This window comes from Neolamprologus multifasciatus, chromosome 2, assembly GCF_963576455.1.
Source record: "Neolamprologus multifasciatus chromosome 2, fNeoMul1.2, whole genome shotgun sequence".
Taxonomy (NCBI): domain Eukaryota; kingdom Metazoa; phylum Chordata; class Actinopteri; order Cichliformes; family Cichlidae; genus Neolamprologus; species Neolamprologus multifasciatus.
In genome coordinates, this window is record NC_140440.1 from 29,650,089 (window position 1) to 29,930,851 (window position 280,763).

At 40.7% G+C, this 280,763-nt stretch overlaps 17 protein-coding genes, 1 long non-coding RNA gene and 22 other non-coding genes across 58 annotated transcripts in view; 35 read left to right on the forward strand and 5 right to left on the reverse strand.

Moving 5' to 3' along the window:
• Positions 1–23,727: 23,727 nt before the first annotated feature.
• On the reverse strand, positions 23,728–44,329 carry clcf1 (cardiotrophin-like cytokine factor 1). The gene is made up of 3 exons (XM_085180593.1): positions 42,316–44,329; positions 33,550–33,701; positions 23,728–30,556 (listed from the first exon to the last, which is right to left on the reverse strand). The coding sequence occupies exons 1-3, from the start codon at positions 42,332–42,334 to the stop codon at positions 29,210–29,212; spliced, it is 1,518 nt and encodes a 505-aa protein (XP_085036719.1). The 5' UTR covers positions 42,335–44,329; the 3' UTR covers positions 23,728–29,209.
• A 93-nt stretch (positions 44,330–44,422) lies between these two features.
• ssrp1a (structure specific recognition protein 1a) lies at positions 44,423–60,540 on the forward strand. Of its 2 annotated transcripts, none has more exons than XM_085180580.1 (18): positions 44,423–44,524; positions 45,330–45,409; positions 47,238–47,423; positions 51,018–51,123; positions 51,296–51,489; positions 51,591–51,691; positions 52,202–52,331; positions 52,437–52,540; positions 52,734–52,862; positions 52,967–53,188; positions 55,596–55,668; positions 58,017–58,149; positions 58,249–58,294; positions 58,399–58,531; positions 58,644–58,811; positions 58,967–59,061; positions 59,166–59,337; positions 59,439–60,027. In XM_085180580.1, the coding sequence occupies exons 2-18, from the start codon at positions 45,356–45,358 to the stop codon at positions 59,463–59,465; spliced, it is 2,073 nt and encodes a 690-aa protein (XP_085036706.1). In that variant the 5' UTR covers positions 44,423–44,524; positions 45,330–45,355; the 3' UTR covers positions 59,466–60,027. The 2 variants fall into 2 exon arrangements, with proteins under 2 accessions (XP_085036706.1, XP_085036696.1); XM_085180570.1 differs by lacking the exon at positions 59,439–60,027 and adding an exon at positions 60,081–60,540 and having other exon boundaries at positions 44,424–44,524.
• Positions 60,541–60,656: 116 nt separating this feature from the next.
• On the forward strand, positions 60,657–75,240 carry p2rx3a (purinergic receptor P2X, ligand-gated ion channel, 3a). The gene is made up of 12 exons (XM_085180602.1): positions 60,657–66,616; positions 66,748–66,910; positions 67,109–67,180; positions 68,442–68,511; positions 70,075–70,171; positions 70,268–70,342; positions 70,437–70,578; positions 70,906–71,042; positions 71,129–71,222; positions 72,692–72,757; positions 72,838–72,915; positions 73,004–75,240. Exons 1-12 carry the CDS (start codon positions 66,483–66,485, stop codon positions 73,127–73,129), a joined length of 1,254 nt encoding a protein of 417 aa, XP_085036728.1. The 5' UTR covers positions 60,657–66,482; the 3' UTR covers positions 73,130–75,240.
• An 828-nt stretch (positions 75,241–76,068) lies between these two features.
• Positions 76,069–84,680, reverse strand: LOC146524734 (uncharacterized). 3 transcript variants are annotated; one of them, XM_085172870.1, is made up of 8 exons: positions 84,453–84,680; positions 82,723–82,991; positions 81,770–82,600; positions 81,552–81,694; positions 77,572–77,983; positions 77,320–77,455; positions 76,974–77,191; positions 76,069–76,706 (listed from the first exon to the last, which is right to left on the reverse strand). In XM_085172870.1, exons 3-8 carry the CDS (start codon positions 82,574–82,576, stop codon positions 76,458–76,460), a joined length of 1,965 nt encoding a protein of 654 aa, XP_085028996.1. In that variant the 5' UTR covers positions 82,577–82,600; positions 82,723–82,991; positions 84,453–84,680; the 3' UTR covers positions 76,069–76,457. The 3 variants fall into 3 exon arrangements, with proteins under 3 accessions (XP_085028996.1, XP_085029002.1, XP_085028987.1); XM_085172876.1 differs by having other exon boundaries at positions 81,552–81,676; positions 81,770–82,991; XM_085172861.1 differs by lacking the exon at positions 84,453–84,680 and adding an exon at positions 83,882–83,976 and having other exon boundaries at positions 81,770–82,991.
• On the forward strand, positions 84,076–93,544 carry rad9a (RAD9 checkpoint clamp component A). The gene is made up of 12 exons (XM_085172941.1): positions 84,076–84,341; positions 84,460–84,530; positions 84,680–84,753; positions 84,861–84,909; positions 86,873–86,987; positions 90,090–90,189; positions 90,441–90,547; positions 90,674–90,780; positions 90,972–91,036; positions 91,131–91,229; positions 91,870–92,110; positions 93,175–93,544. Exons 1-12 carry the CDS (start codon positions 84,308–84,310, stop codon positions 93,280–93,282), a joined length of 1,170 nt encoding a protein of 389 aa, XP_085029067.1. The 5' UTR covers positions 84,076–84,307; the 3' UTR covers positions 93,283–93,544.
• A 39-nt stretch (positions 93,545–93,583) lies between these two features.
• tbc1d10c (TBC1 domain family, member 10C) lies at positions 93,584–101,908 on the reverse strand. 2 transcript variants are annotated; one of them, XM_085172826.1, is made up of 10 exons: positions 101,557–101,908; positions 101,141–101,258; positions 99,775–99,874; positions 99,535–99,642; positions 98,726–98,832; positions 98,343–98,457; positions 98,029–98,094; positions 97,642–97,831; positions 97,285–97,442; positions 93,584–96,705 (listed from the first exon to the last, which is right to left on the reverse strand). In XM_085172826.1, exons 1-10 carry the CDS (start codon positions 101,681–101,683, stop codon positions 93,730–93,732), a joined length of 4,065 nt encoding a protein of 1,354 aa, XP_085028952.1. In that variant the 5' UTR covers positions 101,684–101,908; the 3' UTR covers positions 93,584–93,729. The 2 variants fall into 2 exon arrangements, with proteins under 2 accessions (XP_085028952.1, XP_085028943.1); XM_085172817.1 differs by lacking the exon at positions 101,557–101,908 and having other exon boundaries at positions 101,141–101,543.
• A 96-nt stretch (positions 101,909–102,004) lies between these two features.
• On the forward strand, positions 102,005–108,842 carry ndufs8b (NADH:ubiquinone oxidoreductase core subunit S8b). The gene is made up of 7 exons (XM_085173039.1): positions 102,005–102,109; positions 104,726–104,788; positions 104,866–104,931; positions 105,048–105,137; positions 105,786–105,958; positions 108,096–108,224; positions 108,404–108,842. The coding sequence occupies exons 2-7, from the start codon at positions 104,740–104,742 to the stop codon at positions 108,533–108,535; spliced, it is 639 nt and encodes a 212-aa protein (XP_085029165.1). The 5' UTR covers positions 102,005–102,109; positions 104,726–104,739; the 3' UTR covers positions 108,536–108,842.
• A 748-nt stretch (positions 108,843–109,590) lies between these two features.
• ran (RAN, member RAS oncogene family) lies at positions 109,591–112,311 on the forward strand. The gene is made up of 7 exons (XM_085173029.1): positions 109,591–109,736; positions 110,617–110,674; positions 110,818–110,902; positions 111,117–111,242; positions 111,349–111,536; positions 111,631–111,801; positions 111,919–112,311. Exons 2-7 carry the CDS (start codon positions 110,642–110,644, stop codon positions 111,961–111,963), a joined length of 648 nt encoding a protein of 215 aa, XP_085029155.1. The 5' UTR covers positions 109,591–109,736; positions 110,617–110,641; the 3' UTR covers positions 111,964–112,311.
• A 4,995-nt stretch (positions 112,312–117,306) lies between these two features.
• Positions 117,307–134,770, forward strand: stx3b (syntaxin 3b). Of its 6 annotated transcripts, none has more exons than XM_085173004.1 (11): positions 117,307–117,720; positions 124,840–124,914; positions 125,049–125,148; positions 125,267–125,341; positions 125,484–125,554; positions 126,388–126,496; positions 126,592–126,665; positions 127,274–127,408; positions 128,579–128,689; positions 133,969–134,062; positions 134,169–134,770. In XM_085173004.1, the coding sequence occupies exons 1-10, from the start codon at positions 117,691–117,693 to the stop codon at positions 134,044–134,046; spliced, it is 858 nt and encodes a 285-aa protein (XP_085029130.1). In that variant the 5' UTR covers positions 117,307–117,690; the 3' UTR covers positions 134,047–134,062; positions 134,169–134,770. The 6 variants fall into 6 exon arrangements, 5 of the variants coding, with proteins under 5 accessions (XP_085029130.1, XP_085029112.1, XP_085029102.1 ...); XM_085172986.1 differs by lacking the exons at positions 128,579–128,689; positions 133,969–134,062; positions 134,169–134,770 and adding exons at positions 128,179–128,289; positions 130,258–130,377; positions 130,682–132,605; XM_085172976.1 differs by lacking the exons at positions 128,579–128,689; positions 133,969–134,062; positions 134,169–134,770 and adding exons at positions 128,179–128,289; positions 130,258–132,605.
• A 1,073-nt stretch (positions 134,771–135,843) lies between these two features.
• On the forward strand, positions 135,844–152,639 carry kdm2ab (lysine (K)-specific demethylase 2Ab). 2 transcript variants are annotated; one of them, XM_085172838.1, is made up of 23 exons: positions 135,844–136,303; positions 136,491–136,532; positions 138,793–138,931; positions 139,107–139,185; positions 139,274–139,320; positions 141,114–141,292; positions 141,496–141,602; positions 141,767–141,860; positions 143,970–144,123; positions 144,240–144,355; positions 145,835–145,961; positions 146,066–146,340; positions 146,459–146,536; positions 146,650–146,907; positions 147,253–147,381; positions 147,505–147,591; positions 147,751–147,975; positions 148,167–148,196; positions 148,400–149,430; positions 150,121–150,284; positions 150,428–150,574; positions 150,740–150,955; positions 151,047–152,639. In XM_085172838.1, the coding sequence occupies exons 1-23, from the start codon at positions 136,298–136,300 to the stop codon at positions 151,226–151,228; spliced, it is 3,912 nt and encodes a 1,303-aa protein (XP_085028964.1). In that variant the 5' UTR covers positions 135,844–136,297; the 3' UTR covers positions 151,229–152,639. The 2 variants fall into 2 exon arrangements, with proteins under 2 accessions (XP_085028964.1, XP_085028974.1); XM_085172848.1 differs by having other exon boundaries at positions 135,845–136,073.
• Positions 152,640–152,742: 103 nt separating this feature from the next.
• On the forward strand, positions 152,743–163,515 carry ankrd13d (ankyrin repeat domain 13 family, member D). Its single transcript, XM_085172888.1, has 16 exons — positions 152,743–153,653; positions 153,775–153,910; positions 153,997–154,121; positions 154,349–154,394; positions 154,680–154,823; positions 155,070–155,259; positions 155,422–155,488; positions 155,690–155,771; positions 156,281–156,342; positions 156,458–156,588; positions 156,670–156,827; positions 157,245–157,358; positions 157,464–157,636; positions 157,917–157,996; positions 158,842–159,075; positions 162,975–163,515. The coding sequence occupies exons 1-16, from the start codon at positions 153,570–153,572 to the stop codon at positions 163,036–163,038; spliced, it is 1,890 nt and encodes a 629-aa protein (XP_085029014.1). The 5' UTR covers positions 152,743–153,569; the 3' UTR covers positions 163,039–163,515.
• On the reverse strand, positions 163,337–179,885 carry LOC146524742 (signal-transducing adaptor protein 1-like). 2 transcript variants are annotated; one of them, XM_085172955.1, is made up of 11 exons: positions 179,440–179,885; positions 178,787–179,271; positions 177,090–177,161; positions 176,818–176,934; positions 176,626–176,682; positions 175,829–176,001; positions 175,555–175,686; positions 174,983–175,052; positions 165,092–165,194; positions 164,845–165,021; positions 163,337–164,728 (listed from the first exon to the last, which is right to left on the reverse strand). In XM_085172955.1, the coding sequence occupies exons 2-11, from the start codon at positions 178,886–178,888 to the stop codon at positions 164,610–164,612; spliced, it is 1,122 nt and encodes a 373-aa protein (XP_085029081.1). In that variant the 5' UTR covers positions 178,889–179,271; positions 179,440–179,885; the 3' UTR covers positions 163,337–164,609. The 2 variants fall into 2 exon arrangements, with proteins under 2 accessions (XP_085029081.1, XP_085029075.1); XM_085172949.1 differs by having other exon boundaries at positions 178,787–179,885.
• trnal-gag (transfer RNA leucine (anticodon GAG)) lies at positions 165,717–165,789 on the forward strand. Its single transcript has one exon. It is a non-coding gene; the product is annotated as a tRNA-Leu (tRNA).
• trnaf-gaa (transfer RNA phenylalanine (anticodon GAA)) lies at positions 166,949–167,021 on the forward strand. Its single transcript has one exon. It is a non-coding gene; the product is annotated as a tRNA-Phe (tRNA).
• Positions 167,313–167,385, forward strand: trnaf-gaa (transfer RNA phenylalanine (anticodon GAA)). The gene has a single exon. It is a non-coding gene; the product is annotated as a tRNA-Phe (tRNA).
• trnaf-gaa (transfer RNA phenylalanine (anticodon GAA)) lies at positions 167,954–168,026 on the forward strand. The gene has a single exon. It is a non-coding gene; the product is annotated as a tRNA-Phe (tRNA).
• On the forward strand, positions 168,318–168,390 carry trnaf-gaa (transfer RNA phenylalanine (anticodon GAA)). The gene has a single exon. It is a non-coding gene; the product is annotated as a tRNA-Phe (tRNA).
• Positions 168,670–168,742, forward strand: trnaf-gaa (transfer RNA phenylalanine (anticodon GAA)). The gene has a single exon. It is a non-coding gene; the product is annotated as a tRNA-Phe (tRNA).
• On the forward strand, positions 169,035–169,107 carry trnaf-gaa (transfer RNA phenylalanine (anticodon GAA)). The gene has a single exon. It is a non-coding gene; the product is annotated as a tRNA-Phe (tRNA).
• On the forward strand, positions 169,399–169,471 carry trnaf-gaa (transfer RNA phenylalanine (anticodon GAA)). Its single transcript has one exon. It is a non-coding gene; the product is annotated as a tRNA-Phe (tRNA).
• trnaf-gaa (transfer RNA phenylalanine (anticodon GAA)) lies at positions 169,751–169,823 on the forward strand. The gene has a single exon. It is a non-coding gene; the product is annotated as a tRNA-Phe (tRNA).
• On the forward strand, positions 170,116–170,188 carry trnaf-gaa (transfer RNA phenylalanine (anticodon GAA)). Its single transcript has one exon. It is a non-coding gene; the product is annotated as a tRNA-Phe (tRNA).
• On the forward strand, positions 170,468–170,540 carry trnaf-gaa (transfer RNA phenylalanine (anticodon GAA)). Its single transcript has one exon. It is a non-coding gene; the product is annotated as a tRNA-Phe (tRNA).
• On the forward strand, positions 170,832–170,904 carry trnaf-gaa (transfer RNA phenylalanine (anticodon GAA)). The gene has a single exon. It is a non-coding gene; the product is annotated as a tRNA-Phe (tRNA).
• Positions 171,197–171,269, forward strand: trnaf-gaa (transfer RNA phenylalanine (anticodon GAA)). The gene has a single exon. It is a non-coding gene; the product is annotated as a tRNA-Phe (tRNA).
• trnaf-gaa (transfer RNA phenylalanine (anticodon GAA)) lies at positions 171,549–171,621 on the forward strand. The gene has a single exon. It is a non-coding gene; the product is annotated as a tRNA-Phe (tRNA).
• Positions 171,914–171,986, forward strand: trnaf-gaa (transfer RNA phenylalanine (anticodon GAA)). Its single transcript has one exon. It is a non-coding gene; the product is annotated as a tRNA-Phe (tRNA).
• On the forward strand, positions 172,278–172,350 carry trnaf-gaa (transfer RNA phenylalanine (anticodon GAA)). Its single transcript has one exon. It is a non-coding gene; the product is annotated as a tRNA-Phe (tRNA).
• On the forward strand, positions 172,642–172,714 carry trnaf-gaa (transfer RNA phenylalanine (anticodon GAA)). The gene has a single exon. It is a non-coding gene; the product is annotated as a tRNA-Phe (tRNA).
• On the forward strand, positions 172,994–173,066 carry trnaf-gaa (transfer RNA phenylalanine (anticodon GAA)). Its single transcript has one exon. It is a non-coding gene; the product is annotated as a tRNA-Phe (tRNA).
• trnaf-gaa (transfer RNA phenylalanine (anticodon GAA)) lies at positions 173,359–173,431 on the forward strand. The gene has a single exon. It is a non-coding gene; the product is annotated as a tRNA-Phe (tRNA).
• On the forward strand, positions 173,723–173,795 carry trnaf-gaa (transfer RNA phenylalanine (anticodon GAA)). Its single transcript has one exon. It is a non-coding gene; the product is annotated as a tRNA-Phe (tRNA).
• On the forward strand, positions 174,075–174,147 carry trnaf-gaa (transfer RNA phenylalanine (anticodon GAA)). The gene has a single exon. It is a non-coding gene; the product is annotated as a tRNA-Phe (tRNA).
• Positions 174,440–174,512, forward strand: trnaf-gaa (transfer RNA phenylalanine (anticodon GAA)). The gene has a single exon. It is a non-coding gene; the product is annotated as a tRNA-Phe (tRNA).
• Positions 179,886–181,794: 1,909 nt separating the features above from the next.
• On the reverse strand, positions 181,795–187,622 carry LOC146524765 (paired box protein Pax-5-like). Of its 2 annotated transcripts, XM_085173025.1 has the most exons (6): positions 185,447–187,622; positions 184,201–184,398; positions 184,074–184,114; positions 183,896–184,003; positions 182,074–182,214; positions 181,795–181,984 (listed from the first exon to the last, which is right to left on the reverse strand). In XM_085173025.1, exons 1-6 carry the CDS (start codon positions 185,638–185,640, stop codon positions 181,962–181,964), a joined length of 705 nt encoding a protein of 234 aa, XP_085029151.1. In that variant the 5' UTR covers positions 185,641–187,622; the 3' UTR covers positions 181,795–181,961. The 2 variants fall into 2 exon arrangements, with proteins under 2 accessions (XP_085029151.1, XP_085029143.1); XM_085173017.1 differs by lacking the exon at positions 181,795–181,984 and having other exon boundaries at positions 182,033–182,214.
• Positions 187,623–187,817: 195 nt separating this feature from the next.
• On the forward strand, positions 187,818–198,531 carry LOC146524766 (zinc finger CCHC domain-containing protein 7-like). Of its 4 annotated transcripts, none has more exons than XM_085172900.1 (8): positions 187,818–188,624; positions 190,545–190,618; positions 191,357–191,467; positions 191,580–191,750; positions 191,979–192,014; positions 193,700–193,804; positions 194,124–194,250; positions 196,814–198,531. In XM_085172900.1, the coding sequence occupies exons 1-8, from the start codon at positions 188,249–188,251 to the stop codon at positions 197,287–197,289; spliced, it is 1,476 nt and encodes a 491-aa protein (XP_085029026.1). In that variant the 5' UTR covers positions 187,818–188,248; the 3' UTR covers positions 197,290–198,531. The 4 variants fall into 4 exon arrangements, with proteins under 4 accessions (XP_085029026.1, XP_085029034.1, XP_085029042.1 ...); XM_085172908.1 differs by having other exon boundaries at positions 187,819–188,624; positions 194,124–194,241; XM_085172916.1 differs by having other exon boundaries at positions 187,819–188,624; positions 190,545–190,606.
• Positions 198,532–199,269: 738 nt separating this feature from the next.
• Positions 199,270–214,727, forward strand: LOC146524767 (E3 ubiquitin-protein ligase RNF38-like). Its single transcript, XM_085172878.1, has 12 exons — positions 199,270–200,784; positions 205,187–205,239; positions 205,417–205,598; positions 206,351–206,795; positions 207,503–207,643; positions 209,451–209,639; positions 210,227–210,388; positions 210,509–210,609; positions 211,592–211,670; positions 211,772–211,893; positions 212,335–212,434; positions 213,705–214,727. Exons 1-12 carry the CDS (start codon positions 200,499–200,501, stop codon positions 213,765–213,767), a joined length of 1,923 nt encoding a protein of 640 aa, XP_085029004.1. The 5' UTR covers positions 199,270–200,498; the 3' UTR covers positions 213,768–214,727.
• Positions 214,728–231,152: 16,425 nt separating this feature from the next.
• LOC146524768 (neuronal acetylcholine receptor subunit beta-2-like) lies at positions 231,153–249,791 on the forward strand. Of its 4 annotated transcripts, none has more exons than XM_085180348.1 (7): positions 231,153–231,604; positions 231,721–231,855; positions 239,403–239,548; positions 239,710–239,754; positions 241,412–241,521; positions 246,517–247,507; positions 247,688–249,791. In XM_085180348.1, the coding sequence occupies exons 2-7, from the start codon at positions 231,804–231,806 to the stop codon at positions 247,850–247,852; spliced, it is 1,509 nt and encodes a 502-aa protein (XP_085036474.1). In that variant the 5' UTR covers positions 231,153–231,604; positions 231,721–231,803; the 3' UTR covers positions 247,853–249,791. The 4 variants fall into 4 exon arrangements, with proteins under 4 accessions (XP_085036474.1, XP_085036484.1, XP_085036492.1 ...); XM_085180358.1 differs by having other exon boundaries at positions 231,732–231,855; XM_085180366.1 differs by having other exon boundaries at positions 231,153–231,548; positions 231,732–231,855.
• On the forward strand, positions 243,410–244,971 carry LOC146524769 (uncharacterized). Its single transcript, XR_014877218.1, has 2 exons — positions 243,410–243,898; positions 243,938–244,971. It is a non-coding gene; the product is annotated as an uncharacterized LOC146524769 (long non-coding RNA).
• A 9,620-nt stretch (positions 249,792–259,411) lies between the features above and the next one.
• The window catches only part of LOC146524770 (neuronal acetylcholine receptor subunit alpha-3-like), a 27,196-nt gene continuing 5,844 nt past the window's right edge, over positions 259,412–280,763 (forward strand). The window contains exons 1-6 of the mRNA XM_085180329.1: positions 259,412–259,673; positions 272,960–273,099; positions 273,207–273,251; positions 273,347–273,456; positions 273,779–273,986; positions 274,956–275,969. Of these exons, the coding sequence (XP_085036455.1) occupies positions 259,616–259,673; positions 272,960–273,099; positions 273,207–273,251; positions 273,347–273,456; positions 273,779–273,986; positions 274,956–275,969 (1,575 nt within the window). The 5' untranslated portion in view covers positions 259,412–259,615. The remainder of the gene's footprint in view (positions 259,674–272,959; positions 273,100–273,206; positions 273,252–273,346; positions 273,457–273,778; positions 273,987–274,955; positions 275,970–280,763) is intronic.

The window sequence follows — 280,763 nt, forward strand, 5'->3', positions numbered from 1 at the left end:
AGACACATTTCTTAAATGGCTCAGGCAGTTAGTGTCAGCTCTAACAGGAATAAAGTCAGCCTGTAAAACAAAAGAAGTATCCGAACTGCTAACCACAATTCATTACCTAATCATGCTGCAAACAATTTACTCGTTACCAAAACATTGTTTCTCTTGCCTTAGCCAGGATCTCATGCTTTTTCTATAACAAAAAATAAAATCCCTGCTGTTGTCAGGATTTTTAGGCTGATGCCGTGAGAAAAGAAGCTGTTTTGCTTAAGGTCTCACAGCGAGCTATATCTGAGACAGAGCAGAAAAATGTGTGTCAGCGATGTCACACACCAGATGTACATTTACATCTGAAACCCAAACAGAAAACTATGAGTTTCTGAGCAGCTCACACAGGTTGTTCATGTCAAAACAGCTAAAGCTTTGAATTCTACACATCATAAATGCATTTCAGCTTTAGATGTCTTTCTTATTGCATGTTGACCTTCCCACCACAGTGTCTTCTCCACTGGCTGTTCTTGTAATTAGCATAAATTTGTTTTGAAGCTGTCATTGAGAGTTTTGAGAAATCATATGTGGAGAAATAAATTCCAGATTTAACTTTCTGCCCTGCCTTCCTCAAGCAACTTCATGTAACTTTAAGTGAAGAAACAGAGCTGGTTGTGAATTCCTCTTTTCATTTCAGATGGCAATATTTCTGCAAGATGGTAACTTTGGAATATACCCAAAAGCCCCATTAAATCAGAAAGTCACATTAACCCCTTAAACCCTAAACCAGTCATTCTCAAACTCATCCCAGTCTGGTATATTAAAAACACACCCAGACCTTCACTCACATTTCTGATCATTACACAAGCAGGAAATGAAGACACAAAGTATTTCCTTTTTGTTTCCTTCCGTCTTTTTGATCTTCTGATGATTTACTTTTGTAACTTGATTCCCCATCAACAGCTTAATGCCCAAGTTAAGATCTTACCAACTAACAACCCGACATAAGAGTCTAGAGATCTGTCATGGCATTCAAGTGTAAAACCAGTCTGCAGACTCAGAAACTGGATAGCTTATAATTCAAAGGCTTTATTTGTTTGAGGTTTGAGAATGATGAAACTCGCAACTGGGGTGACTCAGGAGAACTGGTCAGCAACTCCAGGAGATGGAAGACAAAAAGTCCAAACAAAGTTATGAGTCAACAGTTGTTATAAGGTGCTGGTGAGTATTTTTACTTGGGAGCAGCGTGACGGGAGGACCGACCGGTCAGGCTTCTGTGAGGGGTTTGTGCTGTAGGTGAGTTAGAGAGGTGAGTGTTTGTCCAGAATCTTCCAGAAACGAACCAGCTTGGTGGAAACAAGTAAGAAGTTTTTGCAAGAAGCATATTTTTCAGCCAAACAGAAATCTGTGGACAGCAAGAGATTGAGGGCAGTAGTACTAGATAGTACAGTAGTACTAGATAATAACTAGTACTAGAGCCATAAATGAGCCGGACTATCAATCTACAATCCATGGCAGTCTAGCGGAGACTGGCTGCTGGAGCTTGTCCTTAAATGCAGGTAGAGGATGAGTCTGATTGAAAGCCAATGGGATGGGCTCTTGCAGATCCAACCCATCATTAAACTGCAGCATTAGAACAGGGAAACTACCAACCAGGATAAAGACTAACAGCAGGTAATGTTAAGTAATTTTTAAATCCAACGGTTTTGTTTCGTGAATTTAGTTTCTTTTTAAAATGTAAATATTTGATTGCATTTTTAAGATAAACTGATAGAAATCAGAGTCAAAAAGTCCGTCAGAATCCCAAAAGAAGGTTTTAATAGAAAACTATGATTTTTGGAAAGGACTGGTTCCTAGGATTAATTTACCCTATAATCCCATTTTATTCTAAAGTATTATCCTACAGGATTAACTTGTACCAAAGTTGAAATCTATTTTATCTAAATAACTTATCTCTGCCCAACTGCAGTACATTCACAGCCCGTTAGAGGGCTGCAGCCCACACTTTGGGAATCACTGCCCTGGGCTATTTTTTGAAAGAAGAAAACTATATGCAATCTGTAATTTCTACACAATAGTAAGGCCAAGATGAAGAACCCTGGATATTATGGATAAGTAACATATAGGAGAATTTTGAAAAAGAATAATTCTCATTTTGTCCTAACACTGGACAAAATGTTAGGACATGTGTATTTTTGAAGTTCAGTTGAACATCTGAGCAGCTGGAATGACAAAATAACAATATTTAGTGATTTCAAACTCACTAACTCCGAAAGAAATAACAAAAATGTAACTTCTATAATATCATTTTGATCGTCCTAGGGGTCAAAATTATCTCTTTGGCCCACTGCCAAATGGGTTATTGTAACCCTGAGACATTTTAAGTCAGTGAGGACTCGTGCTGTGGTGACCTGGATTTAAAAAAGCAAATTAGTCGTTGTCACTGCATCACGCCCATATCAGTGAGATATTTTAAAACAGTTTACAAACCTCTGTAAGATGCAGTATAGAGCTTAATGTTTTGTGTGGTAACTATTTAAAAAATGATTTGCTCTGAATATTCACATGAATACCACAAGGCAGTCTTTAGGGGGCAAACACTAAAAAACATTCTCGAAAACCACAAAGCACTTACTGCACTTCAGCAGTGGAATTCCAGCTCTTCCTGCTTTCAAGTCGTGTTTTTAGTGAAAAACACTGACAACAAACATAAGGAGGGGGGGACAAAGAATGCAACAGCTCTTGGCAGCTAAACATAAACTGATGCTTTTCGCAGGCACTTTGACCTGCTCTTAAAGCCATCTAGCCCCAGAGAAGTTTGTGGTTTTCACTTCCTTCCAACTTTTTGGTGCATAATATAGCCTCCTTTTTCACTGATAATGTGTTGGCATGTCACAGAGGGAAAAGCGCAGGCGAAACACATTTCCTTATCAATCATTCAGATCCGTTAATCTATGACAGTGTCTCAGTGGTTTGGCATCAGGACCAAAAAGTGCCTAAAAGTGTAATGTAATAATTGTACGTATAACAGAAATGGGAAATATTCCAATGATATGGTGAGAATTGACTTCCTGCTCTTTTTATATTTAATATAAATGAAAATATAAATGAAATTTTGTCGTAACATCTCGTATTGGTAACACTTCCATGTTAGTCTCAACAGATGCTGTCACAGATTGATTGATGTAACCGCTCTTTACAAGTTTGAAACGTGTAATTAACTACAGTATGACATAAATACTGCTACAACATGCCAAACTGTCTGCTTTCTAAAAAGGCTTGTTGTGTTAGTGGTGTGGTACATTTCTATGTGACTTCAAACGCTTTTGCTTTTGTAGCTGTCAGAATGAAAAACATCAGGCCTGATAAAAAGGAACAAAAATAACTGAGCTTATCGTGCGTCCAGATTTATTACAAAAGTTCTTGGCTTGGATCATTTGCAGGCTTTCACATTGGCGTTATGTGCAGGGAAGCTTAATTAAATCCTGATGCATCCAGACCCACTGACAAAACAGAAACAACAACAATGCAACTTATATTGTGTTTGACTGTTCATGTACAGTCACGTTCTCACAGGACTCCGAAATTCCAGTAAAAAACTAAGTGCACCCCACGATTCAGTAGCCTGTAGAACCACCTTTTGCAGCAATAACTTAAATTGTTTTCTGTATGATTTCATGAGTCTCTCACGTCGTTATGGAGGAATTTTGGCCCACTATTCTTTACAGCATTGCTCCAGTTCTTTGATTTTTATGGGCATTTGTTTATGCACAGCACTCTTAAGGTCCTACCACAGCAATTCATTCAGACTAAAGTCAGGACTTCTTTTCTGGAATTCTATTGCAGATTTGCTGCTATGCTTGGGATCATTGTCCTGTTACATGACTCAGTCTGGGCCATGCATTAACTGTTGGACAGATGGCTTCACATTTCACTCTAGAGTACTTTGGAATAGAGAGGAGGTCATAGCTGATTCAGTGACTGAAAGGCGCTCAAGTCCTGTAGCTGCAAAACAAGCTGGACTCATCACCCCTCCACCGCCATGCTTGACACTTGGCATAAAGTGTTTGTGCTGATATGCTGATCTGATGAATGTGGAGCTGTGCATTATGTTCCAACATAATTTGGTCTTACTTTGGTCACATCTGTCCAAAGGATGTTGTTCCAGAAGTCTCGTGGTTTATTCAGATACAGCTTTGCAAACTTAAGGTGCGCTGCCATGTTCTCTTTAGAGAGAAGAGGATTTCGCCTGGCAGTCCTTCCAAAGAAACCATCCTTTTTCAGTGTTTTTCTATTTGTACTCTCATGAACTTTAACATTCAAGATGCCAATCGAGGCCTGTAAAATCTGAATGTAGCTTTTTGCAGTTTCTCTGAGGATCTCACAGTCTGACCTTGGGGTGAATTTGATGGGACGTCCACTCGTGGGACTCCTTGGCATCTGTCTTGAATATTTTCCACTTGTGACTTTTTCTTACTATACAAAGACGGTTTTTAAATTGTTTGGAAAATGGTCTTAACCCTTCCCATCTAAACAACTGAATAAATGTCCTCTTTGGCCTTGGTGCTAATACACACCTGAATGCTTCAGACCTCTACTTAACTTCTGCTTTTATAGCATGCTGATGATCATTAATTAAGCACATTTGATCATTAGCACCTGGCTGCAACTTAGCATCTTAAATCATCTGGAAGCAATGTGAAAAAAGCCTTTTTCATATTGTTGCACATGTGAGATGAATGTCCTCCTTGTTTTTGAGTGATATGGAACAGGTCAAAGGTTAAGCCCAAGTCCAACTTGTTCTAAATTTTATTGAATGTATGATGCCAAAAAAGAAGGTTTCTGTCCTGAGGATCACATACTAGGTGATATTTGGCAAACCACAGAGAATGAATTTTTCTTGCTAGTGAGCAGTGGACTCTGTCTTGGCATCTCGCCATAGATCTCACTTTACTTCAGCTTCTTTTTGGCCTCATGATACTCATGATGACTGACTGAAGCCAAGGACAAAAGAAGCCAGCAGACCTCTGGATGCTGGAAAGAGGGATTCTTTTAACTTCCTCTGATTCTTCAGTTCTTGGAGAGGTTTAGGCAGGACCACTTCTTGGCAGATTCAGTGCTGTCCCAGACTTTTCCCCACTTGTAGTTGGCTGATATTCAGTGGAGCCCCGTAGTTTTTGGAATGACTCTGGAAACATTTCCAGACTGATAGGCGTCAACATCATCCCGCAGGATATGCTGATGTATTATCTTTGATTGTGATATAATGTGAAATATGTGTGATGATAGTTTTTCTCTCTTGGTGAAGACCAAAGGTTGTCACATGTTTAATGCTTTCACCCTAATGGTCTCCCAAAAGACCTTGTGAAGTTGAAGAGTAAAAAGTCTGTGTAGAAACAATTTAGTGGCCAGGTAGATTTACCTTAAGAAGAAACAGTTTAGTGTAGAGTAAAGTCCAGTTTTTGTATAGCTGCTGCTACAATTTCACACCCAACAGCTGTCAGGACAGTGTTGATGTCCTGTGTTGACCACCAGCTACCTTGCACAGTCAGTCTAATGACTGCAAACAAGCAGAAACCAGTGCAGCTCTTCCTAACCTCGCCTGCTTATATGTTTAACCTGCACAAAACCTAAAGTGTAAAAACCAAAGCTTTATGGGAGATTGGCAGCAGCCATCTTGACATCACCTATTAGTTTGTGGACTTCCGTTTTGATGCCTTAAAATTTCACTTTACAGCCAACAACCTCTATGTTTGTGAAGCAAGTAAGTAAGAAAATTTGCATGTGTGGGTGGAGTGCAATCTAATGCTTTGCTGCATCTACATATGTTAAGCATGGATTCTTCAACTCCAACTGAATTAAGGTTTTCTTTTAATATTTAGCACCAAATTACAACAACAGTTGCCTCAAGGCACTTTATATTGTAATGTAAAGACGCTACAATGACAGAGCAAAAACCCCAACAATCAAAAGACCCCTTTGAGCAAGTACCTGGCAACAGTGGGAAGGAAGAACTCACCTTTAACAGGAAGAAACTCTGGCAGAATCAAGCTCAGAGAGGGGCAGCCATCTGCCTTCACTGGTAGCTAGATGAGAGATAAACACAATGTGGAAGAGAGTCAGAGATTAGTAATAACTGATGATTAAATGTAGTGAGGTGTATAAATACACATAGAGGCAGACACCCGCTTAATAAGTTCAAAGTAACAAACTAATAAAATGCTAGAATTTCACTTCTTGGACAGGCTGTTAACAGTCAACCCCACAGAAAGCCATATTAGTTTCCAGATTGAAAAAGTTCAACACCACAAAAAGAGGCTAAGATGTCTAGTTTATTGAATTAGCTGAGAGGAAGTCAAGCAAATAACTAAAGCTTTAGCAATGTGACGCCACCAACCTGTCACTCAAAAAAGCCCTCCACACAAAATTCGTCTGGGCACTTAAGTAGAATTACTTTATAACTTTTCAAACTATGTAATACTAGCCTAAAAACATAAGAGAGGGCCCCAGTTGTAAAAAGTTACATACATACATTACCCTGACTTTGATTAAAAACTCAGTTACATTAAAAAAAAACAAAAAAACATTGTATTTAATTTGCACTAGTGCAATGTCAGGAAAGTCTACATTTTGTGAACACAGAGCAATGCTGTCACAATGTCAGCAGTTCAGTTAGTAATGTTGCAAACTTACAAAAGTATGACCAAATGTAACACTGGCTTTACATTATTTGTTTTTATAGCTGATCAAATTTGAGCTGGACTGTTCTGGTAGCAAGTTCCAGTTAGTGAATCTTAACTTTCATAAAACCATATTTGCTGTTTTTATGCTAAGCTGTGCTGTAGCCTCATACACAATATAGACAAAAGATAACCATGCAGTCTGCCTGTCACAAACATTTGCGAAAGAACTGGTTGTTCTAGAGAGAGAGAGAGAGAGAGAGCTCACTGAATTTCAGTGCAGTACTGTAACAGGACACCACAGCTGCAACAAGTCAGTTTGTGAAATTTCTTCCCTACCAGATATTCCACAATCAGCTGTAAGTGGTATTATTGCAAATTCTAGTTCTTGCCCTGTGCGTAAAAGTGGCCAAAGAACTGCACAGTTCCAATTTCCTCTCACATTAACATCAGCATTAAAACTGTGCACCAGGTGCTTCACAGCATGGCCCAGCAGCTCCTGTAGGTGTAATGTATAGGTTTATGTAGGAGACAGAGTATGACAAAATGTTGAACCATTCCCTCAAGATTATAATCATTTTTCAATTCTTTATTTTTTTGTAAATAAGCAGAAAATTTATAGGTGTCAAATTACTCTTGTGTATACGAGTGTGTGTGGTTCCAACTGACCTGAAGCCCCTTTTAAAAAATCAACTCTGTGATACAACTGCCGTTTGACATAGTCAGGGAAATTCCATCTTATTAGCCCTAATTATCATTCTTCAATCTGTTTCTAGTTAAATAAGGTCCAGACAGTAATCAGTGAATGCACACACACACACACACACACACAAATTCAATGTGGTCTTAATTTTCATTAACAAGAGGATGGTTGGTGGGTTGGCAGGGGAGAGGGCGAGTCGCACGGTACTTGAAACATAAAACATATCTAATCCTGTGATTCCATTAGCAGAAGACCATAACACATCATTTTTCTCAGTTGAAAACTACACACAGGTGGTCAAACACACTCAGAGCTCCTGAGAAGGCATGAACTGATAATAGTAACGTCTACTGCTCGCCACAGGGAGGCATTAGAGGCCTATAAAAAACTTTTACAAGAGAAGTCTATTTAACCTCTTTAACAACTGGCCAATCATTTAGGAAACAGTGCTGTTGGCTGAAGCAAAACAGTTTCCAGTGGGCTTATTTACCTCCGGCAAGATCTGGAGCAGGAGCTCTAGCCTTAATGTAATCCAGCGCTCTCCTGTAACACAGAAAACAAAGCAGGAGTGCTTTTTTGACACATCTATTTGATTCGAGCCAAGCTTGGAGGCGTTTCTACTGCTTCTCAATCCTGAACCTCAATAATGCTATAACTCTTATCCAACTTGGAAAGTAGGTTCCCATTATTCAACACACCAATTCTGCAGAGCTTCATATATCTTCCTTAAGTGGGTGCGGCCCTCTGGTCCTGTAACAGTAGTATCAAAAGAATGAACCCCAAGAACAGCCAGGACATGTGTTTTTCAACAGACGTGCAGTGTAATGCACCATGCATAGAAGCACAAATGTCCATATAACATGAAAACTATACAAAGAACATATATTTAATGAGTCTAGATGAAATTAAAGTGATTTTTTTTATTAAGAAATCCCCATATATTTTACTAAGGATTGCACTTGCACTAAAATGTTGGTCTAAATTTTGTGTAACTTTTGAAAATACCATCAATCACAAATCATTTAATTTCTGCAGCTGCGTGCTGGTTTATAGTATCACAAACACACGCGCAGGAAATCAGCTGCAGCGGATCCCTTTGTGTTTCAAAAAGACAGCAAAGCCATAACGGCTGTATCGTCTTGATGCATGCTCAATCATCCAGGAAAGTAAATCTCCAAAAGTTGACTTCTTCAGACTGAAGAAGTCACTTGGATGAGTGACGAAGCGTTTCTCCCACAAAATGCTACGTCCAGATAAACAGAATCAACTTTTGGACATAACGGCTGTAGTTAAACCGGCATGAAATACCAGGCTGATTTCTCAATTTGCTTAAATTAATAGGGGGCATATACTATCTATATATAATAATTTGATTGCTGATTTTGAATATGTGTTTTACTACATCTATAAAAAAGAGCCAGCCAACCCTTGATGGTGAGAATCAGGATTACGTGTTTTCCAGAGGGAAAGTGGGAAAGTCAGTTTGGTGTTTAATACTTAAATAAACAGAAAACTTCAAATGCTAAAGGTTCAACCAAATCCTGTGAGCTGCTACATTTGGATAACTCGTGAGATGTTGCTTTTGACACTAGCGTTGGGTGAATTTCTGACTTCACCATTCACAGAACTTGAGAACCAGCTTGTTGTCAGCCTGACTGATCGTCACGTTGAGGATAATCACAAGTGGCATGAGTACGATCTCTTTCAAGAGCATGACCAGGTGCAAATTAGGTTTTTAAGACATGAATTCATCCCTGGGGCTACTGTGTCAACATACAGAGCTTTTGCTTGAAGAGACCTGAGGAGCGCGACCATACCACTTACACTCATCCCCAGTATGATATTGAAAGGTTGCTGTTACCAAGGAAAAGATCCAGGATGTATTTCAAATGTGCACTTCCAGGCACCATTCTAAAAATTTCTGGAGATCAGGTAAGGTTTTTGATTTGGTAGATATTTTGGAGTCGTGGAGCTTGCAGACCTATGCAAAGCTCCAGTCTGTTATCCAGCACTGAAGTTCATGCTGCCCATAAGATGTCATTCGGAGATACTTAAATTAGTTCCTGCAGATTAAGAACAGTTTCCTCAAAAATGTGCAGAATAGCAGCATTATACTTTGAATTTTCTTTCAGAAAAAGTAAAACAAAAAACAAAACATTCATTGGATTCTAAATGTTTTGCATTATCTGCCATTAGAGATGAAGAAAAGCCTGGAGGTTGTTTGTTGGAACAAGGAGCCCGGCATGTTGGCAAGAATACATGGTCTACATGAGATGAGCTATTCTTTTATATATCTAATAAGACTTTGTTTAGAATTGAAAGAAGATGTGAAAATGGAGTCCAGATCAAACATTGACTGATTTATCCTCGGGAGGGCATTAAGACTTTGAGGGCATTGTGTGTAGGTAGTAATTACCCTCCCTGCTGTTTCTCTGCACGCTCCTGCTCTGAAGTTCAATGGGCAGAGCATGGCGTGGCCATTCTGTGGTTAGGGGTTAGACTCCCGCTGTGGCTCCACAAATCGAAACTGCATGTTTGCACAGCACTGAAACACCAGTAATAAGAATGATCCTTCAAATTGCTTATGGTGCATTTGTACCCTGTGAGGCAAGTAGGTGCCTAAAAGTAATTAGCACATTCAGTTTTTTTTTCCACCAGGACTCCTGCTGTCTTAAAATGGTTTGCTACTCCTGAAGTCGGCGAATAATCAAAGAGATCCTGCTGTGCAGTTGAGCCCATGGGCCAATCAAACGTCTACTCCTGGCTTGAGTTATGACATGAAGCTCTTGAAACTAGACGCATTGGGCTGAAAGGAGCCCTGAGTGTGCATTAAACCAACGCGGCAGTAGCTCAGGACAAGCATATTCGCATAAATATGAGATAATTACACGACAGCGTTACAACCGCCGGCGACAGCACATGATGGATGAGCCAGGGAAAGAAAACATGAACAGGGCGAGCAGAGAAAGAGACAGGGCTACTGGTGTAACACTAACTCTCGATGGAGGGATGGGAACGAAAGCCAAAACAAAAGCTAGATTGAAGGACGGGCAGGGAATGGCGGAGGTCTTAGTGGCTCAGGCCTCAAGTATTACCCGCTCCTCTTGCCCTTCTTCTATTTCTGCCTTTTAAGGAGCTCCATAACTTCAAGTAGATAATGAGTGCCTTCAAGCAGGCGGAGTAAATCAGACAGAGCACGGCGAAGGGTAAGTGAAAAGGTGAGTGTGTGTTAAGGCGGGAGGGGAATGAGGGTGGATTGAGAGAAGCAGTGGGAGACAGTGGAAGGAAGAAGAAGATTAGAAGTGATAACAAATAGAGCGAGAGAGGCAGAGAGAGGAGCTGAGCTGAATGGAGATGCACGATAAGATCATGCATTAACTTAAAAGCATACTTTAATGAAACTCCAACGAGAGCTTAAGAGAGGGAGATGCGAGGATGGGTTTTTGCGTAGGTTAGGAAAACACACGAGCTCTCTAGATGTTTTGAGATCCCCGATTTTGTGTTTGACCTCAAATCCCTCTTCTTGCTATTCTTCATGCTCATCACGTTACTCTATTTACAGTCTGAACAGGCCATACGTGGATTCCTGTCTTTCTTCACTCATACACTCCAAAACTTCAGGTTCTTGGTAGGAATGTTGTGACTTTGAAGGAGCCTTGAGTGCACTGCGGCAGCTTCACGTTTCAAACAGACTGCCACCTGGTTTCAAATTAGCAGCGACCCAGTCAACTTTAAACTTTCACCCTTACTTTAACCGAAAAGGTCTGATCAGAGCAATGAAGTCAGCGTGCTTTAGAAAGACAGCTCGTCAGGCTGTCTTTTTCAATCTTTTTCACTTCCTCAACAGCACAGGACATCTATCGAACACCCTTCGGCTTGGACGCTGAAAAATACCAAAAAAACCTCCACCTTTAATGGATTAGCACAGGTGGGACCCCTCTTACAAACAAACATATCGATGTTTCGACATAACGTCATCACGTTTCTGAGCACAAAAGAGGACTTTAAGAAAAGAGTGTTTGAATTCGCTTGCTGTTATCGTAACTTTCGTACCTTTCACCAAGTCGAGACACGTGAAATACGCAGAATACAGGAGATAGGGAGGCATTGCGATGCAGCCAGATAGAGGCTATGATGACAGACTTTCTTTCGTGTTTAGTGATACAAATAGCTACACGTTTGTCCTTAGACGCCATCGAGCGGCTCCTCGCACAGCCTGGGCTGGTTTAAGCCAACCGAACCCTTAAAGATGCTCTCGACAGATGACTGCGGGTAATGTGATAGGAGCACTTGAAGCAAACCCCAATCATCAACCAACTTCATTTCGCTCGCATCTACAGACTTTTCCACGTATTTGTTGTTGTGGTTGCTGTGGTCTGTAACTTTACCTTTCTGACTCGACACATGAACTCTGCACAGAGTTGGAAGATTGGGGTCCAAGGTTTCTCGGATGTTACATGCCACAGGACGCTGCTGGAATCACTCTGTTTGGTTTAGGCGAGGTGCAACTCCTGGAACGAACATGCAAGAGACAGCATGACACTTACTGTGAACTTTAGTACTGTTACCTGCATATTCCTACATGGGTGCAACTGAATATTACACTGGCTTTGTACTAGGGAGCTGTCTCATCTGGCTGAGTTGAACATTTGTGATTTCACATGCAGCTCCATTGGGGAATGTTTAGAAAGGATCATTGCTGCAGTGCGTGTATAAAACAGCTGTAGTATTATTTTCCGCTCACTGGGTTGAGCAGGTAACCCATGTGCCAATAAGGCTTGTGCAGAGACCTCTCCCAGCTTCCCTTTCAACTCTACTGTCAAAATAAAAGCTTAAAAAACCCATAAAGAATACTTTTTAAAAATTGTGACTAGAAGGTGGGTGGAGATGTTTTTAAAAAAGTACTAGTAATGTATTGTGTTACTAGTTTACTCCTTAAAAAAGTAATTCACTACCTAACACAACTCATTACATAACCTATGTGTTACTCTGGAACATGCCCCGAGATGTACTGTCACATATTTACTGTTTAACAATAAAATCCAGAGGCTACATTCCCACCCCACTGGCATAAATCCCAGACCTAATGAGGACACTCACAAGATCTTTCTTTTAGTGTTTAAGTTTAAACACAAAGAGGACAGCAAAATTGGAAACCAGCCCAAAGAGCACTTCGGAGAAAAATGTTTTGGCCTCAGCGACTCTACTGTAGAAACAGGTACGGGTAGAAAAAAAAGGCAACAACACTACAAGCCTGACTTCTCCTTGCTCCTTTTCTCACCTGTTAAAAATCAAGCTGCTGGTCTGTGATTGGCTTACGCTCAGTTTTAACCTCATTCTGGGTCCAGTTATCTTTAAACGCAGTTGTTTTTATGTAGCATCAATCGAAGAGTCCTGCAGGAGTCTGAGCCAATAGCAGCACAACTAAGCGATGGTTCAGCATCATCAGATCCAGCCTCGACTTGAGCTTTACCAGAAAGAAAAGTTTTAAGTCTAATCTTAAAAGTAGAGACGCCAACTATATCCTGAATCCTAAGTGCAAGCAGGCTCCAGAGGAGAGGGGCCTGATAGCTGAAGGCGTCCCATTCACCTTCGCATGGTGTCTTTGCAGATTTTGGAAAAAGTTGATGTGGTGTTAGCAGCAGTGCACAGCTGTTTCTGGCCTGAGTTTGCACTTGATAGTCGTGTTCTGTACCTTTCAAGCAGAAAAAAATAAAGTATGTCCATATGTCCAGGTTTCTCTTATGGGGATGTTTAGCAGAGAAAGACCTTTTATTTTATTGATCTTAGTGGATAGCCAAGAGCAAAACAAAGATAAATAAAGGATAAAAAAAGAAGATTGAGACGTGATGCATGAGTCCAAATTAATGTGAATAGGCAACTGTCTGCTAACATGTTTAGTGAAACCTCAGTCCAATGCATTCATCTTAAACCAATTAGAACGTCAACATTGCATTAATAAAACAGCTTTCCTGCCAGCTTCTCTGACTGTATTTGTAGACTGTGAAACTATATCTGAGCATCTCTGCGGTAAGTTCAATTTCTCACATTTCTGCCTCCCATACTGGTCAAAAATAACAACCATCAGTTTAATAGAAAACAAATATTGCCCAAGAAAACCCATTCTTTACCCACATTTCTCCGTTTTCCTCTGTTTCTCTGGATTTTGCTTTGCCATCCGTTCATCTCTGTGTCTCTAAACCACAACAGTTTGTGGAAATCAGTCCCAGCTGTCAGCACTTTGATCTGATTGTAGAACGTGTCAATCAAGCCGGGCCGCATTGAACAAAATCTAATTCTAGTCACTCGTTATTTTAGCTCCCACTGAGGTCTTTGAGGAGGAATTAACTCTGACTGTCACACAGAACTAAGAAAGCCGTGGGCAAAACTGACCAGTGCATCTGATCTTTGTTCCATCTGCCAAGCAAACTGTAGATGAAAGCACAAACTTATTCAAAACAACTTGTTCTGGATTTCGTTGAATGTTCTTGCTCCTAGCACTAAATAGCTTCATGGCGGGGTTGCACGGCATATGTGAAATTATTCTTTTTTTGTAAGCATAAAAAAATACAAATCTGCCAGCATTAATAGAAACTGGGGATCAGCCCTGCTACACATGGTGGGAATCATTCCTCTGGATAGGTAAAGTGATGTTTTTGCAGGTTCGAGATGAAAAGTTCAGATTTTAAACAAGGCGTCAAAAAGAGGATGTGAATCCCCCCCGCTTTTCATTCATCTGGTCAGGACTCCCGCTCTTTCCCTAAACTTTTTCCTACTCGCTCATCCTTGTCCGCACTTTCAGGCAGACACAAGCATGCCCAGCTTGAGTTTGCTTTGGTCCATTCTTGTCTTTATATGCTCAAATGGTAAAACACCATAAAGCAATTAAAGAAAACTCAGACAGCGTGACGGAATGAAGAAACAGCATCAAGTTACGGTGAGGTTTGTAAGAGGCCCTGTGTACTCTCCAGGCCTGGACCACTATTCGGTTCTGCCTTTAGAAATGGTGCATGGTGGGGGAGAAAAAAAAGTTCAGGGTCAGTGAGAATGTAAGAAAGCAAAGGAGGAAGCCACGAACAGGTGTGTGAGGAAATGTGTTGTGTCTGTGAAGCAGGAGTTAAATGAGGTAGCAAAGTGGGAACCAAGAACCACTTGAACCAAGGACACTTAAAAATGGTTGGTTATTCGGATGTCAGTATAAGATTTAATAAATAAGCATAAATAAAAGTAATTAAAACACTTGGAAAAACAATTTTAAAAGACAGTCAAAAAAATTATGCAAAGTATGACATCATATAAAAGGAAGGTCTATAAACAGGAATGATTTAAGGGAAATCACTGATTCTGCGAGCCTTATCTCCTCAGACTGGTCGTTCTAGAGTTAAGGGGCCCTGATGGGGTGTGATCTCCTTTTGATTTAAACCTGGATTTTTTTTAAAGCCAAAAGAAAGCCAATAAAGTGAAGCCTGGATTAAGGGGACGTGATGCTGCCTGCTCAAGCCAGCAAGAAACCGAGGTGCTACCTTCTGAACCAGATGCAAGAACGACTTCTGATTTATTCCAGAAAAAAATATCTTGCAGTCAAATCTAGAGAAAAGAAAGACATCCTGTGTGCTACATCAGGTTTCAGCTGGATGAGGAAGGCTAAATTTGGTGTCTTTTGTGTGTTTCACGAGACTTGTTTGCATTAAAAACACAGTATAAACACAGTCATTTTAAAGGTTAAAGGCAGGGATGTAGCATGGACTTGTTAGGACTAAAGTTGGGGTAAGTCTCCAGGGCATGAATGTAATGTCTCCCCTCGAGTGACAAAAACAAATGTGCGACGTTGTGTGTATCTGTGAAGGAGTCTGTAGTTCTTCCATAATCTCCTGTCTTTTTGTGTCATGCAGACAGTTTAAAAGCCTTCTATTTACCTTTAGCACCATTCTCCCATTTTCAAGTCACAGGATAGAGATGTGTGTGTGTCTGTGTGTGGGTGTGTGTGTGTGTGTGTAAGAGAGAGACAGAGAGAGCACTGTAAGTCTTCTTTGTGTGAGTGGACAGCCGGTCCAAAACAGGCGTTTTAGTCTCTAACAAACCGTGACACGTCAAACATGTAACGTAGACCGCGACACAGCAACACGTAAAACGCCTCATTGACTCTCACCCAAACCCTCGAGGGAAAGAAAAGAGAAAAAAAAACTTTTTGCTCAAACACTCCCAACTGTAGCCATTAATCATAAATGAGATTTTACGAGGGACGGGGAGGAATATGATTGTCATAAAATGAGCAAAACAAATGCACAGAGGGAAGTTCCTGGCTGTGGTTGCTGGAATCACCTCAGGATAGCTTGGCTCTGGGAACAAAGGTGCATACCTTGTCATACCTTGGGTTTGGATGCATGTGTCTACCTCCCCCACCCGTCCGTCCCACTGCTGCTGCTGCTGCTGCACCCTCTGTTTTGCATTTGTTCATCTCTGCTTTTTGCCAGGATGGATGTCAGTTATCGGACTTATTAGACGCCATCAAACGTCTCTTTTATCATCTGTTTGTCATCTGGCTCCTTCTGCTTTCCCCTAGTCTTTTCTCTCTAAAGTAGCTTTCGCTTGTTTTCCCTTTTCATCACTCTCTCACCACATATGCACACAAACATACGTTAAATGTAAACCCCCAGAAAGACGGACAAGCAGAAGGAAAAACACAGAGAGAGTTGGGGGGGGGGGGGGGGGGGGGAGCAAAGAAAATACACAACACTATGTGGAAACATGCAAAGGTTCTCTGAAGCTGAAATCTGCCGATAAAAAGCAACATCCTGTGGGTAGGAGGACATCTAAACACTGTTTCTGATTGGCCAGGTGTTCAGATCATGTTGCTTGACACCTTGTTTTGGTATAACTCCTCATCTTAATGATTGTTTAATCCGTATAAAGTAACCGTAACCATTAAAACATAACCTCAGCTTAACTTTCTGCTTTGGTGTTACAACGTCTGAAAAATGGGGACTTTACCATCACTTTTCTGCTGGACTTGCTGGACATGGAGGTGCATGGGTTTGTTACTTTTACACAGCTGACTTTGTGCTCTTGTGATGATTTTCTGGGGGCAAAAATGAGGCACTGGTAGGATACAGTTCCTACTGCATTGTCAGCAGTGTTGGGACTAACGCGTTATTAAGTAACGCGTTACAGTAACTACGTTATTATTGTGGTAACGAGCACGGTAACTAGTTATTATGCCAAAATCAGGAACGCGTTAGTCGTTACTGGGATTTAGATAGGGTCGTTACTCGTTACTTCGTGTGGCGGCTATCGCGGAGCTTCCACAGATTCAGTAACATTAGCAAGTGGTGGAGGCCAGCTGGTGGATGAGGGAAAGGGGACGCAGAAGGAAAAGAGACCCGAGGCGGCCGCCGGTCCAAGTGTGAACTGAACTTCAGGTAAGAAGTTATGACCTGCAGTCTATCTGGGTCAGATATAAACCAAGTTTAGGTGGAGTTTATTTTCGTTATTCTGACTTTTTCCATACTGCGTACTAGCTAGCATGACGGAGTTTCTATACAGCTGGGTGGGTGCTATGAAGTTAATGATGTTGAACTTTATTTTGTTCATAAGTTATTAGAGTTGCCAACCGTCCCGTCTGGTATGCAGAGAAAATATTACGCGTTTCTTATTGAGGTGAAAAGGAACAGTTTGTCCCGTAATTCAGCTACAATGAAAAAGACACAAAGCTGGAGTTATTCTGTCTTTGCTGCACAGCTGCCTCTTCTTCTTTCATTCTCTCCCCTCCCTCTCCCGTTTCTACTTCAATCATGAAAACTGATCAATAATCAGCTGATCGGCTCTCTTGTTTGTTTATCGCCCACTTTGCGCCAGAAAGAGGAAACCATGTCGCGTTAAACAACAGCAGCACGTTTAAGCTTGATCAGCTGTTGTTAGCATTTATTTAATATTAATTTCTAGTATCAGTTGATGTTTGCTGGAGCCACAGCTGTATAGCTGCTGGTCATGGTGTCGGTTTGGTTATCTGGTGAGAGGGAAACATGAAGATGAAACCAGGAGATGTCCTTACTGAATCAGAGCTGAACAGGTGATGGAGAAACAGGTTTACCTTTTAGGTGACATGAATGAGTTGAAGGGAAGTTATGAACTGTTTCTGAGAGACAGATAACCCCAGGATCCTTTTTAGGTAGCTGACAGCTGGTAACTGTGCAGGTGTGGATCTAGCAAAGTTTTGCCAGGGGGGCCAGGTAGGGCATTAACAGGGAAAGGGGGGCACAAGGAAATACTTTTCTTTCATATTCTCATTTAAAATGTCTAGCTTTTAAAAAATAATTATCTGAATCTTACAACAAAGGATTGATAGATTGATGCATATATACCATCAAACAGTGAACATCACTGTCACAACAGCGTTTGCTTTCATTCAAAGGCTTTATGATTTTTCCTATAATGGTGGGCCAGTCTCTAGTCAAAATGCCCGGGCCAATTTTTTGTCCCAGTCCAGCCCTGTATGCAGCTCATCTGCAGTGTGGTGTTACCTACATCTTCCTATTCAGAAGGCAGAATTTCCGAGTTCTGAGTACAATCAAAGCACCACGACTGCAGTTTTCGTGTTGGATGTAAAAGGCGCACATGACACTGTGACCTAGGCTAGAATCATGGCAGCAGTCAATGACGGTCCAGGCATGGGATTTCTCTTGTGGAAATATGCACATTATCTTTTCCTTTCTATTGGTAGGTGGCACAGTGCACTTGTGGCAAGTAAGCAAGCTAGAAGACTGGCAAAGTTATGGAAGCAACACATTAACAAGAGAATTCTGAGTAAAACCAAAGTTACTTTCCCTAGTAACTAGTTACTTTGAAAGTAACGAGTAACTTGAAGTAACTGAGTTACTTTTGATAGAAGTAACTAGTAATGTAACTAAGTTACTATTTTAAAGTAACTTACCCAACACTGATTGTCAGTCACATTAGATATTACTTAACCGACATGCTTATTCATAATCCATGAGATTATCAACAAACAGTTTCAGGATCTGATTCAAGTCATTGTTTACTTGCCGCACTCCATTTCCATCTTCACATCTTCGATATTAACTGAGGCAGGGATTTTGTCCTCCCTCATGAATCACTAGAGACCCTTATATCCATAGACTGTATGTAAAAGATGGACACAGCCACCATTCAGTTGTAAAATCCCAACTTGAAGCCTTAAGCGGAGGATTTGGGCCATTATCTCCACTACTGTAGCGCTCTCTAACAAGACATGCGAGGAGACGTGCAGATCAACGCGGTAAGGTCAGGTTTATTTACATAACACATCATAACAACAGCATGACCAAAGTACCGTACATTAAAAGTATATAGCCTCAAGAAAAATGACACGAAAATCCAGAAAGGTTGAGCTCAATATACACCATTAAAAGACAAATCAAATCGAATCAAATAAAAACAATAAATAAATAATGAACACTTTTTACAGGGGAGTTTCCTGAACAACCTGCTAACACCTCAGTCAAGGTAGCAGAAATGAGACTGAGTGAGAGACCCTAAAAAATCTGGAGAGACAAAAACCTTTTACCATTTTTACCTCCAGATATATTCACTAAATGTTCTGTTCTGTCTTCTCCGCATCTTGTTTTGCTATAATTACACCTAATAATTACTATAATTACTGTTCGAGTTCGAGCTGAACAAACCTGTTGAAAAGCAAAAGGGTGTGTTTGAGGTAATATGTCCTGAATTTAAAGAATGAATTTTTTTTAAATGTAACTTAATGTAAATTTAATATAAATTAATTATTCTTATTTTTTGTGATTGTTAAATGTCACATTTATGACTAAAAATATGTTAGCAACTTACCAATTACCATGGTAAGTTAAAAGATGAATATAACACTGTATTTAATAAGAATGAAATTTAAACTAATGGGAAAATAAAATAATGGGGAAAATGTTTACAGAGGCCTGAGATCAGGTGAGCTGAAGGGTCCCATCCACTTCTATGCATCCAGAGTCACACCCTAATGGTAATTTTTGATGCTTTGTGTGCATTTTTTAATATTAAATTCAATTAAATTCAATTGGATTTTATTTTTTACGGCTCCAAATCACAAGGTGCCACCTCAAGGTGCTTTATATTGTAAGGTAAAGACCCTACAATAATATATGGAGTCTGCTGAGGAAGATTTCGATGGATCGTGCTTTGCCATGCCAGCATACTGCCACAAAGTAAAAATAGTTTTACATTAGCCTCAATTTCATCAAGTGCAGAAGAGCACTGGCTGGAAATTGGCTGTAAGGATTATAAAAATGACAGTAACTGGCAAATCTAGCATTGGAGTTACTGTTTTAACTGAGAAACCACTATATTACATCACAGAGCAGTCAACTCGTTCAAAGACTTCGACCCAGGCAAAACAAGAATGCATTATTTATAAACTGTATATGATTTTAGTTTTCCACTCAAGAGGAGTCGAGTGTTCAGGTCACTCCTATTATCAGTCCTTAGGGCATCAACTCCCAGCATATAAGCTCCCATGAGCTAAATTCATGCAGCTTGTATGAAAGAAAGATGATGTAAAGGAGTGATGACTCTTTCCACCACTCCTTTACACTCCTTTAAACCAGCTCTCATCATTTATCAAGTGACGAAGTCAAAGGTCGTTTTCTTTCACAAACCAAAGTAGAGTAAAAGTGGATTCAGAGAGAAGCAAATGTCCTGGATCAGCTGCTTAAATGTCTTTAAATGAGTACACTGTCTGAAAAAATCTGCGAACAGTTGTGAATCTGAACAATGGAGCTGAATGGCAGCTGTGTAAGCTGCTCACAATTGATGAGACAGTATAAACACAACTTTCTGTGATCTCTGCCTTCTTGTCAGATCAGTCATCTAAAGCTGAACAAGCAGAACCGCTGTTGTCATTGATCTGTTTTTGTGTTTATTTTGGCACATGACATTCACACCATAAAATAACGACAGAATTAAAATAAAATCGGACAGAATTCTTCCCGCCGATGCACAAATGTGATGTCAGGGCTTTTCACGGTCAGGTGAGGCTTCTGTAAGACCTTAACACCATACACCAACATCCACACAGTCGAGGCATTCAACCATCAAGGTGAATGAACACCCAGCCCCATTTCTCCATAATTGCTTTTGAAAACATGTCGAGGAGCTGAACAACATGGGGAGTGACAGCTCCTGCTGTTTTCCTAAGGGACTGAGTCAACAAGCACAGACAGTAACATGAAAGAGCTCACACACCTCTGCGGTTTTACTCACTCACACGGACGACCGATTGATTAACTCATAAATCAACCTCTTCCCAGGCCCCAGGCCCTGAAGCGCCCCCTCCATCTTCCACCCCCACCAACCCTTAAACAGCAGTGAGAACCTGCAGCCCAACCCAATGCCCTCCAGCTAAGTAAGTGGAGGCGTGATGTTCCAGGTCATGGAAGAAACCCAGCAGGAGGGAGAGGCTAGGTGTAGCAGGTAGAGTGGGTGCTCCAGAGGAGAAAAAGAAAGGGTGTGGTCGTGGAATCAACAGGTATAGGATTAGTATGTGTTAAAGACAGGAAGGGATGGAGAAAGAAAGCACAGATAGACTTAAAGAGGGATATAAATGTGTTAAAAAGACAAAGGACAAGATAGGCTGAATCCACTGCTGTGTTGTGCTGCCAAAACAGAGAGAAACAAGGGGAGACAGATATGGAGACAAAGAGGGAGCAAAAGCATAGAGGAATGCAGTAAATCCCACAGTGACTGAACTATCCTCTGGAGAAAGAAAAGAGGAATTTTTATGTGCTGCAGGTGAGCAGAAGAGAGAGGGAGGGAGAGGGAAGAGACTGAGAGGAGAAGAAGAAGAAGAGGAAGAGGAGACAAGGAGATAGACAGATGGAAAAAGGCGGAGAGAACGCGGGGGTGGCCGAGGGAATTGAGGGAAGGGTGAAAGGGTTTGATTGTAGCCGAGAAAAGGGGGACACATGGGGAGAAAATGAAACAAAACTGACATGAAATGACACAAAATGGCTTCTGGTGTGGTTAGAGAGGATGCCATACGGATGGACGCTGCAAAGGGAGGCAGTGGGACATATGGAAAAAAGATTAGGAAACAAAAAAACCATGGCGAGCAAACACGAGAACTACAGACAGAGGGGGGGAAGATGAGAACCGTGAAGAGCTTGAAAAAGGCATGTATATAATTTACAGGGATACACTGGATTTTTTGGAGACTTTAGCCTTTATTTAACACACTGTTGATGGTTTACGATTAGCTAGTAATATTTTGGAGAGGAGGATGTACTCTGGTTGTATTTTACAACATTCAAACCACCACAAGTGACTTTCTGATGCCAGTAATGTATTTTGAATTTGACACACCACACACACATTTGGATTTAGCATGTCCACAGAGGAACCTCACCTCTTAAGGGCAAAGAGGAATTGCACTCTCTTCTACATCCAAGCACTCAGGAAGTAACCAGGACTGCATTTATCACCATTTAAAGTATTATTGTCCTGAACAAAAGATGTGACAGATTTATTTTTGAGGAAGATCTTAGGAGTATTTTTACTGCCGCAAAGATCCTTTGACAATTTTCTTTCACGATTCTGATCCTAAAAATAATAAAGTCACACGTATAAAGACTAAAAATGGGTCCATTGCAGGGCGGCTTCTGTTGTCTCTGACATTAAATAAAATTTATATGATGTTTTAATAACTTTTTATATAAGTTAAACTCGTCATTTTAGGCTTGCCAGGTGGTTGCTAGGCAACAAGATGACATCATAAAATCTGATATAGATAAGTACCTTCAGAGGACTAAGATGTACCTGTGCGTCAAGTTTGGTTGCTCAACTCCTGATTGTGTAGGAGGAGTTCACAGACAAAGAAACAAACAAACACCCAGACAGACAGAGATTATATGTATTACAGTAAGATAACAATGGAAAAAATAAACACTGCAAATGGCAAAGTTCTTCAAAGAATTTGAAACGTGTTCGTGGGAATCTGGCCTTAGTGAAAAATTTATGTGTTTACAGGCTTAACGCTGTGTAATCCTCGCTGGCAGGATTTTGGAAAAATGTATCCAATCAACAAATGTTTAGTCTTTTGTCAAGATGAAGATAAACAACATAAATATGCTGTTCTTGTTACAATGTAATCTTTCAGGATGTGCGGTTACCTAGATTTGAATGAACACACTAGTGGATGACGTCATCGTTATTTACCTCAGCAGTTGGACCTGATCCAACCTTTTTTTCTCCTCTGGGGTGACCCTGCATTGTTTTTGCGGTTTCTTTGGCGCACATCAGCAGGGAGGTTCTTTTCAAATGAAACTGTTTAACTCTGCATTAAGCTGGGATTTCAGGCATGTGGCCTGAGAGCCTGAATCGGACTCCCAAAGATGGCCGACTGGATGACTTTGCAAAAAATGACAAAGAAAGGCATAAATCCTGGGCTGTATGTTTCACCAGAAATTATTGACGGTCGCCCTTAAAGAAAAAAAATGTTTCCCACGCCTTTCTTTCTTTATATATTGTCTGGTATACTACTTCAAAGTAAGGAGGTAAAAGGTTAAAAAGGTAAAAAACGGAGACAACTTTTCATATGCCTCATTCACACAGGCCCAGTGTTGGGAAGGTTACTTTTAAAATGTATTCCACTACAGATTACAGAATACATGCCCCAAAATGTATTTTGTAACATATGTTATGTTACTCAATGAGAGTAACGTATTCTGAATACTTTGGATTACTTAATATATTATCATGCTTTACAACTACATGAATGTACTATTGCTGTGTGATTTATTACTATTACTGGTGGTCCGCGACTCCGAACCATAGTAAAGGACCTGTCGGGCTCATAGTTGAAAACTAGCCTTATTTTGTTGTCTGGGTCAACTTTGCTAGCGAGAGACAGAGAGAGGAGTTGAAAGGCTGCTCCAACGGAACTTATTGTTTCGGAGGAAAACACCAACACAGTGTACTGTCGAGTCTTAATAGCTTACTTACAACTGGGCTCGTCAGGCACTCTTCTTGGCTGCAGTGGTTATTATTATATTTACATGCTTCCAGCTCCTGTTTCTGCTCGATGACTGCTCGTACTTTTCTACTCTCCTTTTTCTTCCTCCTTGCGCTCACAGACACATAACGTGTATGGTAGTCCATTCTCCCTGCAGCACGGACTACACTGCCCATGAGGCTACATTCTTTAGGGCTATGCCTGTAGCATTCTGCCTGTTAGCTTAGCACAACAACAACAACAACAACAAAAAGGCGCTCTGTCACCCAGGAAACACACAGTCGCAGAGAGAGCGTCACCCTGTAACCATGACAACCATGACAACCATGACAACCATAACGCTGCCGCCCCGCCTGGAATAACAGCATTATTTCAACAAAGTAACCGTATTCTAAATACCACCTTTTTAAACGGTAACTGTAACGGAATACAGTTACTCATATTTTGTATTTTAAATACGTAACGGCAGTACATGTATTCCGTTACTCCCCAACACTGCGCAGGCCTAAAGACTGATCAGCAACCCGCCCGTGACCACAAGTCACTGGGGGAAAATGTGTATTCGCTGACTGGTAATCACACAGAAAAATTAGTCACAAAGAGGTCTGCAATACTACACTGGCAAATGTCTTCAGTAGTCCATAGTTTGGAAGACAACAACTTATCTGCACTCACTAAGTATTCTCCAAGTAGTAGCGAAAGTGTGAAAATTGCAACACAAACCAGAAACAGAGAAACTATGTGTGACCCTAGCAATCAACCAGCAACTACTGCAACTGCAAGGAGGTCTTCTTGCTTTTGAAATGGTTGCTTCCAAGGTAGGGACCAGGTCTGCAACCAGTCACAGGCGGTTGCTGTCCTTGAAGCAAGTTTGAGGACAGCAATAAAATGGCAATTTGTCTTCCCGCCAGGTGACCCATGCAATGGTCTTCTGATTGAAAGTTGGTCCAACAAATGTGAAAAAATCAATACAATAACTGGGACAACAACCAAATATCTTTCTAGTTACAAGGAGGTTGCTTTCCTATTTTTAATGCAGTGTGACTGAGCCATGAGACAAGTTAAGTTAAGTTGTTCAGAGTCAGTTTTATAAAGGGTTTAAATTAAAAGTGAATTTTTTGAAGCTGTACCTAAACTTCTTTATGGTAAAAGCAAATAAATAAAAGCAAAAAATGGAGGGGGGATAAATTTATTTTTGATTTCAGTGGTTTGGCCATTAAAAATCAAACTAAGCTGCATGTGTCTCAAAAACAACAATGAATTTCACACCGCTGCCCTTAAGTTCCCACCCAGTCAGGTAACTGAAAGTCTTCATATGACTTACACATTTTGTCATATATTTCAGATTTCAGTTGTTCATTGATCCTTTTGTTACGTACCTTTAGTTATATTTCAAATGAACTTAAAAAGTGCTATTACAGAGAAGTGGAATCTGGCACAGCTTCACCCACTTCATAGAGGATGGTGAAAAAAGGTCAAAACTCCAACAACTTTATTGCTCTATCATTGTGTCTTGGCTTGTCAACATGTGACCCTGATGAAGGCCCCGAGCCAAAACAAGCTTGAGTTTTGACTTTTACTATTACCCTGCTATTCTTTGAGGGAGAATATTGATATTTCCAAACTTATATACACGGATAATCCCTCTAAATAGTAAATGGCTGGAAAAAAAATACGAGCCACCAGGGGTGTTTGAACTCAAAACGGAGATAAAGGAGAGGAAAAGCTTGGTTTTCCTTGGAGTGCAAAGGAGTAAAGGGAGCAATGAAACCAGAAAACCAAACGAAAAAGAAAAGAAAAGGAGAGCTCTCCAAGAGGAAATAAAAACAACTTCTTCCTCAACAAGATGGCCCAAAATTGAGCTCGTCCACTGTATTAGATCACAGCTCTGTCAGTCACACAGACAGGCCTGTGTGAGCAGTAACTGCCTGATAGATGAAACAAGTCAATAATGTCGATGCCTTGTCACTCAGTATCTGTTCACGTCGAAGGACCTGCCAACTGAGTCATACTAACAGGGCTCGGCTATCCTGTTATGTATTAGTTACAGCAATTTGTCTCTGCATCGCTGACAGGCAGAGAGCGGCAAAAAGAGAAAGAGAGAGACGATAGTGAGTGATGGCTGTTAGATAGCTATGCATGACAAGCCTCATTCCAGCAAAGTTCTGACACATAGAGATAATGATTCACACACGTGCTGGACTTGCAAGCCCACACAGGGGCACACACACAGATAAACGCACACACTTATAGGCCCCACAAAGCTGCCTTTGTTGACTGCTGGCAGCCGCTCGGTCACTGCTTACTGACTGTAAAAAAAACACACGGCGCCTTGTGTTTATGCGTGTGTGTACACATATGTGTCATGCCTTTTAACCCTTTACAGCTCTTAGCGAAAGTTCTTAGTGCGTGACGACGATGCGTCAGCGTTGACACAGTAAGCCTCCCATATAAGTCACTTCCTAGTGAGCTAATTCTGGATTTGAGGCTCATGCGTGCGCTTGTTTGCCAGCACCTTCGTCCACATTTGGGTGTTTGTGACTGTGTGCGTGCATGTGTGTGTGTCAGGGAGGGGATTGTGCGGTTACGTGCAGGTGTGTACCTTGGAGGTGATGGAAGGGAGATTCTCATTGATCCTTTAATATCTGGCCTGAGGGGAGGCACAGAACAGCAAAATACATGGGAAAAGAAAAAGTGCAGTTGAGAGCAATAAGGCCAAACAAGAAAGACAAAAAAAAAAAGAAGATAACAGGTGAAGAAGCAATAAAAGGCTGAAAGACTGTGGGCAGCAGACAATGGCCATGCAAAAAACAAAACAAACCAAAAAAACATAAGAGGCAAAGTTGGTGACAGAGACGGGGCAAACACAGACACAACAAGAGACCCTGGTTGGATTATGGGTAGTGTTTGTACCTGTGCTCATGTAAATCAGTCAGTGTCATAGGTCAGGGGCTGTTCTGGAGGGAAGACGAGCTTCGTGAGATAGTGTAATGAGAAGGAAAAATCAAAGAAGGAGGTGGGAAGAGAGAGATGAAAGCAAAACGGGAAACGATCGTAAATTTTCACCCGGACAGACAAATAAAAACTCTCATACATTGCCTCTCTCACTCCTTCCTTCTTCTTTTTTTTGCGACGAATGTGAGCCGGCCTTTGTTTTTCAGGGAACGCCCTGACCCCAAACTCCTCTCCCCTTGTGCCAATCACCCGAAACCATCCCTATAAAACTGAAACCATTGCAAACAAAAATCCCATATGCATTTCTTTATTCTCTTCTCCCAACGGGCTCCCAAATGACCAATAACACTGCGCTCTGTACAAAAGCTAGTATTTATTCTCTCTCAAGTTACAACACAGTATTTTCACACTGGAGAAAAATAAATAAACATCTTGTTCAATAAATAGTATAGATATGATCCATAACCTTTAGCCATATCATCTAAGGCACATTGCAAACACATAACATTTATTCTGGGGGGAAAAAAGCCATCTGTTAACCTCCACGTCTGCTTTTTTGGTATTTAGGAATGTAAAGTTAGTTTAAGGGGAAAGAAAGTTCAGCATTTTGGCACTGAAAATGAGATTACAGAGCAGTTTTCCAACTTGCTTCACAATGTTGTCACTACAATCAGTCACCAGAAATCTGTAGCAAAAACACAACCAAGCCCATATCTCCAGTTCTGAAAAAAAAAAATCCTGTATCTGTAGCTCAGATACCCAAAAAGTGGACCTATTATGCTCATTTAAAAGTACATATTTTATTTGGACTCTGCAGTTTGAAGCCAGCTGTTTCAGCTCCTTTCTTCTTTAAGCCCATTTTCTTCTGATTGGATGCCTTTATCAGATGGAAGGTTTGAACAGAACAGGAATATCTGCCGTCAATGACATCACAGGAAAAAATGTCTACTGTACAGTACTGTGCAAAGGTTTTGAGCCGCCCCTCATTTCTTTATATACCTTTCTATCTTGGTGTGACAGCCCTTGTTTTTCAACACAGCCTGAACTCTGTTGACAAGCTTTCTTGTCATTTCTTTAAGTTGTCTTTAGGAATAGTTCTCCAGGCTTCTTGAAGGACATTCATGGTTGACTTTTGTTCTGTTCACTGTCGAGATGATCCCATGCTGCTTCAGTAATGTTGAGGTCCAGGCTCTGAGGAGGCCAATCCATGATAGTGTTTCACGTTGTGTTTTTTTTAGATGCAGCCCTCAGGTCCTGTGTCGTCTCTTTGCTTCATTTTATCTATTTCTTAAGGGCATGACTTTCAAATACTGTTTATCTTCTAGTTTTTAGCCTTTCCACCACTTTTTTATCCTCCACTTCTTCAGTTTCCTCCAATGTGCAAAGGAAAAATCTGAAAGACCTTTAAAAAGCCAGGAAGCTTGAGACCACTATAAAAATCACAAAAGCTGCGTTCTTGGAAGCAAAATATAAAGAAGTAAGGGGTGGTGCAAGACGTTTGCACAGACATCCATGTATGAAAATAAATAAAATAAAATAAAGACAAGCATAATGGGTCCACTTTTAAGTCTTTTTCTGTTTGCGTTTGAGAAAGCACAATCAGTTGCTATAGCTATGGCACAAGACATTAGAAGCATAAATGAAAGTTGAGAACAGGGACAAAATGTTGACACTAAATTAAGTCTTGTTTGATATAAAATACATATACAAATTACGATTTGTGGCATTACATGGATGCTGAAGTTATGCAACATTTTATTCAAGACTTTGTGACCACCTGTAGGCTTTGCTGGTTTGCAACTTGGTGATTTTACATATTTACCTGGTCTTAAAAAAATAGACATTAAAAATGTGTATTCAAATGTGAGCCTTAGAGTTGCAGGTTAGTAGATTTCTTTACCCTGTTTTTATGCTTGAGAAAGCTGACTGAAGGCTGGCTCTAGAATCATATTATTGTACAAATCTGACAGTGGTTTAGATGTTCTCATCAAGCTTCCTGTAAGGAAGCAACACAGTATATTTTCCACTGCAGTGTAGTGTGGAAGTATTTCTTTGCTTTGTCTCAAATGTTATTCACATCTCTTGCTGTGAAGTGAAATATGTGAGGAGCTGAATTGACGGGATAAAAGTGAATGGTGTGTTAAGGCAGGAAACACCACAATAATTAGCGTGTGTGTGCGTATGTGTCCGGGCAGTATGTGTAGCGCTCTTGTAGGGTTACTGTAACTGACCGGTTGACTTGTGATTACGCAGCAGTACCGCTCTGCTGGTTATTTCCAGAGTCATCCCCCTGACTCAGCTTCCTCTCCTTTTCTGCCTCTTTCTCTCCTCCTCTGCGCCCCCATCCTCCCTCCGGCCATTTTTCCTCCCCTTTTGTCTTTTGCCCATTCAGAATTTTTCCCTTCTTCCTTTAGAGAAAATGAATGTTTGCTGATTCACACATCTGGGGGTCACTGAATCAGTTTTCACTCAATGGAGGCACTGTCTGTCTCGCCGCCTGTCACTCAGTCTGCCCTCGTCTGCATGTGTGTGTCTAACCACCTACAGTGGTATTTCTGTTGATCTATGAGCCGTGAAGTCCGGTAACTCAGCCCAGCCTCAGTGTGTCTCGCTCAATGAGCAGCTATGTGCATTAGGCGGGTGACAGTGCTGGTAATGTGTTGGCTTTGTGTGTCTTATATTCCATTAGCACTTCTGGTGACCTGCCAAACAGTCCTTCATTCACTTATTCCAGTACGGTATGAATGCATGTGCTTATGTGCTTTTGTCTGTTAAATCCGTCGGTTTGATTCCACTCAGATTTTGTGCAAATAATTGCCGATATACTGCACTTTTGTGTGTCTGTGTGTGTTTGTGAGCATGCTTGTAAGTCTTATCAGTGCCTCAGCCTCGGAGCTTCTTCTTGAGGCAGTTAAAGTCCTTCGCCGATCGCCACAGCCAGCTCTGAAGCTCTCGCAGTATCCAGAAACCCTCCACCTTCCTGGTAAAGTCGTTCATTGTCGTCCGTGCCGGCAGCAGGGAAGATGAGGGGGAGGAAGAGGAGGCGGAGGTGGAGGAGGAGGAGGTGAAGAGCGGATTCAACGGAGGCGAGAGTAGGGAGGTGCCCCTTTGTAAAGATAGAGGGACAGGCTGGGGGAGGAGGGTGTGCTCCTTGCCTGCTCCGAATTGGTAGAGGAGGGAGAGTGTGGACAGAGGAGGTTCGAGAGTCGGGGAGAGGAGGGAGCGAGGAGACCGACGCTGCTTCAGATATTCACTGGAGGAAGAGGAGGTAGCACCTGCGTATGCTTGCTTGTCCTCCTCTTCCTCTGACCCTCTGCTCCCCTCTAGAATGAATCCATCCTCCGCTCTGAGCGTGTCTGGATGATGTGCGTTCAGATTGTAGCTGTATTGATGGTCGTTGGTTCCTTGTTGGTTTTCTGTTTGTTGTTGAAGAGAGCCCAAGCCTTTTGTGTCCACATATGACACTTCAACCCCGGGTTCGAACTGCCTCTCCTGTTCCTCTCCATCCTCAGCGATACTTAACAGCCTTCTCCTCCTCACCCATCTCTCCTCTTCCTCCTTTCCTGCTGCGTTTTTTGCACTGGCTGCCCAATTTCCTCTCTCTGGCTCTTCCCTCTTCTCTCTTCTCCGTCTTTCTCCCCTTGCCCTCTCCCTCGATCCGCTACTCCTTCCTCTGGCTGCCTCTGCTCTCCTTGCCTCTTTTCCTCTTCTTTTTTCTGTCAGCTCCTTAGTGACACCATCTTCCTTAACTCCTCTGACTAACTTTGCCCCACTTCTTCTTTGGCCACTACGCTGAGCAGACACCGATCTAGATCCGGCTCTCGATCTGTACAGGTTCTGGCTCATGAGCGGAGCTGGTCGGCCACCTCCTGTCCCCGTCTGCAAATACTGCAGCTCACCAGCGTTACCTCTCATGTTTGGAGTTTGTGTAGGATTTGTGTCACCGAGCGCGGTCATCAGTGCAGATATTGAACCCAGAAGTCCATCCAGACCCATGCAGAAGTGCAGGAGGGAGGTCTTGAGTGAGGGGCAGAGGGTTGAGCGGGCCAGCTCCCTGACAGCTCCTAGAAGGACAGAGTAGGCCTTTTGGTTCTGGGCCAGTCGTGCTTTGTTCTCCAGGCGGTGCCACTGGTCCACTCGAGTGGCAGCACTCGGCAGTGTCAGAGCTGTGCTGTTGGGCCGCGGAGGGGAGAAGTCTTTGTCATTAAATGGAGGGCCAAGATAGGTCAGCTGGAGGACAAATGAGAAGAGGAAAGGAGAAGATTTATTATAGTTTATTAAAAATTGGGCAATCATTCATCATAACAATTTCAATATTTTCACTGCTATAAAGCTAAACTTGTCAGGGTGAGGAAAAAAAGTCAAGAGCCACTCTATTTGATTGCTTTAGGGGGCCTCCTTTTTAACTAAAAGGAAGGCGAATACCATGGTGCTACACAGAAAAACAGTGCACAGTTTATGCAAATACACTGTATAAAGGCTGAGCGGGAAAGTCACCCACTAAACTGTGATGACTGACAATTATTTTGCAGTTTGGCTTTGTTTTCTCCTCCAAATTAGTTTCCAAATAGTTTGGCTAACCGGAGGGTTTGAGTAAAAACCTGTCTGATCTGAAATGGCAGTTTCTGTTTCTTGTCTTGACAAAGTCCCAGATCTCAGCAAGTAACATGCAAAAAAACAACCAGCATGAATTTTTTTTTTTTGGTTGTGTTCCTTCCACATGTTCCTTCCAAATGTGGGAGGTTTTCTGCTAAATGGTTCTTCATGAGCCTGTTCGCATATGAGAGGCATCATCTGCGGCACATGTCCAGTGACAAACATAGACAAAGTTACAGCAGAATGACATATTCTACCAATGAATACAAAACTATAATATTAAAAGCACTGTAGAATTAAAAAGCACTGTTCTTAATACACTCCAGTGCTTTAAGCGGTCATTAGGGTCGGAGAAGTGTGATATAATTGCAGCCCATTTAAAGCCAGAAAGGAAAGCTGTTAAAATTCACCCTATGCAAGTTAATAGACTTATCAGCATCACTGCCTCATTGTTTAATATAAATACCCAAACCTTTTTATAGTAACATCTTGCTTAAATTAAGGTGTTTCTACATAATGCAAGACAGTTTTTGACTTTCAGCTGCAGTCCTGTAAGCGTTCAGGAGCCAGAAAACAAGTAAAGAAGTGTTTTTACAAATTCAAGAGTACTTCAATATGCAGAATTGAATTGGGGATTGAACCACTAAGCCTCCAATGAGTAGACAACCCGTTCTGCCTCCTCAGCCACATCTGCCTGCACTACTATCTGCCTATACCATCCATCTATTCTCTTCTGCTTATGCTTTTCAGGGTCAGGGTGGGGGGGAAACCTGTCCCAGCTACCATAGGGCGAGAGGAGGAGTACACCCTGGACAGATCACCATGGCTTTACTTAGATCTTATTTTTGGATCTGATGCTGTTCATCGGGAATTACATCTAGATAGACAGAAGTAGTGGGAAGTGCTTTCCGGAGTGTTCTTTAGTTAGTCAAGATCATATTTAAAAAGCAGGGTATAGAGTTAGTATTAATAATGATGAATATGAAGGGGTCTCCATGATGTATAGAGTCCAACAGGGTTGCTTCAAGTCACCATATGACTAGTCACACAAACGTGCCACGTACCACGAGAAGGTAAACAACTGAATGCAATAAAACATCCTTCAACTACATAAAGACAGAAGTAATTATGTTTGGCAATAAAAAGGAGGGAGATGCATTAAAGCTCCTGATTTCTTGTCAGGTGTACTGCTGTAGTATATGTTAGACAGTCTTCAAAATGTAACAGAGATACACCAACAAGATCACACATAACTCTAGTTTCTTGTATCCTCGCACTGTTTGTCAATTAAATATAGAATTCACCTTAAGTCCCAATGTGTTGTCCAAAAAAATATCACAAATATGTTTACTGAGGACAAGCCTGCACGGTCTCTCAAGTCTGCAGGGATTGGTCAACTCAAACCAAACATGGTGAAATGGCTTTTAGCCATCCTGCTGCCCACAGCTGGAATCAGCTCCCCACGGAGCTTAGATATACCCCAACTGTAGCCATTTTAAAACTAAACTCAAAATAAGCTACTGTTCCCAGTTGTCATTATCTGTTACGTTTATTATTTTTCTTATCTTTGGCCTGGCAGTGTTGGGAAAGTTACTTTGAAGTGGTTTACAAACCAAAAATTGAATTCACACAGGGAGCAGCTCAGCTATAGCAAAATTGCCCGAGGGAGAAACTGGTAAAAAGAAAAAGCTACTTCATTAATTATTTTGCTGAGAGAAAGGCATTATAATATATTACAAAAAAGCCACATGTCAGCTAAATGTCAATCAGTTTAATTTATTGCAAAGAGCTGTACTTGTTTACAAGTATAAGAAAAGAAATACTCCTTTATTCATGGGAAAGTGGAGAAATGCCATCTGTGGCTATCTATATAACATCCATCAGGCTTCCCTTTGGGAACTAGTCCTTGCCTTATACACTCTGTGGGCAAAAGCATTTAGCCACAGCTCTTAATCTTTGAATTCAGGTGTTTTTAGCCCCATTACCACAGGTGACGTTACAGAGGGGGATGTCCAAGTGATGAGGTGCATCACATGTAAAAGTCACCAAAGCTCTGCTGAGTAAATAAATGCAGAGCTCTGAATCTCCTCTGGCATTAAAATCAGCACAAAAATTGTGCACCTGGTGCTTCATGGCATCAGTTTCCATAGCCTGAGTAGCTTCTGTAGATGTAATGTGTAGTTGGCCCAGTGTTTTTGTCCATATTGAGGAGTTTCTGGCCCAAAATTGTGTGTAGTTTCAGTTGTTAACTACACAAACATCCACAGTGTGAATATGAACATTAACTACCAGCAAGTTACTGCAAATGACTAAAGTGCCTGTTTGATGACATGTAATTTCACCATAATTTCATAAGGAACCATAACAGATATGTGGCTCTTTATCTGCTAGATGTTCGCTAACTGTCTATTGTTTTCATTGTTGTGAGGGATCATATTCATCGTCACTGTTAAATACATTCTTATGATAAATCGTGCATTTGTGAGTTTTGAGCTATTTTGCTTAAACATTTTCATTTATTCTTGTGTATTTCATGCATATGCATTCCTATTTGGAAATGATTTACTTTTAGTATCTCTGATGAAGACATTTTGGTAAAAGACTGAACATATCACAAAACTACTCACATATACGTCTTTGATCTCTTTCAGCTGATACTCCAGGTACTTGGTGAGCTCGTAGGTGCTCTGTATCGAACTCCTCTCGCTGGCCAGGTTGTGGAGAGCATCCACGGCGGTGGCCATGGCAGCGGCCAATAGCAAGACGAGCTGGTGCTCGACTATGGAGAAACAAAGAAAACACTGTGAGATGTGTCTTTAATGACATTCACGTCTTGGGTGTCCGAGCGTTAAATAGCGCACGCTGTAGAGGTATTTGCTGTAAAAACAGAGAGGTGAAATTTATTTTCTCAGACGTGTTGTCATTATTTAACTTGGATGATGAGTTTTTAAATGAATTTTGATGATTGGGAGCTCAACAAGCAAAAAAAAAAAAAAAAACAGAAAAAAAGAAAATCACCTCCAGCAACAGTTTCCTAGCTTTTCTCCGGTCGCATCACACTGTTTATAGGAATTTTTTTTACAATATTCCAGTTTATTTCTTTGTCTCTATGACGATGGCCTTATCTGTTTACATTTTGCCATGTCAGAGTCATCTGACACTGCCAATAAAGCTTTTTCCGTTTCCAATCTAATTTTAGAGGTTTCTGGCTGTCGGAGGTTTACTCTGGCTTCAAATAAAACCTTCTTTAATAGCTTCAGACAGTCAGACAAATGGCCCCTATGTTCAATGCAGCAGTGTGTCAGGACAGCAGTCGCCTGAACGTGCACACGCTCTCGCACACACGCGTTCATTCCTGACCGATAACCCCGAAAACAAAGGCATGTGGCTTTCTTTACAATCACAAACATTAATGTGTTTGTATGGGTTGTATGTTTGCTGTGGACTTCTTGTTTAGGTTTCAGAGTGTTTGTGTAGGTGTTTCATGTTACTGTGTGAGTGTTTGTGAGAATGTTTGTATTCTATTATATATGTGGATTAAATTCGCATTGCTGAGAGTGTATACAATGATTGTGTGTGTGTGAGAGAGAGAGAGAGGGGGGGCGGCAGTGTGTTTGTAAGAGCGGAAACCTTTCAGTGCCCCTGTCTCTGGTTTCAAACTGAGAAAATTGGAAAATTGGAGCTGAAAGGTGATTTTCAACATTAAGGAACTTCATGTACGTCCACTTCTCTTTGTCCCATGCGCTCTCTCTCTGGACACTTTCACACTTTCTCCCTTTGCTCGCTAACTCACTCTCTCAGCACTGCTTCAGCCTCTCATTGGAGCCCTGCAAACATTTCCTCTTTTCATTTCTGTTCTCCATCATCCTCTCCGTCCCCCCCCCCCCCCCCCCCCCCCCCCCCCCCCCCCCCCTCCATCCTCCTGACACCCGGACGGCAGGCCGTGATTCATGCTTGTAATTATGGGCAAACCATGCTGCTGCTCAACAGGTGTGAAATATGCATTGCACAATGTGTGTGTGTGTGTGTGCGTCCGCTTTCTCTCTTATGTTCAATCTCCTCTGTCTTAGACACACCTCAAACCTCCTGTGGTTTGACCAGTGCAATCCCTTTCTGCTTCCAGATTAGTCACACTATTCTCCAGCGTTCCTATCTTCCCTGTCATACCTTTATCCTCATTTTCTCCTCTCAGCGATCTTATCTCTCGCATGCCTCAGGTCGGAATAACAGCAGGCAATTAACCCTGATTAGCTCGCCTGCTCCTCAATTTCCCTTTTCTCTCTCCCTTTGATATTTAACTACGGGGGCCCCACAGGACTAATATGAGACTTGAGACTTGAGGGAATTGCTTCAACACCCTGCAGAACATTTACCCCTAGCGTTCACTTGGGTATAAATAAAATAGAATAAATAAATAAATGATCTCTGTTTTAAATAGTCAACACCTTTTTTTTTCCTTCTCTGACTCACCATATTTGCCATATCAGTATGCACTCCCACACAGGGTTGGGTTGAAACTGAGTGATATGCAAAAGCGTCCCAGAAATAACTGCACTGAGGAAGAGATTTAGCTCTCTATATTAAGTAAGTGATTAGTTATGACTCACCCAAAAATCGGAAACAAAAACAAACCACTAGAATACAGCAACAAGTAGGTTTAATTATGTTACTTCATTTGATTCATTTTTAAAAAAGCACTGTGACATGGCAACTGCTTCTATTATAGCCTCACTTAATAGCAGATGACAGACAGTTTCAAATTAAAACAGGATTAAAAATGTGTGTCATGCTTTGAGTGACAGGGCAAAATCTAAGCAAACAACCCCCTTACTGCTTGATTAAACAAGACTCTTTGACACCAGGTGACTCTTCCCCTACCTGTTGACCCCCAAGTTGCCGACTACATCAAGGCATTTTCCCAGACTATTTTCTGAGCCCGTGGCAACTCCCACACACACCTTGAAGTTAGTCATCCAGGGCAACCCCTCTCAGCCAAGCCTCCTCCTCACTCCTCGTCACCTGTCAGAGGCACTAAGCATCTTTCAGCAACGGCTAAACATTTGGAGCTCATCAAGCAGCTGAATCCTCCCACTGAACATCCCCCATTAGCATCAAAACGCCCCGAAACCAACACAACATCGTTGACTCTTGAAGTAAACAAGCTTGAAGAAAACAAGGGCTCACAGTGTGCAGTGAGGGGTCATTTTCAAAGGGAATAAACAGGTACCGAAAAAAGGAGTCTGGGATGAAGGAGGAAAAATCTTCTTGGCAAAAATCAACCCAAACTGTTCCAAACCGTTTCCTTTTGTCTGCAGCCACATGCTTGGAGATGATTGCCAGACGTGAAAGGCTCTTGTTGTTTTGATTGAGCACTGACATGTCTTTAAGCGGCCTCTGCTGCCGCTAAAAACAACCGCTCTTTTGTACAAGTAAACTCAGATAACTCAAACCGAAAGCCATGTTGTCGTTATATAATATTAGATTGAGTAACGGCAGTATAGTCGGCATATAGCCTGACTTCAAGGCGAGCCCTGTAGGCTTGGGGCTGTGTCTGTGTACCTGGCAGTGGAAGCACACTCCGCAGGGCAGGGTTGAAACCAGAACATTCTCCATGGGAGGATTGCATTACAGCAACACAGGAGTTCCCTACAACGGCCGACCGTGACCTGCTTCCACGCAGTTGTTTGTGTGAGTCTACACACGTGTACCTATTAGAGTTACACATATGCACACATGGGGTGAGGTGGGTTGGGGGTCGGGGGGGGGCTCCTTTATTTGCAACAGATCATATTTTTATCTTCAGTTTGTTCGCCGGTGTAAAGTCAGTTCTGGCGCTCTGGAGTCTGGTTGCCATCTGCAGAGCAGAGCTGAACGTGAGGTTCTGGCAGCAGAGTTTGCGCGCTCCAGATAGTTCAGAATTAAACACCAACACGGGGTCAGGGTTCAGAGTTGAATGTTAGGGCGCAAGGATGTGTTCAAGGATAAAAGGACATTTGACATTTTACACTCCAGACGCTGTTTTGGTAAACCAGTGACCCAGTGTTTGTGGGTGTTGTGTCGCTTCCATCTGAGAGGACTGGTATTTCATCTTTCCCAGCATGCATCACCATTTGAGGTTTTAAACAAGCACTTAAACAGAATTTGGTATTGTGGGAAAACCATGTGCAAGCAAATCTCTCCGGTCTGGTCCAGGAAAAACTCACTCGGGTGCCAAAAAAGGTTGCCCTCCATCGCTCTAACCACTTGAAAGAGGTCTGAAACAGAGATGAAACCTAAGTACATAGAAGATGTTGTAAATCAGCTCTAGATTCATGATGTTTATTATTTCCGGTGTAATGCTGATTGGATAGGATCGGATGTTGTCATGTGCATACATACATATAAGTGCTGTGTGTACAGTACAAGATTTAACCTTTTGCAAACCCAAGCCATGTTTTCCTGAACCAAAATCCAGAGATGGATGCTAATTCCCTCACTCGTCACACATTATTTGTATCTAGTCGCTGTGAAGAATTCCTCTACTCCACCAGAGGACAATATCAAACATCATTAGGGACAGAAATAACTGATGTTTCCAGATATTTTCCACTTTGCTGCAATCCGTGATTGGAATATTGAGGTTATATTTCAGCTCCGTGACTGATTTTTAGTATGCTTTTTTTCTCTCCAGACTTTAAGAAAGATATCTCGATATAATCTGTTCAATATTTGCTAAAATGACCAGACTCACGTCATGATCAGACCAGGCAGCAGACCATGCAAATACTATTCATGTGAGCCGATGATTGTGATTCTGAGTCAGAGATATCAGAAACTTTTGACAGCTCAAAAACACAACAACAACATAGTCCGCTAACATCTGGGAACAATTGCTTAGATGTAATTCCTCCATTGGCAGGGACTTCTAAATAATCCTAATACGAACACTAATAGAATTAATTACGCAAAAGTAAACTAAAATCATACTGTTTCCATTTGTTAGGTCAGCACTACAAATAATATCACCACAAAAACATAATAAAATAACACTGCAAAAATGGAACAAATTGTAAAAGCTATTCTAGCCTTACCGACCTCTTCTATGCGCGTTTATACTAAAAGCCACATTCACCCATTCATACACTTTATTAACTTTAAGCACTTCTTCGAGCTCACACACAGATGGATGCATCAGATTGGGGATGGGTGTCTTTCCCAAGGGAACGCTTCTATCCCTTCTTATTAGGACGACCGGCTCTACCTCCTGAGCCACAGCCGCCCCCAGCGTTTCCTGTCCATCCCAGCCTGCCGACATTATATGAATGCAGAACAAATTCAAGCTCCAGCTCAGTGTTACGGCCCTCATCAGACACTGTGAGCGTGGGCGTCACTGCCAACATCAACAAGTTCACAAATTATCGATATGTGCTCGCTGAAATCCACATCCTGGAGCCACTAAATGAAAAACGGATCCTCTGCCCTGTCTTGTACGCTTGTTGTCTTCCAGCTAACGTGGCAGAGGCTGAGCTGGAGCCTCAATGTGGCTCTGATGACAGAAAGGAAGCATCCGAGCCAAAAATCAGAGAGCTGTTTGCTTTTTCCATTGTTTTAAACTATTCAGCTGCACTGTACCTGGTGGCAATTTTGTCCTCAGCCATAACATATACAAAAAAACATAAACACACCAGTGGATGCCAGGGGGAAAGCCATGCATCGCCTTACTGATATAAAGGATGGGGGGGACACAGGCCAGATGGACAGAAGGTTGACATTCTGGGGTTGGGGTCAGTTTTGTCTATCTGTGTACAGTTAAAGGCCAGATTTATGTGCAGTCTGTACTCAATCAAATGTGCATTCCTTCACTAACTCAACACACACACACACATGTATAAAGACTGCACACTGGAGTGTAGATCCGTGCATGCACAGGCGTTATACGGAGAAATACATATAAACAAACCTTTTCATAGTCAAGCACACACACACATGTGCAAACTTTTCCCATCCCTTCCCTCATGAGATTCCTTCCTCTGGAGTTTGTTCATGGTGAATTTCAAATTGATCCTCTTGGCACTGGACACACTCTGGGGTTGCCAAACAACATCAATGACCCCCAAAACAAAGGCAAAAGAAAGCACACATTAAAAAAATCCAATAAAAATCATGTTCATGCCCAGAATCTCTCTTTGCAACCATTTCTCGCAAGTTGTAAACTCAACATCTTCTGCTCGGCTGCGCTTCTCGCCTCATTGTCTGTCTCCCTCTTCTCCTTATAAGCCAATCTACCCCCTCCTATTTTTTTTTTAAATCACTGGATTCCAGTGGCTCCACGCTTTATCGCCATGTTTGGTTTCAATTTCTTTGTCGCTTCATCTCCACCACTCTCTCCTTAAATCTCTCTGAAACATCAAACTTCCATTTTAAAGTCTCCTTCCTTTCTATCCCTAATTACCTTTCCCTTCTCTTCCTTTCACTAATTGGCTCCACTCGTTCCCTCCATCAACATCTCTCATTCCCTCCCTCTTTTTTTGTCAGACCTTCAGTTTTTAATTTACCTCGAACCCCCACCACTTGCCATCCCCGAACTCACAGATTTTGCTTAGAAAAACACCCCGTAAACAGAATCAGACGAGAATCCGCTGCCGAATCGAGACTCCCCTGCTCCTCTACGGCCTTGATGGAAAGCCGAAGAGCAGAGGTGGAAAATACGGAGCTGTTTATCGAAATACAAGGTAGCACTGAAGAGTATAAAAGGATTGGCAATACAAAGGAAAAAATGCAAAATATTCTGTACATCCAGCTTCTTAAATTCTTCAGCTTCACCGCTTTTTATCATCTCACAGGAGAGGGAAAATAATAGCAGCAAAACAAGGGATTTACAGTCCTTACCTTCGTCTTTCGGAAGATAACTAACAGATTAAAAGGCACAACTGTCGATAATGTAAATATGTAATAGCTCCAGACCTCCTGAAAGTGCCTCTATACACTTTCTATAACCCTTAAGGTCAGCTTAGGGTCAACCTTTTAATTTATCCATTGGACAGCTGCCCCTATATATTATCTTTTAGATTCATACACCGATTCTCTTTAAAGAAACACCCATGTGCTGGTGGAATACGGGTCCTTATCATTATTGCTTGTGCTCTGAGCAGTTTGACTCTTGTATCATCTGGGTTTTTGTGTCTGTGTGTATGCGCCTGTGTAAATTCACCAATTTACGCCACTTTGTCAAGAACCTTTTACTCAGTTATATTCATTCTTCGGCTTCCCTTGCGCATTACTCACTCCAGCTGAAGTGTTTATGCGTTTCTCTTATACGACGCATTGTTAAATAGTCGCTCAATGTGACAAAAACCTAAAAGAACCGCTGTAACTTTAAAATACTGGCTACACATACACTAAAACTTGGCGTTTGGTTACTTTAATAGGATATAAAAGAGATTTTTGTTTGTTTGTTTGTTTGTTTTACTGCAATTTTTTTTAAGTCTTGATCTGGAAGTGAGGAAGATATTTTGGAGCCTTGAAGGATAGACGGAGGGAAAGAAGAGGAGGAAGAGGAAAAGGGGTCGGTGGAGGGGAGCACGAGGGAGCCGGTGAGGGAGAGTTTTGTGAAGCGAGGGGCCATGTTAATTTGGGAAAAATGTAAACAGCATGTGTAACTGTTCAAAGCGTGACCGACTCATTTTATATCAGTCCCCCCCCCTTCTCTCTCCGCTCTCTTTCCCTCTGGGTGCTGCTAACTTCTGTCAATCTGCACTGCATTAACCCCTCTACCGCCAGTTCCTCCTTCTCCCTCTCTCCTTCTCTATTTACTTTTATCTGTCTCTCTCCCCCTCCACACACATCCTCCTGACGTTCACGTATACCGTGAAGAATTGGGGATGGCGCTGCAGCGAATAAAAAGATGTGAAAGGCTCACTTTATCCTGTTTTCCACCTCCTCTGCTCTCTCTCCATTTATCCCTACCTCTCTTTCTTTTCACCCTGACTTTGTTTTGTCCTTTTTAACCAGCATTTTGGAGTTAACGGGTCCAGCACACACTAAAGCTTTTATCTGAAACACACTGACACTAATTCAAGCCTCGGGGCAATAAAAGTCTTTGTCTGCGTGTGTGTATGCAAAAGTCAGACAGTGATGAGGAAAAGCGTGTATCTGTGCATCTATGTCAAGATAAATCCAAAGTGTGTGTGTGTGTATGTGTGTGTGTGTGAGACAGCCGAGCTTTCTGTGTATTTATTTGCTCCGAGTAGCGGTTTGTTCTGTAGTCAGCTTTCTGTTTATTGTCCTTCTAAAGTTACACTATACCTGACGTGAGACTCAAGATGGGACAGAGAGCGAGAGGGGAGGATGACTGAGGAAGAGGATGAAGAAGAAAGCAGCAGAGCTGGTGATTTTTTTCTTATTTATACTTTTTACTCAGAGCATCATTTCGTCATGGGCCATCCTTCAGTAGCTGCTTATCTTTCCTTCTTCTTTCACTTCTCCTTTTCCCTTCGTCTCCTAGACATGGAGCAGCAGCCGCACCAGTGGTCCCAAGGGAAAAGTGTGTGTGTGTGTGTGTGTGTGTGTATGTGTGTGTGTGTGACTAACGTGAATCATGTACTTTGTCATATCAGTGACAGTTAACTAGACAGGGGCTTTAGCTGCGTCTGACCCCCTCAACCCCAGTCATTTTTTTCCCTTTTACTGTGAATAAGACCCCTCCCCATCCATCTTTCGCTCTCACAGACATTTTTCAGCCTTTCTCGCTCTTTTTTTCCACACTCTCTTCCTGCCATCCCTCTCACATGGATATTTAACAACAAATTACCCTAAAATTACATTTCCTATATTTTCGCTCCATTCATATTTCCATCCATTTTTTTTACTCTGTTTGTTTGTTTTTTTCTGATAACCCTCAGAGAATTGGATGATGGACCACTAAACCCACGTGTGCTCCTTCACCAGTAATTTCCAAATGTGAAGAGATGACTCACAACAACCTTTAAACTCATTTTATATTTAAAATAACAACAAGAAAAATAAATATTAAAAAATAAAATTAAGGGATTTCTTTACAGGATTATAAAAAAACTGTTTTGATATTTGGGATAATTTGATGTTTGGTTTTAAGTGGAAGAAACGTGCGCATGTTAAAGCCTTAGGCTACACAGGAAAGAATCATATTTGCGGGGATTACGCACTAAAATATCCAAACTCGGCGCTTTTGCCACAACTTTAATAATGATTAAAGATGCAAGGCAAAACAAATTATTAAATAATAAAGCAAACGTTTAAGTGTAAAAGAAAGAAATGTTTTTTTAAAAAAAAAAGGAAATTCCACTTAATTCCACTGTAATTTTACTCTGTCTGGCAACAAAGTTTTTCTTTTTCCACCCATCCCTCCATAAAAGGTTTTAGATTCATGGTCTTACCTCCGCAGAATCTCCTCATTTTCCTCAAATCCTTTTATCCACGTCGGTGCGCTCTCAGAAGTTCATCCACTAAGCGCAGAAAGAACCCGATAATGATCTCCTCTCTCCTCTTGGAGATTAAACAGAACCGCAAACCTTTTTCTTTTTTTTTCGTCTAATCGGCTCAATAAAATCTGCTCAGGAGAAGATAAAGTGAAACACAGGTGATGCCGATCCAGTCATTTAAAGTGAAATATTTGTTACATTCAGTTGAAATATTGACGATCCGCTGACTATGGTGCGTGTGGTCTGTGCGACAGACTGAATGACGGCGGAGCCTTTTTGTACCTCCTCCTCCTCCTCTTTTTCTACCCTTTCCACTTATTTCCTCCCCTCCTTCACATCCCTGTCTCTTCTTCTCCTTCTTCTTCTTTCGTTATCCGCCTCCTCCTCTTCAGTAAATGGTGGTGATTCACCGGGTTGACGCATCACGGCTCAACTTGACAGAGCCGCTGAACCACGAGACTTGTCACAACTCATTTCTTCCTCCCTCTCCTCTCGTCATCCTCGGGAACCCGATGTAAGCGCGGCCGTTTGATCTTAAATCTGCTTCCTTTTAACAAGGTGCGAGTCCGATTTGATCCGTTCAGCTGAGGCCAGCGTGACCTTCAAATCGTCCGGGAAATACGGAACGAATTAGATGTTCTCTCTCTCTCTTTCCCTTTTATTACAATAATAATTATCATTATTCATTTAACTAAGCATTTATGCTTCCACTTGGAGTAAAAAATAAATTACCAAACAGTCGAAATGTTTTTTTTTTCTATTTTGTCCTCTTTACGCAGAGACCAAATTAGTTTAAAAATGTACATTAGATCTATTCGTTTAAAGTAGGCCTAGTAATATTGCACAAAAATCTGAAATAAAGTGAAATAACATAACAAAAAAAATCAAGGCTGTATTTTAATTAAACTGGGGCGCAAATAATAAAGGAAATAATTTGCGTCAAAAAATATTACGCCTGTTTTGTTTTGTTTTTCCCCTTTCTGTTTCTTTGCGGGAGAATGAAGGCAAGTGTTTGCTTGCTTGTCCCGCGCTTCTTTTCTTCTTCCTCCATTCCTCAGCTCTTAGTTTTTTATTGACAGTGAGATTATTCTGGATCTTCTTCTCTCACCTCCAGCTGTCACTCAGTGCCAGCCAGAACATCAGCCCGTGGCATGCAGCCTTGTATCGCGCCCCGAAGCACCGCTGCTGATACTCTTATTTGTCCCGGATCCAAGTAAAATTCTTTCGTAATCGCTGAGATATTCCAAAATCCGTCAGGCCCACCGGTTCATGTGGTTGAATAAAGTAGTCTAGTTATACGGACTGACAGTGTATCCTCAAGGCTGGATTAAGGTGGAGGAGACGGAGGAGGGGGTCCTCAAGGACTTTGCCAAAAGCTTCGTTGGTTTGTTTCAGCCTTGTGTGCTGATGTAGGGAGTGTGTGTGTTTTAGACTCGCCTCAAATGATAAGGGCCTTAAATGCGCCCCGATTTAATTCAGGCCTGCTGAGGCCCTGTTTTGAAGGGGAAGAGGGTTCATTTATTTGGCCGATTTCTGTTTGGTTGCCGTGTGTTGTATTTTCTTAAATTGATTTAAAACGAAATAAAGGCCAAACTGTGCATTTTGCCTTGAGGTTTTCAATCAGGTTTGTTGGACCATGCGTACTAGCCTATTTGATCCGGGGCCTTCCTACCTCTGTCCATATGTTGTATTATAAGAGTCTAAATGACTATTTAGAATGATGCAATATTCCTATTTGACTCTTTTTTGTAATTTATTAAAAAATAAACCCATCAGTATTGTTATAGTTTGTGTTTAATACTATGTTATTAAACTTTTTGGCACTAAGTAAAGGCTGCCATACTAGCTTCATTAGCTGTGCTCTGTGCCACCCAGTGGTGATGAGCGGTTACTGCAACGCATTCTGTCCTGCGCAGACTCCGTAACAAAATGTTTTTTTTTTTTTGTTTTTTTTTTATTGTCCAAGTTTCACACAGACCTCAGCTTTCAAACCATTTCAAATCCTTGTAATTTACTACCCACCAAACACCTCAGTGATTCAAAGGAAGAGGGGGGTAACGTCTCAAAACCGGAAGCAAATACGAGCCACCGTATGAGTGTTTCCTGTGACTAGCTCCCGATGCTACACGCGGGAAAACAGGCGAAGCTGCTGAGCACTGTCACAGTAAGACCTGAAGTTTTTTTTAAACTCTGCATTCTCGCTTCTATAGAAATAAATTTTTTGATATGTATAAGCAACGAGGGAGTGCGTGGCGCACAATTAATTACTTTGAGCGACGTCGTTTGTTACAATAACCCCAAATATTTACATGATTTCTTTTTACCGGCCTAGTGCTGATGGAGCGCTGGATTTTAACTTAGGACCAGCCCGAGCGGGCGGCGTTCTAGCGCGTGCCGTATTCAATTTGAGTATTCAGTTGGAAACTGTCCCACATCATTGTATAAAAGAAGCGTACCCTGTGCAGTTGAAGTTAGCCTAGCTATTGTTAGTGGCGCAGCATGGATGATAGTTAAGGGTTGCTTCGAGAAACACAAAGACCCAACTGTCGCTGACACATTCACGCCATAAGATAACGATATTCGTAAACTTTCGCCGGGCAGAGCTTTCTTTTAATTGTTCATAGTTAGCTGTTAGCTGGCTCAGAACTTCACTCAGTTCTTTAAACACTAATAAACGGAAATATTAAATAACACGAAAAGACCCAAATTCAACACGAAGCTGCTTTTGCAGTATGCACACTCACAGGATGGCTGCTTTCTGCCTCTCGGGTGTTTTGGCTCAGTCGCTTCATGCTTGCTCATGTTTTCATCAACACCACACTACTTTCCCACCGTGAGGAGCAACAACACAATGCAGACCCCAGCATGCCACAATCTGGGAATGGTTTTAAAACCAGGCGTGACATAAGCCTCGCTGTAGATGTTTGGTTGTGTTTAGTGCAGTTTCCTCCGTCTCTGTCTGTCTGTAGAGCATCAGTCATCGCCTGTAGCCAAAATGGGAGACACACTGGAGTTCAACGAGATCTACCAGGAGGTTAAAGGCTCCTGGGTAAGTATCTTCACCCACCAGCTCTGCTCTCAAATTCTTTCAGGGCTTCATTGCAGTCTCTTTTGAAGTGGCATCGCAGACAAACATCAGCTCCTGTGCTCTTATTTGCAGATAAGCTGATGGGTCAGAGCAAAATTATTTGCAGTTCTGATTTCTTCTTTTTTTTGTTTTGTTTAGTTTTTTTGCCTATTTGTGTCACTCAGATTTTTCAAATCTTCAAACAGATGTCAATATTAGAGAAAGATAACCTGAGTAATTTTTTTTTAAAATGCAGTTTTTAAAATGAGGATTTCATTTATTAAGGGAAACAAAGCCACCCAAACCTGCCTGGCCCTGGTTCAATTACCCCCTAAACCTAATAACTGATTGTGCCACGCTTGGGAGCAATAATTGTGCCGTATTGTTTTATCTGGCACACTGGAAGGTTTTCAGTCACAAATGTGCTGTTTTAGATCATGCCAAAGCAATTGGCAATCTCAGTTGGATGTAAGTCCAGATTTGATTAAGCCTTTGATTATTTCAAGGTAGATTTGCTTGTCTCTTTCTAATCACATTGCCTGAGCTGAAGGGCACCAACTGCTGGATGGGCATTCTCTTTAAGGAGTCTCTGGTAAAGAGTGAAAAAGGGTAGCTTTTGTGTGGTCAATCCACCGAATATTTTCCTAAAAGTCTTGGGGTATCATCAAGATGTTTTTGGCGAACGTGAGACGAGCCTTCGTTTTCTTTTTGGTCAACAGTGGTTTTCACCCTGTAACGCTCTGAAGGATGCCATTTTTGCCTCTCTCTCTCTTTTTTTTTTATTGTTCAGTCATGAATTCTGACCTTAACTGAGCCAAGTGAGGCCTGCAGTTCTTTAGATGATGCTCTGGGTGTTCTTTTGTGCCCTACTACATGGGTCATTGATGCACTTTTGGAGTAATTTTTATAGTCCAACCACACCTGGGAAGGTTCAACACTGTTCCAGATTTTCTCCATTTGTAGATAATGGCTCTCACTGTAATTCACTGGAGTCCCAAAGCCTTAAAATGACTTCATAAGCCTTTTCAGACTTATAGATGTCAGTTACTTCGTTTCTCATCTGTTCACTGTAGCATGATGTGTTGCTTTTTGGATCTTTTAGCCAACTACGATTTGTCAGACAGGTTTTATTTAAGTGATTTCTTAAGTAAACAGGTCTGGCAGTAATCAGGCCTTGGTGTGGCATTGAACTCAGCTCTCCAAAAAATGTGGTTAATTGCAGTTAATTCATGATTTAAGATGTGCCAGATATGTTTGGATATTTTAGTTTTTTGTTTGTTTGTTTTTCTTAATAATTAAAATCATCGTTCTAAAAATTGCATTTTATCTTTCCTTGGGTTATTTTTTTTATCTTATGTTACAATTTGGTGATCTGAAACATGTGACAAAATACTAAGAAGTCAGGAACAGGGAAAATTATTTTCTATAGCACTGTATTATTGTATCATTGCACAACCTAGTAAAAATAAGATGCCTTTAAATGCTGTTAGCATTGACTCTTAGCCATGAGTGTGAAAAAAAAATGAAACTGTCATCGGCTCAGCTGCAGAATTTTTGTTTTGCTGAAAAAACATTTACTCTTTTTTTCTTGTAAAATCACTATTGTAAAGAGGGTATCCATGCCCACGAGTACGGAAACAATAAGATCTGGATTTTTGTTTTGTAAATTAATCTAAATCTAAACTAATCATCAAACTTAAAAAATAAATGTTATGACGTGAGCAAACTCCCATTTGGAAAGCTGTAACCAGTGTTTTTTAGTTTATGTATAAAATATTTGAGTTTTTCATTTTTCAATATCTCGCTGCAGAATGACGGACGGCTGCGTTTCAGCAAGCAGAATGTGGTTTATAAGAGCAGCAAGACGGGGAAGGTGGATAGCATCCCTGCCAGCGAGCTCAATTTGGCCCAGTGGAGGCGGGTGTGCTTAGGCCATGGCATCAAACTTGGCACCAGCACGGGACACGTCTACAAATATGATGGCTTCAGGGACACGGTGAGTTCTGGATGCACATTGCATGCCTGGAGGCTGTTTTGTAGATTTGGATAAGTGTGTGTGTGTGGTTCATATCTCTGATGAGTCTCTGAAGTTTGTCTCTTTTTTTCTTTTTTTTTCCTGGGATCTAAATCTTTTCTCTCCGTTTCTGGGAAATAATTGTTACCTTACTTGGAGGAGAACAAGGCAGCAGTGGAATATTTCAGAGTGACACACACTGCTGGTTTATTCAGCGCTGTGTCTATAGCCAGGGATGTAGCCCAAGCAAGGGGATCTCTGATAAACAACTTCCATTCCCTGTCTGACATTTCCTCAGGAAAAACACTACCATCTTGCGAAAATGCCACCACTTGAGGGTGCGTGTGTGTCAGAAGTATGCGAATGAATCTGCTCTTCTCCCCGAAGCTCCTAATGGGATTAATGAGGGAAACGAGCACGAGCATGTGTGTTCCATAAACAGTGTAATCATCGGCTCATGTGAGTCAGTGTTTATATCAATCCACTGAAACAATTTGGCTCAGAAAACAGACAAGAAAAAATTGTGGTCGTGTTTGTTTTTTATCACTCCATTTTTTCCCCCTGCTCTGCCTTTTCCCTGCTGCTCTGAGTGTGTGGGGAATGTCAACACACAAGTACAACTCTGAGATGGAGGAGCGGGTATTAACCTGGAGTCTGCGGCTGTCTCCTGGGGTTAATCAGCGTATTTTTTTTCAAGATGGATCCTCTCAACCTGGAACGCAGGCCGTGATGTCATTGTTTATTATCCCACGGTTAGTGTCGGTAATCGAGAATTGGCTGGAGGTTTAGCTGCTGGCGTGCGGAGCAGACTCTTTGATTCATTTGTCCCTGTGAAGCGTTCTTGAGCAAGATGGTGAATCTCTGCCAGATAGTCTGTTATATAGCTGACCTGTAACTGTCATGTGGAGGAGCAGAAGGTGTAGAAAAGCATGGATTTCACTTATGTTCATGTCACTCACATGTTTAGAGTGCAGCTGGCCCATAACGCTGTTGCTGACATTGCGAGTGTGGTGTTGAATGTATGCAGCAGCCCACCGTGGATGCATTTTACTATTGGGGTTCAAAAGTGTTTTGGCCTCATGCGTCAAACTGTCAGGTATTAAATGCTTCCACCCTGCATGTAAAGTTGAAATAGTTTGACAGGTAACAGAAACAATTCATAGGTAGTTAATCGTTTAAATCACAGCTCAGTATTGTTTTAACGCAGCTTGTTTGTGTGTTAGGATAGAGTAAGACAACACCTCAGTATTTATGTTGTTGTTTTGCAGCTTTTTGAGATTTTATAGCGTAAACTAGCCCTGCCCAAAAGTTTTTCTGCCAGCTGTTAGTTCAAATAATGAGTTGCTTAGTCTTTGTACCTCTACAGGATTTTTCCTGGCTTAAAATTGGCCTTTGATGGTGCCTACATATAAACTTGATTGAGCCACACATGCTTAAAAACATGTATTTATAAATGCATTTAAAACCAATCGTAGGGAGGATCGCAAAGCTAGTTGATTTTGGCAAAGTCTGTGCCAAAATCAAACACAAAGATCCAAATCAAACAATCTATGTTGTTTTAGATTATGTCAAAATCGTTTCAGGGCTGAAAATCTTTTAAGTAACATTGTTAATGCAGGGCAACATTGCATAGCACATAAAAGTAACGTAGTAGCAAGCCTTTAAAGAAACAGAGCGCTTGGTCTGTGCTTCATGAGGAAACTTTGTCTGATATTAGAGAAGCAAGATGCTGACTGTCTAATGTTAGATAAACCGTGTTTAATGTTGACAAATGATGCCTGCAGAGTTTGGACATTCTTGATTGTCTTTTACCTCCTCAAAAGAAGCCCCGACGTCCCGCCTGTACCTGCATCGATGAACGGTTGATGTCTTTCTGTAGCCACTTCCTGTGGTGGACTTGACTGTGCACAACCAAACAAAAACAAGACTCTTGTCATCAACTGATTAGTTGGTACAATGTTTTTGGAGGGCGGCCCTAATCCTTATTGTTCCAGGAATCAATGATAAAATAATTGTTAGGTTCCGTCCTAATTGAAAGCTCACTTTTTCTTTTCCGTTTAAAATAATCTTGTTTGAGTGGTTGTTTCAAGTATTTGAGGTTTCAGTCCAGATGTTGACAGTACTTTATACAGCTGCTTGACAGCTGTACAAGAGCTCCTTATGAAAAGATCTTAAATGAAGAAAATGGCAAGGGGGGGATTCTTATATAATAGTTGTAATTTTCACTTTTTACTCAGTTTAGTCTTTGTTTCCAGAGTTTGCTTGTTTAGATTTTACACTAAAGATATCAAATCTTTTTTAATTATTATAATAATAATAATAATTATTATTATTATTACTACTATGGGTGTGTTTTTACTTTTTTTTTCCTCCATTTTTTTCCCAGGGAGAAGTTGAGAACAGGAGTTACAATACAAACACTTGACTCACAGTCATGTAGACATCCCAATCTCAATAAACATAACCACCAAACCGCCTCATCAGACTGGTCATGATGAAAGATTTGACCACAATGACGGAGTGAAATTAAAGAGATTTAGCTCTACATTTTTATTTTATTTTACTTAGTTCTGTAATACATTGTTTGAAATAGTTTCAGTTAACTCAAATTTTTCCCGTACTTATTTTTTAAGCCTAGTCTTAGTAAACTGTATAAAGCAAATATCCAACTGACATAATGAAAGTAATCTTTTAACAAAGTGGATGAAGGCTTTTGGAAAAGCAGGGATCTAAAATGTACTAATAAAAGGCAGACAGGGTGGTCATGTTGGGTAAGTGTGTGTGTGTGTGTGTGTCTTTTGGTGGTCTGTGTTTATTATAACTTCATGAGCTGGGCAGTAACAAATCTGCCAAAGCTTCATCGAGGAGATGAGAACTTGCACAAACTCTGATTTTATGAATTTACACATCTGCTTGCGCCTGCTCTCCTATCTAAAAAATGCCTTAATGCTGGTCAACAAACATGCTGATGAACTTCAACGCACACACACGAACACACAATTCTGAATCTCTGGGCTCTAATTGGCTGTAATAACCTCATGGACAGGCAGATATCCAGGTGCGTAAATTCGGTTTCCCACAGAGTCTCATTCTACCTTACTCACACACCACAATCACTTCCACATGTGTTTGCACTACTGGGACTCTGTGTGTGTGTGTGTGTGTGTGTGTGTGTGTGTGTGTGTGTTAGAGAGAGAGAGAGAGAGAGTGTGTGATTGACCATGTGTTTGTCGCTCTGTGTGATTTCTTTCCAGTTGTAAGGGGTCCTGCAGGATAAATAAACAGGCTGATTGTCAGTGGTGGTGTAGAGGGAAAGAAGACAGAGAGGGTGGATGGATTACATTCACCTCCTGTGTTCCTAAGAGGCCCAAATGGCGGACATAGTTACAATTGCGTTGTGATTAATTATCCCATTCCTCCTTCTTCTTAGGTGGTGTTTTTATAAGCTTTGACCCATGTGGAGCCAGTGCTTTGACTGCATTGCTAACTTTGAGGCTTTCTCTTCCTTTTGTTTTCACCTCTTTCTCTTCTGTCAACCTTTTTTCCCACTGTTATTCTTTCTGCTCACCCCACCAGGACTTTGAGAAGATTTCAGAGTTTTTCAAGGCCAACTACAAGGTGGAGCTGACGGAGAAGGACATGTGTGTGAAGGGCTGGAACTGGGGAACAGCCAAGTTTTCAGGTAAATTTTTCAGAATCACTGCACTAATAATGTCTGAAATATTGATGATGATAAGTGAGGTGAAAATCAGCAGTCAATTTAAGATCAGTTTGCTGTTTAACATCAACTCGGAGAGCTCTGAAGACGAGGTCAGTTGTTTCTCTCCTAACGGTCTTGTTTCCTCCTTTCACAGGGCCACTGTTATCCTTCGAAGTCAATGACAACACAGCGTTTGAGATCCCACTGTCCAACGTTTCCCAGTGTGCCACAGGGAAGAACGAAGTCACTCTGGAGTTTCACCAGAATGACGACACAGAAGTCTCCCTTATGGAGGTCCGATTCTACGTCCCACCCAGTCAGTCTGATGAACGGCAAGACCCCGTGGAGGTGACAAAGGATGCTTTACTTCTGCTTTTTTGTTTGTTTGGTTTTTATGCTTTTCTTTGTTTTTGTTTACAGTAGTTCTAAAACTGTGTGTTTTCATTCAGGCATTTGCCCAGAATGTGTTATCTAAGGCTGATGTGATCCAGGCTACAGGAGACGCTGTGTGTATCTTCAAAGAGCTGCAGTGTCTTACACCCAGAGGAAGGTAAAAGATTGACATTTGTGCACCCAAATCCAGTCACCTACCAATTTTCTGATTTGATTTTAAACCAAAACATTGGCCATTTTATCACTATATTGAACATACTTGATACTAAGGGAACCAAATTGTACAAAAAAAATATTCCCATACTGTTACACTACCACCAGCCTGAACTGGCAGACTGGATCCATTCTTAAAGGTTGTTTACACCAAATTTTGACCATACCGCCCAAATGTCGCAGCAGAAATTGAGACCAACCACACCAGGGAATTGTTGTTGTTTTTTTACCTTTGACCTTCAGCAGGTCATCTTGACATTGTCTACATGCAGAAGTACATTGAGTTGCTGCCAGGTGATTGGCTGTTCAGATATTGGAGTTAACAAGCAGTTAGGCTGATATAGCGTGCATAAACCTTGCACTTTCATGAAGTCACACTTATGAACTCACTATATGATTCACATTAGTTAGTTATTCACATTAGGAGTTAACCAGTTAATTTTCCTTTCTTCAGATATGACATCCGTATCTACCCGACATTTCTTCACCTGCATGGTAAAACATTCGACTACAAGATTCCCTACACCACCGTCCTCCGTCTTTTCCTGCTGCCACACAAGGATCAGAGGCAGATGTTCTTTGTGGTATGTGAACTTTTCTGTGTGACTTTTATTGTTGACAGTGTTAGCATTTAATGCTCCCATTTTCTGACCTCCTTTCTCTTTGTGGCGTTTTTGTTTTCTTTATAGATCAGTCTGGATCCTCCTATCAAGCAGGGTCAGACACGTTATCACTTTCTCATTCTGCTCTTCTCCAAGGAAGAAGATGTTAGCCTAACCCTCAACATGAGCGAGTGAGTGCATCTAGACCTAGATTGGCTTCAGCTAATTTTGACTGAAGAATAATGTTGTAAAGCGTGTGTCCACTAGGGGGAACCAAGGGTCTGAGTCAGTAGTGTCAGTAAAACCAGTTCTTTGCATCATTTAGAAACTCTCAAAACTTAATTTTAAGGTTTTAAACTTTGTTCTTTCCCATGTGTGTAACAGAGAAGATGTGGAGCGTCGTTTTGAGGGTAAACTCAGTAAGTTCATGTCAGGATCTCTTTATGAGATGGTGAGCAGGGTGATGAAGGCCTTGGTCAACCGTAAAATCACAGTACCTGGAAACTTCCAAGGGTAGGCATCTCATATACTTCTGTTTTTCAAAAACACTTTTTTTTTCTTTTGCAAAATTAAGTATAACTGTGTCACTCTTTGGGCGTTGATCTCTTCCTCCTCAGACACTCAGGAGCCCAGTGCATTACCTGCTCTTACAAGGCATCCTCAGGCCTCCTCTATCCTTTGGAAAGGGGTTTCATCTACGTCCACAAGCCCCCTGTTCACTTGCGCTTTGAAGAGATCTCTTGTGTCAACTTTGCCAGAGGCACCACCACAACACGTTCTTTTGACTTTGAGATTGAGACCAAGCAAGGGAACCAGTACACTTTTAGCAGCATTGAGAGGTGAGCATTGAGAGGTTTTGTTAATAGGAGCAGACCTATCATAAAAACACAAAGGTATCCTGGATATGTGTTTCATGCTGGGGGAATATTCATTCATATACAAGTCTGGGCATGATTTTCACTCTGGCACACTCGTTCACATTGTGTGGGTTTTTTTCTTCTTCTAATAACTCACTTTAGAGGATGAGAGTAAATCCATTTTGGTTTCTGGCTGTTTGCATTGACCACTCTGCTGATTCAGCATTTCCCTTATCACCACTGATGTAACATGATCCTTCCAAGCACTAAAAGTCATCATCTGCATTAGAGTTGTCAGACTTTCATTTCAATTTGTGCCATATACTACAAAACTCAAGCTTAACATGAAGCTGCAGGAACCTAAGTTAAGTGCCTACATGGAGGGTTATATTCCCATCAAAAGAAGGGCAGTAGGTAATGTCAGATTCTGAAGCAAGGATGTTGTTCATAAATTTAGATCTTGCTAATACCATGTTTTTATTTTGTTTATAGCTTTTGCCAGCACTGTACTGCCGAGACAGGAGCTCAGTTATGATATAGGTTCATGTGCCAAAATATGGAGGAGTATTTCCTATAGATAACTCTGGGGTTGGGTGATTGCCATGGTCTGATTGTCCCCATGTGGGATCGCCAGTGAAATGTCTGTTACAAATGAGTATATGTGGAGATGAAATATGAAGCAATATTGAGATGGATTGAGACAGATTCATGTTATTATGAATATCATAGTAAGAAATATCTTAATGGAATGCATTAATGGTGGACAAGAGTCTCCATATTTTGGCATCTGAACCTATATCATAATTGACCAATGGAGACAGTTGCGCCATCATCGACATCGTTGTCCATCAGCACAACTTGCCATACTACATATTTATAATGTCACTTTTATAAACAACAACAGAGTTGACCATTGTGCTGAAAAATAAAAACATAAATAAAGGAAATAAAGCACAGGCCAAAAGGTAACAGATACCAAACACAAAAGAGCTTTAGAAGTGAAACAATAAAGGAGTACATCAAATATAACACGGTGGCAAGGTGGTTAGCACTGTTGCCGCACAGCAAGAAGGTCCTGAGATCAATTCCACCATCAGGCCGGGGTCTTTCTGTGTGGAGTTTGCATGTTCTCCCCGTGTTTGCGTGGGTTCTCTCCGGGTACTCCGGCTTCCTCCCACCGTCCAAAGACATGTAGCTTGTGGGGATAGGTTAATTGGATAATCCAAATTGCCACTAGGTGTGAATGCGGGAGTGAATGTGAGTGCGAATGGTTGTCTGTCCCTGTGTGTTAGCCCTGCGACAGACTGGCGACCTGTCCAGGGTGTACCCCACCTCTCGCCCTATGACACCTGGGATAGGCTCCAGCGCCCCCCGCGAAGCGAATGGATGGATGGATGGATGGATAAAATATAACTTAAAATCACAGTCAACATCTCACACTGGGTTCAAAGCCAGGGAGTAAAAGTGTGCTTTTAAGGGATTTAAAAACAACAAGAAAAGGAGCCTGCTTGATGTGCAATGGCAAACCACAGGCTTGCTGGTCTACTGACCAGAGAGAACCAGTGTGACATATGGCTGGATCAGAAAAAGAAACAATGGGCCACCACCATTAAGCAACTTAAAAACAAATGAAAGGGTTTTAAAATCGATTTGTAAATGGCCTGAAATTGGGCTTATGTACTCTTACTTGCTTTAACCTGATTTACAAAATCAAGCGGTAGCATTTTACTCCAGCTGTAGTCGAGAAATGGAGACATGTGCATTGCATTGCCGTAATCAAAACCAGACAATATGTTGTAAAAGCATGTTAATGTTTCAAGATTGCATTTGGACAGCTGAGGCTTGATTTTGACAGTAGTATATTCAAATGAGAATCGAACTTCAGAGAAGGAACCGTTTTCACATTTAAATTGGTGATAATGCATTTCTCATATGGGAGCAGATTGGAAAGGTCAGCACAGTGGGTGCTGCTTTTGCCACAGGATCTAAACAACATGACTTCTGAAATTCAGAAAATTTGCAGCAGCTTCTGGTCCAAGTTATTCTTCCTCAGGACCGCTGTTGGGCCTTCTTTACCACCGCGTTTGTGTTGTGGGTCCAGATAAGATCGGCGGGAGTGCCCATAAACCTAAAGGTGGAGACAAATTCCACCTGTTCTCCATTTATAATCAGTGGGGAGTGGACCTGTCTGTGCCTCCTGAAGTCCATTATGAGTTCTTTTATTTTAAGGACGTTCAGCTTCAGATCCATCCCATTGCAGGGCAGGGGAAGCTCTGCAATTTTAGATGCTGAATTGAGGCTTGTGAGACATTTGGTTTTTGATCATATTGTTAAGCCGTTCTAATTAATTTAAAATAAATAACTCCTACTTTGTCTCTTTCCCTTCTAGAGAGGAGTACGGCAAACTTTTTGACTTTGTTAATGCTAAGAAGCTCAACATCAAGAACAGAGGTTTCAAAGAGGTAATGCACAAGTCACTGAAACACCTCTCAGTTTGTACATTAAGTTTGATCATATTTCTATCCCTGGTATTGATGTTTGTTGCCCTTCTCCTTTGTGTTTGTCCTTGTACACCTGTAGAAGAAGGTGGGTATGGTCATGGGCGTCACGTGTGGATTAGGCACTTGATTTTATTGGTCTGGAGTGATTTCCTGCTTGCATGGCGTGCTGCTGGTGTGTGTGCGTGTTCTGAGGATGGCGTCCAATGATCTTGATTTGGTTTGACATTACCAATACGGTTGCTGTTGAACCTGAGATATTTTGAATGATTTATGACTAATCATGGGACATGGAGGTGAGGGAGTGCTGACCAATACCTCTTTGGATTGGTGTGTGTGTGTGTGTGCGCGCGTTCTGTGTGTGTGTGTGTTTGCATTGTGCTGACTAATGTGTGGCCTGGGGGCTTTTGGTGTGCTTTAACACTGAACACAATTGTCATCAAGACTGCTGCCTTACAAAGGCGACGCTGATTGCATTACCTACAATGGTCTTTGACATATATGAGCTCCTTTCAACAAGGCCGTCCCATCTGTTTCTGTGGTGATGGGGTCAGCAGAGGTCAATGAAAATTAATGGAGCTCCTCTTTAATTCCTGTTGGTGTTCGATTAGCAGCCTCCCTGTTTGTCCATCGACTGGTGGACTTGGATGCGTGCAGATGGAGAAGGAGAAAATAGTTTGAATTTTATTTTCAGGATGCCATTACAGCATAGCGAGCCTCAAGCTAAAGAAGAAGATGCTAAGCTAAGATTTTGTGTGGTCTTATACTTCACTTTATATGCAAACATGAGTCATTTACTTGATTAGAATCACAGTGTCCAATGGTTTTGGCTCATGTTAACCCTTTCCATCTCCTGGTAAACTAAATTTTTGTCCATCCAGCAGTTTGAAGACCTCAGAAATGGACCAAAAAAGGCCTGAACCACCTAAAATTCTAGATAAGATGAGCATGGCCACCATGAAATAACCCATTGTTTTCTGAAGTCACACCTTAAAGCTTAAAGCTGGGCATTTTGTGGTGGATCTTTGTGACACTATGTGCCTTTTTTCCACAAGTACCGTCTTGACTCCACTCTACTCTGTTTTGGTGGGTTTTTTTCCCCATTACAGTTGAGTGCCATCGCAGTATGATGGTCATTATAGCAACGTGTCCGAAACTCTGCAACACTATTTATATATGACACAATAATGCAGGACTTAGGGGTGATAGTATACCTTTTGCTCCATTGTGGGGGGGGGGTGTTTCAGACTCGAGGACCACGGTGTTTATTTTTGTGCAGCCGTTTACCTCGTTGCAGAGTTTCAGAAATGGCAGTTCTTTTTCTTTTCTTTTTTTTTTCTTCCCTTTCCTGAAAGAGTCACTTTCATGACTCATCAAGTAATGCCATCATTGACTGGCCAATCGGGGGCTTGTAGTCTTTTGACGTCACATTTTCGTACCTGGTACCAAGTGCACCACCTGATGGAAACTTTAAAAGCCAGCCGAGTAGGTACTAGTGGAAAAGAGGCATTTGACTCTTGTACGGCAGAGACCTGCCAGTCACAAGGTAGCCACACCTTCAAAAACACACTGCTTTTTTTTTTTTCTATTTAAGGGTATTTTTAAACACAATTTCCTAAGGTGTGAAGAAGATTTCGCAAAATGTTTTAAGAGTTGAGTCAAAAAGCTGTTTTCGCATAGGCTGCTATAGGATCTCAAATCTTTATTGTATGTGTGCGCTTCCCCCTCCCCAGCTATCGCCCTCTGGTGGCCATCACAAATAATGCAGGTTTCTAGGCACTTCTGCAGCGGCTTCATTTTCCCAAACCATGAAATGTGCAATAACAACAGTAAAAACAGCAGAACTAGAAAGGAAATGAAAAGAAGTTGGCATAAAAACTAAAAATTTTCTGTTTTTCTTCCCATTTCCTGTTCTTAATAAGCTAGCTTGCCCCTCAGATTAAACCTTTAAACCTGCATTATATTCTCTTTGTGACAGAAATGTGATCAGCTAAAATTACTTCTGATAATTAAGTTATTTATTTAGCAAAAAGTGCCAAAGTGATGTGTTAAGTTGCAGTCATGTGTCGGGCTGATTTAATAGCACTGTACATTAAATATTTGGCGGTTTTAAACATGCTGGAAAAAAACAGCAGTTGCGATATCTGTAATGCCTAGTGGGATGTTTCTTTCTTTTCTGTTTTTTGCTAATGAACTAAGCAATAAGGAAAAGGTGGCTAACTTTATCTCAGAGTAGGTAGAGGCTCGTGGGTACTGTGTTTTTTGTTTTTTGTCTGTTTGTTTTGTTTTTTGACCCTGTAGTGTATTTCCAGGGCATGAAGGGCAACATTGATGAATACAGCGACTCAGATGATGACCAACACGATGCTTACTTGGAAAGGATGAAGGCTGAGGGCAAGATCAGGGAGGAGGGCAACGACAGCGACGAATCAGACGGAGAAAGTGGTGAGTAATGACTGCCTATATGACAGGATAGCGAGCATACTCAGAAGATGGGGAACGTTCGATAGTGATTTTTTTTTTTTCTTTCTTGTTTCTCTTCAGATGAGTCTTTCAACCCTGGAGAGGAAGATGAAGAGATTGCAGAAGAGTACGTGACTCTCCTAAAGCCTAGTTGGATGATATGATAGCTTATTAACACTATTACACTATAACATGTATTAACACGACTGGCGTCTCCTTGTCTTCAATCAGGTATGACAGCAATGCCTCAGCAAGCGACAGCAGTGAAGGAGGAGAGGAGAGCGAAGATGAGAGTGCAAAGAAGAAAAAGGCCAAAAAAGCCAAAGTGGTGAAGGAGAAAAAAGAGAGAAAGCCACGAAAAGAGGCGAGAGAAGGGCTAAAATAAGCCACCAAACATCACAATAGACACTGTACATAAAGGTGTGCAGTTTCAAACATTTCTTTACTCAATTCTTTTTTATCTTCAATGTGAGCAGAAGAAGCAGAAGGATGCTGGGGGACCCAAGAGACCAATGAGTGCGTATATGCTTTGGCTTAACTCCAGCCGTGAGCGAATCAAGTCGGACAACCCCGGCATCTCCATCACAGAGATCTCTAAGAAGGCAGGAGAGATGTGGAGACAGCTGAGCAAAGATGAGAAGCAGGTGAGGGTTAAGAGAAATTGCTTTAGTTTTGGTTTTTTAACAAAAAAAGAAAAAAGTTTAAATGCACATGAATAAAATGCATCTATTGTCCACTTAAGTATGTTAATAAACCAGTATAAATGTGTAGAGAAACCTCTAAAGAATGTTTTCTGTAGGAGTGGGAAGCAAAGGCAGGCGAGGCGAAAAAACAGTACGATAAAGCAAAGAAAGAATACAAAGAGAGCGGAGGAGCAACTTCCAGCCCCAGGAAGTAAGGCCTGCAATACAATAAGTCAACTCTTTGGGTTTTTTTGAAGCCTTGATACAGAAAAATGGCTAAATTTGTTATATTTTCTTCCACTTTTCACCCATTAGGGAGAGTAAAAAGTCTGGAGGCAAAAAGGACGATAAGAAAAGGAAGTCTGCCGGAGCAGACAAGGACAGGGAGCGGGGAGGAAACGACAGCTTCAAGAGCCGAGAGTTCATCGAGACCAGCGAGGAGAGTTCATCAGACTCTGACCACAAGAGCAAGTCCAAGAGGAAGAAGGTAAATCCAGTGACTGTAAATGCCGTCATCAGACAGAACAGACTCAGACTCTTTCTTATTGAATGATGTAGGATGACTTTTAGTTTCTTTTACCTAATCAGAAACCACAATGCGATGGAAATGTTTGATCTAGCTAAAAGTCAAAACACTGATGGCTGCTCAGTGAGAAGTAGATATTTTCTTCAGGAGGAGAAACCTTTAAATCCCGTTAGCTGATTGAGGGACAGCTGCGGGACGAAGTGTATCAGGGAAAACCTGGAACTGAAGCACCCCGCTTACTAAAGAGATGGCAGGTAGGAGAGAGGGAAGGCAATAGAGAGCTAATGAGTGTGAGAATGAAACCTCCAGTTATCTTGTGTATCACTATATTGCATTTTTAACCAAATGCAAAGAAAACAGTAATGAGGAGACTAAGAATTTTCTTGAACATGCACGTCTGTGTATATTTGCAGTTTCTGTTAGAATATATTTGCGATAGAGCTACGAGGCAGTGTTTGATGAATTGCTTTTTCCTGTTTAGTTGAGATTTTGCCTGCAGTTTGAGTTAACTGTAAAGAAATGTGCTTTATTCGCTTCTCGATAACACAGATGCAGAGAGCAATCAGAGAACTTGAGCGTTGCGCATTAAATCAATGGAAATTGTTGATGTAAACATAGTGAAACTGCTTCATTTAGACTAAAGCACTCCTTCATGTTCTGACATGATTGTAAACACTGAGTTCTTCCTTCTTTTTTCTAAACAGGAATCAGACGACGAGGAAGAAGAAGAGGCGGTGTCAACACCTGCAAGCTCCGAGGAAGACTCTGACTGAAGACACACACTTTTCCACCTCGTATACACACACACACCAAGGACCAAGCGTTTATACTCTCTCTGCTGATACCACACTGACGGACAAATTAACAGACTTGAGTTGTATTTGCTTCTTCGTGGTTCGTTTTATGAGTACAAACACATTTTTGTGACTGACTCTTCAACCATGTAATGATATTTGAGTAGTTTGATGATGAGCTGGCATACCTTTTGGAAATACTGAAGGGTTTTCCATCAAACCAGTGGGCATATATGTTTTAGTTACATAGCACGATGATTGCAGGGGTTGTTAGTTAGCAGATGCAAAATTTATGTACGGGAATTTCTTTGACTTTTCCAGTGTCATGTTTTCAGGCCAAAATAAATAAATGAATCATTTTCAATAAAAACTCAGTTGGTGGTGCTTTGATCCTCATGGAAAAAGATTCTGAACTGATGGTCAAACGGTCACCTTGAGAGATTGCTTGCTGCCGTGTGCGTGTAAAGTAGCTTGTAAAGCACATTTAATGAATGTGGTCCATTTAGTGTTATTTACAACATGTAAACATTCATTCATTGTTCAGAATGTTTAAAAGTTTCTTTACATACAGTTTCAGCCAATCAATTAAATTCAGTTTTGTTTATTTAGCGCTAAATCACAACAGCAGTTTCCTCAAAGCGCTTTATATTTTAAGGTAAAGACCCTACAATAATACAAAGAAAACCGAGAAAACCCCAACAATCTTATAACCTCCTATGAGCAAGTGCTTTGGCGACAGTGGGAAGGAAAAACTCCCTTTTAACAGGAAGAAACCTCCAGCAGAACCAGGCTGAGGGAGGAGTGCCCATCTGCTACCACCAGTTGGGGGTGAGGGGAGGAACACAGGACAAAGACATGCTGTGGAAAAGGGGACAGAGATTAACATTAACTAATGAATAAAGGCAGAGAGGTTAACACATGTTAACAAACCAAAAATGTGAGTGAGAAGGGTAACTGAAGACGTAATACTCAATGCATCATGGGGATTCCCCAGCAGCCTAGACCTACTGCAGTGTAACTAAGAGAGGAGCCCTAACTATATGCTTGAGTTATAAGTCTAATCTTAAAAGTAGAGAGAGTGTCTGGAAGCTGGTTTGACAAATGAGGGGCGTTCTGCTTTTAGATACTGTAGGAGCCACAAGTAAACCAGCAGTCTGAGAGCAAAGTGCTTTAATGGGGTGATGCGGTACTATAAGTTCATTAAGATAGGATCGGTTGATTATTCAAGACCTTGTATGTGAGGAGCAGGATTTTAAATTTGATTCTTTAAATTTGATTTAACAGGGAGCCAACAAAGAGAAGCCAGTACAGGAGAAATATAAGAAATCAGATGGCAGCCACTCAGTCATATGATTGGCAATACAGTCTAAACGTAGACATGGTTGTGACTGGATGCTGAAGTTCAAACTGAGCAGAATGAGCAAGAAAGGTCATTTTAAGTGACTTTGAACATGGCATACTTGTTACTGCCAGACAGGCTGGTCTGAGTATTTCAGAAACTGCTGATCTGAGATTTTCCCCCACAGCCATCTCTGGGGTTGACAGACTGGTCAGAGAAGAGAAAATGTCCAGTAAGCAGTAGATTTCTGAGTGAAAATACTTTGTTGAGTTCAGAGAAGAATGTCCAGACTGCTTTGAGCTGGTAGGAAGGCAAATACACATGTTAAACAACCACCAAGGTATGGAAAAGGGCACCTCTGAACGCACAACACAGCAAACTATACTCATACTCAATTGACCTCCACAGTGACCAGGACACTTTTGGGATTTGGTGTAACGGGAGATTCACAAGTGCAACAAACAGCGACTGCTGTCATTTCAATATGGACCAAAATCTCTGAAGAATGTTTCTAGCGTCTTCTTGAATCTACGCCACGAAGAGTTAAAGCAGTCCTGAAGTCAAATGGGTGCCCAACCCGTACTAGTGGCTGTTGTCTGATCTTGTGGGGAAATTCTTATCTATGTGAACTATGAAATACTTTAAAAACATCCCTCCACAGTGTAGTTACTAAAAAATGTATATGCAAATCAGCATCACTCAGAAGTCTATACAGGGCTCACAGAAAGCAGAATTAAACATGTATCTTAGTGACAATTGAGCTACATGTGATTAACTCTGCAAATGAAAATAGCTCCAGAAAAACTCAGCCATGTGGTCCAAAAATCCTTGAAGAAATTAATATGATCAGCATATGTTAGTGTAATTTTTCAACACATTAGGAACAGAATGAAAACCAAACCTCTTAAGCTGTTAAGATACTCCCATAGGACCTACACTTTTGCTCGCTTGACCAGGCGGGGTGGTTTGAGAGTGTGTGTTAACTGGCTACCCTAGTCAAAGCTGAAGTGGTTTTAGCAATTTGCTGAAGCCTAAGTACAAGGTGGTTTGAAGAGTGGTTTTTAAGAGCCAAACGATACCAGCTCTAAAGTTCATCTCCACTTAATGTGGCTTTTGACAATAAGGTACTCGTCCCACATCCTGTAGTACTGATCACATATCCTTAGAATAGCCTTGGATATTTGTTATCATTTGATATTTGTTATCATCATGTGAAACCCGAGGTGTTGCAAAGTGGCTCTGTGAAGCTGCAACTAGGCAGAGCTTTCAGTTTTATTGTTTTAATTTGGTTTCCTTTGATTAATTTTTTTGAATGCACCCTTTCCAGCTCTATTAATAAGTAAACACAATATGAATTAAAAAGCTGAGGTTTGTTCTTTTTGTCTTGTGTGATTGTCCTTTTATACTCCTTTACTCTCTGTTATGTCACTGTGATTTCAGTTGTTCTTCTGTCTGTTAACAGTCTTTGGGTTTTTACAAGGAATGCATCCATAGATTGGCATTTGAGTCATACCTTACAACAGGGGTGGGCAACTCCAGGCCTCGAGGGCCAGTGTCCTGCAGGTTTTAGATCTCACCTTTGGTCAGCACACCTGAATCACATGATTAGTTCGTTACCAGGCCTCTGGAGAACTTCAGGACATGTTGAGGAGGTCGTTTAGCCATTTAAATCAGCTGTGTTGGTTCAAGGACACATCTAAAACCTGCAGGGACACCGGCCCTCGAGGCCTGGAGTTGCCCACCCCTGCCTTACAATTTTAGTAATTTGTAGCCAATTATGCTACACGTGTCAATTCAAATCACACTGCACATGTGGCACACGCTTCCTAACTGGATGCACTGATATCTGTGAGGATTAACTGACTTGTTATTTTCAGGTTCTTCCCTTAAAGTTTGTGTGTTTTCCTCCTGCACCTTAACCATGAATCAAAGCACCAAAGTATTAGAAGAACTTTTTAGAGCGTGAAAGAAGTAAGGTATTGAGTCTATGATGACATGCACTGCATCATAATCCTATTGAGCTATTGTGGGAACAGCTTAAACTTATATTACATAAGAAGTGGCTTTTATACTAATTTAATTTGTGGTAGGATTTTAGGAAGCGTGGGCTGAAGTTGATTCAGATTACTTGAACAAATTGACAGCTGGAAGTGATTCTTTGACTAGATTAAATTTAAAGGATGAACTAGTAGAATATTCCAATAATTTCTATTCACTTTGCGACACATTTGATGAATAGATGTTTAAGTTTGAATGGAAAACACGTACTTCATATTGCATGTGACTTCTTTGACCATGAATATGATTATATTCCAAGTCGGTAGAATAAATCCTCTGGAGAGCATGAATATGTCTGCTAAGATTCATGGCAAAGAGTCTCCTCACTACGATAAACTGTGTACGTTCTTCATGTGGTGTGTTTGGGTGCTGTGCAGTCTTGGGGTGTCGGTGTGTTTAGTCATGTCCTAAATGTGGAGCCCAAAGAAAATCAGAGTGGAAAGTGTTTGCATACATCCCTTCCTGTGACATAATTATCTTTTCCGCTGCAGTTTCCTCTTTCACCAGTCTGCTCCCCGTTCAAATTACACTCTGACGAATAGGGTTTAGTGTTCAGTTTTCTGCTGATATAAACATTATATTTACATGTATATTGAAAGCTTGTGATCTTGTTTGCATGTTCAGCGCATGCTTGTGTGTGTTTTTATATGTATTTTACATTGTATTAGGTCACCATTAGCTGACCACAAGCATAATGGATCCACTTAAGTAATTACATACTATCTACACACAGACACACACACACACAGAGCGCTGTCACTGCATTACATTATCTCTCTAATGTAAAAGGCACTAATGCTGCTGGTCCTTGTGAATGTATTGAAAACCGATCGTATCATATGTCGCACTTATTGCACACTTGTCAGTAATACCGCCCTTTGTAATTTGTTACAGTGCTGTTATTGAGGCGTCATCTGTAAGTATGGAAGCACATTGCTTTTTTTTCTATGCCACTGATGTGCAGAAAGGTGACAAAATTGCATATAATGGGGACATATTGAACATTAAGATTTCCCCCAGTGGTTTCATTTTAAATGATGACATTTCCAGAAGTTTTTCACAGCCACTTATATGAAAGTACAAACAACTTTCCTCCACTCAGGCTTTCTTGTTTAGTTAAAGAACGGAAGGTCCTTCCTCTCTGTGTGGCTAAAAGCAAACATAGTCATCTCTTCTATTTAAAGATGAACAATCAATAAACAATCAGCAGCACCACTTGTTCATCACAGACCATAAAGAAATGAGGACAAATTATAGTAACTCTGTCTCGTGTTAATGTGTTCTTCTTGTCTCGGTGCTTAGTGTTTGTCTTCAGGTTACTTCCTGTTTTTTACTTTGAAGGTTTGTTTCCTTTCATTTCTTGTGTTAGTTATAATTCCTGCCTGTCTCCCCTGTTTGACCAGATAGTCTTCACCTGTGTCTCATTTCCCTCCTTTGTGTACAAATAGTCTTGGACTTCTGTTAACTGCCTATGTTAAAGGCTCTCCTTTTTGTTGGTGAAGTAGAAGAAGTCTATGATTTTTCTCATAAAAAAATTTCTTTTTTTCTTTCTTTTGGAATTGAAGTCTTTATTTGTTTTTAACATTTAACAAAACAAAGCAAAAAAAATACAGCTTCCAATCCCATGGTTAATTCACAGTTGCATTTTGGGTCAATTATCAATAGTTACTAAATATCAATACACACACAAAAAAGGGTAAAAAATAAATAAATAAATCAAATTCTTAAGTTATTCAGTTATTGAGTGCCTAAACAAACCTACAACACAGCAAACATAACATTTAACAAAAGATAATTGCACTGCAAAATAAGATCCATCAATCTCAGCCAAAACCACGTCCCCATGATTGATCCTAGCGAAAAAAATTTCATATGACACCATTTTCAGCATATTTTCTTCCCACCTGTTATATTCTGGAGAAGATGGTTCCTTCCACACACTGAGAATCACTCAGGCCGCTTTTCTTTTTTTAATTAGTCATAACTAATTCTTAAGAAGGGGCCAGTTTTAAAAAGAAAGTCATAATACACTCCTCAAAACCATTTTTTATTTTTCACTGTAAATTTTATTCGTAAGATGTACATCCCGGAGCGGTCAGTGGTCCATAACATGGGTAAAGACATCTGTTTATATTGACATCTATGCCTCAGCCAGTATTAACTGTGGAAGGAAGAAACTTAACAACAAGAAATCAAAGAAACAGACACAGGGAGGATATGCAAAATCCAAACAGACAGGCCCCAGCCAACCAGGAGGTTATCTCTGCTGCAATATAACATCTGTTACTAAATAACAGATAAAATCTGCCTTCTGATGCTTTCTGTCTGGTTTATTCTAATGTCTGCAAAATTTTATTCTCATAAACTAAACCACTAAAGCATCCAATTTTATCATTTTTTTTTCTTCATGCTGCTAATAAAATGGTTACTAAAAGTGAAATGGAAAGTGTGAGTGATAGATTCCTTCTGAGTCAGACACTAACACATGAAAGACAAAAATTATTACATTATTACTGAAAGCATGCTGTGAGCAAATCGCAGTGGACATATGGGGTATCGATTACTGCCTCAGTCTAATTGTGCTTTTGTCTGTGCATGGTTAGTGTGTTTGGGGATGGAGATTTGTGGAGAAGAAAGAGACAGAGGGAGGGACAGAGGAGACATTTTCCTCCCACTCGTTTGTGTCAACAAAGGGGGAGGTCCAATTTGTGTCATAAACCAACAAAACTAAGCATGCAAGGAAGGCGATAAACACAGGCCAGACTGAGAGATGATACAAGCAGGGTGAAGATTAGGATCTTATTTCTTTATTTGAACCAGAAGGGACAGCTGTATTGTGAAAGATTTACCATCAAGTTTCCAAGAAGGCACCTGTTGGGGAGTCATTGCTACCTGGGTCACACTGACGAGCAGCAATGGGCTTCGTTTTGTGGGGGTTCTTGACTAATTTCTTCACCTACGAGACCACCAAATCTGTGGTGGTAAAGAGCTGGTCTGTGGGTATCATCAACCGGATTGTACAGCTGCTCATCATCACCTATTTTGTCGGGTCAGTGATCTGTAGTTTTCTTTTGAGTTTTTTTCAGAGTGTAATAATGGGTGTAATAATGGGTGTAAATTGAGTTTTCCTTAGCTAAATTACAAAAAGGAATATTTCTTTCACTGATCCATGTCATGCAGCTGGGTCTTCATCCATGAGAAAGCTTATCAGTCAAGCGACACCAACATTGAGTCCTCCGTGATGACCAAAGTCAAAGGCTTTGGTTATCTACAAAACCAAAACCAAAATGAGAACTATCAGAATCGTGTGATGGACGTGGCTGATTACGTGTCGCCCCCTCAGGTGAGTGACCTGATGATAACATGACATATTTAAACTTTGTAGTTTTCTATGAGTTATTAACAATGTTGGCAGTTAAGATGCTGCAGTTGAAAGTGTTTTTAAAAGAACTTTTATGATGAGCAAGCTTTCTGCCCAGTCTCATATGTGTAGTAATAAATAAACACAAAGCATATCATAAGCATTCAGTTGTTGTTTTAGGGTTCAGGCATGTTCTGCATCATCACCAAACTCATCGTCACTGAAAATCAGTTCCAAGGACGATGTACAGAGGTGAGTACACATTCAAGCGCATGCTTTTGTCACGTTTTACCATTTTACCATTAATTTTCAGTCGATTTTAAGGCTTGCTGGTTTTATTGTAACCACCTATGGCTTCTTATTCCTAGGCAGCATAAAATACGTCAAAATATTGCATATTTTGAACAAGGAAACCAAATTGCAGAATTTTTGTCAACATATCAGATGAATATTATTGCAAACTGATATTCCAGCAGATATCTGCCTGGCATTTATACGTACGGGGTGTTTTTGGTCTCCAGAGAATCAACAGGAAGTCTTCAGCTAATTCACTGAAAGCCCTACAGCAAAAACATGGTCATATATATCAGTAAAGATTTATGACTACATTTATTTTTTTCTGACAAATCTAATTAAAGTTTTAGTCTCTTTTGCACTGACATCAAATTACATTCTACTCCTACCTGTGAGTGGCGGTAGGATGCAGTAATGAGCTGAAGGGCAGAGGGCACACCTTGAGCAATTAACTCCTTCTCAATGTAGTGTTGGCAGTATGGTCCATCCATCCATTCCTCTTAGGCAGAGTATAACCTGGAGAAGTCATCAGTTTGTCGCAGTAGGGTGTCAGTGCGCCCCAGGGCGGCCGTGGCTACAATGTAGCTTGCCATCACCAGTGTGTGAATGTGTGTGTGAATGGGTGAATGACTGAATGTAGTGTAAAGTGCTTTGGGGTCCTTAGGGACTAAGTAAAGCGCTACACAAATACAGGCCATTTACCATTTTGTAATGAGATGGTGTGTGTGACCAGGTAGGAGGGCCTTACCTCTGGATGGCAGGTAGAGACTCGATTCTCAAGGCAATGCTAAAACTGTATATAGAATGGGAAGAACGGGAGTCTTTGAATCTATTCTGGAAATTGTTACATTTGTTCATTTGGTATGGAAACAGCTTCATGTCAGTATAAGATGAATGCAATTAATAATATCACTGATATGTATTCTTTAATGTTTCTAACGTAAACAGACAGATCTGTGGGTTCTTAAACGCAGCCTGTTATCTGTCAGTGGCAGACAGGATGATTAAAAACTGACCTCACAGTGCATTAATAGCAGCTGGTAATACTGCAACATTTTTCAAGTTATATTTGGACTGATATATCTTAGAGTTTTATTTTTCAGTAGTAAAAGCACCAGAGCAGTCGTCCATGTGTTCCTGTTCATCCACTGTTACATTTCTATATGTTTCTTATTTTGTCTAGCGTGCATTAAGTGTCTGTGTTTATGTTGTTTTTTAGACTGGGAAGAAATTCAGATGTTCTTCCGATGAAGATTGCCAGAAGTATGTCGGCAGCAACCTTTCCAACGGTGAGTCAGATTTATTTTAAACAGAAACTTTCAACAGAAACAGAAACGTGCTGATGTCAAGTCTGTGGTGTTCTAACTTTGCTTATCTTTAAATATTCTTTAAATCAGATTTGTGGCATTGGCTGGTAAGTAAATACTAGATGAAAAAATAATCATGAAAAAATCTTTTAACCCAAAAATTGAATTAATAAAATAAGGCATGGTGCTAAAAACTGAAGAAATTAATTACGCTATGTAACAAAAAAAAAAACAGGGTTTCTTTGATCTTTTAACCGGGACAAAAATATTTTTAAAGTAGAAGTGAAGTTTAAAAAGAATCATATATTTATTTTATCTACCTTTGAGACATAAGGCAGAATGTAGCACTTAATACCCAGGAACAAACCTTCTTAAAAATAATATCAATATAAATAATATCTTCAAAATAATGTGCAAAGATTTGTGATATTATTGTATCTTCAATTAATCTTTAATTGAATATAAGAATATATTTATAGTAGAATGAGCCAGCCTTTGTTAAAGTTGTAGATTTATTGATGGAATCTTTATACCACCTGATGTTGTTTAAACCCAATGTAATAAATGGTGAAAATTGAAATGTGTTCCTATGTTTTGCAGGTTTAATATTATAATATTGAAACATATTGGTAACAGAAAGTCAGACAATGCTCATTGTTAAATATTTCAGTCTTTAAAACCAGGTTTTAGAAGAATATAAACTGCACAGAGTATGAACCTAAATCAAAAAGCAGGGTAAATATTTATAGTTTTATATTGTTTACAAACAATTTGCAGTAAACTTTATCCAAAACTCCCTGGCCCTGTCTGACAAAGTAATTCACTCCTAAGCCTAATAAGTGGTTGTGGCAGCAAGAATTGCACTCAAGTGTTTGCAATAACTGGTAATGAGTCCTTGTCCTTGTGGACTGGAGGAATTTTGGCCCACTCTTATTTGCTGATTGAGGATGAATGGTCATCTCAAGTCCAGACTTAGGCCACAGTGACTAGACCACTCCAAAACCTTCATTTTGGGTTTTTTTTAAGCCATTCAGAGGACATCGGTGGACTTGCTGTTATTTTTTGGATCGTTGTCCTGTTGCATGACCCAAGTGAGCTTGAGCTTCAGGGCATGGACTGATGGCTGGTCATTCTTCTTCGGGATTTTCTTTTAGAGAGCCGAATTCATTACTCCATCAATTATGGCAAGTCTACCAAAGCAGCCCCAGACAATCACGCTACCACCACCGTGTTTGACTATTAGTATGATAAACTTTCTATTAAGTTTTGTGTTAGTTTTGCACTAGATGTTAAAGTTTTGTCTCACAGAATATTTGATTAAAAGTCTCGAGGCTCATCGTGATGTTTCTCTGCAAATCTGAGATGAGCCTTTGTGATCGTCTGGTCAGCTCTTCCATGGATGCCATTTTTGCCCAGTCCCTTTCTTATTGTTGAATCATGAACTCTGACCTTAAATGAGTATAACTGATTATTATTATGGCTAACAGTATCTCCATTCAGTTACCTGAGCACAATGTTTCCTTCCTCTTCTTTCTTACACACCAGGTGTAATAACAGGTGCTTGCCTTAACAACTCCAATGAGTCCCATGGCATGTGTGAGATGCAAGGATGGTGTCCAGCTGAAAATGATGCCATCAAAATGTAAGAGTGCACGCACATCCCACACAAATACATCTCACTCACTGAAAGCCACAAGTGTCATCTTTGTCCCCTTGTCTCTGTGTTTATCTCCCACAGTGAACCAATGGATGTGAACACCTTCACTATTTTCATCAAAAACAGTATTCGTTTCCCTCTTTTTAATGTCACCAGGTAAACCACACAAACCTAAATCGAAGCAGCTAAAAAACATCAATATATTATGAGTGTCTTTTTAAAAAAACATAAAATCATTTTCCTTACTCAGAGGGAACTTTCCACCCACAATGACAGCCAATCAAATCAGGAATTGTAAATACCATCCAGAGGACAACCCCCTTTGCCCCATCTTTCGTGTGGGGGATGTGCTGAACTACACCGGTCAGAATGTAACCGAACTGTTAAGCAGGGTAAGCATGAGTGTACAAGGTTGTATGAAGGTCTTGTCACTGTTAGGGTGTTTCAAGTTACAGACAGTGGTCTTGTCCTTCCTATGCAAAGCTTCTGAAGTGCCTCAATCATCATTAAGTGCACAAGATAACACTTAGCTCAAAAAGCCAGATATTTTTGGAAGTATTTCCCATTAATTCTCTCTGACCTAAAGTCAATCCAATTCCATACACTTCAATACCAGCCTTAGCTTTGACACATATTTACGTCAAAGCCAAAGCTGGTATTACATATTTAAGTGCTGAACCTCAAGGTGTGTCTCTCTTTTCCCAATCCTTCTGTCTCAGGGTGGAGAAATAGGAATAAACATTCAGTGGGAATGTAACCTGGACTTAAACATTGAAAAATGTATTCCCAAGTACTCCTTCACACGACTCGATGCTCCATTTGCCAAGAATGCTGTGTCCAAAGGATACAACTTCAGGTAGTGATAATGATTCTTCCTCTTCAAGTTTACTTCTTTTTTTTTAAATCAGTCTTTAGTTACCCTTTTCTCTTCTTTGAATACAGATTTGCAAAATATTTCAAAACAGAGAATGGGACTGAATTTCGGACTCTTCATAAAGCTTTTGCGATCCGTTTTGATGTCATGGTCACTGGCAAAGTGAGTTGTCTTCAAACTTAATATTAGACAAAGTGTAATAACAACTGGCTAAAACAAAGAATTTCCATGTGTCATTTTATGTCATTTATTTTCAGAAAATGTGACATTTATTAATAAAAAAAACACTGAAACATGACAAAATCAAGAAACTTTGCAGAAGTCTCAATTTACCATGACCTAAAATCATTTTGTTGAGCTGAGCATTGTGGGAAACCTACTACCACCACGTTAGCTTATTGTAGCACAGAGCTAGCTTAGCTTAGCTTAGACTCTAGACTTAGCCTATCGCATAGGCTGTTTTTATAAACACAGCACAAAAGTTTTGAAGCTTCCAAATTTCCAGTAATTGCATAAGCAAATATACTCACCAACAACTTTATCGGGTACATGCTTTTAACACCAGGCTCAACACCCTTTTCGTTTTCATGGCATAGGAGTTTTTGGTCCCTGTTGGTATGAGCATCGCACAGTTGCTACAGATTTCCATGATACAAATCTCCAATTCCACAACATCCTAAAGGTGCTGCGCTGAATTAAGATTTGTTGACTTTGAAGGCCGTTTGCGTACAGTGAGCTCAGTGTCATGTTCCAAAAACCAGTTTGAGATGATCTGAGCTTCATGACACAGAGTGTTTTCCTCCTGGAAGCAGTCACTAGACGATTGGTACATTGTGGTCATAAAGGGATGAAAATGGTCAGCAACAATATTCTGGTAGGCTGTGGCATAAACAATGCCCAGTTGGTACTAAAGGCGTGTGCCAAGAAAATATCTTTGCTACCATTACACCACCATCCATGCTTTCATGTTGTTTATACCAAATTCTGACACTACCCTTCAAATGTTAGGGCAGATATCAAGATTCAAGAACAAACCAGGTGATGTTTTTCCAAGTTTCTATTGTCCAATTTTGGTGAGCCTGTGTGGGTTATAGCCTCGATTTTCCGTTCTTAGTTGGCATGAGTGACACCTAGTGTGGTCTTCTACTGCTGTAGGGTCAATGTGTTGCACTTTCACAGATGCTCTCCTGTGTACCTTCTAACAAGTAGTTATTTGAGTTATTATTGAGTAAAGCTGCTGCCATGCCATTGGTGGATAAAATATTTGAATTAATGAGCAGATGAACACGTGTATCTAATAAAGTAGCCAGTGAGTGAATGTTATCTATATTCCTTTGAAAATAGCTCAGCTGATGTTTCCAAGACTAAACTGCTGGCACAGAGCGCGATCAGTCCTCTCTCACCAGAGCAGAAAATAAGCATACTAACCAAGTGTAAAAATATGACTTTTAAATCCCAGACTGTAAATGTTTAGAAAATAAATCACCATCTTTAAATATACATTTCAGTTATAATAGTGTAGAAAATCATTAAGGAATAGTACTTTATTTTAAAATTAAACATTAAGGAGAGAGCCTGTGTGTATGAAACAGTGCATTACATGCCATCTAAAGTGACTCCATCTCTTTCAGGCAGGAAAGTTTAACACAATCCCAACTATGATCAACTTGGTAGCTGCCTTTTCCTCGATTGGACTGGTATGAAATTCTTATCAACCTAATCTATTGTTCTCATGTTGCTCTCGGCTCTCATTGATCTTTTGTATCTGTCGTGGCAGGGCGCGGTTCTCTGTGACATCATCTTACTAAACTTCTTGAAAGGGGCAGCGCAGTACAAAGCCAAAAAGTTTGAAGAGGTATTGCTTTTCATGGCACAGCAACATGTTTGTCCAAAAACCTATCAGAACCTTATCACAGATTTTCCTTGTTGCTTTGTCCGTGCAGGTGTCAGAGGCTCACATAGAAGCTTCCATAGCTCAGAGTCCAGGGAGCCAGCTGTCACTCAAATGCATGAAGAGCTCCTGTGACTCTGGAGCACTTTCTCTCAACACCTATGACCAACCTCTCTAACCGACAGCAGCAATGTGAAGACATGGGCTCCCCTTCCTCTTTTCCTTTCCCTTTCTACCTTATTATAAGAGGTATTCAGCTTTAGATCGGCAAGTATATGGAACAGGGTAAAGGAGGACGATGTTGTTGCCATCTCCATAAGAAGTAAGGGCTTGTAGCTCACAACAATAACTGTCAAACTAGAGCCTCTTTGTAATAGTAATAAAATCCATTTTTATTCCAAACATTTTGATTTAGCAACATGTTAACTATGTTAATCGTCAAACTCATGTTTGTCAGCTGAAAAGTGGAGCCGATGAAATCCTCCTGACTCAAGCCAAATAGGAAAAAATGTGTCTAATACTGAAACACTGTTGAGAATAAATTATTTGAATAAAACTTTGGGGTATTTTTCTTTGTTGTCATGTACGCACAAACACAGTCTGTCCTTTTGTCTGAAGTAAAAGTGTCCAAGTCTCTAAGTGGTGTAGAGATACAGCAAATCCTGGTGTGTGTGTGTGTGTGTGTGTGTGTGTGTGTGTGTGTGTGATCTTAAGGTTTACAAATGGTCCATTATTAGTCCACATCTGGTGGATATTGCACACTCTTGCAACAGTTACTGTGCAGATTAATGGACTATTATAGTGATTCTTATTCTCTCAATTTTTAGTCATTTTTTTGTTTGTGCAATTGAAAAAAGATTATTCTTCTGCTTTTCTCTCAGATTTTCATCTCAGACAGTCCCTCTACTTCTCTCCGTCACATATTTTCATTTTCCCGTCATCCGTCTGTGCCCACCCACTCTTCACTACCAGGACACTAATAGATCAGCTAAAGAGCTTCTTAATGGTGCTGACAGTGATTTATGAGAAAGGATATTTGTCAGGGGAGGCCACAGAGGAAACAACAGCAGTTAGTGTGAAGCTTTGACGTACTTAAATGATAACACAAGTTAGTATAATGCATGTAATGGAAATCATAGAATATGATACAATACACCACAAAGCACTCTGTACATGAAAAATACACAAAATGATTCAGTGTATCCCATAATTTTAAGAACCTTCTCTCTCACACATCCATGGCCTTTTTAGAATTACCAAGTAGCCTAACATGCCAGGTCTTTGTACTGTGGGAGGAAGTTGGAGCAGAAACACAAGGGACACGGAGAACATCCAAACTCCACAGAAAGGCCCCTGCCCACTGCACCAACCTGCCACCTGTTGAATATAATTATTAGCATTGAATAATGTGGGCGGGATGAGATGAGAGGGGGGTGTATTTGCCAGTCAGCGTTATAGGTGTCAACTTTTCCAGCATAGATGCACAAGCATGAGGTGTTTGTGCAGATTTACTTTGTTGATTTTTCTCTAAACTTCAGTCTTGTTGTTTCTTCAGATGCAAACCTAAACTGTGCTGCCATGTTCTTTTATAGAGGAGACACTTTCTCTTGGCAACCTTTCCAAACTTGTTCAGTCTTTTTCTAATTGCATTATCGTGAACTTTAGCATTTAATATGTTACATGCTAACTGAGGGCTATAGAGTCTGAGATGTAGCTCACCGGTTTTTGTAGTGTCTCTGAGCACAGTTTGCACAGTTTGACCCAAGGTGAATTTTCTGGGATGTGCCCTCCCACAGATTGGCAGGTGACTTTCCACTCGTGAATAGTCTTTCTCACTATACAAAAATGGGCCTGATGAAGCTTCCTAAATTGATGGATAGCAACAACTCACTCTCTACAGTCATTGTTGATGTGCGTCATCCTTAGCATGTTAATACTCACCTTAAGGCTCCAGACCAGCGAACTGCCAAAACCTCTCCTCTTAAATAAAAAATGACACAGTATATGTCATCTATGTTCTTCATTTCAGCTTGTATTTACCCAATTTTAGAACCTACTGTGGACCAGATGATTTACCATTATGCCCGGATACATAAAACCCTAAAATTGAAAAATACACTTCCTTTTTCACATGACTGTATAATTTTTTTTTGTTTATTCTGTAAAAAAAAAAAAAAGGCACAAATAACAAAGTGGCCTTGAAATTCTCGTCTAACCCTACCAAAGAAGACGGATAACTAAAGCTCTGACGCTTTATTTTTTGTCTCAATACTGCACAGCCTCTCATGTTGCTACATCTAAAAAGAAATAAAACAGCCTCAGCTGTTAAAAAAAATTCACAGAGGTTCATGTGAGACGATGATTCACTCTGTATACACAGTATATAAAAGATAAAAGCAGTTTCTGGCTGTGAAAACGAACTGTTTAAATACCAACCTGTGAAAAACAAACGTACTTCTCACATTCTCCTGATGATTTTATGGTCACAGCTGCTAGTTTTAAGTCTTATTCAAGACAGAATGATGTTCATTTCATAAACAGTGATCACATGTAGAAAAAGCGGGGTTCGATTTATGGAGGAGCTACCTTTTGATTGACAGTGTGTTACCATATGAGTGTGCAGTGTCCTTGGTTCCTCGGTCAGCCTCAGCCCTGGCTCAGGGTTTAAATAGGACGGGACTGTGCTGTTTAAATAAGGCTTAAAAACTAGTGGCTACATTCACCTTTTATACAAAGTCGATGCTTTCTCACTAGAATAAGTGAACTCAAGGCTCAGGTGCTTGTCTCCATCTCTACAAAATCAAATGGTGGTATTGAATAGAGAGGAGCAGCTGATCAGAAGCCACTGACCACTCCAGCTCAGACATCTTTCCTCCTTTGGGGTTATTCTCTATGATGGCTGGACTGGGAGCCATTACCCTGAGACAGGATATGGAGTGTGGGGTGGGGTGGGGTGGTGAGTACAGTAAGTGAGTGACGCAGACAGCAGACTGCTGTCATGTGTAAAACTGAAGGAGCACAAGGAGGAACATCTGAATCAACAAAACCTCAGTTTTGTTGATTCAGATGTTCCTCTGAATCAGAGGTCAAACTTTGCTTTATTAAGCAAAGTTTGACCTCTGCTCAAACTTTGCTTAATAAAGCAGGAACAATAAGAAAAAGAAAGACAAAAACATCCACTTATAAAGCTTTCTGTGTGCACTGCAGAAAATATAAATATATATATATATATATATGTATATCCCAATATAGTATTTATTTCCCTTATTGCATCTTAAAATCAAAACATTTCAGAAAATAAATGAGGGAAAAAGTGATTACGTATCCACACCAGGCCTACTACTGGTCAGATATGACTTTTTGAAATACTGTCACATTCAAAAAATGTTTTCAAAGCAGAGCAACCTGCTCTTGAGACAAACTGTATCCCCTTAAGTTTATTCGTTTAATTTATAGAACGCAAAGTCCGTGAGAATGAACGCAGCACGCTGACAGTTTTACAGTCACTATCTGCGCTTCTTGTTTGTGTTCTTCCTCTTCAGAGCCAGTATCCAAGCAGGGAGGGCTGTCCGCCGGGCCGGTGCCTCCTCCCCTGCCGCTACCGGATGCACTTCACACTCCTGCTCTGTCAACGAGTCCTCATCTGTAGCTGCTGAGTCATCCTCCAAGTCTGAAGCGTCCAGATCCATGTCTGGAGATTCTATGGCCACCACTTCCTCCGCAAAACGAACCCGGCGGTTCTCCTCCACTCTCCTCTGAACCGAGAAAGAAGCGCGAAACACAAAAACGTTACAGAGAATTTAGCATCTGATTAAATATTACAGAGACTGAATGATTTCCTCAAGTTTTTTCAAATCATTCCATTAATTTTATTTTTTTGTGTACAAAAAACCAAAAAAGTAGCCTATTTAAATCCTTTATAAAATTAACATGCGAGTCATTACTGATTTGAGAAACTTTGTGGACGTTGACATTTTAAAATTTCCAACCACAAGGAGGCGCTGTGATACACACTATCTTACCCTTTTAGTCACTGTCTCCATTGAGGACTCCGACTCCGGGGATACGGGGTATTTGAGGACACCATGGGGCGCTCGAGCCAAAGGATTAAAAGCAGTTGGGGAGAGAGAGGCTGAATGAGAGTTTAGGGTGTATAAGGGTATTACGTTCTTGTGCTCTGACTCTCCTGTTTCAACCATCATCTGGCTGATCGTAGGATTCAGTGAAGACATATCCCCTTCTGTAAAACAAAAGAGACAACTTGATTTCCTGAACAGCTGCCAAATTAAATGGCTCAAACAATAAAAACTCTTTAATAATAACTGATCAGTAATGTTGCTGTTGGACAGAGTATTAAGCTGTTCTGACCTCTGTCTGTCTGCTCTCCATCACTTATTTTGTCGGCTTGAAGCCTGTCGTCTCTCCTGTCAGCTGACTGATGCTGTCTCTTTCTGTTGAGGGTGACTCGGCTCTTCAACGCCTTGTTAAGCGGATTTTTTGTGGACTGCAAAGGACAAGAGAGAATGGGAGAATCACAAAGTTGTCATATTGATAATATAGATATTCTTTTTTATATTAACTGAATGAACATGAGATATTTTTCGTTTATGAATATCTTACCACTACAAAGGATGGAGGTCTTATTTGCTGTTCCACTCTGCTCGCTCCAGACTGCATATGTGGGTAGTTGTGACCATCTTCCATTGCTTCTGAAGGGTCAGTCTGATTTGCAGCTGGGAAAGCATTAGGCAATGTTTGCGCCATGCTGAAATCTGTGGCCCATGATGACTCTGTGCTCCTGAAGCTCCACTGGTTGCCCCCACTGCCAAGTTGGTTCAAAATCCCATTTGACGGAGTGCTACTGTGAGGATTTAGTTGGTTTGGGGGTTGGCTCATTGGGTCCTCTAATGGTCTCTGATTTGCTGATGAGGATGAAAGGCTGGGACTGAGGAACTTAGCCCACTCTTGGCCCTTAGTGATCTCTTCCAGCAGGCTGAATGACCCGAGGCCCAATTCAAAGTCACTGGCAGGTCTGAAACGGGACAAAATCCTCATTAAACTCAAAAATTCAGTATACAAATCACATCACTACCAACAGCACAAAGAGATTTTTATTTAAAATAACCCAAAATAACATTTCAGAGTTCACTCAGATGAGGTGTGATGTTATAAAAGGTCCTTGAAAAGCTCCATAACTTTGTATTTTTGAGGTTTTAGCTCTGTACATCACCACAGTTTATTTTAAGCAAACAATCAACACGTTATTAGAAAGAAATTGGCATTAAGTTTTTAGGAATTAGTCATTTTTATGCATAGAGGTTCAAAATTAATGAGACAACTGACTGACAAGCAGTAGAGGCCCGCTCCCTTGTTATTTCATGACAAGTGAAGAAAGCATAATATCTCACACTGATTCAAAGTGTTAAAATTGCATTTTATAATTTTTCACTGTATTTTTAAATGAGTCCCAAAGAGATGTCTGTGCAAGTGAGGGAGGCTGAAAAACAAAACAAAACAAACATCTTAGAGAGAGCAAAAACTTCAGCAGTGTCCAAATCAACAATCTGGTTCATTCTTATAACGAATGAATACAGTGGCCTGCTTCAGCAACACCGAAATGCCTGAAGGCCCAAAGGAGACAACTGCAGTGAATGATGACAGAATTATTTCCATGGTTAACAAAAACAACTTCACTCAACTCATCAACTAAGCAAGTCGAGAACTTTCTCGAGGAGGTAGGTGTATCATTATCAAAGACTACAATCAAGAGACGCCTTCGTGAATAGAAACAGGAGGTTTACAACAAGGTGCAAACTACTGATTACACTCAAGAGCAAGAAGCCCAAATTAGACTTTGCCAGAAAACATGTGGTTTTGAAAAATTCTTTGTGGTGCAAGGTCCAAAATTCTTTGGACCTTGCACCACAATGATGGAAAGAGAAAACTGTGGAGAAGGTCAGAAACATCTCATGATCCTCATGAGTGTACCACGTCATCTGTCAAACATGGTGGAAGCAGTGTTACAGTATAGGTATGTACAGCTGGAGCTGGGTCACTGGTCTTTATTAGTGACGTGACTGCTAAAAGAAGCAGCTGGACAAATTGTGAAGTGTGCAGGGCTCTACTCTCTGCTCTGCATTCAACCAAATGCTCCAAGACTGATCATGACAGTGTTTCATGGTGCAAATGTATTCTACAATCATACTCCAAAAGCAACCCAAGAGTTTCTCAAGGCAAAGACACGGGTATTCTTCGATGGCTAAGTCAGTCACCTGAGCCTAACAGAGGATGCTTTTCAGTTACCAAAAACTAAACTGAAACCAGAGAGACCCACGAACAGCTGTAGGGGACTACAGTAAAGGTCAGGCAGAGCATCGCAAGGGAAGAAACACAGCATTTCAAATCAAGTCAAGTAAATGGCCTGTATTTGCTTTACTGTCCAAATGTCCCTAACGACCCCAAAGCACTTTACACTACATTCAGTCATCCACCCATTCACACACTGGTGATGGCAAGCTACATTGTAGCCACAGCTGCCCTGGGGCGCACTGAGAGAGGCGAGGCTGCCGGACACTGGCGCCACTGGGCCCTCTGACCACCACCAGTAGGCAACGGACAATGTGTCTTGCCCAAGGACACAACGACCGAGACTGTCCGAGCCGGGGCTCGAACCGGCAACCTTCCGATTACAAGACAAACTGCCAACTCTTGAGCCACGATCGCGCCAAGTGGCTTTTATTGTCATTTCGACCATGTACAGTGGTACAGTACAGAGTGAAATGCGACAGCGTTCCTCCGAAACCCTGGTGCTACAGTGCAACACTAGACAGAACAGGACAATATAGACACAACACAGTGCAATGGAAATGTGCAAAAAGCTGAGTATTGTGCAAAAGTAACTTGGTGTCTGTAGGGGTGTCTGCACATGTGTGTGTCTATGTTTGTGTGTGTGTGTGTGTGGTGAATATGAGATACTGCATATAAGTGTTTGGTAGTCACATGTATGAAGGTGTGCGTGTGTGTGTGTCAGTCCAGTCACTGAGTGTTCAGGAGTCTGACGGCTTGGTCATTGACTGCAAATTATTTTAAAACAAGTATTAAAAACTGAATTTATATTTAAAATTATCTTAGTACAACCAATTACTTTTGATCTCCTGAAATTCCTATACAGCTAATGCAACATTTTTGTAAAACCCCAGTGTGCAGAAACAAAATAACAAAAACTGTCATTATCCAACAACTTTAATGAAAGAAATCTCTCAGCAGATTAAATTGTTAAAGTTCTGTTTGCTCCTTGTCCAGGCTGTCCTGGAGAAAGCTTTTGTCAATACACAGAAAATGTCCTATTTTATTTGTTTACCTTACTGTGGTCTTCTTGTAAAAACCAGACATGCCTATAGTAGATAGTAAAAGAACAGGAACTTGTGTTTATCTGTTACTTCATTACTGTATAATGAATGACTGTGGGGAAGGTCTTTATCACTAGAACAAGCTGTAAAGTTTATGAAAATACAGTTAAAAGTCAAAAATGTATGCCCTACTTCACATTTTCTTTGCCAGTTCGATTCTCACCCACGGGCCTCATGTTTGACTAAATTCTATTAGCAAGTATTACTGTTTAGTCCACTGTGCCATAGAGCTCTACTGTTTCCCTAGAAATGTATCAATATACATAAAACACATCAATGACACACACTGTGGCAGTAGTTTACAGTAGTTTACATGGGCCTTCATGGACCAACTAAGCCTACAAGCTAACTCGATACAACAGGAATGCTGACCAGAGCAAATTTTATAAACCTTTTTTGTTGTTGTTGCCTGTTGTTATTTGTTTTTAGCCCCTGAGACACCACCAGTCAAGTATCAGATGTTTTTATATGGCTTTAAGGCTTGTTTTTATCTTTTGTCATTGGTCAAATTTGCATTTTTACCATTTCTAAGCTATTTCATATTCTCTACGACCTACTTTTCATGCTCTCATTTCCAGAAAGTAGAGCTCAGACAGCATTTCCTGTACATTAAATATACTACAGACCAGTTTTGCACCACTTCTACATCGCTTGATTATGTTTTTGTAGTGTTCCTTAATCTTCCTCAAGATCCAGCTAGCTAAGTCTACCTGTTTTAGGAAATTACAAATCCTTCAAAATTAAAGCTACATATATGGGAGTTATTTTAATGATTTATGTCTCTAGTAGGAAAAACATAAAGCAAACAAACTTGGCTTCGGTAAGCGAGTATCCTTCCATCCTGTGTGTTAAGTCCTAATGAGAGAATCATTCTTTATGAGTTACTTGCTGTGTACATCTGTTTCCTTTAAAAGCAGGTTATAAAAAAAATCTCATTGTACACAGCATGAAAGTTTGTAATGACACATGCTGTCAGTGACAGGGTGTGTTTGGCACTTCAGACCAAAGACACACATCAGGGGTAAAGCTGTCTGATGGCTGGAAACAGCTCAAATACTTCACATATCTTACTGCTGACGTTTCAGAGTAAATAAAGCCAAAAAAACTGTTCGGCTTTCAGTTTGTGCCATGCTGCTAGAGTGCAGGTCTGGATGTATTTGTGCAATTTAGGATCATTTGTGTGCCTGTTACCTGATGTGGCTGTCGTTAGTGGCGTCCTCTGTGCGTGCAGGAAGCATTTTACTGGCTCCACTGGTGTCCAGTGAACGGAGGGTCCTTTCATCCTTATTTGACGCATTGATGAGGCTTTCTGTAACCTGGTTTGGGTGTGAAATCTGAGTGAAAAAACAAGTTGCAGTGTCACTTCAAGACTTTTTTTTATCATTATATAACAAAACCACACTACTCACCTCAGGTCCCTCCCCACTCTTCTGGTCTCCTATGCTTCCTTCTTCTTCTTTTCCCTTTTTTCCTTGTCTGTCCTTCCATCGCTCCTTGAGCCTCTGCGTCCACCTTCTGGTTTTATTCTCAGATGATCTCTGTTTCCTCCTCACGCTACTGTTTGTTGTTTTTTGACTGTCTGAGGCAACCTGCGTATCTTTGTTTTCTGCCATCGCTCCAAATCCTCCATTTCCTACAATTAACGCTTTATTGTCTTGACCTTCTGCAAAAGGGTCTGTGTTTTTCACGGCCCACAGGTAGACTTTAGATTTAAAGCCCTGCTCCTGGTTCTCATTCACTCCCATGCTTTGGGCAGCATCTGTGTTAGGAGGCATGCTTCTTTTCATTGCAGAATTGCCAAAACTCCACTTCTCACTATCAGTCCTCTCAAAGGAAGCATCTTTAAGTGATGTGGTAGGAAACAGCTGCCCTGTTACTGTTGGGGCGATCGCAGGCTGTGTCGCCTGTCCCATAACCCTGCTATCACCAGTGTCACCAACACTGTTGTCTTTCTGGGAGGGGAAGGAAATAAAACCCCTGTCCATCCCACCTCCATGACCGGGCTGCTGTAGATGACCAAATTTGAAGCTAAAGTTGCTGTCTGCAGCAGGGCTCCTGACCTTATTTGAAGTGATGCCATTAGTACCTGGGCTGCTGTTTTCTGGTCCAAGAGTGTGCCGGTGCCCCTGGCCCTCTCTTTCCGACTGCAGCTTCAGTTTCTGCAGCATGGACTGCAGCAGGGCCTGGGAGTCTGCTGGATTAGGTGACTGAGACATCTAGTAACACAACCTCTAAGTCCTCTAAATCCAGAAGTCGCAGAAACACGTGTCAACACCACAGTGAAACTGGATACACAAGGACGGACTCTATGCAAATAATATAATTCGTCGCTTTACAACCAGCATGACAAGTGGAAAAATACCTTTGTGTAGAAGATATCACTCTTTGGTCCAGTTCTTGTTAGAAAGACACCTGTTATGGCTGCTTTCGCCTTTCTGAATAATCCACTCCCTTTCCATGACAATGTAGTTGCTTCATAGCAAATATGAAGAAAGAGCCACCTCTTCCAGTTAAACGTCCAGAGGTACAAATCCTTCTTCTTCTTCTTCTCTGTGTAAACTGCTGCTTCTTATGCTGCCTCCACTAATGCTGAATCCTCAAGAAGAGCAGCAGAAGTCTTCTTCTGTTGTTCTGAAACAAAGAGATATAAGCTTTTGTTGTTTTTTCCCCCTATTTTCAAAAGTCTCTCGCTTTTACTAAATGCCCATAGTTCCATTACACTACAGGTGCTGTAGTCACACCTCTTCTCCAGCAGCCACTTATATCACTGATAATGGGAGGAGAGACTGTGCATGGCTGCGTTCCACAGATATTACAAACTGAAGCAGACCAACAAGAAAGACCAGTGAGGTGAGATAATTGTTTGCTGACTCTAACTCTCTCCCACTGTGTGTCTTTCTGCCCATCTTTGTATTTTGCCCTCCCTTCCTTCCCATTTCTCTACTTGTAACGCACACAAGTGCACACACACCCTCTGTGACCCGTAACTGATAATTATAGGGCGTTCTTTAAGAGCAGCCGCTATGAATGCGCCTGCCAAATTAAAGATATAGGAAAATGTTTGCACAGAGCTTTGCAATAACCCATTTTATATCAACTCTGTGAAAAATGCTGTCACAGAGGCCTTTGCTACTGTTGTCAAAATAAAGTAGTAAATTCTCCAAACATGCAGTGTACTTCAGCTTGGAGAACACCATGCAATCTTTCTTATAGGTTTGTTAGCCACCAGGTAAACTGTTCTCCACTGCAAGTCATTAAAAAATGCTGCTGCCCTGATAAACTCTTAACTGTTTTAATTATATTTCAGCCAACTACTATGCATTTAAAAGCACAGTGATTGTACTGCCTTCTTTCTGACTGAAGGTTTAGACTATAAGATTAAGTAGGTACACTACAGTACTTGAAAAGCTACTTTCCTATTCTGACATGAACTTATTTAATAATTATCAAGTTGCTAATCATTAAGTAAAGTTTATATAACAATTAGTAATAATGTACGACTTTATCCATTACAATTATACCTTATTTTTTGGTTTTTCGTCACGACATCTTTATATATTTATAACCCGGACGATAATAAATAACCCGCCCCGAAGATGCAGTGAAAAAAAAACACAAGTGGCAGAAATGTTCACTTAGAAACGAAGTGCGCATGTGCAGCGTCAAACGCACGCCCCCTTTGAGTTGCCGTGTATCTGATTGGTCCGCACTTTGTAAGCGGGCAATGGCGGCGTAAACAACGCTGACATCGATGAAAGAGACTGCTTAACCGAGAAAGATAAACTTAGACTGGAAATAAACGGAGTATGCTTTCGGTAGGAAGATTTGCTCTCGGCGTGGAAACGATTAAAACGCCGTCTTGTGTACTTCTCGGTGATGCTTAGCCGCTCGTTTTGGCTAACTTTTAGCCAAATGTGCTAACTTAGCGGAAAAGTGAGTTTGCAGAGATGCACTGTATCGTAACGGGAGGAAACGTGAAAGGTAGCAAACATTTCCTGCATATTAAACACAGTCTCTAACTAGAATATGTGTCATTAATTAGTTGTTGCTAATAATTATCTTGTGTGTGTTTGTTGGTGGGTGTGTCTGTACCGTCCAGTACTGGCCAAAGCCGTCCATTCTCTGTCCAGGATCGGCGATGAACTGTATGTTGAGCCTCAGGAAGATGGGGTGAGCTGTTCTGACACTGACTTGCACACCATCACTTCCTCTTACATTGTAGATAGGCTTGTTGCTTCCTGTGGGTGCACACTTTGCGTCAATGAAAAAAGTTGATTTGTTGGTCTCTCTCTCTCTCTCTCTCTCTCTCTCTCTCATAGCTGGCCCTGCGGTCTGTGAACTCCTCTCGGTCGGCTTATGCTTGCTTCCTGTTCGCACCACTCTTCTTCAGCAGGTGCAGACTACATGCCTGTGTTTATAAATGGCATCTTTGTGTGAGAGAAAAAGAAAGCGTGTATACGAGTGAACTTCTGCCTTTTATACCTCTGTTTTTCTGTGCAGGTACTCCATTACTAGTGGGGATAACTTCCGCTGCAAGATGGCAATAAAGGTGTGAGAGAATTAGATAATCTACTGTTTTTCAAGGCTTTATATAGTCTGGGTGTGACATTAATTACATTTTAGTAGATAATGTGGTTCCCAAACTTTCATGATGACATAACACCCAAAGTTATTATAGAATTCGTTTCTTATCTACAACAGTTAGGATATATTAGAGGTGTGCAACTTATTGAAGGCATTTAAGTTCCAGTTACAATCTTGTGAAAAAGAGTTTTCACAGGTCTTTGTTACTTACAGTTAGACCTGTGAAATTAAGTACACCCCATGATTCAGTAGCTTGTAGAACCACCTATAGGAGCAATCACTTGAAGTTTATGAGTCTCTCATATTGTTTCAAAGTAATCGTTTTCTGTTTGACTTCAGCAGTGTCTCAGATCATTGCCTCAGAGATTTGGCCTACTGTTCTTTACAGTGTTGCTTCAGGACATCGCGGTTTGCGGGCATTCATTTATGCACAGTTCTCTTAAGGTCCCACCTCAGCAGTTCAGTTGGAGGCAGGTCTAGAGCTTAATTATTTTCTTTTTCAGCCATTCCGTTGTAGATTTGCTTTGGTACTTGGGATTCTTGTCCTCCTGCACGATGCTGTTTGGGCCAAGTTTTGGCTGTCAGGCCGATGTCCTCACATTTCAGTCTGGAATACTTTGGTAAACAGAGGAGTTCATGGTCAACTCAATGAGTGGAAGGTGTCAGTGTCCTATGGCTGCAAAACAATCTCAAATCATCACCATCATACCTGACAGTTGGTATGAGGTGTTTGTGCTGATATGCTGGGTTTGGTTTTCACCAAACAGACGTCTTGTGGCTTCTTCAGTTGCAGGCCTAAGATGTGCTGCCATATTCTTTTACAGCCAGTAGAGGCTTTCTGCTGGGAACCCTTCCAAACAAGCCAAACTTGTTCAGTCTTTTTCTAATTGTACTGTCGTCAACTTTGACATTTAACTGCTAACTAAGGCCTGTAGAGTCTGAAATGTAGCTCTTGGATTTTTATTTTTATTTTGCAGTTTCTCTGTTCACTGCACAGTCTGTCATTGGTGTGAGTTTACAGGGACGTCCACACCTGGAAGGATTGACAGATGTCTTGAATGTTTTCCACTTGTAATTAATCCTCCTCACCGTGGTCAAATTATTTGGAAATCGGTTTATAACGATTGTCAGATTGCTTCGCATCAACATTGGCATCTTTAAGATCACTGCTGACATGTTCCATCCTTGGGATTGTGTTAACACACACCTGAATGCTCTAGACATGCAAACTACTCACATTTTGAATTGGATTACAAGCCCCTAGCAGTAAGACTGTACTTAGTTTATCTCAGGATTGCATAGAATCAGTCACTTGACTGTCACGGATCTCAATAAACATGCTTACCAAAGGCCCCTCAGGCAGGTTGTGATAAGTATCACTTCAGTTACTTTTCTTTTGTTTTCTAGTCTAGTTTGAATTCTTTTTAAGCTCACAGTTCATTTTAAATAAATAATAACTTGATTTTAAACATACTAAAGATAAACATCACACTTTCTCATAATGATTTTTTTTTGTTCCTTGTTTTTTTTTTTTTCTTTGTTGCTGCTGCTGTTTTTCAAATTAACTGCATGATGGCAGTACTTGGGCCTCCCTGATGTAACTACAGTTAGGAATAGCAGATCTTATTCTTAGGATTGAGAGCGTAGTGTTGTATCTGCTGACAGCTTCAAATGCCTCCTTTCCTGTCGTGTTACCACCCTACGGTTGTGGTTATCTGTGTTCAAGTTTTGCAAAAACCTCACAGCTTCCTTATTAACAGTTGTACTTAGCAGTTATATTAGAGAGTGGATTGTGTGTCACTTGTCAGAAACAGCAAACATATTGATTTAGATACTATTTGAGTGTGACTAAAATGTTGATTCCCGTTGATTGCTACCAGAGTGTGTCATTGCATATTGATAAGCATTATTTTCCCCCTGTGTTTCAGAGTGTACAGTCTGTGTTCAGATCTCTGACAACTTTGGAGAAGACGGTGGAAAAGTGTCACATTGATCTTGACAAACAGAAGGACCGTCTCACCTTCACCCTGCACTGCAAGCACGGTATCAGTGATTCACTTCATTATCAGATCATTCAAAGTGTTTTCCATATATGATTTAAGAAGGCTTACAACTCATTCAGGCATGTAGAATGGTGCTGGTTTCAAACCCAGAGATGAGGGAACACATCCAGTTCTTACATTACAGGGCGATCGTGGCTCAAGAGTTGGTAGTTTGTCTTGTAATCGAAAGGTTGCCGGTTCGAGCCCCGGCTCGGGCAGTCTTGGTCGTTGTGTCCTTGGGCAAGACATTTCACCTACCCCCTACTGGTGATGGCCAGAGGGGCCGATGGCGCGATATGGCAGCCTCGCTTCTGTCAGTCTGCCCCAGGGCAGCTATGGCTACAACTGTAGCTTGTGTGTGAGAGTGAATGAGTAGTGGAATTGTAAAGCACTTTGAGGGTCTCGAAAAGCGCTATATAAATGCAATCTGTTATTATTATTATTACATCCTTGCATTGACCTACAGATAAATATAAGTGTTTATAATTCTGTATTTATAATATAATTATTTATCATTTATAAGTCCACCAGTACTGCGGAACCCAAATATATTAGAGATAAGTTCACTGAGTACAAATGTAGTCGGTCAGGCCTGCAGGTCACTTAGTGCTGCACAGAGCTAAAACAAAACTTCTATAATCTCTTTGAAACTTAGAGGTGCCTCAACTGTAGCTATTTTAAATGAAAAACTACCCTTTTTCATATGGCTTTTACATGTATTTATTAAACTATACAGTACTGTGCTAAACTCTTGAGTCACTCCTCATTTCTTTATATTTATGCTAATAAAATAGGAAATAGGTGCAGTGATTTATTGAAACATACAAACATACATGGAAATACAGTAAATCAGACAAAAACTGTATAATTGTAACAAGTTAGAAAGTCAGTATTTGCTATAAGCATCTTTATTCTTCAACACAGTCTGAACTCTTTGGCAGCTTGTGTGTGTGCGTGTGTTTTTAAGTAGTCTTCAGGAATAGTTCTCCAGGCTTCATTCAAAGGTCTTATTTGAATGTTTGCTTTTGTTCCGTTCTCTGTCAAGATGGTCCCACACTGCTTTAATAGTATTGAGGTCCAGGTTCTGGCGAGGCCAATCCACGACTGAGAGTGTGTTTTTTTTTTTATCCAAGTATGCTTTAACGGCTTTGGCAGTGTGTTTGGGATTATTACCATGCTGAAAAATGAAGCCATTGCCAATCAGACATTTTTTAGTTAATGTTGTGAGGTGGATAAAAATCTGATGATACTTTTTTGGGTTCATAATTCAATTCAGTTTTAATTATATAGCAGCAAATCATAACAACAGTTGCCTCAAGGCACTTTATATGGTAAGATAAAGACTCTACAATAATACAAAGAGAACAGAACCTGGGTCCACAGGAGAGGGGCCTAAAAGTAAGCCTGCTGTCTGAGAGCAGCAAGCTCTAATGGGGTGATATGGCACTATAAGGTCATTAAGATAAGATGGGGCCTGATTATTCAAGACCTTGTATTTGAGGAGCAGGATTTTAAATTTGATTCTGGATTTAACAGGGATCCAACGAAGAGACACCAGTATAGGAGAAATATGCTCTCTCTTTCTAGTTCCTGACAGCACTTTTTCCACAGCATTTTGGATCAGCCGAAGGCTTTTCAGGGAGTTTTTAGGACATCCTGATAATAACGAATTACAGTAGTCCAGCTTAGAACTAATAAAGGCATGAACTAGTTTTTCAGCATCACTCTGAGACAGGATGTTTCTAACTATTCTATTCCACAAATGGAAGAAAGCAGTGGTAGATATTTGTTTAATATGTGCATTGAAGGACATATCCTGGTCAAAAATGACTTCAAGATTCCTCACAGTGTTACTGGAGACCATGTTAATGCCATCCAGAGTAAGAATCTGTCTCTGATTTTTTGGGCCGAGTACATTAACCACAGTTTTGTCTGAATTTAGAAGCAGAAAATTAGAGGTAATCCAGGTCTTTATGTCTTTAAAACGTTCCTTCAGTTTAACTAATTGATGTGTATTATCTGGCTTCATGGATAGGTAAAGTTGGGTGTCATCTATATAGCAGTGAAAATATGCCTTCTGATGATACTGCCTAAGGAAGGGAAGCCCGTGGAACTCCATAATTAACCTTAGTGTGTGAAGAGGACTCTTCATTTACATGAACAGATTGGAGTCTATTGGATACATATGATTAAAAAACAAGAGTCTTAAATAAATATCAATAGCACTGAAAGTAGCAGTACATAATGTTTTGAACGACTTTCATTCGTGAAGAAATTCATAAATAAAAATTGTAACCATTACAGAAAGATATTATGTTTCGAGCAGTCATTAGTTCATAAGACCTGATGCAGCTGTCACAGTTATTGTCTAATTTCTCCCGACAGCCACGTTTTTTGCTGATCTGACTTCAGTGAACAGTAGATCGATCAGATTTAGGGCCAGATGCATCTCTCAGGGCCTGTATGAGGTCTTTGCTGGATTTTCTTTCCTGTTCTTTCCATGTCTTAAGCCATGACTGTTCATCCACTGTGTATACTTTGGCTATTTGGGAATCACTTTCATGGAGCAAAAATGAGATTTTATGGCTCTCAAACTGTTACCTTTGGCGTTTTTCATAGATACAACTAAAGAAATGGGAATCTGTTACAGGCTGCTAATAACAAAGTGCCTAAAGATACAATTTAAAATGAGTTATTTGCTAAATTATCTGTTGAAATACACAGATGGGAAAATGCTCAGGTGAAAGCACTGGACTGAAAAAGGAATGAAGAAGAAGCCAGAAGACCTTCAGAAGGCCTGGAGAACTTTGGTCAAGAGCACTTAAAAAAATGAGACTTCTACACATTACTACATATCGGATTTTTGTGACACTTTGAATCCATAAATTCTGATTTCACATCAGTTTATAAATAATGTTTCGCATCTTTTTATTTTATCTTCTGCCTGTAAAGCAACTTTTTTAATAACCTCTATAAATAAGTTGTTACATTGTACTTTTACATCTTGTTTACATTCACATATTTTGTATTTAATGAAGCCCGTCGTGCATTCATCTCATTGCTTTCTATTTGCTCACAAACTTGCTGTGATTTTTCTTTGCAGGCCTACTGAAGACACATAACCTGTCTTTCCAGGACAGCGAGAGCCTGCAGGCAGTGTTTGATAAAGACAGCTATGCCAATGTATTCAGAGCCCAGCCTAGGTCTGTAAAAATCTTTCTTCATAGTTTATTTTGCAAATCATGACAATGACAGTTTCCCACTTGCTTTTAATCTTTTATTTCCTTGTACTTGATGATGACAAACACTGTGTAGCTTTTTTTTAACACCAGGAAAAACAATTTTACATTTCAGTTGGTTGATTAAATGAATAAATAGATTTAAATAGTAAAATATATTTTAAGGGAGGTGTAACTTTGTAGCTGTAGCTAGATTTGATTTCTCTTGTTCTCAGGCTGCTGGTAGACACAGTCGTTCATTTTCCTCCATCTCTGGAAGAAGTGACTGTGTCAGTGAGTGATGAGCGGATGTGGGTCAGGAACCATGTGGAGGAAGAAGCAGGTGACAATACTGATATGAAAAAGTTTCGCCAGCGTAGTAGTAAACCAGGAACTGACATCTAATAATGTCATGCATTGCCATGTTTTAAAAGCAACTTTTTGTCCTCTTGTTTTTCTGCTCTCTTAGAGGCGTCCAAAGCCATGCTGACCGAGCTGTGTTTGGCTTCAGACGAGTTTGATCATTTTGCTGCCCAAGCTCACAACAGTGTGACTTTTTGTCTGAAGGAGTTGCGGGTGAGAGAAACGATATGGGGAAAGCACGAGAGAGTTGCGTAAGTTAGTTTGGGAGGGGGAGAGAGGTGGTTATCAGACCAGAGTGTGAAAGAAGTTATTTGGGGACCAGATGAAAGCACTTACAAGATGTTGTGATGTTCTTGTAATGCTTGCGTAGTTTGCAAAGTCACTAACTAGTATCTGTCATTCAGGGTTTACTAGTGTTTGCAGAATCAACTGGCCTCCCTGTTTCTATGTACTTGGACGAGCCGGGCAGGTGAGCATCGCCACCTGTGGGTTATTTTTATTTGATTACTTGTTTCTTCCTTTTTAATAACATAATTTTTTTTCTGTGTCTGTTTGTGTGACAGCCCTGTGGTGCTTTCAGTAACGGACAGTGTCCTGGAAGGAAACTTTGTGCTGGCCACGCTTTCTGATGATCCCAGCCTTCGTAAAAATAGCAGCAAAGGGTAAAAACGACAAAACATATTTTTGTTGATTTGGGAGGGTTTTTTCTCATGCCTGTGAGCAGGAAGGAAAATGAAAACAAAACTAGTTAAACTAGTAAACTAGGCAGGAAATTCTAAACATTTACCCTACTGCGCCACCTGGTGGATCAGAGTGTAAATGAAGATAAATGCTGGAGGAGCCCATTTACATTTCAGACTCGACATTTCCAGTTGTTGTAAATGGATTTTTATTATTTGCTCCAGGAGTTTAGACCAGGTTCTTAGTCCACCAGTTTGAATAAACTCTTTTAAAAAAAACTGTGTTTATTCAGGGTTTCACATCTTGTCATTCTGAGGCTGAGAGGCTAAATCTGAAGAACTCATGTCACAGTTAACAGCTGTTTGTAGTTGCATCTTCACACAATAAATGCACTAGGTATATTTATGTGAGTGCAAAAACAAGAAAACCGTAGGCTGAATTGTTATGACATTGAGCTCTAAAATTGAAGCTGGTTAGTCATGTTGATTTGTTATTGTTTTGCAAGTCCAGAAAACCAAACGGTCACCATGAAAGTCAAAAGGAGCAAGAAAAGCGTTTTTTAATCTTGTGTGTCATCTTTCTATCTGACTTGCACTCCAAACCGTCTGCTCCACCCCTCAGAGCGCACAAAACAGCTCCACCCCCTCCCGATGACTTCATGAATGATGACATGGACTCATTTCTAATCGCCATGGATACCAGTATTGCACCAGGTCCCTCAAACACAGGTCCACCCCCGCCTTCATTATCTGATGACACACGTTCAAAACGGCCTGCAGCAGTCAGCCACAAGGCAAGGATACTCATCGAGGAGGCAGAAGAAGAAGAAACAGATGATTTAGACAGACTACCTAATAAAAAGGTATGCCTTAGGTTTCTCAGGAAAGATGGTGGCGTGTTAACAGGTTGTGGATTCACTTCGATGAATCAAAAACACAGAAGTAAAATATTCTCACACATACAAAAAGAAAAGTGAGTCATCACAACTGTCCACATACAGTCCTCACGTGAAAAAGAAACTACACTCTTTTAATTTAGTTTTATGTGTCAGGCTGTAACAAAAAAAATCAACTTGTTCTTATTAGGCCTTAAAATGAGCTAAATGCAACTTTAGATTAATAACAACTCATGAATTATTATCATTGCTTACATGTCTTGCTTTTAACAAAAATGCAAAAGCTGTGTATGTGTGTAACTAAATATATCCTCACTGCTTCCACAGAAATTGAGTGTGAAGATAAATACAGTAGCAGCCGAGTGCTGCTAATCAAATCCACTTGATTAACTGATTAACAGCAAGTGTGGTCACCTTTATAAAACCAGAGGTTTGGTTGTTTTTCTGGTCTGGAGCATTCAGGTGTTTGTTAATGCAGTGCCAGGGAGGAAAGACATCAGCAATAACCTTAGAGAAACAGTTGTTGCTGCCCATCAATCAGGTGAGGGTTATAAGACCATTTCCAGTCAACCTGAACTCCATCACTGTACAGTGAGGAAGATTATTCACAAGTGGAAAACCTTCAAGACAGCTCTCAGTGTTGCTGGAAGTGAAGGTCCTGGCAAATTCACCCAAAGGTCAGACCGTGCAGTTCTCAGACTCTACGGGCCTCACGTTAGCATGTTAAATGTTAAGGTTTATAAGGGTGTGATTAGAATAACACTGAACAAGAATAGCTTGTTTGGAGGGTTGCTAGGAGAAAGAAACAGTCCTCTCTAAAAACACACCTTATGTTTGCAGAGTTGCTTCTGAACAAACCACAGAAACCTCTGGAACAAAGGCGTGCACATTAAAGCAGATATTTAATAAAAAAAATAAACAAGTGATTGAATGTTTGTATATGCTCTCAAATTAATTAAATATCGGTATCTTAACATTTCGATAAATTGTAGTCTTTAATATATTTCCCTTGTGTGTGATTTTTCTCACAGTTTCGGTCGCTCTTCTTTGGATCTGTGCTTCCCCCGTCGTCTCAGTTGAGCACACAGCCGATGACTTCTCAAGAGGTGCTGGCCAGCGACAGTGAGGAAGAAACTTAAATAACTGCAGACTGATGGGCTAGAGGAGACATGGACTAAACTGACAGTGGGTGCATGTGCGTGCACTGTTAAACAAAGACACCTGGAGTACTTGAAGATAAAGAAATGAACACAAATTTTCATCCTTACTGGCCAGAACAAGTAGTACCTGGACCTGGTTAAATATGCAGAGGCCACCAGCCTCTAAATTCTCATTATGTAAAACTAGACATGAAGCAATTCCAATTTATTTTAATTTTGTGTTTGCCCAGTTTGTAATTAAGGTGCAGTGTAAAAAGTCCCACCGAATAAAGCAAACTTATTTTTCAATGTATGTAAACATCATTTATTATTTATTTACATGTCGAAATGTTCAAGTATGAGAAATATTTAGGATGAGAGAATTCCACATATCCACCAATGTGGAGCTCAAAGAGAGAAAGGCAGTGATGCAGAATCTGAGTAATGTCAAAAATAAGCCTCGGCATAACCAGCAGAATGTCTGTGAATTGTCTGTGAGTCAGTCTTTGCAGGATGAGCAGCGGCGTCACTACTTTTCTCTTTTTGCACTTGAAAACTTTTCCCTCTCGTCTGTGGCTTCCTCCTCTCCTTTCCCTTCCCTTTCTCCAGCTCCTTCTCTTTCTTCTTTTTCAACCTCTCCTCTTCCTTCTCCTTTCTTGCTTGTTCCCTCCGCCGCCGCCTCCTCTCCTTGGAGTTCAGTTTGTCCTCCGCCTCTTCCTCAGCTGCATTCCCAGTCCCTGGCATATTACTGAAGTCTTGAATCAAGATTTTCGGCACTTGCATTTTGGGTGCCTTCTTAGCCTTGTTGTCTTTGTGCTGCTCACCTCTCAGTCTGCGGAAGAGACCAAAACGTTTAGGGGTGTCGGGCTGTGGCTGCTGCTGTGTGGGGGCTTCCTCTGTTGTTGCTGCTGCTGCTGCTGCTGCAGGCGGCAACAGATCAAGAGCAGCTTGTTTTGAGGTCACAGCTTTAGGATTGCACTGTGACTCTGTGAGTTTGGCTTCTGGTTGATTTTCTGAAGTTTTCTGGGGGGTGGTGAAGAGATCCTCGGAAAGCCTGCGGGCTAGCCTGGAGCTACGTGAGGTGGATGACTTGCGAACGCAGAAATCAGCAGATGATCGACTGCTGCGACGCTCAGGGGTTTGTACCGGGGGCTCTTTTGTAGATTGAGAACATTGGACTTGGGGAACATTTGTTGGCTCAGAAGAAATGAAGACATCGTCCTCTCCTCCTGGAGTTTGTTTAACCTTTTCAGTAATTTCTTCCTCCACTTGTTGAACCTTTTGATTTGAGTCTTCAGGATCCACAGTAACCTGGCTTGTTGTCTCTTCAGGTGCTTGTGTCTCAGGGGTACTAATTTGTACTGAACTCTCCTCATCAGGCTCACTGGTGTGGTTGAGCTGATCAGCTGGTGCTGAAGACTCTTCCGTTTCCATGGGTGTTGCAGAGTCTGCAGGCTTCTCATAAGTCTGAGTTTCTGTTGGTGTTTCCTCTGTGATTTTTTGAGTACAGATGCATGAATCACTTTCAACCTGTGCCTCCGAGTGTACATTCAAAATAATTTCTTCTGTTGCCTTATTTGACGCCTCCACTGTGTCTTTTCCTACTGTTATCTCAGCTTTAGTCTCTGTATCATATACTGCACCAGTGCTTTCTTTTTGTTGAGTGCAATCAGATGAAGACAGCATTGATATTTCTTCTTCTAGCTCCATTTCTGTCTTTGAATCTACTCGTTGTTCTGAATCTACTTCTGTAATTTCTACCTTTATATCGCACTGTGTGGCTGAATTTTCCTGATTATGTGTCAGAACCTCATTTTCTGTGTCTCTTTGGGTGTGGGACTCTGCTTCCTTTTCTGTTTGTACTAATGACTCAGTACTGTGGTATTTTACTTCAAGTGCACCTTTTTCTGTCTCCTCGATCAGCTCTTCCTTTTCCTGTCGTGTTTCTGCCTCTGCTGCACTATTCTGATCATCAACAGTTAAAGCTTCAACACCTCTGTCTGTGTCCACACTTGTCTCACTTTTAGACTCCGTAACGTCTGTGTTCATCTCCACCTGTTGCACACTTTCAGTGTCAGCACTCTCTTCTGATTTTACGTCAGCTTGTATCCTCTGCTCCTCGCCTGCGTTTACACCTATTTGCATCTCGTCCTCTGTGTTTGTATCTGCTTCGGCTATTCTCGGTGTCTCACTGTGGTTTTCCTCCACAGCAACCACGTGTTTCTCTGCCTCTTCATTTGTGTCTTTGAGCTCTACTTCCTGGTCTTTGCTTATATGACTTTGTTCTTCTAGCACTTGTGATTCACTCTCTGCATCCAGCTTTTCTTCTTTTTCACAGTGAGGTGCATAATCAGGGGAATGAATAATATTTTCAACAGTCTGATTTGGCCTATCTTTGGACCCTATCTTTTCTTCTTGTTCTGAAAGCATTTTGCTTTCATTTATCTCAGTCAGCTTGGTTTCATCCATATCACTGAGTTTGCGTTCCCCTGTCTCCCTGACATCAATTGTCTCTGTCTCCCTGACATCACTTGTCTCTGTCTCCCTGACATCACTTGTCACTGTCTCCCTGACAACACTTGTCTCTGTCTCCCCGACAACACTTGTCTCTGTCACCCTGACATCACTTGTTTCTGTTTTGCTGACATCACTTGTCTCAGTCTTCCTGACATCACTTGTCTCCGTCTCCCCGACAACACTTGTCTCTGTCTCCCCGACAACACTTGTCTCTGTCTCCCCGACAACACTTGTCTCTGTCACCCTGACATCACTTGTCTCTGTGACAACACTCATCTCCGTCTCCCTGACAACACTTTTCTCCATCTCTCTAACATCACCTGTTTCTGTCTCTTTGACACTGCTTTCCTCAATTTCAGCAACTCCTTTTTCCGTGTTTTCAGTCTGTTCCTTTCCTGCTGCTGTTTCTTCTGTTTGGATATTTTTGGTTTCTTGAATCTTGTCAGGTGTCTGTGAAATTTCCTTCTGTTCAGTTTGTCCCTCTTTTTGTCCCTCTGAAACTACATCCTCCTCCTCTTTGACTCCTTGTACCTTCTTAAAGTCAAACTCATTCCAGCTTTTCCAGTCCTCCCTTCCTCCCATTGAAAGATGCCTCACTACTTTGTTACTGCCTTCAGAGTCAACTGTGTTCCCTTTTCCCGCTTTCCTCCACTTCTTGTGAAGGAGGGAAGGAGACAGTGAGAGAGAGGAGGCTGAGCGAGTTAGTGGGACAGAGAGGTTCCCTTTCTCTCTCTCTTTCCTCTCCTTCTCAATTTCATGCTGCCGAGCTCTAGCCCACGCCTTCCGGTATCCATGGCAGCGACCTCTGGGGTCAAACGTGGACGATGGTTTTTCTTTCCTCCACTTTTCCAGCTCCTTCTCCGTCTGCTTTTCCAAATCTTTACCCGACAGTGGCACAGAGCACACCTGAAACAAGAAGGGAAACTCTGCAGATAGTTTGCACCCCAACAACACAGTGTGTCCCGCCACAATACAAAACCTGTTAAAGATTCCTGAGGAACACCACAAAGAGCCTTGAACAGTTACCCCTAACCTCCAAATTCCTTGATCATAATCCAATTGAGCAATTTTGACACACTAATTCCAAGCACCACAGGACACCTCCAGAGCTCCCACGTTCATGCCACAGTGGATCAGACATGTTTGTGGCTGAGCTGTTTTAGTAACTTACCAAGATTTATATCTACGTTATTTGATAGAATAGTGCCATTTTGTAAAAAAATTAATAAATAAAACAAAGTTATTGATAGAAACATGTTTTAAATTTACTCTTCAGGGTTTTATTTGCCTCATCTCTTCGGTTTGCACCCATCTTTTTGAAAGGTTTTTGCTTTTGAGGTATATCTTTTTACACTATTTGTGGCCATGATTAGTTTAATTTACTTGCTCTGTTGCTTTACAAATGAAAGCTGTTATCTTGAGGTAATTGGTAGAGAACAAGATGCTTCTCTATAAGCCTATCAGGTTTAAAAATCGAAATCTTACCTCTGCTATGAATTCGTCGTCTTCATCGTGGACCTCCTCCTTAACACCCCTCAACTTCTCCAGAGTCTCCATTTGGCCCTGACACTGCTTCCTCTGCTCAGCTCGACCCAACACCCGGCGCACCAGCACCGCTGCGACCTGTAGCAGCACCCGGACCCCTACGAGGAAAGATGAGGGCGAAAGAGGAAGACCTGGTGAAAATGCTACATATCAGGTAGATGATGGCAGTGACCAAAAATGTAAGAATTGTGCAGATATTTAAACACTTCTATATATAGTGGACAAAGCCATCGCTTTTAATAAGCTGCTATTCCTGCCAGTCCTAAGGGGGTTGTGTTAGCCTGAGGTCAGCTCTACCATAGCAGAAGAAGAGGTCCCAGACTCTGAGAAGCGTGTTGAATGGAAGGTGTCGTGTGAAGAGACACATCAGCCAGTCGGTAGCAAACATGAGGGGCTCCACTCCGTGGTTCTGCAGATGTTTGTGTGCAGCTGGACACGTCTTTTTCAAAACCCAGGTCAGCATGGCCGCATCGAACAGTACTCCCTCCTACACAGCACACCACAGTAGGCTCAGACAGCTGCCCAGCTTTCAGGGTCAACACACGATTCATCTTTGTGTTTGGGTTATATTTATAGCATAAGTTATCAAGAATCAGCCTTGAAATCAACATCTCGCCTACGTGTTGATTATATGTATTATAAAAGGTAAAAAATGTAAAAAACAAAAGATGTGCATGTCCTCACCAGCAGAGGGCTGTAATATCCGGGCAGGTATTGCTCACTGATCTGAACCAGACACCAGAAGGCCTCCTGCCAGGTTACATAAGGTGAACATTAGGTCAATAACTGCTCCGTATTATAGAAAATTAGCACTGTATTCTCAGGATTGCATTAGTACTGTTATACCTCTGAAATAAAAAGCTTAACAGGTCGATGAAACAAACAAGGTGGAGTCGGTGTCTTAAACGAAGGTTGTTGTTTCTCCACTGAAATCTAATTATTTTAATGTCTTTGCAGCTGATTTATCAGACCGAAGCTAAACTGTTAATGGCCTTTACCTGAGCAGGCATGTTCATCAGCAGCACTGCAGCCACCGGCCCCTGAGCCTGACAGTAACCCTCATCTGGCTGATACTGGGTGTAAGCTTTCAACACCCGGAACAAACCACGCTGCCTGCAGACACACACACACACACCACAATAATCTCTCACACAGCCAGAGGTTTCAGTCACCTTTGACAAGAGTTATACATTTAATAACGAAAAGAAAAGAAAGAAAAAGAAAGACAAGTGACGAGACTGTTTGCTGATCTGCCTTTAACTGTGAAAGCTAAACCAGGGAAACTATGAAAAGATTGGAAAGCCACGCTGAACACTAAATAAACTGTATGGTTATTCTGCAGCTCTCAGCTTCAGAAACAAATACCAGAAACCTCGCCTACCCGTGTCCATCTTTGGACTGGAACATCTCGTGGAAAGGGAACTGCCGGTCCAGATCTCTCTCGATCACATCCACCCAGCTCTGCAGAGCCGGCTGCTCATCCAGAGTCTGATGCAGAGACAAAAAACATAAAACGCATACCAAACAATAGACTTTTGAGTCTTTAAAATTTTAAGTTAGTTAGTCTGTTTCTCAATATTATAAATAATTTAACTTTTACTCAATAAAATATAAGAAAACAGTGATCACAACATCCCACAACTTAGAACAGAATATATAGATGATCAGGCATAGACTGTATATAAACAATGGACAATATCGCCTCCAGGTCTAACAGAAAGCAATGTAGAAATGCCTTAAACCTGCATTTTGTTTAATTGCCAGAAGGGGAAGACTCCTGGTGGAAAAAAAAAAAGGTCAGATTGTGTAAAAAAAATTAGAAAATGACCCTCTTGGTCATATTAAATTATTTCCTGATAGGTTTACGGCCTTAGTCGCTAATCTGAAGTGGTATTTAATGCAAAATACAATTATAGTCCCATTTATAGTTAAACGAATTACAAAGACGGCATGATTTAGGGAATGTGATGTTGTGATGTTGCTGCTTCATGAGTATGTAGTTTCCCAAATTTCTCACTTAGATCCATGAATCACTCGTGAACAACATGTCGCCGGTCAAATAGTAAACCAGCACTTCAAAATCCAACGAGAGACAACATGGTGGTTATGTCGATCTTTTACATAAAGTCTTTGCAGCTGGACTCTTGCACTTTCTTAAACCATCCCAGTGAGAGTGTTTGTTTCTCTTGCCTTGTAGAGGTTTTCATGCTGTTTCATCCTGTTGGCAGCTCCGCACAGCAGAGGCCAGCACTTGGCTCTGAGCGAGGCAGGGATTCCTTTCTGACACTGCACTTTGACCTGATGAGAGACCCGGAAAACAAACGGTTACTGTGCTTTTTCCTGATGTGTCACAATGTCTGTCATGTAAAAGGCCCATCGCCCATCATTTGGTGCCAGGGTTTATTTTCGGGCATCTTCGACGGGACGCACCTTACTGCTCTTCTTTGACAAGATGCGATCCCATTGGTCAATGATCTTTATCCACTTGGCCTCCCTCTGCCTGACCAGTTCAGGTGGCGGGCCCAAACTCCTGACACAGCACAGCACATGAATCACCAGGTAAGTATTTTGACACGTTTCACCTGTTTGCTGAACAATATAAATTCTGGAGACCTTTGTAGTGCTGTGTCGCTGCACACTGTTTAGTGTGTTGTCATTACAGACACACAGTGCTCCGAAAACAAGACAGGAAACAGGAAAACCACACGTTAGCAGTGTGAAGTCTCTATGGCAACAGGTCAGGATGTTATCAATGAAGAAAGTAAAGATGACAGGTAGCAGTTTGTTCAGTTAGTTTTAATGCTTAGTTTACACCGCCTCGTGTGCAATCCCCTGCCAGGACTATTATCAAACGCACAGTCAGCTGATTCTGAAAGTAAAATTGCACTTTATTTTTCAAGTACACACATCCACTTTCAGTTCAGTCGTTATGTTTTTTGCAATATTTTTTTTTGTGGATTATATGTAAAGAATATCAAGTGTAAACAATCTGTTTGTGCAGTTTCCGTCCTGAAGAAGGCCCACTGTGGTTGAAACTACTTGGCTTTTTCACTGATACGCTCAGCTAAATCATTCTAAAGCATCTCCTCCCCCTTTGCTCTGCTTATGAAACTGCCGTAAAGCCACGTTATTTGCAGGGGTCATCCTGATTTCTTTGTTTCTTGACGTGTTTCCAACTGACCTGCATTCTTACACATTCTCCACTACACCAGTATAGCCTGAATGTTCCTTTCTTTCACTCTGTGTGACTTTTTCTCTCAATCTTAACATCTCTGCTCTAACAATTTGTCTTTTAACTGTTTATTAATGGCATTTAGTCCACCTGTGTGTGTGTGTGTGGGGGGGGGGGGGGGTTGCAAATGCTCCTCTGTCTCTTAAAATCGGCAGATTTAAACACTGCTTCAACACTTCCTGGTCTTGTCATGGAGGAAAATTACTTTGTGTGCTGCTTCAGGGGGTGTTGTGTGCCCACATTAGAAACTCTTAGCTCATCTGGAACCTTTGCCTTTGCTCATATAAAGACAAAGCAACAACCATTAAATTATCTGATAATATTTAGTTTCAAATTATATCTTCTGACAGCAGGTGCAAACCATACTATTACCAAAGTCTCTGGGCTTTCTGATCTGATCTGTGTGATCTCGACAAGTTCGCCCTGCACGTCTTTTAGTACTTTAAAATAAAATAAAAAATCTCTTTAATAGGAGAATGAAAACTTAGAGATCATATCCCTGGCTTTGAACAAATCACCAACAGCACAGTAAGAGTACACAAGGCGCAAGGTGGATGTGCTCACCCAGCTGTGGACCCATTGGTTAAGATGAAGCCAAAGCGGTCTGTCTCCGGTTCAGATCCAGAGCTGTCCTCTTCACTGAGGTTCTTCTGGGCTGGACTCGAAGAATTCAACATCTTAGCTAAAGAAAAGAGGATGGGTTCGTCATCCAGTATGCAACCGATGAGGATGTGTGCGTCAGAGATGTTTAAAATCTCAAACATCCAAGATGGTAAACAGCTTAACCCCACTCTGCAAACGTCTCTGTGCACGTTTTCACCCTCTCTCTCTCTCATTTGACTCGGGATCTATGAAATCTGCATTTTCCAAGTTGAGAATAAGAGTAAAGAAGTGTACCAAGCCCCCCAGCCCCCGATTTTAAGTCATAAACATAACCACAGCTGTTAAAGCTTTTAAAATATACATTTAAATGTGACTACCTTTTACATTTCCGCCCTGTTTGATTAGTTGGCCGCTGAAGAGGTGAAGTGATCCTCCAGTGATGGAAGAGGAAGACAAACTTCCTCTCTCTCTCTCTCTCTCTTGCTTTTTCTCATATGCTCTCATTTGTTCACCACGCCTTCATTTCTCACCGTCACAAATGCAGTTTTCACATAAACTTCCGCGTCACAAACAATGACGATAAAATTATGGAGTGGTTTATTTTTTTGACTGTCATGAAACTGCCGTTAAACTGCTTATATGTGATTCATCAGTCATCACATATAAGTGATAAATGTGCAATTGGGGCTTTTCTGTCATTTATAGGACTTCCTAATTGCGGGGGAAAACAAGAACGCCTATGCTTACTTTAGGAAGACGGGTAAATTAAATAACTTGTTACTTTCAACGACAGGTAAAATAATGTGGCGATTTCCTAGGTGACAGTGAATACAACATCAACGTGGAGGCCTTGAATGCAGCATTAATAGCATTGCACAGTTTAGGGACTATTGCCTCCTTAGTGTTGATCATCATAAACTTGTGCCAGTGGTAAGTCTAAAAGAGATTTGCATTAATAATGACGCAAATTAGCTAGCATTGAGAATAGGCTATGTTCATCCTTTTGTCATGTTAGCTCCATTATACTAAATAACCGTAAATTAACTGGCTAACATGGTTGCAAAGTTGCTGACCGATGAGTTTACCTTTATGAGGAATGCTTAGCGCATTAAAACATTTTTCATCTGAACGGAAATATATAAAAACTAAAATAAAACTTAATTAAAGAAATTAGCTTGGCAGCATTAGTGTACCAGAGCCTAATTTCGCTAACTGTTATACTATTTGAAAGGAGGCGTTCAGGTGAATCGTGTAGACTGTAGGTTGGAACCAGCGACTGGGTTAAAGACATTATCCTGTCATTGGTCAGGACAGCTGGTCCTTCATGTGTCCGAAAAACACAGGTAGTTCAGATTAAACCTCTGCGGTGGATTGTTTTTTGATCGTATAAGTATTTTTATACTAGCACCAATACAGTAAAGGCATCGACTGATTTCTCTCTGGTTTTACATGTTAAGAAATACTAAGGTCTTTATGTAATGTCCCTGCTTATAGGTTTTTCAGCTGTTCGACTTTCCTGTGTATTTTACGATTTTACACGGCGAATACTGGTCAATAATCGAGGGATAATCTGAGAGTGCATTTCTTCCGATTCAGACAGCGTCCCGTGAACGTAGCAAATCGCTAACGTAATAGTTGGGATTTGGGCGCCAGATTACAGGATGACTGGGATCAGCTGGCAGTCTGTCTCCCTTTTTTCACTCCTCTCTTGTTGTACAGAAGCTTTTCTGGGTTAATACGATTTATAAAAACATTTGCTGCAATATTGGCTCCACTGAGCGAACCCTTTACAGTCAGGTGAAAAGGGAGTGTTTTACGGGACTTTGCAGTAACCTGAAAATTATGTTCCTGGTGCAAGAAAATGAGAAAAAGAGCGCCCAATTTAAAAAAAAAAAAAAAAAAAGACCTACCAGCTTCAAGAAAGGGAATCAGCAGATGCAAGTAAAGCCTGATGAAGCTCTGGAAAAAAAAAAGAAATCCTCCAAGAGAAGAAACAACTGGGCATAAAACAGAGAGAGATACAATGCAAACTCCAAGACATGGAGATAAAATACAGAGTGCTAAAAGCAAGGCGTGATAAGAGACTGTACACAAATGTAGAGTTTCTTCAAGAGAAAAGGTTAAAAGGGATAAAACAGAAAGAAATGGATTGCAAGCTTCAGAACATTGAGAAACACAACAAAACAAGTAATGCTTGATGAAGTTCTGGAAAAAAATAAGTGTAAAAACAAGGGTAAAAAATATAGGTATAAAATAAGTATAAAAACAACAATAGCTGCATGTGTGCTTGTGTGTGTGCATAATGTGCATACTTTACTTGTTGAATCCAAATCCCAGAAGGAATTAAATAAAACAAGAAGACAAACAAACAAACAAATATTTCTCTGGCTTCCAAGGTCAGGAATCAGGATGAGGAAGAAATTAGGTCAGATCACTTCAGGTTTTCCCAATGCTGACATAATGTTTCTGCTATTTGAAAAATGTATGGCGATATTTCCCGAAGTACATTTGGCATAAATGACATAAATCTCCCCTTTGATCATTGATCAGTAAATCTCACTCACGCAATAACTATGTAATTACACTTAGTATGCGACAGTACATAAATGCAAGCACCAGACACAAAATGAACAAGAGGCTTTCATATATCTAAATCCAGATTTTAGTCCCAGTTTTTGTTGACCATAATGAAAATGTATACTCTTTAGCATATATTAACTCCTGGTCATAAAATAAAATATACAAAAGAAAAAACTCTGATTTTAGATCACATTTCAGATCACCACAGTAGGATATCCACAATGTAGGATTCAGGCATTTGTTTTAGTTCAACATCACAATCATTCTATGAGTAGTTTACAGAGCCAGTAGTTAGCAGCAGTAACTTCAGCTGCTTCAATTCATTGGCATTAGCAAGCATTCCTTTATGCACAGCATTTCAGTCAGGTTGAGGTCTGGACTTCCATGCTGTAGATTTGCTGCTGTGCTTGGGGTCATTATCCTGTTGCATGGCCTAATTTAGGAGAAGCTTTAGGTGTCGGACAGATGGCCTCACATTTCACTCTACAAAACTCTGGCATACGGAGGAGTTTGTCACCTGCAAGGTGCCTATCCCTCGTGGCTGCAAAACAAGCTCAAATCAGAAACCTTGCACCATCATGATTGAACAGTTGGTTTGAAGTGTTTGTGCTGTGTTTGAGTTTTGCTGAAGGTAGTTCTGTGCAATATGGCCAAACCTCCACTTTGGTCTCATCTGTTAAAAAGACTGTGCTCCAGAAGTCTTCTTCAAGGGCAGCTTTACCAACTTCAACCATGTCGTCGTGTTCTTTTTAGAGAATAAGCTTCCTCCTAGCGGCCACTACAAACAAGCCACAGTTGTTCAGTCTTTTTCTAATTATACTGTCATGAACTTTAACATTTAACATGCTATCTGAGGCCTGTAGAGGCTCAGATGCAGCTCTTGGGTATTGTGCAGTTGCGAATTTCTTTTTTCACGTTTACTCTGAGAATCTTCATTCTTCTAATTAGTCTTTACTCTTTTAAAAGCTTTCTCTGCTCAGATGTCTGCAGCACTGAGTCTACGTCTTCTCCACTGCTACTCCAAACAAGGTACTAATGCAGGTGTCATTAACACAGTAATATTTAAGTGCACAAAATGTTCAGATCACACGTGTATATCTCTCCAGGTACATTTGGATATGGCTGCGGTGCAATTCGCCCGCTGAGTCTCAGTGTGCAGAGAGACGGCTACAGTGAGTACACACACCAAGAGCTGTACATATATATGAATCTTCAGTGCAGTGACCACATCAGCATGCCAAATTTGTATTTACTCTTCTACTCCTCTCTCCTTTTATTCTTCTGTCAGAGTATGTAAATGCTCAGGAGCTGCCAACAGACATGAGATCCATCACTGACCGGGCTGCCACAACCCTGCTTTGGACCGAGCTCTTTAGAGGTCCTGTTGATTGTCTTTTCTGTGCTGATAGCCTAGATTTGTAGCCTGTAATGCTCCATGTCACAAAGCTCAAATCATCTCAAACTGGTTTCTTGAATTCAACAATGTTCACTAAACCAGCACCTAAATGACCTCCGCAGTCACGAGATGTCAGTTTAACAGCAAATTTGGGATGTGATCCATCAGGAGATTCACAATGTGAATGTGCAGCTGACAAGCCTGCAGCAACTGTGTGATGCTATCATGTCTATATGGACCAAAATCTGAGAGGAAAGGCTCCAGCACCTTGTTGAATCTATGTGCATAGAATTACAGCAATTCTGATGGCAGAAGGGGGTCCAACCCAGTTCTACCAAAGTGTATCTATATAAAGTGTCTGATTTGTTTATCTACTGTTAGTAATCATGGCCAGAAATTAAGTTAATGAGGTCAGTATACATCCATCTTATTCATATGAGTCAAAAACTCAGGCTTCATACGCCTTTAAACAGTACATTCCTCAGTACAGGTGAGTAATTGACCTCTTTTCAACTAACTCAAATCTTGCAAATCAATGTGTGTCAGGGACAGTGGGCCCTTTAAGTTGTTGTTTTTTTTTTATTATTATTATTTATTTATTTATTTATTTTATTCTTTGCCTTCACGCAGGTTTGGCAATGACCATGAGTTATCTGTTCCGTGAACCTGCCACCATCAACTACCCATTTGAGAAGGGTCCTCTGTCGCCCCGCTTTCGTGGGGAGCACGCCCTCCGCCGCTATCCTAACGGAGAGGAGCGCTGCATTGCCTGTAAGCTTTGTGAGGCTGTCTGCCCTGCTCAGGTAAATGCATACACACACAGTCCCTTTTATTATGATAGTTGTGTTTTGGTTTTTTGGTTTTTTTGACATGTTGAGGTTGTCTAGAGGATGTACTGAAGTACAAACAAAGCATTATACTGAACAAGAAAAATGAATGACATCACTTTGACATGGCATAGCTGTTAGCCATGGATCATCAGGTTTGAGGATTTGGAAGTGGCAGTTCTCTGGGCGATGGGACTGATAAAAAGACATTGAATAACCGCTTATTTCAACCACGGTAAGAAAAGAAGAGCATTTCTGAAAACACAACATGTTGAAACCTTGAGGCAGACCAGTCACAGCAGCTGAAGGTTTCCAGCTGAGAGCAGGAAACTGAGGCTAGAGTGGGCACAAGTGCAATAGTGTGGCAGATATTTTTGAACACATTTACCGCTCATTTAAACATCCCCTTCTACCCGAGTATTGTTGACACAAATAACTTCCATAATCACCAAATCTCACCAGAACTGCCTTGTGCTCTCATGTGGTTTTTATGTGCTTCTAAGCTTCTAAGCACCTTGTTGCATCTGCAGTACTATGAAAAAGCCTTCCGTCAGCCCTCATTGATTTCTATTTTGCTTCAGACCAGCAGGATTTTCTTGTAATTTATTAAAGAGCTCTTCAGCAATGGCTTTCTTAAGGTCTTTTAAAGTGTTTCTGTGTACATTGGCTGCTTTTTCCCTTATTTTCAATGCACTCTAGTCCTGTACCTAACCACTTTCAGAGGAATGCTTTTTTTCTTAAGCCACTTAGCACTCATGAATGAATCATTCAAGACTAAAAAACACACCTAAGGATGAACCGTTGCTGTGCCTACAGCTTACACATAACAAACAATTTAGCAAAGAACCCATTTTAAATTGTGTCTTTAGACACTTTTTATATCCGGGAAAGATCTGAGACAGGACCTAAGAAATGCATCTTGCTCTACACTCTATCCATCTACTGTTCACCAAAACCTGACCAAAAATGGGCTCAGTGGTAGGGTGTCTGTCAAGAAACATTCTTGAAACCAGATTATTGTTTTGAAGCTACCAGTGGATCGTGAATTGCATTCAGGATGTTTTGGTTCTATGAATACATGTATATCTCAAAAGAAAGAACAAAAACTTAAAGTTTAAACTATTGCTTTATGGGAAAACATAGACTGCTGGAACATTTCATTATTAGCAGGGATAATATTAAGGAATGCAAACAAAGAAAAGTGGCTGAGGTATACCAAGTTAATCGGGAACTGGGACTGAAAATCAGGGGCAAAAGGTTTGATGGAGCGATGGCTTCATATTTAGTCTAAATTGTCATCATGACATGCAGAGGAGGTCGGAAGAGAGCTACAGCAGTGAGTGTCTACACACGGTGAAGGGTCTGTCATGGTTTGGGGCTGCCTTTAAGCCAAAGGTGTTGGAGATCTGGTCAAAATGGATGTAATTATGAACCCAGAAAAGTATAATCAGATTTTGATCTGATTGGCGAAGGCTTCATTTTTCAGCATGGTAATTATCCCAAGGACGCTGCCATTCAGTAGAAGCATACCTAGATAGTGTTCCACTCTGTGCGTTTCTGTCAGTCATGGATCGGCCTCCCCAGAGCCTGAACCTTGACATTATTGAAGCAGCGTGGGATCATCTAGATAGAGAACGGAACAAAAGCCAACCAACATGCAAAGAAAAGCTTAATGGCTCTGAAGACGCCTGAAGAACTATTCCTGACAACTGCTTAAAGAAATGATATGAACACTGCCTAAGAGAGTTCAGGCTGTGCTGAAGAATAAATGTGGTCATACTAAAATTATATAAATTCTCTATCCAATGTGGTGTTGCACATATTTCAATAAATCACTGTACACGTTTTACATTTTCCAGAAGAAAACATGGGTGAGAGTGAGACAGTTCTGAAGGTAAACGGGGGTGTAATGTCTCTTCACTCAGCAGCTGTATTGAAATACCTCAATTTGGGCACTTATGCTAAAACATTATCTAGATTTTGTATTATTTATTTGTTTGTTTGTAGTCAGTTCTCAAAATGTCTGTAAAATGAATGTTGCTGATATTTGAATGCTTCCTACTGTTGTGCCAATAAACATGATGCTTCCCTTTCCTTTCTCTATTGATCTCAGGCTATCACTATTGAAGCTGAGACTCGAGCCGATGGCAGCAGGCGGACCACACGCTATGACATCGACATGACCAAATGCATCTACTGCGGCTTCTGCCAGGAAGCCTGTCCTGTTGATGCCATTGTTGAGGTAAAAACAAGTGTCCTCCAAGTTTGATGAAGCTGAACAAGCAAATGCTAATGTGGGGATCTTTCACTGTCTTTACTCTAGTTCAGTACAGTAAATTTACAACTGAAAAACTCCACTATTCCACCCTCCTTCAAAACAGACAGTTAATGTCTTTAAAAATAATTGAATTCCTTCTTCAGGGTCCGAACTTCGAGTTCTCCACAGAGACCCACGAGGAGCTGCTATACAACAAGGAGAAGCTACTCAACAACGGAGACCGATGGGAGGCTGAGATAGCAGCCAACATACAAGCAGACTATCTGTACAGATAGACTCACTGTGGGAGGGTACCGTATGTCCTCCTGATATGCATTTAAAGAGATTACTGGCAGTTTTACAGTTATGCCAGCGGGTTGCGAGTGGTGAAGCCTCATATACTGAGGAAATTCTATAAAAAACGCACAAATTGTTTGCCTCTTGGTTGTAGTTGTACTTTTTTGACGTTGAGCTGTAGCACGTCAAAGCTTGTAATATAAGAGTATATTATTTGAAATGTTTGTTTTAAAGATATTGACAGACCTGTTGCAAATGTAATTAACCGAATTGAAATTAAAGGGGAAAAACCTCTGAAACTGAGAAGATGTGTTTTGTGTTTTTTTTGTCTTTTATATTATATCCAAAACTTGACTCTTGTTGGACCAAATCCCTTAGTTAAGTGAGTTAATGACTGTGTTTTTAATGGTTTATTAGACTATTGTTATATGGTTGTAGCCTCCAGTGTAACTATTGCTGGTTGCAGTTGTGATGCAAATAAATTACTTTGAAATTTTTAGTCAATAGAAAAAATATATATATAATTAAATATGGTTGTTCAGTGTTCACTGGATTATATGCTTTTGCGAGTTGCTTAATAAATGAAAACTGACCAACTGACTTTCAACTATATCATTCTAGTTTTCGAAATTAAAACGCACTTGTGTTTTTGAAGCCAGCTGTGGTAAACAGATGGTAGTTATAGATATTGATTATTATTTTTGTAGTACAAAAAGAAAGAAAATAACTTTTCATTCACTGACTTTTGTGTGGTAAGTGTACCAATATTACTTGGTCTGACCTACGAAGCATCTTTGGCTGTTAGTAGGATAACACTAAACATTTTGGGTATTGGGCTCTTTTGTCTGCCACATGTGCATCCAAAAGTTGGAAACGAGGATGTTGCTGTTATCCTGTGTTTTTTAACAAATTACCTCAGAAATAAACAGCTCGTAACCATACCCAGCTGCCCAGCCTCAGCTGCTTGTCTGTAGTGGGAAATTATGCTTTTCTAGCTACATGTGAATGTCTTTTAGGGTTGGATAAGTGTGTTTAAATAAAGATGAATGCTGAATCACGTTCAGTTAGGACCGTGTTGCTTCATGATGCGTTTTTGCCGCTGCGAGGGTCACATGATAAGGGCGGAAACTGACTCATAGTCCACGCTGAATCTCCCGCGAACGCAGCCATTTACTCTTTCCTCTCTTCGAAGTGTTACCGGTGAGTCTCTGAATTCCTCTCACAATACGGGCTATCATATATTTCAAGTTTGCATTCGTTGGTATAAAAAGTCAGTTAAAACAATGGGCAACTTTAACTTTGCGATCTTGTAGCTGTATCCACGTGAGGCATGGGGCAGCTGGGGAAGGCCGGTGGTTTTTCTTATGCGGCTAACTAGCTGTTAGCTCGATGAAAAGAATGGCTTCCATGCTGTGCTAGCTAACAGGTTAGCATGCACGGCTATCCCTCATTTTTCTGCTTTGTTCTTGGGACTCGCGCGGATTCCTGTAAATACATATTCAGTATTTTGCCAAAATATGTTGTGGATGCGTGGAGTTGCATTTATGTGTAGGGAATTATTTAGGCTGGGTTTGACTTGGAGTGTAGCGTGGAACACATTAGATGGGCTTCCAGTCGGATTGTTTCAGTCGAACAAGAAAAAGTGCGCTCGCCCGTCGTGTGGCGCACTCACTCTAACGTTTTTAGCTTTCCTAGCTAGCAGCCGTTGGTATTGAAATACGCATTTAGAAGCGCGCTTTCGAATTTTCGATTGAACGCAAATACACATTGAACACACAACATGAATTAAACCTTTTTTCACAACATAGCTGCACCTTTACACGTTTACTCGTTACGTGTGTGTGAACGTTAGCTTGGATGGAAAATGCTAGAAGTTATGGCTATGTAACAAGCTATGGAGTTTAGCTAAACGATAAAATCGCAGAAAACTGCTCAAAGGACCAAAATAACATCTCAACAAGTCATAGCTGATGTCATATTTTGTCTTCTTGAAATGCCATTTAAAGTAGTTGCTAGCACTGCTAGTTAGTGTTGACGGACAACGTGCTAATCAACCATCCCGCCTCGTTTTGTTTAACAGAAAAGTCGCAACCACGGCGGACTCAATGGCACAGTGTGTTCCGGTGGCGGTGTTTAAGGTAAGTGCTTGCTATCTAACATAAATTGATGTTCCATTTCTCAGCCTTTTAACTAAATGAAGCACCGCTATCTGTGCTAACAACGGTCAGTGTGGTGAACCAGTACCAACCAGTCTAGACTAACTGTATGTTCTGCATCGCAGTTGGTGTTGGTAGGAGATGGAGGCACCGGGAAAACGACTTTCGTGAAGAGGCATATCACAGGAGAGTTTGAGAAGAAATATGTTGGTAAGTACTTGCTTGCCAGGAAGGAAATGAGCTCATTCTTTTAGTCTGGATGAGTTAAAGATGTGAAAGCAGGATGTAAGATGCCAAATGTGTTAAATGGAACTACAAGGAGCAACATGTCCTGCATGGCCTTTAACTCAGATAAAATGACTGTCTTCATCACCATTTACACCTTCATTCTCCTTATTCATTATATCTTTGCTTGAAATTTCAGCTACTCTTGGAGTAGAGGTGCACCCACTGATTTTCCACACCAACAGAGGAGCGATCAAGTATAATGTGTGGGACACAGCTGGTCAGGAGAAGTTTGGAGGCCTGAGAGATGGCTACTACATTCAAGGTGCTCCTCGCATCCTTCGTATGCTGCTCAAGTGTCACGTTTTTAAAATTCATGTACCTTGGCTTTAGCTGAACAATACATTAATGCTTTCTTGCTTCCTCAACAGCTCAGTGTGCTATCATCATGTTCGACGTCACTTCTCGAGTCACCTATAAGAACGTGCCCAACTGGCATCGTGACCTGGTCCGTGTCTGTGAGAACATTCCCATTGTTCTTTGTGGCAACAAGGTGGACATCAAAGACAGGAAAGTCAAAGCCAAGAGCATTGTGTTTCACCGCAAGAAGAACCTGCAGGTAATAACTGCTTGCAAAAATGTGTGTTTTTGAATTGTAGAATAGACTTTTGAGTTTTGTCATTTCTAACTGCTGCAAATTGTTCTACCCGCAGTACTACGACATTTCTGCCAAAAGTAACTACAACTTTGAGAAGCCTTTCCTGTGGTTAGCAAGGAAGTTGATTGGTGATCCCAACCTGGAGTTTGTGGCAATGCCTGCCCTTGCTCCCCCAGAGGTCCAGATGGACCCATCCCTTGCTGCTAAGTATGAGGAAGAGCTTCAAGTGAGTATCACTGTACAGACTCATTTGTCTGATTTGGATGAATATATTGTAAATTTTACTTGCGCATCTTCTAAATGTGGAACAATATGAAACATGACTTTGTTCTTCCATATCCAGGTTGCATCACAAACAGCACTCCCAGATGAAGAAGATGACCTCTAACCTGTTACCTAGATTTGTCCCTCCCTCCTCCCCCACCTGTGGACAGGAAGTCGTTGGAGTTTTGCCCCCTTACTGTAAAATCCCTTTTCAGATTTTTTTTATTTTTGAATTCTTTTTTTTGTTTTAAAACTTAAGTAAAAAAAGGAAAAAAAACTTGGTGGAAAAGTTGTGGTTCTAATTTCACTGTATGACACACACCCACCCTAGTGTTGTTGTTGGCATGGCAACGTGCTACTCTTCATCGTTGAGCACCCTCCATTGCACTTACCCAGCTCACATAATGCTGTTGTACGGTGTACTGGAAGCACTAAGGGGAGTAAACTTTGAATAAAAACATTCTCGGTATAACACGGCCGTGTTTGTTGTGATTTACCTGCACGCCAATGACTTCAGGTCACAGGGAGCGCCTCGTAGTTAAAATGGCTTTAGCATATTCAAGCATCTTGGTGAGGATGATTTGATGCACAATACAGGTTCCTGAAACTCAGATGGCTACAAGAAACTAATAAAATTCAGCATTTACTTTTGTGCTCTCCTGCTGTCACCAGTAGATGTCTGCAACATTGCCCACAGTAGGTCAAATACAACTAGATAATGCTATACTGACATTTGTCCCAACTTACTAATTACTACTGTTGGAATCAAGCGGATACATGGAAACCTGAGGTAGACAATGATAGCCTGTCTTGGTGAGCCTTTACAAAGTGTAGTAATAATGAATGCTTTGCTTTCAAGTACAGCTAAAGAAGACATGCAAGCCATTTAATCTTAAGAGTGTGCCATTAAATTGACAAAGCATGCAGACTGTAGGGCATTATGGGGGGGAAAACTGCTCCTTCAAAGCTTTGAAAGGCACCAAATACTTTAAATATTTGTGTCAGATAACATTGTTTCCAGTTAGATGAATCTTGAGTTTAAGAATACAAAAGCTGGCTATTGACTGGGTTTCATTGGCTTCAGATTTCACTTTAAAATATAACTGATTATAACGCTTGACATAGCCAAAAAGATCTAAGGCATGGGCATGAATGTCATGGCAATTTGGGGTTTTAATGACTTCTTTGACCAGTCCTTTTTTTTTGGATAGAGTGAATGTACAGCATACATCTTTAATGACTTAACAAAACAAGAATTGGGTGCGTGAGTGAGAATTTATTTTGAATTTACTGCAATACAGGGTCAAATACATACACATATATTGCCACTAATATTTTGGTTAAATGTTCCTTAGCAAGTTGCCTTTTGAACAGATGATGTGAAATCATCCCAACCTGGAAAAAGAGCAGGTCAAAGAAATCAAGAGTAGATTTCTGAATCAGTACTCTGTGTTATAGATAAGCTTCTCAATAATTTGTTCCTTATTTTTGCCCTAGTTTACACCATGTTTGCATGGAAGTATGTTCAACAGTGCTGTGAAAAAGTATTTGCTCTTCCCAGTTTCTTAGTATTTTAGCATATATGTCACACATGTTTCAGATTATCTAACAAATTTTAGTATTAGACAAAGATAGCCCATGTAAATACAAAATGAAGTAAGATCTAGTGGACACGGTCAAAATGCAAATACAAAATGCAGCTTTAATCGTTGATTTCGTCAGAGAAAATGTTATCCAAGCCTACAGGATCCTGTGTGAAAAAGCAGCACCCCTAAACCTAATAACTGGTTGTGCCAATCTCAGGAGCAAGAACTGCAGTCAAGTGTTTGTGATAACTGATAATGAGGCTTTCACATCGAGTTATGGTCCACTCTTTGCACAATGGTTTTATTTCAGCCACACTGGAGTGTTTTAAAGCCTGAAAGGCCTGTTTCAAGTCACGCCAAAGCATCTCAGTGAGTTTTCTTCAGCCGCACCATAATCATCTACTTGTTTTTTAAGCCATTCTGAGTTGCACTTGGTCTGTTTCTGCTGCTTAAATCAAGTGCGCTTGAGCTTCAGAGCATAAACTGATGGCCGAACATTTTCTTTCAGGATTTTTTGATAGGAAGCAGAATTCATGGTTCCATCAGTTACGGCAAGTCATCCAGGTGCTGAAGCAGCAAAGCAGCCACAGACCATCAAACTACCACCACATGTTTGACTCTTGATGTGATCTTTTTTTATAAAATGCTGTGTTAGTTTTACAGCAGATGTAATAAGATGCAAAAAGTTCAGCTTTTGTCTCATCGGTCCACAGAATATTTTCCATAAAGTCTCGAGGATCATCAAGATGTCTTTGACAAATCTGAGACAGCACTTTGTGCTCTTTTTGGTCAGCAGGGGCTTTCTCATTGGAGCTCTAAATGTAAGAGTGTATGCTTAACAGAGTATGTACACTTTAAACTGTCATTTTACTGAAACTGAAGCACTTAAAAAGTGCTATAGATTATTAAATTTTTCATGCATAAGTTCCAGAAAAAGGCATCTGCCAATCCTCCTTATCTGCAGAATAAAGACGAATAACATGAACACACAATTTCAAAATGTAATCACTACAAGGCACATGTCGGAGCCTGTGGCTTCTTCCGCTGACATGCTCATATCTATTTGAACAAAACGCTAAACCTTAATTTTTCCAAGTGGCACTACTGAGCATGTTTGTGCAGCGCAGTCTTCAAGTTTCCACATCGCACCCTCCTATAATTTGCTACGATTGGCACTGGAGCTCATTTTAATGCTACCAGCCATGCTTGATGGGACATGTCTTCAACTCACAAGGTGTGTTCAGAGACAGCAGAACAAAAAAATGAATCTTATAACATCACTCTGCCTCTGCACAGTGAGGCTCAGAGATCAGTGGAGTAGCCAAAAGAAATGTGTGAGTGGAAGGAGACTGAACGCATTGTTGCCATTTACAGTCATAAAGTAGCTACCTGTCCCAGATCCTTCACTGGACGCACGTGTGCTTTTATGAAAACTCACACAAGATGATGCCAGCGATGGAGGGTTTCATCTTAAGCTCGTGGCCACTAGGTGTCACTCGTGCTTTTCCCTTTCCCCCCTGCTTTTTAAATTGAGAGCACAGTGAACGCGCCCTATAGGGTTATGTAATAGATTTCTGATGCACCTTCACTGTGACGTGTGCCGGTTACTACACGGATCTGGGTGCAACATCATTCACCCTCCACGCAGCGCCATATGTTCTGATTCAGACTCGGGTCCCACTTTACGTTTCACAATTTAGTCGTTGTGTGTTGAAAGCGTAGTGAAGAAGAAAACCGCAAATGAGGAAATAGACATCTATATCCAGTTCTCAACAGTTGGTTACAAGCTGTAATAAAACTCTTCTTTATCGGCTTAGCTGGGAGGAAATGATCACGATGCGTTAGGTGACGGTGGGAGAGAGGAGAGTGTGATTTTGATCCCTGACACCCAGCTGTAACATTAGGCCTGCATTCATGTTTACTGCTGCTGGCTGCGGAACACACTGCACATGTGAAAATGCGAGTACACGTATTGCACTAAAATATGCAGTCATTATAACAGGATAGAGATGCCTGAGTTTAGGAAGATAGGTGTTTGCTCCTTTCCTCTGGTTGGCTGACTTAAAACCACCGTAACCATGATCTGATTGATTGTTATTAACACACACACACACACACACCTGGTAGTTCGATCTCGCTTTTCATGCACCACCACCCCCATAATGCTGCTGTAATGCCCTCAGTCAGCGTGTTAACCCTTCGTGCTACATTTACTTTACGTTAAAACCGCGAGATTTGTCATTTCCAATAGGGAATATTATATTTCACAGTAAAGTGAACCAACCAATAAAACGTATGGTCTAAATAAGATAATTTACCTGCGAGGTCATATTATGAGTCCCCCTTAATAATAAAAGCCTGTAAACAACCATGGGAGTTTTTTCTACATTCGATGGGATAAACAGTGTTTATGATTTAGTTTATAATTTATATTTTACTGTCCTGGGTCACTTGTGCAACCGGGAGTATCAAACACCGCAATTAAAAATAAATACATAAATAAGTATGCTTGATCACTTGCTTTAACATGAGCTTACTTTAAAATTAAATTGTCTTCAGCTCTCTCCAAGGCTTTCTAAGGGGGGATAAAAGGTGATGTTTTATTTATAGTGCCCTCCATGGTTAAGGAAAAATATCCCAAACCGCAAATGAATAGAGGGCAGCAGTAAAGACTTTGCTGTAAAGAGTAAGGTGGTGAATTCTCCAGTGATGCTGCAGGCCACCATATCAGTCATGCTGTTTTCCTCTTCAAAACTCATTAACTCTCATAACTCTTTGAACTCTGACCTTGAGGTGTGACATGTAAATACAGTGTAAACATACTGGCATGACAATATGATCCATGTGCTGATAAAAAAAGAAAAGACACAGCAAAGATAGACCTGATTAATAGATGTAAACACGTTTTAATTGGTTTTAATTTAAGTTGAGTACTTTGCTCTTAACTGAAACTCTCTTAAACTATAGATTAATTGTGATGACTTTTGGTTCAGACATTCATGGTAGAAAGATGGTGAAGTTATGATCACTTATTGCAAAACATTGCCAGTGACTTCAGCAATACAGTGGTCTTCACATTTGTGGCACAACATTAGAACAACTTGTGCAATGACATTTGTGTCAGGTATTCATGTTTCCCTCTGGATCGATGATCTCGCTGCTGATCATTTGACTTCACTTCTTCCAGCAGTAGAAAAACAAACCCTTTGTCTCACAGAACAAAGATCATGGTTCGAACCCAGTCTGGGGCCTTTCTATCTGGAGTTTGCATGTTCTGTCTAAGTACTCTAGGTTAACTGGTGATCCTAAAACTTGCTGTTGTCTGTCTCTCTGCATTACTTCTGCAGTAGATTGGCAGCCTCTCCAAAGCGTACAAGGAGTCCGGCCCTGCCACTGCTCTGGATTGGATAAGTGGAAGAAGAGGGATGGACTTTTACTTATTACTACATACCAGTGAAACTAACAACATCATGCTAATTAACCAATAATACCACAGAAAGCCCCAAAGTATAGTGAAAATTGGTATGTTAGAGTTGTTGCCTTATTTCTGGGCATACTAACATACTATGACTTCCGTTATTACCTTCATACCTTTATACTGGTTCAACCAGGCAACTTGATATTTAACAGCATGTTGTTAAGCTGTTGTGAGACCCTGCGGATGTTTATCATCTGTGACACCATATCTTTATCTAAATTCCCTCATAAGACAAAAATTATCACATTTGATTCCTTATTATATATTTTTAAAAGAGTTTCCAACAAACCCGCAGGTTAGTCAGTTTATTATTCCTACAATACCTGAATGCATCACGAGTGCAGGTGGCTCAGGGCGTGGCTTCATCCCCGCGACCGGGGGACTTGTCTGCGCATGCGTTAGCCATAAAAGTGCGTTTTAGAATGATTACTGGTAGCCAGCGGAGAAACAGATTATACGGCTCCACACAACTGTTGTTTTAATCCCCTGAGCGAGGAGATTTAGCAAGAAAAAACACTGGCTTCAAACCCAGCAGCCATATTGTATGGAAAAGCGACGGAAAGACTCCTGTTTTCAGAAAAAAGTCGTTTTCTCAGGCGCATCTGTCAAGACTTTTGGGGAGTTTAATTTTCTGCCTCACTGGCGGTGGGTCTCTGTTGCACAGCTAGCTTGGCAGCTGGCTGAGAAATTGAGAGATTGGGACTAGTTTTTTTTTTTTTTTAAACCCTTTTTGCACAATATTGTGTTTATTTCTTTATTTTAATACTGTGAAGCTAACCGCCTAAAAATGAAGGACCGATTGGAGCAGCTTAAAGCGGTAAGTGGTGTTTAGGAAACGTTGAGTTTTCTGAAAGTGTCTCCTTTTACTCATCAATATTGACTCTGTACACTCCGAAAAAGAAAAACGACAATTTTAAGATGTTTGAGGTTAGGATTTGTAAAATGACATTTTTACACTCTTTGATTTAAACCTTTACCATAAATATGTAGCATATATAAAAACAAAACAAACAACAATAGTGAGATATATGATGATGTAACTCATGTGATGGCTGTAGTGACATTACAGCTTGGATAATGATTGGGAATGGAAGTGCTGGATGAAAGTGATCCAAGACGTGTTTTGTGCATTCACTTCTGAGTATAAGGTTTGAAGTAGAGGTTAATTCTTATTAATTGAACTGCAGCTCAACAGGTCATATTTACCCAAGTAATTCCAGTGAAATTGAGCTTAATTTATATATCCCGGTGTATCGTGGCTAAAAATAACTTAGGTGAGTCACTCTGTTTTCATTGTTATTGATTAACTGTTGCTCGATAAAAGGGAGGACTTTATTATAGCTCTTGAAGAAAGAAGGATCTGGTCCCAGCACCTTGATAATTTTTTTTAACTATTTATTTAGAAATGAAGATAATCAGACATTTGACCTATACTCAATTACATGGCAGCAACTGAGTGCATTTAGCCATGTTGGCAGGTGGTGGTGAAGAATGGAGAAGAGGGGTGACTTTTTTTTAAGGGACTTTGAGCGTGGTGTAGTTGTTGGTGTCAGATCAGATGGTCTGAGTATTTCAGAAATGCTGAAATGATCTACTGGGATTTTCCCCAAACACCACCTCTAGGGTTTGCAGACAATGGTCTGAAAAAGAGAATGTATCCAGTAAGCGGCTGTTCTCTGGGCGAAAATCCCTTGTTGGTGTCAGAGGTCAGAGGAGAATGGCCAGACTGATTTTAGCTGATGGAAAGGCAGCAGTAACTCAAATGACCACTTATTACAGATGGGCTAAAGCAGCAGAAGACCACACCGGATGTAATGGTAAATGGACTCCTATATAGCGCTTTATACAACATGCAACTTTTCTTTTTTCCTATGCTTATAAGTGCTTTCTAACTGCACACATACTCAACACTCATACTCCAATGGATGCCCTGGAGAGCAACTTGTGGTTAGTATCTTGCTCAAGGATATTCGGCATGCAGACTGGGGGAGCCAAGGATCAAACCACCAACCTTCCGATCAGCAGATGACCTGCTCTGCCTCCTGAGCTACAGCCTCCCTGGATGTCAATCGTGTCAGCTAAGAATAGAAAACTGAGGTTATAGTTCACACAGGCTCACCAAAATTGGACAATAGAGGACTGGAAAACGTTGCATTATCTGAAGAGTCTTGATTTCTGCTGCAATGTTCCGGTAGTTGGGTCAGAAATTGCCGTTAACAACATGAAAGCATGGATCTTCCTGCATGTCTCAACAGTTAAGGTTGCTGGTAGTGGTTTAGTGGTGTGGGGATATTGTCTTTACACACTTTGAGTTCCTTAATATCAACTGAGCGTTGTTTACCTGAGTATTGTGTTGACCGTGTCCACTAGATCTTACTTCAGTAGAGTACCTTTGGGATGCGGTGAAACGAGAGATTCACATCATGGACATGCTGCCAACAAATCTGCAGCAACATTGTGATACAATCGTGTCAGGATGGACTGAAAAGAAAGTTTCTGGCATGCCATGAAAAATCAAGGCAGTTCTGAAGGAATGGGGTTCTAGCAAAGTGGCCAATGGGTCTATATCAATAATGGTGCAGTACAGCGCAAATCTCCCACATTTTCATATCACTTGCCTCTTCTTTTCTGAATTGGGTTAAACTGCTGCTGTAACTCAGTAACTCATGATGCATACTCAGTAACTCATGATGGCGTGTGTTGAGAGATGTTGTGTTGCTATAGCTACCTAAAACTGCTGGTCAAATATTTGCTGTGTTTTAAAATTGTTTGAGCAGTGGTATTCCTCACCTGCCCCCACTCCCAGATATCTTTATCACAACACAGTTGGCTTTACATTAAAGGAAGTACGGATGTAAGCAGAACTAGTTCAGACATGTGTTTATAAGCAGGCCGTGTGACATTTATAATTTTTCTCCTGCGTCTTTTCCGACTACCTCGACCTGCCTTTACTCCTGTGTTTCTTTATCTTCCCACCTTATCCCCCTGTCTTCATTTCCCTCCTTGAGTTTCCTTTCTAATGTTTAACTTGCCGACAGTAATCTAGGCTGTGTGTGTGTGTGTGTGCGCGTGCGTTCATGTCAATGTTTGCTTACGCCACTGGCATCATTATCACATCTCCTGACGTACTGAAGACCTTGGCACTTTTCTAAACCGTATGAAGCGCAGAATCGTAATTTGCTGAAGTTATTGTTATTGTTACATGTGGCCAAGCTCCACTTTACGCTGGTTTTATTTGACTATTTTTAGAGAAATACTGAGAGGAGAAGTTGGTAACCTCACTTGTGAGCTAGACTAACATGACTGTTACTTTCTGTTGTTCTGCCTTTCTGTTCCCTCATAGTATTTTCAAATGCACTTTCATTTAAGCTCATCTGGTTTTCAGTTCTGTCTGCAGTGACGAGCTAGGGTTCTGGTGCTGCTCTGCTTCCTAACCTGACAAAATCGTAAATGGAGTGCAGTTATGTAGCACTTTATTAGTCTTATCAGTCACTCAAAGCACTTTACACCCAGTGGTAAAAATGTAACAGCGTAAACCTGCCGTCTTCATTGCCATATGGAGTTTTTAAATCCCCTGTCAGATGCTTTGCATCAACACAACTGCTGATGGACTAAATAGGCTTCTGTCACCATGCTGCTGTAAATCTGAGCCCAAGTCCCTGTGCTACTGCTTTTAAAGCTAGCAGCTCATTTTTAAACCATCCCACAGAAAAGGCTGTTGCTCAGACAGCAGTAACTAACATTTCTTGTTATTATGGATTTTATCTGATTATTTTCTGCATTATTTATCGACAAATTGTCCAAAAACTGAACTTCATATTAGCCTGAAGAAACAACAAATCCTTACAAATGACTTTCCAAAGTGGTTTTCTTCTTTTTGCTTGGCTGTTAACTTTTTATTGATCATCAAAACCTCTGCTGTTTTTATATTTGTTTCTTTTTTCTGGTTGGTCGATCTTGTCCTGTAGCTCTAGTGGTGCCCACATAGTTTCAACTCCACTATCACTGTTCTGTTTGATGTTTTCTAATCGTGATGTCCACTTGACCTAATTTTACCCACTGTGCAGCCATCAAAATCTTAAATGCAATCTTCTGCATGAGATTATAGCTGTCATGCTTTTTGTTTTTTTTATTCTATTTTTTATTTCTAAGCGAGCAAATCTAATTCACCTACAGTCGGGCTGGATTTTGGTTCGCAGCACCATTTAAAGCTCGTGTTAGATATTGTTTTTTATAAACCTTGTTCACCTGTCTAAACATGCCTCCCAAATATGTGACATCTCGCAAACCAATCATGAAGAGTTGGCCATCTCCCAAACTTTAAGCTGAAATGAATCGTAGGAGTTTGATCCAAGAATTTCTTTGTGTCTTCTGAAGTGAAGTAAATTCATACGATGAGCAAGTGAGTTTATTGAGTAATGCTGTTAAAGTTTTCTTGATGACTTGGATAAGGTCACTGCTCTGACTGTTCCTGTCATTATCACGATGTTTTTACAAGCAGTGGCCTCTGTGTGTGTGTGTGTGTGTGTGTGTGTGTGTGTGTGTGTGTGTGTGTGTGTGTGTGTGTGTGTGTGTGTGTGTGTGTGTGTGTGTGTGTGTGTGTGTGTGTGTGTGTGTGTGTGTCTTTGGTTGTTTGGTGCACACATCACTCCCTTTCCTCTTGTTTTTGCTGAATGAGAGACACTGGAAGGAAGTGAGTGCTTGGTCTTATCTCACAAGAGCAGAAATGCAGTGTGAGAGTGTGCGTGAGCCTGGGTGGTGCGTTTGATGAATAACTCTCCGAGAGATTCAAAAGCAAGCACTATGTCCTGGAAACTCTCGGTTCAACTACTGCTGTAGGTACGCCAGCCTGAAGCAAATGGTCTCGGCTACATTTGCAATTCAAATTTTAGATGAAGGCTGGAAGGTTAAAGGCCAAGTCTAAAAGTCAGCATTCGTGCAGTTGCAGTAAATGTTACTGCCTAGAAGGGTTAATGATTACTTTCAATACTGATGAATCTGCTGATTATTCTCTCAGTTAATCATTTTTGTCTGTAAAATGTCAGGAAATGTTGAAACTGTCCAGAAACTGAGGACTGCAAAAGAAAATGCTTACTGTTTGAATATGACAGTGAAAAGGAGCACAACAGGAGCACAGGACAGGTGCAGCATGAATGAACCGTAATATTTATTGAGCTTACTATTGTAAATACTGTGTGTGAGTTAGTTGATATGAGATCAGAGGCATCAAACCGATGACGTCTTAACATTTTCCAAGCCTCGACTTTGACCTGGATGCACACCTGAAGAGCCAAAGGTTTCACAAATTAATTAAAATACAAATTCCAAAATGATAATGTATAAGACGGTTATTTGTGAAATGGGCCTCTCCATAACATACAACGCCCAAACCTCAGATAATATACAGCAAATACATCTTTAATTTCCAACATACATTATTATACTAACCTAAATCAGTGCTTTGAAGCTTATTCCAAATTTGTGGACCTCTGCAGGTCACCTGTTACAAAGCACAAACTCTGGACAAATGCCTGGAACAGCTCATCGGGTGTCTGATCAGAATATATTTAACTTAAAAGCAGAAGTAATTAGAAGGGAGGAAGCAAATAGAGCTGCTTTTTCTTTTCTCGCTTTATCAAACGCAGTCACGGCGTGGCCGTGATGTCCGTTCACTCTGCCTCAGTTTTGTTAAAGTCAGCTCAGAGTGAAAATTGGTTGACATCTTGGAGCCTGCCTCTGGTCCTAGATGTTAAATATTCACTGCCAGTGCTTGGCGTGTGCGTAGCAAACCATCAGTGCTGACTTGTGTTTACTGCCCGTCACTTGTGACACGTATAGTCAGCAGCGAGAAGCATTCTGATGAAATGCTTGATGTAAACTGATTAGGGTCAGGCTGAGCTGCTAACCAGGAAGCAATTTCATTGCATGGAGGCTCACGGTGTTCGGTGGCTTTTCCAACCTAAACAGAAAAACTTCAGAAAAAATAAATTAAACAGAAAATCTCTCTAAAATAAATGTGTAAAGTTAAAAATTGTATTTTAAATTAAATTTTAAATTGTAAATTAAATTAAACTAATTGTATTGTTTTGACTCTACTTTGTTTAAAGAAAGCACAGCTGCGTCTAGCAGTGTGATTTGAATACACTTCCTTTAATGTTGTTTGAGGTTTCGTATTTACCTTGCAGATAGAGATATCCTTCTTCTCACCAGACTCCAGCCAGTTTGTTTAGCTTGACGTTGAGATGGGAAATACTTCCCCTAGCAGCACCTCTAAAGATCACAACTAACCACATTATAATCCATGCGAGGACCAAAGTGTTGAAGTTTCAGGGTGTGGTTTTTATAGGTGAATACCAGACTTAACTTCTGGCTGGGAACAGGAACTTCCTGGAGCCTCCACTGCTGACCTAATGTTTTTTTGTTTTCAAAGTTTACACCAGTGTTAAAGATTTAATTTAAATACTGTTATTGTAAGGTTTGAGAGATACAAAAAATAACAAGTGCAGAGTTTAATGGACTCGGACGTAGCTTTGAATTATTTAAACAGAGGTTTGGAGCCCCCAGGGGGATGCTGGGTGTACACTGCTAGTTGGATCAGTAGTTAAGACAGTGGGTGGAAGACTGGTTTTGAACCATGGCTGGTTTGTTATGTTATTATTTATTTATGTATTCTTTTTATCTATCTAATTGCAAATATCATGGCAAACATACTTTATTGCTACAGTAATATGCAATACATGAGAAAAGTCTTTAGAGATACAGGATGATCCAACTGTTATAAAATAGCTCAGTTGCATGGATGACCTCCACATGCCTGTTTGCACTCCAGACAACTACTGGGCATCCTCTGGATGTGATCTTCCCAGATCTGGATCGGGAAATCTGCAAGCTAGTCTGTGGTGCTGTTTGACAGTGTTGGAGGCACCGATATCGAGGTTATTCTTCTGCAAGACCCAGCAGTTCATTTTTGTCCTCTGTCGTTGACATGACCTCTATGTCAAGCACAATTTATGGAGTCTAGGGGAAATCCTGGGCTTTCCATTGATGTTACATGTGTGGCGGCTGGGTTAACAGAGCACATGGACTTTCTTTTCAAAGTGACAGAAACTGCAGCTTCCACATTTTATGGCTTTGAGGGAGGTTAAATTATACTTTTTTTTGCTAATATTAAGATTCTGGTGTTTGAGCTTAAATTGTTTGTTCAAGTTGAGAGTCTTAACTTTGATTTGGTGGGATTTCAGAAATGTACAGTATTTTTACCCCTTGTAAAACAAAACTTTTAGTGTACCTTGTAGTGGACTGCAGGACTTACTACCTCACATATTCAACCAATGCCACTACTTCAGGACACATGCTTCACATGCACACACAAGCTAAGAGTTTTATTTTTTCTTTTATCCTGTTGATTTATGTAACTGATAATAATGTGCTGAAACTGCAGTAAACTACCTCTCCATACTGAAATTAGGTCGAAATTGTTTTTTTTGCATGAAACATGAAAGCAGGACAACGCTGCCCACAATCACCAAACAGGAAGTCATCTGATTAAAGTTGTATAAACTCAGTTTCAGCCCTTTTGTCTTCTTGCAGGTTGTTGTAAGGCATTTTGAATAGTTAACATTTTACTGATGTCCTAAACAAATGGCTGGTTTTGGATTTAAAAATGAATTTTAGGGGGTTTTGCATGGATCTTTAATGCAGTGCAGTGTTAACAGCGCTGGTTTTCTTTCTGGAGAAGCCCCAAAATATGGATTAAATAATTAATACCATAATTGTGCAGCAACTAGTCGGCTCTTAACCTAAAGACAACAGGTTGACAAGGAAACTTTTTGGACGGGCTTGTTCTACATGAAGAATGAAAGCCATTGAGAAACATTGGGCCTGCGGGCCTACCACCTCACGCTCTTAGTCCTGCTCTTTCTGTTTATTCTTATAGGTGTGTGATCAAGATGATGATGATGTGGAGATTGCTGTGGACAATGCAGGCTTTATGGATGAGTTCTTTTCTGAGGTAAGTGCTGCTATGGGTGTATGTATACACTGAGTGTGATTGTTTTGCTTCACTTGCATTCACGAGGACCTGCGTGTTCTAAGATGGTGTGATTTGCATGTGTTTGCCATTTGCGGTGTGTCCTTGTGTTACAGATCGAGGTAATCCGAAACAACATTGATAAAATCGATGAGAACGTGACAGAAGTGAAAAAGCTTTACTCTGTCATCTTGTCTGCTCCCACATCAGATCAGAGTAAGAAATCACCACCAGCTCTGACATTTACTTCATTTTTTTGCGTTACAAAATAACACAACATTGATCAGGAAAGGCATCGGCACTGAAAATCTGCACTATGCTGTATCCTGCACAGAAACACAGGAGGACTTGGAGGCGATCACCAATGACATAAAGAAGTTGGCCAACGGTGCGAGGAACAAACTCAAGAGTGAGTCCCGCTCCCATTTCTACATATAGCCTGTCATTATGAATAACTTGTATGTTTATTGGATTAGTAAACAAGTGAATAGTGGTGTTATATTTAATCAGTTCAAGGTTGTGTAAGTGAAGTAACTCTGCCTTCTTCCCAGCCATTGAGAGGAATCTGGAGTCAGAAGAGCAGGAGAGGGTGTCGGCTGACACGCGGATACGTAAATCACAGGTAAATCATCCCCTTCTGAGAAAGCGCTTTGCTTGTAAACTTCCCCCTCATGCTGGGCGTTGTATGTGAGATTGATTGTTTTCTGATGGTCTTATTTGTTGTATTTTAGGTAAAAGTGGGCAAAGAGAATTAAGAGAAGAGGGTGCTTGTTAATACTTCTGCTTTAAGACTTTAATAATGATGGATTGGATTTATATAGCGCTTTTCAAGGCACCCAAAGCGCTTTACAATGCCACTATTCATTCACTCTCACATTCACACACTGGTGGAGGCAAGCTACGGGGCCCTGGGGCAGACTGACAGAAGCGAGGCTGCCATATCGCGCCATCGGCCCCTCTGGCCAACACCAGTAGGCGGTAGGGTAAAGTGTCTTGCCCAAGGACACAACGACCAGGACAGAGAGCCCGGGGATCGAACCGGCGACCTTCTGGTTACAGATACGCTTCCCAAGCCCCTGAGCCACAGTCGCCCCAATTTAATAAATGTTTCTAAAATATTCCATTTCAATCAATCACCAACAGTTGCTTCAAGGTGCTTCATATAGTAAGGTAAAGACCCTACAACAGTACAGAGAAAACACAGAAAACTCCAACAATAAAATAAAACCCTATGAGCAAATGCTTTGGCGATTGTGGGAAGGAAAAACTTCCTTTTGACAGGAAGAAACCTCCAGCAGAACGAGGTTTGGGGCGGGGCAGCCATCTGCTGCAACTGGTCAGGCATGAGGGGAGGAAGACGGGACAATTACACGTGTCTTTGTCTTCAGGTTTCTGCATTCATCATTTAAAAGTGTTACTTATAAGCTCTTTCATTGTTATTCTGTTACCTCCCAGCATGCAGTGCTGTCTAGGAAGTTTGTGGAGGTGATGACAAAGTATAATGAAGCTCAGGTGGATTTCCGGGAGAGGAGTAAAGGACGTATTCAGAGACAGCTCGAGATCAGTGAGTCACAACGACACCAACAAAGACATCTGACGGTTCCATTGTCGCCTTTGTCATTAATCCCGCTCCTTTTCCTTTTTCCCTTTCCTCTCCAGCTGGAAAAGCAACTACGGATGAAGAACTAGAGGAGATGTTGGAGGGTGGTAATGCTGCTGTGTTCACTGCAGGGGTAGGAGTGTGCGTTTGTGCACGTATATGCATTTTTCTTAACGTTAACTCCACCATGATGTGGTTGAGCTGTGAAAGCCAAGTTGTCAGTTTCTCAGTAAAACTTAAACTGCTTGTGTCAGCTAATTATTGGCGCTTAGGAGTCGACCTGACTCGCACTCAGTCTGCTCGTGACACACTGAGATAAGGAGCATTGTGTTGTGTTGCTTTGGCTACACGCAGCAGCTGGAAAAACTTGAAAATGTAGCCAAGATTCTCTGAGCTCACGTTGATTAAAAAAATACACAAGTAGGGAGGAATTTCTTGCACAAGGACGCACAGCTTGACTTGATATTTTCAGATACGGCGTCTCACATTCCTGTAACAAACAGGCTAGACTTTGACCTCACTTAACTGTTAAGGAGTCCAACTGCTGGGCAGGACGGGACTGTTGTGTAGTGGTGTCCTTGAATAGATTTTAGATTTTTAGGCTGTATCACAACAACTGTTTTCTAGCTTGGTGCTGTATTAAGTGAATACACATTGATTTGAATCAATGCCAAATATTCATTTAGCCACCTGTGTTTAAACTGATGCTGTGCGGTAATGTTAAGCCTCTCCTTTGCACAGATTATAGACTCGGGGATCTCCAAACAAGCCCTGAATGAGATTGAAGCCAGACACAAAGACATCGTCCGTCTGGAGAGTAGTATTAAGGAGCTGCACGATATGTTTGTAGACATCGCCATGCTGGTCGAGAGCCAGGTACGCTCCTCTGCATCCACCTGCCTGTCATTTCATTCTAGTTATTTGCTTGTTCATTCATTGAATTCATCCTTAAATCCTCTCCATGGCCTTGTGTTCAGCCCTCATTGTATCCAACTCTTTGCACATCATTACTCTGTTTACTCTTTTCCAGCTGTATGTCTTTCCTTTACTCTTTGCGCTCTTCTGCCACTGTCACCTCCATCCCATCGCTCTGCGTTAACGGTACCAATACAAATGCATTAGTGAATAAATCATCAAGGTCAACAAACGTCTAACTAGCTGGTACAGGGACATTGCTGTTAGCCTCTTAACTAAATATAACCACATATTTCTTGTTGCTTGCAAAATGCTGTCTGAGGAAAAGGCTTTGTAAGGTAAGGGTTGTTGTTATGCACATGTTTCATGTTGTGCTGTGAGATTGTTTTGGATATTTTTTTTTTCCTGCCACTTTTAATTCCAGTTTTACGTTTGAAAGTTTGAATTACAGAAGAGAACTAGAAGGGTGCTTGCAGAGCTAATTCTCCACCAAGGCTGATGTCCTGGATCTCTCTTTATAGATCTCTATATGAGGCTATAAAAAGGGATTAAAGTTAAAATTTAATGTCAGAATTCAAAACAAACCCCTGAGATCCTCAGTGCAGGTGTTGGCAATCTAACTGTTCAGTGAACATGTAATACCCCTCTAACCGTATTTATTCCTCTGTATTTAACCCAATCTGCTTCTCATTTCTGTGTCAGTACCTTACAGAATGTTGCATGTTTTTCAGGGTGACATGGTAGAAAACATAGAGCAGAATATATCCAAGTCGGTGGACCACATAGTAGCAGCAAAGGAGCAGACCAAAAAAGCTGTAAGGTATCAGACCAAAGCACGCAAGGTAATGTCTTTCTTTTTTTTTCTTTCCAGTCATAGCACCAAGCCGCTTTTGTCTTTTTTTCCTGCTTATCTTTTGTACACTGTTGCACTCCTCACTGTTTGCCACACTTAAACCACATAGTGTGCCTACATATCCTCCCTTCACCATGTCTCTCTCACCCTCCCTCACCCAGTACTCGCACACGTTGCCATTCGCACCAACCGTTGCATTGCTGTTGCTTGTCTTTTTCTCTCTCTTTCTGTTTAATTTCACTGCTACGTTTCTTTACCTCTGATGCCGTTTACATCAGGGTGGAATGATTGACAGGATCGAGAGCAACATGGACCAGTCGGTGGGCTTTGTGGAGCGCGCTGTTGCAGACACTAAAAAAGCTGCAAAGTTTCAGCAAGAGGCTCGCCGTGTGAGTGATAATCATCGAAAACAATGGTCAGGTTTCCCAAAAGCACTGGAATTATTTATTTAATAACTTTGCATTTACAAATCTAACAAGCAGGACAAAGATTAAAAATTACAATTAAACAGAATAACTTTGACACCATGGGACAAAAAAAACTGCGTTCTCCAGCCTGACTGATTGTGAATTAGAATATGTTCGGCATATGGAAATGTAGTCTGCTTTCTTCTGTCTCATGTTGAGCAGAACTGCACCGTCATGCAGGTGTAATGCAGGTTGTACAGGGTAGTAAACCCTGTAATAAGTCCTTCAGGCTAAAAAAAAAAAAAAAATATTGTCAAGAAAGAATTATCTTAACTTTTGAAGTCTAAGTCATCATCAGTGAAAAGTGGTCTAAGGTCTAAGGTAAGTCTTAGAGGTACTTTGACCTCTGAGACTTAATTTCAAACATAGAAGCTTGACCTTCAACATTTACATGTTAGTGACTCATTAAATGCAGTTATAGGGGTTTTTCTGAATTTCGTGCCAGAGGTAATCACAGTCCACAATAAGCTGTTTAAGCAATAATAAAACAAAAACAAAGTAAAGATGTCTCCCACTCTCCACTGGTTAACCTTCCTTTTCATGTTTAGACTTTCAGTTTACCCTGTTCAGCCTGGCAGGTGCCCTTAAAAGATCTGTAACATTAACTCCCTTAATTTAGATTTACACACACTGATAGCATTAACTAGTGTGGAGATGATACAGCTCTGTTAACTACCATTGGATAGCATACCATCAGTGTGTGGGATGGTTAAAAACAAACAACCTGTCACAAGCTCTTGTGCGGTGTAATTTCCTGTCCTCAGAAGGATCCAGATCCCAGAGAGGCCTGCACACAGTCCTCAACCCCAACAATCGTCAAGCAGGAGTCCTGAAGGCAACTCCTGCTCATGGTTGTTTTTTATTTTCAGGTTGGGAATAGTTGGAATTCCTCTTCCACTAGAGGATGCTTTTGGGAAACCTGTTTGAAGACCATTCCCACCTCCCCCTGTGGTGACTTGTGCTCGCCGATCCCCTCTACCTGCTCCGTTACACCCTGTGGCCTGTGGAACCCTGTGCTTTAAACACCACTGTGACCTGCCCAGCAACACGTAGCAGAATAAAAAGCATCCTCCCTCCCACCAACACACACACACACACACACACACACACACACACAGAGCTTCTTTTCTTTCTGTCCTTTCTCTTCAGCTTCATCCTTACTGTGTTGATGTGCAGTTTACACATGAAGGCTGTAACCACAACCGCTGCTGTGTCGTAGGGTTGGAGATGTTGTGTGCTTGCTTCTGGCTGCTACAGATTGTGTGTGTGCAAAGGCAAGCTGTTGTATTTTCAGGACAACAGACAATAAACCCTGAACCTGTTTCAGTCTTGAGCAATACTAATGTGCAGGGTTTTTGTGGTAAATAAGCCTCAAGAGTAATCGATGTTATCTGATACATCTGCTGTTGTCATATAGTAAAGACCTGCTGTCCTGCTGTTTTTACACTGACATTGGATCTGATAATTTATGTCTTAATTGTCCCCAACAGAAACTGGTGATAATAATTGTGATTGTGGTAATCTTGGTGATCATAGTGGCTCTGGCAATCGGGTTGTCAGTGGGATTAAACAAACGATGATGAGTTATTTGAGTAAGAGAAGCGCTAAGGGTGAGTAATTGAGCAAATAGCTGCTGTATAATGGGTGTGTGTCTGTTAGGCATGCTTTGGGAAGGAGTTTGCACTTCCTTTGAGGCTCAGTGTGTGTTTTCTTACTATCCAGAGGGCTTACTCGAGGTGTGTGTGCTTGTTTGAAGTACTTTGGGTGTGTTGTTGTTCTCCTGTTCTGGGCCTCTTGCCTCTGGTTACTGTAGTGGCGAATTAGTTCCTGCTGGTGTTGAGTTTGTGGGTGCTTTTCAGTTGTAGGTATGCCATCATCAACACTGTTTCTGTGTATGTTTCTCCCTCTCTGTAGAAGATCATCATTATTGCTGTGGTCTGTGCCGTGGTTCTTCTCATTATCCTCATCATCATCCTCACCCAGACACTATAGGGCTGATCGCTGCCGTCATCTCATCATCTGTGTATTCAACATCCTCACCATTATTCATCAGCCTGCCTGCAGAAGGAAAAACCAATCCTGATCACTCCATATGGGTATAAGAATATTTAACCTGCAGATATTTTCAATCGAATAAAACACACCGAGGGTCTCCCTCACTTTTGGACAATTGAGGATGCTCTCCTGCGAATGAGGAAACGAGACCAAAGCTGACATATGAGGTACATTGTCTATTGTACCTCTGTGAAGGCGAAAAGGGAATTGGGAAACAAAACATCACTTCAGTGTCACTAAACATTTCACTGTTCAACATTTGCTGCCAAAGAATCAGCTGGGAAGCGTTTGTCATCTGAAAGCTTTCAGAAGCACATAAACCCCCTGATTTCTTTGTGCCTTGATTTGATTTTATGATTGAAAATCTCCCCAGTGAACTTTCACTGCTGTGGGATTTCTTTTTGTTGTTGCTGTTGTTAGGGTTTGGGGAGTTCCAGCACTTTAACATTTCCAAATGCGTAGCTCAGATATCTGTAATTATCACTGGTTGTTAAAAAAAAAAAAAAAAAAAAAAAACCCAAATATGAAGGACTGCACTTATGGGAACACATTTCATGAACTTACAGGCGCGTGTGATGAACGCTCATTACTTGCTTACTTGTAGCAGCTGAAATTTGATCCTTTTCACAACCCAAACCAAAGCTTTTACATGTATAGACACAGTTACTCCTCCTGTTAAAATGCTGTAGAAATATTTCAATGCCAAAGGAGTTTTAGAGAGTCTGGTAGTAACACTAGTGGTTTGTTTCCTGTAAGTGCCAGAATAGTCTTTTTGTATTTATTCTACTGTTCTAAGACATGTTGCTTATGACGTCACATACAAATGGGAACTCTGTAAAGTATCCTTGGCTAGTCTTGTCTTACTACTGGGAGATGCCTTAACAGGCATATTTTAGGTTTTACTACTGAGTTGCCAGTTTTAGACACAGTCCTGCAGTACATCTGATGTTTGCGAAGGTGATAATGTTCAGTTTTTGTTTACACAGCCTTAGGATGTAATGGTTTGACGTTTTTAACAGAGGTTGTATGTGTGCTGCTCTTTACTTCATAGGTGTGTCTAATATTTAGACTGCCCTCATTAGTGAATGCGGGGAGTGGGGACAATATTACAAACACTTCTTACTGTAACCAGTTCATCCGCACCACAAAGTACGTCCTCCAAAAAGCCCATCGAGTCTTAATGAACAATTTAAACTAAAATGAACATTATACCTCCTTTTTTTTATTTAAAGAAGTCATTTTAATGTACATAGAAAACTTGTATTTTCAAAAAAAGCACGATGCACAAGACAACAGGATTTTTGCAGGGCTGTGTATTAGATCACATTAGCTTTAACAACGTGTACCTCCTTGTTGGATTCAGTAATGGTTGTCCATCATCATTTCATTCATTTCATTTCAGACAATCTTTGGAACTGACAGTTTACCAAACCAAAGTGCACAGGTTGTCATCCAGTGGCTTTAACAGGGTAATTAAAGCACGTGATTCCAGCCGTACATAAAATCAGTACCAACCAGTCATGAGGAGAAGCCCTGACATAAGGGAGTAGGCCGATTTCAGTAAAACAATGTTGTAATTTAAGCATGAATTAAATTTTAAACTGTGGTTTTGTATGAAGCACTTGAAAATGAGAATCCCGCAGCATTATCATCATTTAGGGGCACAATCCATTTTATTTGAGTCGTTGGCGCAGACTGGAACATAAGAGAAAATTGAAGCTTTTTTTACCTGTGTAAATGTCGATGATTTTATCAGAAATTAAAGATTTTGTGTGTTAAATTACCCAGTGTTTATTTGTCGTGTTTGACTTGCAGAAATTGAATTATGTAACTGAATTTTACACATTCTGATGACTGCTTGTTGCAAAGTGGTGTGTGTGTGTGTGTGTGTGTGTGTGTGTGTTTTATTGGAGTGTAGTAACTGCTGTCAGCATGTTAACCACAGTGTTGCAAAGTACAGCTTTTAAAGACTGGTGCACACGTGTCAAAAAAGGGGGTAAGTCGTTTCACCTTTCCTGTCTCCTTACTAGGGATGGGTACCGGTATCCGGTGCCATCATGGCACCGGTTCTGACATAAACGGTAGTAACCAGACCGAAAAGCAGCGCGCATTTCGGTGCTTTATTTCGGTGCTTTTTTTTCCTGAGCTGTGATACACTTTCTTCTTCCTTACATTTCTATTGGCGGTTGGCAAACAACTGAAAGGTGCATTACCGCCACCAACTGGTATGGAATGATACACTTTAGATTCTAGCCAATCATTTTACGTTTCGAGGATAGTAGGCGGGTCCAGGTACGTACGTTCTTTTAGAGCAGAGCTACAGATTAAAAATGCCCAAGGCAAAGCGGTCAAAAGTCTGGCTGTACTTCACAGCAAAAGATGCAAACTCAGCAGCCTGCAACAAGTGCTTTAAGCTGATACTGTCAAAGGAGGTCACACTTTAAATCCGATGAACCTAGCCCTGCCAGTGTAGCAGAAATGATGATGGCAGCAGCAGCCGTTCTTCTCTGCGTGAGTAGCTTAATGTTGTTCGTGTGTAATTTACGTTGAGTAGGCTAACCGCGTTATTAAATTAATGCATGTAACGTGAACTAGCAAACACCATCATAGCTACATGCGGCTGTCTTCTTGTTTGATGGCAGATACTCCCTTCACCCTGGCCAAAAAGGCTAAAATGACCGAAGAAAAAGTGGAAAACAGCTAAACATGAGAGGTTTTTGGACAAAGTTTGTGTTTTTTCCATTGTTTAAGCACTGCTTCCAGCCCAGAGTGATACCATATATGCCCTATACCTGCAGAAAAGACTAACATTGTTATCTATTTACAAAAAAACAGCTGAACATGAGAGGTTTTTGGACCAATTTTGTGTTTTCCATTCTTTAAGCACCGGTTTGGGCACCGTTTAAGCACCGGCACCGTTTCAAAAGTACCGGTTTGGCACCGGTATCGGATAAAACCTAAACGATACCCATCCCTACTCCTTACACACACAGTTACACACAAACCTCTATAACCCTTTGTTCTGCTTTTGCTCAATTGTTTCCTGAAACCACTGTCGATCAATGTTGATAATTGCGTCGGCTCGCAAAGTAAAGCCTGATTCCTCTCTTTGTCGTCTGACTGTGTGTTTCTGATTGCGTCTCCAGAAAAAGATGATGATTACATTGTGCTGTGCCATCATTGGGATCGTTGGGTTCTCCTATCTCTACAGCTTCTTCTCATAAAAAATGTTTTACACAGGTAAAAGACAAAAAACACCTGCATCAGCCTTTCAGTGCTATTGTTTATGCGGACTCTCTGAATGCTTAAAGACTGCATTTCTTTTGTCTCTGTGTGGTGTTTCTAGGCACGAAGGATTTCTCCAAAAATTAGGAATATTTCCCTGATGCTCCTTCATACCCCTCCCCCCCCTATTTATATACAATAAAGTATTTAAAAACAAAAAAATCACATCCGTCCCATTCACTTTCCCTTTTTATTATTAATTGAAATGTAAACAATTTTCTTGCTGTATGAAGTGTTTGAAATGTATTGTGTGTGTCTCAGCCTGACTGTTCAAAGCCAGGTGACTTGACTCGTGATTTGTAATAATATACTCTACCGCCTCCTGGTGATGCATCAAGGGAAAACCCCATATTTAGAGAAATTATCTTTTTCAGGATAAAATAAAACTTCGGAAGAACACATTTTAATCATTTTCTTTTCTTTATTTTTTTTTTTTAATCTATATATTTAATTATTTTACTGTCTCGGCTCCAAAATGATCTGTTCCAAAGTGTCCAGTTTAGTGGTATTTTCTGGCCTGTTTGTCATAATTATGATTAAAAATGTGCGTGACTTTGTGTGTGAGATCTGTCTGATGGTGTTTTCCGTAACAGCGGCTGTCAGTCGCTCACTGGCTGTGTTGTCTCAGTAAAGCCTGTTATGTAATAAAATTTCTGTGCGTTACATCAAGTGCTGTGTGCGGCTCGCTTCTTGCATGAGGCTCAGCTGATCGCCTCTTTGCATGGAGGGATCCCGATGACCCTGACTTGCATAGAATCGGCCGTGTGGAGCTATTTTCCTATGTCAAAGACGTAAATGCAGCAGCCGATATAAGCACGACTTTGCATCCGCAGATGAGGAGCCTTCCTGACCTCGTTTTATCCCCATTTCGCTGTTCTTCCTAACCAGCTGCAAGCCCCGCCCAACCACACGATGCGGGGCAAGCAGTAGATGAGGGTGCACTCGTTTTCCTGTTCTGTGTTTGCCGGATCCATGCTTTTATATTCTTCACGCCACATTCAGATCCCACCAGCCAAATGTCGCAGAACAAACTGAGACTTTTCCAGTCTCTATGGTCCAGTTTTGGTAAAAGCGTGTAAATTGTAGCATCATTTTCCAGTTCTTAAAGCACATAAGTGGTCCCCGATGTGGTCTCCTGCAACTGTAGCCCATTTGCTGGAAGGTTCAACGGGTTTAGAGATGCTCTTCTGCACACCTTGTAGCGAGTGGTCATTCGAGTTACTCTTGCGCCCCCATCAGTTCAAATCAGTCTGACATCAACAACACACTGCTGCTCATTACAGGAGCAATATCTCTCATTCTTAATGCCCCCCACTGTAGCCAGCTTCGATAATTTTAGGTCCTCCATTAGTATTATTCCAAAATTATGGAATAATTTTCCAATTATGCCAGATATCACAAGGTGTGTGGTCCATTTCTTATTACTTTCATTGTTCATACTGTCCGAACACAGAGTAAAGGCACAAAATCTTCAGATGTAGAGATCCGGTAACAAAAAAGAAAATAGACACTTTTTGATGTCTAATAATATAAAATGCTTTTAATACAAATTTTAATACTAAAATACTAGTAGTATTTGTTTTATATAAAATATTAATTTACCGGTCACACCGGAGCAGACAAACTAAACATACTTGTATGTTAACATATGCTAATCTGTTCTAAGTGACACACTCTGTGCCCAATGAGAGCGCCTACATGCTAATTTCTCGGAGCAGTGGAGTAAATAGGGGTGGGTCCTGAGCGTTTTCCTTTTTTTTCCGTTTCGTGTGTATGTTTTTTGACTAGCTGGAAATGGCGTCTCTTGGCTTCGAACCGTTCTAACTTTATCGCACAATAATAAACATAACAATATACACAGCTATTATCCCATAACATGGGGAGAAACTTTACTGGGAGGTTTTGGACGCTCTAGTTGGGAAGCATTACTGTGACAGCTGCGACTAAAAGGAGTTAAATCGCGGAGGTAATGATAAAGAAGCTTACAACTACCGTGTAGAGGCTAACGATAGCTAGCTAGCGATAGCGGACGACTCAAGAAAGGGCTTGCCAACTGAGCTAGTCTACGCTAGCCGATAAGGCCACTTAAAAAACGGAAGAAAATGGGGACGGTGGTTCCGGGTATTTGTGTTAAAATGAAGCTACTCTTATAGGCAGTTATCGTCATAGAATGACGCGAGATGAACGTTTATGTTGGTAATTATATGTGCTGTGCTAACCGTAGCTTGCTTGCTACAGTAACACTGTTGGCTAACGTTAGCAGGGGTATCTGGCTGAGAGGGGGTGTGTTTCTGTCCGACTGGGTGTAAAAACAAACTAAAAATACTCGGACAGTGGTTGGATATTTCATCTGTGTGACCAGAAACTTTTGTTTCGCTTTCAGAGAATAATGGAGGATTCTCATACACGGTACAGCAAGCGCCTGGTAAGTAACTTCACCCAACTGTTAAATCCCCGGATTCGTTGTTTTATGTTAACAAGGCAACTTCTTCGTTTTCAATGTGGGTTTTTAATAGACAATAAGCGATTTAGTGAATGAGAACTGATATGTTTTCTTTAGAACGGCCTGCTTTTCTTTTCTATTTTTTTTTGGTACATTGTGTTCACGGTAATGGTCCCATTTTTGGTTTGTGTGGCACCCTAATGATAACGGCAGTGAACCTGTGTAAAGGCTCTGGGTTCAGGAAAAGGTCAAGTTCAGTGTCTAAACTGACAGCATTTGTGCTGTGACCCTGTTTCACCCCTTCCCTGTCGACGTAAAGCAATAAACTCCAAGCTTACCGTCTGCGGTTTGTACTCAAAACATTACACCAGCTGATTTCTGTTATTACTGGGGCAGAGGCTCAATATTAGGTATATTTATATTATTAAAAAGACTTCTTGTCATTGTTGATTGTTATTTTTTTTGCACGAAAACTTAATAAAAGCACACATAAAGTGGTTGCTTAATACTATTTTTTTTTTTATTAATTATGCTTTCTTCTTTTATTGCTTTATCTGGAAGCTTTAGCTTTGGTTTCGTTGGTAATATTGACTTGCTTTAGTAGGGAATGTGTGTTCTTTGAAAGTAAGGACTATTATAGCTTAAATAATACTACATTTGTGGTGTAGAGATGGGGGTGGGGAGATCTGAGAACAGAATTCATGTGCTTCATCCATCTGTCTTGCCAAGCAGTGCGCATAGGGTGAATGGCAGCAGGGGAGTTAAAGGGAGGCAGTGTGTAGAAGATTAACCCCTGCTATTGTAATACTGTATTGTTTGTTTCCCAGATGAACTGATTTTTGTGTCTGACTGATTGATGAATTTGGATGGGCTTACATCTATCCAGCTCTTTGCTTAAAGCTTTGTTATTGCTAGTTTCAGTTAATTTCTTTTCTTAAAAAATGTTGTGTTATAGGTCTAAAGTCTTGTTAAACTCCTATAATGAAATTTAACTTGATGCCAAAAGGTAATCCAGTTATTAGTGTTATAATGGTTTAAGTATATTGTAGTAATATACAGCTGTTTTTCAGTGGTTTTCCTCTCAAGCACATTTAATTTATCCAGCTCTCATTATTTCTTTGCGTGTGCCTCCAATCAGATCTCGTCAGCATCAGCTGATTATTATAAATAAGATACCTTTAGTATATGTGATGAAGTGTGTGGAAACTAGGCTAAAGTCTGAATTCTTTTTATGTTTTGTATTTTCTAAAACTTTCAAATATTTCTTTCTTTATTTTCTATGAGTATTTAACTCAAGGTGTCAAACTGTGTTTCTTTGAGTAATTGTTGTGTAGTAACCATGAACACAGTTAAATACCCACTTGTACCACATTTGTAAACGATTAAGCTTATTATACAAAACTCCACCAGGTTCACAATACTCTGCTGATTGATCACTGTCGTCACAGGGTTATCGCCAAAGGCTGAAGGCTTTATCAAAACCTCTGCCAGGTCTAGGCCCATGTGGCTATGCTGACAGGGGATTCCCCCTCATAACTGAGAGTTATGCTGGATGTGGGTTTGAGACAAAATTGCACCTTGTTTATTTGCTCTTTATGCACTGGAAACTGTTTGGTAAACTGCAATTTTGGGACCTTGTTTTGAGAGATATCTGTTGACAGTGAAGTTAAGATCATGAAGCTGGGAAATACTGGAAAGTCCGGTTGTTCTTCTTGGTGGATGGCTGTTGTGCGTATGTGTAATTCTTGGTTGGTGTCGCATAATTTATGAAGCCGTACAAATTTTTACCTTAATATAATTTATATTTTTCTGAGACTCAAGACCCCAGAGTACATCTTACTCTAATAGTTATAGCGTATGCATGTATGTCTGTTCACTAGCTTCTCTTCTATGCGTTAACCAATCTGGATGAAGGTTACTATATAAACTGCCTAGAGTACCGGGATAATCAACATCTGTATAGTGTTTGGAAATTACTTTTAAAACATTCAAATTCTTAGAAATTCTATATATTATCTGTAGTCGCTGATCTCAAAACGAATGGGGACATTAGATCTACGTTACATGTTGTATTTTAAAAATATTTCTTGCAGTGTCTATAATTCTTTTTTTTTTTTTTTGTCATTCTGTGAAGTTAAAACTTTATTTAAAGGTTCTGAAGTTTTTGTGAAACTAAACCCCGAGCCATTTCTAAGGGTTTGGATGGCACAGACTTTAACTGAAAACCTTTATTTGTCTTCAGCGTACGCGAACACAGCGCCGCTATCAGGACGATGGAATCTCTGATGATGAAATCGAAGGAAAACGAATGTTTGACCTGGATGAAAAGCTGGAGTGTGAGCGATTCGGCAGTGACTTGATCAAACACATGGAGGGTAAAGGTGAGACTAGTGTACTGAAATTTATTTTTTATTTTTTTAAAACAGAACCTTTTGTGATTATATCTAGAGCTCTGTGAGATGAGTTGATGTGTTATTTTTTTGTAAGAGGTTATCTACAAATTTCTTGTCCCTTGGGGGTTTTGTTTTGTTTTTGACATGTGTATCTTTTTTCTAGAATTCACATTTGAATACATCCAGAGGGAAGGACTCAGGGATCCCATTATCTTCAAGACTACTGATGGCCTTGGCATGCAGTAAGGGACTGATTTCATTAGAAAACTCTTGTCACTGTGTGTCTTTCACCAAAGAAAAGTAATAGTAAAATTATTACCTCTCTTACAGAATGCCAGATCCGGATTTTAGCGTGAGTGATGTCAAGTTGTTTGTTGGTAAGTTCCTATTTTATCCCCATTCAGAGGAAGCAATTAACCAGTAGCCACAAACCCAGCCTCAGGGGTCACGAGCTAGTGTACTCCTAGTGCCAATCCCAAGCTTGGATAATTGGGAGGGTTGCATCAAAAATTGCATTCACTAAAAGATTTTTACCAGAAAATGTGGCAGCCTACCTAAGCAGCTCAATTTCTCATCTCGACATTTTATCGGCAAGAAAAATATAAAGCCATGTCACTAAAACCACAGCACTACAGCAGAAAGCCTAAATATTTTCTTTTTTGTTTTTATGACACTGCCAGATGGAATCTTAAAATATAATTACACTTTATAATAATATATTTATACTTGTAAAATGTTTTTGCACTACATTGTTCAACTTAAAAATATTGTTTTTACTAATATTATTGTTATTGTTATAATCTTTTATTTTTAAAAAACGCCTCTTGATTTGATTTGATTTTTTTTTAATTTTTGCACCCATGCTCTAGAAATGAGTTCTTGTATTGTAACAGCCCCACAGAGCACTGAAGAGTTGATTTTTAATTTGTGCACTGTTCTGCTCATTGTGGCTCCATAGCGTAGTAATGTTTTTTGTTTTTTTTTGTTGGTTTGTTTTGTTTCAAAAAATTTGTGCATATTGGGGGGAAAAATGGAGTAAAGGTCACAAAATATCCATTATAAAGTGGTGAGTAGGGCTGGGCGATATGGCCCAAAATTCATATCTCGATATTCTTTAGCTGGGTGGCGATATACGATATATATCTCTATTTTTTTTTTTTTTAATTTTAAAGCCATAAAGTAAGAACAAAAAGATAGTTCTTAGTCCAAGCTGTCCCAGATGTCACACAGGCACTTTTATTAACATTCAGCATAGATGTACATAAAATAAATTATCAGCATTTATTAAAAAATAATGCTCTATAATTAAAATAAAACAGTGTTGTTTTTGAGTTTGAAATCCGCTCTGTAACCAGGCCATTTGTGGTCCTTATACACACACAATACGGTAATATCATGTTGAAGGACAGTAGTACTCCACGAGGTTCCTGACTATGGTAGCCGTAATGCTCCGACAATCCATCAAGCAGTGCGGTTTCGTAGCTTATCAAAGTTGTACTAAAACATTTTTTGACAGATTGCTGAGCGCCGCATAGCACATAAAATCGGTTATCGGTCAGTAAGCACAACCAGAATTCATACATAAGGCGCACTGACGATTTTTGAGAAAATGAAAGGATTTTAGGCCAAACGTGTTAGCGCGGTTAGCTCGTTAACACGTTGACACCGTCCAGCCCCATGCACGTGCCGATCCGTGGTAACTCGCTAACGGAGATTTGTTGCATTAATGCAGTTATAGCGTTAATGTCATTTTAACGAGATTAACGCTGGCAGCACAAAAATAGCAATCTCCAAATGTTTTCTTTTTACCGACCAGCTCCTCTTTGATAGCTGCCGTGTCCTTCTTGTAGCCTGCAGTTGAAACGATGGGGGAGTTGTGTTCAGTGAAGGAGAGAGGCGAGGCAGAGTAACGTTGCGTATAGACAAAAGTGGATGAAAGAGAGGCAAACTTGCGGCTCCACAAGTATAATTATAACATAACATAGACTATATCGATATAAACGATATCTTCACATCTCATATCTCGTATAAAAATATATATCGATATATTTAAAACTCGATATATCGCCCAGCCCTGCTGGTGAGTGTTATGCAAAGTAAGTAATTATTATTAGGCTGTCAAATTTGGATTTGATTGCAATGATCTCAGTTGACATTAATGTGCTTACAGGTAGTCGACGTATTGTAGACGTTATGGATGTGAACACCCAGAAAGGAATTGAGATGTCGATGGCTCAGTGGCGACGATACTACGAGACGCCACCATCAGAAAGAGAAAAACTCTACAATGTCATCAGTCTAGAGTTCAGTCACACCAGACTGGAAAACCTGGTGAAACGGCCTGCTTCGGTGAGAGTTTGCACAGTTTTACACATGACGTTTACAGAAACTGTACTTGTTGAAGCAACTGTTTGGGAAAAAAAAAATGGAACCGTAACTTCACCTTTAGTTATTGACCTACTGCGATGTGTTAAGCAGAAAGTGGCGCTGATCATCAGAATAGTCTCGGGTTTGGTGCTGAAATTTTAAATGTGTACTTCTGTATTACACAGGTGGACCTTATTGACTGGGTGGACAACATGTGGCCCCGTCATATCAAGGAGAGGCAGAGGGACTCCACCAATGCCATCATAGACATGCACTATCCCAAAGTACAGAAGTGAGTAAACTAACAACATTTAACATTTGCTGTGCTGTAGAGAAACCACCATCATGACCCTCTCCTATATCAATGCAAATGTAAGCTAGCTAATCTGTATGCCAGCTTCTGTTCACATTTTTATCTTGTTTGATGGTTTTCAATCCTGCCTTCATGTCTCTCAGGTACTGTCTCATGAGTGTGCAGGGCTGCTTCACAGATTTCCACATTGACTTTGGAGGCACTTCCGTCTGGTACCACATTCTGAGAGGAGGAAAGGTCAGTTTGAATGTCAAACTGCACAAGAACTATAGATTTAACGAGGTGTCCATCAGAATAGTTATTAACTTTGGTGGTTTTAACAGGCACATTTCTATGTGCATGTGGGCTGTTATTGCACAGTTGCAACACTAACTATGAGGCCCACATGCAGCAAAGGAGCTATGTGTGCATCTCTGCACTCACAGAGGGTTTCCAGAAGGAGAATTTGTTTCCCACTTTACAGCCTTTACCATTGAGAGAAATTTGGTGGCATTAAAGGAGGATAAGCAAGAAGGAGAAGAAAGGTGTATTTTACTGAAGATGCAAACACTGAGGTTACTGCAAATTAGAGATGGACCGATCCGATATTACGTATCGGTATCGGTCCGATACTGACCCAAATTACTGGATCGGATATCGGCGAGAAATAAAAAATGTAATCCGATCCATTAAATATCAGAATAGAACCTCACAAAACTTGCTACGAGGTGTAACTCGGCTCATAATCGTAGCACGTAGCAGCAGCGTGCATCACCTGATAGAGCGGCTGTGTGTATTTGTAGCCTTGCTAGCAAACCAGCATTTCATCTATGAGGAAGTTTTCCCAGAGAGAAGTAAAGCAAGTGTGTAAGTTCATCTCTGAATGTCTGTAAAGCGTTCCCACGTTAAGCTTAACAACCGTACCTGGAGCGACTGCCTCTCTCTCTCTCTCTCTCTATCCTGCTGCTTCAATCGTGAAACTGCTTAATAATCAGCTGATCGGCTTTTCTGTCGCGAGTCGGTCTCTCTTCTTAGTTTTTGGCCCACTTCTCACCAGAAAGAGGAAACCAGCGGCTGAACAACAGCAGCACGTTTAAGCTTGATAAGCTGTTGTTAGAATTTATTTAATATTACTTTCTACACCAGGATCTTTTTCTATGCAGCTGACGGCTGGTAACTGTGCAGGGGCGGATCTAGCAAAGTTCAGCCAGGGGGGCCGATAGGGCATGAACAGGGAAAAGGGGGCACAAAGACATACTTTTCTTTCTTATTCTCATTTAAAATGTCTAGTTTTTAATAAATAATTATCTCACTCTTACACCCAAAGTTTTAATCTTGTGTAAAATATATAGAAGTCCATTACTGTATATAGTAACTGTTAAGTCTAATATACCCTAGTAAGCTATAGTACTTTTTCCTTTGGGAAGATACCATCTGTGCAGTCTGCAATTCTGTTGAAGAAAGATGTTGAATCTTATAATTTATATAATAATATAATAATTTATTTTTGTGCATTTCCCCCCTGCATCAAATTAAATTTGATTACATCGATTAAGCATCATGAGGTGGAGGGTGGTTCCTTTTTTTTTTTTTTTTTGCTGGGAGTTTGCAACCCTATTAGTTAGGTTGCTTAAAATTTCTTCTAAGTACTCTTTAAAATACCAGAATAGGGAGGATGGAGCAGGTTTAACTTTATTAGATTGATCAGTGTTGCTGAACTATGACATATTTTGGACGCAGTGTATTTTTTACATACAGGTATAACAGAATAGCTTTAGTGTTGTTATTTATTTAAACTTGAGTATAAACTTATACAAAATGCAGCAAGATATTAAAAAAACGTTTTGTTGATTAAAAAACACACTATATCGGATTCATATCGGTATCGGCAGATATCCAAATTTATGATATCGGTATCGGTATCGGACATAAAAAAGTGGTATCGTGCCATCTCTACTGCAAATGATAAGTTGGAGCTTTTTCTGAAATGGATACAAGCATGTATGAATTCTGAACACATTAGTAAAGGTACATTAGCTAACTTAACAATTGTGGCTTTTGTATTTAAAAAATCCAGGTAGGCTGCTGTGTTTACAGAAACTCTAACAGCAGTGCCTATAACAGCTGGGTAAAAACTTAATCTGGGGCAGTCCTTTTCTTCAGTCTTGCTTTCAGAATAAATCAAAGTATGATCTAATGTTATCACACTTCTTGTTATTATGCAGTAAACACTGACGGGGACATTTTTATGAGTGCATGCCAGTTCCTTTAATAAATTCAATTCTTGTTAGCAGACTAGTGGGAAGATCAAATTATTTAGTTGGCATGCATTGCAGATTCTAACTAAGATTTACTTTCCCCATACAGGTGTTCTGGCTGATTCCACCCTCACCACAGAACCTGGAGATGTATGAGAACTGGGTTTTATCAGGAAAACAGGGAGACATCTTCTTGGGGGATAAGTGCCATGACTGTCAAAGGATAGAGCTCCACCAAGGGAACACCTTTGTCATCCCATCAGGTCTGTTCTGTAATAGAATAATAGCATTAGTACATACAGTTACAGACGAGGGTAGAGACAATGTGTGTAAGCCTCTCACACATGTAAACAAGCATCCTGTGTTTAATATGATGTAGGGTGGATCCATGCTGTGTACACACCAGAGGACACATTGGTGTTTGGGGGGAATTTCCTCCACAGCTTTAACATCCCGATGCAGCTCAACATCTACACCATTGAGGATCGCACACGGGTGAGCAGCAGTTAAACAGCTCACTGTTTAAACGTCTTTATAAATCATTTGAGATTTTAAGAGTAATGTAATACATGATTCAGGGCCGTGTGGAAATTACATGGGGGAAAAAAGACAAGTCTAAAAAAACCATTTAGTACCTTTTCAGGTATTCCCACTGTAGAAATCTGATGCCAGTACTGTCATTTTCTCGAAATTGAAACATGTATGCATCTTTTGGCTCTTAGATATGAATCCAGGGGTTGTAAAGCACTATCCACACAATTGTAGCCCACTGACAGGGTTACTGCAGGTCATTAAAAAGTCTGAAAGGAAAAACTAGACCTCAAATTGTCTGAGAGATTGTTGTATATTATAAATTTGGAGATGCTGTGACTTTAACTGGTAGATGAAATCAAAATTAGCTATGGAGAATATGAAGTTTATTTTGAGACTATGTCAAGTTTCTTTTCTTTTCTTAAATTTAGCTATAACACAGGTTAGGTATCCGGCTGGGTTAGCCCACACACACAGGTGTTCAGCTTGTATCTGGACTGCTGTGTCTGCAGTGACACCATATTTTTTTTTAAAACCACAGCTACCGTGTGACAAATGCTTCTTTTTTGTGGTGCCTGACAGTAGCTGTTAAACAAAACAAAAAACATAAATAATATAGTTGCATAGGTGGAGCTGAGAATTTTAAAAAAGACATTTAATTATTAACAATTTGGAACCATTGTAGATGCATTACAAGCATGTAACTTCCTACATGTTCCTATAGGAACACATGTAATATCAATGTCCCCATCCTGTATGTGGTATAGCTCATATTTCCGTCATTTATTTACATTGATTGCTATACATATGGTTTCTGTTATTTGTAAATGTTGATCTACCTATAATATAAGCATAAATAGTTTAATTAGTATTAAATTAGGGTTAAATATGATTTTGAGCATAGTTTAAAATGAACCTTTACATGGTTTCTTAGAGAGAAAAGGACATTTTCAACATTTTGCTACAGGTCAAACACTTTAACCATCACGTTATAATCAATAATAGGAGCTTTTAATTGTGATAGAAATAGAAAGATGGAAATAATTGAAAAAGCAAGGCAACACTTTAGCTCAAACGAATGAATTGACATACCCATTGTTCATGTGACTACTTGGTTGCTTTTATGTCCATCGTGGTTCTTTGGACATTTTATTTACCTGCGTAAAAATAGTGTATATTACAAACTGGCCCCAGTCACGCAGGTTCTGGATACAAATATGCAGAAAAAAAACCCAGCAGTTTTTTATTTGCCGTAAATATTTGAATCAACCGCCATATTGATGTTATTAGTCTTGGTACCTGAGGTAGTTTATGGGCCAAGTTTCATAAAGATTGAACCAATCCACTAGGGGGAGTTCAGGAACAGAAATACAGACATAAATATATCATTATTATATAAGATTTAGCAGTTCTTTCTGGTCTGTTTTTATCAACATCCCCTAGGTGCCAGCAAAGTTCAGGTACCCGTTTTACTATGAGATGTGCTGGTACGTCCTGGAGAGATACCTTTACTGTCTGACCGACATCTCGCACCTCACCCCTGAGTTCAAGAAGTACTCCCTCGGTATAGGTAAGGATGAATGTAGTGCCCCCCCCCTTTTTTTTTCCTACAGAACACAAACATTTGTTCATCACTTACTTTAACTTTAAACACTACATGCTTCCTCTTTTAAGGCTTAACACCAGCTGACCTCGAAAACAATGCCGACACTGGTAATGGTGCTTCCAATGAAGATGACACTGATGATGAAAATGAGGATATCAAGATCAAGGAGGAAGATGCCGAAGAAGAAAAACCAATCCAAGTTAGCAAACCCCGGCCCGTGCTGACCCCCTTTGAGCTGGAAGGACTGTGGAACCTTTTAGGAAAACTGGAGGAGCTGCCGAGCCACAAAAAGTGTGTCCCTGAAGGAATTGCGAATGCTGCAGGCCTGCTTGAGGACATGAGGGTGAGTGTCACCAAAGTTCCTTGCGTTGATCAACTTAGAATTTAGTCACATGCTCTACGCAAGTATTTAATATATTTAGACCAAATACTCATCTTTCATTTCCATATTTTTTGTCTAGGCTGTTCTGACAGAGTGTGCCGATGATAGCCCTAAGCTAGCCTACACTGGAGAGCCCATAGTCAGATGGCCTGAAAGGGTGAGTAGTGAACTATTTTTCTAAGCTTTATTTTTAATCATCTGCCTGATGTTCGTGGGACTCAATCATAACATGCGTTTTCTACCCCTTGCCTGCTGGTCTTGTATATGTAGCCATCATGGTACCAGCCTCCCACTCCTCCTACACCTGTTCTTTACCGTCCTCGCTTGGGTCCCACCCTCCACAAGCCTCTGGGTCAGAAGACCAAACGGTCTTCCATCTCCGCCTTGAGACGGAGACGGGTGAGGTGCAAGCGCTGTGCTGCCTGCTGCAGGAAGGAGTGTGGCAACTGCCAGTACTGCCATGACATGAGGAAGTTCGGTGGACCTGGGCGCATGAAGAAGAGCTGCGTCATGCGACAGTGTCTAGCAGTAAGATTTCATACCCATCATTGTATTTATATACACTGAAATAATTATGCTGTCCATCTGTAAATGCATGCAGAAGAAACACTGAAAACTGTTAAAACATACTTTTACTGAAGCGTCTTACTCTAAAGTGTGTTGGCAAACTGAACTGGAGAATCATTCTAAAGTTTTGATTATACTCAGTTGCTGAAGACCTGACAGCTAAGTTAAAAAAAAAAAAAAAAGCAGGCAGGTGTGTGCTAAAGGTTACATCACTCGGACCCTCGGACTCGACTCATAGACACTGAAAACAAGTGTCCTGTCAGTATTATATGTAAAATTTCGGGCTTTATTTTGTCCAATACCTAGCCTGCGTTACCGAACACAGCACGATGTGCCATATGTGGAGAGGGGGAGTCAGATGAAGCGAATCCAATCACTCACACCCTCATGGAGTGCTCTGTGTGTTCAGAAATCGCCCATCGACAATGCATTAAGGTGCGTCTGCTTCTGATCTAGCGTATAAATTAAGGACATTACACAGTTATTGCATTGATGCTTTTTGCATTTGTGATCAGGTTTTGTAGTTTCCAATTCAAACATTTACCTGTTGTGTTTTAGGAACCTGGTGAGGGGAAGATCAATAAGGACTTACCGAGTTGTTGGGAGTGTCCCAAATGTTACCAAGGAAAAGATTCAGCATCAGAGGTGCTTAAATATATTTCTTACATTTACTTTGATTCCTTCTTGCTTTAGCTGGTTCATTCTTTCGGAAGTGTTTTTTTCCCCTTTATTGTTTATCAGCCACTTCCTGTTGCCTTATAGTTGATGTTGATACACAAATTAATAATGACACTCCCACATCAGTCTTCCAGCGATGAGGAAAGTGAAGAGTCAGAAGGCTCAACCTCCTTGCCACAGTCCAAACTTTCATACAGGGAAGGAATTGGTGTTGGTGAAGAGGCGGGTCCAGCAAAACGTAGCAGACCTCAAGGCCGGCCAACAGCACCACCGCCTTCTCAGAAACTGCTACTACAGCATCAACAGAGCCGCAAACGAGCAACTGAGCTTCAGCTCAGATATAAAAAGAGAGTAAGTTGGGGATACTTAAGTTTGTTTCACATTGATTTGTATTTATTTTAGTTGCTGCTGATTTTTTTTTTTCAACTAAAACACCTGTTTGGGGAAACTGTCTCTGACTTTAAATAATAAGCTAACACTCTATTCATAGATTCGTTTTTTCTGTAGCTGACACTTCCCTACATCTTTTCTTTTTATTGCAGCTGAAACTGGATCGGGTCAAAATGTTAACAGTAAGTGGTGCACTTATTTCTGCAGTTATTCTGTATTGCATTTGAAACTGTTGCATTTGTGAAGTTTTTTTTTTTTTTATCAACTTTTCAATGTTTTATATCTACAGCAGATGACACAATTCTGCACAACCATTTTTTAGAACTAGATTTGATATCTGAAACATGTCATGTCTTATTGATATTTGCCTTTTCCCTCTAAACAGAAATCGTCATCTCTAGCTCATTCCCCGAGGCTGCTGGGCTCCAGGGTGCTGCCTCGTCTGCGCTCTCCAGCGAGCAGACTACCTCAGGGCAGAGGTCAATGTTCCACCTGGGCGAATGGGTCTTCTTACCACAGCAATCCAGTAGAGACCGAATCCTTTGAGCAGCAGCAGCAGTCTTCCCATGGTTTAGTGCTTGCACCCAAAGGGAGGGGACGAGGTGTGAGGCTGCGGGGAGGAGGGGCAGGAAAAGGCATCAGAGGTGGTCAGAGCCACGCAGAGTTGGAAGAGGACAGTGAGGACAGCAGCAGCAGCAGCACCAACAGCAGCAGCAGTGACGACGACGAAGAAGAAGAGAGTGGGCAGAACAGCGGGAGGGGAGGTGATAAAGAGAACCAGCCACAGTTGAGACGGGAAGGACAGGCAGCCAAAGAAAGAGAAGAGGACGGGTTTGAGATGGCCAACCAAAATGGAGCAGGTGAGGATGAAGAGGAGGAGATGGAGCAGGAAAGTCGAACAGGGGACAGAGATGCAACATATCTTAATAAAGTCACACTTCAAAGGCCAACCAGAGCCAAACAGGACCCGTCAGCTATTGTCCCCAAATTAGAGGCTGTCGCCCCTCACACTGCTACTTCCACAGTACACAGCCAGCCCAGAGCCCTCCTCAGACCCCCCATTAGAAATCGCAGCCCCTGTCCTGATCAGCACTCAAGTAGGCACACACCACCGCAGACTCGCAGTGGACACACTGGCACTCGCACTTCCCACTCAGAGAGACTTGAGGCCTCAAAAAGAATGAGACTGACCAGGCCAGCCAAACTGAACAATGGAGCTTCCTCGTCTTCATCTTCTGAGCTTCCCCATCTCCGCGTCCCTCTGTCTGCCCTGCAGGAAGGAGGGGGCGAAGCAGAAAGGGGGAGTGTCGGGAATAACCCAAGTTGTGAGAGAGAGGTGTGGGTGTCTGTCTTCCGCTACTTAAATCGTGCAGATCTCTGCATCTGCATGGCAGTCTGCAAGAACTGGTACAAATGGTAAGACCTCTTCCCTGACACTTTACTAACAAATCTCCTTAAAGTGTTTTTTGTTTCGCTACACTCATAAAAAGCAAAGTAAAACATACGTGTTCAGGCCCATTCTACCTAATTTAAATCACAAATCACTGATGTTACTTGTGCTGGCTACAAATGATGGCGTGTTCTCTGATTAATGTGGCCTCTATAGCTGGTCTCTGCATTAAGATAAAGAAAAGCTTCACACTTTTTAAGAGAGCTTTACAAACCCTACTGGACATTTGGTTTTTGTAGTTCAGCAAAGTGATGACTGTTACCTGGCTGATCACCTCAGGATCTCAGCATTTTTATCTGATATTTATGATAACTCTGAATCTGGACCTTTTTTTAAGTTGTTAAATTATGCCAGACTACAAGTGTGAATCACACGATCGAGGTATGTTTAACTGGGCCGTCTTGTGGGTCATTTCAATTTCATGTTGTAGAGGCAGGATAATTTTGCTTCTACTTTTTAAATGTTAAAAAGATTTTAGTGAGATTCAGTTGGATTTCAGTCTTTAAAATCAATTCAGACCACTTTGATTTGTATTTGTTAAAAGGCCCAGTGAGCTCTTTTGAAAGCCTAAAAGATGGTTTATTTAGACTGTATCGCTGACCCATATATCTACAAATGCACAGATATGTTCTTTATGCATATGTTTTCATCTGTAGGTGTTTAGACAAGCGGCTTTGGGCGCGGATTGACCTAAGCATCAAGCGCACGGTTAGTCCTCAGGCCTTGACAGGCATCATAAAGAGACAGCCGGTCACACTCAACCTCTCCTGGACCAACATCTCTAAAAAACAGCTCAGCTGGCTCATTGACCGCCTGCCTGGTACACACTCAAGTTTTCTTCCAGGATTATTGAATTCTGAAAGGGACAATATAGATGTATTAACAATATTAACACATAAAAAGGGGACTCAATTTTTAGATTGTATGACATTAAACACTATTTAAATCTTACCCATTTTACAGGGCTGAAGGATCTGATGCTGGCAGGCTGTTCCTGGTCCTCTGTTTCAGCTCTGTGCTCCTCTGGTTGCCCTCTCCTCCGTTCACTTGATCTGCGATATGCAGATGCCGTCAAAGATGCTCAGATCAGGGATCTAGTCACTCCTCCAGGTAAGGAAAGGGGAGCCTCAGAGGGTACAAAGTGATCATACGATGTGCATTATCAAGTAATAGATTTAGTATAGTTTTCTTTCCTTTCTTTTCCTTTTCCTTTCTCCCTTTCCTTTACCAAATTTACAGAATGTCTCTGCTTGTTTTCTTTCATCTCTGGTCCAGGCTGTGACAATCGTAGTCAGTTGCGGTCCATGCAGTGTTTGCGGCTAGCAGGTTTGGACATTAGCGACTCCACTCTGCGTCTGGTGATCCGCCACATGCCCCATTTAACAAAACTGGATCTGTCCCACTGCAACAGTCTCACCGACCACTCCATCAATCTGCTGACTGCAGTGGGCTCGTCCACACGAAACACACTCACAGAACTCAATCTGGGAGGTAGGAAACTGTTGGGAAGTATATGGACTGGACAGCATTTCTGGGAAGTTTCATTCAACTGGAGATAAATGTTTTCACGTTTCTTTTCCAGGCTGCAGTAAGCTGACAGATACGTGTCTGAAGTATCTCCGCCGCCTCTCTTGCATCATGCTGCTTGACCTACGAGGCTGTAAAGGTGTCTCCCGCAAGGCCTGTGAGGCGTTCATCTCGGAGCTGTCGGTCAACACACTCTACTGCCTATCGGACGAAAAACTGATCCAGCGGATATCCTAAGCGGCTCGCCTTCTCTCATTGCAGACGTGATTTGGGATGCAAAAGCAGAGGAGTGGATCCTGATGTGAATCTGTGCAACAGAGAGAGGCAGGGAAGCTCATGCACCTGTGCCACGTAAAGGAAGGGTGGGGTCTAAACTGGGAGGGCTCGCTGACTGGTGCTGTTGGGAGGGGGACAAATGGCATGTCACAGCTGGAACGATGCTTCTTTTCATTACATTTTATTTTGCCATGTACTTAAAAAGGAAAAAAGGACTCAGGAGCTTTTTTGCTGTTCTTTTGGGACTTCGTGGTGAGTGGAGAAAACATCTTTTTTTTTTTTTCTCTAAATTTTCCTAAGTGGGAGAATGCAGGCAATTAAAAGCTGTATTAGACTATACATCCTGTGGATATCAAAGTCATCAACTCTTCTTTGGACAGAGCCAGTCATGACTGTCATCACAAGCTTTCTGCCTTGAGAAAGATAAGCAGAGACTTTGAGTTTCATCCGCACAACAAACATGCATTGTTTTGTTGAACTTAACTGATTTCAGCTACTTTTGGGTGCTTCAAGCATATTAATATCTTTTTCTGTTCAGTTGTTTGATGACTTGCGCTTCATGCACAACAGCTATGCTTTGATACTTAAAAAACAAACAAACAAAAAAAAAGGAAACTAAAGGTGAAAGGACTTCAATGTCAGACTTGGGAAACGTGAGCTACAGGAATGACCTATGTTTACCAGATGTTTATTCAGCTTTGTAAGTCACTGGTTGCGACACAAGTCCAGTTGTATGGTGTACATGGATGCTAAGTGTGTAAGAAAGTTAAAAGTGTGAGTAGGCAATCAACATGGCAACAAGACCTCACCCCAACAAAAGGGCAGGTTGCATTAAGTGTAGGGGACGAGCCAAGGATAAGGTGTCAGATAAATGGTGCATTTTCAAACAACGTTAGACTTCAGGTGCTATAATTTCCAAACTCCTTTTGCTTTGTTTTTGTACAGAGACAACATTTAGAGCAAAACTATTCTAGATTAAACCGCTCCCCACCTGTCTTTGATACACTCGTTTTGCTTTCATTTACAAATAAAAAGAGGAAAAAATGTGACCATCTACTTTTCACATGACTTTGTCAGATTCAGTGTAGAGATGTTTTGTTTAGGGAGGTGGGGGGTTCTGCTCATTTCTTTGTTCCCTTATAGTGTTATGGCTCTATATCAAAGGTCTCCTCCCAGACTGCTCCTCCTGGCCATATCCCTTAAAAATGAATATAAGAATATAAATGTATACTTTTGTGTAAATGTGTTTTTCCTCTTTTAGATTATCAAAACGGGGAACCTGTAGCATTGTAATTATTTTCAGAAGCCTTTTTCACTTTATGTTATTTGTGTTATTTTTCAAGAAAAAAATAAATAAAAGAATGATAAACAATGGCTCGGTTTCGTGATTTCTGTTGAGCTGAAAGTGGGGAAGATGCACTGCAATTACATCACTAGTATTTTCCTGTTTATACCATCTATCCACTCCTCGGTGGCTCCACCCAGCATCTCTCAATAACCTGGAAATAAAGCGACGCCTAGATAAATAAATAATAAAGAAAACTGCCGCTGCGGCTGTAAATACACAGAAATATTTGTACCGGATCGCAGCAGACTGACAGATGTAATCGCCTTTATTATGTGTTTGCTTGGCAAGAAACGAGTGCTGTCCGACATTAACTGTCACCAGCATCATCTCGGATGCCCCAACTCGAGGGACCTGGATGTGAAAGCGGAGTAAAGGCCGTGTCTTGTGTTATTTAGACAGCCCTGCGATAAGAAAGGGGGGGAATGGTTGCAGTAGAAGCAGCGGCAGCAGCGAGGGAGAAGCTAGCTAACTCCATCAGCCGGCAATTTCACCCGCTATTTTACTACTTTAAGGACACTGTGGAAAAAATGAGCGGACACTGAGGCGCATTTTAGGCTGTCTTCAGTTACGAATAATGGAACACAGGCGCCAAAACGAGAGGGAAATGATGTTATTAGCCAGTTAGCTAACGTTAGCCCAGCTAGCTGCTAGTTAACGTTAACTACAACAAATTAGTGGGCTGAGTTAGCCTAGCTAACTCAGCCCACTAATTTCCATAGGCAGGTACAGTAGTCGTTTAGTTGCTGACTAACGCTAGCAACTTTGGTATATTTAGTGAGTGGAAGGGTTTTTTCCCCCTTGGTGACACACCTCTTGCATTCAGAGTTTACAATTCCCTGCTGTAAACGAGGCTAGCTAGCTAAGCAGCGGTGCCGATCAGCGCAGCACCCGTCTGCTGTGGTGTCACTGCAGAAGTCGTAGCTTTCCTGATTAACTCTCAAACGGTCGTCAAACATGGCTCAAGAAGCGTTTCCTTTGCATTATCTGGTTTGGAACAATCAGTACCTGGAGCTGGATCGAGAGCTACAGAAGAAAGAGGTAAGACGGGTGTCTTTGATTTTGTTTTTTGGAGCTGATGATAGATGATGGGGGGGTTTTTGGCATGTCGAACTGCATTGCGCTCATGCTGCTGCTGCTGCTTGTGTGTTTGGTTTTGCAGCAGGATCTGGAGCGCTTGGATCCGAGAGGGCGCACCCCGCTGGAGCTTGCTGTGTGTCTGGGCCACCTGGAGTCAACCCGGGTGCTGCTCAGGCACTCTGCAGACCCTACACATTGCAACGCACAGGGCTGGACCAGTGAGTGCTCTGCTGCTTCTCTGTTTCCTACCCTCAGGCTACTGAGGGGAAGAGAAACACCCTCTGTAAATAAATGCATGTTTCAGTCTTGCAGGAGGCAGTGAGCACGGGGGACCCTGAGCTTGTACAGCTGGTGCTTCAGTACAGAGACTTCAAGCGTGCCACTGAGAGACTGGCGGGCATTCCCGAGCTGCTCAGCAAACTAAGACAGGTAGATCCATCTGGTTGCACAAATGTAATCTCTTGGGTTTTACACCTGACCCGTTGAACTGAGACAACCCTCATCAATTCCTTGGTGCCTGGTTGAAGGTTGATGGGGAAAAGTTTAAGTCTGATGTGTCAGTGTATGTTTATAGCAGCTCTTGAGCTGTATTGAATCTGAAGGCACAAACGGAAGAAGACTTGAGAAGATCTAAGAGTGTCTTCTGTGTCTTCCAGGCACGAGACTTTTATGTGGAGATGAAGTGGGAGTTCACCAGTTGGGGTGAGTGTGGCTCATTAATGCATATCCACAGAGGTCAGTTTCAGCACCACAAGTAGCTGGACAGCTCCCACAACAGCAGCAAACAGATGTTGTTCAGCGGATTAAAATTAGAGTATCACTACCAACCAGATTATAGCATATATGATTCTCTCATTGATAGTTAATAAATTCATACAAAAATTGTCAGCTTTATTGTCAGCCAGCCCTTTATTCATTAGGTATTCAAATTGTTTCTAGTGCTACTTCACTGTAACTGCATCTCATCTTCTTCAACTTCCATATCAGTGCCCTTGGTGTCAAAAGTGTGCCCCAGTGATGTCTACCGGGTGTGGAAGAGTGGCTCTTGCCTCCGTGTGGACACCACACTCCTGGGTTTTGAACACATGACTTGGCTGAAAGGACGACGCAGCTATATCTTCAAGGGTGGAGGTATGCGCTTTTTGCACCTTAGGCCACAATAGCATGCAAGCCTTTTAACTAACATAGATAGATTCTGAGCTGATGTAGGCCATCCCTGAAAGACTAAAAAGCAATTCTGTTCTTCTAGCTTTGTGATGGCTTTCATTCTGTCAGAATTATTGTTATTTTCCTCTTGCACTTGTATCTTGATTGAGTTTTGTATGCACACTGATTACAAAGCCTAGCTGTTTGTGCTATCTGTCCGTCTCTTCTCAGACGATGGGGCAGTGGTCATGGAGGTGGACCATGAGAAGCAGGTCGTGTACACAGAGCCGCTTGTGTTGTCCCCTCGTGATGCGCCTTCGCTCCTGGCAGCAATGCAGCCATCTCAAGAGAACACAGCCCAGAGACTCACATCGCCTATTGTCTCCACACACCTCAACACTCGCAATATTGCATTTGAGCGGTAACATACTGTATACATATACGCAGAATTCTTAAATTATTTCTACACATCTCATTTGTCATGCTTCCGTGCATAAACTCTGAGTGCATCCTCGCAGTTAATCATGTAGAAATATATATTATATTAGCACAATGAGTACTTAATTTGTCATTGTGTGTTTAGGAACAAGTCTGGAATCTGGGGCTGGCGCTCTGAGAAGAGCGAGGTCGTCAGTGGGTATGAAGCTAAGGTAAGTGCGAGTGAGTCCATTTAGTTTTAGATGTATTTAATTATTTATTTCAAACTGTGCTTTTGAATTTAGACAGGCAGACACTCATACTCCTGACTGTACACCCCTGTTTTATGGTTATTATAAATAAAAAAAAATGTTTTTGTAAAAGCAAACAAAAATGCTCACGGGTGCTTTTCCTTTGTGCGTTGTTGTGTAAAGGTTTACAGCGCTACCAATGTGGAGCTGGTGACTCGTTCAAGGACAGAACATCTGTCAGACCAGGACAAGTCGAGAAGCAAAGGTAACAACGGATACACACAGATACACACCTCAGTTATGAGGTGTGTATCTTGAACAGATCATGGAGACTGAGAAATGTGATTTTTCACCAATTTATTGTAATAAAATGTTGATTGTATTAGAAAATTAGCTCTTCATGGATACTTTCCTTAAGTGGACTTATTATGCTTTTACTTGTTTCTGGTCATATATACACTGCTACAAGTGTGAATGTTCATGTTAAACGTGGTCAAGGTTTTAAATAATAAGTATGAGTAATCCCTCTGAGACTGAAACTGAAGCATCTAACTGCTCAGAATGCTCCATGTCAGATAGATCATCAGTCCATAGGCACAGTAAAATATAAATAAGGACTATTTTGCAGAGCTGCTCTAATAAAGTGCTGGAATAAAAATATGGGGCTGAAAATTTGCAGTCCACTTTAAACAGACCATACAGAGTAAATTTTAATGGATTTTTGTAGCACTTTTATAGTGATCTCTTTTTATTCCTTTTCGTCTTCCTACTCAGGCTCAAAGACTCCTCTGCAGTCTTTCCTGGGGATTGCTGAACAGCACACAGCTCACAATGGGGTAAGTCTCAGCAGTGCCCGTGCATTAACATCTACACACACACACCACCTACACTGCTTTCAGCCTCCTTTAATGAACAATGTTACTTACTGCTCCCTTTCCATATTTCCCTTAGAGCAACGTGTCCCAGTGCGCCAGTCCTCACAACCCCACAGCCATCACAGCTGAGGAATACTTCAACCCGGAGTTCAACTTGAACGGCCGCGACATTGGACGTCCCATCGAGCTTACCAGCAAAGTTCAGAGGTAAGATACACAACGCAAATCCATGCACAGATGTTCATCACCACCCTTATTTCTCTTTTTGTTGTTCTGCCTCCATTCTAGGTTTAAAGCAACGCTGTGGTTGAGCGAGTCTCACCCCCTGTCCCTGGCCGAGCAAGTGACACCCATCATAGACCTCATGGCCATTTCGAACGCCCACTTTGCCAAGCTGCGTGACTTCATCACCCTCCGCCTGCCACCAGGCTTCCCTGTCAAGATAGGTGAGTGTGGTTAAAGATATATGTTGTTAGTGGCACTATTTGAGAAAGTTTGCCAACTTGACATCATCTCACAGTAGTTATTTTGCAATAACAAGAGCAAGCACCTGTATAAATGAAAGAGGAGAGAGCAAAGACTTTAGTTTCTATGTTCACCAGGGTGTAAAAATCACATGTATCAAATCATCGGTCAAAACTGGTTAAATCCAAATGGCAACTGTCTTGTTTAGGGTGTGCAATCCTAGCTTATATGAAGTATATAATTATATTAAATATATTGAAGATCCCAGAAATGCAATCACCTCTGAGCCTCCAATCACCTTTTGTGGGTTTGGAAGGAGTTTTATTTATATGTTTTTATTTAAGTCCTTGTTGGCCACCACATCTCATGTCTGACTGAACTCTCCGTCTGCCTTTCAGAGATTCCTCTGTTTCATGTGTTGAATGCCAGAGTGACGTTCAGCAACCTGTGCGGCTGTGACGAGCCGGTCAGTTCTGTGACGGTTCACAAACCAGAGAGCCCCGGAGAAGCTGGTAACTACTGACCTAACATTTAGTGGTACCTGATACCTTTACGCGACTTTAAATCGACGTGTAATCATTATCATTGTTATTATCATGTACCTTCTCATATCACAGGTCAGGCCACTCCTCCCTTCCACTGTGAGGTGGACCCCTCAGTGTTTGAGCCCCCTCCCGACTACACCACTCTCGGTCCGGGCCGCAGCGAGCCAATGAGGGATGAGGATGACAACCTGCTGCAGTTTGCCATTCAGCAGAGCCTGCTGGACGCCGGCACAGAGAGCGACCAGGTCAGAACAAATCCCCTTCTGGGTCACAGAGCCTTGTTCTTCTTTTCCTTTCAAGACTTTTCTGTGTTTTTAATTTTCTCTCAGTTTATTAATTTGCCTTTCTCATGTGACGTTTTACAGCACCTTTTAAAAAACAAAGGGTCTTGGGTCATAATACTGTTACAGTGTTTTTATCATCTCAAATTCATTCCACTGTGAATTATTTAAAAGCTCAGCACAGTCTCTGTGTAGGTTGTCCTTAAATCTAAAGCCAGGTGTAATCCTTGTGTCTGGTTTTCAGGTGACCATCTGGGAGGCCCTCACCAACAGCCGTCCGGTGCCACAGTCTCCCCTGTACGAGGAAGACTCTCAGCTGGAGAGGTGAGCTTATCCTCAGGCTTTACCCATCTTCTTTTCTTAAACTGGCCATGTCCTTAATAATTACTTCAAACATTCTGAGATGGCACACAACACACCTAAGGACTATTTCCAGATTGTTGTGTTTGACAGAGAGGAGCATAAACCTGGCAGCTGAGTCACTCATCTATGCAACACATGTCAATGACTGGTCTGTGGACTGTTGGCTGGACATTCTGACTTTTGTTTGTTCTGCAAATGAAATGATGAGACTAAATGTCTGCTATCACAGTCAGTCTGTCTAAATCGTATGCAACACAGATCAGCTGCCAGGCCCAGCTTCAGTTCACGGACACTTTCACGCTGCTCACACTAGTTAAAACAGCCAGAGATATGAGGACATGCTGGTAGATATCCTCCATATGTTTTCTCTGGTATTAAACTTTAATACTTACACTTTCTAAGAAAGTGATAACACCTCTGCAACCAAATTTAACAGGCTCTTCTTTCTTGCCAGTGCTCCGCCTCTTCACTATGGAAACAAATGGCACCGATCATATACTTTTCACTCACTTTTTGAAATGTCTGGTTAAAAGGTTATGACCTCACAAACTCTCTTGTAGTTGTTACTGTAAAGAAAAATCTGACAGTTTTAACTTATCTTCCTTGTTGTTATGTAGGGAAATCCCTGGCTTGTGAAGTGCCTTAATTACACATTTTTAAATAGAGTTCAGTGATGAGCTTTTTCTTCCCACCTTCTCCTGAGAGCACCAGCTTAAATTTATCCTGTAATGAAGCGCAGCTTGAAAAGTCTCCTGTTAAGAGACCCGTCGTTATTTAACGGTATCCTCATTTCTCTTCCGTCTCAGGGCGATCCAGGAGTCTCTGTCCATCTCACTGGCCAGCAGAGAGGGAGAGGAGATGGCCGACCCCAGCCAGCCCTCTTCTGTCTCTCCGTTGGACCCCACCGCCAACTCCCCGCTCTCCTACAGCACAGTGACCGATCCGCGCTTATCCGCACACTACGGCGTGGCGACCAGCTTCGACGAGCAGCTGCGGATTGCCATGGAGCTGTCCTGCAGGGAGCAGGAGGAGATAGACAGGTGGGAGTGGAGACGAGATGGATGAGGAAATAAGTCATTTCTGAAATTTTGGGTTTATATGACCTATAATTGTTAGACAGAAGGAAGAAACCACAACAAACAAACAAAAAACCTCTCACACCTGCTAGAATTTGTAGAGCATACAAAGTATTAGTCATCTTTTTTATTTTTGTTTTAATTTAATGGAGTGTGCACACAGAGAGTGCCGCCCTCTGCTCTTTCATCTCAAACTCATATTTTGGCAGCATGGTGTGACAAACAACAACTGCGACACTTTAGGTGTCAAAAATCTCCCAAAAAACAAATGATGCTGACAAATTATTCCCTGCTTAGGGAAGCAGTTGGATTCAGATGGATTCATCTATTCATCTAACCACCCTTTTTCATAACCACGTATCTAATTCAGGGTTACCCATCTGTCACTGGGCTAGAGGCGGGGGACACTGCAGACAAGTTTCCTTGCTCTCACGTGGCTGGAAACTAGGGCAGGGCGATATGGCCTAAAATTCATATCGCGATATGATTTGACGTATGTGCGGTAACGATATATATCACGATATATTATTTTCTTCTGTATAACATATTTTCCACACTATAAGGCACATTTAAAATCCTTTAAAGGTCTCAAAAATCGAGAGTGTGCCTTATGAATTCTGGTTGTGCTTACTGACGTCGAACCGATTTTGGCGTGCAGAAATCTGTTAAAAAATGTTTTAGTACAACTTTGGTAAACTGCACCGCTTGATGGATTGTCAGAGCATTACGGCTGCCGTAGTGAGCAGCTTCGCGGAGTAATCTGGGTCCAAAACTCCGTCCACTTCAGGTCCCAAAGTCAAACGAACACTGCTTTATCGGGAGTAACAATTAAGTTTTACATCCATGCATCCATGAAAACAGAATTTATTAAATTTAACGGAGTTAGAAGTTAACAGGAAGTTAGCTCGCTAGTTTCCACCTAAACATGACATACCATGTTCTGACTGATAGATTTTTGAAACTAATTCAAACGTACAGCTCTGCTACCACTTCCAACATAAATGAAGACAGAAAACTAAACAGCAGTGGCGTTTGCAGGGTTACTGAAGTCGGACTACCTGGTATATAATGTTATGCTACGTGATTGCTAGCGACACAGCTATGTTAGCATAACATTAGCACAGTAAAGCTGGAGGATGAACACCAACTTTTTTTCCACTCGAGAAAAGTTAACGTGAGGGATTCTGGTGGTCAGGGACAAATGCAATCGCATAGCAGGATGCTATACACGGGCCAAACTTCAGTCAGGAGAACAACTGAGATTATTCATCCACAATACGAGGTTAGTTATTAATATACTGCAACAACATGGGACTAGAACAGCTGCGAGAGAATTCAACATTAATGAATCAATGTTACAGAAGTGGAGGAAGCACAGTTTTTGGCTTTCCCCATATTTCAAAAGTGCTTCATCTCTTTCCTATGACTGTCGCCCGGCATAATTTGCAGATGATAATGGTTTTAGCCGCTGTGATGCTTTCGACCAAAACAGGCGCAGCTTGATGACATCATCAACATGCGATAGAGCGATATAGTCAAAATCTCTATCGTTGGCCAAATTTATATCGTTTCTATTGTATATCGTTTATATCGCCCACCCCTACTGGAAACATTAAAAATCTTTTAAGCTTGAAAAATAAAATATGAAAAAAAGGAGAGGAAGATAATGAGGGATAAAATACTGCTTGTCAACACCCCATTAATGCTACCCAGCGCTATCATAGCCAGATAGCAAAGTAGTTTATCGGATGTTATTATAACTATCTCAGCCTTCAGCTGTAGCGGTCTAATTATTTCTGGTGTTAATGGCAGCTCATAGTTCAGCTGCTGTTGAAGAGGCCCGATTGAACCTGCAAACTGTTAGCTGTACAGGCAGTGTAAAAGTGTCTTTATGAAGCACGAGGGCTTTCATCAGATGTTAAATGCCCAAAGTGAAAGGTTCAGTCCACTGAACGAGCAAAACAGTGGAGGGCTGTGGGGGGTCACTTCTCATTCTGCAGTCTTGTGAACTTCTACGGACACAATTTTATAAAATAAAGGCAAAAATTAAAAAATTCTGACCCAGGTTTGGACTCACAACGACTCAGACTCATGTGTTGTTTTCAGGCGGTCATCCTCAGTCATCTCTGTTGAGTTAATGCACATTTAGCAGTGAGTTACTCTTCCATCCTCCTTTGTGTCAGATGGTAATGAGCTGCAAATTCGGTGTGAAGTCACGTTGCTTTTGGTGCCTTTCGTTTGGGTGGTAACCTGATTAAATGCATTCACCTGTTCAACCTGTTTTTTATTAGTAAATTTCTTGATTTTCATAATTCATGCGCGCTTCAGCAAGAACTGTGCAGTTTTCTTAGATTGACAACTTTTTTTTCCAGCTATGGTCCTGTGAGAAACGGAGTACACCATGTGATTGAGAAGCTTGTAGAAACACCTTTCAGTATAAATAACTTGACCTAATTATTTTCTACATCAGTCTCTCACGTCACGCTTCTTTACAACATTGCTTCAGTTCATCGAGGTTGGCAGGGTTTCTCTTAATGCCCTACCACAGCATTTCAATCAGGTTGAGTCAGCCCTTCTGTTGTGACAGATGGCCTCACATTTGACTCTAGAATGCTTTGGTATACAGAGGAGTTCATAGTCCACTCAATGACTACAAGGTGCCCAGGCCCTGTGACTGCAAAACAAGCCCAGATCATCACCCCTCGTCTGTCCAAAGGACATTGTTCCAAAAGTCTTGTGCTTTGTTCAGATGCAGCTTTGCAAACCCAATCTGTTCTGCCATGTGCTTTTTAGAGAGAGGAGGCTTTCTTCTTTCAGTCCTTCCAAACAAGCCACATTTGTTCAATCTTTTGGTGTGTTGGTGTTGTTCCTGCATCATCAATACTAATGTTGCTCCAGGATCAGCATCGCAAATGGCCAGTCAGCATTAGCCAAGAAGTTAATGCTTTTAAAACACGAGTAACCTAAATTTGGCTAATGGCAAACCTAAGTTGATAATATGTTCTTGTGTACAAACTGATTAAAGAAAAGAGTTAAATGTTTACTGTTTGTTCTGGAGGAAAATTTAATATAAACAAACCCCCCACTCCCACATTGGAAGGCTCACAACAATGTGCTTGATCCCTTTAAAGCCAAATAATATTTGTTAAGTGAGTTTTTGAGATTACATCACAAGTGTGATCTCCCTCCCCTAACCCCACCCCCTGAAAAACCCAAATAAAGTGCAGGAGATATTTGTATGGAATAAATTGCAAAAAATATTATAAAATATGATACAAATTTAAACTCATATATGCAAATTAATATTTCATGTTTTTTAAATTTCATCAGAAGATTCACCAAATACTCCATTGTTAAAAAATTTGAATTTTCTGACAATTATTTTGTGATTCATGCTTTGAAGGGTTAAGATGATGCCGGAACACCTACACGGGGATATCAAATACACCACTTTACATTTAACACTACTTTAACACACTATCGGGCGATCGTGGCTTGGCAGTTCGTCTTGTAACCGGAAGGTTGCCAGTTCGAGCCCCGGCTTGGACAGTCTCGGTCGTTGTGTCCTTGGGCAAGACACTTCGCCTACTGGTGGTGGTGCGATATGGCAGCCTACAACTGTAGCTTGCCTCCACCAGTGCGTGAATGTGAGAGTGAATGAATAGTGGAATTGTACAGCGCTTTGAGGGCCCTGAAAAGCGCTGTATAAAATGCAATCCATTATTATTATTATTATAATTATCAGATTACACTTATAACACGATCCGAACAGCCTTTCAGACGCCTTAAATCTGTGAAGAAAGTCATCTTAAAGTGATGATACTGTCAGTGTTCTGACAGATGAACTTCTTATTTTGCTACAGGAAGCGTAAGGAGGAGGAGGAGGAGCTGGAGAGGATCCTGCAGCTGTCACTCACCGAAAAGTAATGTAACACCGACAAGGGCAGGCGGAGGCAGGTCTACATTAGGGAACAATCATCTTATTTATTCTGTTTTATTTTTTAAATCCTGAGATGTTAACTTATTACAGATATTTTATTTGTATTTCTCACACGAAGGCTGCTACAACAGAGTGTAAAAGGACCTGAATATAAGAAATGTGAAACAGGAAGAGACCGTTACTCTTAAAAAAACAACAAAAAATAAACTCTATAGTCAAGGACCGAGACGAAAAGGGATAGAGTGTTTGGTTTTCTTTTTTATTGAATATTTTTCACAGTCTTGCTGTCTTTACTGAGTAATGAATGATCCTTAAACTTTAAACCTATAACATGATCCACAATAAAGCTAAAAAATAAAAGAAAAAAGTGCAATCTCAATGAAATAACTTATAAAACTATAACATTTCAAAAGTTTATGTTGGCTTACTCCTGTGTGTGGAAAATTAAAAAAAAATAACAATGATCCTGGATTGTGTCTGTGGGTTTTTTTTGTTTGTTTGTTTTTAATTTATTAATAAAGAATGAGAAGAAACATCAGTTTTCTGTATTTACAATTTAATTATACATTGATCTGAAATAAACAACAGAGCTTTAAGCTTTTATGTTTCTTTTCTTTTCTTTTTTTTTACACATTTAAACATGAATAACAGGCAGAAGCTGAGACAAAAATCAAAGCTAATCCGCAAAACCTATTCATGTTACTTTGGCAGTTGATTGTTTTCACCTACGTGAGATTTTTGACATCAGAGTCATCACTTTTGTATTGTGAAAATAGTCATCAATCAATCAGTAAATCAAGAAAGCACTCAGCAGAGTTGGAATCATATTCAACCCCAGTGACAGTGTTTAAGCTCACTCTTACAAAACTTATTAAAAATACAAAAATGGAGTACAGTGATGCAACGTTGGACATGTAAACAATCTTTCATCAAGAACATATTAAAGACGTTCACTGATAATCTTACAACTCTGCAGTGTGAAAATCTTATCTAGAAATTGTCCAAGCTTTTTAAAAAATATTCTCGGGCTCTCAAACATGTTTCATCCTCATGTTCAGACCCTCCTACTTCTGGTATTATTACTTTAGCTGTGGCGGTGTCACTGATGGCCGCCCTCAGCCCAGTCTAAACATCCTCAAACATCCAGGGCATGACTTTTCATTCCTTAACATCCAAGTTCCCGAGGGGGTTGATTACTTTGGTGAACCCTCAGTGTAAAAGTTCCAATACGGATCCATCCACAGGTACAAAGATTTGAACAAACATTTAATCTTTTACAAAGTTTTTGGGACTGACTACGGGATGAAATGTTCAGCTTTTTTATTGACACCCCTCAGCTGGATTGCAATGACGGATGCAGACATTAGTGGTCACTGAAATAAACACAGAAATTCCTTTGATCATCTAGCACCGTCCGCTCATTTGGTCACAATATTTAAGCAACGGTCCAAACTCTCCCATCTTGGAGAAAAATGTATAAATTTCGTTTCAATAAAGCAGAATTTAGCCATTTTCACCGTGAACATTGTGATCTCTGAGCTGTAGGTACCGTGCCGTGTTAGATTGTTGTTTTTCCATTCAGTTTTGTTTCATAGGGGGAGACTTTCTCATCAGTCGAAACATAGATGTTTTCTCTCCGTTGTTTCAGGGCTCTCCTGAGCTCATCATCCAACTGAGCTGGTTTAGACAAAAGCATTCAAGTCATTTAGACTTGCTGTTACATTTGCCTTGATTTAACCTTCTGCCCGTTCGCTTGTTTGTTTTGTTTTTAAATCAACATTGACTCTGCTCACCTAGATTCAGGCTGGAGTCATTGGGATCATCAGGAATGACATATTCTCCCTCATCAGGCTTGTTTGGCAGAATCTCCTCTTTGGTCCGTGACCGCAGCATAGGGGGCACTTGTGCCTTTGGTAGTGGTTTAGGTGCACGTGGGGTTGTGTCGAGGCACTTGGGAGCTGGTGACGCCTCTATTGAACACAATCTGTGGTTAGGAGTTGCCCACTTCACTGTAACCATTTTTAAAAGCAGTACTCTCACCGATCAAAGTGTCGTAGGGCTGAGATGGAATGAAAGGACAAAGCCGATACTCAGTTTTTTCAATGAAGTATTTTAGAACATCCTTCAGGGAGCTGACGGTCACCTACAGAGGACGTGTGAAAAAAAGCAAAAGATAGACTCGGTTAATGATGCTCCCCTTTGATTTATCAGAAGTATCTGTCATTCCTCTATTACAGACAGCAGATTTTATGACACTTCTACAGCTTATAAAATAATAATAAAACAACGATAATTACAGGCGGCCTGTTTAACACTGTAAAGCTTCACTGTTCTGCTGAGACTTGCAAACTGGCAATAATCTGAACTTTGTGCTCCACAGAAATGTACTACATTGCCAAAACCTGGACTTGAACCTAGGACCCTCAGATCTTAAGTCTTTATTAGCTCTACAGTTTTATTGCTCTGTGCAATAAATCACATAATGATTCTCTGCAGCATTTATTAATCCTGTGTCCTTTCTGTAAGTGCATTTTGCTTTTATATATGAGTTTTTGGTCGTTATTTGATCAACAACTGATAATGTCTCTGATTGGACCAGGTGGCATTATTTGACTGTTTTGGTCTGATTACAGTGCTCTCCCTCATTCTCCATGTGTAGTACATTGCCGAAATAGCTCAGTTGGGAGAGCGTCAGATTGAGGATCTGAAGGCCCCTGGTTCAATCCTGAGTTTCGGCATTAACCATTTAATCAGAGAAAGGATGATAAAGGCCTAATAAAACCATAAAATTGAATCACAACCTCTGCCTTTTAAATCTGACCTGTATCTAAAATGGTTCAATGTTAAAAAAAAAGCCTGACGCCTTATTTAACCAGTAAATGGTTTAGTAAGAGAAATGCATTTGTACATATGTGCACTCCTGCCTTTCCTTCTCTCCTGCTCCCTTCTCATATGCCTTCCCTTTTTCCTCTTCCTCTGTCTTTGTGCTAACAGTTGTACAGTTTCCACTGGCACTCTGTTGGTCAGCAGCACCTGGGTGATGTCAGTTACTGAATCACTTGCCCTTTTTGGTGCAAGTCATGGACGCTTGGTGATACTCCAGTGCTCTCCAAAAGTTGATTCTGTTCATATGATCGTGACGTTTTGTGGGAGAATCGTTTCGTCACTCATCCAAGTGACTTCTTCAGTCTCAGCTGACTGCAGGTTTCCCCAATCTTATAAACATTACATTGCATAATGACTGAAACCAGCCCAGTGAAAGAGTGACACAAACAGAGTAACATAGTGTACGCTGTTAAGTGCCAGGAGGATTGCCAGGACTTATACATCGGGGAAACCAAACAACCTCTGGCGAAGCGGATGGCACAACACAGAAAAGCTACCTCATCAGGCCAGGACTCTGCAGTCTATTCACTCCTACAGGCCAGTGGACACTCTGTCAAAGATGAGGATGTACACATCCTGGAGAGGGAGGAACGCTGGTTTGAGCGCAGAGTCAATGAGGGCATTTACATGAAAAGGGAAAGACCATCTCTGAATCGAGGAGGGGGCCTAAGGGTACATCTTTCGCCATCTTACAATGCTGTGATTGCAGAAATTCCCCAACTCTCTGTGAATGGTACTCATGGTACCATCAATGGTCATGAGAATTTGCATAATTAAGATTAAGGAACTGACCTCCCAGCCCGTTGTTCTTTCACTGGGTTGGTTTCCGTCATTATGCAAATGTACTGTTTATAAGATTGGGGTAACCTACAGTCAGCTGAGACTGAAGAAGTCACTTGGATGAGTGACGAAACATTTCTCCCACAAAGCGCTTCGTCCAGATGAACAGAATCAACTTTTGGAGATTTACTTACCTGGATGATTGAGCATGCATCAAAGTGACACTCCAGTGCCGAAATAGCTCAGTTGGGAGAGCGTCAGACTGAAGATCTGAAGGTCCCTGGTTCAATCCCGGGTTTCGGCAATGTGGTGCACTTTTTTGGAGTCCTAATTAAAGTCAGATAACCCTTTCTATTTACATTCAGTCAAAACACCAACAGCACAGGTATGGCAGAGCAGTTTACTGACATCAACCAGCTTCTTGTTCCTGAAACAGGGAAACAAATCATCTCTTAGCTGTTGGAAAGTGAGGTCACTGCAAAGTGTTTGGTGATTTTAAGCGACTGAATTAAGCTTTTTAGGGTAGAAGTAGGATTTTCAGTCTGTAGGCGCGTCTGAGTTTGGCTGAAGTAAGGGGACGTCCTACCCTTTCACTGCCGAAATAGCTCAGTTGGGAGAGCGTCAGACTGAAGATCTGAAGGTCCCTGGTTCAATCCCGGGTTTCGGCATTGTGCTTTGATTAACTGATTAATCAATCTTTAAAAAAGGTGAGCTACAGTGTTTTTCTGCATGTCCTCCTTCTCTACATCCATGAATCTGAACAGAATTGTGTATGTGGGTTGCCCCAGTAAACAATCTGGTTTCATCTGAAGTTAATCCCATTTTAATTGTTTTTCCTGTGAGTTTCTAGGCATGGATCATGACTTAAAACTAGCCTGAGGTTTGTTCAAGTGAGGCGAACACACAGGTCCTTCTGCTGAACATATTTGTCAACACATTTGGGCAATGTGGTGCATTTATTTGGAGTCCTAATTAAAGTCAGATAACCCTTTCTATTTACATTTAGTCAAAACACCAACAGCACAGGTATGGCAGAGCAGTTTACTGACATCAACCAGCTTCTTGTTCCCGAAACAGGGAAAGAAATCATCTCTTAGCTGTTGGAAAGTGAGGTCACTGCAAAGTGTTTGGTGATTTTAAGCGACTGAAGTAAGCTTTTTAGGGTAGAAGTAGGATTTTCAGTCTGTAGGCGCGTCTGAGTTTGGCTGAAGTAAGGGGACGTCCTACCCTTTCACTGCCGAAATAGCTCAGCTGGGAGAGCGTCAGACTGAAGATCTGAAGGTCCCTGGTTCAATCCCGGGTTTCGGCAATGTGGTGCATTTATTTGGAGTCCTAATTAAAGTCAGATAACCCTTTCTATTTACATTTAGTCAAAACACCAACAGCACAGGTATGGCAGAGCAGTTTACTGACATCAACCAGCTTCTTGTTCCCGAAACAGGGAAAGAAATCATCTCTTAGCTGTTGGAAAGTGAGGTCACTGCAAAGTGTTTGGTGATTTTAAGCGACTGAAGTAAGCTTTTTAGGGTAGAAGTAGGAGTTTCAGTCTGTAGGCGCGTCTGAGTTTGGCTGAAGTAAGGGGACGTCCTACCCTTTCACTGCCGAAATAGCTCAGTTGGGAGAGCGTCAGACTGAAGATCTAAAGGTCCCTGGTTCAATCCCGGGTTTCGGCATTGTGCTTTGATTAAGTGATTAATTCATCTTTAAAAAAGGTGAGCTACAGTATTTTTCTGCAACACCAACCCTTTGCATGTCCTCCTTCTCTACATCCATGAATCTGAACAGAATTGTGTATGTGGGTTGCCCCAGTAAACAATCTGGTTTCATCTGAAGTTAATCCCATTTTAATTGTTTTTCCTGTGAGTTTCTAGGCATGGATCATGACTTAAAACTAGCCTGAGGTTTGTTCAAGTGAGGCGAACACACAGGTCCTTCTGCTGACCACATTTGTCGCCGAAATAGCTCAGCTGGGAGAGCGTCAGACTGAAGATCTGAAGGTCTCTGGTTCAATCCCGGGTTTCGGCAATGTGGCGCATTTATTTGGAGTCCTAATTAAAGTCAGATAACCTGTTTCTATTTACACTCAGTCAAAACACCAACAGCACAGGTATGGCAGAGCAGTTTACTGACATCAACCAGCTTCTTGTTCCCGAAACAGGGAAAGAAATCATCTCTTAGCTGTTGGAAAGTGAGGTCACTGCAAAGTGTTTGGTGATTTTAAGCGACTGAAGTAAGCTTTTTAGGGTAGAAGTAGGATTTTCAGTCTGTAGGCGCGTCTGAGTTTGGCTGAAGTAAGGGGACGTCCTACCCTTTCACTGCCGAAATAGCTCAGTTGGGAGAGCGTCAGACTGAAGATCTGAAGGTCCCTGGTTCAATCCCGGGTTTCGGCAATGTGGTGCATTTATTTGGAGTCCTAATTAAAGTCAGATAACCCTTTCTATTTACATTTAGTCAAAACACCAACAGCACAGGTATGGCAGAGCAGTTTACTGACATCAACCAGCTTCTTGTTCCCGAAACAGGGAAAGAAATCATCTCTTAGCTGTTGGAAAGTGAGGTCACTGCAAAGTGTTTGGTGATTTTAAGCGACTGAAGTAAGCTTTTTAGGGTAGAAGTAGGATTTTCAGTCTGTAGGCGCGTCTGAGTTTGGCTGAAGTAAGGGGACGTCCTACCCTTTCACTGCCGAAATAGCTCAGTTGGGAGAGCGTCAGACTGAAGATCTGAAGGGCCCTGGTTCAATCCCGGGTTTCGGCATTGTGCTTTGATTAAGTGATTAATTCATCTTTAAAAAAGGTGAGCTACAGTGTTTTTCTGCAACACCAACCCTTTGCATGTCCTCCTTCTCTACATCCATGAATCTGAACAGAATTGTGTATGTGGGTTGCCCCAGTAAACAATCTGGTTTCATCTGAAGTTAATCCCATTTTAATTGTTTTTCCTGTGAGTTTCTAGGCATGGATCATGACTTAAAACTAGCCTGAGGTTTGTTCAAGTGAGGCGAACACACAAGTCCTTCTGCTGAGCACATTTGTCGCCGAAATAGCTCAGCTGGGAGAGCGTCAGACTGAAGATCTGAAGGTCCCTGGTTCAATCCCGGGTTTCGGCAATGTGGCGCATTTATTTGGAGTCCTAATTAAAGTCAGATAACCTGTTTCTATTTACACTCAGTCAAAACACCAACAGCACAGGTATGGCAGAGCAGTTTACTGACATCAACCAGCTTCTTGTTCCCGAAACAGGGAAAGAAATCATCTCTTAGCTGTTGGAAAGTGAGGTCACTGCAAAGTGTTTGGTGATTTTAAGCGACTGAAGTAAGCTTTTTAGGGTAGAAGTAGGATTTTCAGTCTGTAGGCGCGTCTGAGTTTGGCTGAAGTAAGGGGACGTCCTACCCTTTCACTGCCGAAATAGCTCAGTTGGGAGAGCGTCAGACTGAAGATCTGAAGGTCCCTGGTTCAATCCTGGATTTTGGCATTGTGCTTTGATTAACTGATTAATTCATCTTTAAAAAAGGTGAGCTACAGTATTTTTCTGCAACACCAACCCTCTGCATGTCCTCCTTCTCTACATCCATGAATCTGAACAGAATTGTGTATGTGGGTTGCCCCAGTAAACAATCTGGTTTCATCTGAAGTTAATCCCATTTTAATTGTTTTTCCTGTGAGTTTCTAGGCATGGATCATGACTTAAAACTAGCCTGAGGTTTGTTCAAGTGAGGCGAACACACAGGTCCTTCTACTGAGCGCATTTGTCGCCGAAATAGCTCAGCTGGGAGAGCGTCAGACTGAAGATCTGAAGGTCCATGGTTCAATCCCGGGTTTCGGCAATGTCGTGCATTTATTTGGAGTCCTAATTAAAGTCAGATAACCCTTTCTATTTACATTTAGTCAAAACACCAACAGCACAGGTATGGCAGAGCAGTTTACTGACATCAACCAGCTTCTTGTTCCCGAAACAGGGAAAGAAATCATCTCTTAGCTGTTGGAAAGTGAGGTCACTGCAAAGTGTTTGGTGATTTTAAGCGACTGAAGTAAGCTTTTTAGGGTAGAAGTAGGATTTTCAGTCTGTAGGCGCGTCTGAGTTTGGCTGAAGTAAGGGGATGTCCTACCCTTTCACTGCCGAAATAGCTCAGCTGGGAGAGCATCAGACTGAAGATCTGAAGGTCCCTGGTTCAATCCCGGGTTTTGGCAATGTCGTGCATTTATTTGGAGTCCTAATTAAAGTCAGATAACCTGTTTCTATTTACACTCAGTCAAAACACCAACAGCACAGGTATGGCAGAGCAGTTTACTGACATCAACCAGCTTCTTGTTCCCGAAACAGGGAAAGAAATCATCTCTTAGCTGTTGGAAAGTGAGGTCACTGCAAAGTGTTTGGTGATTTTAAGCGACTGAAGTAAGCTTTTTAGGGTAGAAGTAGGAGTTTCAGTCTGTAGGCGCGTCTGAGTTTGGCTGAAGTAAGGGGACGTCCTACCCTTTCACTGCCGAAATAGCTCAGTTGGGAGAGCGTCAGACTGAAGAGCTGAAGGTCCCTGGTTCAATCCCGGGTTTCGGCATTGTGCTTTGATTAAGTGATTAATTCATCTTTAAAAAAGGTGAGCTACAGTATTTTTCTGCAACACCAACCCTTTGCATGTCCTCCTTCTCTACATCCATGAATCTGAACAGAATTGTGTATGTGGGTTGCCCCAGTAAACAATCTGGTTTCATCTGAAGTTAATCCCATTTTAATTGTTTTTCCTGTGAGTTTCTAGGCATGGATCATGACTTAAAACTAGCCTGAGGTTTGTTCAAGTGAGGCGAACACACAGGTCCTTCTGCTGACCACATTTGTCGCCGAAATAGCTCAGCTGGGAGAGCGTCAGACTGAAGATCTGAAGGTCTCTGGTTCAATCCCGGGTTTCGGCAATGTGGCGCATTTATTTGGAGTCCTAATTAAAGTCAGATAACCTGTTTCTATTTACACTCAGTCAAAACACCAACAGCACAGGTATGGCAGAGCAGTTTACTGACATCAACCAGCTTCTTCTTCCCGAAACAGGGAAAGAAATCATCTCTTAGCTGTTGGAAAGTGAGGTCACTGCAAAGTGTTTGGTGATTTTAAGCGACTGAAGTAAGCTTTTTAGGGTAGAAGTAGGATTTTCAGTCTGTAGGCGCGTCTGAGTTTGGCTGAAGTAAGGGGACGTCCTACCCTTTCACTGCCGAAATAGCTCAGTTGGGAGAGCGTCAGACTGAAGATCTGAAGGTCCCTGGTTCAATCCCGGGTTTCGGCAATGTGGCGCATTTATTTGGAGTCCTAATTAAAGTCAGATAACCCTTTCTATTTACATTTAGTCAAAACACCAACAGCACAGGTATGGCAGAGCAGTTTACTGACATCAACCAGCTTCTTGTTCCCGAAACAGGGAAAGAAATCATCTCTTAGCTGTTGGAAAGTGAGGTCACTGCAAAGTGTTTGGTGATTTTAAGCGACTGAAGTAAGCTTTTTAGGGTAGAAGTAGGATTTTCAGTCTGTAGGCGCGTCTGAGTTTGGCTGAAGTAAGGGGACGTCCTACCCTTTCACTGCCGAAATAGCTCAGCTGGGAGAGCGTCAGACTGAAGATCTGAAGGTCCCTGGTTCAATCCCGGGTTTCGGCAATGTGGTGCATTTATTTGGAGTCCTAATTAAAGTCAGATAACCCTTTCTATTTACATTTAGTCAAAACACCAACAGCACAGGTATGGCAGAGCAGTTTACTGACATCAACCAGCTTCTTGTTCCCTAAACAGGGAAAGAAATCATCTCTTAGCTGTTGGAAAGTGAGGTCACTGCAAAGTGTTTGGTGATTTTAAGCGACTGAAGTAAGCTTTTTAGGGTAGAAGTAGGAGTTTCAGTCTGTAGGCGCGTCTGAGTTTGGCTGAAGTAAGGGGACGTCCTACCCTTTCACTGCCGAAATAGCTCAGTTGGGAGAGCGTCAGACTGAAGATCTGAAGGTCCCTGGTTCAATCCCGGGTTTCGGCATTGTGCTTTGATTAAGTGATTAATTCATCTTTAAAAAAGGTGAGCTACAGTATTTTTCTGCAACACCAACCCTTTGCATGTCCTCCTTCTCTACATCCATGAATCTGAACAGAATTGTGTATGTGGGTTGCCCCAGTAAACAATCTGGTTTCATCTGAAGTTAATCCCATTTTAATTGTTTTTCCTGTGAGTTTCTAGGCATGGATCATGACTTAAAACTAGCCTGAGGTTTGTTCAAGTGAGGCGAACACACAGGTCCTTCTGCTGACCACATTTGTCGCCGAAATAGCTCAGCTGGGAGAGCGTCAGACTGAAGATCTGAAGGTCTCTGGTTCAATCCCGGGTTTCGGCAATGTGGCGCATTTATTTGGAGTCCTAATTAAAGTCAGATAACCTGTTTCTATTTACACTCAGTCAAAACACCAACAGCACAGGTATGGCAGAGCAGTTTACTGACATCAACCAGCTTCTTGTTCCCGAAACAGGGAAAGAAATCATCTCTTAGCTGTTGGAAAGTGAGGTCACTGCAAAGTGTTTGGTGATTTTAAGCGACTGAAGTAAGCTTTTTAGGGTAGAAGTAGGATTTTCAGTCTGTAGGCGCGTCTGAGTTTGGCTGAAGTAAGGGGATGTCCTACCCTTTCACTGCCGAAATAGCTCAGCTGGGAGAGCGTCAGACTGAAGATCTGAAGGTCCCTGGTTCAATCCCGGGTTTTGGCAATGTGGTGCATTTATTTGGAGTCCTAATTAAAGTCAGATAACCCTTTCTATTTACATTTAGTCAAAACACCAACAGCACAGGTATGGCAGAGCAGTTTACTGACATCAACCAGCTTCTTGTTCCCGAAACAGGGAAAGAAATCATCTCTTAGCTGTTGGAAAGTGAGGTCACTGCAAAGTGTTTGGTGATTTTAAGCGACTGAAGTAAGCTTTTTAGGGTAGTAGTAGGATTTTCAGTCTGTAGGCGCGTCTGAGTTTGGCTGAAGTAAGGGGACGTCCTACCCTTTCACTGCCGAAATAGCTCAGTTGGGAGAGCGTCAGACTGAAGATCTGAAGGTCCCTGGTTCAATCCCGGGTTTCGGCATTGTGCTTTGATTAAGTGATTAATTCATCTTTAAAAAAGGTGAGCTACAGTGTTTTTCTGCAACACCAACCCTTTGCATGTCCTCCTTCTCTACATCCATGAATCTGAACAGAATTGTGTATGTGGGTTGCCCCAGTAAACAATCTGGTTTCATCTGAAGTTAATCCCATTTTAATTGTTTTTCCTGTGAGTTTCTAGGCATGGATCATGACTTAAAACTAGCCTGAGGTTTGTTCAAGTGAGGCGAACACACAAGTCCTTCTGCTGAGCACATTTGTCGCCGAAATAGCTCAGCTGGGAGAGCGTCAGACTGAAGATCTGAAGGTCCCTGGTTCAATCCCGGGTTTCGGCAATGTGGCGCATTTATTTGGAGTCCTAATTAAAGTCAGATAACCTGTTTCTATTTACACTCAGTCAAAACACCAACAGCACAGGTATGGCAGAGCAGTTTACTGACATCAACCAGCTTCTTGTTCCCGAAACAGGGAAAGAAATCATCTCTTAGCTGTTGGAAAGTGAGGTCACTGCAAAGTGTTTGGTGATTTTAAGCGACTGAAGTAAGCTTTTTAGGGTAGAAGTAGGATTTTCAGTCTGTAGGCGCGTCTGAGTTTGGCTGAAGTCAGGGGACGTCCTACCCTTTCACTGCCGAAATAGCTCAGCTGGGAGAGCGTCAGACTGAAGATCTGACGGTCCCTGGTTCAATCCCGGGTTTCGGCATTGTGCTTTGATTAACTGATTAATTAGTCTTTAAAAAAGGTGAGCTACAGTATTTTTCTGCAACACCAACCCTCTGCATGTCCTCCTTCTCTACATCCATGAATCTGAACAGAATTGTGTATGTGGGTTGCCCCAGTAAACAATCTGGTTTCATCTGAAGTTAATCCCATTTTAATTGTTTTTCCTGTGAAAAATCCTGGGTTTCGGCATTGTGCTTTGATTATGTGGATTATGTTTTAATGCCAGCAGGTAAATATCTCCAAAAAACTTACTAAAGTGTTCATTCAAAACCAGTATCGTTAACGACACAATTGATCTGTCCACCTCTAATTTCACTCACTACACACTCACGATTCTTCTTTGAATCACTTGTGCTCCTGTGGCTTTGAAGGAACTTTATGTGTAAATGTGTCCTATAGCTGAAATACATTCTGATTGGTGAGAAGCTGTGAGAGCCTGTAAGGACTTACTGGTGTCTCCAGTTCAATGACAAATCCGGCGTTTATTTGCGTCACTCTGTAATTCTTCATTACAGGCCCGCTGAAACAGAAGAAACGTTGTGATGATTATATTACAGTTAAATTCTTCACAGTGTGTTTTTTGCTCAATGGGCTTTCACTGAGCAAAGTTCATATTACGTTCCACTTTCTGTCTGTCCCACTCAATACTGTTTTTATCGCCAGTTAGTTCCTGGTGAACACTTCATTCTCTGTGTCCATGTGTCTGACTTACCAGTAATAATAATAATAAGGTGAATAAATTGTTTGTTGGCACCTTTCAAAGCACTCAAACTCACGTCACATTACGAAATTAGCAGGAACAATATTAAAATAGTTCTAAAACTCAGTAATATATATTATTGTAAGAGATATAAAAAAGAGATATAAAACAAGACATTTATAGCTGATGTGCTGATGAAATCAGTCAGTACAGGAGAAGATTTATAATACAAAAAGATTAATGGTTAAAATTCAATAGTTATTTATAAGCAGGTATTTTGCATTCAGTGGTGTATATCAGTGGTTTGAATAGATTAGCAGACCTGGATGACACTTGTCTGAGGGTCAAGGCGTAGTTGTTGGGCATGGTGGACGGGCGAAGGATGATGCTTCCACACTCTGGGTTTTCCTCTAGCATCTTCTCAGCCTCCTTTCGAGTCACATCAAAGAAACACCTACAGGATTCAAAGGAAAAACAATGAGGCACACTTTTATTTATTGTATTTTAACTGTTTTGAAGCACTTTTTAAAGTCTATCTGAGAATTTTCTGAACCTACAAATGATCAGCGTTTACACAAACAGGAGACAGTGCTTACTCAGCAATCTCAGAGCTCAATTTGTCTGCGGATGGCGGGCCTGAGAGGAAACCTGGTCGAGGTGGGAGCGGTGGACGTGACGATGGGGATTTTCTTTTTATTTCCTGAGCGAGAACCTCCTTCAGCTGTAACACCTGGCCAGGCATCAGCTGCAGCTTACTGGGAAGCTCCTTCTGCAAGGAAACACGAGCTCGACCTCAGTACCATTCAGATCATCTGTAACATGTTCAAAAGTATATCCTGATATATTTTAAAAAATATATAAACGTTTATTCACTGGCCACTTTATCTGGCACCTTGCTCATTTACACCAATATCTAATCAGCCAATCAAATGGCAGCAACTCAGCACATTTTAGGCATGTGGACACAGTCAAGATAACCTGCTGAAGTTCAAACTGAGAAGAAAAAAAGAGGATTTAAGTGACTCGGACTTTGCTGTTGGTGCTGAATGGGCACGTCTGATTATTTCAGAAACTGCTGATCTTTTGGGATTTTCCCATATAGCTGACGGCTCATTACAACTAAGGCAGAAGAGCATCTTTGAATGCACAACACATCCAATCACAAAAGACAACACCAGGCGTTCAGCTACAAACAAGAAACTGAGGGTCATCATCACTGAACAGAAAAAATGTTGCCTGGGTCTCGATTTCTGCTGTGCAGTAATGATGCGAAGGACTTCAGACTTTATTTGTATCAAGTGAACATTATTTAAATACCACTGTGTGTGTGTAATATCCTGTATAAATGGAAATAATTGTGCTGAATCAATTAGATCGGTGTGTGTTTGCTCACCTTGACCACAGTCAGGATGAAACCCCTCCACACCTCTCCCATGTCTGCACTGTCCATCTACACACACACACACACACACAGAGTTGATAAAAAGCTGGAGCGATGTATAGTATTGATCCATCCAGTGATTAATTATAAGATTAAATATTAGATGTAATTGGATCATTTGAAGTGAGTTTTATCACAACAGACCTTAAGTTGCACCTTCTCTGTGCTGAGGCTGAGAGTGAACACAGTGGGTTCCTTCTTCTGATATGGAGAGTCTGACTCCATCGACTTCAGCTGGTCCAGGTCCAACTTCTCTGTATACTGAGAAAAAAATCAGGTCAGTGCTCCCAGCACTTCCTTATTGCCCCTCAAAGCTACTTCCTAATTCTTGGAATTAAACACTCCACATATTTTCAAAAGATGATTCAGGTAATTAGTCAAGCGCACAATGTGAACAAACATAGGTGTTTGCTTACCGTATCCTGTGTGTCATCTTTATACAGAAACAGCGAACACCCACGGAGCTCTCCATAGTATTTCTTGAAATCCTGAAAGTCATTTGATGAACATATCAGGCATCACACTTAAACTACTTACACTTGACCTGTTTCAATTTTTCAGCTACGCAGCCATGTGGAAAACTATGCACACTTCCTGATTCGGTATCTAGTTGCTATCTGGACTTTGACTGAGCTACTGCAGCACCTTGATTCTTTTCTCTTTTCAGCAATTCTTTAGTAGATTTGGTGCTCTCCATTGTATAGTTGCATGACCCACTTTTGCCACGTTTTAGCTGTCAGACAGATGGCCTCACATTTGTATATTTAGTATACAGAGAGATTCACAGTCAACTCAACTGTACCGCCATGTTTGCAATCGGTATGAGGTGTTTGTGCTGATATGTTGTGTTTGTTTTTTCCAAACGTGTTGCTGTACATTATCTCCAAACATTTCTACTTTGGTCTCATCTGTCCAAAGGACGATGTTTCAGAAGTCTCGTGGTTTGTTCACATGCAACCTTGCGGATCAAAGCTGTGCTGCCATGTTTGCTTTAGTAAGAACAGAGGCTTTCTGCTGGCAACCCTTCCAAAAATGCACTACTTGTTCAGTCTTTTTCTAACTGTTCTGGTGTAAACATTAACATTTAACACGCTAACTGAGGCCTGTAGAGTCTGAAATGTAGCTCTTGGTTGTTGTTGAAATTTTTCTGATCTTGATGAGACGTCGACTCCTGGGTAGATTGTCTTAAAACACACCAGAATGGTCCACACTAGCAAACTGCTAAAACTTTTGCTGATGATCAGTTCAACAAGTACATTTGATTAACAGCCCATGGCTGCCTCTTACCCTCTTAACTCCTGTGGAAACAATAAGGATGTAGCTTTTTCAAAAATGCTCTTTGTCACATGATTGTATTTACACTTATCTAAAGGCTGTGAGATAATTTACAGATGAGGTATTTACATACAGACCTCTATGTCTTGTATATTTATTGTTGTATTACCATTATAAAATATGATACACCGTCAGAGCCGAGCTACTCACCCACCGGTGATAAAAGGTGGTTAAATTTAGTCCCCTCTCCACAATAAGGCAGTAACAGTTTACGTCAGATTGAAACAACTACAGTCAGCCCAGATTACATTTGAATAATAATGTCAAAAATTGCTTCTCTACATTTTTCATGCCATTAAAATGTTTCACAGTTATAAAACCTTTTCGATAACCAATAAAACAAACTCATAAAAATGTGTCCTACATAGTTTATGTGTACCACAGCACTGTGTGTCTGCTGAAAGTCATGACTGCATGAAGAGTACAGAAATAAAACATTTTTATGTTTTTTGATGTTGAGTAACACAAAATTGGCTTTGTCTCCACTTTTTAAAGTAGTCCAAGAGTAATCAAATCAAATTTATGTAATCTAGCGGATTAATAATCAAATATGTAGCTTGTACTCAGCAACCAACATTACAGTGCAGTGCAGTGCGACCCAGCTCTCTGAACTACAGCATTAAAATACTGTCAGTCAGTATAAGTGATTTAGTAACAGGCAGACAAAGCTAATTCTCCATTATGAGTCCTTATTTTTGATAGACTTTTGCAGCTTTTGTTTGATTTTACTCTTAATTATTTACATTTCCTCGTGTTTATTCCCCACATTCGTTCCTACCTTGTCTTTACTGTGTTTCTTCAGCAGGTGTCCGGAGTAGTAGAGAGGCAGGGCTGTGATCGTCTCCCTCCTCTTGTGGACAACTCTGGGGGGCATTGACATTGTCCAGTAGTCTCTCAAGTCAACGTCTTCTTCTGCCCTGGTTTGGCTCAGCTTTGGCTCAGCTTATGTCTTACAGTGCAGTCACTAGTCAAGGGCGAACTGCTGAGTCCTGGAAAAGCTTTGTTCTGATTTTGTTTCCTTATGAGGCTCTGATAACGGGTATGAATTGAGACTAGACGTCCAGAATATGAGAGTTTTGATCACGAGGCCATAAATGTACAAAGATAAGCCTTTCTTTCCCCCACCTTCAGCCTCAGCACTGTCCTCTCCCTCAGAATGAGGAAATGTTAGTAAATATATAAAGAAGGAAGTAGCTGGTGTTATAAGAACTCTCATACTAACTTGTGCTTTTGTACTTTGGACCTGAGCATATCCCTAAAAAGCTTTACACCACAATAAATTATGTGCACACACACACACACACACACACACATACACACACACACACACACACGCACACACACACGTTCACATCAGATCAAAGATTATTTCAGTTAACTACACTTATTTCTTGGAGATTTATCTTAACTTTAAACATAATAAATTCTTACCTAGAATTTAATTCAGGTGTAAAGGGGACTGCAAACAGATTCTGGGGAATTCACACATACACACACACGCACAAGCTCTTAATATTGCAAGTCAGCGTAATATTTCGATTGAACACACGATTAAAGAAGATAAGCAACACTTGTTTAAAAACATTCAGCAGGATTTGTCGTGTGAGAGCTGGCACGGCGCCACCTACTAAGACAGATTTATCACAAAGTTGAAAATACACAATACGCAGAATGGTTTAAACTTGACTATAAGATGGTGTCAATATATTTTAAGGTGTAAAGGACGAGGGCAAAATTAGACTGAAAACTTAAAAAAAAAAAGTAAATTGCTGAAACCTGCATCACTACTTAAAATTCAGTGATGCTAGGTAGATAAATAAATAGTTCGATATTGTGTAGCAGATAACAGAAATAACAGAGTGTTAGCTATACATTTATATAGATTATTAGTTATAGCTGGAGTGACATCATCGTATTATCCTCAGCAGCAGTAAGGTAGCAGTTACCACTAAACGGCCTGTATTAATGAGTTCAGTAGAAGTGTGTCTACGGTACTTGTTACAGTTTGTGAACAGTTACATAAAGGTTACACGTAACACTCTCAGGTGCAGCTAATAACACCAGCAGAAGGCTCTTACTTCAGATTGTCTGGGATTTTGGGAGGTAACAAAAGCATCCTTGTTTTCCAAGTGCATTCAATCTGTGGTGAACATGGTTAATGTTTAACTGATGCCAAGCAGCATATTAACCTTTTACCCTGACATTTACCAGTATGATAGCAGGCAGTGACATTGGCGGCCATTAAAACCTTTGAGCAGTTGTTCAGCTAAAATGTGTTTTAGAGGAATTACTTGCACGTGTCTGTCTGCATGACACTTCCTGCATTTTTGCTTTAGAGTTGTTAGCCACACTGCCAGGAATGTTTAAATAGGGCTTTTTGATAAATTTGGTAATTGCAAAGAAAAAAAGGTATTTAAAAAAAACCCCAATATATGACCTGAGCCAAGATGAGCAGGTAAAACTAACAAATTCATAAACAAAGCTCAACCATTAAAAGTCAAGGATGTTAGATAGAATTATTAGCTTTTCAGCTATTATGTTTATAAGCCTTCTTAAGGTTTGTTCTTCCTTTTTCCTGATCCAAACGGGTTAAAGAACCCGTACAGACTGTAAAACCTCTTGAGACACATCTGGAATTAGTGACACTGGATTACAGTCACTATAGTAACTGGCTTGATTAAGACACTGGCTGCTATTGTATCATAACAAAGTGATCAGAACCCTAAAATAAGAGTCTTCTTTGAGTCGTCTGCCTTTGCATTTGTTCCACTGTCTCATAATCCCATCAAGTGTTTATTCCATGTTCCTGTCATTTTTTACTTTGTACTGTATTTCTGTCTAATCTGTATCTATAGCACTTATTATATGGCCGTCCAGGGCATATAAAATCTGAGGAAGAGGACCACTTTTTTGCTTATTGACCTTCATTTAGGATTATTGGGGGGGGGGGGTTGCCTTTATTTGATATTTGACATGCAGCAAAGAACACAAATCGGGCAGCTGCTCCACCAGTAAGCTAAACCAGCCCTTGTTTATTGACCATCTTAAGGTTTATTCAATTTTCCTGTTATGAACATTTATTTTACGCCCAGCTGATAGCTGCCCGTCCCATCGCTTGTTCTGCCAGAGGTTTCCTCCTGGTAAAAGGGAGTTTTTCCTTCCCACTGTCACCAAGTACTTGATTGTTGGGGTTTTTCTGTATTATTGTGGGGTCTTTATCTTACAGTATAAAGCACTTTGAGGTGATTGTTGTAATGATTTGGGGCTTTATAAACAGAATTGTGGTTTCTAAGTTTAAAGGTGAAGCTGATGTGATAGCTTTGGTTTATTGTGGTCACATGCTGAATTATTTGCACACAGATGTTGCCATGGTGCTTCATAAATTTTTTGTGGTGCATGAGGGATTTGTGCACGTGTCTGGATATACTTAGTAAAACCAAAACCAAAACACATTCGTCATCCTGCTAATATTCTCTACATACTTCATGCAGATCGATGTCTACTGCTGAGCAGATTTCTTTCTCAGCGGTGTTTCTTTTTTTTTTGACCCCACTGCTCCTTCTAGCAGCTCCCATCTTCTACTTTAATCCCTCATCCTGGAGGGGAGGCCAGGGAGATGCACACAAAGGAGAGAAAGCAGTCTCTGCTCTCCATCACGAGGCCCCTAATGATGCTAACCCTATACCACTGACAGAGGAGAAAGTGGCCACAGGGGCGACAGGGATGGGGGATAATATGTTGGACTGATGAAGGCTGTTCTTTGCTTCAAATAATGTGAATAAAACATGAAAGGTGAGGCTTGTTATCTTGGTTTTATTTCCACATGTTTTCGATTATGATCCAGATTTCTATCTCGGTGATAGTAATAAATATAATTACAGTTACACGAGTTCTGTAGTCATCCTGTTTGTGGCACTAAAGCGGTGATATTTTTTCTTCTCAGGGCTCCTAATTCAGCTGCACTGACACGAAGGTCCTAAACAAGAGGACGTATGAGACAGAGAAAGACACATCAAAGCTGACCTCATATGAGAGATAAGTGATCATAATTCAGTAAATACTGACCCATCACGTCTGGATTACGATTAGCTGGCAGGCTTGTATAAGAGGTCAAGCTGGACAGAGAGATCATGCAGGGGTCCGGCTGTCCCCAGGTGTCATAACATGAACACGGCTGGTGTTGGTACACACTGCAAGAGATGTCCCCTGCTGGAAAACAAAACAGTTCCAGCTCAGGTTCTCTTTTATTTCCCTTCCGGTCTCCATTTCTATCTTCACTTGTTCTAATTAGACGAATGATGAAACACATGCATGCCTGCGTTTCCAGGGGTAACTATGCATATTTGTCCATGCAATCTCCTCTTCTAATGCTCGCAGTGATGGAGATGTGAGGGTGTATGGGCCTGTAATGAGAGGCCAAGGTGAGGAGGAGGCAGCGAGGAGCAGAGAACCTGCTGGCTTTGAGGACAGAAGCCTGGGGAGCTGAGGTGGACCTCCTGCCGCGGAGGTTGTTTTAGTCAGACTAATATTAACATAAGACCGCTGGCTTTTCACATCAGTCTGCTATGTGGTCACAAGCTGCGGAGAAGAATAGGCTCTAAACCCTGAGCCTGCTCTGTAAATACATCCATGTGTGTGAGCTCTTACAGTAGAAAAAGAAATGGCCAGTGAAGTTTGTCTATCTTAAGAATGCAATTTCAAACAATGTGTCTTGCAGAAATTATGTTTTCTTGGTATGACTTCAAAATATATTTTTTAAAAAGGTGTATCAAGAAAAAAACTTGTTGGAAAGGTATTAAAAATAGGACTTTCAAAGACATCTGAACAATGTGCAGATTTGCTTAAAAAGAGAAACTTTACATTCTTCACCAGTTATCCAGCTAGTGTCTGCAAGCTCCAGAGGCACCAGCTCTTGAGCAGATACGAACGTTTCTAGATTTGTGACACCAACATGACTACAATCAGATGAGAAGATTGTATGACTCAATATGAAATACAATAATATCAGTTTAAGAGTTTCTCCTCTCTTCTTATCTCTGTCACCAAATGTGTTTCCCAGGGCTCAATAGCACTTAGAAAAAATCTATGCAAGCATAGCCTAAACTTTCTCTCAGCTCCACATCACCACAAACTGTCTGCCAGACATCCTCCTCAATCCCTCACTAACTGCTTCTGTGACCTCAGGATCTGATTATCTTCCAGTTTTCTCAAAATTAACAAAAACAAAACTCATGGTTTTTTATTAAAATGCACTTGTATGAAGAGTTGGAGCTCTATCTCTTGCAGTTCATGGTTGTTTACTATCTGCCCATCCATGATGGTTGACAAACTACAGTGTATCCTGGACTTGACCTTATATTCTATTATCTTCTATTTAAACTAAAGCTTCCTGGGTCCAGATATTCAGCATTACAACCTACAACCTTTTTCAGTGTTGGAGTTTATTTCAACCTCTGCAGCATCTCTCGTTTCTGTCATTAATTCTCCTTTCTTTCTGTTGCTTTTTTCACCTTTTGTCTGAACGATTGTAACAGAATCTTTTCTGTAGCATTAAGATTCATATCCCTGGAGCATCCCCTGCTCAAGTTCCTTTGAGATTTTGTGTCTCACAACCTCTATGAGCAACTCAATCGCTACACCATCTCCCAAAATCTTTGCTCCATTGACACTGAGCAGCCACCCATTTCCCGTTCTCTGGACTTACATGTGATGCCGCAGGAGTTGCTCCTTAATAATGTCTGACAAAAATGGAGAGCTGCTAACAGCAGATAAAGCAATCGAGTGTAGACATTGGTAGTAGAAGTGAAAATATAGAAATTAATAGAATACTTGTGAGCCTACACTTTCAACATAAACAATTGCAGATCACGCTCACAGATTACATTACCTTCTGGTATCTTGCAGCTATATTTTGAGATTCCCAGAATCCCACTGATGGAAAAGCTGGTTGGGGAGGAACAGGCTGTTCCCATGGCAACTGATGATGCTGAGGACACTGCAGAGGCAGAGGTTTAATGTCATTAAACATTTGTGAGAGCACGAGAGGGTAAAAGACACAGTCTTACCAGCTTCACAAGATTCGGACTGAACTTTCTTCCTGATGATTCTGTGAGGACAGAAATAACTCACTCAACGGTTTTCTTCACTTTTAAAATCTGTGTAGTCAGACACGCGTGAGTTCACACACTGTACCTGTTGATGGAGCTGATGCTGGGCACACTGTTCTGGTCACACACTTGCTCCAGCAGCAGCCTGTCTCGGATCTCCCAGGCGAACATGGTGGGGTTGTGGTGTTTCAGTTGGAGGATCTTTTGCACAACTTGGGGAGTGGCCACTTTGGGCTTAGAGCCCCCGATCAGTCCGGGTCTGATGCTTCCTGTCTCATTGTACCTGAACAAACAATGTCAATATCTATCAGTTGGACTAGCATTTTACCTGCAATGCTGTATAACAACCACATCAAAAAGTCACCTTTCAAGGATTTTCACCTTTAATTACATTATCAGCTATTGTAATTTTTTATTTTTTTTTTACATTTTCCATAAAAACCTCAAGCTGTAATGAAGTGAGAAAAACCAAGAAATTTAACAGTCAACCTTAAAGCTTAAAAAACAACAACAACAAAATATCACAGCATCACAAAGAAATTACACTCACTAGGGTGCTCACACAAAATATTTGCATTAATATAAGTAAGGTATGCAATAGATTTAAAAAAAATAATGACAAGTTTTACAAATAAGCTAAAAAAAATTGTTTAAAATATGTGGTTTTCATATTCAATTGATACACTTTGCTTTTGGAAAAGTGGTAAAACAGCCAATCAGACATCACTAACGCTAAAATGTATTTAAAAATACCTTTATGTGTAAATTAATACACTACTAAATAAAACAAATACTACCACTCATTACCCCTACGACGGAGTATTTGGGCCACATTAAGAAAAAAAATAGTGTCGAAATTTCTGGGATGAACTCAAAATAATTTTGATAACATTTTGATAATAAAGTTGAAATGTGGAGATAACAGTTGTTTCAAGTCAAACATCTGCCACAGCTGCTAGGCTGTGTAGATGAGTTAGTGAAACAACTTGATCAGCTGTCTTCTTGTGTCTTGTGATACAACATACACCCTCTATGCCCTCTAACCATCGGTATCCGTACACCTTTCCATTACCAGCTGTTTTATTTTACTCTTTCAAGCGCGCGTTTTTTCTTTTTGACCAAATGCAGCTTTCAGCTCTTCAGCGCCCTTATGCTCATCACATATCAGCAAACTGCGTTCATGAGTTAAAAAAAGACACAATTTCCTTGTTAATAAAACTAATTATGAAGTACGATTTCACTACATAAAGCATTATGTAAAAGGCGTCAATCTTTATATTTAACAATCACGTGGCCCTGATGCTCCTTCGTACATTACAGACTCCGTTTACCTGGCCAGTATTTTGCTGACGCAGCCGTGACTGACGCGCAGGCGGCGGGAGATCTCACAGGGACGCACGCCCTGCTGCGCGAGCTCCACGATGTGCTGTCTCACCACGTGAGGTAACGGGCGGCCGTTAATGAAGACACCGCCAAGCTGATTGACTCCACCGTGCCCTGAGCACCGGAGCGGATGAAGAAACATCAGTTAAATTGTGCTAGACCACCCATTCATGCGCTCAGTGCACCGACTGCCGCGTACTACTTAAAGTTAAAGAGGTAACACTATAACTTAGTCTGGGCTACGGTGCTGGTAAAGTCCCTCATTAGGAAACATCATTAGGCTACTTACTGTGCGTAACGGTGAGCGGAGCCTGTCCAAAATGCACTTCCATCACAGACTTTTGTCTAAGTGTGGAAAATGCTTGGAGATCTGTTGGACTTCTGCTTCTGGGCGCGGTTATTGTGGAGGTTGCAACATTTTAAACCAACCTGGAAACTGAAAAACTAAAGTTGTGCGCGGTGCGAGGTGGCGGGTCAGAGGCTCCTCTCTGATACTTTCAGCACCTGCGCGCTGGAAAGCTGCTGGAGCGCTTTGAACGCACACGCACGTGCAGCAGCTCGTGTGAGCAGGGCTGTACCAGGACTTTAGGAATACAGAAGTGGTGAATCAGAGTCCCCAAGGCGGAGCCCCTTAAGTCCCTACAGTCCATGTGCTTTTAAAGTTATTTATCATAGAAATATCGTGAGATATTTAATATTTACAAAAACAAAAACTACACCTGGCTACTTTCACGTACAGACACGATTTGCTGCATATAAAAGATGTGCTAATCCACACAATGCACAGCTTGAGCAGCAGATGATTTGTGCTTATGATAAATCAGTTTTAACGTTTAAAGCAAGAGCAATAAGCAGGCTGTGTAGCTGACATCTGTCTATTACAAAAATATTATAGTAAATCATCAGGTGCATACAACTTATTTTCGGTGTGCACATCAAATCATTTTTGTGTAAGAACATCACAAATTTAGTATTTTTATAATAGATTATCATGTGCACTCCAACTACTTCCATCAGAATTAAGATGGTAAGAAGCAGTCAGATGCAAACTGATCATCAGCAAGTGTGAGAAACCTCTATAAAAGCAGAAGTTCTGGTTTGCTGATTTAATGTCCTTTGGACAGATAAGACCACAGTGGAGATGTTTGGCTATAATGTACAGAGCCACATTTGGCGAAAACCAAACACAGCAGCACAAACACCTCATACCAACTGTCAATCACAGTGGAGGAGGGATTATGAAATGTTTTGTTTTTTTTGCAGCCACAGGACCTGGGCATTTTTTGAAGAAAAGCATCAAAAAGTGGCGTTCTTAGTTTTTCACATAATTCTCGGTTTAGGTTTTTTTTTTTTTTTAATAAAAAATAAATAATGACAGTGTAATAAGTCACGTGTTACTCATCTCATTGTATTTATATTTTATCTTAAGACCTGATAAGCCTTCTGATAAAAGGACTGTTCCCCCTCCCCTCCACACAGCCATTCACACAGCTACACTGTAAGATCCACAAGCGGACTGTGTTGTCCCTGTCTACACACGCACGCACACACACGTACACACATACAATACACTCCTCAGATACTCACACTACCTAATTTAACCATCCCCTTCAGTGAAAGGACTGCTGCTATCCACCCGAACGAATGTCACTTGAGTTTGTCTTAGAACTTTGATTTTATGCTATTTATTATCCATAACTATTGTTGCAATTCATTACTGCCTTTTAACTGCCCTTTTTAAACTTATTCTTTTTAATCTGTTTATTCTGTTTAAACTGTATTGCTTATTGCACTGTGGAGGCTGGTGAGAAACCGTATTTCGTTTCAGGCTGGGTAACATCATACGAAATGACAATAAACTTCTTGAGTCTTGAGTCTTTTATTATGTCTTGATATTTAAAGCCTTAAAATTGACAGAGGGTGCACTTCTTTTTTTTTAGTTATTTATTTATTACATTGATTGTAATATAACACTAGACCTTTATAGTTAACATCTAATTAGGATTACGCTTGACTGAATGTAGACTGAATGATAGACTAGTCCTATTTCAGTTCAAAATGTATTAATGTGATTACATTTCTTAGTTAAATAATCTATTTTTAGTTCACAAAATTAATCCTACAGTTGTAGCTACGCTGCAGACTGAAGTCCATATTATAAAATGGTCTAACTTCAATCGCTAACAATTAAACCCAACAACGGTTATCAGAAAGTAGTTTTTCATACAAACGTGGACCTCTTCCTCTTTTATCACTGACTATACCTGGAAACTCCTAGACAGACTTTGGACGCTGGGTTCTGTTTTGGTTGTCCAACATTTTCCGGAAACGCCGGGTAAACCGCTCAACACAAGTAAACAGGCATGGGAGAAAAACAAGCTTTTTCTGCGCTGTATTGAAGGAACAATAATTTTACGCCATGAACCTGAAAGCGAAGTATTGGGAGTTAAAGGTGTAGGTAGCCGGATATCATGTTTACTGAAGTTATTTGACTTGGCAATGTTTAGCTGCTACTTTAGCTAACCGCCTCGTGCACTGCGGTGCTACTTAGCTCGCGACAAAATACGTTTTTTTAATGTTTTACCCGCGCGGTAATTATCCCGGTTTAAACCAAAACGGTTTCAGTTCGGTCGGATAAAAGACGTTAATAAAAACGTGTAAAAGACCCATCAGTTATCGCTGTTTGCTAGCAGTGAAGACAGTCGCCTGTGAGTGGCGCTATTCAGCTACAGGTTGTGTCAGGTCTGATTATGGAGCACACTGAGGAAAATGAAGCTGATGATGGGCAGGAGGGCTCCGAAAACTTCTTTATTCGGGGGTCCAGCAGTTCAGAAGACGAAGGAGGAAGTATGAGACATTCGATGAGCTACAAACAAGCTGCACGGCAGAGCAGAGAAAGCTCCCCTCCTCTCCTCCTGGTCTTTCCATTCTCCTCTGGAGGAAAAAGGGCTCTGCTGGACGCTGAGCTAGAATTGTCTTCTAGTGATGACCTACAGGACGATAAAGATGAAGATCAGCCCATAGAGAACTGGATGATCCTGGAAGGGGAGGAACAGGTGGAGGACTCAAGCATCCAGCTCAATCTGAGCTACAGGAACAGCTCCGGGGAGGAATTAGATGATGAAGGTGAAACTTGACTTGGTCAGCTCTTGGGTTAAGAATATGGTTTCCTGCCATTTTATTTCCACAGTCCTAATGCAAGCAGGAGAGGAAGATTTTGCAGAGTTTAAATATGAAAGCAAAAAGTCAGAAGTAAGTGCAATACAGGAGTGATATCCAACCAAAATCTGCAATAACAAAACAAACAAAAGTAAATGTGATTATTCCACAACCTATTTGTAATGTGCGTTAAAGCTCAGCTAATCCAGATGGATGGATGTTATTCATAGTGACTATATGTAGATTACATACTACTGTATGGCTTCACCTTTGAAGTTTTGTCTGGTTAATGTATATCATCGATATATAATGTGGAGCTTCATTTGAAAATTGATGTACATTTAAATGTAATTCCAAAAGATTACTGAGACCACGCAGTATTAATTTTTATTGATCAGTTTAATTTGATTCTAATACATACCACAGACCAAAACAATCCCACGATACTACACGTGCAATAAGTTAAATGAATAGAAGCATTAAAATTAATCATACTTATTCTCATAGTGGACCTTTTGGAAGTGTTACCTGACAGAAACGATGCTAGCACAAGCAAAAAAACAAACAAACAAAGTAAAGCAAACTACAAGAAATATAAAAACATTATTGCGTTAACTAAAAACATCCAGTAAAAATTATGTACTAACTTGTTGTTCTAAAATGCTCCTTGTTTAGTTTAACAAAGCAATTTTGCATTTCGAGATTTGCTTAGATTAATTTTTTTTTTATGTTGAAAGGTAATTTGTTTCAGAAATTTCTGGCAAAATATCTGAAGGTTTTTTGTGCCTGTGTTTTAACAATTGGAGAAATGTACACCAAATCACATCCAAGAGTACTGTAACTGGAAAAAAACAAATTCTAGTGAATATAATACATGAGGGTCAAAGAAAAGTAATCCACCCCAGGGAAACATTTAGCCATTTTGATCTGCAAAAGTCATCAAACACCTAAATTTGGTGGCATGAATAGGCCTTTGAACCATGCACAATTAATTACATGCATAATCAATACTTAAATTAAAAATACGGGGTGATAACAAAAATGGGAGCCCAAGAAATCACGAACTGTCACCACATGCTTGTGCTCATTGGTATGGGGATTGGTTCACAAAAAACCTGGATGCGGGCGATCAAAAGAAAAACTTTAATACATCTACTTTAATAATTATTTAATTAGAGAGAAAACAGCTTTGAAATGCAGCTAGTGCAAACAACAAACAGATGCTACGTACTTATTGCTTACTTATTATGCTACTGTTGATGTTTCCATGAGCTGTAATGTTTTCTATAATGGGCTGTGGTGATACAGTTTAGTTATTTTTCTGTGGATGTACCAGCTTCCAGCATAGAGATAAAAATGAAGAAAATAAAGATGACTAAAAACGCATCTCTGTAAATGCATTTCCACCAAAAAGAGTATATGGACCCAGTAAATGCACAGTTATTTTTGTAAATGTGTGGGAGTGCAATTTATTTAAAAAGTGTATACAGAGACAGTTTGCTTAGCTTGGTGCTTTGGATGAAGATTATCATATTCACACCAGGGAGCTGCACAGAACAACCACTTTGATTTAACCCGCAACTACTTTGATTTGGGGCTCCACTGGAGCAGTAAAGTTTTAGGTTTTCTTTACACATAAGTGATAGTTAGTCCAGAAAGGTCAGGTGCCCTTCATTATTTTTTAGAGCTCCTGCTTTATCGAGACTGAATGCTTAGAAAAGATTACCAAGCTTTGAAAAACCCTATTTTTCTTTTTATTCCATTTTTTAGGTGCTTATGTTTCTGTTCAGTAACTATGCTGAGATCAGCTTAAATTTGGATATTTTATTGCACACAATATTTAGTTGTATTTATTAATGTTCCCCCTGGTCTTTCTCTCCAACACAGATTTGAAAGGCAACTTGCTGAAATCAGTAAAAGAAAGCTGGGCTGTATCTGTGAAAGACAAGGTAACTTTTGAGGTGACTTTTGATTTTTATCAGCTTTCATGAATACTAAAGGACGACTCAATGCAGCTCATCTGCAGTGAGTGTAGCCTGTCAGTCCACAGTTTACCTCAGCTGTCAATATGCCGGGTGTCCACTTTAATTTAATCTGGGGAGTCTGTAAAACGTTGTGAAATCAGTCCAATATGAGTCAACGAGTCAGTGAAGCTCACGTCTGCCCAATGACAGCAACACTGAGGTGAGCTTTTGAAGATGCTGAACTTTTTTCTATGTAAGTGCTGCTGTTAGCTTCTATTAGCTGCTATTAGCCTTTGTTAACCTCTGTTAGCTGCAATTAGCCAGTGTTAGTGAATCATTCTTTGACATTTATCTAAAATTGTTGGACTGGAGCAATTGCGACAACATTGGGAATAAATAAGCATTTTATGCATGCTTTTGTGTGTTAGAGCTCCGATTTCAAGTCAGGAAAGGAGGTTTGAGGTGAGGAGGAAGAGGATCAGGTGGAACAGAGGGAGAGCAGTGATGGAAAAGAAAGACATAATGAAAAAGAGATTTAAGGGTTTTGGAAGGTTTGAAGATGTAATTACACTCTAATTAATGTATATTCATGAGTACAGCATTCTTTTTTCTGTCAAATAACTTCAACAAATTGCTTCTGTACCTTTGATTTTGCAGTGTGGAGACAAAATTGTGGTTTAACCTAATTTTAAAAATCTCTGTTGTCTTGGATTATTCCTGGATCATCTTATCTAGAGTGGCACGGATCAGTCTATGACCAGCCGTTATTTCTTGCCTGGTTGTTCCCTGTTCTGTCGTGCATGCAACAGGACAGGACACCTTGCCAAAAGCTGCTCCTTCCGCAAGGTAAATGAACTCACTCATCAGTGCTGTTTCCATGGACACCTGCAGAGGTTCCTCAACAGGACCATTTTAAAAATCTTTTTTGTTGTTGTTTTTTTTGTCTTTGTGTTGGCAGAAATATCCTATATGTGTCCTTTGTGGGATCCAAGGTCACATCCAAAGGAAATGTCCAAGTCGCCCCTGTGGTAGATGTGGACTACCTTCACACGGGCTCAAGCCATGTGATCTGCCTCCAGTATGGAACCAGCACTGCCTGCGCTGCGGGATGACAGGGCACCTTTCTGATGTGAGTTCGCAGGTCTGGCCCCTTTGAGTGTTGGTGTTGCAGAGTGTGTTATTGTGCTGAAGGAAGCGTTGAAAACATTTGACAGTTGTTTGTTGACAGATTCTGTAACCTCGTGATTGTGTGGGCTCAATTTATGAAGTGTTGTTTTATTTCTTGCAAACAGTTCTTTGTCTTCCTCGTTGTTGCTTGAAGAAAACATTTCTTCTCTGTTTTCTGGATTTTCCTCAGGCCTGCCCCGATACGTGGAGACAATACCACTTGACAGTGAGTTTTGACTGCTCTTTATCTGTTTTTTTTTTTTTTTAAATCTAATCTTCTTTACTCAGCAAAATGCATAATAACAAGCTGTGGCATGAATAAGGCACGGCGGGTCCAGGGATCAGTGTTGTCAGACATTTTTATTCAAACCACCACACACCACACACACACACACACCTGAGTCCCCGTGTTTTTAACGTGGCGGGCGTGATTGCGGATGCCGTGCAGGTGCGTCCGCCCTCCCTGCACGCCACCGCAGACCACGCCCCGCCACACACCCCCATCGCCCGATTGAGGCCGGGGAGTCATCCGGCCGAACCTACTCCCCCCCACCCCACCGGTTGGGGGGAGCAACGTCCGTTGCGGAGGCCGCCCACACCTCCAATGGCGGCGAGCCTTGTCCGGGGGTCGGCCACGCCTCCAGCAGCAGCGGCGAAACCGGTCTGGAGGCCGGCTACCCGGCAAGCCGGCACGACCCCGCCGGCCCCGGGAGGGGCTCACTACCCGGCGCATCTGACGCTCCGGGGCAGCTCGATCCTCGACCTCGGGCACAGGTCGAGCAGGCTCCCCTGGCACGGGGACCGCCATCTCCCCTCCCGGTTTCTCCACCTCTTCCGGCGGGAGCGGCTCGTCCGCCGCTGGCTGGGGCGCTGGCGGGAGCGGCTCGTCCGCCGCTGGCTGGGGCGCTGGCGGGAGCGGCTCCGGCAGCCCCTCCCGCGACTCCTCTTCCTCCAGCCGGTGCAGACCCTCGCGCGCCTCGTCTGCCGCCTCCGGTCGGAGCGGCTCGTCCACCGCTCCCGGCAGGAGCAGCCCTTCACCCGGCTGTTCCCCCTCCTCCGGCAGGCGCAGATCCCCGCGTGCCTCGTCTGCCACCTCCGGCTGCTCAGGTGCCCCACGCGGCTCCTCCACCGCTTCGCTGTCCTCGGTACACACCTGTGGGGGTGGCGCCCAGGCCCAGAGCAGCGCCGCCAGCTCCCCAATCCGTTGCAGGTGGCGCTCGGACTGGTCCTGCTGCTCTGCCTGCTGGCGACGCACCTCCGCCGCCTGCTCCCGCTGGGCGGCCGCCATTTCGGCCACCCTCTGGGCCAGCTCCTCCACTCCCTGGCTCCGATAAGAACCCGCCGTGCCGCCTCCTGGGTTTCGGCACCACTGTGGCATGAATAAGGCACGGCGGGTCCAGGGATCAGTGTTGTCAGACATTTTTATTCAAACCACCACACACCACACACACACACACACCTGAGTCCCCGTGTTTTTAACGTGGCGGGCGTGATTGCGGATGCCGTGCAGGTGCGTCTGACCTCCCTGCACGCCACCGCAGACCACACCCCGCCACACAAGCCTTTCTGGCTCAATGTGTAAACCTAAGTGGAGTTCTTAATGATTTTTCTCTAAAGTAAGCAATAGAATTGATCTAGGTACTAGGTGGCAGGGGACCGGTTTAATTAGGCAATTTTGAAAGCTGTATTCGCTGCCTTTTCATAGATAGTCACAGGACAAAATAGATGGAAAATGGGGGAAAGAGATCAGGGGAATCAAATGCAATGAAGATCCCACGTGCTGGGGATCAGACCAGAATACACCCATTATCAGGATCCTGTTGATAGGTGTGTACTGCTAAAATAGCCAAGAGATCAGTGGAAGTCTGTTATCGCTGTAGAAATGTCCTTCATTTGACCTTTTTCTTCCAGATTAGGGTAGCGGTTCCCCTCAGGCCACAGGCAAGCCACAGCCGCCATCACAGGAAGCGCCGCATTCATTGTTACAACTGCTCTAAAAGAGGACATTACGGTTATGTAAGTGATAAATACATTTAATCCTCATCTTACTTTCACTAGATCTTTGTCTGCCTTTATGTCTATTGCCTAATCTGTTTGGTCTCTCACTTGTCTTTTTCCTAAACTTGCTACTCTTTTTTTGTTTTGTTTTTTTTGCTTCACCTCGCTACACCAAATTTTTTTCTCCCCCTGTTCTTTTTTTGTGTTGAATCAAACTTAGTTAAATTCTCTCTATTTAAGTCTCAATTGCATCCATATTCCACTGTCCTGTATCCATCCTACAACTCATTTTTTCTTCTTTTGTCTCATCTGTATCACTGTCTGTCTTCTGTATCAGGAGTGCACTAAAAGGAGGATGGTTACGGGCACTTTTCCATCATTGCCTTATGTTTACCAATATGACACCAGGGAAGACATTCTCCAACTTCGGACCAGGCGAGGGGAAAGAGTTAAAGGTGATGAAGGTGATATCAGAGTTTTTACATTATTATTTTACAATCGGTGTATCTTTGTTTGGGCTGTACATGTGAGTTTATTGGAGCTGCCTGTTAGTTCGAAAACAGCAGATGTAAACTGAACACTGAGCGTGAATTATAACCAAAATTATCTCCTGAAATGGGTTGTTCATTTATATATATACAGTCAAGTCCATAAGTTTTCTGTACATCCCCCAAGTTGACTTTTAATCGAACAATCAGATCATTATGTGTTGAAGTGCAGACTTTGGTTTTATAACTGCTTAGGAATTACATGCATTTGTATACATAGCGCCCAATTTTCCAGGGATCAAAAGTAATTGGATGCACTAACTTTAAATATTTTAAATATAGTGAAATCCTTTGCATTCAATGACTTGCTGGAGTCTACTACCCACCGACATCACCAAATGCTGTTTTTCCTCCCATGAGATGCTCTGCAACACCTTTACTGCAGCTGCTGTCAGTTCAGGCTGTGCCTTTATTTTGGCTTCAGTAACTGAAAAGCATGCTCTGTCGGGCTTAGATCAGGTGACTGACTTGGCCATTGAAGAATATCCCATTTCTTTGCCTTCAGAAAGACTTTTGTTTGTTTTTTGGGGGTTTTTTGTAGTACAATTTGGGTCATTATCCATTTGTACTGTGAGGCACTGTCTAATCAGTTATGCAGCATTTGTTTGAATCTGAGCAGAGAGTTGAGTCCTTTACATTTAAGAATTCATCCCGCTGCTTCTGTTAGCAGTCAGCTCATCAATAAACATCAGTGTTCTGGTTCCACTGGCATTCATATGTACACATGCTGTCACATTGCCTCCACCATGTTAGGAAGAAATGTGTTGTGTGATGTGGTATGCTTTGGATCATGAGCTGTTTTGCTCCTTCCCCATACTTTTGTCTTCCCATCACTCTGGTTCAAGTTCATCGTGGTTTTGTTGGTCCAAAGATTTTGTTTCAGAGCTGTGCAGGCTGTTTTAGATGTTTTTTGACAAGGTCTAATTTGATCTTATTGTTCTTGAGTGTAACCAGTGGTTTGCGCATTGTTGCGAGCCTTATGCATTTCCATTAATAAAGGCGTCTCTTGATTGTAGACTTTAATAATGATACGCCTACCTCTTTGAGTGTTGTTCACATTGTCAGATGTTGTGAAGGAGTTTTTCTTAACCATGGAAATAATTCTGTCATCATGCATTTTGCTGGCCAGCTCATTCATTCTTTTTATGACCAGATTCTTTAAAGATTTGGTCACTTCTTAAGTGCTTGCAATCTCTCTGATAGGTTTATTTTGATTTTTCAGTCTAATGATAGCCTCCTCCTCCTCCTTGAGATTTCTAGTGAATTACCACGAGATACAAATGATGTCAACTGGAGATCGTTTATCTGATTAACCTGTTTTATTTACTTTCGACCTGGTAGCGGCCCTATTTACAGGCACTTTTTAAATGACTGTAACTGTGTTCCCATTTGTACTTGAGACTAAATTAAAACGGATTTGAAGAAGAAAAGGTGAGCTTTACAGGAATATTCGATGTATCATGGTAGCACAAAGCATTTATTGGTAAGTTGTCCAATTAATTCTGAAAATACCTCTGAAAATGGAGGGCTATGTATAAAAATAGCTGTAATTCCTAAACAGTTCAGACAATATTTTAATTAAACCCCTTGAATTAAAGCTGAAAGTCTGCACTTCAGTCATACCTCAGTTGTTTGATTTAAATCCATAGTGATGGTGTACAGAGGAAAAATTATTTAAAAAATGTCATTGTCTAGAGATGTGTGGTCCTAAATGTTTGTTGGTTTTGAATTAGAAATGCCAGCCATTTTTCTGCTTTGGGATTGCTTTAATCATACTTAGTTTTTTTGTGATTCTACCCAGACTGTTATTCACCTTGCCCAAGAAGCATTGTAGAATCATGATAATGATACAAGGCTTTGGGTATTTAATCAGAAGTGGGATACAAAATGCAAACAGATCACATCCTGCCCAGAAAAACATTTCAAATGAAACAATTTATCAAAAGACAAATGATGTTATTGGGCATCTATGCTTTTTGCTGGCTCTTTTGAATGGTGAGGGAACACTTTCAAAATGCACCAGCGTGCTTCTTTTTGGTGAGAATAGATTGACACGTGAATTCTGTGAAGGTGCTTTCTTTGGATTGGTGTAACTCTGGGTCTGAAATATTAGTTATTGGACACATTTTCTTGATCTCTAACAGCTCTGCAACAAAGTATGCCCCTTCACTATTTAAATGTACCAATTAGTGCTTGGGTGGGATTGGTAGGTTTATCAGTGCTGCCTTTTAATGACTGAAACCAGCACTGTGAATTAAGTGAATTAAAACAAAACTAATACAATGAACTGAAAAACATTATCTCTGTAGAGTTAAGAAGAACTGCAGAGTTGGTTGATAAAGCGTTCTTTTCACACCGCGTTTGATCAGGAAATAAACTAAAAGATTTATTAGTTCAACAGCTGCTTTTAATCACCTGTTATTCAGTTAAAACAGGATCAGACTTGTCAAGGACGTCTTTTGTGTTTCTCTGTTTTCAGAGCCTGCACATGTTTTCTCAGACCTGTCTGAAAAAACAGGGGCGAGCGGCGAGGAGAATCGATCAGTCCAGGGGTGGACAAAGACAAAGAAGGAGCTGCACACCCGAGCTGGCAGCAGGAAGACGTGGCAAGAGAGGCACAAGGAGAGACGAGAGGTGAAGCGTCTGAGGAGGGAAGCTCAGGCCAGGCGGGAAGGAGGACTACTGATGAAGTCCCGCTGTAGCTCTGATGACGAAGCCTATCCCAGAGTCCCCTTTAGTCGGCCCGATGACAGGCAAAAACAGTCCACTGCACCTCCACAGAAGAAAAGGAGGGATGAGACAGGGGGCAAAAAGAGCAAGAAGAGCAGAGAGGCAGAAAGGTGGAAGAAAAGAGGAGGGGTAAAACGTGGGTATTTGTATCCCCATGCTGACATAGATATCAGGAGTGTAAATCTTCTTTCCCCAAAACAAAGAGTACGGCACAGAAAAAAATGATAGCTCATCTTTTTTTAATGCATTTATTTTTTTAAGTGCTAATAAATGTAACAAGTTTGCAAAGAAGTCATTTTGTGTCTGTAATCTCTCGATGTGTTTATTCATCAACATTTATTGACAGTACAGAAAACTGAAACGTATACAGGAATATACTTTGGTACTTAATATTTAGTTTTGTAGTTTAATACTTAAGTGTTTTACACCTTAACAGTTTTGAACATGTTTTGTTTTTATTAGATTATATTAGATTAGATTTTTATTCAGATGTAATATTTTGTGAATGTAGTTGCCTTCCTTGTAATATTTAATTTTTTATATTATTTTGAAATCTGCCTAGATGTTTAAGTGGCATATTGTAAAGAAAAGCATGAATACTGTAGTCTAAGGAGCTTGGAAACCAAAGCAACTGGACTTCTTTAAGTTGCTTGAAGACGTTTCACCTCTCATCTGAGAAGCTTTTTCACTTCTAAGACCGAATGGTGGAGAATCCCAGGTGTTTAAGCCCTAGTGGGAGTTCTCTCTTAGGGGAAGGGATCTCAAAACTGGATCGTAGGTGGCAGACAGTTGGTGTTGTAAGCCTTCTGTTTAAAGATGGTCCTTTACAGTGGACAGATGGCTTCTTTCACTCCTCTTTCAAATTATCTGTCTTCTCTGTCCAAAATGTGAACATTGACGTCCTTGAAAGAGTGACCTTTATCCTTTAGATGCAGATGTACAGCTGAGTGTATCTCCTTAGATTACCAGGACCTGGATGATTGAGAACCTACACAGACATGTATGCTGTAAAGGAGAAACTGTGGAAGTCTTGAATCACTCATTTCATTTTGTTTTCCTTCAAAAGTGCCAGACTTTTCTGTAAATGTTTTAAAGTAGCCTTGAGCAAAAGTCTTTCAAAGTTTTTCTTTGGACATTGGAATATTTTTTTTTTTTTACATTGAATCATTTAAGCACAAAAAGGCACCTAAATCTAGGGCTGAACCGGTGTTGTATCTACAAATAACAGAGGCCCTAGCAAGAAACCAATTTAAAATGGAATTGTAACGTATTTTTCTTACTACCAGACTGTCACAAAGGCACATCATTTGTTCCTTTTTTTAAAAAAGCCAAATCTATGAAAAATGCCAAAGATAACACAGTTTGACAAGCATAAAATACTATTTCTGCACTAACAAGGTAATTCCCAAAAAGTTATTAGCCTAAGACTTGGCATGTCTCAGTATGGTGTGCAGTGAGTCCTTCAATATTTTGAGGAAACAGGCCTGAATGATTGATGATTCGAAACACACTGCCGATGCAGTTAAAGCAGTTAAGCTATCTTTGATTGGCCTCCCCAAAGCCTGAATCTCAATACTATTGAAGCAGTGTGGGATCATCTTGACAGAGAACAGAACAAAAGGCAGCCAATATCCAAAGAAGATCTTTGTCTTTCAAGAAGCCTGGAAGACTCTCCCTGAGGACTTACAGAAATTGCAGGAAAGCTTGCCTAAGATAATTCAGGCTGTGTTGAAGAATATAGGTGGCCATAACATATATTGACTTTCAATCTCATGACCATTGTACAAACTCTGTTTTTCTGATATACCGTATTTCCCTGTATGTTTGCTGCCCCTATTTCTCATTTCTTAGAAAACTATAAAGAATAATGACTCAAGACTTTTGGACAGTACTGTATAATTTGTGATCACAGCACAAGAATAAATATTTTCTGCGTGGAAACCGAATAAAGTGATTTAGATTTACGCAGTGCATTGGTGAGTATCCGTGTATGTAGAGCACATCCAGCTGAAAAAGCCCCGGGATGCCAGCGGCTCTCAAAGCCTTGTCTCATAGTATTTCTGCTTTGAAGCTGCTGAATAATTAATGAGCGGAGCTGATGCCTGCGGTTGGCCAGACAAAAATAGTCAATTCCGAAAACAAGCCAGTAGTTAAAGTCGACCTTGGCGCATGCTAATGAGACATATTTTGCTCTCGTCACTTTTCACTTTTCCTTTCTAGCGACTTTGTATAATTTTATATGAAAAGTAGAAAGCAATTTAGCAAAATGTCGTTCTGCTATCGATTGATGATGACTTGACAGCGATGCGAACCTCCCATTGATTGATCTCCACTACACTCCCCGCTGACCAGAGAAAACACTCGATAGCGAATGCGAGAGGGGATTTAAATTAGACATATACTGTCCACCTCAGTTCACGGACGAGGTAGCTGTTCGCTTTTTCATGTAGATTGGATATTCGCTATTTAGCTTTGCTCACCGACCAGCCTGACATTGACACGGAGCGACGCTCGCTAGCTCGTAATGTCGGCACTGTTGGACTTGTTTTCCCCTCTAGACCCCGCTTCCTGTTAGCCTTGGGCTAGCTGGAAAATCGAATTTATGCTAATGAACGAGCAGGTATAGTTAGCAAACGCAGAGGGGTGTAACTTTTCTGTTTACTGTAGGCAAGCCGCTGTGGTTTACTTCTAATTTATTGACAAACTTATGCTAATAACTTTATTTTGCAAGCAACTACCGGGCGGCCGTTTTTTTGGTTTTTTTTTTAGTTTGCTAACGCTTTACAGCTAGCCATCTTGCTTATGTTTTGTGTTGTCGGATCGAAGTGTTTTATTTAGCTGGCTTTTTGGTGGCACAGAGCTGGCAATTATTTTCAGTTGTTCCTAAGTATAAGTCTCGACAATGGTTTCACTGATATAAGACTTAATTCTGTGCGACCAGTGCTTATAAAATACTTTTATTTAATGTGGGGAAAGCCTGACTATTGACTGTGAAAACACAAAAGAGACGCAGAAAATGATTAAACCGTTCTAGTAATGAGGACAGCACTGACGATAACGAAGAGTTAAAACATAATTTTGTTGTACTGTATGCAGATGTATTAATTTTGAATCCTTATGGTTTAAGAAAAATAATAAGCGGTTTTTCGTTAAGTTGAGCAGCACCGATAGAAAAAAGGGGAAAGAGTGGATGGAGTCGATGCAGATGGTGCTTGTGCGACATACGAGGGCTGTGCTTCCCTGAACCTGCTGCCTTCAGGTGTCTCATCTCATTAAAACAATAGCTTTAAATGCCTCAGAAAACACTCGCAGTAGCAGGTGATCGTCAGAGGTAACTGGGCGGGTAGAGAGAGAGACGGAAAAGCGGTCTAAAGAGCGAGGCACCTGCCCGTACGTCACATTACATCCACCACCGCCCTCGTCCTTTTCTAGCCATGGACCCCCCGAGGACTCGTTCGCGGTCTCGGTCTGGTTTCTTTCATTTCGCCATGAACGGCAGCGTTGGAAGCAACGGCGGCGCTAACGCGATCGGTAACGGGGGCTTGATGAGCGCCAGCGGCGGAGGGGTGAACTACCCGCAGCAGAGCAACTCTAGCTGGGCGCCGCACCACGGAGGTCGTAGCTACCCCGAGAACCAGCAGCAGCACACCCAGGGGAGCTACCTGTCCGCAGGGGCGCAGCGCCATTCTTCACACGGAGCTCACAGGCATCCCGGAGCCGGTAAGCAGGGTTAAGTAGTCGGGGCCTGCAGCCCGGCTAGATGCATTGCATCTACATTACATACTAACACAGGATGGATCCCTCCTCTGAGGGATGCAGCCTCATTACTAGCAGCTTAAAAGGCTTGGTGCTTTCACTGCCAGCTGTTGCTTGAAAGGCCAGCTATGGGTCGCTGCTCGGTAGGCAGCAGTCTCTTTTCTTTAGAGGTTTGGTCAGCGTTTACTCATGTAAATAGGGAAAACCAAGTTCACAAACTTTGTCTTTTATGTCATTGGAAAATGGACTGGTTCTTATGTAACGCTTTTCTGCTCTCTCTGAGCACTCAAAGCACTGTATTCAACATGCCCCATTCACACAAACACTTTTTTCTATGCTTAAGTGCTTTTTATCTGACATTCAGCTTCTGGTTAGTATCTTGCCCAACTTGCCAAACTATCTTGCCAAACCCCCAACCTTCCGATTAGTAGGTGACCTACTCTACCTCCTGAGCTAACTTTATTTCAAGAATTCAACTTGCCTTGCCCACAGTAGAAACTAAGCACTGCAGATAAATCAAAAATAATATTATTCTATTGGCCTGCAACTTCTCCCTGTATAAACTTATTTGTAGCTTAACTGGAAGACTATGACTTTTATATGTCTTAGTTTTATCATCCAAGTAACCGTTAATGAATGATTGATGTTTCAATAAGCATATTTGACTTTTTTCACATTTGGGGAAAAGTATATTTAAAATTGGCAGGGGGCATGTTTGTTTGTGTTTGTTTTTTTTTGAAAAATACAAAGGTTAAACTTGTAGAATTGCTTTTATTAATCTTTACAGAAATACAAAAAAATGTAAAATGCATGTTAAGGATCAAGGAAACGGGTTATCTCTTATTGCAGTGGGTCTTGGAGTGTGCATTGTTCACACATCTCTAGAAATAGAGTGCAAATAGGTCACAAACTTTTCCTTGTATGTCATTGTCTGGCTATATTCTCAGAATGCAAATGATCTTGGCTATTAGTAGACATTTCACACTGCAGATTTTTCCTAAGGCTAATCCAAGCACAGTTGTGCTGAAGGCCTCCAGGTCACATCATGTTACTCGTATGAATGCAGTTAAACAGTATAAGGAAAGTAACACCAAAGACATTCAGATTACTGTTATCTAGATAGAGATATTTAGCGATAAAGTTGAATTGCTTTTGACATTGAATAAAACAAATATATAAGTTCTTCAGACTGTAATCGTGTTCGCTATAGAGCAGCAGTGCAATTTCATTTATCAGATCAGAGACAAATGCATGAGCCCACTGGTTAAGACATCCCACATGCTGTTATTCAGTTTCTGCAAGACATGTATGAGAGGAGTCTGATTAATAGAGCAGTTGGAGCCTTGAAACAAGGCTTGTCCTTTTCTTGATAGTGATTTATTTTTAGTTTCAGTGCTGTGGTGCAGGCTGGCATTATACAGTTTTCCTTGTTTCATCCTTAAGCATTATACTCTTCAACTTGCATTTCACCCTGTGTAAAGCTTGATATTGTCTCAGATTAGTCAAATATGTCTTTCTTTACTGTATTTAGCCATTAACAAGTAAAGATTGATGTTGCTGAGTGCAGTTGTGTGGGCTCATTGTTTGTTTCCTCACTTTCTCACATCAAATCTAATTGTACAGTCCGGTTTACATCAAAGGTTTATTCAATTAGCGGTGTTTCTTTACCAAACCCAAACGTGTCAAGGAGACAACAGAAAAAAATGTAAACAGAAGAGGAAAAAGTGAATGAAACTCTCATAAAAGAAAATAACATTTGAGATTGCACATGAGCCTCTTTGTTTATTATCTCACCACTGGCACCACTCCTTAGTGTTCAGCAAGTTTCCAGTGAAAAGTGACTGGAAGCCCTCTGTAAAACTAGACTGGCTTCCCTCAAAGGCAAACAAAAGTGCAGGGAATGAATGAAAGCAGGCTTTTAATGGTGCCATGTCGTAATAGAAGCACTGTTGCCAAACAGCCAAAATGAGCCACACAGACGGACTCTCACAGAAACACACGTTTCCCAAATTGACAGACCAAAGTAGGGTTTGTGTGAATGACTTCAGCACTATATTTCCCATCTGTGTGAGCTGTCTTCTTATTCCTCTTAGCAGCTGCACATGCCTCATCCTTTGTGGCAGGGGTTTGTGTGTAAAATGTGCTCTGTGTGTAAGCAAAGCAACACTGTGTATATTTAAGTGCATCACAGATTTTTTTTTGTTTGCCAGGTCTTGTTTGTACATGTCACTGTATTACGCCTCTTGGCATCACTTTATGCAGTATGTGACAGGGTTGGATTTGGGGTTGTTAAAAATGTATCCAACTGCCTTACCTCTGTTATTTTCCCCTCCTGTTTTTTCTCTTCCATTTTCAAGCAATGTCGTCACTTGGTATGGCTGTAATAGCTGGCTGACATTGTAGTTACATATTTACACATCTTCGTCTGCAGATTCTATTTGTAAATCGAGTGGTTCTCTGATTACGTCCTGTCTCTCCCACATGATACTTGAAGTTTTTGAACTTCAGCTAAAGAGCATGAACAAATTGCTTCTTGATGACAGCCGATGCTCTGAGTTCACAACCCTGCTCGACTCAATTGTCTGTTGTAAAAGAAATGGTGTCAGTCTCCCATCAGCAGCCATGCTCGAAGGGAAGCAAGGTCGCGTCTACTCACCAACAGAACCTGTCCAGTCAGACTCACCATCCCCTCTCCTAGCTTCCCGGGATGAATCAGCATATACCGGCCTAATTCTGCATAAACTGCATGGCCATCTGAGGCCCAGAACCCTATGAGGTCTAAAGAAAAAGGGATGGTTTGATGAATAAACATGTAAGCCAATGTACTGGCCCAAATGTTGGCTAGACGCTCAATCACCCATCCCTGTGTTCTCCGCAGCCACTAGCGGGGCATCTTTGAGCTGTCACTATCAGCAGACTTCACATGGCTCTGGAGTGGCGTCGCAAAGACAAGAAAGGGGTAGGGGGCTGCCTTCAGATCTGTTGTTTCTGAGGAGGCAGAAAGGGCTGTCTGGATGAGAGAGGTTTACAGAGGAAGAAACAGAAAAGCATGAGGGGAGGAGTCCCCCCCCCCCCCCTCCTCTTTTTGGTGATTAAAGGTTTTTTGGGGAACTGCTTAGAGGAAACTCTTGTCAGCCAAGTTCAAGGACATCCTTCTTAAGCTGCTGAAAGGTCTGCATGCACATGTTGCTTCCAGACTGCACATGTGGACTGTTAGATAAACAGATAGGAGAGCACTGTGTTTTTCTGAGATTACGTTTATAGCATTAGTGGTTTATTCAGCAATGTTATTTTTAGTTTTAGGTTGTTGTTTTTTGGCGGGGGGCACATACTAATTTCAATCCTTTTTAGTGATGCTCTGTTGATCTTACAAAAGAGATTCTTTATCAGAAACAAAGCTGTCATTACTAACCTGCTTAGAAAATCTTTAGCACACTAAAAGTGGGGCCAACATGACATTTGAAGCCAAGATTCTTGCTAATACTTTGTACGTGAAGGGGATAGTCAGCAGGTATAGGGTCACTCCAGTTTATGGGCTAATACTAGGGGGTTCAGTCGTTAAATGTATTGTGAAATGCAAAAAAAAAAAAAAAGTAGTAATGAGCATGTCCATCATAATTTGCCAAAAGGATCTCTTTAGATTGCAGGATAAATGCATATCTTCACATTTGAGAAGCTGAATTCAGGAAATGCTTGGAACTACTGCATGATAGGAATAGCACCTATTATCGCTTTTGATGTTAGTTATTTTCCTTATCTTCATTATCAATAATTTCCCTTCTTTATGCTACAAAAGTGGGTAAAGTAGTTATTTGCATTTGAAGTAGGTCACATTTTAAAATTCAAAAAGTTGCTCTGGCGTGTTATACATGCCTAATTGTGGCTGTCTTTTTGTATGTGTGTGTGTGTGTGTGTGTGTGTGTGTGTGTGTGTGTGTGTGTGTGCACGGACTTTTAATGTAAGCTCAGAGGGAGTGACTTTGCTGTGACAGCTAGCGAGGAGACGTCCAGGGTGACATCTTCCAGAGATGACTCGCTTTCTTGTCTGCTCATTTAAAGCAGAGAATTTAAAAGTTTGTTTAGAAGACAAACCCTATCGGAGGGAAAAGCACTTTTCTGGTTGTGTAACAAAATGTCACATTTTTGTTTTCTACGTTGGACTTTGTGGTGTGAAGTCTGTAGAAATGTTTAGGCAAGAAAAGGAAAATGAAATGTCAGAGGCAGCCAGTTACCTGTTTGTGTGTTGCGGGTGGTGTATTTTTTTCGGCTTGGCTTGCAAATGTCCATGTGTCTTGTGATGTTTTCCTCAGTCCTGTCTTATCTGATTATGTTGTTTTTTGTTTTTTTTAAATCTGTGCGGCCGGCAGGAGGAGTGCTACATTTTCATCCAGATAACGTGTGCAGCGAGGATCGGGACAAAGTAAGTATGAAACATGACCACCGCCTGTTTTCCTTGCTCTTTTTCTGGTTTAAATAGAATTTGTATTTCATTGTGCTCTCTTTCTTATTCATCCTCTCCCTTATTGTTCTCACTTTTTTCTTTTCTTCCTCTAACCGACCATTGTGGTTTCCTCTCCTCCTTCACCTCTGTGTCCAGATGGAAGACAGCCCAAGCCCAAAAAGGCAGCGTCTTTCCCAGCAGTCCATTTTAGATTTAAACTCCGCCCCACCCTCAACTCCTTCCTCTCCCATTCGCCCCTGGGAGCTGCCGCCGAGTCGCAGACCACACCCCCACTACATGCCAGAGCGATGCCACACACCCCTTCGAAACCGTCGCAGGTTTGTGTCTGACACAAATGCATACAAACAGACTTCATTAATAAATTTCATTTTTCAGCCTGTAAATGTAATGACTTATGACAGATTGGAGATCTTCCAATCTAGGTTTTGTGTGTTCACATTTTCTCTAACCAAACCTTAAGTTGTTTATTGAATAAAAACTGAAAGAATTATGACAACAGCGTTATTGCGCTTCTTAGAATTTGTCTGTATTAATATTTATTATGCTCAGTTTTAGTAGTGGCAGCTGGCAACTTATTTTTTGTGGCATATTAGTGCCTGTGTTCTATGTGAATGGAATAAATTTTAGTATTTTTTGTCTTCTCATATTTTCTAGTATAATTATATTAATCAGATGTGTTAAATCAGGAAGGTTTATTGAGGTTACAAAAACAAAATACTTGAATGTATTAAGGTATCAGATACACAGCAATTTGCTCTGATGCATTGCAATCTGCACGCATTTGTGAATTTTCACTTGTTATAGTGTATTTGGCAGTTTGTCTGAATGTTAGAATTGATTTGAATATCTGAATGAAAAATTCCATTTCAGAAAGCTTAATAACTTGAATACTAATCTGCCTGTTGAGTGGTTTGGACTCTTATTTGGTTAAATGAATTAGGAATTAAAGTTTTAGTCAGGAATTTAGTCATGTTGCCATAGGTGGCTTATCGGGTGTCTTTCATGATGCAAATGTCAACATAACTCCTTCTGCCTCTTCTTTAGTTTTTCCTTCTTTCTTCCACCTCAGCCCTCCAATGAGACGTCAGCGTGGCCGGAGAGACCGTCTGACCCGACACCACCACCACCATGCCCACAACAACAACAACCATCATCACTACAACAGCAACAACAATCACCACCACCACCATCACCCCAATGCCCACCATCATCATCACCACCACCACCTGCACTCCCACAACGGCCCTTCACCTGGCCATCAGGATGAAAACTACCGCCATCCAGCTCCTCCACAGGGCTACCCACCCTATAACCAGCAGCCTCCCCGAGGGCCTGGGGCAGGGCCCGGGCCTGAAGAACGCCCTGGGTACCATCCTCCAAATCCCTCCCCGAGGCCTCTTCACCAGTCTCCAAACCTTTCTCCCAGGCTTCTGCACCCTGCAGCTCATCCACAGCACCCACACGCCCACCCTTCCCAGCAACAGAGCAGTGTGGTGCTGGATCTTCATGAGCAGGTGGGTTCAAAGCAGATGATGTGACCTGTTTTAGGAAAGAAAAATAATTGAATTGCTGTTAACTGAATCATTTTCTGTGCTTTTGTCTCCTTTTGTTTTTTTTTTTAACTCTGCTTAAGATTGAGAGTTGGGTGCAAATAACACTCTAAGATGCAAACAAGTCAATGTGAAAATGAAAGCCTATCACTCGTGGGTGTTAAAACCTATTTATGGCTGTAGATGGAGACTAATGAGTAATATAATTTTGTTTTGATCATACAGGTAAAAGGTTAATGCAGGATAGTCTGTTAATATATCTGGCTTGTTTGTGTGTTTTATTCATCTCTACATGCATGCATACATAATCTTTACATAAATCAATACATATATTTTAATGCACATATCCCGCAGTCTTAAAGTAAGCATTTTGAACTTGTCTCTAGAAAATAAAACATAATGAACAATGGATTTAATGAAAACACAAAAAAGAAAAAAATGGAATAACGAGTTTTCAGCTGCAGGGAAATTACAGGGTTATCATCTGCTTGATTTGTGCTCCACAACAAGTATAAATCTGTGGCGTTAGCAGTGATCCATGAAGTTTTAAAATTTATTATTTACAACTCGGACAATGTGGATTAAGTCTGCTAACTCCAGCTATCCAGCTTTTAATTAAAATTTACAGCCATAAAGTGGCCGACCTTTTTTCTGCTAATCTCCATATTTAGGGTTCGGCTCCAGTCTCGTATCCTGTGACTCCACCGGGAGCACCACCAGGCCTGCCACCTCGCTCTGCCCCACAGCAGATCCCAGCATGCTCTGTGGTCTTCAGTGGTCAACACTATCCTGTGTGCAGCGTCCCTCCTCCCGTGAGTGTTTTTGCTTTTTTGCACGTTTTTGGTGATTTTCTGTTTTTTTTTGTTTTTTGTTTTAACCTTATGGTGAAATGGGGAGAATAGTGACAGTTTCTTAAGGAAGAAACTGCTAAACTGAATATCTGAGCTGAATATCATTTCACCCGAGACTCAAGGTAGAAAAAAAACATAAAAGTTTGGCTACAAGAAAAAGAAAAGATAAAAAAGATTATATTAAATGAGGAATACAAGAATATGTTTGTTAAAAGGATAAAGTCTAGAGAAAAGATGGCCTTTCTCTTTAGTATTTTGTTTTCTTTACATGCAAGTTATTTTTATGGCAATTCTGAGAATTTTCTGGCTGATGTTCTGGGAAAACTGCAAATAATTACCTGAAGGAGGTAATAAAAAAAAAAATAAAAAATAGTACCGTATTTTTCGGACCATAAGTCACATTAGGCAAAACAAAACAGTCAGATAACTCAAACTTTACTCAACTCATTCTTCTTGCTTCCTCTTTTCCGTACCATTGATTCATTAATGTTGAATTTTCTCGCAGCTGCTCTATTCCCATGTTGTTGTATATTAATGACTAACCTCGTATTGTGGATGGATTTTCTCAGTTGTTCTCCTGACTGAAGTTTGGTCCCTTTACAGCATCCTGCCATGCGATTGCATTTGTCCCCAACCATCCGGAACCCTCACGTTTATTGAGTCACTGCTGTTTAGTTTCATGTTTTTATTTATATTGGAAGTGAAAGCAGAGCTGTACATTTTAATTATTTCAGAAATCTCTCAGTCAGAACATGGTATATCATGTTTAGGTGGAAACTAGCGAGCTCGCTTCTAACTCCATTAAATTTAATACATTCTGTTTTCATGGATGCCTGGATGTTAAACTTCATTGTTAACGCTGATTGTTTTATTAAAGATGAAAGAATTTAGACAGTTTTTAACTCTGTGATGTCGCAGTGTTCGTTTGACTTTGGGACCTGAAGCAGACAGAGTTTTGGACCTAGATTACTCTGCGAGGCTCCTGACTACGGTAGTTGTAATACTCCGACAATCCATCAAGCGGTGTGGCTTCGTAGCTTACCAAAGTTGTACTAAAACATTTTTTGACAGATTTTTGAGCGTTGTGTATCACATAAAATCGGTTCGAGTAAGCAGAACCAGAATTCATACATAAGGCGCACTGTCGATTTTTGAGAAAGTTAAAGGACTTTAAGTGCGCCTTATAGTGCGGGAAAAAAAAAAAAAAGGGTAGTAGTTTTGATCCCACGCATGGTCAGAGGGATTTCTGAATTTTTCCGTGAAGTATGAACAAAAGCATACAAAGGTATTATCAATTTATGCATACATTTTATGCATGCATGATTTGCACACAAAAAACTATGCTCTTCAGAAGTGTTGTAGTTTGTTCAGATGTGTTTTTTAGAGAGGCTTTCTCTTGGCAACCCATGCTTGTTCTTTCCTTTTCTAATTAACCAACAAACAGCCAAAACTTCTGCTTTTAAAGAGCCGATCATAATTTGTTGATGTTCATTTAATCAAGTGCATTTGATTAGCACCAGCTGGCATCTACGTCACTGCCTAATTTGGAAGTGGCAAAGGTGTACTTACTTTTTCACAGGACTGTATTTAATTTTTTGTTTTGACATTAAAGTAGTTATAGGTGTAAATAAGCATTTTATTGACATGAATTCAAATCATGTCTGTTAAATATTACTTAATCTTCTTCTGTTATTTTTATTTATTTATTTATGTAAGAAATCCTTTTTGTAACATACTTTAACAAGTGAAACTTTTGTGTTTCTGCTAGGTCCTTCAGACTTGTTCTGTGCAGCACTTACCAATGCCCTACCCATTCCCATCACTATTGTCCAGTGATCCGGCCTTCCTGCTCCCCCCACCTCATCTCACCCATACCCCCACACATCTTTCCCACCATCCACCTCATTTGCCTCAGCCTGGACAGTTTGGACCATATCCAGCACAGCAGGCCCGTTCGGTGAGTGGGGAAACCTTGGTATCAAATACAGCTTTTGTATTAGGTGTTTTAATTTAAGCTAGTAGTTAGTCACAGTCGAGATCTTTCTGGGAAGCTTTCAAAATTCCTCCTGGAATTTCAAAAACTGTAAACTTTATAAAAACGTCTTACGAAGTTCAAGCTAAATGGGTGATGCATATTTTAAACACTAGAGTTGAAGCAGTTTTTGGTATTCTTGAGTTTTAGTAACAAATGAGTATATGTAATGAAACTGTGGTATCGACAGCTCTTTTGTGCACATTTTGTCTTTGCACAGCTTTAATCTAACACTTTATTTCATTTGCATTGGCTACATGTTAAAGCAGCTGCCAATTAACTGATTAAAAAACGATTTCAGAGATAATTCAATTGTTTTTTTTTTCTGAATTCAGTTATTTCTTTTCTTTATCCCTTTTTTAAAACACTTGCTTTGTATTTCAAAGGTTGAAACTTTTTAATTAAATTTATTAAGTGGTTAAGTTGCTTTTTATGCTGTAATGACAGGAAAAATCCTGGGCAATATCACCTATATGTTTTGAATTTTAACATTTTGTCCTTGATCTCCTCAGCCGTTACAGAGGATAGAGAATGATGTTGAGCTGCTTGGTGAGCATCTGTCTTTGGGTGCTGGGCTTCACTATCCTCCTGCCACCCACCCTGCACTCACCCCACACTCCACACAACTCCACTTCCTGTCCCATGACCCCCTGCCACAGGAATTCTTTGGAGTGGTGAGCATTTACAATAATTTATAAAATATGTTTATTTCATCCCTTGAAGTGTTATATATAAAAAAAAAAGTAATGCTGTGCAAATCATCTGACTTGTATTTGTTGTATCTCTCCACCTAGTCCTATCCAAACTTCATTCCTCGCCGTCTCCCAGGGCGACGGTACCGCTCCCAGCAGCTGCCACCTTCGCCTTACCACCCCAGCCTCTTGCCTTACTTCCTGTAAGTAGAACAGGGAATAAATTCACTTAGAATGATTTTTTTTTTAAAAATTATCTTTAGACAAATATCCAGAGTGTATCAGAAAGAATAATCTAATTTCAAAAGATTATATTGTTTTTGAAGTAATGGACATAGAAGCTTGTGGTAAATGTTAAAATACATGGCTGAATATAAAGTTTTATGTTCAAAACCTCAGTGCGTCACCCACCAGACAGACAGCATATGTCCACATGATAGTCAAAGTCTTCCTATACTTTTGTGACCATGTCTGGAGTCACTGCTGTTATGCTACTTACCTACAATCACGTGAAACTGATGACTTCCCTCTTTCTTACTGTATGTGTTTCAGTCATGACCGGTGGACAGCTGCAGAATTAAATGACTTTTAAATCGGCTCATTCTTTTTAATTTACCCTGCATATCATACATGACCTGATATTTATTGCTGGAATGTGAATTTATTAGTGTGTTATTGATAAATATGTTAATTTTGCTGCGTGTTTAACAGAACTGAAGAACAAATCTTGTCCACACCCACAAGATAAAAGCAAATTAATAAAGTCAAGATATGAGATGCAGCCACTGAGACATGAGCATGGTTATTGAAAATCCCCTTGAGGCTAAGGAACTAATACAGAGTTTATTTATTTAAACAAAGAATACAGTGACTGCAGTGCAGGCAGTGTATTGGTTAGATTTTACTGATCCCCTAATGAGTCTTCATCCAAACTGTGTTTAAGGTCAAGATGATATTTGTCATTTTTACAGGTACTTTTCAATTTCCACTCCTGGATTTGACTGTTTGTGAGCCACCTTGACTTAATTTTCCTTATTTTGTACTATACAGCCAAGCAGTGACAACAAAACATAACTTTATTGTAATGTGAAGTACAAAATGTAACTTTGTATTGTGATGATTCAAGAGCTGAATTAACTACTATGTTATTAATGTTTTGGTTTGTGTTAAATCGCTCTTTTGTAGATCAATGCTGCCAGTCCAGCCAGGTCCTGCAATCAGTCTAGAGCTGGATGTCGATGATGGTGAAGTGGAAAATTATGAGGTTTGTTCTTGCCATTCTTTAGCATTTTGGTTATGCATTTCCTGGTGTGCGGGGTGGGGGGAAGACTCTAATTCTACTGTCGCTGATGTTTCCTCCCACAGGCTCTGCTGAACCTCGCTGAGCGCCTGGGAGAGGCTAAACTCCGAGGACTGACCAAGGGAGACATAGAACAGCTTCCTTCTTATCGATTTAATCCAAATAACCATCAGTCTGAGCAAACACTGTGAGTACTGCCCTTTTAGAAACAATGCACTTGCTAATAATGGACAATTATCCTCATTATGATTTTTTTTATTTATTTTTTTCAGCTACTCAGGGTTGAGAATCTCATTGTGGACTTTTATCGATAACAGACTGTCTTTGTACATTTTATTTAGCATATTTATAGTTTTGAAAGCTTCTGAGGGCTTAACACACTGCTAATGTCACCCATAAACTCTGTCTGATGGGGTTGGATACCATGAGAAATATGTTCAAATTCAAAATGTGCATATTTTTTTAGTAAAGCGTACATCCAAGTGACCTTTTTCAAAATAATTTCCGCAGATACCCTAAGTTACTGGCCTAACTAAATCTGCCTGAATGCACTGTCTGTCATTTAGAAAGTGTCAAAAAGGTCTCTTCTTTTGCTGTACTTTGTGTGCTAATAGCTATCTCATTGCAGGTGTGTGGTATGTATGAGTGATTTTGAGTCGCGTCAACTGCTAAGAGTTTTGCCCTGCAGTCATGAGTTCCACGGAAAGTGCGTCGACAAGTGGCTGAGGGTACGTGTGACCAGCATGAAGCCCACCAGTTTATGCTAATCTCTGTTACACACATACATTTACAGTTAGCCAAGTTAGCCAAGTTAGCCAAGGTTTATTGCGCATTGTTTGGCAACAGATTCACATCACTGTTCACACATGGCATTAACATCAAAATAAGTGCTCACTCCAAGTGTAAATTTGAGTCCTCTCAAGACACTTTAAGGGATGATCTGATAACCTAAACCAGATTTTGAGCTGGTCTCAGCCACATAAGGCCACTTTGTTTTTCAAGTGAGCATGAAATTGTGCCTGAGGCCTCATTATGAAAGACTGCCTGCTCATTGATGACCTCTGTGCAAGCATAACAGTGAGCTCATTGGCTCTCAAATGAGATACAGTGCCTTTTAATGTTTGTAAATGATAAAAACAGTTTATGAGTGTGTTAAACACCTTGGGTGATCTGGTTTGCCAGGAATGTATCAAAGAATAAGCAGAGTCTAATATTGTAGTGATTTCTTCTTCTAACATTAATTTCTGGCAAACTAGTATTGAAAATTGCATCGCTTTGGTCTCTGCAGAGAGAAGTGGCACACTTTTTTTTTTTTAAATTTTTATTTTTTTGCAAATGAAGCAGTAAAGTGAGAGAAGCTCACAGGTTGTCACTTGAGACACATGTGGTGATGAATTCTAATGTCAAGTGTAAATTAGAGCTTTCTAAATGTAATAACATCATTCGTGACCATGTGTGAACAGGGCAGAAGTCACCCAGCAAAGTGTTACATAACATACCTGGAAAAAACCTTTTGGAAGTTGCTGAAAGGCACAAACCTAATCAGTCCAAGCACACATGTATTAAGATACACAGACACCTCTTAATTATAGGATTCTAGTGAGAATCTCACTCTTCAAGATATCTGATAAATAGCAGAAGCAAGTCTCAGTCCAAGTGTGTTGAAATGTTTCTAAATTCATCTTATCTGATTTACTGAAATCTGTGAACTCGCACTAACCCCATGATACTACAGTCAGAAGGTGCTGAAGATTTCATAAACATGTGATTTCCCAGTGAAAATGCTAAATGAGGCTCTTGAACACCAAGTTCTTGTTGATCATACCAGTCTTATGATTTAGAGGCACGCTGCACTGCACAAAGCCTCAGTGTAAATTGGGTTAAAAGGGTTACATATTGATTAAAAAATTAAATATCTAAGTGTGCGACCATGAAATCAGTATCCTGATTGAATATAAGGACCATCTCTCAAACCTAAATTAACGTTTTCTCCCTCAGGCCAACAGGACGTGCCCCATTTGTCGAGCGGATGCCTCAGAGGTCCAGAGAGACTCAGAGTGACCACACGAGGGAGCCAGACACTCCTTAATGTCTGTCAGACATGTTCAGCACTGCCTGCTCTCTCTCTCTCACACACATACGCACACACACACTCTCACACCACAACCTTATATATTTGTGACCATAATCTTATGTTTGTGCAGCACTCTCTCTTCCTATTTTCTTTTCATTCTTTGCCAAAATGTTGCGTCCCCTCGTACATGTAATGTCATTTTTATGGGATGACTTCCTCTCGCACTTTTCTACCATGCAAATGCACAGAAGTCCTCTAGTATCTCCCGCTGTAGTGTGTTCGTGTGTGCGCGTGCGGGCGCGTACACATGCATGCACCACACCTGTGCAACTGTTGCTGGGCCCATTCTGTAATGCAGGGCCGTGTGTGTGTGTGTGTGTGTGTGAGAGAGAGTGTGAGTGTTTTTTTTTTTGTTTTGTTTTGTTTTGTTTTTTTTAACATCTCCTGAAGCATGTCTGAGTTTTCTGTTGAGAAAAGTAAACAACATGTGAGAGCTTTTTGCTCTCATGAGTGACTGACTTTACTTCCTGTTTGTATGTTTATGCACTGTCTGTATGCATACTATGTGTGTATGTATGTTATAGACTTAAACCTTTTCTCTAGTTTGACACTAAGGGTCCATGCTGCCACTATAGTTCTTGGTTGCCTATTTGTTCAGTTCATTATTATTATTATTATTATTGTTATTGTTATTGTTATTGTTATTGTTATTATTATTGTTATTATGGTTATTATTATTATTATTCAACTATTATTAATGGTTATTTTCCTTCCTTGCAGTTACCTCATCATTCCGATTTTGTTCATCTTTTATTAAAAGCTTCACAGCACTACTTTGAAATTAAGCACATATATTTTTCTTTTCCTTTTTTTCTTGGCAAAAATAATTTTGTCTGTGACTTTGCAGTGGCACATGTTAAATATAAATATAAATATATATATATATATATATATATATATATATATATATATATATAAAAACTTGCTCTCTCTCTATATATAAACTGTATAAATCTATGAATATCTGTATACCAAATAAAAGGCTTGATATGAACTTTTTAAATGTAGTAATTTGTATATTCTTTTTTTTTCTCCCCTTAATTTTTGCTGCTGAATGTTAAAAATAAAATAATGTTTGGTTTGCTGGATTTCTAAACATGAAACTACAGACCGCTGCTGTGGATGACTCCCTATTTTTCAGAACGTGTAACAACTTTCAGGTGACCACTGGGTGGTGTAACTGCTCTTCAAGACTGCCATCCCCACCTCCCTTGAGAACTTGTCACAGTTATTGGGGCTGATCCAACGCTTCTCTGATGGCGTTCAAACTGACGATCAAGCGCTTAAAACCCTTTTGAACTCATGTTTAAGTAAGAAGCCTATTGACCTGGGGCTGATAAGTCCCCCCATACACTTCTTATTAGACCTGCATCTTCTGATCTACAACCTCATGTTCTGCCTCTTTCTCTCCTTCCTAGCACTTTTGTCCTTCCTGTAATGACTTTGGTGATTCTCGTCCTCTCGACCGCTTCCTGAACTGCCCTGTTTTTCCTCTCTCCTTCAGTTGTGCTCACCACTTTTTTCCCCTCTCCACTGTCTTTTTACTTATGCATCTCCACCCACTCCTTTGACTTGCTTCCGCTGCAGTGAAGTGGAAATAAGGGGGTTTTGGTCTAAAACTACCCAGTTGCTCCCGTGGAGCGCACAATCTGCCTTGTCTCGTGTTCTCTTTGCCACTCAGCTATTGTTTCCTGCCCATGGTTGTATGAGGCAAGTTCACCAAATTTTAATGGCACATAAAGCCCTCTTAATGTAGGAACATTCAATTTCTTCCAACATTTTAAGTAATTGTGCAAGTGAACTGCAAAATGAAAACTGCAATATAGAAGTTAAAGTCAAAAACAATTCCCACAACAATACCCACCCATGATAGTGTCATGATAGTACTCAGATAGTACAAAATATTCCTACAGTAGAACTTCAGTTGCCCAAGACCTCAGGTAAAAGTTCTGGTTTGAATGTCCACGTGTTTGCTTGGTTGGCTGCTCTCCGCTCACTCATGAGTGGCTGCCTTTTCTGTCCTGAGGATGTGCCCGGGTTGGCGACATGTTCTGGGCAGCCTGTTCTACTATGTCTGAGAAGATGATGAGTTTTCTTTAAGTCTGTCAGTCGTATATCAGAAGGGTAGTGAAAAAGAGGACATTGTTATACATGGAGCCTGTTTTTCTTTTCAATCAATTATCTACTAGAATAATAAAAATCTCTTTAGGTTGGGCTTTTTATTTCTACCTTGGTCCTAGTAATTATTAGTAGTTATTATTAGTTATTACATTATTTAGTACCAAGAACAATTACTAGATTAACAGATGTGTGTGCAGTACATACTAACTGGCCACTTTCTTAGGTACAGCGTTCTAGTACTGGCCTGGATCCTCTTTTGCATTCAGAGCTGTTTTAAATCTTCATGGCAAAGATTCAACAAGGTGCTGAAAACATTCACATCATGTTGTGGTGTGATGGTGGTGTGATCTGCTGCTGCTTTAAGCCATAGTGTGTTGTGGGTTCAGAGATACTCTTCTGCATACCTTGGTTGTTATAAGTGGTTGTTAGAATTACTATTGCCTTCCTATCAGCTCAAAGCAGGATATTTTCTCTTATTGGCTGATTAAAGTTTTTTTTGTGTTAGAAGCATTTGTTCCCACCAACATGACTGATTGGTAAGCATGTGTATATATGTGCAACAACTACTTCACCGACAGCAAATGATATGTCATCAGAGTATTTCGGGTTTTACTGATTCATGCTGACCCTAGACATTTTTTATCTTTGGAGCCGAAACGAGGCTTTTTAAAAAATTTAAAATCAGACGCCACACCCTTTCTCTGAAAAACAGAGGCAAGAGTTTTTCCTTGTGAGCAGCCAACATTTCTAATTTCCAAATCTAGAACTGTAGTTGTGTGTGTGTGCGTGTTTGTCGGTGAGACCCTGTGTTCTGAGGAGGCTGTCTCAAGCTGACAGGGTACATGGATTCTCCATCTTGCTTGTATATAAAAAGAAAATGAGATGCCTGCTTCACCTACACCCACACCGATACCCACACACGTACGTGTGTTTATGTATCTTCCTTTCTCCATTTTTTTTTTCATTTTCCTTGTTCAGCAGTATGAGGGTTAAATGTGAATGTGTCAGCAGGTTAGGTTGTCCCCTGCCCGTCTCCCTGAGTGAAGTATGTGTGTGTAATATTTATTTTATAGGGATTTCCCTCTCGCCATGCTGGGCGGCTGCTGGCCATGTCATGTTCTGAGCTGTCAAAGGCCATCACTGTCACTCGTGGAAAATGAGATGTGGGTGTAAGAGAGAGACACATGAGACATGGACCCGACAGAAACAGAGACAGAGACAGAATCATGTCTGCCATGTGTGCTTCGGTGTGGGAATAGCCCGGGTACTCGGGGCTCAGTGGAAGTGGCAGCATCAGGTAGAGGCTTTCGGTTTCATGCAGTTTGCAGGAGGAAAGGTGAGGTTTAAGGCTGAGTGCATCATATCCGTTCGCGGGAGTCTCTGGTCGTCTTCCCACTCTGCCAGATGATTCCTTCTTAGGACACAGTGTGAAAAATAAATTGGAGCAAATTCCATGAAAGCACTCTTTAATCTGTAAATGCTGCCATCATTATCTGTTGGCTTTTATGGTTTAGAAATAATATTACAATATGTAGTAATTGTCCAGTTTTAGGAGTTCAGCTTCAATTCAATGGGCCATTTGTCACAGTTGGCAGTTTCATGGCCAGGTGAAGCCTTTTCTTTCATTATTTCATGTCAAATGAAGCAGATGTACCTGAAGATGATTCAGAGTGTTGAATCTGTATATATACATATCTTATAACCTTAAATGTGAGACCCAACGAGATGAGGGAGGCCATTATCAGGGTGAAGAAACAATTAAGAGATGCCTTTATGAATGCAAATAAACAGTGTTTACAAGCAGTAACAGGAAGGCCACATTGAATTTTGCTCAGAAAACATAAGAGCCTGCACAGCTCTGACTTTGGACAGATGAAACCAAGATTAATGCAAATTTGTGAAAAAAACCCTCTTGAAATAAGGCTGAAAGTCTGCGCTTCAATCACATCACGGTCACCTGATACAAAAAAATCCACTGTGCTGCAGAGGAAGGCAAAATGACAAAAAATGTGTCTTTGGCATAATAAATTCATTCTTGCATCCTTTGTTTTCATCTTCAAAGTTCTATCTCACTTCCAAACCTCCTCCTAACTCTAAAACTAAACCCCAGTAAGGACAAGCAAACCTTTATAAAGCGAAGATGTATTTGTTTCTCATCTTGACAGAAGTACACATGAGAAATCATGCAGAGAATCAGAGTGAATACATATGCACACATAAATCAACAAAGCTGAACAGACACATAAAACACTTTAAATGCTGCAATGAATGTGACTGATGATCCAATACTCGAATCATAGTTTGATTTAGATGAGGGCAGCCATATTTCCCCACTTTCTATTACTGTCACCTTCTCTGCCCTGTTGGTTATCATTTTAAAGCCTCCACGGTTTGGTGTTACATCACTTTTCAGTGAGTTTTATATATATATTTTAAAGGCTGAAAAGCAAATCTGATGCCAGCTGGCTTGACGATTTGGTGGTGACTTTTTTATTCTTGGATTTATGTCTGCTCATTCCAGTATATCAAATAAGGACAGTTTATACAATTTATTGCTGTGGTCAAGCAAAGGTTTTAAGGCATGGTTTGAGACAATGAAAATAGGAAAGTAGTGGCCTGTATCTCACACTGGGTGCAAACAGACAATATGAGTTACATATGTTACGTTCTGACACAGATGTTGACTTCAGTTTGCCCCATGATCTAAAAGAGATGCACTTAAATATGCAAGTTTTACCTGCTGATAAGGTGATGCCATGTATGACCTATGCAACTCCTGTTTTTCCCCTCTGCTAAGTGAGGATGAAAATATGATAAGGGACAATAACACAGACTATTAAAACTCAGTTGTGTGCATGAAGGACATGGGTTATTTAATCTATGATCTTCACTATATTGTGAGTATGTCTGCTTTCTGGAACGCCTGACAAAAACATTAATTTGGATTCAAGGATTGAACTATAAAAATGTGTTCACTGTGAGTTCACCCTAACTCCAGAAGCCACATTTCACTTACAAACACTTACACTTACAAATGTAAGAGAAGCAGAGAAGATAAAGAGGTATCTAAAAGGTCAAAGTCAACTTCAAAGTGATATCATGGAAGAACACAATCATTCAGAAGCTACACTCCTTCAGTCCTGTAAGCTGGGTGAGTTCCAAGTGGACACGACAGATTCAGCACCCTTGTTATGCCTCAGTCTAATCAACCTCACAGAGACTACTGGACATCAAAATCCTTGGCCTTCTATGATGCAGAATATCTCCCCTCTCAGACTCCGACCTCCTGGCAGTACAAATTGTTTTGAGTGTAAACTTCACTTACAGAAACAGAAAGGGAAAGACCTTGAGTGCAAACATTTAACATTCGAGCCAAATAGAGGCGGTGCTTACAAGAGGAATGTTAACAGCCCTGACCAAGCAGCTAGTGAAGAAAATGGAATATGAGCCAGTCATTGCCAAACTTGTGACCTCCTTTCTTTAGGCGCTAGAAGACTCTGCTGCTGCTGTTATTGTGTATATATATATTTATATTTCTTCATACATTCTTATATATTTCTATACTGTGTATTGTGTATTTTGTTGTACAGTTATTTTATTTTCAACTTTAACTTATATTTTATCTTATTCTTTCCCAGTTAAATTTACCCTTCATTCTAATTTGTGTTGTACAGTTATTTCATTTTTAACTTTAATTTTTATATTTTATTTTATTTTATTCCTTCCTAGTTAAATTTACCCTTTTTAATTTTCATATTTATTTCCTATCTTAATCATAGCCTTTTCTTTCTTTTTTTTCCTTTAGGTCACGAGCAGTTGTGTAAGCATTTCACTGCATATCGTACTGTGTATGACTGTGTATGTGACAAATAAAATTTGAATTTGAATTTGCCTCTTCAGTGGGAAGTGGGAAGAAGTGGTAGCTAAGCCACAGCTTCTCCCTTGTCTTGATCCTTACCATTTATATGGAGCCGCAGGAACCTTCTCCCTCTCTGGAAAATAGTCTCTCTGGGTTATAACATCAATACTGTTTTCCAGGTTCTGCGATGTGCACCTGCTTCCTACACTGAGTGATATTTGTAGCTCCCAGTCAAAGAACTCCATCAAACCTAATACCAGCAGTGCCAAGAGGCAACCACATTATGCTGAAGTGGCTCCTTAATCCTCCACTATTGGATCTCACATCAGCCCCTTTTCACCTGCTTTCAACTCTTAGTGCATCCAACCATTGAGTCCTTTATGATTTTCATCTTCTGTGTCTGGTGGGTATGCTTTGGACCCCTAAAGGGAAAGGCTGAATTTAAGCTAAGTGCAGCTCTCAAATTAGGGTGAGCCTAAGCCTTACTGTGCGTTCTGCAGCATTAAAGAACATTACCTGAGCTCATGTTCAGAGTTCAAGAAGCGTTAGCAAGATTTTGAAGTGGATCCACGATTGATGATGGTTTCAAATCAACTACCGGCCCCAAGCTTCATTTTATAGTGCCACATGAATTCGTGACAGCTCGAGGCATACAGAGTGACTCCAATGACCGGGTTGCCTGCAGAAGGTCATAGTTGTTTGAGGTTCTAGTTTGCTATAGGGGTTGAACCTTAGAGACATATGCTGTACTCTGATTGGTCTGAGATAGCATTATTCTGCCACAGGCTTCAAAGATGACCAGTAAATGGTTACAATAATGTAATAGACAGGCTGATGGTCATTTTACCCAGAGCTGCAGCTGCTGTCTATCCCCACCACAAGAGAAGATAAATGCATTTATTCACCATTGGTGCTAAACTGCTTTCTCCCCTAGGCCATTCAGACTGTTAACAAACACTATCCGCCCACACTCCACACCCCACCCCTGCCCACCCACCTCACCAATCTGAGCCATGGTCTGAGTAACCCCCATCACTCAGGCCACTCACACGGACTCTATTCAGACCAAGACTTTTTTCTTTGTACTACTTCCAAGCACTTTGCAACTTGTTCTCTAATGTGTGGCTTGCTCTTATTTTTGTATATAATTCTCCTGTTTGTTATTTATTCCTGCTGTTGAAGGTTTTTATTTTATTCTGGCACAGTTGGTGTGGTGGACCCACAATTTTGTTGTAAATGTACAATGACAAAGGGCTAAAGGTCTATTCTATTCTATTCTATTCTGAGGATAAATACTCTGAAGCTGTCTTCTAAAAGAAAAAAGCTTATTTATTTATTCATTTAAAAAAATTAAATTGTTTTTGCACAATTTTAAAAAAAAAAAGATAGATATGAAATTTCTCTTTTAGCACAGAGGTGGAATCAGTGGGAAAGAAAATGCTGGTTTCTTGTTTTTCTGTCTTCTTGTATGTCTTTTCACCTGCATGTGTGTGTGTGTGTAGCTTTGCAGACATGTTAGTCTTTGTTTACTGACATGTCATTTCAGGTCAAAGTGTTGGCTACAGGCTGGGAAGCAGCTTGACTAAGGAGTGCTGAAGTCAGAGAGACTGAGTCATAATGATGTAACACTGTATGGGGTTCAAAACACACACGCACGCACGCACGCACGCACGCACACACACACACACACACAAACAAAATTTTGGCCCTTGTGCTTCTACATCTCAGAAAGAAATCTGATTTTGAAAAAGTTTAATTTTTTTCTAATTTAATTCAAAAAATCTAAACTTTCATGTTCTGTATTCATTACACTTGAAATTAAATATTTCAAGGCTTTTGATGAGTATGGGTTAAAACTCAAAAACAAATGCAATATCCAGTATCCAAGATTATTAGAGCAATCAAAAATGATTCAAAAATAATTTATTACATAGAAATGTCCTTTCACCAACGATGAAAGGTGTGTTCATCGCTGGTGATTGGGTCAGGTGAGTTGGTTAGTCAAGCAAAGTTATGACGTGGTCAGCAACTATTTTTGTGGTTGCAGACATTTTCTAAGTCCTGCTAGAAAAGGAAATCACCATCTGTCTGTCTTCTGGGTTGCAGATGGAAACATGAAGTGCTCTAAAATCTCCTGGTAGATGGCTGCATTTACTTTGGACTCAATAAAATACAGCAGTAATCCAGTTCTTTTCATCCTTAGCCAGGACACTTGTAACACTGTCTCTGGTTCAGGACCAGCTTGATATCAGAAACGAATGGTTGTATCTCCTTTCCTGAAGACGTCTGTGCGTAGTGGCTCCATCCTCAGTCAACTCCTTGTGAAGTTCTGGGATTGACCTTTCTTGATAATCCTCTAAGGCTGTGGTCAGGAGTTAAGATCTTGGACTTAGAAGCGGTTTTTCAGCAGGCACACTAAGAAAAGATTGACAGGGATTTTCCACTGAGCAACATTATTTACTGCAGTCCTAGCTGATGGCAGTTATTTTCAGATGGTGAATTTAAATGTATGGGAATGCTAAAGCATTCTGATTGGCACATTAATTTCAGACTTATTTTTCATTGGTGGATTGGTGGTTCAAATCTGGGTAGCTGGAGGCAGCTGATGAATTTTGGAATCATCTTTTCTGACTGGAGGATTTGAACTGAAACCTGTCTGTAGTGGTTTCTCCCACATTTCAACTCATCTAAACTATTTTAATGTCCTGTTCTTAGTCTGTATAGTTTATTTTCCCACTAACACAAAGTCTTAAAATAAAACCAACAAAACAGCTCAAGATTAAAAACTATTTCACCTGTTCATTTGATGCCAGTTCCCCACTTTCTCTGTCTGTCACTCACTGATACTCACACACACAGACACCAGTTTTAGTTACTCTTGTTAATATGCGAACAGTAAGAATGAGTTAAGTTTTCTTAAAAATAATAACACTAACATTTTATGTTAACAACACTTACTGGACTTGCGGAGGTATTGTGAGAACCCTAAGAGAGTTTTGAGTTTTTGGAAGAAGCCTTTTTTTCTTCTTCTTCTTTTTCTTCTGGATTTTAAGGTCTTCAGACTTCTCTGTGACACTGATAACAGATACAACAGATACAACAGATACATCATCCTGTCTTCCTTCTCTCACCCCAACCGGTCGCAGCAGATGGCCGCCCCTCCCTGAGCCTGGTTCTGCCGGAGGTTTCTTCCTGTTAAAAGGGAGTTTTTCCTTCCCACTGTCGCCAAAGTGCTTGCTCATAGGGGGTCATATGATTGTTGGGCTTTTCTCTGTATCTATGAAGCGCCTTGAGGCGACATTTGTTGTGATTTGGCGCTATATAAATAAAATTGAATTGAATTGAACAACTAACTGGGACACGGATGGAGTTTCAGAAGGAGTTTCCTCTCAGGGAACATCAGTCACTGGCAGACTTTCAGAAGAAGGTTCTTCAACTGGTGGAACATTAGGCATTGACAGGTTTTCAGAAGCAGGTTCTTCACTTGGAAAAACATTGTACATTTGTACATCTGCAGGCTTTCAGAATGAGGTTCTTCAATTGAAGAAACATAAGGCTTTGGCAGGTTTTCAGAAGGAGGTTCTTCAACTGGTGGAACATCAGACACTGACAGGTTTCCAGAAGCAGGTTCTTCACTTACACCTACACCTGTATCTGACAAGACACCTTTAATGACTCGTCTTGTCAGTGTGACAACATGAAATGGTGAAATTTTACACGCTGTAACTTTAATGGTCCTTGAAAACAACATGTTTTCCTCACATGCCTAAAACTTCTGCACAGTACTGTATATTCAGAATTGACACACTTCCCATTTTGTCAAGACTGCAGTAAGACATCTGCAGATTTAAAAGAAACTATTAAAAACTAATTTACTTGCTCATTTGAGGCCCCTCTGACTCTGTAATTCACTCACTAGCTGATACTCACACGCAGACACACACCCAGCAGATGTTTTGGAAATATTCTTTTTTTTTTTTTTTAATTTGAGATTCTTGAGTTTAGACATTTAAAATACAGAAATCCACTCTTAAAGTGATTTAAAGAATGCGAGATTTCAATATTCATTCACATTTACCTAACTCTAAATTTTCTTTGGTTTTTACTCAATTCTTTGTAATGTACATTTTAAAGATGTTCAGCTACTTTCCAACTTTGAAACTTTGCGGTTTGTGTGAACTTCAGCTTTCAACAGTTGTGCACTTTGGGTTATAAGTGAATGATTCTGTGTATTTCAGTTAAATTTAAGAAGTTAAATATCCCAAATATTTCAGCAATTACAGGATTTCTGCTAAAATATTCATGTATATATATATATATATATATATATATATATATATATATATATATATATATATATATATATATGTATATATATATATATATATATATATATGAATATAAATATGTTTATATGTGGCTTACATATGGCTTAGAGATGACAGGAGGTCATATGCTTTTAGTCCTGTGTTTCATTTATCTCCCATTCCATTTGTTTGGGATTGCACTTTGCAAACAGAAAACAGTGCTGTGCACCTGTAACATATGGAATATAGGCTTCTCGCAGGAAAAATGATGTGAAAAACACACTGTTGGGGAGAAAACAGAGCACAGCGTAGTTGTATTTTTACACTGCCTTGAACACACTGAGACTGCTAAGCATGCTTTAAAATTTAATGCACATACCTACAAGTATGCTCCAAAGGCACATCACCAGTATTTGCACAAACTCTAATTGTGTCCAGTATAATAGACTTTGATAAATAGTAGCTTAGCATTCGTATAAGAACAGTGTCCAATGTGGTATATGAGGCTGAAAATTCATCCATATATTCATGGTTTAATCCTTGGGCTCTCACAGATACCTCGCTTCCTTTAGTACATGGTAGAGCAGCACAGGTGCTCAATAGAAGTTTGGCGATATGCTCCAAGGTTGCAGCCTCCAAAGCACTTAACTGAGTTCTGCCCAGATAAGATCCTTGTAATACTTCTGACATTTTTCTCCTGCCACCAGGGAGCTCATTAGAGGTTATACGCTGTTTGATTCAATGAAGACTAGAGGAGAAAGAAATGAAGGTAAAAAGGTAAGCAGGCACATGAATGGTTCACTAGCATATACAGTTAGAAAAAGACATAGATTGAGGGCTACTGATGAGGGTAAGAAACACAAGATATAGGCAATGACTTCCTTCTCTCACTGCACATTCACTTTGTCCTATCATACTGATTCTGTCCCACTGGAACAATGTGATGACCAAGCATGACAGGCTTTAAGAGTGGTCTCATCTCATGCTGTCAGGCTGAGACAAAAATATCCCCTTGTGATCTGAATTTATGAGACCTTTAATGCAGCAGGGGAATATGCCTCTTAACCTGGGAACACTGCTAGTGACTCTGCTGCCTGGAGGCAAGAAACAAACTGTAAAATAATGGGGATGCTGGTCAGTAGGCTCAATTATAAAGCGCACAATGATGCAGCTTTTGGGGAATAGATGCACTTAATGTGAGTTTGCTGCAACCACAAGGGTTTTAAAGTTAAATGCATGACTGGTTTGGAAAAGAAACATGTTTATGTCTTTGTTCAGTTTCTTAGCTGTTTAGGACTTACAGCAATTTCTATACACACTAAAATACATCATTTTAATTATAAAGATTGTTTTAATACGTAAATGAAAAATAATTTGCAGTCAACGACTGCCTAAAATCTAGAACCCATAGACATCACCCAAAAAAAAATTTCCTCCCTTAAGATGCTCTGCTGGGTCTTCACTGTACAGTAGACATCACCAGTTACAGCTTGTTTGTGGGTCTCTCTGCATTCATTGTATTTAATAACTGAAAAGCATCCTCTGTTGGGTTAAGATCAGGCGACTGACTTGGCCACTGGAAAATATCTTGTGTCTTTGCCTTGAGAAACTCTCGGATAGCTTTGTGCCGTATGCTTTGGGTCATTATCCGTTGCACCGTGAAGCTCTGTCTTCAGTTTATCTGAATCTGAGCAGGTAGTGTAGTACACTTCAGAATTCATCCTGCTGCTTCTATCAGAAGTCACATCATCAATAAACACTAGTGACCTGGTTCCACTGGCAGCCATACAGACCCGTGCCATAACATTGGCTCCACCATGATAGGCAGATAGTGTGGGATGCTTCGGATCATACTGTTTATCTCCTTCTCCGTGCTTCTTGTTCTTCTTCTGTCATTCTGGTACATCAGATGATCTTAGTTTCAATGTCCAAAGAATTGCTTTGTTATTGTCTCAGAACTGTGTGTTCTTGAGTGTAACCAGTGGTTTGCACCTTGTTGTAAACCCTCTGTATATCCATTCATGAAGGCGTCTCCTGATTGTTGGATTTTTCTTATTCATGGAACTAATTATGTTGCTGTTGTTGTTGTTGTTTTTACATGAAATTATAATGTGAAACATATATATATGTTTTAACTTTCAAGAGGCTATTGGACAACTTGTTATTAGCATCAGTAGCGGTTTTAGATACGGGTGACACGGGCAGTTGCCCGGGGTGGCATCGTGGTGGGGGGCAGTATCACGGGCACCGGCCAAAAAAAAAAAAATGCTCGTACTCATGCTGCCCCGACGTTAGCCAGCGCATATTGGGAATGGCACACGCACCGATCGGTTTTCTATCGCCCGTTTGCTGGGAGTAAGGGCGCCCTTCGTTTGCGAGGTGCGCCTGCTGCTTGCGGCGCAGGGAGGAGAGGGCGGGGCGGAGGGGAGCAGCATCTAATAACCAACTCGCAAAATAAAACAAAATAAAAGCAAAACAACAAACACGAAAACACCAGACATCATGATACAGACTTACAATTTGCACCGATGTTTTTTCGAAATTCTATACGCGAAAAGTGAGCGCGAGAGCCCTCGGTGCGCCTGCTCGCTGCTGAAGTCAAAGTAAACTTTATTGTCATCTCCGCTATATACAGTCCAGTATATAGAGAGACGAGACGACGAGGCTCCAGTTACAGCAGTGCAAGTAAACAAACAATATATATAAGAAGAGTAAGAAAATAAATATACACTATAGGACTAGAGGTAAAGGGATCAATGACAATTTAAAATTTACAGTTTGATGATTTATAGTCTCACACACAACCCGTCGAAAGGGGAGGGGGACCTGCTGCTTCCAAATAGAGCACATTTCATTTATAATGTTGTAAATCCAAGCCCATTATGTATTCATGATTTGAATCCTGGGTTGTGTGAAATCTCAGAAATGCACCCTAGACAAAGTCAATCTGTGAATTAAGGTGTAGGTGTGTTAGGTTATCTTGTGGTGATCCTCGGGTTGAGGGATGGGTGTTCATACTGGAGTGCAAAATGAAAACCAATGTAAGATGGACAAGAAAAGTTCAAAGCCATCAGGTCCTCGGTTTAGAACAAAGAGAAAAGAAGAGGAGGAGAAATGAGCAAAAGATACAGGTAAGCAGATGTTTGATTGGATAATGGCAGATCATCCTGATACAATCAGAATCAGAATACTTTATTAATCCCTAAGGAAATTATGTGGGTTACAGTGGCTCCAAGAAGAAATGGTAAAAATAGCAACAGTAACAGACTAAACTCCAAACAGTACAATATGTTACAGATTTTAATATTAATTAGTCATTGTCAAGTGTTGATTTGTCCTGTTCTCATTGTATGACGAATTATGATGTCTGTTTGGTAGCCATTTGCATACTATGCATACTCTCTCTCTCTTCATATGTGTGTCTGTGTACAACAGTTTTATGTTAATGTACAATCCTTAATATGTTTTGTGTGTGTGTGTGTGTGGTGGTGGTGGTGGTGGGGGGGGGGGGGAGGGGGCGCCAGAGGGAGTGTTCGCCCAGGGCGCCAAACAGGCTAGGACCGCCACTGATTAGCATCACCTTCCTGGCAGGCAAAATTCAGACTAAATCAGGCTAAATAAATACACTTTTTTGCAGCGTATTTTGGATGTAGGGTTTATTGTTGTTCATCCTGTTTTTATCAACTGACTTTTGACTTCTAAAAAGGTGAATTAAAAAAAAATCATTATGAGGAAATCAATGTGATGTGAAGCCAAAAAGACTAAAGCATTTTTAAAATCTGTGAAAATATCTGGTAATAATATGACTTAAATACTAGAGATATGCACAGTTTGCATTTAATTCCTCCAAAATCACAACAGTGGGCTTTTAAGAGAAATCTAAGAAGGTTTTTACAGGTGTTATTTGTGAGATGTAAAAGCTTTTACCACAATCACGTCTATTTGTGTGTTTGTATGTGGATGCATGTGATAATGTTCATCTCCCATATATCAGTTACACTATGCACAAAGCAAGACTAAGGCGAACAAAGATTTTTATCCTTTAAATGTACATGAGTGTTTGCTGGTAGGCTCTTCAGAGCCACAGCAATCCCAGCAGTGAGCTCTAAGTAGCCCTGATTAAATCTGGCCTCCCTCTGCTCCTCTCCATTGCTTTTAGGATGCAGAGATAATGTTCATTAGCAGCGACGGGTGGGGATTTTGGAAGGCGGATGCTCGTGTGTTGCTCATGTGTGGCAATAATGGGGTCTGATGGGAGGTTAATGGTATTTGGTTGAATATGAAGCTGTGACTATTATGTTGTATGGATGTTACTAGAGCACTAAAAATTCCACCAAAATTCAAAATTCTAAACACTGGGGGACGTGTGCCACAACAAGGCGACAGAGGCTCGAGACGATGCACTGCCAGACACCACAGCACACTGCAGGAGGTCCTGTATTCATACTTTGACTGATCAAAGCTGCTTTGGTGTGTCTTTCGGTCTCTGCTGTTGCCAGGAAACCTTGTAGAGACACAGACTATGAAGCCACAATGTATCAGTTATTACACTTACTGTTACTGTTCAAATATGAAAAAAAAAGAAAGAAGTAACGCTTAGCAAATGCTTGATTTAATGCAGGCTGTGTCATGGATTTCCGAGGCACACCGTTAAAAAGTGCCACTACCAAATCACTTTATGTGATTAGTTCACTTAGCTGATCACTTAAGGAACATTAACTCACAGTTTCTTCATATATAAATGGATGTACAATGAAATTAGCAGGATTAGGTTCTAAAAACTTTATTGTAAGATTATTTATTTGCTAAGCTTTTTTTTTTTTTTTAAAGTTTGATACATATTTTTTTCTTTCCAAAAATATGAGTTTATTCCTTCTATCAAACTTTTCACCAGATGCATAGATTTCCACAGTAAACACGAGTATGTATTTATACTCACATACATTCTCCGGAGACTGGTCTGCATCCTCATTTTGACTGTGGACCATTTGCGTACAGTGAATTTAAGAACCCTGTTTGAGATGCTCTGAGCTTTGTGACAAGGTGGGTTATTCTGCTGGAAGCAGCCATCAGAAGATGGATACATTGTGGGCATGGACACGGTCAGCACAATACTTGGGTAGGCTGTGTTGTTTAAAAATGTTTAGCTGGTGGCACATTGTTATACAACCACCAGCAGCAGCCTGCACTGCTGATATAAGGCAGGACAGATCCATGCTTTCATCTTGTTTATACCAAATTCTGACCCTAACATCTGAATGTTGCAGCACAAATTGATACTCATCAGGTGAAGCAATGTTTCTCCAATCATCTATTGTCCATTTTTCCTCTTCTAGCTGGCAGGAGTGGTTGACCGGTGTGTGGTCTTCAGCTGCTGAAGCCCATCTGCTGCAAAGTTCAAAATGTTGTGCATTAAGAGATGCTCTTCTGCATACCTTGTTGACTCTTTATGTTACTGTTGCCTTCCTATCAGCTCAAAGCAGTCTGGCCATTATTCTGTGCCATTCATCCAGATAACTACCAATTACCATTATCTGTAAACTCTAGATATGATTGTGTGGGTAAAAAAATCCAAGTAGATAATGAGTTTCTGTAATGCTCAGGCCAGCTCCTCTGGCAACAACAACATGCCTAAACTAAAAGTTGCAGTTCAACTGTACCTAATAAAGAAGCCAGTGCACTCTCTATTGAAGCTAAAATAATTTTAAATTAATTCATGTATGAAGCAAGTGTGAAAATTCTTTGTCTGATGCTCTAACAAGTTTGAAATGATCGCATAACGTGTCAGGAGCTGATAGCACATCTTGAGTTTTTTTTTAAATTCATACTATTTTTTAAACCATTACTGTGTGAATTACATTAGTGATCTTTAAATATACTATTTTGAAAATTTCGCTGATGTTGGAGAATCCCCAGGTCTTGCTTAAGGCATGAAACTGTGATCCATCTCCTCCACTAATTCTTGGGAAAAAAATCTTACCTTTAATTCACATTGAATATATGATCTTCAATCAGCTTTTTTCATTTCCCCTCTTTGTTTCCTGTCTTATTCCTCCTCCTCTCTGTCCATGTAATTAGCTGGAGTCGTTTTGTCTAGCAAATTTAAGACCATGTCTTCCTTCTGCCCTCTCCTCCTCTCACATCACCAAAGGGAGTTCTGGGTAGTTATACTTCACTGATGTGTTCAGACTCAAGAAGCCTGCAGCTTTTCCATTCTCCTTACACACACAAACCAGACCCATAGACCCACCAGCTGAGGCCAGTTCCACTGTAGGATAACTATAGTTGACTTATTAAGCCATAGATCAAATATATCTGAATTCCTCCTCTCAGATTTTTGTGAGGAAACAGATTTGATAAAGTCAGTGGGATTTCCTCTTTTTTTAATTTCTGTATCTTTGTGTTTTGGTGAAATCACACAGCTGGTTTGATGATTACTGACAGTGGTGAATGATTTTATTGATCCCCGTGCAATTTCTCTGGGGACTCCAGCTTCCTTCCACAATCCAAAGAAATGCATGTTAGGTTAATTGGTGATTCTAAAACCTGGTTGTAGGTGTGGATGTGACAGTGTTGTGTTTGTCCCTTTGTTGACCTTGTTGACCGGTATAATCTATAATCCCAATCTTACCTTTTGAGAGCTGGGATAAGCTCCAGCCTCCCTCAGAAACTCTGAGTCGGACCTGAGAAAGTTGTTCCGGTTGTTTTGTATTTGACTGGTGAAACTGGTGTTCAGAGCAAATGTGGATTTGGACAAGAGCTGTGTGGTTTCTGAATCTCTCCATGATAACCTTTATTGAGTTATCTTTTAGTGGGCCCTGACCTTTGACCGCCCAGTGGGAGAAAGACAGCTGAATATCCTATATGCTCATTTTGTATTACTGCAAGTGGCAGCCTTCCAGGATTTTATATATACATGCTAACAGGGGCAACAAGACTTTTGTTTTACTGCCAAGAACCTGCTTCGGTGTTATTAACTACATTTAATCATAATTTAATTAATTAAAAGATTTACTTTATTTTACAAAGTACTTTACAAAGTAAAATTCCACTTTGAATTCTCCATCTACTGGAGGAGATAAGGTTGGTTCGGGGTGTTTAATATCTTCCCTGGGGGGTTTCTAACCGTTATCGCTTCCTGTTTGTTGTCACACATGTTAAACTGAGTCGATCAAGGAAGTGCAAAGCGAAACTGACGCCCGGTCAGTGAGCGCACTGGGGCGGGCAGGGCGATGCGGTCACCGGGGTACTTAAATCTTTTATCTTAAGAATGGCTGCTTTGGCGATAACGGGATTGACGTATTCCCGCTAGCTCCTCAACTCACTTTCCCAAAGAAAGCGCTGTTTGTAAGGGGGGCTCTGATCTCTACAGCCGGTTTCCACTGCGCGCAATCATAGCTCTAGGACCAGCGGTACAGTCGGTGCGCTCTGGCAGAAAGCATCCAGCCTCTTTATCTCTCGGTTCTAACAGCAATCGGTATTCTTCTCAATGTCCCCCAACCCTCACTCACCGCTCGCAATGAAACCGTTGTAATCCACCCTGTTCATTGTCTTTCTTTTTTTTCTCGGTTTCACACTTTACTTACTGCAAAGTGAGCGCAGAGAAGAGGAAAACGCGGGAAATACTCTTCATCTGCAAGTTTTCGTGTGTGTGCCGCACTGGAGGGGAGGAAGAGATGGCAGCCCCGGTGAAAGCAGCCCTGGCTCTCCTGATTTTCACCGTGACAAGTGAGTAATCCTTTCCAATCCTCTCGGAACGGGACGGGAGACTTTACTTTATTGGGCTTTAAAATCTGGCTTGGGTTGGCCATTGCAAAATTGCACACCCTCTCTTACACAAATGCACGCCAGTTAATATAACAGGTCTGATAAGTGATAGATTTAGTTGCTGATAAGTGCTTTCTTAAGGGGTTTAATTTCTTGGAAAAATGGTTAAGCCACACTTTTACCTTGCAGACAGAGGTGGTCTCGGGAAAGCAGGCCAGTGGGGATAAGTAGCGGCATTTCCATGCGTCAAACCCTTTAGCACGTGATTTTTCAGCACGCTTCAATTAACTAACACGCTTGTCCTTTAGGCAGAAACCCCACGGAGTTTTAATTACATTTGCATTTTAAGGGCAAGGGTGTGAAATTTAAGTAAGGAGCATTCATTCACTCATTTTAGTTTGGTTCAAGACTTCATAGCCTGTAATTTAAATAACAAATCTGGCACCATGCTTTGAAGAGAACTCGCGAAACAGCTGACTGCGTGGTTGTAAGTGCAGATACAATTATTGCTTTTAACCTACATGAAATGCCTTCATTGCCAGTAAGTGAAAAAGACACTTTGATAACAATAGCAGACATTTAAATTGAGAGTTTGCTTACTTTAACTTACATCACACCTATCAGATGATCTCCCCACCAACAGTCAAGTAAAGTAACTTATGAGGTCCTAAATCAGGCAGGAGGAATCTATTATTGAGCTGTCAGTGGTGCTGAAATTGGATCAATGTGCAGCTCTACCAGGCAAACCCCAGTTGTGTTTGCTTCTCCAGTTCAGATAGACAGAGAGATAGAAAAACAGTGTTACAACTACTGCAGTGGAATTAAATTCAGTAATTGAGGGTTTAATTTGCCCCCCTGCCATGAATAGGGCGTGTTGTTACTGGAAGAAAAGTATGCTGTGCGCAGATAATATGAATTCATAAGGGGGAATATGGTAAATGTGCTGATTCTTTTCTACTCTGATTGAACACTCAAAGCGCTTTATACAACATGCCTCAGTCACACATTCATACAAACACTTTTTTCTATCTGACAATCACACAAACTCATACGCACAAGGATACAAGGATACCTTGACATGCAGACTGGGGAAACCAGGGATCAAAACACCAAGCATGCAATTAGTAGATGACCTGCTCTACCTCCTGGTGTATTTCATCAGTTGCTGTATTAATAAAAATCTCAATATGTTGCCAATATGTTGTAAGTTCAAAAAGAAAGTCACTTTAATTTTTTTGAGTATTCAGTAAAACAGCTAAAAAATTAAGCAGCATTAGCTAAGTGCATTCATATTATTTAAAAAAGTACAAAAGTGAAGTTCATGGTTTCAGACTTGCTTGTGCTCTGTAACTTATTCAGTGTCACCTGTGCTCTGTCTGCCGGTGATTCACTGTATGAGTCTGTCACTTCAACCAAACATTCTCATGGCTCCAACTCTAAAAGGACGAAATCCAGTCAGCCACTCTGCTGGGATGCATTTGCTCCATTGTGTTGGCTTCCCTACCGTTCTCACTCTGTGTCTCTGTTCCTGCACACCATCTTTTCTGCCTTACTCTATATTTTCACACTTTGTTTGTTTCCTATACTGCAACTTATCTAATATTTTCAGTGCTGCATCACACATTTCTCTGCCTTCTGTGCTCTCAGGATCATTTGCAGTAAATGCACAGTGCTAATGTGTGCTACAGCTACCCTATGAGATGTTTTGCTCATTGTAGGCTTGCAAGATCTTTAACATATTGCACGAAACCATCAGCGTCACCATACCCTGATTCTGCTTCTCTGTAGCTCATGTGTGATGCATTATACGTGAGTGGGCAGAAATGTGCAGCTCCTAGTTTGTGCTTGTAGTTTCTCATGACTTTAAAACTGGTTTCTCATAACTGCAGATGTATATCTCGCCAGCAGGGCCCAGCATCACTGAGTCAACACTTCATAGTAAACTATTAGTCATTGCGTTGGCAGGATTGTTTGGATGCTGCGCTTTGAAGGAGAGATGCACGCCGATGAAAAGATGTATCGAAGTGCTTTGCAAAGCAAAAAGAAAAAATGAAAGCGGCACCAGGTGGTGCACACCTAAGCAATGCTTCCACTTAGAGGTGACACTGAGCGAGCTGAGTGCAAAAGAAAGGCACTTTTACTGCATCTGCTGTCTCTCTTATATCCTAAATCTGCACATGTTCCTGTCACGCTGTGAACAAAAGAGCAAAGCAGGACAGGAAGACACGAGGGAGAGACTGTGACAGATTAAAAGAAAATCATTGTAATAAGAGAATTTGTTTTATTCTCACAGACAGAAGGACTGTCTGGGATGAGGAAAAGTTTGGGGCAAAACAAGTAAAAGAAATCCCACGAGGCGCCAAAAACACAAAAATCTCTCAGGCAGTAGATTTGCTACGAACAATATGAAATGCGTGGATGTGAGACTCTGTGGATGTGTATGCACGCAGGCCTGTATTTTATAACATGACTGATATGGACAGCATCCTGAGTAAAACCAAAGACAGCTGAAGCCTAAATTGTTTTGGCCTCTGAAAGGCCACTGCAGATGGTAACACGCTGAATAATTCACTAACCTGAAAAGAAACCTACAGGATGTAGAATTGTTTTTTCCTCTCCTCTCTGCACTCTTGACTGATGACACAACCTCTCTGTCCATCTGCATCACTCAAACTCAGCGGCACGCCTGAAAGCTTGTTTTTGTTTGTTTTATAATTATTTCCATGTTGTGATGGAAACGGTGTTGATTTTATGCGAGCGAGAAAGACTGGGAGAATAATCTCTGATTGTGTCTGCGTCTCCGCGCAAGTAAGATGATGGCATTTTTATTTTAGCGGTAATGAATTATTGAGGTGTGGAGAGTGCAGTGAGGCAGACAGGAGTGTGTGTGCATACATGTGTGATGAGACCTGTTGGTAGACTCCCTCCCGCTCCATCTCTACTTAAGCCGTATCCGCATCTTATTTTAGCATCATCTACCATTTTAGCCATTACCGTCGAACCCACCATCTATATTGCATCTCTTCATCATTTTCAGACACATGAAGCAAATTGTCTTTCCCAGTTTGTTCATGCTTTGTGCTGGATTTATTTTTATACTGCCTCTTTACATTTTTAAGGCAATGCGACGTTTCTTGTTTCTCTCAGGCTGAAATCAGAGTGCAGCCATGGAACAGCCACAAGCTGAAGTCACCAGAGAAGGCGTAACGCGTCAGGGTCAAACAGCTACAAAACTGTGCATTCAAATGAGAAACCACATCTGTTTAGTTACTTCACTTTGTTCTACTACAGTGCTCTTTTTGTATAGTGTATAGATGTGTTTGAATTTTGTCTAATGCTCCTGCTCCAAATGACTTTTTTACTGATTGTTCTCTGCTTCAGAAAGATTGAAACACTTAGAGCAAATAGCGAAGGCGATGAGAATGATTTTAGTCACGATAGCAATAAAATGTTATATTTCAAAGTAATTGTGAGAGCTGCAGACTGAAAGACTTCTCTAAAAAAATACTGTGTCTTTATAATCTTAAAACAGTTGTGGGAAATGGTTTATTGGCAGTGCTTAACTTGAATTGCCCCATCTGACAACAAAATTGTTTTGCACTGGAACTTTATTTCTGTGCTGGGATAAGCTGTTTTTAAACATGTTTTATTTGTTGCGTCCTATAAATAGAATCACATGCAAAGCAAATGTGATAATTAACTAATAGAAACAAAAATAAAATAAAATGGATCTGTAAAGAGTATAAGACTGAGGACTCACATATATGACATTTGAGGTTGAGTCATTGATCAAAAGTACTGAGCGAATAAAAAAAGAATAAATATGAAAATCAAAAGAACATAACAAAGAAAACATGCAGGAGCCAAGCAGGACAGCAAAAACAGACACTGTAACAAGAGTAAGACAGGACTATACACTCACTGGTCACTTTGTTAGGTAAACCTTCCTGTAACTCTTTTTGCATTAATAACTACTGTAATTATTTGTGGCATAGACTCAACAAGGTGCTGGAAACTTTCCTCACAGATTTTGGCCCATTTTGACACGAGAGCATCACATGGATTCAGCAGATTTTCCAGCTGGACATCTACGATGGGAATCTCCTGTTCCACCACATCCATGGAGGCCATTCGAGTACATTGAAGTCATGTGCTGTGTGTTATTTGCCTGCTTAAAGCAGTCAGACTATCCTCTTATGGTGGGGCTGATCACCACAAAGGAGGTTAAAAACAGGAAGTAAAGCGAAAAACTAACAGGAAGTAACCAAAAGACAAAATACTAAACACAGACATGAATAACAAACCCCTGTGTGTAGGTGCTAATGGAAAGACATGAGAGAGTGGACAAGAGACAGGAAATACTAAGGGATTTAAAACTACTACAACCAATAAAAAACAAGATCTGAACCAAAACACTCAACACTGGAATAACCAGACACTAAAAACAGCAGAAGACACAGGACTAAAATTTTAACATAAAAATAACAATAAAATTAACAGGAATCAAAAACTCAGTCTCAACATAAGAATCCAAGACTGATTTTCTGGTACGTGATACCTTCAAACTCTGAAATCAGAAGAGCTGAAGGCCACCAAAATCTGATAACCAGTTGATTTGAATTAGAAGTAGAAGCTGGCCCCACACGGCTGTTTATTGCATGTAAACAGTGAATTGTTGTCAGGCTTTAATCCCTTTAAATCCCTTTAAAAATGAAACTCATATTACTCATCACCATAATATAGCATGATCCTATTTAATTTTATCTGATGATTATACTAATCTGGGAATTGTTTTGCCTCACGCTCTGATGTTTCCATTGTATGTTGTCGTGTCTCTATTGTCCTCTTCTCCTGGCACGAGTCTCCTCTCCGTCTAATCCTGACAGACGCAGCTTTTTGTCTCTGAGGAGGTTTACCTTCGGGGTTTCTTGTCATAGTTGCTCAGACTCCGGACACTTCTCCTGTCTCCTGTCTGAAGGTTAATGTAAAGTGACCAAGTGTAGCATATACCTCTTCTTCTGTCACCTGCCTTTAAAGCTCAGATCCTCTTATTTTCAGACTGATTCTGACATGTTTCAAAACATATTGGTTTCTTGAGTATATCTTGACGAGACAGTTGAGAGCATGGCCGCAAAGCTATACAAGTGAAGTGCCTGAACAGGTGTGTTCTTCTAAGTCGATGCACAAGTTGACATACAATGCCATTATGGGGTAGAATATGGTTAGAAAATAGATTTCAGTGCTAAAGTTGTTTAAATATACTGTGTTTCAAACAGCAATTTGTTTTTGCCCCTCAGCAGTAAAAGGCTGATGGGGTATGTCATAGAGAACAAGGCACATCTAATAAAAATCTTGGTTCAGAGGTCAGTTTTGGTGAAAATTACCTAGGATTTTCAAACTTTAACCACAGGTGCAACTAATAGGAGGCTGAGGGGTAGCACTGCTATGATATTTTGACCTACTTCTTTGCAACTTCAGTGTTACTTGCTTTGGCCAGGCAAAGGCAGATCACAGTTTACCTGCTTTGTGTCTGGCAAAGACAAAGATGACTCATCTAAACAGACACCACTGCAGGACTGACAGCGTTACTCTTCATTAAGACACTGACACAAACCCCGTTATTTACTTTTCTGGTTCTCTGGTGTTTTGTTTGTACTTTTAGGATAAAGGTTAAGATTCAACATGTACTATGTAACATGTTTTTTTGAAGCTGGTAGTTTATGTTGCTTTGGGCTGAGATTTGCAAAGCATTAATACAATTCACTTCTTTTTTCTTTTTCCCCTGCTCGTCATTCTCCTGTATACACTGTCTTGTAAGCAAAAAAACGCATAGCCAACAGTCATGTCAAGTTTATTTATGAGGCACACACAGAAAAAAAAAATGCTGCCACAAAAGCCTCCCAGACCTCAAATAACATAAAAACACACAAGGCAAATCATACCAGGAAGCAACACGTTCAGGACAAAACAGGACAGCATAGAAAGCTTTTAAATGGAAATTTATGTGACAAGACTTGTTTGTGTGGCAGCACAAAAGACAATGGCTTCTTAAATTGCAGTTAAACATAAAACAGAACAGATATGCGATAAATCATCCATAATATTTTCTTTATTTAGTATTTATTCCTTAAAAAACACTAATATTTATTCCTCTTAAAATTGAATATACAATCAGTAGTTTATATGATGAAATGTCTGGGCATGAGGTGCTTTGAGCAGGTGCAAAACTTGTTTATGTTTTTGTGTTTGTGTATTGAATTGTGACTGAATACAATTACATGTGATCTGTTTGTGAGACAGTAACACTCCCACTCATGACACATACACACGAGCGCATGAGAGCATGCAGCGGGCAGCCGAAACCTGACAACACAAGATTTAAACATCGCTTCACCAGCTAGAGCTTTGGGCATCTGTGTTTTCTCATTCAAGTCCCACTGAAATAAAATGTGAATCGGGAGTGTGTTAGTGGTCATTAAAATGCTTTAATTGCATACAGATATATTTTATAGTCACCCAGCCAAAATGCAGGGCTGCAAACAAGAAGGTATTTACTGCAGGAGACTCAAAGTAAAGTTAATGGATGGTCAACCAAACAACGGCTTATTCTGCTGTAAATTTTAGCTCAAGGTTGTGTTAAATTCAAGGTCTACATGAGGCCCCAGTTCACTGTACCCAATAACTTAAGCTGCACGGTAGTAAAGATGTGCTTACTGTAAGCTTGATCTGGCTGCATCATCACAACAAGCACTCGACTGAGATGATGAAATTACGAATAAGTCTGGCTTATTCTTGACATTCTGACTGTATGATAGCCAGAGGACATTTAGCTCCGTGAAACAGAATAAACTGAAGTAGCTACCATTACGTATGAGGAAGAAATATGGAATATGTTCATTCTTAGTAATGCAATTTATTTTTTACTTTATAAAATTGGAGCTAATTTATTTTAAGAAAACAGATGAAGACTGTACACAATAGTTCTGGAAACAGTCCAGAGATGCACAACGAGACAAACTTAAGGAGGGATCGGCTAAAATAAGCCAGCTGTGGGGTTTTTTTTTTTTGATGTGGCTGTGGCTCAGGAGGTGGAGGAGGTGGTCTGCTAGTTGGAAGGTTGGTGGTTTGATCCCTAGCTGTGCCAGTCTGCATGCCAAAGTATCTTTGGGCAAGTTACTGAACCCCAAGTTGATTCTAAAGCTTCATTGGAGTGAATATTAAACAGAAAGAACAGATGTGGAACGATGTTGTATAGAGTTCAGATTAAAGGTAGAAAAATACTCAATAAGAACCAGTCCAGTTACTGTTTGCTTTTCATTTACAGAGTGGAACCAGTGTTGTATTAGACTGTGCTCACACTTGCTTGTCATATCACAGTCATTAGTCAGTGCTTAGCACTTTTCTAACATGCCTTTGATAGGAGGTTATAATGGGTTGTAATGAGTTGTGATATCCTCTGTAGTGTACTTCTGACTGTTTTCCCCCTGTGTGCGTATTTGTGTGTGCAGCTATCCTGTGTGCGGAGGTAGAGGAACGGTTGGTGAATCACCTGTTGTCACCAGAGCGCTACAACAAACTCATCAGGCCAGCTATCAACACCAGTCAGCAGGTCACCATTTACATCCAGGTGTCTCTAGCCCAGCTGATCAATGTGGTAAGAAAACACACAAACAAACCCAGAACCTCACATGCTGTGAGCAAAGAGGCATACCCTACTAATGTCAAATGACTGGGGAACACATTAACCTGGTTGTTGTTAATAAGACGAGTCAGTGGAGCCACTGCTTAAAGAATTTTCCCATGTCTGTGTTTCAGAATGAGAGAGAGCAGATCATGACCACCAACTGTTGGCTCACCCAGGTTAGTGTCAAAGCACCTTCTCATTATTTTTTGTTTGTTTGTTTCCGAGGATCAGACCAATTGAAAAATTTGACCATTAGGGTCTAATATCAGTGCATGAACCACTACAATTATAAATGTACTGTCATGGTCCTGGGTCAGTTCAGTTTTTGTATCATTGTTGAACTTTGATTTAGTCATTTTTTTATCTTTACTGGTCTTTTGGTTTCGGTTTCTGTGTTCCATGGTTGCTGTCCCCCCGTCTGTGTTTCTTCCCTCAGGTCACGTCCAGTGTTTTTTCAAGACTGTGCAGGTCATGGTCATGTTCATGTTCATGTTGCTTGTTCTAGTATATATTTCATAGTTCCTTCACGTTCCAACACAGGTCTTGTTCATAGTTGTCACAGTCGTCGTAGTCATAGTTTTCGTTGTTCTTAGTTTCTCCAATTTAGGTTTTAGTTTAGGTTAACCACTGTCCCTGCTGTTTGGTTTGCCTTTCTATAAACCACAATAAAGGCTTGGGTTTCGTTTAAAGTTCAGTTTTGTCTCCTTGCCTGTGTCCATGCCTGGGCCCTCACTCACTCACTCACACATGGTCTGCCCCGCGGACCGTGACATGTTCTTTAAATGCATTTGTATGTATTCATGTAGTTAATGATAGATGTCTCTTTTTGTCAGAAATCATGGGCATGAATACCATGGTAATTTTGGGCTTTTAATGACTTCACTGAACTGTTTTCTAGAGTGTCACATACATCTTTAATGATTAAGAAAAAACAAGAATTGGGTGCACAAGTATGACTTTTTTTTGGGATTTCCTCTAATCCACACAGTCACCCTAAGATGAGAGGAAATTAGTTAGCATGTTTAGGAACAAGCTAGGAATCACAAAGGATCGAACCTGCCATGAACTGGAAGTTGCTGGAACACCAGCATCACTGTTCACACTGAAGTTACCATGGACTGAAATTATAATCAACAAAGAAACCTCGGCTCCAAAATGAACACTTTCACATTCAACAGAAATTTGCAGCTGCCCACAAGGACAGGCCAAATGTCTTCTAGAGAAATATTCTATGGTTAGATGAGACAAAGATTGAGCTTTTTGGCCACATTGACAAGAACTATGTTTGGAGGAATAAAGGTGAGGCTTTAATACCTAAGAACAATATACCAGCTGTCAAGTATGGTGGTGGTAGCATTATGCTCTGGGACAGTTTTGCTGCCAGTGGTACTGTTGCACAAACTGGATGCAATAATAAAGAAGGACTACCTCCGAATTCTTCAGCGTTGCCTCAAATCAGCAGCTAGATGGTTGAAACTTGGAGACAACTCTTTGTTCTAACAAGAAAACAATCCCAAACACACATCACAGCTGGTTTTGGAGTGGATATAGCAGTCTACCTTTAAGGTACTGAAACTCTGGGGACTACTCTTGAAAGTGGAGTCGTGCCAGGAAACCAAACAAATTCCATCCACTTTATCAGTTCTGACAGAAATAGTGGCCAGAATTATGCCAGAAGCTTGTTGATGACTACCCAAAAAAAGCCTCAAATTACCACAACATTCAAGCCCATAATAAATATTTGTAAACTTGTGACCATAACTCTATGTGGCTCTTGATTTTAATTGTTTACTTGTATGTTCATGCATGCCCTTACGTGCCTTTCTACACCAGGGTTGGAATGACTACAGATTAATGTGGGATCCTGAAGAGTACGAGGGAATCAAGAAAATCCGACTCCCGTCACAACACATCTGGTTGCCTGACATTGTCCTTTACAACAAGTACGTCCTCTTTGTGACAGACGCAATAAATGTGTGTGTAAAACTAAGTGATGAAAGTAGGAACTGACAGAAAGCTTGAGTAACTTCACTTTAATATTTACAAAAGCCCCATTTCCCTAAAAGCTTTCCAATTCTATCCTCTTACTCAGTCTATCCTCTATCTCATTTTTAGCCCACTTGTCACTTCTTTTAGGTTAATAAATAGTGAATAATGAACCACCAATTTTTTAATGGCATTGTATGGAGCGTCTGCAGACAGTGTGATAATAATGAAGACTGTTTGAATGTTAGAGAGCGTATGAATCATTCACACAAGGAGATTATGAATTAGAATGGCAGAATCAGGCCTGTTGTAGACAGAGTAAAACAATTTGTTTTTATCTCTTAAGTGTTAATCCATAAGGTCACCAGTTTTGGTGCACTTGAATAATATTATTTTTTAATCAATATTCACTTCTCCATTTGAGGTTAACCTTGCAGTACGCAGTAGAGACTGCTTCACTATACACTAAATGTTTACCTTTCAGGTTTTTTAGACTTCCTGTAAACATTTGCAGTTTGTTTATGATTGGAAAGAAAAGCTTCAGATTTATTCCCGCGCGATTCTGCAACTGCTGTGTTGACAGAAACACAGAAATCCAGACTTTCCAACTTAGTTACATTGGAGAGCAGGATATCCTTGTACATTATTGATTGTTATGTACTGCGAGCACAGGTATACAAAATGATGAGGTGAGAATATCTTGGCACATCTGGAATTTATCTTGTAACTTTGGAAAATGGCTGCAGGGAAAAATCAATACATCAGTACTTCTGCACTGTAAAAAACAGAGGAACCTGGAGAAATAAGCTGCACTGCTCTTATTCACTGGAGAGTCGGCTGACAGACGCAAAGGCCTGTGAACGTCACGTCGTCTGTCACCCATATAGGTCAGCAGATGGGTCTCATCTCCATCTGTTAGTTTCTTGAAAAACATTAACTGTTGATTTTCCACGTTTAAAATGTATTCAATGTGAAAGTCCTTCCTTTGTTGTACCACAGAACAAAAGCATCATAGCCAAATGCAGTTTGAGTTTTTGCTGAATTTTGTTTTGTGTGGTGATCAGAGGTTTTTTTCATCTGGCTTTTCTGTGTTAAGTTTGCTGTTTTCCCTGTGCCTGTACAGCTTCTCTCTGGGCCACATTCCAGAAACCTGCACTTTAGGTTAATTCCTGATATGTTGTTTGCTTGACACAGTCAAGCAAAGTCAAGCAGTTTTGCACAAGCATGCATAAATAGGTACTGTTTTTTCCACCTGCCCATAGGAGAAATAATTTGAGAATATAATTCTTTGAATAGTAAAAGTAATTTTATTTCTGAATTTAAGAACAGTTGTTGCAGAAAGTTAATATGAGTGTGAAAGCTGTGTCTGCCTCTTTAGGCTGCAGGAATAATTACACTGAGCCCACGGTTGGTGTGGGCTTACAATGAGGAAAAACCACAGTAGTGGTAATCTGCTTTGTTTCCTGTTAATGGTTTTATTCATTAGACCATAATGTTTCATTTGAAAGATGAATTTCTTTTTTGTTTGCAGCATCAGAAATCTTTTTGTATGCGTTCTCCGCTTTCCCGCCACAGGATTTAATAAACTAATTTCTGCAGTGTCTTGATGCATGCTCAGTCATCCAGGTAAGTAAATCCCAAAAGGTTGATTCTGTTCTTCTGGACGTAGCGTTTTCAGTGGGAGAAAGGTTTCGTCAGTCAATCAAGTGACTTCTTCTGTCTCTGGCGACTGCAGGTTTCCCCAACCTTACAAATAGTACATTTGCACAATGGGCTGGTAGGTCAGTTCCTTGATTGTTAATATGCAAATTCTCATGACCAATGATCAACAACCACTGATCAACAACCACCAAAAGAAAAGCGTCTGGACTTCTTTAAGTTGCTTGAAATTCAAGTCCAGACGCTTTTCTTTCCAAGCTCCTTAGACAATTTAGACCAAGTCAACACCTCAAGCTCATTTATGAACCATTTTTGCTTTGAGGCAGGGCACATTATGCTGCTGAAAGAGGCCAGAGACATCAGGGAAAAGCATTTCCATGAAAGGGTGTACATGGTCTACAACAATGCTTAGCTAGGTGGTATGTGTCAAATATGCACATGGATGGCAGGACCCAACGTTTCCCAGCTGAACATTGCCCAAAGCATTGCATGCACCCGGCCATCCACGGGATGTAAACGAAAGACCAGGCCACCTTCTTCCATTGCTCTATGGTCTAGTTCTGATGCTCACGTGTCCATTGTTGTCACTTTCAGCATGGACACCCTGACTAGTCTGTGGCTGTGAAGATACATGCGCAACAAACAGCAATCAAATTGTGTTTCTGACAATTTTCTGTCAGAACCAGCATGAACTTTTCTTTTTGACAATTTGAGCTACAGCACCTCGTCTGTTGGATTGGACCACACAGGCCAGCCTTAGCTGTCCATGTGCATCAGTGACCCTCAGCTGCTGTTACCTTGTCTCTGCTTCATCATGGATATCAGACCACTTTTGATAGATATTGACCGCAGCAAACAGGGAACAACCCACAAGACCTGGCACTTTGGAGATACTTTGACCCAGTCACCTACATCAAACTCGCTCAAATCCATACACTTGCCCATTTTTCCTCCTCGTACCTCATCACCTTTGAGGATAAAATGTTGCTCGCTAATCTATCCCACCTACTAACAAGTGCTGTGATGAAGAGACAGTCAGTGATACTCATGTTGCCTGTCAGTGCTCATAATGTTATGCCTGATTAGTGTAAGAGCAACTACAAGAGATTTCCTTGACTCTGATTAATCAGCACTGCGTGAACTCATTTGTCATTGTCTTGCACTTAACATACCCACACTCCAGCTTAAAAGTGAAAAGTTAAAAATGAATCATAGTCTATGTCACTATACTAAAGGAGCATCAATAACCAGCAGTGTACATGCATTTATCTTTCTACAGTGAATAAAGCCAACAGTGTACAGTGTACATGCATTAATTCACTTCTACACTGAATAAAAGTAGTGAATTATTACATGTGTATGCAATAACTTGCAGTTAACATTGCAGTTAAAAAAGTTATCTAAGAGCAAGAGCATCTTTTTAAGAAACCACACCACACACGCTCTAAAACGCACCTCTGAAGCTGCAAGGTACTGAGTTATCTACTGAGCATTTAGGGTTTGGAAACCTTGTTTTAGGGCATCCCAGTGTTGCTAATGAAGGACGAGCAGCTGTTTTTTATTCTCTTCCCAGATTTATCCAAGTTTCCCCTTAACTTATGTAATAATTTACATGAAAACAACCTCTTGTGTCATGACAAAATCTCCAACAACTGTTCTTGAACTCTGAGTCATGATTTTCATCGGCTCATGGTGTTTTGTGATTGAACTTCGGCTTTTAGGCCAACATGGAGAAAAGTTCCCAAAGTGCGCAGGATAAAAAGGGAAACTTGAGTTTGAAATGAAACCTCAGAAAACACGCGTGATTGTTCTCTCAGCTACTGTAACCACTAAGCTTGAGTCTGACAGAGTCTTACAGTTGTTTGAACTGTTCTTGTGTTTTGACCTTGTGCTTGCAGGCATTCAAATTTTATGAATGGAGATTGCTCATCAGCTGAAGGACAACCTGAAGAGCATAATAGCTTAAGAGACCAGTGAGAGGTCATCTATCTATCGCTGTTTGGTAACTTCAGGTTGAGGTCTAACTTTGGGAGACCTGAGGTCACAGTAAGCAGGTGGGGCCTCTGCATTTTTTATTAGTCTGGATATACACAGCAGCCCCAAAGCATTAGAGGCAAGTGGGATGGTTGTATTCCTGACCCACTTTATAATTGATAGGCCACTTATTTATAATGCATCCCCTGCAGCCCTGATGAGATGAAGAAAAAAGTCAGTCTCAGCAGATTTGAGTTGTGAGGGACAGGTGTTGCCTTGATGCCAGCATGTGTCCCAGGCCAAGCTCTTCCCTTGAGATGCTAAATGCATCCTTTGGACTTCAAACTGTTGCATGCGTCACCTCTGCAGCCTCGTGGTAGCAGTCAGGCAATCTTTTACTCAGCATTCGGTGAATGAATTAACTTAAAAACTTTAGTCTTGTGCTAAAAGTCTGTAACAGGATTTCTTGACTTTAGTCAGAGAACAAAAGGCTATTAAAAGGCTATTTTAATAAATGTGATGGGATATTGACGAGTGTCCGACAGCACAGTGTTTCTTATCAACTGAAGCTAAAAGTGTGCAGCTGTATAACAAAGCACAATGTTAATTAAAATCTGACAATAGCCATTATCAGACTGAAACAGCCAAATGTTGTAAAAAGGCAGAGTTGGGTATATCAGTGATATTGAAGAATGATCAGATACCAGATTATCAATCATTATAGGAGCAATTATTTTATTTACACAGTAATTAACTCTTATTGTTGACTTGACTTTGTTTGAATGTGGCTTCAGCAACTCATACCACCATAACCACATCACTGTCTGAAAGCATTTTGGAAATAAGAAAATGAACATACTGTACATAGGTGTGTTTGTTAAGAAGTACAAACTCACACAAGAGGATTATTTTTCTTCACTGAAAGAGCAGAGCACGCTCTATCAACTCAAACTGTGTCAGCTTTCCAATCTAGCTCTGTGTCCGAATGATGTCCACAGAAAGCACATTATTCTGGGTGAAAAGGGGCAAACAGCAGAGACTTTATTTTAGGAATTATTTTCCGTTTTTCTTCACAGTTTTGTCTGTCTAAGGAAATCAAGTTAGCTGTAAAGTTAAGCAAAAATGATTTGCATTAAAACACTCAAGTGTCCTTGAGTGTTGTCTTGTTTCAGTTGGCGTATCTTTGTGAGTATGCTTGAAGCGCCTCAGCTGGCTCCTTCAAATACAAAGAAGCACTGGTTTAAATGATGTGATATGGGCAATCTTTTTGTGAGTGCTTGACTTTACTGACTTTATCTCATCTCCTGCCTTTTCCTCAGTGCTGATGGGACATATGAAGTCTCCTTCTACTCCAACGCTCTGGTCTCCAATAATGGTGAAGTGGCCTGGCTCCCACCAGCGATCTACAAGTCGGCCTGTAAAATCGAAGTCCGTGATTTTCCCTTTGACCAGCAGAACTGCACTCTCAAGTTTCGCTCTTGGACCTACGACCACACGGAGATCGATCTCATCCTCCTCAGTGATTACGCCTCACGCGATGACTTCAAGCCCAGTGGCGAGTGGGATATTGTTTCACTGCCTGGACGCAAGAATGAAGACCCTAATGATATCAGATACCTGGATATTACTTATGATTTTATTATCAAGAGAAAACCTCTCTTCTACACCATCAACCTGATCATTCCCTGCATCCTGATCACGTCGCTGGCTATTCTTGTCTTCTACCTCCCATCAGACTGTGGTGAGAAGATGACTCTTTGTATCTCAGTCCTCCTGGCCCTTACTGTGTTTTTACTCCTTATCTCAAAGATTGTGCCACCTACGTCTCTAGCAGTGCCTCTGATTGGGAAGTACCTAATGTTTACAATGGTGCTGGTCACCTTCTCTATTGTCACCAGCGTTTGCGTGCTCAATGTGCACCATCGGTCACCCAGTACGCACACCATGCCTCCTTGGGTCAAGCGTGTCTTTCTGTACCGGCTCCCCTCTTTCCTCTTCATGCGGAGACCAGGAAGTTCCAACATCCGTGAACGGTTCCGGAAAAAACACCAGAAGCAGAAGTACTCTGACCGGAAGCAGTGTGGAACAGAAGTTGGAGGTGGAAGCTCTGTGGGAATGGCTGATTCCTCCTCATCCTTCTTTGTCAATGAGGAGTCAGCCAAGCGCTATGGCTGGAGGGTCAGTGACTGCTCAGAGAACACAGAGTTCAGGAAGAGGATGACGCTCAAGAGCAACATTGACGTGGAGGATGCAGTGGATGGAGTACGTTATATTGCGGAGAAGATGAAGAGTGAAGATGATGATGAAGGGGTAGGTGTTTTGAAGAAGTAATCGGATCTATATCATGATTTATATGCTTATATATATAAAAGAATACTTCTTTCTTTTGTAAGGTTTAATCATAATCACTTGTTACCTGAATCTCAGTTCACTTTAGTTCAGACTCATGAACACAAGTGGTTAATATCCAACGTCTTTATGTCTCTGCAGATCATTGAAGACTGGAAATACGTGGCGATGGTTATTGACCGTCTTTTCCTGTGGATCTTTGTGTTTGTGTGTGTAGTTGGGACGATGGGGCTCTTCATGCAACCTCTTTTTCAGAGTTATAACACCCCCATTGTTGAGGACGTGGATCATAAATCTGAAACTTGATGTGACTCAGAAGTGACTTTTTATTTCCCGAAGCAGATTTTAACACATAAAGTCATATGTCTGCCTCTCACCTCACTCTGACTGGGAAAGGACGCATTTTAGCCTTTCCATTTCCTCCTCCCCATCCCTGCTCTACCTTTTGAATCTTACACATACCCTCGCAGTCCTATAATCAACTCATCTGCCATTCACACAGGGGCTGTGATTGTTTTATTTCAGAGGATCTGCCAACCCAAGCTTTATAACAGAAAAAAATTAAGAAAAAAACATAACCCAAGGTGGGTTTTTTTGTGTTTTTTATCTGTTACAATATTTACTTCAATACCTTTATCTAAAAGGTTGGGATGCTATGCAAAATGTGCTTGTATTCTCATTTCGGAGAGCCAGCACAAGTCTGGGTGTAGCCTCTTGTATCAGCCACACTTTCACTAATCCCTATAAACAAATGCCTGCAGACAGCCATGGCTGTAGCAGTGCAATGGCTCGTGCGTGAACCACCAGGCAGCATACCATTCAGTAAGACAAGGCAACAGCCTTTATACCTTTACCTGCAGCATCACTTTGCTTTAAGAATGTGAGTGCTGGACAGACCACAACAGTTTGGAGCATTATGAAACAAAAAGAACTGCACTGCAAAACAATGCTGGGAAAACTGCTTCCCCCCTTCCTGATTTCTTTCTTTCTTTTTTCTTTTTTTTGCACATTTCTCACACTTAAATATTTCAGAGCTTTAAAAAGATTTTAATATGAAATAACCTGAATAAATAGAAAATCCAAACTTACATTGGGCGTAAAGCTAACACAGCAGAACATCATGCCTGCAGTTAAAGCAGGTGGTAGTGTGATGGTCTGGGGCTGCTTTGCTGCCTCAGGACCTGAACAACTTGCTGTAATTGATGAAGACTTAGGCCTACCAGAAAATCCTGAAAGAGAATTTCTGGCCATCAGTTTTGCTCCAGCACACTCAGGTTATACAGCAGGATAAAAAAATACACCATCAAGTCAACCTGTGAATGGCTTAAAAAACAAAGATGAAGATTTTGGAGTGGCCTAGTCAAAGTCCAGACTTCAATCCTGTTGAGATGCCTTGGCATGACCTTAAAAGACTGTTCATGACCAAACCCCCCCTCAAACATGGGTGAATTACAACAACTCTGCAAAGAAGAGTGGAGCAAAATTCTACCACAGCGATGACAAAGACTCGATGCGAATTACTGCAAATACTTGATTGCAGTTCTTGCTGCCAAGGGTGGCAGAACCAGTTCTTAGGTTTAGGGGGAAATTACTTTTTCACACAAGGCCACGTGGGTTTGGATAGACTTTTTTCCCTTAATAAATAAAATCATCACTGAATAACTTGATTTATCTTTGTCTAATATTAAAATTTGTTTTATGTTTTGAAACATGAAAGTTTTACAAAATGCAGAAAACTAAGAAACCAGGAAGGGGCGGGGTACTTTTTATAGTAATGTATATTAGATAGAATATAAAAGAAAATAGAAAATAAGCAACTCTGAAACATGCTATTAGTACCACGTTAAAAATAAATCTTTTTAACACATATTTTTAGCTTCTACTGTGTAGTATTTTTAGTTAAACAAAGATTTTAAATGATTTTTTGTTCTATTTATGTTAACATTTTACACAGTGTCCCATAATTTTTTTAAAATGGATTATACTTAATACCTTTCTTGTATCATTCTCACAAGAAAACTAGAAAAGAACAAGAGCCAAGTTACAATTAACCAAAATGCTGTTTAAATATAAAATATTAAGCCTGATCTGATCACTTAGGGGTCAATATCTTTCTTAAAGGACTGAAATGTAGCATATTTGAAAACTCACATCTTTACAGGAAACGAGACTGAACTATCATTGTTCGTAAAGGTTACACAAACAACAACTCAGGACTTATTTTCCACCCAATTTATTTCTAATCTGTGTCGCTGCGTCCAAATCAAGAAATAATTCTAGTGGCTGTGTCAGGACGTAACTGGGACTGGCATGCGCACAAACCAGTACAGATGCTGATTTTGTTAACTTGAAGAGTGACAGAGCCCAAAGAGAAAGAAAATCTTACAAACCGGCTGATTTTCCAGATGAGGACTTTACACCGCTCATGCAAGCAAAAGATGAATCTGCTTTGTGAAGACACCCAGAAGATGCTCATTCCCCTTGTGTCCTTTTGCTAATACCAATATACAGCCGACACAAAACAGCTGACAGCTGGACTGCTTAAATAACAATGATAGGTGTGTATGAGGGAGGCGACTGGCCTTTTGTTTACGCTCACACAGCTCACTGTGCAGATTATAGGCTGACTTGATAAACTGATCAAATCCATGTGTGTCTTTGTTTGAAATAAAGGCGGGTAAATAGTGCTAAAAATTCTCCAAACCAATGACTGTGAAGCTGTTGCTTGTCGCCATGCTGATTTTAAAAGTACAGCACGCCGGTCAAAAGCAGTGCTCGTCAGCATCCATCACCAAAAAACCAGCAGCAATAATATTGTACAGTATTTTATACACACTGATGTGGATGAAATGACCAAACAGCCTGTCGCTTCACTTTCATTATCTGCCATCATATTGTATACTTTACAGTCTGTTCTCAGATGAATTACTTGAAATCATATCCTGTTATTTCTGAGAGGTATTATATAACGTTTCACCTTCCTAATGCACTCGTCGGTCACTGCTGCCAATGTCAGCTTGGGAAAAAAAGGGTTTACTGATCTAATCCAGCTTGATTGATTTGTTTCATATTTCATTTGTTGGTGGATGGTTGAATGAAAACATGCTTTCTATGTTTCTTCCCAGTAGACAGTCATGTTACGTGACATGCTGAATTTTGTCTAACAGTAAGGGGCTGTGTTGGGACCTGATGTCTTGCTAAATGAATCAATAAAGGGTAATGAAAGCAACAAGCAGGCCTCATGAATCCCATCTACACTATTCACTCTAGCCTGTGGTTTTTTCCACATGCCTTAGTTTCTGCGTTTCTCTCTATCTGGGACATTTTTATTCTCATTCTCTGTCTTCCTTCTTCATTTTTTGCTTATATAGTTGGAGATCATTTCACCTGAAAGTACAAATGAAAAGAAAAGAATTTTGAGCAGGAGTTTCTGGAGTGTGTGCGATCTGTGTGTCCTAGGTCAGTGCTAAAATTAGTCAGCTGACTGCAGATTCATTAGACAGTCTCCTATCCTCAGGCCTTGCAACTTCACCTTCTGTTAGCTTAAGATGGCAGCGAGGCTGCATGACTGCTGAAGGGACACAGCTGGTGAATGAATACAGACATACACACAGTCACAAATCTGGAAAGTCTGTATTATGATGCTTTATGACAAAGCAGCTACTTATCTGGGTTTTAAAGTATCTGATAGAGGCAAATATTTGGGTACATGTTACAGATAATCACATTTCACACAATCAGAGTCAAAGTTTGGTCATTATTTACTGTTATTCTATTATTATATAATTTCCAATAATAATTGGAGCTTGGAAAACAGAACCTCCAACATATTTATTATTAACATTTTTTATTTGTTCTTTCAAACCAGAAATACAAACAAACTGGTGTGTACAGCAAATGTACTACTGAGGGGGCCACTGTAATTTTCCTGCAAATGTTATATCAGCCACACACACATACCACATTTATTACGTAACATCATTGTTTGATATTAAATGAGTTCTGGTGCTGAACTGGCCTGCCTGCAGTCTAGATCTTTCACCAACTAAAATGATTAGGTATATCATGAAATGAAACCACAACAAAGAGGACCCAGGACTGTGCAGCTAGAATCTTTTATCAGACAAGAATGGGACAACATTCCTCTTCCAAAATTCCAACAGCTGGTCTCCTGAGATCCCAGATGTTCACTGAGGATTAAAAAAAGGGACTTTTTTTTCATTTTAAACATTTTCAGTGTTGGGTTTTTAATGTTTTATTGTGTTTTTATTTACATGTCAACTTTTTGGGGAGTTAGGGCTGTATTTCCTGACAAGTTACCCCCAAGTGCTATTTCCCTAATTCCCATTTGACCTAGCAAATAAACCCAGCTCAACCACACATACATCAGTCCATTTTCTGCCGCTGTTCTGTGTTCAGGTCGTGGGAAGATCAGTATAGGCAGAGATGCCCAGCTCCTCTTCCTCCTTTTCCAGGGAGACGCAGAGTCATTCCCAAGCAAGCTGAGAAATGAAATACCTCCAGCAGGTCCTGTGTCAGGCCTGGGCCTCGCCAGTGTAGGACATGCCTGAAGTTCCTCACCCAGGAGGCATCCTGGTCAGATCCCCGAAACACTTTAACTGGTTCTTTTCAAATAAACCAAGACAGTTGAGTCCTCAAATTATGACTGTTTAAACATTTGAACTTAAAACTTACTGACTGAATCTTCAGCTCCAAAACCAGGTTGTCACATCACACACCTCTTTGAAGGACGAGACAAAACCCTAAAAAAATACATGGTGATAGCTTAGAACTAAAAAGCGTCCACACAAAGCATGTACACGACACACACACATGACTTTGACATAAGCCCAGAGATGTAGTGACAGCCACTGAATTGGAACTGGGCTCAGCAATTACAGCTCCTTTTTGTACCCCAGCTTCCCTCCACTGACACATAAATTAGATACTTGACATCTGCATCAGTTTCTAATGAGAGCGGAGCCACGTGATTTTGGAGAGGGCTGGAGAGGTGCTGTTCGTGGTTTGGAGAGCTGCAGAGTCAGACAGTCACGTTACATTTTGGTTTTAGTTTGATTATTCTTTTGCTGCTGTTGAACATATGGCCTTGCAGTGTTTGTCATCTTTTCATGCTCTTGTGTTTGCCTTTGTTCTGACATATTTACATCCAATTACCCACATTCTGGATTTACTGATCCTTTCCTCTGCAGCACAAGGAGCACAATAAGAAAACAAATCTGAGACAAAGCTTAAGCTTAGGAAAGATTAAAGCAAAGAGCCATCCAGGTGAAATCAATTTCAAGCTTATCTTAAATCGAACCAAGGTTAATGCCTCACCTGGCGATTCTTCTGCTGTGGCTAAATTGTATAGGCTAGCAACTTTACTGACTGCAGACAAGCAAAAAAGAAAGTAGGTTTTTCCGCAGATTTCAGCAGCACATGTATTATAGCCACAAGACCCTCAGTCATTTATACCGCACTGTCAGCGACCTGCCCAGCTACGTCTTAGATACGATAAAGGTGTGCATGTGTGTGTCTGTGTCCCTTCAGAGGTACACCTCTACAGAGATGGCACCACTGCATACAGGTCTTTCCTTCAGAAATCCTGCTGTTAAGGTTTCCAGGTGTGATCGTGAAGTGTGACCAAAGTGATCAAACTGGACGGCTGGAGGCAGAGAAGAGAGGGGGAAGGGTATGAAGGAGGATGACAGACATCAGAGAGGTCGGTCATAAATGAGAAACACTGGACTTTTGCAGTCTGTCAGACGGACAGAGGAGGTGACATTAGAAACTGTTTCATGCTGTAGTGGTCAGAGATCGAATAAACATTAATTCTTCACTACACACACACACACACACACACGCACACACACACACGCACATATTGTGTTGAAATCTTGTTGGTAGGACTATGTGTGTGTGAGTGGCAGGGCGAGTGTCAGCAGTTTGATCTGTTTCCTGTAGTTGGTCGTTGCCCTCCATCTCCCCCATTATCCTCCACAAGGCATTCCTTCAGGATTTATACCTGCCATTTCTGCTCTGCGGTCGATATTTATGAACTACATTACTGCAGTACAGAATGTGTAGCTGCCGTGCAGTTAAGTCAGGGGAGCCATCGATCCTCTCCTCTGAGCTGCTGAGCCTCAGGGATGAGGGACGGACACAGAGATGTGGTCTAAACACTTTAGAGGGCTTTCATCTTGGCTCAGGGGTTGCTCTGTCCCGGCCAGAGAAATAAATATCTCCTCGAGTCTGCTGCCGGCTGACAGATCCGAGTGCCTACTGCTGCTCACTAGTGGCTACAAGAGATAATGCAGTGTTAAGTGTCTTCCCCAGAAACAGTAAAAGCACTCAGGTGTGATTTAAAAAAAAGATGCTTCAAAGCAACAAAAGCAAAAACAACCAAAACAGCTGAACAAAACCTAATCTACATCATATATTTTATATTGCCACACAGATACACGTGAAATATCTTTACTCTGATAAGCAGCAGAATAACAGAAGGCTGAGATGGCTGATTTGTTATAGTTATAGTTGCCTCAAGGCCAATGAGAAGGACTGTAAAGTGTATTAGAGTATTAATTTAAAAAGTTCCTCCCACATTTCAAACTGATTAAATATCACTCGGAGCTATGATCATCAGTGACAGCTGAAAGAGACGCAGGAAACTGTTTGGATTTCATCTCAGGACAAAGATGAGTGAGTCAGATAATGAGTAAGCTTTGCGTGGCTCACTTTAACCCCTCGGGCTGCAGCTGTTTAACTGAAAATGACACTGCTGGTCATTCAGAGGACGAGACAGGAAGAGGCGATAAAACATGAAGTATAACATGACCAATATCTGAGCACGAGGTTTTGTAGATTTGTATGTTTTGTGAGATAACCGAGAAAGAGAGGGAGGGAGGGAGAGTCTGTGGGAAAAGCATGGCAGAGAGAAATGGCAGTTTAATTAGCAGCAAAGGGCTTTAATCAGATAACTGTGATTTGAGCAGTGAAAGGACTTTAATTAGTTGCTCTTGGCTGGAACAGACCACAGCATGGCCTAGCAGACTGCCTACAGTGGACACTGCATGAATGAGACATAAGAAATGGACTTTGTGGCATTAATGGGTTTGGAGCAGGAGGGTGAAGAAGGGAGGAGCGACAGCAGTGGCAAAGCGGAGGGCTGGGGTTGAGGACGTGCATGCTCGGAGGGCTGAGTGGGGTCAGCAAGGGTAGCGTGACTGGCAGGTTGGGACAAGCTGTGGGAGAAAAGGGGATGCTGAGAGCTTTTAAAACGGGAATATCGGAAGGTGGAGTGGTGGAAGATGGGGATTATAGGAAAGAAGGCTTTTTAGATTAGGTTAAAGGGCAAGGATGGGAAGAGGAAATTGAGATTCTTTTTCATAAATCATATCTCTATGATTAGAATTGACATCCCACTTGGTAAGTAATAATGGTTTGGGTTAAATGTTAAATATAAGACACATTTTCAGGATTATAATAGACCAAAATCTTTCTATTCCCCAACATGACTTAATGTCAGTTAACATGAGTGCATGACCTCCACAACATGACTTCATCAGGTTATTATGAAATGCAATATTTGTTCTTCTCATTTCAGAAGCTGATGACTTTGCTTATTTTGTATGTTTAGTGCAGTTTGGTGGAAAGTTTGTGGTGACAAACAGAGCTGTGAGACAAGAAAAGAAAACGAATGAAGATTTAGGGTGAAAAATGAAAACTGAGCAAAAAGTTAAAGGTCAAGTAAACGTAACAGGGATCAAATCTGCATCACATAGTTACTGCTTTAAATATCCTTACGGTATGATTGAACAGAGGCCAGCTGTAATCCAAGTTGATCCTAAATTGGCCACAGACACAACTTGATCAATAATACAAGCTAAGGATCAGACTTGCAGTAACGTCAGACTAAGGTTGTTCATACGTAGACGTCCCGTCAGTGTGACTGACAGACAATGAGGTGAGACAGCTGCCAGCTGAGGGGACAAGACAAGCACTTAGAATACACTTAATTAGGCATGGAAAGACTAAACCTACTTGTACTTTCTTCTTTTCTCTTTCCTCAGATTTGATCTCTCCTAACAGATTTTCCAGGTCTCGAGCTGTCTTTTATATTTACATTATATATACGGTAAATAGATTGGTTCTTTTACCCTACCTGAGCACTCAAAGAACTTTATACAACATACCCCATTCACACCATTCATACAAGCACTTTTTTCTATGCTTAAGCGATTTCTGTCTAACAGTCACTCTGATGGATGCAACTTGGAGCTAGTATCTTGCTAAGAATATTTATTGTACAGTCTAGACCAGCCAGGGATCAAACTACCAACCTTTCAAATAGCAGATGAAAAACCTAGTAAATGACCTGGAGGAAATGACTTACCTCCTGAGCCACTGCCACCTCCATTTAAACTGTTCTATTTATATCCAGCATTTTGGCTAGTTATAGCAGGAAAAATGGTGGAACTAATTGCATTGATAGCTCTGCCCCGGCAATTAATGCAGTGCGGTAATTCGTAATATTATTAGTTCCACCTCTGTCTGGCAAATCAAACTGTCAACTGTCTAAAAGGTATAAAGAAAAAGCTTCCTTTATGACTAATGGGGTGAAATATTCAAAAATGAAGCTGGGGAGAGGAAAGAAGGAAAAAACGAAGGCTGAGGGATGTAAAGTAAAAACCACAGACGAGTGTGGCAAACAGCAAAAACAGATTCAGCCCAGGAGAAAGAAAACGTGTATAAGGTTGACGTGGATGAGCCAGGACAGTGCTGTCTGACACACACGGTAACTACTCTTGCCTTTTTCCTTTCGGCTGAATGCAAATGCTTGGACTTCACCACACTTGCAGACTCGCATAGGTGCCTCGCTTATTTGCAAAGACGTTTGATTTTTTTCCCCATTCTTGTTCTGTTTAGTTTAGTTTAGTGGTGCATTGAATTTTATTTTGCACATGCAGAAACATTTCTATTTAAGAAAATTACAGTGTTTCTGTGTATAAACACACATATATTATTTTACTTTGCGAGTAGCTGTAAAAGAATAATTGATTTGCTTGTCCACCACAGTGTCATCCATTGCTGTGAACCTTAACTGGCTATGCATAATTTTTTAATATATGCAATCCTTCAATTAAGCATCAGTCGGATAAATAATCGTGAACATATAAAGTTCCACCTCCCACTGCATTTCATTACCCGAACAGGGAACATGTCATGAGGGTTCAGCCTCGACTCTGTCTAAATTCTGTGTTTTCTTTCCTTTCACAAACATAGACGAGGCAGAAAGTGACTAAAAGCTGTAGGACGACAATGTTTCCCCTGTTCGGTGCTCTTTTAGAGAGTAAACAGTGACTGGGATGTCACTTAGGTTTGGGGTGGTTTGCAGACATCAGCTGACTGATTTTGACACTACAGAGCAATGCACTCCTGTCGTGCACCTGACTAATTCCTGCCTCCGTGCAGATGCTCCGCGTCTATGAACTAATCCCATTTTACTTCCCTTTTCTCCACCTGACTTTCTGACTCTGCTGGGTTTATGTGGGTGTGTTATAATCTGCCGTGTAGTCTTGCATTAGTATTTATAGAGTATGGGTGCTCTAATACTCGCACTCACCTGCTCTACCAAATGCAGGCAAAAACTTTCCTTCATATAACAATTTGAAATGATTGCTGATTGAAAATGTTTAAAAATCTTACATTGTGTAATAGCTTCTATGTAGTCTGACTTTATGTTATATCACTTACAATGTGTGCTGAAGTCTAATATACTGCAGTTATTACATAGCTGTATATATTACACTGTTTTCTTAACCTGGGAACGGTTGTTAATAATTGGAACCTTGTTGAAATGAGATTACAAAATATTAAAATCTGACAAAATTTAATATTTAGTTTCCCATATGAGGCTAGAAAATCATCAGTCAACATTTTTATCACATGCTTCCAATGAAATGGGATTTCATTAGATATCCTTTCTGGAAACAAATAATTTAAAACTTACATTAACCAATCATTGACAAAGGTCACAGGTTGGTATTATGCCTTTAGAGATCAGCTCTGGAAAATACCTGCAAGTATTTGTTTTTTGTCCAGCATCTTGCCTGCAGAATGTCACCAGGAAACAACGTGCTGTTATTAAGCTGTTGGATAAAAGAAAAGAAAAAAAAAGAAGAATCTGCAACAGGAAAAAAGACAGAAAAAGTTGTTAATAATCAAAAATTTAATCTGAAAAAGACAAAATGAAAGGGAATGAAGGGAAAAAAAGAAAGATCTCCTGTTTCTCTCCAGTCTCAGGCGAAGGGTGAAGACTGCTTTTCTTTACATCTTGCGAAATTAGAAAAATCTTCTCTTCTCTTCCTCAGCGACACTCCCTCACTACATCCCATCTATTTTGGAGCTTTATAGCATTTCATGGTCAGCTGATCTGACTGCATTTTAGTTGTCCATATCTCTTTAACTTTACCAGTCACACTGTCTCTGTCTCTCTCTCTCTAACAAAGCCTTTCTTTCTTATTCTTTTAGGGTCTTCCACTGACCCGTTTTAGGCACTTAGTAATTGAAGCTTTCCCCAGGCAAGCCCCAACAACAGCCTCGCTTGACTTCACTCATCAATGAAAAACCTAATTGAGCTTAAAATTGAGGCCCGAGCCACTGCACTCGTCTTTAGCCTCTTGGCCTCTTACCTGCCAACTTTGAACATACAAGGTACTTTGCAGTTTAACAATTAACATCACATACTGTATCAGAGTTACTGGCCCCACTTTAACATTAAACTGATACATTAGTTGCAATTTGGTCTGGACAAGGAAAGCATAGTCACAAATACACAGTCAAGCAAAATAAACTATCTTATGCTGTCACATAATTGCACTGTTCACTGGTTAACTAATCTTGGCAAAAAGCAAATATAGTAGCAGTTCCTATTATTTTAATCACATATGTCAACAGCAAACAGATACAAGCACATTTTATGCTGTTGAATATTCAATACATGCATGCACATATGAACACAGTTACATAAGATATTAAAGGACAAATAAAGCAAAAGTCTGCTGTGCCTATCCTGGTATTTAGGTGTCTCATAAACAGGGTTCTGTGCAGTAAAGATGATTTTATAAAACTGTAGAAAAGAAGAAAACCCCCCCACTTTGGATGTAGATTTTATGATTTTATGTAATATTCAGAACTGGAGCTTAAAGATTTAATTCCCTAAAATACAAATTAAAGATGTTGTTTCAAGAAGTAAATGAACCCCAATTTCACTTACAGGCATCCAAAACCAACCATTCCATTATTGTTCCTTTAAGGACCAGGCAGTAGTCAATCATAGGTCTTGGGTGCTCCAGAATAATTTCAGTGCAATTCCATGCAGTGCTGCTGTGCGTTAATGGCTTTGCATTATATGATTTGGGCAGACTCTGCAGCCTTCAAGACTCTATTATTGAGCCGCTAATGCTTTAAGCTGCCTGAGCATTGTTATGCTTGCAAAATCAATTAAGTGACTAAATAGGTCATTTACAGCTCAGTGCTGAAAATGTGGGATCTTTAGTGCGTGTAGGTGAGTGCTGCATCTTTCTCTCAGGGGATAATTGTTTGAGGTAGGGATATTTGAGTTGTTGATTTTTTTTTAAAGAAATGTTCCTAATTTTCACAAAAACCTGCGTCAAACACTGAATAGGAGAGTTTTTATTTAATATGAATGTTTTTTTTTCTGTACGACCCTTACGCTCCTAGAGCCATATTCGAAACCATTTAATTATTCCAGACCTATCACCTCTGAGTCACTCTGAGTCAGATCGCAAGGTTTGACCCTTAGGTGTGCGTGTTTGTGTGCGCGCGCAAGCGTGTGGGACGCAGTGCCGGGGGAGGCTGGGGGGAGGCGGGACGTGCAGAAGTTGTCCATGTCGGCAGAGCGCACCAACCTCTCCGCGTTCGGGAGCGCAAAGGAAAAAGATGCTCTAATCTTGAGGCTTCACAGACATCTGCAGCAGATTATTACGAGAAGTCATTGTTCATCATCGCTATTTATATCCAAAAAACTCGCGAAGCGCCGATGTCTCCATGAATCTCTTCGGGAAACTAACAAACATCCTCCTGCTGGTGATCTTCGCAGCGCAAGGTAGGACACGGCGCTCCGTGCATCGCTGAAAGTGCCTTTTACTCAGTACTTTTAAACCATCACTTTCTGTGTTTTCCTTACTTGTCATGTCAGTTTTGAGTATTTTTGGCTGCCAAACTGACCTGGAGTCGACTCCTTTGTGCGCTTCTCAGTGAAAAGAAACCGCATCTCTTTTCAGTCCAGAGAGGAAGATCCATTAAATCCAGTCAGGATAAAGGCAGAGCAACCTAAACTTTACCTCAGTTTATCAACCCAGTTAATTTGTATTTGGACACGCATGCACGCTGATGTTGTCAAATCGCTGAAATGGCGAAACAGTGAACAGCCATATTCTTCTCAAATTCCTCTGGGGCACCAGTAGCGCACATCTCACAAAACAAGACCGTTTTACTTTGTTCTTTTTTGCGTTTAACGTACTTCTTTCACACTACTTCACGACCCAGGGCACAACATTTGTCCATGGGAAATTGTGCCCAACCAATAACAAATCCCACGTGCCTGTGAAATATAATATCCCGTGCTTTTCGAACTTGTGGAGTCACTGTTATGCTGCAGAGAGTGAAAACAGTGGGATGTAAGCGCACTGTATAATTGTTAGATTTTAGTCTACATAACGGGTTTGGTTACTTTTTATATAAGGTTGATGACTTAGAGCTTAACATGTCAGCATGTAGCTCACATTGACCATCAGTGCCAAAAGTGACGCAACATAGGGTGACGAACTGCTCGGTAAGTGTCCATACAGATTTCATCCCTGATTTCACAAGGTGCAAAGGGCTTGGGGACTTCTGCAGAGTTCAGAGGTCATGATTCAGACTAGCACCACAACACTGCACAGGCAAGCAGATGGTTGCCTGGGGTAATTACTATAAGTAACCTTGGTACTTTAAAAATGGACTAGAATTGACCAACAAAACTCAAATTTTCCTTATGCTTTAATAATAATCAAACTACTAGTTTGTCTGCACTTTGCTTTTCTCTATGTGCGACCCATTTCTTTATTTTCTTGTATTTAAAATCACCTGTGCACACATTTTCTTTTTGCTTCTGCCTTTGGGTTGTGTAAGGCTGTCAGTCTCTTGTGTGCTTTAAAATAGTGGGGTCTTTGAGTAGCTCCTTGGGGAACCAGGGAAAAAACAAAGAGTAGATAAATGCTCTAAAGAGGAAGCTTTGTGTCGTATTCCCATGTAACTTGATGGTTATTTTAATCTGAAGTTTTCTCCCATTCACTTCCACAAATATAGAAACGCTTCTTCAGAGAGTGTCTTCACCAATGGGAACACCTTTAATGGGGATGTGTGTGTGGGATCAAATAAATGATAAAAAAAAAAGCTGCAGTGCCTTCACTTCATACTTAAATGGTAATTTTTTTTCACTTCACACAAAAATCACAATCATATATTTAGTGGTATATATTTAGTTTCCAGACTGGAAAAACAAAGTGGGAAAGATCTTAAAAACAAAAGCTTCATTCTATCTGAAGGCCACCAGATGGCGATAGCTGTGGTGCTGCAGTTATTTCTGTCTTTATCCGATTGCATCCATTCTGTTAAAGTTCGAAGCCGCTACTTTCCTGCTGAGTTTATGGGCTCGGCCACACACTTTCGGTTATACATTTATACACAACAGTGGCAGCACAGATAAAAAGTTGTACAGTTTGAATAATGTTTATGTGCTGTGCCGCCATCTTGGTTAAGTTGGGTTTGGTGGGGATCTTTTGACTTTTCGATTTGGAAATCCATTCCAGTAAAACATTCCAGCTGGGAACTCAGAAATTCCCACTTGGTTTGGAATGTATGACTATTAAAATGAGACTTCAGAAACCAGTGGCTAATGTTAAAGAATCTATAATATTTATGACTATTAGTAGTTTAGTTGGAGTTTTAATGGCTAATTTAATTAGATTTTATATTGACTAACAAACTAAACTGAGAAGCAACTTTTTGAGTGAATATTTTTAAATACTGAAATATAAAATTGTAAATACATTTTGTTTTAGCCTTAACTAAAGCTAGCTGGGACTATTTCGCCAGGTAGCTTTTTCAGTTAGGCAACATTTGGCTGGTTGGTTAGAGGACAGAAATTCAAATTCAGATCTTAGGTAGTTAATGAAATGTAGATAATAAGTTTTTATTTTTTCTACTGGTCACCTCCAGCCTTAATAGAAGTCATTTCTCTCGATAAACACCCAAATATTCCTTGGGGTATTCCAGATATCCCAATTGTTTTCCTGGGAATGGGCTGCTGAACATGCATCCTTCCTACAGACACTAGGAGGAGGAGTAATTAAATTGTTGTTTTTTTCATTTCAAAGTCCTGAGTGTGGTGGGGAGTTTGCTCCACATGTGGCACCTGGAGTCCTCCCTGGGGATCTGCACTAAGTGCCTTTGTACTGTCATGCTCTAATCATCCTGTGAAAGACACTGCCTTTACACATCCTGCAACCTAACACAGACTCGCAGTTAAGGAGAAGGGATGTGTTTCTGTAAGACACATAAAGTCCCTCAATTGTCTCTTTGTATGCCTCCCTCTGTCCTGTCATTCCCTTCAGCTGGAGAGATTTGCTACAGCCAGCAGCCTTGCTGCTTTGCCCTTGAACTGAATGAGTTTCAAAACAGTGCCTTAAAAGGATGACAGTGTCAGTGCTCTCATATCAGAGCACATTTTGCTCTAGTGAGAGGAAATCCACTTTATATTGTTACTAGTTGTGAGGCGGTTACCTTGAAAACCAGGAGGGTTTTGGCCTCACCTTTTCTATCCCCCTACTTTGTCCTCCAGCTCCCCTCTCCTCCACAATCTTTCACTGACTCTGTGGTCTTTTCTACGGGTATGAACAGGAGCTGTGCATGCAGATAAGTGCCTAAAAACACACACAGATTGTACAAACACTCCCAATGGGGGTCCGATTAGTGAACTACAGAAGGTATTGTTTCCTGCCATCCAGGATCGGCCCTCATAACAGAGGAAAAGCTGATCCTGCCGTTCATGGGATTGGGGTATTTTAGTCAGAAATAGAATCATGTTGAAGTCGCTTGGAGGTAAGGAATGAGAAATCTGTACGGCATGGGGATTTAGTTGGAGTTATGACATTCAAAATAAAGCCACTGCCTGTGGAATATCGATTGTGGTGCACATCAGCATATTTTAGAACAGGATGGGCTGCTATACCTTGGAGACTGAGTGATAAGGGTGAGTGAAACCGCGTGATGCATTTCCCTTCAGCATCTCTCCTGCACCATCTCCACAAATTGCTGAGAGAGATGTCCAGCCACGCTCGCATTATACTGACCCGCTCCGCATTATGTTTCAGCCTTGACCCTTCATCTCACTGTACTGTGCTTTTTAATGGGTTACTCTGTGGGTCGACAGCGTAGAGGATCTGCGTTCAAACCAGTTTGGCCCAAGAGAGCCAGAAAACTAGTTATTCAAAAGTGTAGCGTGGCAACAATCAGAGTTTTTTCCCCCTATCTGAGCATTAGAAATGGTTTATATTAAGCCACCCTACTCTGTAGCACTTATCTAAGTCTGCTTATATGAAGTTGTCTGCTTTGCATCGCAGCATCATCAAGTGTATTTGCTCCTCTCGCAGACTTAAATGCTCATCTGAGATTCCCTTGGAAATACAGAGCTGCTCTCCGGTTTCCCTCCCAGAAGCAATATAGTTGCATTAAAATCTGACAGGCAATCAGTGTGCATGTGTGTGTAAGAATGTGGCTTAAGGGCTGTTTGGTGGCTTGAGGATCCTCTTAACACGATTGTCATGTGATTATTGCCACCAAACTCCAGTTATTTAGCTCCTACACATGCTGTGTAGACACCCTTATTACGCCCCCTATGGACACACACACACACACACACACACGCACACACACACACACACACACACACACCCTCCTCCAAACAGCCCTGCTGTCTGATTCCTCTGGGACATCCTGGTCTTCTGAGCTGGCAATGAATTGAGTCACACTTCATGATGGAAAGATAGAAGGTGAGAATAAAAGTGCTGGGGAGGTTGTCCGAGATGCCCCAGATGGAAGATGAGCACATTTTGCGCCCCAGTCCTTCTTCTAACCACGCATCATTTTCTACTGAGTGGCCTCTGTTTCTCTTATTATATTGTATTTATTTTTGTGTTTTTCCACAATCTCAGTGAACATAAGATTACAAGCGCTGAAGAACAGAAGCAGGATTAACAGCTTTAAAGAATGTCATCTGTAATACCTTTGGATCCATCTTTAATTTTAAGGTCCAAATATTAATGTTTTTTCCATCCCAAGTCTGTTTCTTAGACTGATGACACTTTTGTTTTTCTCCAGCCATATACTTGAATCTATCCTTCTTCGAAACCTTCATCTGCTCTCAAAATTTCCCTTAGACCTTTGTGAAATGAGGCCGGCATCATCGACACTGATTTCCAGGTCAAGTTTGACCTTTTTTCTGATTGATGATTTCAAACTTATCCACATGATTGAGGATAAAAAATAACTTCTGCAAGGAATGCATGTGCTGTTCCCGGGTCTCCTGCTGCAGTGGTTTAACTTGCGGCCAGTAACAACAGTGAAGCCCAGCATTACTTCAAAGTTCCTTGCTTTGGATGGATCCTGGGAATTTACCTGGTCTGTATGAGAAAATCAGGCAGCACGGTGGCACGGTGGTTAGCACTGTTGCAGCACAGCAAGAAGGTCCTGAGTTCAATTCCAACATCAGGCCGGGGTCTTTCTGTGTGGGGTTTGCATGTTCTCCCCGTGTTTGCGTGGGTTCCCTCCGGGTACTCCGGCTTCCTCCCACCATCCAAAGACATGCAGCTTGTGGGGATAGGTTAATTGGATAATCCAAATTGCCATTAGGTGTGAATGTGCGAGTGACTGTGAGTGGGAATGGTTGTCTGTCTCTGTGTGTTGGCCCTGCGACAAACTGGCAATCTGTCCAGTACCCCGCCTCTGGCCCTGGGACAGCTGGGATAGGCTCCAGCGCCCCCCGCGACCCTGAAAAAGGATAAGCGGAAGTGAATGGATGGATGAGAAAATCGCAAATATTTGGAGCTGGTGTCATCCAGCTGGTGCAGCTACTGAGGAAAGAGGATGGTTTGCCTTTTTGTTGGTCTTTTGAGTGGCAGCACAGCGATATATACAGCATGACTCTCAATATTATGATGCAGTAGTTGCACACTGAGATGCTCCTGCAGCCTCTCTTCTCCATAATCTGTAAAGAATAATTATCCATGAAGCCATTAGAACCACTTGTATCAGTTACCTTATTGCTTTCCTCCCACTCAGTGCTTAAAGCAATCGTGGAGAGTTTTCCCCAAATGGATCGGAATACTACCCTCGTTTAGACCCAAAATGGAAACCACTATCTGTCAACTGGGGGAATTTCTTGTAACTGTGTTTCTAACATACCCCAGTGCAAATGATTAAATCAGCAGTCATACACAGGTAGTGTTCATGGCTCTTGGCCTTTTCAACCAGGTGATTTACAGTGGTACAAACTGTGCACAAAGTATGAAAAGCTACTGCAGCGTTCAGTGCTTTTGTAGATTTAGCCAAATGACATAAGTATACGTTACCTGAGGCTATAAAGCTAGCATAAAGATAGAATTCAATGACTGAATCTCATCAGCACCTAAACACCCTAAATATAAATTGATATCTGTTACACTTGATGTAAAATGGTACTAGTACCCTAGATGTAACCAGTCCAACATAGTGCATCACTACAAATTATTCAAAACTCAACAAAACATCATGTATATATCCAATAACTGACTTTAAAGCTACACATTTAATTTGGACATGACAGGTAAGCTTTAAATTCACGCTGAATCTCACTCTTGCTGAGCAGCGCTTACCATTGAAAACATTCTTCATCTTCCTCTCCTTTCCTCTCTTTCTTCTCCATCTCTCAGTGTTAATGTTTTTCCCTCTTCCTGGGAAACACAGCAAGTGCACATGTAGCTCACAGACACGGTTTGTGAGAAACTGCACAGAAACAGTTTGTGTGTTTGATTATATTTGTTGAATTGTTTGAAATGATGGCGGCTCCTCTTCTGTAGCTAGCTAGATGCTTAAATAGCGGGATTTAATTTCCAATGATGACATTATTTTCCTACTATGAGAATTGGAAGTACATATTTTAGCAAAGACTTTTAGCAGTTTAGCAAAGTCCCCCAACCCCCCCCCCCCCCCCCCCAAATTTCTGTACTCCTCACTTTGAAATGAGGACACAACTTTAACTCAAACTTTAGCTAATCCACTGCAAAAACTTCTGCCATGGATTTGGGACGCAGCGTTTGTCAAAGTCTTTTTCTGCGTACTGATTCAGTCAATACTGCTGACATGCATGATAGACAGGCCTGCTTCAGCATCTCTGGAAGAGAGATAAGTAGCACTGACTACCTGCAGCTGTGACTGCAGTGCTGTGAGAACCATCACAGCCACCCACTCCAGGCAGACTAAGTCCCTAGACTGCATTTCTGAATTTAAGAGTGTCACAGCAACAGCACACTTTCATTTCTAGCCTCTGCTAAAACAAGGCACAGTTTTAAATATGTGGATACATTTTAATTAAATACTTGGCAGGCCTAAGCATTTAGGCTCATAGTGTCAGTCTTATTAAAAGACATGGCTTGATCTTTTTTTATTTACGTTTTCCATAGAATGGCTAAATACTGTATTTTATCTCCTTTAAAAGGGGGTCCCATCTAGTTTTTCTTCCTTCCCATACGCCAGCTAAATCCTTGGGTGTTTATCTTGTCACATCAATCATTATTTCTTTAGATAAAATCACACTTCACTGAGTCTAAATGCCAAAACAGTGCCAACCCTTTTACTTTTCTGGGCGATTCGCTGTTGGGTTCATTATTTTGTGTCCCAGGTGCTGTTCCCGCCCACTCTGGCACAACGCACAAAATAAAATGATTATGCCTGAAGCTCATTTTCATGTTAACAGAGTTAAGAAATTGCTTTGTTGTCTTTAAATGGCTTTAAATCTTTAAGTCTTTAAATCACTTCTTGGATTATTTTAGCATTTCAGGAAATATATTCTCCGTTTTTTTTAAACAACACCACCAAAAACCCCAAACAAAAAACCTAAACCTAAGCTTACTTAAAATATCTTATACAGCGAGAATGCAGCCTCAAACCTCCCACATCTTTTTTGATGAAAGCAGGGAGACAAGTGGCAATTAAATTTCACGCATCAGTGAAAAAGAAAATCTTTTATTTTTCAGAATGAGTCAAATCAAAGGTGGATGAACATAAATAGTAACACACATAGTTACGTGTATGTACTGTAGTCCCCATATATGAAGCTACATTTAGATTAAACACCTTATGCTTCATGGGACAGTCAGGACATGCTGTAATCATTGTGGCTTCTCTTGTGCGTCATTCAGAATGTCAAAGTCAGGCCGTCAAAAACCCTGGAGAGCAAAGGCACACTATCTATCTCTTCTCTCCTTGTACTTGCTGTCACTTTCCTATCTCTTCTTGCCACTGTCTCTCTCTTTGTATCTGTTTTCTATGCACTCTGACAGTGGTGTATTTTTGGAGGGTAATTAGTTCCTTCAGAGTGTCCACAACTGGCTTCCAGGCTCATCCTGTTAAGCACATGCCTGATCAAAGAGCCTCCCACAGGCCATGGGTCTTCCAGCAGCTTTTGGCTCCTGTAGCCACAAGAGACAAAGACAGACTCAGTGTTTGGCTTTCTAATTCTAAATCAATGTGGCTTTTTAAGGGTGAAATGCATGACAGCTTGACTTGGCTTCATGTGCAGCAATACAAAGGCTTGTCACTTTGATACAGCACAAAGTGAGGGGAAGGAATGAGCACATGTCCGGTGAAATGAAACATGAATGTCAAGCTGATTTCTTTTGGCACAGTGATTATGGTAACTTCATTCTAAACCTTGAGGGAAGGTGAACCGATATAGGAACAGGACTTGGTTTATTTTCAGTTCTAGCTACAACCATTAGGGTTGGTTTGTTTGAGGGTATTCTTGGTTCCAGTGGTTTCTATCGCCATTAACTTGGCTTTTTAAAATATACATATCTGAATGATCGTACCAATAGCCTGTTTCTATGACTGAAAAAAACAAAAAGACAGCCAGGCTGACCCAAATCAAAATGAGTTCAGCATCTCAAAATTTTGTCTTACTGACTTTAACTTCAAAGTAAGTCGAAATTTTGAATTACTAACTTTCAAATTTCAAGTTAGTAATTCAAAACTCAAGATACTTAACTAAAAATTTCTTTACCCATGGGAACATTTTTTCAGTGGTGGAGTGGTACATGCCAAACCTTTGTTTGAACCGTCTGAAACAATAGAAGTGTATCTGAAATGTGAGTGTATGTATAAATAATACAAAGTCCATAGGTGATTGAATGAATGAGACCTGTAGTAAGAAAACAATCTGAGTGCTCAAATGAGTAGAAAGGTAAATTAAAAGTACCTTTCCATTTCAGGTTCGAGATTGAAGATTCTTTATTTGTCACATGATTCGTTATACAAGTACAACATGCAGTGAAATGTATCCTGACATGCTCCTCGACTTAGCAAAACGAGAGGGAACATTATATACATTAAGTGAATATATACAGGAGGACATTATGTGCAGTAAGTAGCATTATATGCAGCAATTAAGTGAATTATGTACGTAAAATTAATTAAATTAAATAGACAATCTGGAAATTTTAAATTGAAAATCTGAAAAATGTACATTGTGCAAATGGGTGTTAAAGTGTCTAGAAGAGTCAGTATGGGATGTGTTAGGAATAAGTCCTGTCTTTGTCACTTATGGATGCTGTGGGAGGGTGGGGGTGCATGTTCTGGTTTAGGACCTGGATGGCTTGGGGATAGAAGCTCCTCTTGTTCTTGCTCGGATGGTGCGGAACCTTCTGCCTCTGCACCTGCTCCACTGGAGCTCCGTTGATGATAATAGGCTTGTAGTATCTGTGCTGACTCCTTCTGAATTCCACCACCAGCTCCTTAGTCTTGCCGACGTTCAGCTGGAGGTGGTTATCCTGGCACCACGATGCCAGATCATCATTTACCATCCTCACTTACCAGACCAGTGGTTCTCAGTGTTTTTAGATTACCTTTTAATATTAGCTTAGCTCACTTGGCACCTCCTCAAACCCCTTCCCCCAAAGAGTACTACAGAACAGGTATTGATAATGAAAACAACTGAGTCAGACTGCAGTGTAAATGAGGCCACACAGAGCCGTTAGTCCGACCGTAATGGTGTTTTGCTTAACCAGAAAGATAAGAAGCAGCTATAATCCATGTATAAGATAATAAAACTTTACAAAACTGTTGTGTTGAAAATAAAAAAGTCTCAGCCGTTACTTTTGGAAGCAACCTCACATCCCCCAAAATGTAATCCTTATGCTGACTCTCAGGGAAAAGCAGTAAAAGCTGTGTATAATCAACTGACATGTTAGTGCAAAGGTTATAATTAACTTCCTCTAAACTAAGGCTTCTTAACATCTTCAGTACCAGAACAAATAAAGGGAATTAGAGGAGTGAATGTGCCATTGGAGGAAGGGGAAAAATATATTGGCTTCATTTTTTTTTTTTGTCACAAGGAACAAAAGGTCCAATTAACTGGCTGATTATAATTGCCCTGGTTTTCCCTCAGCCAATTAGAGGCTTAAACAAGGTTCTGAGAGTGCAACGAATTAGGGAGCAGTGGGCAGTTTTTAAGGCAGGTACAGAGAGCAGAAATTACACAAGTGTCCCCAGAGAAAGTTCTTTTCATTAAGCTTTAAGACTTAGATCGCCTCTGCCCCTGACCTCAGAAAACTTCAGTGGTTTTGAAGTCACTACATAATTTTCAGCTTCTTACCCACTTAACAGGGAAGCAATATCTGCTGTGGAATAAAATCAGCTGTAGCCATGTTAACAGGCTCTTTTAAGTCCCCCCCTTTAACACACACACTTAAAAGGGGACTCTGCTGTGATTCACCCAGAGTAGAAGAGCACCCCAACAATCTTAACTCAGGGATACTCTCTCTTTCCATCTTCAGCCAGGCTTGGCTGTAGTGTGTGTTTTTGCTCCAAGTGTGCTATACTGCACAAACAGGAGAGACTGATTAGCAAAATGTGTAACAGCTGTGCCAACCGCTCACACCTGGCACTGCCCTCTTGATTGCCGCCGAGATAACTGCTCCGCACCATCGGTTTTCTGTTGTCTTTTTCCATTTTACTGCCTTAGATTGTTTTGGTAACACTGGCTTTATGAGTAAAGGTAATCCTGATCCTGAGTTTGATGGAAGCAAAGAAGTCGATATCATTTTAGCGTGTAAGCTGAGCCTGCCTGGGAAATTTGTGTTTAGCATCTAAGGTTGGAAAAAAAAGTTAAAGGCTTCAAAAGTGTTTACTGATTTAGATTTTAACCTTTTAGACTCACAATGAAACTAACTATAGATTTTGTAAGAAAATGAGCTCGTCTTCCAAAATGAAAAAACAGACTGACGCTAAACTGAAAAGTCTGAACCATATTCATCTAAGTGTACTCCCTGTTGTAATAAATGCAAGAACAGCTTTATGACTTCACTTTATGGGTTGTTATTATGAAATATTTGTTCTGCCACACAGTTTCTTCAAGAATGTGCTATATTAAAGTGATACCCTCACTGAAAGTCAATTTTTATTTAAGGTGATTGTGTTGGGTATTGTGTGGTGTGAGTACATACGAGCCATATGAAAATAATAATAATTAACTAAGCACCCTGGGAAATAGAGGAGTGCTTGCTTCAGAGCAAACCACTGGTTTATTCTGCTTCTGCTCCATCTGAACTCAAATCATGCCAGTTCACTTTAGCTTAGTTTAGCCAGTTTAGTAGCCTTGTATCAGTTTATATCTGAAATACACATTTGCTTGATGGTGCATGTTTCTGGCCGCAGTTTCTGTTACAGCTGTGTAATAAGCTGGTAAAATTGATATCATGCCATTACTTTAAAATCTGTGTTATTGAGTAAAAGGGCAGAAACTAAGGGTAATAATGTGAAAACAAGCATAAGCTTACGAGGTTAAACCAATTAGTAATAGTCTAGTAATATTTCGGGAACAATATGACAATGTGCTAAAGATTAAATGATAAAATCTGTGTATTCAAAGGTGACTACCTTTTGTAGTCACCTGATAATAACAGTGTTATTATCAGGTGACTACTATGCTTTAATATATTAGGATACTGCTATCATAATTTTGGAACAGCAATTTGTGTCAGATTTTCACTCCTCCCCAAGGCTGGTTCTGCCAGAGGTTTCTTCCTGTTAAAAGGGAGTTTCTCCTTCCCACCGTTGGACCTCACTTTTGCTCACAGGAGGTCATATGATTGTTGTTTTTTTTTCTGTTTTCTCTGTATTATTGATTTCAGGGTCTTTATCTTACAATATAAAGCGCCTTGAGGCAACTGTTGTTGTAACTTGGTGCTATGTAAATAAAATGGATTTGAATTGAACTGATTTGAGTTACCTGTTTTTTGAGACACGTCTGCAGTCAAGGGAAACCTGGTCCAACATACCTAACAGACTGCCTGCTGCACTTCACTTAACTTCCAAAAATACATTTATTTGTCAAGTGTTGGTGCTCATTCTCCATGACTTAATTGCTTATGATAGAAAGAAGCCAAATAATTCAAAGAATAGGGAGCAGCAGTAAGTCTGATAAAGGTCAAGCACTGAAACTCCAGAAATAAACTTGATTTTGCAAAACAGACTGCTTGGAGTTTTGGATAGGTTTAAAACGTGACACGAATAACACACTGATGACCAAAAACATGAAAAAAAAGCATCAAAATAAGAAACCAAAGCAGTTTTCTGTCGTTTTGTAGAGAGGAAACAGATTCAGACAGAAAGCGTCCCATTAAAGGTCGATGTTTTATTTAGTTGTTGTCAAGGAAACAAACCTTTTCGGTGAATATGGCTATTTGCGTGTATATGGGTCCTACTTGAATACATTCAGACCCATCTCTAAAATGCAGTTCACTAAGTGCAAGTTTAATGGTTTCTTAGTAGACTGAAAAATGTGTCCGGCATTTCATGACTGGGAAGCTGTGATGCGTGAGGTTGGCCTCAGAGGTTAAAGCATTTATTATTTAAGGGTTTTCAGCCTGAACAAAATTAAACAGTTCAAAATTTAAGGGTATAGAAGGCCAACCACAGGCATCCTGTGTTTAGTTAACCAAGATTTTAAAAAAAGGGTAGCAGGGGATAAAGAAACGACAAAGAGCAGGTGAAAAAAAGTCTGGAATGGAAGCATTTCTGTAGTTATGAATAGATGTGAGGAAGCTCATTGAAGCCACTAGAAGAGTGTTTCTGAGGGCTTGCTGGTAGCGTGAGTGCCTGCTGTCCGTGCGAGGCAACATTTTCTGCTTGGACAGGCGTGGGCCTGCATGTGCCATCCCAAGCACCAGCGTTACAAATGGCAGCTTTCCTCAGTATGACCTTCAGTCCAGACTTAGACACACTTACACGTCTGCAGACACTTTGGCCAAAGACACAACATTCTGTTTTGCTTAAAGCCTCTTGTGCTTGCAGATTTTCTGCAAGCGTTTAGGCTTTAATGAGACTATGTAAACATACAACTGAACTAACACACTTTGATCATTTGTAGCCCTCTCTCCTGTCATTGAATAAACAGCTTAAAAATGACTGAAAGTCAAACTGAAAGCCCCAGTGCTGTGAAGACTGGTGCATAGATTTACCTTTTTTGCTCATCACTGTCAGAAGTACAATGAAGGTGAATGGAAGTTGATTTGTGATGCTTAACTTTGAAACTGCTGCAAACATATTTCCTTAAATGTATCCGCATGGCTAGATACCTCCAGGAGTGAGTCCTTTAATAAAGCTGTAGGTGGATGTGTTGTTTGGTCTGTCTGCAGTAACCGTATAATGAAAGTGAGGAAATGTTGACGCTATTCTGAGTAATATGGATTTATTGTGAAAGCTCACATGTATTGTTTGCATTTTCTCTCCTTCACACTTTATTTTTTTCTTACTTTATCACTCGCCGGTGAATTAAACCCTTGATATCACCACCTTCAGGACACAGGCGTTTTTTATGTTTCTACAGTGTTTGCTTTAGGAGACATTAATGTTAATCCTTCTGAGTGACTGACCTTTTAATTACATTGAAGTGAAGTTCAGTTTGCTAGCAGCGCTGGGCAATGCCTACATATCAGCTCACTAAATGTGAAGCGACAGTTTCCCCCCTTATTTCCATGGTAATAACTTATTATCTTTTCATTTCATTATTAACATCTCCATCCTATTTTTTTTTAGGCTGTTTTTCATCTAAGGCAGAGGACAGATTATTTCGAAGGTTATTCCGAAGATACAACCAGTTCATCCGACCAGTAGAGAATGTGTCGGATCCGGTTACTGTCGAGTTTGAGGTGTCCATATCTCAGCTTGTCAAAGTGGTAAGAGGGTAAAATCAGTATAACAAATAGGTGTTTGATTAAAATAAATAAATAAATAATAAGGCTCGTCTATCTTTGACGTCAAATTTCCCCGTTTATCTTTTCAGGATGAGGTGAATCAAATAATGGAAACCAACCTGTGGCTGAGACATGTGAGTGACAGTCACGAGCTTTGTTTTTATCTGTTCTTTTGTTACTTGTGGATTTTGTTAAGATCTTATCGTTTTAATCCCTGCTCGTCTTTCAGGTGTGGAATGATTACAAATTGAGATGGACCCCCTCTGAGTTTGATGGGATTGAGTTCATACGAGTTCCGTCCAACAAAATTTGGAGGCCAGACATAGTTTTGTACAACAAGTAAGTGTTAGAGCATAGATGCTAAGAGGTTGTTACACTGAGGATTTTATTTTGTTTTCCGTCTATTCATTATCTGAGAAATCTAGATGTCTGTATTGGGCTATTTTATGTTATTTTCTCTTTTGCTTCTGAAGATACATTTTCACATCAAAAGCAACCACACACAGTAGATATGCACACCCTGTGTACTTCTCTAACACAATTTGCGTTCACTTGCTAGCAGTACCCTCTTGTCATTGTCTAGCGGTGTTAAAACTGTAATCAACTACTAATTTCAAACATATCTGTTAATTATATGTATTTTGGCCTTTTTCTCTCACAGTGCTGTAGGTGATTTCCTTGTGGAAGACAAGACCAAGGCTCTGCTAAAATTTGATGGAACGATCACCTGGGTCCCTCCAGCTATTTTTAAATCCTCCTGCCCCATGGACATCACCTACTTCCCTTTTGACTACCAGAATTGCTCCATGAAGTTTGGTTCCTGGACCTACGACAAGGCCAAGATTGATCTGGTGCTCATTGGCTCAAAGGTGAGAAGGACCAACTGGGGTGAAAGGAAATAGATCCCTGCAGTTACGTCATTAAGAAATCTCTGTCAGTTTTATTTATTTATTTGTTTTTAGCATTTTTATGCATCATTATTGAGAAGAATTATTTAGCACTGCACAGTAGTAAGTGCTTATATCTTCCAACTTGCTTAGATTGCTTCACTATTTATGTTTGCCTTCCTCCTCTTTATTCAGTCCATTAGGTAAGTATCTTTAATGCACTTTCATTTTAAGAGATGACAGTTGCACAGTTCTCTGGATCGATCATCTGGCTATCCGATGGACGAGTCTGGGTTTGGCGATTTCCAGGAGAATGTTACTCATCTCACTACATTGTACCAAGAGTCTTGACTTCAACCTGACTAAACACCTCTGGGATGAATTAGAGCAGAAACTGTGAGCCAGGCCTTCTTGTCCAACATTGGTGTCTTTGTAAGAATGGTCAAAAAATTTCCATAAACATGATTTCCTTGTGGAAAGCCTTCTCTGAAGAGTTGAAGCTGTTACAGCTGCAAAGGGTCACCTGACATCATGTTAAACCCTATGCATTAAGAAAGGAATATTACTCAATTTCATACGCATGTGACGGCAGATGAGCGAATGCTTTCGGCAGTACATTGCAGCTTAGACTTTGGATAGTCTGAATTAGAAAGTTAACTTTTTTTTGTTGAGAAGCAGTTGGAAATTTTAAACATGTGTTTGTTGTCTTTCTTTCAGATAAACTTTACTATGTGTTTTTACCTGAAATTCAGAATGTGATGGATTGGGGGTAGTCATTGTCAAAGGGAAGACTGATGATGAACTTATTACAATGTTAAAATTGACAAATGTATTTAAATAGATTATTTTGATAAGGAAGACAGATTCCGTTCTCTTTAAATGAACTTGTTTTAAACTTTGAGATATAATATTTTTTTTCTAAAAACAGCTTTCACATTTACACTTCACCAGGTGAACTTAAAAGATTTCTGGGAAAGTGGAGAGTGGGAGATTATTGACGCTCCAGGATACAAGCATGACATCAAGTATAACTGCTGCGAAGAGATCTACCCTGACATCACCTACTCCTTCTACATCCGCCGCCTGCCTCTCTTCTACACCATCAATCTCATCATCCCTTGCCTCCTCATCTCCTTCCTAACAGTGTTGGTCTTTTACCTCCCGTCTGATTGCGGGGAGAAAGTTACCCTGTGTATCTCTGTCCTTCTCTCCCTCACTGTGTTCCTGCTGGTCATCACTGAAACCATCCCTTCAACATCTCTTGTCATCCCCCTGATTGGCGAGTATCTCCTCTTCACCATGATTTTTGTCACACTCAGCATTGTCATCACTGTCTTTGTGCTGAATGTTCACTACCGCACACCTATGACTCACACAATGCCCGAGTGGGTGAGGGCTGTGTTCCTTGGCGTGCTGCCCAGAGTAATGCTGATGAGGCGTCCTATTGACCAGGGCTGCTCCTCACCTGCCAGAATTACAGGAGGGACAGGAGGAGGAAGCAGCGGTGGAAGCAGGAAAAGAAAAAACAGTATAGGAGCAACAAGTAGCTCAGGAAGTGTAAGTGTTGGAGGCATAACTGGGGGTGTAGCCTGTGCGCCGCTGGAAAGCGGTGCAGGAGGAGGAGGGGGGACCTCCTCAGCTGGTGGCTCAATGAACTGTGTGGAGTATGGTGAGATGAACCGTGACGTGAAACGGGACATGAACAGAAGGTTCCCCTACAGAGGCAAAGAGGTACCGACTCCTGTACCACCGCCAATGGTGCCACCACCACCACCTCCTCCCCAGCCACCCCAGACTCAGGGGCCCCAGGAGTCAGAGCTACCCAAGCTGCCGAGGCCCATCAATGCTTCATCGCCGGTAAACGCTGTCGTCGCCTTTTCTGTGGTGTCTCCTGAAATTAAGCAGGCCATCGAGAGCGTAAAGTACATCGCAGAGAACATGAGGACTCGTAACAAAGCCAAAGAGGTATGCAATGTGGAAAACACAATTTTATATATTTCAATATGCTTTTCAAATTGATATAACTTATACTATATAGACAAAGTACTGGCCCACTTCTCTTTGAGTGTAGTGCTGTAATAGGATACCAACATTCAACAAGTCAGTTTGGGAAATTTATTTCCTCCTAGATATTCTTCAGTCAACTGTGAGGCAGTCTTGCAAAGTACAAGCATTTAAGAACCACACTCAGCCATGACGATAAGACCAACTTAAGATACAGAGCACTATTACCAAGTGCTGAAGCACCATCCATTTACAATGTATAAATGGATGGACGGTACTTAAATATTGCCTTTCTACTCAATTTGAGCACTCAAAGTGCATTCGCCAAATTGCACACATTAATACAATGCTTTTATTTATAGTTAAGCACTTTTTGTCCAGCACATATCGATGGATGCAACAGGGGAAGCTCAGTTCAGTTGGTCCATGTGTTAATATATGAACACGTGGACAAAATACTGAGCTGGGGGGGCAATCCACCAACCTCCTAGTTGGTAGGCAATCTCCTCCAGCACCCAAAAAATGTGTTTATAATGCATAAAAGTCACCAAGACTCTGCTGATTCAATAACTGATGTTAACATCAGCACAAAAACTGCGGAGAGCTTCTCATTGTAGGTTTCCAAGGCTGAGTGGCTGCTGTAGGTGTGCTTTATTGATGGTCCATTACTTTCTCTGTATAGTGTATAGCAGGAGTAGGCAACCTTTCTGATGATGAGTGCCATCTGAAATTTCCTCAGAAGTCAATGTGCCATATGATTGCATTAGCAATAAATTTAATAACGCTCTATATTAACAGTTACACACTATATAGAACAACTTTAGAATTATATTTGTTCGCAGATGTTGGCAGCTATCAGCGAATAGTTATCAGCTATTTTGAAACAAAAAAAATAAAAAGACACTTTTTATCCATAACAAGAACTCGCTATTTATGGTCTCCTCACAACAATGATCAGAAAAATAAACTGGGCCAATATGGCATGTTTGTTAATACAGGGTGGGCCATTTGTATGGATACACCGTAATAAAATGGGAATGGTTGGTGATATTAAAGTCCTGTTTGTGGCACATTAGTATATGTGAGGGGGCAAACTCCTCAAGATGGGTGGTGACCATGGTGGCCATTTAGAAGTCAGCCATCTTGGATACAACTTTTGTTTTTTCAATAGGAAGAGGGCCATGTGACACATCAAACTTATTGGTAATGTCACAAGAAAAACAATGGTGTGCTCGGTTTCAATGTAACTTTATTCTTTCATGAGTTATTTACAAGTTTCTGAGCACTTATAAAATGTGTTCAATGTGCTGCCCATTGTGTTGGATTGTCAATGCAACCCTCTTCTCCCACTCTTCACACACTGATAGCAACACCACAGGAGAAATGCCAGCACAGGCATCCAGTATCCGTAGTTTCAGGTGCTGCACATCTCGTATCTTCACACCATAGACAATTGCCTTCAGATGACCCCAAAGATAAAGGTCTAAGGGGGTCAGATCGGGAGACCTTGGGGGCCATTCAACTGGCCCACGACGACCAATCCACTTTCCAGGAAACTGTTCATCTAGGAATGCTCGGACCTGGCACCCATAATGCGGTGGTGCACCATCTTGCTGGAAAAACTCAGGGAACGTGCCAGCTTCAGTGCATAAAGAGGGATACACATCATCATGTAGCAATTTCAAATATCCAGTGGCCTTGAGGTTTCCATTGATGAAGAATAGACCCACTATCGTTGTACCCCATATACCACACTACTTTTGTTGTTCCAACAGTCTTGGAGGGATCCATCCAATGTGGGTTAGTGTCAGACCAATAGTGGTGGTTTTGTTTGTTAACTTCACCATTCACGTAAAAGTTTGCCTCATCACTGAACAAAATCTTCTGCGTAAACTGAGGGTCCTGTTCCAATTTTTGTTTTGCCCATTCTGCAAATTCTGTGCGCCAATCTGGGTCATCCTCGTTGAGATGGTGCAGTAGCTGGAGTTTGACAATGCCCGGTGGCCAGTCCAGCTATGGTCGTGCCATCAGTTAACCCTTCGCGTGCCAGCTGTGGCATGCGTGCCCAGGGTTGCCGACCCCTGGTGTATAGAGTCGTCTTAGCAAGTTGGGACAATGTGTAAAATTTAAATAAAAACAGTATACAGTGATTTACAAATCATTCAAACCCTATTTTTGTATTAGAAAAAATTAGAACTGATTTTTTAAATTTATTTTTAAATAATATATGGTTCCATTTAAGCCAGAAACATTTTTCAAGAACAGCCGGAACTGGGACAAGAAACAACAGCTGGCAACAAAAAAAACAGCTGGTGGAATATATCTAATGAAGTTACTGAAATCATTAAAAAGTACAAAAAAGGAACCTTTCAGTTGCTTTTAGAAGTAAAGATGGGAATGAGTTCACCTTTTATGAACTCAGAAATTTAGAAATGACTTTTGCCAACATAAAATGCTAAATTGTTTGTACAGTCTGTCAGCTATGGCACATAAGTCATTAAAAGACTGAAAAAATGTGAAGAAATTTCTCAGCATAGGGAAGATAAGCCAAAAAACAAGGTTGCATGTAATGACTGTGATCTTTGGACCACTGGGTAGCACGGCATAAAAAACAGACATGATTTTGAAATGGAAATCACCACATGGGTTTAGGAACACTGAAAGCCACTCCTCAGTAAGACACTTACTCACTGCATAAATAGATCAAATTCAACCAGAGAGAGAGAGAAAAAAAAACAAGCAGTGTTTCCCTCTGTACCCCTGGTCAGTCAAATCAAAATCTTTTTGAAATCATTTGAAATCAGTTTTTGGCCATTGTACTTTGTACTCATTTTGGCTAAATGTAGGATTTAAATGATTAGCAAATCATTGCATTCTGTTTTTACATTTTACACTGTGCAAACTTTTTTAGAAACACTGTTGCAATACAATGCATGCAAGAAAAGATGGGAAAAGCCTTCCGTGGTTTCAGAGAGAGCTGTGTGAAATCTGAGTGACATCAACATAAAACTGGTTTGGGCTACAAGTGTGAAGTTAAAAATAATCCAGTTAAAGAAGAGCTAAAAACAAGCTTCTTTGCTTGTCTGTGCCTGAGGCTAAAGGCTTGTGGCTATATTAGTCACTACAAGCAAAACAAACAGTGAATTTTTTAAGTGGTTGTGATATATTGTTGAAAATGTAGTCTCCTGGCTTCATGAAAGAAGGACCATTTACTAATATGTGCATGGAAAAGCTGTTATCAAGTGCACCCAAAATTACAGTTGGGCTTATGAAATTGTGTCCAAAGAGGAAGGAAGAAAAGTCAGATTTTTCCAAAGTGTTTAATAGTAATAAGAGTGTTTTGTAAAACTGGAAATAAGGGCCAAAAGCCAATGGTAATAAAAATTCATACATGAAACATTTGTATGCGCAATGTAGTCACACACTTTTACACATCTGCTGTTAGTAAAATGAGGGCCAATACGTCAGGCTTTGGTGCGTTAATTTCTATGTTTTTTTTGTTCTGTGCCAGGAGTGTAAATAAAAGGTCAAGCAGGTATAACAACAATGTTCAGTTGAGGGACTATGCGTCAACAATGATTTTTATAATAATGTTTTGCCACACTATTTAATCGTATCACATAACTTTTCCACATTACTATGATTACAGGGATTACATTACTATGTTGAAAAACTTTTATGTAGCTGTGTGCAGTACTCAAGCCTGCAAAACCCTGAAATGCTTCTTAAAATAAATATCCAGACATTAATAACAGCAAAGAAGGCGCAAAACCTAAAGGTAGTACCCTTGTTAGGATTTATATACGTAGTTACATTACATGTTATAGCTTGATAATAACATGATGGGGTTAGGTCTTAATATAGAGGAAAAGAGACAATAAAGATATACAATTGAATTACATATAATTTCAGGTTAATAACCAAGTAGTAGCATATCTCAACCACGTTTTTGTTGTTAATTAATATTAGATATTTTTTAACCTTGGTAATAATAGACTGTTTATAATGCTTGTAATGTGGCAATAAAGAGGAGTAATGTGGATTAAATGTAACATTGTCTATTAGGCAAAATCATTTATTAATGTTTTGGTAACAATATCTTAACCTGTGAGCACTGAAATAGTCATTTCTGTGCAGTCTGACGCTAAACATTATTGCCTTATTGCCTTTTTATTTTATTTTTATTTTTGCCATTTCTATTTAATTTAGGTCTCATTGCAGATTTTAAACAAAGTGCACAGATATACATCTGCGTCCACATTATTATACATAGTTTTTGGCACATTATATACATTTGAGTTTAATATAAGTCAGCTAAAAACCGTGGTAGCTATTACCTTACACGTATTTAGATGACATTGTGTGGTCATTACTACTTTATTTCGACATTATTACTGCCCTATTACCATGCTGTTTCTAAGCTGTAACATACCAAAAATTAACTATTTTGTGCATTTGGGGAAAATTTAACACATTTTGACTACCAAACCAAGAATCAGTTATCGTAGTCTGACCACCTACACCCAGTTTTCACTAATATTTTGCGTTCTGGCAATTTGAGGGAGATGCAAACACAAAGTCAAAAATCAGCCAAAGACAGCATCTCCCAGCAAGAGAGGCACCAACGAGTTTACCACAAACTCACAAATGACTTCCCCTTAATCATACCCTGTCTTAAACATAAGTGATAAAAATAAAAATGTCTGCTTTCTAGACCTTTTATAGATTTTAGAACAGATTTCCTCCCCCCTCCCC

What these genes read in the sequence shown, in the direction of transcription:
- clcf1 (XM_085180593.1), bottom strand. An exon ending in AAGAGATCAAAGACGTATAT is followed by an intron (nt 30,557 to 33,549) that starts GTGAGTAGTTTT and finishes TTTGTCCTCCAG; the next exon opens with CTGACCTATCTTGGCCCTCC.
- ssrp1a (XM_085180570.1), top strand. Translation starts at nt 45,356, where the DNA reads ATGGGAGACACACTGGAGTTCAACGAGATCTACCAGGAGGTTAAAGGC. An exon ending in CTAACCCTCAACATGAGCGA is followed by an intron (nt 52,541 to 52,733) that starts GTGAGTGCATCT and finishes TGTGTGTAACAG; the next exon opens with AGAAGATGTGGAGCGTCGTT. An exon ending in GCAAGTCCAAGAGGAAGAAG is followed by an intron (nt 59,338 to 60,080) that starts GTAAATCCAGTG and finishes TTTTCTAAACAG; the next exon opens with GAATCAGACGACGAGGAAGA.
- p2rx3a (XM_085180602.1), top strand. Translation starts at nt 66,483, where the DNA reads ATGGGCTTCGTTTTGTGGGGGTTCTTGACTAATTTCTTCACCTACGAG. An exon ending in ATCATCACCTATTTTGTCGG is followed by an intron (nt 66,617 to 66,747) that starts GTCAGTGATCTG and finishes CATGTCATGCAG; the next exon opens with CTGGGTCTTCATCCATGAGA. An exon ending in CCTTTTCCTCGATTGGACTG is followed by an intron (nt 72,758 to 72,837) that starts GTATGAAATTCT and finishes CTGTCGTGGCAG; the next exon opens with GGCGCGGTTCTCTGTGACAT.
- LOC146524734 (XM_085172870.1), bottom strand. Translation starts at nt 82,576, where the DNA reads ATGTCTCAGTCACCTAATCCAGCAGACTCCCAGGCCCTGCTGCAGTCC. An exon ending in AGAGTGGGGAGGGACCTGAG is followed by an intron (nt 81,695 to 81,769) that starts GTGAGTAGTGTG and finishes TTTTTCACTCAG; the next exon opens with ATTTCACACCCAAACCAGGT. An exon ending in GACCTCCATCCTTTGTAGTG is followed by an intron (nt 77,456 to 77,571) that starts GTAAGATATTCA and finishes TGTCCTTTGCAG; the next exon opens with TCCACAAAAAATCCGCTTAA.
- rad9a (XM_085172941.1), top strand. Translation starts at nt 84,308, where the DNA reads ATGCACTGTATCGTAACGGGAGGAAACGTGAAAG. An exon ending in GCACCACTCTTCTTCAGCAG is followed by an intron (nt 84,754 to 84,860) that starts GTGCAGACTACA and finishes TTTTCTGTGCAG; the next exon opens with GTACTCCATTACTAGTGGGG. An exon ending in ACAGACTACCTAATAAAAAG is followed by an intron (nt 92,111 to 93,174) that starts GTATGCCTTAGG and finishes TTTTTCTCACAG; the next exon opens with TTTCGGTCGCTCTTCTTTGG.
- tbc1d10c (XM_085172817.1), bottom strand. Translation starts at nt 101,412, where the DNA reads ATGAGAGAGAGAGAGGGTGAAAACGTGCACAGAGACGTTTGCAGAGTG. An exon ending in ACCAATGGGTCCACAGCTGG is followed by an intron (nt 99,875 to 101,140) that starts GTGAGCACATCC and finishes GTGCTGTGTCAG; the next exon opens with GAGTTTGGGCCCGCCACCTG. An exon ending in AGCATGAAAACCTCTACAAG is followed by an intron (nt 98,833 to 99,534) that starts GCAAGAGAAACA and finishes TCTCTGCATCAG; the next exon opens with ACTCTGGATGAGCAGCCGGC.
- ndufs8b (XM_085173039.1), top strand. Translation starts at nt 104,740, where the DNA reads ATGTCTGCAGCACTGAGTCTACGTCTTCTCCACTGCTACTCCAAACAA. An exon ending in CCACTGCTACTCCAAACAAG is followed by an intron (nt 104,789 to 104,865) that starts GTACTAATGCAG and finishes ATATCTCTCCAG; the next exon opens with GTACATTTGGATATGGCTGC. An exon ending in TGTGCAGAGAGACGGCTACA is followed by an intron (nt 104,932 to 105,047) that starts GTGAGTACACAC and finishes TTCTTCTGTCAG; the next exon opens with AGTATGTAAATGCTCAGGAG.
- ran (XM_085173029.1), top strand. Translation starts at nt 110,642, where the DNA reads ATGGCACAGTGTGTTCCGGTGGCGGTGTTTAAG. An exon ending in GTTTGAGAAGAAATATGTTG is followed by an intron (nt 110,903 to 111,116) that starts GTAAGTACTTGC and finishes TTGAAATTTCAG; the next exon opens with CTACTCTTGGAGTAGAGGTG. An exon ending in AGATGGCTACTACATTCAAG is followed by an intron (nt 111,243 to 111,348) that starts GTGCTCCTCGCA and finishes CTTCCTCAACAG; the next exon opens with CTCAGTGTGCTATCATCATG.
- stx3b (XM_085172970.1), top strand. Translation starts at nt 117,691, where the DNA reads ATGAAGGACCGATTGGAGCAGCTTAAAGCG. An exon ending in CTGCTGTGTTCACTGCAGGG is followed by an intron (nt 126,666 to 127,273) that starts GTAGGAGTGTGC and finishes TCCTTTGCACAG; the next exon opens with ATTATAGACTCGGGGATCTC. An exon ending in CCATGCTGGTCGAGAGCCAG is followed by an intron (nt 127,409 to 128,178) that starts GTACGCTCCTCT and finishes CATGTTTTTCAG; the next exon opens with GGTGACATGGTAGAAAACAT.
- kdm2ab (XM_085172838.1), top strand. An exon ending in TGATGTCAAGTTGTTTGTTG is followed by an intron (nt 139,321 to 141,113) that starts GTAAGTTCCTAT and finishes ATGTGCTTACAG; the next exon opens with GTAGTCGACGTATTGTAGAC. An exon ending in GGATCTAGTCACTCCTCCAG is followed by an intron (nt 150,575 to 150,739) that starts GTAAGGAAAGGG and finishes TCTCTGGTCCAG; the next exon opens with GCTGTGACAATCGTAGTCAG.
- ankrd13d (XM_085172888.1), top strand. Translation starts at nt 153,570, where the DNA reads ATGGCTCAAGAAGCGTTTCCTTTGCATTATCTGGTTTGGAACAATCAG. An exon ending in TCAGTGGGTATGAAGCTAAG is followed by an intron (nt 155,489 to 155,689) that starts GTAAGTGCGAGT and finishes TGTTGTGTAAAG; the next exon opens with GTTTACAGCGCTACCAATGT. An exon ending in GGACAAGTCGAGAAGCAAAG is followed by an intron (nt 155,772 to 156,280) that starts GTAACAACGGAT and finishes CTTCCTACTCAG; the next exon opens with GCTCAAAGACTCCTCTGCAG.
- LOC146524742 (XM_085172955.1), bottom strand. Translation starts at nt 178,888, where the DNA reads ATGTCAATGCCCCCCAGAGTTGTCCACAAGAGGAGGGAGACGATCACA. An exon ending in AGAAACACAGTAAAGACAAG is followed by an intron (nt 177,162 to 178,786) that starts GTAGGAACGAAT and finishes AATGACTTTCAG; the next exon opens with GATTTCAAGAAATACTATGG. An exon ending in CAGAGAAGGTGCAACTTAAG is followed by an intron (nt 176,683 to 176,817) that starts GTCTGTTGTGAT and finishes GTGTGTGTGTAG; the next exon opens with ATGGACAGTGCAGACATGGG.
- LOC146524765 (XM_085173017.1), bottom strand. Translation starts at nt 185,640, where the DNA reads ATGTTTCTTCATCCGCTCCGGTGCTCAGGGCACGGTGGAGTCAATCAG. An exon ending in GTCAGCAAAATACTGGCCAG is followed by an intron (nt 184,399 to 185,446) that starts GTAAACGGAGTC and finishes TTGTTTGTTCAG; the next exon opens with GTACAATGAGACAGGAAGCA. An exon ending in GTCCGAATCTTGTGAAGCTG is followed by an intron (nt 184,004 to 184,073) that starts GTAAGACTGTGT and finishes CTGCCTCTGCAG; the next exon opens with TGTCCTCAGCATCATCAGTT.
- LOC146524766 (XM_085172900.1), top strand. Translation starts at nt 188,249, where the DNA reads ATGGAGCACACTGAGGAAAATGAAGCTGATGATGGGCAGGAGGGCTCC. An exon ending in AAAGAGGACATTACGGTTAT is followed by an intron (nt 193,805 to 194,123) that starts GTAAGTGATAAA and finishes CTTCTGTATCAG; the next exon opens with GAGTGCACTAAAAGGAGGAT. An exon ending in AAGAGTTAAAGGTGATGAAG is followed by an intron (nt 194,251 to 196,813) that starts GTGATATCAGAG and finishes CTCTGTTTTCAG; the next exon opens with AGCCTGCACATGTTTTCTCA.
- LOC146524767 (XM_085172878.1), top strand. Translation starts at nt 200,499, where the DNA reads ATGGACCCCCCGAGGACTCGTTCGCGGTCTCGGTCTGGTTTCTTTCAT. An exon ending in CAGCACAGCAGGCCCGTTCG is followed by an intron (nt 209,640 to 210,226) that starts GTGAGTGGGGAA and finishes TGATCTCCTCAG; the next exon opens with CCGTTACAGAGGATAGAGAA. An exon ending in CACAGGAATTCTTTGGAGTG is followed by an intron (nt 210,389 to 210,508) that starts GTGAGCATTTAC and finishes CTCTCCACCTAG; the next exon opens with TCCTATCCAAACTTCATTCC.
- LOC146524768 (XM_085180342.1), top strand. Translation starts at nt 231,804, where the DNA reads ATGGCAGCCCCGGTGAAAGCAGCCCTGGCTCTCCTGATTTTCACCGTG. An exon ending in GACATTGTCCTTTACAACAA is followed by an intron (nt 241,522 to 246,516) that starts GTACGTCCTCTT and finishes CCTTTTCCTCAG; the next exon opens with TGCTGATGGGACATATGAAG. An exon ending in GTGAAGATGATGATGAAGGG is followed by an intron (nt 247,508 to 247,687) that starts GTAGGTGTTTTG and finishes ATGTCTCTGCAG; the next exon opens with ATCATTGAAGACTGGAAATA.